The sequence below is a fragment of the Ascaphus truei genome, chromosome 8, assembly GCF_040206685.1.
Source record: "Ascaphus truei isolate aAscTru1 chromosome 8, aAscTru1.hap1, whole genome shotgun sequence".
In the NCBI taxonomy this organism is placed as follows: Eukaryota; Metazoa; Chordata; class Amphibia; order Anura; family Ascaphidae; genus Ascaphus; species Ascaphus truei.
In genome coordinates, this window is record NC_134490.1 from 52,990,863 (window position 1) to 53,279,220 (window position 288,358).

Sequence of the window (288,358 nt, forward strand, 5' to 3'; positions counted from 1 at the left end):
TGTGTAGCAAGCGCAGCTCTTATATACCCTTCACAAGGGTGTTCTTCGTTTACTTAGCATATTGACAATTAGAGTTTGATCATGTCAGTGTTTTGGCATTACAACCCCTAGACAATAGATCACATGTAATATATGAAAATCACCACCAATAGTAGGGATAGATACTGCATAAATACAGTTGTAAAATACCAGTTATGATACGTACCAGTAGACCACTGAGGGTCCGCATACTGGAACACATGGGCAACATAAGGAGATAACTGATGAGACACAATGTGTCGAAACATTTTTGTCTCAAACATGAAAAGGATCCCTCGGGCCTTATTTATAGGGCCATTGAATCAGTACTCGCCAATTGTTGTGCTGTGGTGATAGGCTATTGAAACTTGCCCAGAAAGAGACATTCTGGATCTATAAACTCAAAACTCTGACACCACTGGGCCTCAACATAGATATTGATATAGGGGCCTTCATTTGAGTCGATTGAGTTCTAAGACTTATGACAGTATTTTTATAGTATTTTTCCAACTGCCCAATATTGTGTATTGGGACTTGTTACTGTCTACAACATTGTGTACCAGAAAAATGCTTTCACAGTTGTTTAATATTTGAATTTTTGGTCTTCCTCAGATCACCCCCTCGAGCACCTCATCTATCGTTGCAGTTTTGGGGGTGTTTCTGGATTGAGCAGTGTAATGGGGACTTATCACTGTTTGAGAGAAACTGCCTCTAAATCCAACAGGGAGCTGGTTAATTGCAGACATGCAATTTGTTTGACTTTAATGCCTGCCTGGATATCTGCCTTAATGTTAATCTTTCATGGGGAAACAAATATGTGATGTGGGCCTTTGCAACACAGACAACCTGTTTAGTATTGTTAGGCACATCTTACTTTGCCGCCACATGTCTATATTTTTTTCCTTGAGAATGATATCAGATTTTAATGATCATACATGTTTAAATAGGGAAGGAAATATAGAGTGCTCTTTTTGTGATCTCCCATCTGCCAACCTTTGTACATAGCCTAGACTAGAGCTTGTGTCACATCTCCGGTAGATCTGTACACTTTCACCAGTCGGTACTATTATAAACATATGGTTTAATTGGCCCATTAATGTAAAGACCGTGTTAACCCATATGACCTCACCGGAGAAAAATAAATATTTTTCAAATGAAAGTTAACCCACTGGTTGCTGTATTGTTACCACAACTGAATAGTTTAAAGGGATTAACGTGACATCTATAGCGCTTATTCTCATTATGTTGCACATCTATTACTGCTGTAGAGTGCACATGGATGGTGCTATGCAAATAGAGATATAGGTACATAACTCGGTAACATCTAAAATTATTTTCTACATTTCCACTTCTTCTATTATACCAGTGGTTCCCAAACTTTTTCGGTTCAAGGCTCCCCAAGGCAATCAGAATTTTTTCAAGGCTCCCCAAGGTGATCAGGATTTTTACGCGGCGCCCAAAGTAAAAACAAAGGTGTATATACATACCTAACAGTTGCAGTGCGCAGTTGGTGTCTCTCTCAGACACTCACACACTCTCACTCTCTCTGACCCCACTCTCTCTCTCTCAGACCTCACTCTCTCTCTCTCTGACCTCACTCTCTCTCTCTCTCTCTCTCTCTCTGACCTCACTCTCTCTCTCTCTGACCTCACTCTCTCTCTCTCTCTCTGACCTCACTCTCTCTCTCTCTCTCTCTCTCTCTGACCTCACTCTCTCTCTCTCTCTCTGACCTCACTCTCTCTCTCTCTCTCTGACCTCACTCTCTCTCTCTCTCTGACCTCACTCTCTCTCTCTCTCTCTCTCTCTCTCTCTCTCTCTGACCTCACTCTCTCTCTCTGACCTCACTCTCTCTCTCTGACCTCACTCACTCTCTCTCTCAGACCTCACACTCTCTCTCAGACCTCACTCTCTCTCTCTCAGACCTCACTCTCTCTCTAAGACCTCACTCTCTCTCTCAGACCTCACTCTCTCTCTCAGACCTCACTCTCTCTCTCAGACCTCACTCTCTCTCTCTGCCCTCACTCTCTCTCTCTGCCCTCACTCTCTCTCTCAGACCTCACTCTCTCTCAGACCTCACTCTCTCTCTGACCTCACTCTCTCTCTCTGACCTCACTCTCTCTCAGACCTCACTCTCTCTCTCTCAGACCTCACACTCTCTCTCAGACCTCACACTCTCTCTCAGACCTCAGACCTCACTCTCTCTCTCTCTCTCTCTCTCTCTCTCTCTCTCTCTCTCTCAGACCTCACTCTCTCTCTCTCAGACCTCACTCTCTCTCTCTCTCAGACCTCACTCTCTCTCTCTCTCAGACCTCACTCTCTTTCTCTGAGACCTCACTCTCTCTCAGACCTCACTCTCTCTCAGACCTCACTCTCTCTCTCAGATCTCACTTTCTCTCAGACCTCACTCTTTCTCTCAGACCTCACTCTCTCTCTCTCTCTCTCTCTCTCTCAGACCACTCTCTCTCTCTCTCAGACCTCACTCTCTCAGACCTCACTCCCTCTCAGACCTCACTCTCTCTCAGACCTCACTCTCTCTCAGACCTCACTCTCTCTCTCTCTCAGACCTCACTCTCTCTCTCTTAGACCTCACTCTCTCTCTCTCTCAGACCTCACTCTCTCTGACCTCACTCTCTGACCTCACTCTCTCTGACCTCACTCTCTCTCTCTGACCTCACTCTCTCTCTGATCTCACTCTCTCTCTCTCTGACCTCACTCTCTCTCTCTGACCTCACTCTCTCTCTCTCTCTCTCTGACCTCACTCTCTCTCTCTCTGATCTCCTCTCTCTCAGACCTCATTCTCTCTCAGACCTCACTCTCTCTCAAACCTCACTCTCTCTCAGACCTCACTCTCTCTCAGACCTCACTCTCTCTCAGACCTCACTCTCTCTCTCTCAGACCTCACTCTCTCTCTCTCTCAGACCTCACTCTCTCTCTCTCTCAGACCTCACTCTCTCTCAGACCTCACTCTCTCTCTCTCTCTCTGACCTCACTCTCTCTCTCTGACCCCACTCTCTCTCTCCGACCTCACTCTCTCTCTCTCTCTCTGACCTCACTCTCCCTCTCTCTCTCTCTCTCTCTCTCTGACCTCACTCTCTCTCTCTCTCTGACCTCACTCTCTCTCTGACCACTCTCTCTCTCTCTCTGACCTCACTCTCTCTCTCTCTCTCTGACCTCACTCTCTCTCTCTGACCTCACTCTCTCTCTCTCTCAGACACACACACACACACTCACTCTGTCAGACACAGACACACACACTCACAGACAGACAGACACTCTCACAGACAGACAGACACTCTCTCTCACAGACAGACACTTTCTCTCACAGACACACTCTTTCTCACAGACAGACACTCTCTCTCACAGACACACTCACTCTCTTACAGACACACTCACTCTCACAGACAGACACTCACTCTCACAGACAGACACTCACTCTCACAGACAGACAGACACTTTCACAGACAGACAGACCCTCTCACAGACAGACACTCTCACAGACAGACAGACACTCTCACAGACAGACAGACACTCTCACAGACAGACAGACACTCTCACAGACAGACAGACCCTCTCACAGACAGACAGATACTCTCACAGACTGACACTCTTACTTTCTCAGATAGACACTCACACTCTCTCAGACACTCACTCACTCTCTCAGACAGACACTCACTCACTCTTTCAGACACACTCTCTCTCAGACACACTCTCTCTCACTCAGACACACACTCTCTCAGACACACTCTCTCTCACTCTCTCAGACACACTCGCTCAGACACACTCTCTCAGACACACTCTCTCAGACACTCTCTCTCTGACACACTCTATCTCTGACACACTCTCTCACTCTCAGACACACTCTCTCTCACTCTCTCAGACATACTCTCTCTCACTCTCTCAGACACACTCTCACTCTCTCAGACACACTCTCTCTCACTCTCTCAGACACACTCTCTCTCACTCTCTCAGACACACTCTCTCTCACTCTCTCAGACACACTCTCTCTCACTCTCTCAGACACACTCTTTCTCTCTCTCTCACACTCTCAGACTCTCTCTCTCACACTCTCAGACACTCTCTCTCACTCTCTCAGACACACTCTCTCAGACACACACTCTCAGGGAGGGAGGAAAGGCAGGAGATCCGTGCAAGCAGCTCCCTGCACACAAATAAATACACACACACACACACAAATAAATACACACACACACACACAAATAAACACACACACACACACACAAATAAATACACACACACAAATAAATACACACACAAATAAATACACACACACACACAAATACACACACACACACACACACACAAATAAATACACACACACACACACACACACACATAAATACGCACACAAATAAATACATACACACACACACACAAATAAATACATACACACACACAAATAAATACACACACAAATAAATACATACACACACACACAAATAAATACACACACACACACAGATGCAGATACACACACACAGATACACACATTGGAGAGCAGTGGAGAGCAGAGGCAGCGACAGATGTGAGTGACTGGGGGGGAGGGGGGAGGAAAGGCATGCAATCCGTGCAGGCAGCTCCCTGCACACAGTCACTGGACAAGCAAACGTACACCTCTCTCCCTCCCCTCCCCCCCCCCCACCTTCTCCTATCACCCCCTACCTTCTCCTATCACCCAGGGCAGAAGGGGACGGGACACCGCACAGCCACAGGAGCCAGGAGCAGGAAGGTAGATACACACACTCACCGTGTGCTCTGCACAAAGCGGAAGCCCCGCCCCCGGCTTCCTCTGACCTGCAGCCAATCCCCTGCGGCCCGGCCGGCATGAAGCAGTGATGGTGGGGAGGGATAATCGGAGTGATGGTGGGGAGACTAATCGCGGCGCCCCTCTAGGCAAGCCACGGCGCACCAGGGTGCCGCGGCGCACAGATTGGGAAACACTGTATTATACAAAACATGATATATTTGTGTTGGGTTTGAGATATGTGTATTGTTTAAGTCCTCATTGCCAAGTGGGGACCTCGAGAAAGCGCGAAACATGTCGGTCTATTTGTCAAGGATCAAATAAAGCTTTTTTATATTCCAAGTCATCCTCCTTCTTCAATTCGGTGGTGCGTTGTAGTCTTTCCATTTTTTGCTCATTGCCAAGTCACTAGAAATATTATAGGACCTGTAGTTTGTAGTAGGTTGTTCTACCTTTAAATGTGCCAATGTAAAAGTCATCGGGGGAGGAAACGGGGAGAGTGTAGTCCTAGGCCTCTGGAGAGCTGTTGGCAGATCTGAGAGTCCTTCATAGATATGAGTATAGCTTATAAAGCTTTTGAAGATGTGCAGATTCTACTTCAAGTGTACTTTTAATAGTGTATCGCATGTCACTCTAAAACGAATATGCTGTAAGGCAGGGGTGGGCAACCTGGGGGGCACGAGATTTTCCAGGAGGGGCGTGGTGTTACAGAGGTCCCACACTCTTCCACAAGGCATTTAAATAAAATTCTGGGCGACCGCGCAATGCCTCTGTAACTCGCTTACCTTGGCTTCCAGCGACGCATCGTCATGGCACTTGACACTGCGGGTCATGTTACCATGGCATTGTGACATCACATGACACCATGACGCCGGAGCCAAGGTAAGGAGTGGACGTGAGTGGAGGAGGGGACAGCATGCAGGGAGCGCAGGGGGAAAAGTTTGCACACCTCTGCTGTAAGGGTAGTCCAGAACAGCTCCTTCGTCTTCGTCCGTGATCTACAATCATGTGGCCAACTTTGGAATTCTCTCCCACACAAGATCAGACTCTCCAGTACCATACATACATTTAACAGTTCCCTAAAACACACTTTATTTAAGGAGCCCTATCCAAAAGATTCCTGGCTCCTTAATTTTACTTTCAGGTTATAAACGCAAACTAAGAGACCAGACGTGGATAGCCAAACGCTTGCTGAGAACCTTACACACTGTTCCTCATGTCTCCACTCCCCTCCTTTTAGAGTGTAAGCTCCGTGGGGCATACAATGTTATTGGCCTCCCACCCACATAGTACTGCGCATCTAAATATGTTGGTGACATACAAATACAAGCAGGAGTACAGTATCATTGGTCTGATGTTGGTGAACAGAACAATAACAATACTTAATTCTCAGGTTAAAAAATGCATAGTAATTTACCAATAAGAAAGTATTCATAAAAGAAAAAGCTTTTTACATATTGCATCAACGAAAAAAATTGATTCAAATCACAGGTTTGACTGCTTCTTACTCCAATTGCAAGGAAATATCAGCAAATTTCAGACAGAGGGTGGGGCCCTTTGAGATGAGATATGACTTGAAATCAGTGAAACTCACAGAGAATCCACCATCTCTATGGTATAATTAATAATGCGCCAACTTCCATTATCTTGACTATGTATCTCCCCACTTCTCAACATAAAGAGCAGAAGCCAGAGAGAGAAAGATGGAAATAAAGGGAAAAGAAGAAAGGTAAGACAAAGGGAGGAAAGACTGACGAGAAACAAAGACACACTACAAAAAAGAGAGAGGAGACAAAGAGAGGGTGAGACAAAATGACATTGAAAAAGAAAGCGCAAGACAGGAGAGAGATGCAGACGGGAGGTCAAGCATCCATGCCAGACGGACCATCTGCTTCCCCTACAGTATCTGTCTGACATCACAGTCTTTTTATTACCACAAAGTAAAGTTGTTGCAAAAGGCTTCTCCGCCAACACAAGGATTTGCCAGACGATAATATATTATTTCTGCTCGCCTTCCTTTCTGCAACTCCGGTTTTGGTTGGTTTAAGAGTGCTGCAGTTTGAGAAACATCCAGAATCTCCCCGTTCTGTAGATCACTGAAGCTGCAATTCATTAGCATGGCTTAGAAAAAGTATGGTGGTGTTTGCATTCCAGACATAAGCAGATATAGCAACTGCTTGCAGCGTGGCCCAAATGCACTGGGATTATTGTATGTTTAGCCCTTTTACTGCAGGGGACAACTTTAATGTATTGTTTTAAAGACCCCTGTAACACTAACAGAGTTAATGCACTACTTTCCTAATGTTGATTATAATTTATACTCAGTTTAATGCAAATATAAATATCACTTTTATAATGTCTGGTTATACTCAGTGTCACAGGAGACCAGAACTTAACATAGGGATCCAAGGCACCAGACAGCAGGGCTGCCGACAGTTGGGGACAGGTGTCCCGGGCCCGGTGCCTGAGAGGGCCCGACATCTGGCCAGACCCGGCTGCTGGTCCTCTCGCGGCAAGGCCCCGGCTCTCCCTCAGCTGCAGGCCTCTATCCCTTTGTCCCACGCGGAGCTTCCGATGCTGCGGCGGGACAGGCCTCTTTGATGTCAGCGCGACGGAAATAAGCTTGGAACAGCTTCCGGCACATGTGCCCTGACGTCGGAAGCCCGGCGTGGGATAGAGGCCTGCAGCTAAGGCCGAGTCCATAGACGGACAGGCCACGCTGAGCCGTACGGACGCTCAGCGCTGAGCCCCTGCACCCTCAATGAGGATGCCTTAAGAGGGGGCTCACACGAGCGTCTGCAGGCGTGCTGACGAGTTGGAGTTTTCAGCAGAGCGCCAAGCTGTTTTTCAGCGCGCTGTCGGCTGAAAACCTCCAATCACAGCACAGCAGTGTCAACATCACGGCGCCGTGACGTCGGCGCCGTGATGTCGACGTCAGTGCGTCGCGGGCGATTGGCCCAGTGACGTCACTGCCCCGCTTCCAACGTCCTCCCCCCGGCTCCGATCGCGCCCGCTGGCTCGCCTGTATGGGCATGAAATCGGCCAGATTTCAGCAGGCGAGCCTCAGCGTCAGTGCGGCTCGGATCGCCTCACCCTTCTATGGCCCGGGCCTAGGAGAGAGCCGGGGCCCGGCTGCAAGAGGATCGGCACTGGCCGCGGGGCCCCCATAGCCGCTGGACCCGGAATGACCATTCACAAGGTGTTTTCATATGTATTGATGGAGTGGGGTCTTTTTTATATGTATTGTATGTATTGGGGGTGGGGCTCTTTTTAATATGTATTGGGGGGGTGGGTCTTTTTAATATGTATTGGGGGGATGGGTCTTTTTAATATGTATTGGGAGTGGGGGTCTTTTTAATATGTATTGGGGGGTGGGGGTCTTTTTAATATGTATTGGGAGTGGGGGTCTTTTTAATATGTATTGTATGTATTGGGGGGGTGGATCTTTTTAATATGTATTGGGGGGATGGGTCTTTTTAATATGTATTGGGAGTGGGGGTCTTTTTAATATGTATTGGGGGGTGGGGGTCTTTTTAATATGTATTGGGGGTGGGGGTCTTTTTAATATGTATTGGGGTGGGGGTCTTTTTAATATGTATTGGGGGTTGGCGGTCTATTTAATATGTATTGGGTGGGTGGGGGTCTCTTTTATATGTATTGGGGGTGGGTGTCTTTTTAATATGTATTGGGGGTGGGTGTCTTTTTAATATGTATTGGGGGTTGGCGGTCTATTTAATATGTATTGGGTGTTGTTTTTTTTTAAATATGTATTGGGGTGGGCGTCTTTATAATATGTATTGGGGGTGTGGGGGACTTTACAATATGTATTGGGGGTTGGGGTTCTTTTTAATATGCATTAGGGTGGACGGGGTCTTTTTAATATACATTTGGGGGTGGGGGTCTTTTTAATATGCATTTGGGGGGTGGGGGTCTTTTTAGTATGCATGGGGGGGTATTTTTTAATATGGATTGGGGGTGGGGGTGTATTTTTTATTATGCATTGAGGGGGTGGGGAGTGTATTTTTTTAATATGTATTGGGGGGTGTATTTTTATTATGTGTGAAGGGTAGGTGTATTTTTATTATGTATTGAGTGATGGGATTTTATGTATTTAGGGGGTGGGGTTTTTTGTTATATATTTTGTGGGGGGGATTGAGTGATAGTGGGGTAATTGACGGAAGGTGTGGGTGAGTGAGAGGAGGGGGGGGGGTGAGTGAGTGAGGAAAAGAGGGAGTAAGAGTGAGACCCACGGGATAGAAATACATGGGAGGCAGGAAGGGGGTGATTGAGGAAGAGGGAGTGAGATGGAGGGGAGAGAAATACATGGGAAGAGGGAGGGGAATAGAGGGGGCTCGGGAGGTTTGAAATGCGGGGGCTCGCAATACCACTAAGAAGGGGGGTGGGGGTGACGTAACTCTAGCCCTGGGCCCTGGGAAATCGGACTGCGGCCCTTCCAGACAGAACAAAGCAGTTCAATAACGAGTTTTTATTCCAGCTGAAGAGATGCCAGGCGCTACTTAGGCCTCGACCATGTTCGTTGCTTGCTGGCCTAAGCGCGCTAACACGCGCTCCCGCTCAGCACTGAGCCCCTACAGCTGCAATTAGAGCGGCTTTAGTAGGGGCTCACCTGCGCTTCCGCAAGCGCACAGAAGCGCAGGTCTTGGGGGACGTGACGTCACTGGCCTGCCCCCGGCCAGTGACACGCCTGCCCCCGGCCCGCCCCCTGCAGACCCGCTGACAGTGCGTGCAGAAAGCAACCGCAAGGCCAGGGAAAGCACCCGCTTTCCCTGCGCCTCAGCACACATCAGCACGCCAGCAGGGAGCATGGCCGAGGCCTTAGGCTGCACTCATGGTGGTGGCGCGGGCTACTGTGCGCGCCACTGTGCTCACTCCTGCAGCCCCAGCGATCTGTGCACTTGGCTTCAGGAGATTGGGGAGGCAATCGGAGGCGGGGGCGTGGCAAACGCATCTCCGGACGCGTCATGAAGCTGGTTCGACCTCATTGACTGAACCAGCTCTCAAGACGCTGATCACGTGACTGCAGCCTGAAAAGACAAATTTACTTGTCTCACCAAACTCCAGCAGCATTGACACGCTGCATCGCCGCCTGTACTATGCTTCTTTCACTAGAGAAGCATAGAAGAGTCCTGAACATGTGCGCGTATGCAAGCACACACATGTAGTGAAACCCCCTCCATGAGCGTGGCCTTACTCAGGTTTCTCTTCCACTCACGTGGGGATAGAGACCGTCCGGATCTCTGGTGCAATTGGCGGCAGGGCACTTACAAATCTGCCGCTTAAAAGTCCTGCTCTCCGCTCCTCCAGAAACACACAGGGCCTCATTCCGAAAGCCTTGATAAGGCCCTTATCGAGCACTTATCGACCAAAATGGCTACTCGTATTCAGAAAGCCTCGATAAGTGCTCGATAACGGCCTGTATCAACGCAAAATTTTATGATCAAAAGAAAATCGCCAATTGAGCGGCGATCAGCCGCTTATCGACCATTTTTGGGAGGATCATAAACTCGCGCGATTCAGATACCCGCTAGTCAGCTGTTGCGGCCTATCGCAGCCCTAAAAGGCGATCTTCTCCCCAAATCCAATTCACCTCAAACTTTAGGTAAATTGGTGAGGAGATTGCCTCGATGAGCTGCGATGTGTCGGGACTTAGAAAAAATCAGGCCCTTTTCCTGCCTCGGATTGATGCCAGGGGTCTCCGGAGCTGATAGCCATTAATAGCAGCTTCGGACCCCCCGGCATACATCCGATGCAGGAAAAATGCATTTACAGCAACTTCATTACCTTAGCGGCTAACGGCTAAGGCAATGAAGGGGTTAAACACCCATGCCAGGCTTACTGTGGCTAGAGAGGGTGGGTGAAGGGGGCCTTAGTCCCTTAGTCCCTTAGTGGCTGTTTAGGCCTTGCGGGGGGGTTGCGGGGGACTTAAAACCTTAAAAACTTAAAAAGGCAAATTAAGCACAGCCATTCTGATTGACTGGCATCATTCCCTTTAACATGACGTCACTAAATCCAAGATGGCCGCTGTGTCACAAGGTATTTCAACCAGAGTGTGGAATTGGTTCCCACGATCTGATTGGCTGAAATACCACGTGACGTCATCTTAAAGGGAAATGAAGCACAGCCATTCTGATTGGCTGGCATCATTCCCTTTAAGTGACGTCATGTCAAAAAAAAAAATTAAAGTCGGAACATGGTTTTAACAGCCAATCAGATGGCTGTTAACCATTTGGAGGCTATATGTGACGTCACAAGCCCTATTTAAGGCTGTGACACCTCATTTGAGCCCAAGAAGACAACGAGACAACATCTGTTGGGATCTACTATGGGGCTTTTTGGATTACAACAAGAAGATAGAAGATCAATAAATGGTGACAGATGAAGATAGAAGAAGGTGATTAAAGAAAGAAAAAAGAAGATTTGGGTACCTGATCTGGATCTTCATGGCGGATGGCATCGGATGCTGTTGGAGGGCTTCAAGGTACATGAGCTTCCTGTTACCCCGGGAGTCGGAGGGCCACCGCTTCTAATGGTAAGTAATATATTGAATGTTTGTAAATGTCTCTTTTTACAGGTTTTTTCTTTGGATGTGTTTTTTGATTTTTTGGGGGAGGAACATTGACTGATAATATATTAATCTGTACCACTTTAGGGTACAGATTAATACATTATTATGACAATATTTGGGGGGCATTTCTCGCTTGGTATTGCTGTTGCTTTTTTTCATTTCAGTTTATTATGTGGATGTGATTGTTTGTTTGTTCATGCTTAATGCTAATACAAGGTTTGCGATTGGTGTTCGTTTGTAGTTAATGTTATATTATGTTGGCTAATGCGTTTTATGGTTAGTTCAGATATTGTTAGAATTTCTTTCTTTCTATTTTACTGTTTAAATTCATTAATGTTGTAGTAATTAATTGTTTTGATTGGTTAGTGTTACTATTAATTTTGAGTTGGTTTAGGAATTAATTGGTTTGATTGGTTAATGGTTTAATTAATTCATTGTTGATGTTGTTATTGCTTGTATTGATTGGATTTGCTGGCTACTGTTTTTATTTAGTGAAGTGTGGTTTTTTGGAGTTTAGTTATGTTTTATTATTGTGTGTCTTGTGTATTAATGTATTGTAATTAGGGTGCCCATTGAGTGCTATCGAGGCTTATCATGCCCATATTATTATTATATGTGTATGATGTACCACTATACTACTCAATGGGTACAGGGTGGGTATAGTCAGTCAAGGGTGAGTGCTTAGGCCTCCCGGGTTTGTATCAGGTCAGGGTGGGTTAACCCCTTAATGACTATAGCGGTTAGTAACCGCTAAGGTGATTAAAGGGTTAGGGGCCATTAGAATGTCTTTATTATGTATATACTGTATATGCTTTCTTGCTACGGAGGACAAAGGGACCTGGTGTTGTGTTAAGTATAACTGTATTTATTTAATTTATTTTTGTATGCTAATGCAGTGTTTAATAATGGGCAAATAATCTATTATCCATATCTGGATAATAGTTATTTTGCCCATTACTGTACTGTATGGGTTTGGGCGGAGGGGGGGGCGTGTATTGATGTTTATTACAGTATTTATTTAAATATACATTTCTTTCATAGTGTATATGTGTAGGGGGTCTCCGGAGCTGAACCACGTTGGTTTTAGGTCCGGGGACCCCTGCTTCCCGAGATACAGGCCCCTTTATGGGGTGCCGGTATCCCTCTGCATTGAAATGTCCCGCGTCACGTTACCGGGTTTTTTCCTTGCATAGGAGATACCGGTACCCCATATAGGGGCCTGTATCTCGGGAAAAAGGGGGTCCCCGGACCTAAAACCAACGTGGTTCAGCTCCGGAGACCCCCTACACATATACACTATGAAAGAAATGTATATTTAAATAAATAATTTTCGGGCGACATTTCAGCTGGGAGAGGCAGCTCTCTCAGAGCCGCTCTCTCTGCAGCAAAAATGAATCGCCGGTTTAGGCCTTTTCAGAGGCTCAATGCTCTCGCTGGCTGCAACTCGCCCGTTTTGGGAATTTTGCTATCACAGGTAATCGAGTCTTTCTGAATACCGTGATAGCAACACCCCAAAAAACGGCTTTTTAAATGCCCTGGCGATAATTTTTATCAACCCTCTCTGAATGAGGCCCACAGTCTCATAGTGCAAAAGCACTTTCAAATATCCCGCTAGGATAGGCACCCAGTCTCGTTTTCAGGTGTCTCCGGCACAGCCTTGGAGCACACCGCTTAGTACCTCTAAATGTCAGGATCCCAATGAGCTCTGGAGTTCCGATCGGCTGCCTTTTTCTATCTTCCACTCTGCCATAAGAAAGCATAGTAAGGGGGCTTGTGACCAATGAGAGAGAATTCAGCTCTGGACCAATCATGACTGGGAGCAGGTTTGAGGGAGTTAAAGGGCTGTGGAGGGAAATGCAAACTCATCAATGGTAGCAGCGCCTACCAGGGGGATTCGGCAAAAGCTTTCCCCAGCTGTCAGGGCGGGCGCCGCTCTAACTGGGGAGGCAGGAAATGGCTCCGGTCTTTGGGCGGATGCCCCCCGGCCTGATCTCTGCCCCATTTACTTTGTACCCTGCCCCTCTCCTCCCCCTCCAGTCCCAGTAGTAGCCATTTTCTCTGGACATGTGAGCAGCACAAGGGGTTTCTCAGCCCGGCGTGTCCAGAGACTCTGGCTCTGCTTTATTGTTACACCAAACACATTGTTATACTTTATTACATATACACAGCAGGAATAAAAGAGTCAAAGTTGGGTGCACGAGTGGCTCAGTGAGTCAAGACACTGTTACTGGCACTGAGTTTGGAGCTCCTTGTGACCTTGGGCAAGTCACTTTATCTTCCTGTGCCTCAAGCACCAAAAATATAGATTGTAAGCTCCACAGGGCAGGGACCTGTGCCTGCAAAATGTCTCTGTAAAGCGCTACGTACAACTAGCAGCGCTATACAAGAACATGCTATTAATTATTAATTAATGTTACAGGGTATGATGGGGCAACATAGTACATTAAAACTGGGTAGCTTCAGGATCTGATGGCCAGATGAACCCCTGGGAAGAGAGACAGGGGCCAGGTTAAACCTTTATTTTATTGGTCACGGGCTCCTTCTTGTCACACCTCCCCCTCTAAGTTGAGAGCTCTGGGGCAAAACTCTTCCATGGTTGAGCCCCAAGATCAAGGCCAACTGGGGCTCTTGGGACCGCCCAGGAGGCAATCCTCCTTCCTGCCCAAAGTCCTGTTGGTTAGATGGGCTGAAGGATCTGCATAACTCCCAGCACTGCCCGGTCGAGTAGGGTACGAATGCCGCGAGAGCCAACCTCTCTGTGGGGGACAGTGCAGTGCGGAGGGGGTAAGACCATCAGTGGTCAGGTTCATCATGGCAGTTTCTCCTTGGCTTATCTCTTGGGGTGTAGGCTCCTGGTCCTAGGAGCAAGGATTCTCGGATCTGTTACCCCAGTTCCTGGGTTTTTTGCACTAGCAATCCCTCGGCTCTGGCGGTGGGACACGGCTGAAATCGGGCCGTCTGGTGGTCTGCAAACTGTTGGACAGTAGGCCTAGGTTGTTACCCAGCAGTATGTCATCTTCCATGCCAAGGGACACCCCAACACTCAGTTTAATGAAATTATAGAAAAGATTTTTTTGTGATTGTTCAGAAAACTGCAATATATGAGCCACTGTTACAATACATGAAAAGGTGTGGCATAGTAGTGTTGGGGTGTTAGGGTGTTTTCCTTGAATGCAGAAGTTTGAAGCAGAGCTAGAGTGGAGAGCGGACCCAGAGGAATTCAGTTCTTGCATTTGACCTGAGAGCTTGCGATGCTGCTCCCCCGGCTTTCCCGTAAATAAAGCACACACACAAAGGTTTGGAGGTTCAATGGTCGCTGCTTTTATTCAAATACAGCAAAGGGGGAGGGGGTGCTAACCCTGAGTACTCCACCCACAGATAAGGCCAATAATGTGCAAATCATGGCCCTCAAGCCAGGACCGCCCAAAGTCCCAGCCGCTTAACTAACTCAACATCAGCTGCGAGATGGGCTCCAGGTACTCAAATCACTTACTCCCTGTGGTTGGTGAAGGGGTAACCAGGCCATCAAAAAAGTTATTATGCCCGGCTGGTTACCTCTGAACCATATTTGTGGGTTTAGAGTTGCAGCTCTTGGACCCATTGGTTGTACATGAAATGTATGTGATTGTGCAACAATAAAGTATTTATGTGTGTTTTACCTTTCCAGGAGTGCTAACCAGTGGAAATTCACAGGCTATGAGTTTCAACGGGGGGGTTTCGGTAAAAGCGTTGTCACATTGTGTCTAGGTAGACGGTGCCCAGAGTTGCTGGCCACCCCAAAAATGTATACGGGAATCAAGTCAGATTCCCGGGGATATATAGGCACAGACCTCTGGTCAAAATCCTCCCTTGAAAACAGTTACGCGACTCGCCGCCAAGTTCCCTGCTTAGCACAGACCAGAAAGGTATAAGGGGCATTGGGATTTGATGTGTCCCTGACACAGTCAAGAGGTCCCTAGGTTAAGGGGGATACTCATTTAATGCCCAGGTCACCCACAAGCTGCATAGGGCGTGACTCACCACTAAGTTCCATGCTTAAACACAACCCAGTAAGGTAAAAGGGGCATAGGGATGTGAGGTGTCCCTGGACCAGACAAGGGGTCCCTAATATAAGGGGGGATGCCCAGTTAATTCTCACATCACCCTGAACCCAGTATAGGTGTTCAGGGGGTGCTCCAGTTATATATAAGACTGTGAGGTTTTGTTAAAGTTTAAAGTCAGGTTTTGAAGAGTGTGAGGCATATGGCTAGTGGGACTAAAAAGTACATGTTCTCATTCTATCCCTCATCACCAAAAAGACTTAGACATTTTAGCAGCATAAAAGTGTAAGGTATATTGTATTAAACAAAGTGTGTTAAGTACAAGTATGCTTTGTGCACAGTAAAATGAGGCACAGGGATGAAAGGTGTTCCTGTAGCTGCGGGGATCCCTAGGTAACATAGGGGTACCCCAGTTAGTGCCAAGGTGTCCCAGAACAGGTATTGGGTTGCAGGTTATGGAAGTCCCCTGTAAAGTATAGGAAACCCTGACCTGTTTATGGGCTTTAGGGTCCCCAATGTTTAGACTTTATTAAAGTAAGGTTCAGAGGGTGTTATACTGTATGTATAAAAATCCATGCAAGGAGACATGATGTCTATACCTAGCCTTCTGGCTTCAAAGGGAAATTAGGATGTGGAGGTGTCGAACCATTTGGTGAGCAGGGAAAGTCCAGGTGTCAGTTCTAGAGAATAGAGGGCACCCCACTGGGACCCTGATTGTGACACCAGACTTAGCGGAGCCGGCAAGCGGTTAGATGGGGGGAAGTTGCTGCTTGTGGGAATATTTCCCATTGGCTGATTCATATTTCCAGCCCACACGTTTTTTCAAGCTGGCTCAACATGCCCCTGCCTTTGACATCATAAGCCAGGTGAGCCCTGCTCTGATTGGCTACTGAGAAAATTCTCACGCTTTTGATTGGGCTGTAGGTTTCTGTGAATGAAACGGAAAGGTTTTTAAAAAAAACTTACGCAGCTCAGATTTTCTACGTTTTCTAAAGTGTCTAAGTTTCTAAGTTTCTCTAAAGTTTTCTAAGATTATAAGCAGCAACTATGTGTGTTTTCTCATGTTTATTGTACTCCACTGTGTGTACATCTGTTTCAATGGAATAAATGACAATTTGTTTTATTTCTTGGTCTTGCTCAGTGATATGATCCCGGTATAAACGTATAATTGCCTGGTCTCCCGTGACAATCCCCAACTAGCTGCCACCAACTGGGTGATTTAACGCCCTTAAACGAGCCTCAGACAGCCAGACCTGCAGAAACCTTCCAAACCCAATTCTGAAGAAATATTAAATGAGTCAAACCGTCTAATAGGCAACCATGAAAATTGAGCTAATGCTGCCCCATATTGGAGCAAACCAACATTCCGAGTGTTCTCTTCCTTACGCGCGTCTCTGCCTTCGCCCTTGTGGGGCATTCGCCTGCGAGGTGGGCTCCACCACAGGATGAACACTCATGCCAGAATCTGCATCCGCTAACCTTACAATGGCCCTCATTAAAGGCCCAGCAGTGCCCCTTCCTATTGCTGGACACCCGCCCAGAAGATGACCCGCTGTCAGACCCCCTGAGAAAGGAGGCCGGCTTCTGCATCATCATGATCTCTATTCACAAATCCATATATTTTGTATCCCAAATAATTGCTTGTGGACAGCCATTTTTATGCGAAACTGCGCACCATAGCGCCGCTAAGCCACTCCGCTATAATTCCGCTGCACGAACCATATCATGTCCTGGTGCTTGAATAGGGCTGAGCAAAGGTGGGAGCCTGTTTGCCAATTACGCTAGCGAGGATGGAGAAAGCCTAGATCCAATTAGCAAACCTATGGAGTAATAGTCGACTTTCAACGTCCTCTTTCTTAGCCTCGACCTTCTTGCTAGACCTTGCTAACGACTTCCTCTAACCTGGCAGCAAGGACAATATCTCCACGTAACCCCGTCCCCGATTTTTCTTTAACAACCGCAGGTGAATGCAAACTCAATGGGCTGGTGATGCCCGTATATGTATCCTCAAAACAAAACAAACATCAGAGATCTTCCTGGCCTCAGCCAGGCCCAATGTAGAGCCAGGCAGCACAACCACAGCCTCACCCCTTGTGGCTGGCATAGCCCCAACACCCACTACAAGCCCCACTGAGCCAAAACTGATCCCCTCAGCACAGGTGATTCCCCTTCCAGCTATTGCCATGCCGGAAACCGCACCAGCCGCAGGCGTTGGTACTGGCAAAAGCTAATCCCTCTTGGTCCCCTGAATGAGCCCTCACTTAGCTCTTCAGAGTCAAACAGCACTCCTCTGAGCAGGGTCGTCAAGTCACCCATGCCCAAAACCCCAAGCAGCGAGCCAATTACAGGGGGCACAACCCCCCAGCTTTCTCCCCTCCTGTGGCTGGCAACAGCTGTGGAGAAACGCATGCAGAGCGTGCACCACCTGGCAACGCCAATTGCTACCAACCTGGAGAACTCCCAAAAAAAAGAATCCATACTCCCGGGAGGCTAGTAGGGGCCTCACTCCCTCTAACCTCCCCTAACTTACTCTGTGTGTGGAAAAGCACTCCCATGACCCAGGGCCCTCCTTTTACCACCAGTAGGACTGGATGCCAGCCTGCTTCGACTTCCACCACCTAGAGATGAAATGGAAGGTACCCTCTCAGGACTCAGCTTCCCAGGGGACCTGGAGTGCCAGTCCAGCTCACTGCCATCTTGCCCACGTGGTCCGCAGGTTGACTCAGCCAGAGCCCTGCTACCGCTAGCGGAAGCCTGGGACGCCCTGCTCAGCAAGTTCTGCAGCCCAGATAAATCTAAATAGGTCCGTGCTAGATATTATACATTTGTTTCTACCTAAATCTGCATAATCCCCCCCCGCCTCTATCTCCCTCACCCCCCACATCCCCATCAAACCCCCCAACCACCCATCTCTCCCCCCAAACCCGCCCCCCACCTGCCTCAATTTTAAATTGAAGTGAAACTTCCTTAGTGGCACCTCATTCGTGATGGGGCAAAAATGGATTGTGGAGACAGAAATGAAACGGATGTGACGTCAGTGCTGGCAGTTGAGGCCGGGCTGTGTTCTGGCTCAGCCCGACCCCAACACTGACATCACACCCGCTCCACGCCGCCGGCGCCGCTCCTAATGGCCACCGCACCCCCCACACAGCCGCTGACATGCGGAGGCGGCGGCGGCGATAGTCGCCGGCGCCGCTCATAACGGCCGCCGTTCCCCGCCCGCTGCCTACTGCCGTGCCGCGCATGCGCGATGGCGCCAGTGACTCCTGGCTCCTGCTAGGGTAAAGTGGGAAGCGGGGGGGGTTTGAGCGCGCCGCTTCCCACGCATACGGCGGGCCCGGTGCGGCCGCGTCTCAACCTTCCCCCACCCCTCTCCCCCCAATTACCCCCTCTATTCCTCCCCCCAAACCCCCCCACCGGCATCATGGTGTTCTTCCCCGGGGGGGGGGGCCGTCACACTCACATGGGCCTCCTCGCCGTATGTGCCGTCCTCCCTGCCCTGATCCCCGGCACTGCGGGGCAACACAACCTGTGCCCATCCCTCCTCCTACCACACTGCTCTGCCGCCGTGCTCGCAGGTGCAGGGGGTGATCGGAGCTGCAGGGGGTGAGGGGAGGTGCAGGTGAGGAGGTGAAGGGGGGTGATGTGAGGAGGTGAAGGGGGGTGATGTGAGGAGGTGAGGGGGGGTGATGTGAGGAGGTGAAGGGGGGTGATGTGAGGAGGTGAAGGGGGGTGATGTGAGATGCAGGGGGGGTGATGTGAGGTGCAGGGGGGGTGATGTGAGGTGCAGGGGGGGTGATGTGAGGTGGGGGGGGTGATGTGAGGTGGAGGGGGGTGATGTGAGTTGCAGGGAGGTGATGTGAGGTGCAGGGGGGTGATGTGAGGTGCAGGGGGTGATGTAAGGTGCAGGGAGGTGATGTGAGGTGCAGGGGGGTGAAGGGGGGTGATGTGAGGTGCAGGGGGGTGATGTGAGGTGCAGGGAGATGATGTAAGGTGCAGGGAGGTGCAGGGGGTGATGTGAGGTGCAGGGAGATGATGTGAGGTGCAGGGGTTTGATGCAAGGTGCAGGGGGGTGATGCGAGGTGCAGGGGGGTGATGCGAGGTGCAGGGGGGTGATGCGAGGTGCAGGAGGGTGATGCGAGGTGCAGGGGGGTGATGCGAGGTGCAGGGGGGGATGCGAGGTGCAGGGGGGTGATGCGAGGTGCAGGGGGTTGATGCGAGGTGCAGGGGCATATGCGAGGTGCAGAGGCATATGCAAGGTGCAGGATGGGTGCGCATACATCACACACGCACACACACAGTCACACGCACACACACACAGTCACACGCGCACACTACACAGTCACACGCACACACGCACACACACACACACACACACAGTCACACGCACACACACACAGTCACACGCACACAGTCACACGCACACACACACAGTCACACGCACACACACACAGTCACACGCACACACACACAGTCACACACAGTCACATGCACGAGGAATTCACGCTTAGTGCAAATAGCTAATACAGGGGATGTGTGCCGAGCACGCACATTATAAGTCCAAATTTATTTGCGTTTTGTCAAAGAAATTGTATTTTGATTTTTAATTAAAACATCACAAACACAATTTCTGTGACAAAAGTCAAAGAAGTTTCACTTACTATGCGCGTGCACAGCACACACAGCTTTTTTATGTATTCTATGATGTTTCCTATTCAATTTTGTTTTGTACCCCATAAAAAGTTTGCAAATGAAAAGGCATTTCAAAATGTACAGTAGTTCACACTTTAGAGGGGTAAGCAAATAATGACCTACCTAAATCATTAGAGGAATGCTGAAGAGTGTGGGGCTACAATTTAATGCCAAAAAGTGCAAAATAATGCACTTGGGTCAAAAAAAATCTAAAGGCATGGCTAATAGCATTATAATGTCAACTACTATAGAGGAAATATTGTATAGGATTGATTTGAATATAAGACCCAGTACCTACCAATGATTTTTATTGCCTGTGGGGTTTTTATCTGTGGAATAAGAATACCATTTTGTGATATGTTGAATACTTTTTTGATACTACTATGATAAAGAATGAAAGGTCAATCAGGAGTGCACTGGTTATGAGGTTTCTTTTGGATGATCTTTTTTGATATAGAGGAAAGAAACCCTGGAGTAATTATATCAGTTGATTTAAAAGTATGCAAGAAATGTAACAAAGGAATGGTGAAAGCCAGAAGGATGCTAGGTTACATAGGGAGAAGTATTACCAGCAGAAAGAGTGAGGTAGTGATGAGATAATAATAACTTTATTTCATTTAGCGCTTTTCTCCCAATGGGACTCAAAGTGCGTCGCAATTACAGTATAGTGCGCGGTACGCAGCACATAGGAATGTTACAGGCACAGGGGATTAGCAGGAGGTTGCTAATCACAAACAATTTGCCTCTGTTCTGTAATAAATTGTGCAGCATTCTCAGAGTGGCCAGGCATTAAGTCACAGCACGTTGCAATTTCGCTTAATTTACCTAATTTGCAAAATTCTCTACAATCGCTAGATTCGCTTAATACTGATACTAATATAGAGTGCACACACCATGTGCTTGTGCATTTTGAAGAGCGCTCGGGATGGGAGAGGGAGTGTTAATACACCCAGTAGACCGTGATCTAAACACTGTGACTTATCATTTTAAAAAATGGTGTCTAGTAGTTAGATTGGCATAAGATTGGGAAGGTCTGGGGGTCATCATGGTCAGGGCAAGGGTGGCAACTGGAAAATACTTTTACTGAATGAGACCAAAGAGGAAATAGTAATCATTGCTCCTATGAGAACAGAAGCAGTCGTACCTGACCCCCAGCAGCTTTCTAGTATGAAACTAAACAAAACAGAACGCCAGTTTTTCTAACAACATAATTTTCTTCATGAGGTCAGGGGTCAAACATGTCTCCAGGTTGTCCAGAAAAAGATAGATGTCATTGGCAAAAATAGAAGTGGCTTTCAGAGAGTAGGCTTCCATACCAAACTAAGCACATACTGTATGATACCAATGTGAGTAAGAGGTCTAGGAGGCGGAGGGGTACAGTATATTTCTGAATGGGGACAGGCTTCTCTACTTCTGGGTGTGTAGGGTAAGGGCACCAGAAGAACTACATGTGAGGGAAGGTCAGAGTTAAATACTACGTCAGAGTCTGATGCATCCTATTCCTCAGCAACTGCCGGGACTGGGAGGATGGACTATAAATGGGCTCTAGCTCTCTTATTTCAAGGCTCTGAGAAGATGGAGGGAGGAGGAATTGCTGAGGGATGGATGAAGGCAGATATGGAGAAGGTAGAAGATGAACATGATGATTATGATGATGATCAGGGCTCGACAAATTACGCAAAATACTACTCGCCAGACAAGAAAGGTACTCACCCCTCTCCCCCCCCAAAACATTTTTTTGTTTAATGGCACTGTACAATGGTGAAAACGCCTCGCACTGCCTCTTTCACCCCCTCCTTCTCTATTTCCTCTCTCACCACCTCCTCTTCCTCTCACCCCTCTCCTCTTCCTCTCCCTCCATGCTCTTCTTCTCAACCTATATGTATGTATGTATGTATGTATGTATGTATGTATGTATGTAGCTAGCCAGGACTGGTTTCTGGCTACCAGTCTGCCCCCTCCTGGCAGTTAGCCCTGGTAAGAACAGGCTACCAGGAGTTATCATGGGTTTTCCCCATTCACAGTAGCTTCTTGATTGACAGGGGAGGCAGTGCAACTAGCCATGTGTGTGTCCAATCAGGGACTCAGACCTGGTACCTACTTCCCTTGTACTTAAGGAGCTGCACAGCTAAATGTAGTCAGTGCCTACCTGCTTGAGAGAGGCTGGTCTACCCACAAAAATTGTGCAGGGCTCTGTCAATCTGTATTCCCTCCCCTAGGAGAGTGAAAGGGAAACTATACCCCTTACTCCACCAGGGAGTCATGGAAGAGCAAGGACCGCTTCAGGGCCCCTTGGCCTGGAGTGGGGGTCCAGGGTATATCCTGAAGGTGAAGCCCCAAGAAGAACTGTCTGAGGCTGTGTATGCTGATCATCTGCAGTATAACCAAATAAAGTGTTCCTGTTCAAAGATATCTTCCTGTCTGAGACTACAATCTATCAGGGGGAGGGGAAAGAGAGGTATTTCTGCAGGTATTATCCTGCAGGTATTATCTCCATATCTCTGGGGCCTGCAAGAGATGGAGGTGCTGTCACTGTGAGAAAGAATCAGTTACTACTCAAGAAGCCTGTCCTGTTCTCCTCCACACATCGCAGGAGACTCAGATCTGCTGTGAGCCAGCAGGTATTCACCACGCCACACCGTGTAATGGCAGAATCTCCCAGAGAGGAGGGGAAACACCATTACACACATAAAAATATCACTTGTGAGCACACTCGCATGTCTTAGACAGGTCTGAAACCCTGCTTTTCGCCATTATCACCTAGCATACAGTGCTTCCACTGCAGCAAGGGATTCTGGGAAATGCATTATACACACATTTATTTTTGGGGGATGTATAAAGTCCCCAAAACTCACCTACAGAACTCACTTATTGGTCAAATAAAAGATTTCACACCTGACCTGTTCAATTCTCCAGGACCAATTTAGATCCGCAAATCCATTCTTGCTCTTGTTCACAACACCCCCTGGTGGAGACTCGTGATATTGTACAATCTCTGAAAGTTTATTTCTCGGGTTTACTTGATTAGTATTCACACACAAAATACACTGAGTTTATGCAGCATTTACAATACTAATTTTTTTTTGCAGGATTCTTCTGTGAATTACAGATTCCTTTTCATGATAGCCGACTATACAATCTTGGTTGGTACCTTGATGGATGAAAAAGAGCAGTGAAAGGGTACTGCCATAACTCGCTGCTCCTGCTGCTGCTTTGGTACTAGACATGTTACAAGCTCATCCCCTCTGCCATCTCTAGAAACGCTACAACCTACTTCTCCCACTGTGTCCGATGTATATTTCCCTTCCTGTTAACATGTAAGGGCCCTCCATTCCTACTGTACCAGTGTATGTTAGTGTTGCATTTTATTGCCTTGTACTGCGCTGTGGAGTATGTTGTTGGCGAGTTAGAAAAATTATAATAATAACCGAACCACCTAATTGAAACTTTGGAATAAGGCACAGATCTATAAGAGTGATAGAGGTAACCATACAATATACATATTATGTTATGTTGTTATTATACAATATTTTGTCATTCTTATAGTTGCAATATACACACAATAGTTTCCAGAATTGACAGATATAATATAGAATTTATCAAGTAAAAAACATTGCGAAAAAAGTTATGTTGATTGTCGTAGAATCAACTAAAACATTTCAAAATTAAAGAGCTTTCCTTGTAGATTGTTATTGACCCAAACGTTCACAATAGTGCTGATTTTGACTCCAAAAGTTAAAATACATAATATAGGAAGTATAAACCTATAACTTAATATGATTATATATAAATTATCATCATTTCTTTATTACACACTAACATATTCTGTAACTGTAACACAGTACACAGACAGATAGACAGACTCACTCACTCACTCACACACTCACTCACACACTCACACACTCACTCACACACTCACTCACACAGGCTCACATACAAGCTGCCAGGTAGTGGCAACTTCAGAGTGTATTTTTCTTGCATACATGCTCCTTTAAAGAAGCAATTCAAGCTGCACGTTAAAAAATATATATATTTTTTGTTTTAATATATATACAGCCTTTGATTACCTTTATTGAAAACTAATTACCTACGCTGTTAATCGATTAGTTCTTCCGTGATTGATCAGCAAAGATCCTGCTTCCCAGGGCTCACTAAATGGCTGCCTTTCAGTTTCAATCAATCCTTCAGTCAGTGTAAGGCTGTGCTTATACAGCCGGCGACGGCGACGCAAACGATGACGTCAGCCGTCGCCATTGCGAAAGTTGTAATTCATATTTTGGAGACGTCGCTGGCTACAAGGCCAGTGACATCAGCAAGAGGGAAGGCAGAGGGACGGAGAAGTTCTCTGATTGGCTTATAGCCAGTCACATGTGGAGACCGTATCTCCAAAAATCAAATTCTACTGACTACCAGAATTTTGGTAGCGCTGTCACATTCACTATAAGCGACGGCGATAATGCATTTGTTTTGACGTCGCTGTCGCCGTCGCCGTCGCCGGCACTATAAGCGCAGCCTAACTCAGCAGCTACTGTACAATGTATTTTTATATTACTATGGTAACATTGTGTATTGTTACAGCTTGCATCTCAGACTGCTAGGAATATTGGCAACAAAGTATCACAAAATAAAGTGCTACAAAGATCTTGCACTGTTAGGAAGGGGTGTCTGCTATAGAAATAAAAGGATGCTCAGTATATTAAATCTTATTAAAAATGGCATTAAGCATTGAATTTAAAAAAAGGTAGTAAGTATTATATAATACTACAGAACCGATGTATTTAAATAAAGTAAAACACACGTAGGATATTGCTTGGATTGCTCCTTTAAAACCTGCTATAGCAATCAAATGATGCTCAGTATATTAAAACTCATTAAAAATGGCATTAACTGTTGAATAAAAAAACGCAGTAAGTATTATCTAATACTACAGAACTGATTTACTTGAAAAAACACACACGTAGCATATTGCACAAAATTGGTTCTTTAAAGTATTACAGATCTGCAGTAAATCCATTGCTGGTTCCTATTACCTCCTTTAATCAAGATACCGAAAACAGTACTTCTCAGACTTTCTCCTAATAAGACATATATCACTCACACCCCCAAAGGGCTTTTAGAGACACATGTAATCTGGTATATTCTCCAAAACACTTTCCAGAGTAACAAGAGAGACATGAAGGATGCATACCTCTGACGGGTCAATGACAAATAGTCGCAGCCATTCCATCTCTGAAATAGTAGGCCGTCAAGACAGTTCCCTGCCGCAGGTAATGTGTCCCCTAACCTCTTACCCTAAAAACCTTAACCCTAAAAACCCAAATCTTAACTGCTAACCCTGAAAACCTAAACCCTAACCCTGAAAACCCAAACCTTAACCCTAACCCTGAAAACCCAAACCTTAACTGCTAACCCTGAAATCCCAAACCTAACCCTAAAAACCCAAACCATAACCCCTTACCCTAAAAACCTTAACTCCAACCCTGAAAACCCAAACCTTAACCCTAAAAACCCAAACCATAACTCCTTACCCTAAACACCTTAGCCACTAACCCTAACGACCCAAACCTTAATCCCTTACCCTAAAAACCCAAAAATTAAACCCTTACACCACACACCTTAACCCCTAACCCTGAAAACCCAAACGATAACCTATTACCCTAAAAACCCTAACCATGACCCTTTACCCTAAAAATCCTACCTTTGACCCATTACCCTATCAACCTTAATCCCTAATCAAAACGCTAATTGTCCTAGACACAACATCTACCTCAGGGTCAAAACGGCTGTGGCTTTAGGTCCCTTTACGACCTCTGACCTTCTCCTGAGTGTACCAGGGACATTACCCTCACTCCAACAGAAATATCAGGCCCACATAAATCTCACTTCTTCCTTATAACTATTAGGCATTAAAAAGGTTAATAAATTACAAAAACTCTCCACCGTAGAGTGTGCAGCAAATAAAAGTCCCACGTGTGAGCACATTCACATGTCACAGACAGGTCGGCAACCCCCAGCCTTTCACCATTATCTCTTAGCATGCAATGTTTCAACCGCAGCCAAGGATTCTGGGAAATAACATGCGAATGGCACTCGCTGTGTCACACTTTACTCTTTATAACTATTAGAGACATATGGCGCTAATTAATTGCTTTCCAGAGGCATAAAGCAATGCTACATAGGTCTGGCCAAACTTCCACACAGCAAGGACACACGTCTCCCCACTCCTCCTATACAATCATTAGGATGCATATTTTGTATCACATTACAGTTACATAGTAGATAAGGTTAAAAAAAAAAAGACATATCGCCATCAAGTTCAAAGTATGTTAAATTTAGAGGACAGATACTTATCCTATATTTGTATTTACAGTATATTTATCCAGAGGAAGGCAAACAAAAAAAAACAGTGAAATATCATTAAATGATATCTCATAAGGGGAAAAATAAATTCCTTCCTGACTCCAATACTGGCAATTAGAATTCTCCCTGGATCTGCATCCTTCCCATATTTAATGATTTGATATATCCCTGTATACCTTCCCTTTCTACAAAAATGTCCAACTTTTTTTGAACAGATCTATTCTATCTGCCATCACAGTCTCCATTTGGGTAATCAATTCCGCATTGTAACTGCCCTTACTGTAAAGAACCCTTTCCTTTGTTGCTGGTGAAATCTCCTTTCCTCCAACCTTAAGGGATAACCGCACCGTTTGTACTGCCCTTGGGATGAACAATTCCTTTGAAAGTTCCTTGTATTGACCATAAGTATATCTGTAAATAATCAACATATCCCATCATACATGCCTCTTTCATAATCAAAACAAATCTTATGTGGCTAGCCTTTTGTCCATAGTCAAATCTTCCATTAACAGATTTGCCAGTACCTACAGTATGTATTACATTTTGCAGCAAAGAATTTGCTGGTACAAAATAAGAAATATTTTGATTATCAGGGGTAACATTATCCTGCAGAAAAGGCACCTCAACAAATGCAGAGACTGAAACCCTTCAGATGAGGGGACACATAGAAGGAATGTTTGGACAATTACAGAGTGCTGACAGGTTTTCAAAACACTGCAGATACTGATTGCAAATGGTACTGCAATTTGGCTGTATATTTCCATAATAAAATGAGTCACTCCATCCTTTCTTGTGGATTTGCAGTAAGATGCACATGCAGAAAAGTCAGGTAATAAGAGCACTTGGCCCATTGACCTTTGCTCTAACAAAACACAAAATAATTCCACAATCACAATTGTAAGTGTACACACATCTTTCACCATCTCCCACATACATACACATTGGGTTTCACAGGAAACTCTGATTGCAGAAGAGCCCTAATTTTTCCAGACCAAACTGAAAAAAGAAGCTTGTATGAAATCGTTATGGTGTAAACAGAAGAGGAAAATGAGATTACTGATTACCTCAATTTACAGAGGAATAAAAGAGAATTGAGGAAATCATATTGAGAAAGTGATGTAGCTTTCGACACATTTCAGTGGTGACACCTCCAATACTATTTTATATATTCATATATACCATGCTCCCTTTGCATGATCCCATCACACATAAGAAGGGCGATATGGTATAAATATCTTTAAGGAGTACAAAATAAAATAGCAATTTGTAAAATCCTGCTTACTCAAATGCATTCATAGCACTATTTTATTAACTATAATATCTGCCTACAAGTATAGCAATCAAATAAACGAAATTATATTTATTTATACATATATAACACGCGGATCCGTCTGTATTGATTATTTATTAATTTAAAGTATTCTACTATTAATGGTGGGTGTGTGTACAATGTGTACAGGCTGCAGCGTGACTTGTGGGTATTGATTAAACGGAAACTATCTAATTTGTTTTGTAGTTTTAGAGGGTAAACAAAATAAGATGACTTATCCCTGCTCTTTTCCAGCATGTTCATGAATAAACCTGAACAGGGACATACATCAAATGTTGACATATCTAAGAGTTTACACTTCCTTATTTTACAGACAGTGTTCTGTTTTTTTTTTTTTTGTAAATTGGTAATATATTTGTTATTTAAATTAATGCATGTTTCTTCATTATTGGATTGGCTGCATTAAAGTAGTAACCCTGAGCCTCTCATCTGCTGTGGAATTATCACGCTTACAAATATATATATATACATACATATATTTATACATATATATACAGACACACACACAAACACAACTCATATATGATGATATTGTTTAACGACAACATGAACACTGTTTCTGTGATATAATATATAATGTGATGTCATTGTAACATATGTATGTATATATATATATATATATATATATATATATATATATATATATATATATATATATATATATATATATATATATATATATATATATATATATATATACACACACACACACACTATACACGCACACACATACACACCGATTTAAATTACAGGTATACTTTTGGCCCAGTAGTAATTGTACCATACTTCAGGTTATATTAGTGTTTGGTCTGAAAAGTAAATGTGTCAAATCGACTTCTAATTGGTGCTTAAAGCATTTCAAATACTGTACTTTGGATACAAATTTCACACAGCCCAGTGAATTGAGATAAAACACATGATGCTGAATTGTTTGTGAGACATAATAACCATATTATCCAATACCCTTCATCACCTTCCTATGGGAGAACAAGAGAGGAAACTTTACAGAAAAGCATGAAGTGTGAGGGGAGGAAGAGAGAATAAACCGGGCTCATTGTAAGTGACATCTGTTAGCAGCACATTGTGTCACTGTTCCTCTTCTTGTCACATGCCTCCTGAGTCCCAAATCCTCCAGCAAAACAGGAGAAGGACCCCTTACATCTTCCACCATCCAACACATACATACAGGTCTAATCATGGGAGCGATTATAGGATCACAGAGAAAGTCCGGAAGCGATAAAGTGTGTTTACCTTTGCAGATCTCCCATTATAAAATGTACCCCAAACCAGACTACAGAGACACATGCAGGGCAGATACCGTACACCAGGGGTTAACAGCTCCAGACCCCCCAACAGGTTAGGTTTTACGGATATTCCAGCTTCAACATAACTGAGCCACTGATTGAGCCACCTGTGCTGAAGCAGGGATATCCTTAATACCTGGCTTGTGGGGTCTTGCATATAGGAGTTGAGCACCCCTGCCTTATACCACAACACATTGGAACTCTTACTCCATCCCATAAATACTTCAAATATATATATATATCTTAAACTATCCACTTTCAGGGTGTGGGACAATACAATACTCACTCCATCCTACAGATTTCGGGAGCATGTATCTCTCAAAACTCCCACAGAGATATATGGGACACACTGAATTTCTCACTCCATCCTAGTTCAGTTCAAGGACACTCACACCACCCACGGAGTCATCACCCCCTGCACGGAGATTTCAAGGGCAACACACCTTGCAGAGCCCCAGACATACTGTAACAAGAATAAAATCGAATCCCCCAAATTGGGATATAAAAACATATACAGTACCTCTCTCATTGCCAAGAGATGTCAAGCTAGTTAGTAATCCGACCTCAAATAATTCCCTGCAATCCGTTTCAGCAGCAAGCAACAAAGTGACAACCCTGATATATGTTATATTGAGAGAACAGCAGATCGGATATAGGATGTGGGAAATGTAACACATGTGTGAAATTTGTATCTGCAGAATACACCGAACACATTATCTCGAGTTATTGCATTTTTATATTTGTTACTGCTATAATTTATATTATAATCTATTATTATGATCCATGTGCCTTACCCATTTGTTTTTGTAAAACATGTATTAATTTTGACTAATGTTTACGGTCAAAATACTATATATATATATATATATATATATATATATATATATATATATATATATATATATATATAGCAACAAACGTTATTTTATTTAGTTGTTATCTACTTCAGCTTGGTATTGATAATCAATTGATAATATTGGTGATCTGAACATATATCAATTAGATATGGTGCATAATAAAACTAATAGACTGTAGCACTGATCTATTTGGAATATACTTTTTAGGGGGGAGGGACACTTCTAAAACTTAACTGAACAATGATTGTAAAAGTACAGTAATTAAAAATAAATGTTCACTTCCACCGAACATTTTACAATCAATTAAAGAGAATAACAAATAAATATTATTTAGTCCTGGGGATATCGTTAAAAAAAAAACATTTTACAAAAACTACATCCAAAAATATTCAGTCATAACATGAAACATTGATATTGTTAGTGTCTATCTCCCTAATGTTTCTATATTCTTTAGGACCGCATCGTTAATAATAATAAAAAAAAAACATAGCACAGTGTATGTGAGCGCGGGTTCAAGGGACTTCTTACATCCACGATGCATCTATCAGCCGCGAATTGTATTTCTCAAAATAATATTCCAATCGCAAAAGATAGCGCATTTAACTTATTTTATTTCGTAGTACCTGTTAACAAATAATCAAAAAATCCTAATATATAATATAACTGATTGAAATAGGCTGAAAAAAGATCAACGGTTTAAATCAAATGGATTTTTTAAAATCTTAATTAGAAAACAATAAAATACACACTACACTTTTGTTTTTGGATATTTATCCCAAAGGGATCCATTTATTTATTAAATACAATTTTAAAAAAAAAACTTACATTTTTTGGATTGGTCTTATTTCATTTTCGGGAAATGAGCAACAATTTAACAGATACAACCACTTGCAAAACACACACACACACACACACATATATTTTTAAAATAAGTTATGGTGGGTAATATATATATGTATATATATATATATATATATATATATATATATATATATACGCATATATAATATATTAATATTTACACACCTATTTTGTACATATACAGTGTGTGTGTGTGTGTGTGTGTGTGTGTGTGTGTGTGTGTGTGTGTGTGTGTGTGTGTGTGTGTGTGTGTGTGTGTGTGTGTGTGTGTGTGTGTGTGTGTGTGTAGTTTGTGTGTGTATGTGTGTGTGTATATATATATATATATATATATATATATATATATATATATATACATATACATATATATATATATTATTGATCAGGGAACGTGAATTAAAACCCTAATACATAATTTGCATATCATAAAAGTGTATTTTCCATCACACCGGTTTCCACCAACCCCCATTAATTATAAATGAGCATAGAGTACAGAAACAACATTTCACAACATGATACTGTAAAGTATGTGACTTTCATTTCTTTTATGTATGTCTTTGTTGGGTCAACAGATACATTCATGATAAAGGACCCGTTTCCAATAACATCTAAAAAATGATGTTGTAACCTAAAGCTTAAACCCTCTAATAGGAAGTGTCCTTTTTGTTCTATAAAAAGTTATCCCAACATTCAAAGAAATGTGTATTTCGGATAGAAATGGAAACATCAGCAATTGCTCTGCAGCCTACAATGTACCCTTATCTGCGGGTCTTAGCAAACCTCTCAAATCTCACTTTAATATCTCTCTCTCTCTCTCTCTCATATCGCTCTCTCATATCTCTCTCTCTCATATCGCTCTCTCATATATCGCTCTCTCATATATCGCTCTCTCATATATCGCTCTCTCATATATCGCTCTCTCATATAAATCTCTCTCATATCTCTCTCTCTCATATATCTCTCTCTCATATATATCTCTCTCATATATATCTCTCTCATATCTCTCTGTCTCATCTCTCTCTGTCTCATCTCTCTCTCTCTCTCTCTCATCTCTCTCATGTCTCTCATCTATATATATATTTATATATATATCTATAATCCCTATAGAGTAGGTATCCCTCACCCCCTTGTTTGGCCTTACTCAAATAATGTTGATTATTAGATGCACACAAGAGTAGTGATCACTAACAGTAGCTAGCGCTTCACCTTAATGCCACTTACAGCATCTAATAATACCAACCACGCAAAGCACAAGAGATTGAAGTACTAAAATACCAGTACTAACACAGATCGTGATTCCTAAGGAGTTACTACTATTCACCGTTTGAAGACATGTCCAGTTGTAATGTCTAGCATGCACAAGTCTAGAACACAGGAAGAATTACCAACCAACAAATAATGTTTGTTCTTAAAAGTAATCATATTAGTTGCATCTTCATTTCTGAGTCGTTTTGCATGGATTTGAGAAAGCAAGGATCTGTATGATCAACCTATTGGAGTACAGGAAATATTTTAGTTATTTCCTTCTAATCATTGATTGATGATGCAATGGACACTTATTAAATACATATGACCTAATAAGATACTCAGGGAACAGGCTACTGTAATCCACTTAAAGTGATATGTAACTACTTAGTAAGACGATACCAAGTTAGCAACCCATGATTAAAGTCCCTATCATGGAATATTTGGCCTGGCTGTGCACTGTAGGTTGTCTTATGGCGACTCCCATCTGCGTGTTCTTCTTATACTGTATCTTAGCCTCGGGACAGAATACATGAGTAGACTTCTGAAGAAGTCCTAATATCCTGTGTTCGAAAGAGGATAATTCTGGTTCTGAAGGGAAGAAGTAAAGAATTAACCAGCCCCCTAAACCTACCCAGGCTAATTATGCACTTGAAGGTCTCTTTGGAGGCCCTGAAGGGTTAAGTCAATGAGGATGCCAGGAAGGTTCAATGAAGGGTCAATCCTATTTGAACATGGTCATGGCAAGAAAGGTAATTTAAATGCAATACGATCAGCTTCTACTACTGGGCAGGCGGTGGATCTCCCCTTATATTCCAACAATGTGATGTCTCATTTAACTCTAACTCTACCACAGACAACAATTAATGGACTTCTGATTGTATTTAGTCTAACCCTACCACAATGCAGTGAATACTCCAAGGACAAGGCTACCATCACAGACACTCAGGGTGATATCACTTGTTGAGTGAGTACTTGCCTTGGCAGTGACCTATAACTGCTCATTGGTGTGCAAAGATCCTTACTGGAACATAAACAGCTCCATATACTCAACCTCCCTTTATAATAGAGGCTGGTTTGCCTCCCTAGATGCTGATCTGATTGTGGCAATGGAATTGGTCACAGCCTGTCTTCACTGAAGGTTAAATCGTAGAAGTCAGTCATACCAATAAGTAATTCCTGTGCATCATCATACGAAGTATAATTATATTTCAGCCCAAATCCAAGCAAATAAAAGGACATCACAAATATATTTGTGTAAATATGTTCTAGCACAAGGCTTGGGGAAATCTCCGTCATGCCTCCCTTATTTTCGGCAAAGTTAAGTTTAGCAGTAAAGTTACTTACCCCCTGGCCAATTGAGTCAAAGGTCCAGCTCCACACACTCAGCAGAAATGGACTAATAAAGAGATGCGAACCAAACAAGAAGCACAGGTCCCAGCAACCTGTAGATGTCAAGTGTCCCCCTCACTGCTGGGTGAGCAGACCCAGGGGGAGAAGAGGCAGTCAGCCTGCTCACAGCAAAGAGACGTACTTACAGAACTTGTTTTATCTAAGGACCTTACGCAGTGAAACTGGTTCAGCATCAAGTCCTGTACCTGGTTTATAATACTGTACACACTCGTTAAGCCATCGAATGGGATACAGGATACATAGGTATTACACAACCCAACAAACTGCTTTTAAATAACCACAGCTATGTCAATGTGCATTCACGTTTGTAATGTTATCAGGTATTTACCTTCGGCTTCAGTCCATCACCATCAGCATGTAATGTCTGCTCTAATAGCTGTCAGGCATATTTAATGTCCCTATAGTGAAAGCGGTGAGGCACAAAGGTAATACATTCCATAAAATACACATGTGAACCGAAGGACATCAAAGTTTACGGTTGATATCAATTTATTGAGTCACAATATGTCCTGTATGCCAGAGACGATTAGATTGTTTGCCGTGTTACCATCTATTGGATGAACATTTATGGTATTGTTGAATATACATTTTTGAGACAACGAGATTGCTTTTTTGATGTTTTCATGGTGGAGGGAAAAAATATAAACCAGTACAGATGCTAGCACTGAAGTGTCACATATTAAGGCCCCAAACTCTATAGTAAAGAGGCAGATGGTTGCATAGTTATTGATGCAATAACTTAAAATTAAGTGTATGGGCGATATTGCATAGTTAACTGTGTCTTGCTACCCTACTACACCTACCCAACAAGGCTATAAGTAGTAAGGGAGACATTTGCGATTCAATGAAGGATTAACTCTTATAACAGACAACACACTGGCACTGTAGGGGTTAATGTGATGCCTGGCTGTATATACCACAATAAGGTTCATTGTTGATCCCCAGGGAAAATAACAGCAAAATAAAATGTAAAAAAATGCAGAGTTGACAATCTTCTTTTTGCCTTTCACCCAGGATGGGCCAGTGAAAGGAGTTATTAGAAGTCAAATTAAAGGGATCCCAAACAGCTCAGGTCTTGACAAGCTCCATTCAGCAAACACCTGGCCAGCTTGGAAAACATGGTCAGTTCAACCTTCTCTTTGGAGCCAACTGAACCTGTCAGCTCCTAACTTGTCACATGCAGCATCTGGAGGCCCTGAAGCTGCCACAAGAGCCCTAATTAGGTAGAAATGGCACTTCTGCAACTGACCTGCCAAGACCTTTGGCAAACCATTTAACATCATTAGTTAAAACATGTTCTTTTTTTTCCTTCTAAGTGTGAATGCATATGAAGAGCCCGTGTATCTCAGGCTGCATACCCTGCCCATGAATAGTCTTCTTGTTCCCACCCAGGGGGCTTCTCCAAGGAAACCTGAAAGGTTACTGCAAACAAGCTCTTCTTTTTTGTATTAGTACAAGAATCGCAGACATACTTATAGACAATATCGTGAGTGTGTTCATGCAAAGCCCGACTACCCCACCCAGAATACATACAAACAGAAGCCCTTCACAAACATCGCTTTAAATGTGAACTAGACTGAAGACGTATCTATGCACAGTTCCTTACTATATTTATTATGCGGTTATCACACACACACACACACACACACACACACACACACACACACACACACACACACACACACACACACACACACACACACACACACACACACACACACACACACAATACTGCGTTTAATATTTATAATCTGTGTCATGTTTATAAATTAAATTGCTTGTTTTATAGTAACGTTGATCCACTCAAGTGATACACTAAGGATAGCATGCACAGTATTGACGGGAAGGATTACTTCCTTCTTGGATACTTGGAAGAGTATAGAACATTATGGAGAAAGCATGGAGAATAGAGATGGAAGATCTGGAGCTTTTATGCTAAATATCTAAAGATATTAGGCAAAAAAGTTGTTAATAAAGCTAGTTCGAGTGATAAGCTAAGTAAATTGGACCATAATACTGCACAGAAGTGGTGTCCGTGTTGACCCCTTTCCAATCCCATGCAAAGCCAAAGTACAGTTTAGTCCTGTCTCTTCCCTCCAGCTGAGTGCAGCACTGAATAGCTGCTACTCCCTGCATGGGGTATGGCACATTTTCTGCTGGTGTTCCTACTGTGGCCACAATGACTATGAGGGAGGTTAGACTTGTCAACAGCCCCAAAAGAGTACACTTATTGTCTTAAAGAGCCAGCCCTATTGTTTGGAGCTGCACATAGCAGCTCATACATGCTTCTAATGAGACGAATGCTTGTCTTGCGTTTCTATCTCCCCCTTTCTCTTCCATGACTCCCCCTGGTCCCCCTCAGAAGGTTTATCTTGCTCGCTTGGCTTATTTTACAGGATTGCTCCAGTGATCAGATAGTAATTGTCTGTGAAAACCTTGCTCTGCAACTATTTCCCCGGCTGAAAATGTCACAGCAATTGAAAAGCTCTTAGTAGTTTTTCAGTGGGATGGGGAGGGGGTATCCAAAGGGATCGCATGTGTATGTCTTTCTGCTTCTTTCGGTGGAAGTGCTCTGATTTGTGAAAATTACCAAATACAAGAGGCTAAAAGACAAAACTCACAGTCCCTGTTGTGAAATTACACCTTATCATTGTTGTTAACCATTTCAGTATTGCAAGTTTTGTACTGATTTCAAACATCCTGCCCAAACATCCTTCCAAAACACTTCCATACATCCTCCCCATACACTTCCACATATATCCTCCCCATACACTTCCACATATATCCTCCCCATACACTTCCCCATACCCTTCCCCATACATCCTCCCTATACACTTCCACATACACTTCCACATATATCCTCCCCATACACTTCCACATATATCCTCCCCATACACTTCCCCATACCCTTCCCCATACAGCCTCCCTATACACTTCCACATACACTTCCACATATATCCTCCCCATACACTTCCACATACACTTCCATACATCCTCCCTATACACTTCTCCATATATACTCCCCATACATCCTCCCCATACACTTCCACATATATCCTCCCCATACATCCTCCCCATACATCCTCCCCATACACTTCCCCATATATCCTCCCCATACATCCTCCCCATACACTTCCAAATATATCCTCCCCATACACTTCCATACATCCTCCCCATACATCTTCCCCGTACTGTACACTTCCATACATCCTCCCCATACACTTCCACATATATCCTCCCCATACACTTCTCCCTACACTTCCATATATCCTCCCCATACACTTCCCCATATATCCTCCCCATACACTTCCACATACACTTCCATACATCCTCCCCATACATCCTCCCCATACACTTCCACATAGATCCTCCCCACACACTTCCACATACACTTCCATACATCTTCCCCATACACTTCCATACATCCTCCACATATATCCTCCCCATACACTTCCACATACACTTCCATACATCCTCCCCATACATCCTCCCCATACACTTCCACATGCATTCTCCCCATACACTTCCTTATATATCCTCCCCATACACTTCCATATATCCTCCCCATACACTTCCCCATACATCCTCCCCAAACAGTCCCCATTTTGCCTCATTTCAGCTTAACTAATTTGTTTGTTTTTTAATACACACGATTGTACTTGTGTGGTCTTGAAAGCCCACATATACATGACACCTTTGATTAATTCTCACTTGCTCCATTACAATTTATCACTATCTACAAAAGATACAGCATTACATTGATTATCATGGTCCATGGCCTGAAAGTGTGGGGTTTGGTAATTTTATATCAACAGTTTGCTTTCAATTGAATAATATCAGTTGAAATACAACTGTTAAAGACTACAAGAGAAAATGTATGAGTAAGTCTCACTACAAATGAGTGGGATTTAAAAGGTGTAAAGGTCTCACTTTGATGAAAAAATTTCTAACAATATGTTTCTTTACACACAATGTGAAAGGGATGGCTATAATCTTGCTGGTACAGTGTTCAGGTTCTCATGGATATAAATAGTGCAAAGTAAGAATAATTGGGAATTATGTAACTAACAACGCAAACACCATTGTTGCTGGTAAATTGACACTAATAAAGTCATTTAAAGAGGCAATTCAAGCATCTTAAAAAAAAATAATCTTTTTTTTTTTTTTAATATATGCAGCCTTTGATCACCTTTATTGAAAACCAATTACCTAAGCTGCTGATTGATTCATTCTCCTGCTTCCTAGGGTTCAGTAAATGGCCGCCTTTCAGTTTCAAACCAATCCCTCAGTCAGTGTAACTCAGCAGCTACAATGTATTCTTATATTACTAATTTAATCTATTGTTACAGTTTACAGCTCAAACTGCTGGGAATAATAACAGCAAATGATCACAAACAGGAAAGTGTTACAGAAATCTTGCACTACTTGGGATGTGGGCTAAAGCCTGCAATAGAAATCAAAAGATCCTCAGTATATTAAAACTCATTAAAAATGGCATTGATAGTTGATTTTGAAAATAAAAAAGGTTGCATTATCTAATACTACAGAAGTGATTTTTTTTTTAAACAAAAAAAAAAACCACATACAATATTGTTTGGATTGCTCTTGCATCTCTAACAGTCAATGCAATCAGATGCTTACTACTTTTTCAGTATTTTATCAAGTACATTAGTGAGTGTCTTTGGGAGTAATAAGATAGAGAAATAGGAGCATGTAGGGGGGCATTTTGTGGCTCACGTATTATAAAAGCATATATCCTGACCAATGCTAATCTGAGACTAAGAAAACACATACAGTATGGTAAAAACAGGGGAACCTTCGCTTGTGTTGCATTCCTTGGAAGAATTTGAATTTCCCCACTACATGCTATGGGGCTGCAGAAGGAGGTATCGACAATATATCTACAAAAGTATCTAATATACTGTACGGAAATAAAAATGGACATAAACATTTATGATATATCTGTGTGTCGTATATTAAATCTGTATGGAAAATGATGACAATAAAATCACACTCTATGCAATATTTAGTTCTTGGAAAGAATGTCCATTTAACTTGCTATATCCAACAACGTTACAAATACGTGGAAATCAAGTAAGTATTGTTCACACAAATGTGTTGTTCCCTCAGAACTTCAATGCCACACAAATAAGATTTTTAAAGTAATCATATTAGTTGCATCTTCCTTTATCAAATTAATTAAATAGAACAGAGACATCCAATTAACATTTTTTAAAAGACTTGCTTAAACCTACTGTATTCTTGATATACATGATCATTGACATCATAACCCGAACTTTAATACTGAAACAAAGAACTGGATTCTTACTATAGAAAGATGCTGTCCAGGTTGCACAGCCTGGTGGTGACAATATCACACCACAGCCCATGTCACAAATGATGCATCTAATGCAGGTGTGGCCAACCCCAGTCCTTAAGGGCCACCAACAAGTCAGGTTTCAGGCTATCCCTGCTTCAGCACAGATGGCACAATCAGTGGCTCAACGGCACTGTCTGTGCTGAAGAAGGGATAGCCTGAAAACCTGACCTGTTGGTAGCTCTTGAGGACTGGAGTTGGCCACCCTTGGTTTAGATTCTCCTGCCATGTTCCTGCAAAAACACTGTGCTACACCCAGAGTTTTAAATCTAGGCAGTACAGAAGAATACATGGTGAATTATCAGTCTCAACAGGGTCAGTGGGGTTTAGTCAATCCAAATAAACAGTTTCTAAAGGAAAGAATTCAAGAAATGTTTTGATACAGACTATACTTACTGATGTTTTAAAGGCGGTCAGGACATTTGATTCCGACAGTTTTGCCACTCAAGTTGCCACGGGGACATCTCTCCGCTGGCCGCTTTGCCACCAAGGTAAGATTCTAACCTTACCCTAAAACCCGTTAATCTTAACCCCTAATACTAACGCTACCCTTACCCTAAAAAGCTTAAACCTTTACCCTAATCCCTTATCCTAATCTAACCCCTTATCCTATCCTAAAACCTTAAACCCTTACGCTAAACCCCTTATCCTAATCTAAAACCCTTATCTTAATCAACCTACCCTAAAAAACCCTATCCTTAACCACCTACCATTAACCACTAAAACCCCTTAAGTTAACTTACCTTATTGGCGATGCAGCCAGTGTATGAGTGTCCATCAGCAGAGCAGCTGTGGTGAAGGGTCCTTCGGTGGCTCAAATGCTGGTGGAGACTTGGGGCTGGCGAGGTGACCGTAACCAAATGCCCCAAATAAACATTGTAATATGTACTACCCACCCCTTGTACCCTCAACAACCCCTATACTCCCCTAACACACATAAAAGCAATGTTTTGTTTTTATGCACAGAAATGATACCAGAGGCTGGCGGGGGCCCCCGGGTGGTCCCCGCGGGTGTTCCCCATGGGCCCTCGGGTGGTTTCCGGCAGGTGTCCGGGGGACCTTGGGTGGTTCCCATGGGTGTCCGGGGGTCCTCGGGTGATCCCCGCAGGTCTCCAGGGGTCCCCTCTGGCATGCAGTACCAATCCTGTGCCTAAAAAAAAATATGCATATATTCAAATAAATACATCATCCCCCGCACCCATACATTACAGTAATGGGCAAAATTACTATTATCCAGATATGGATAATAGCTCATTTGCCCATTATAAAATAAAACATTAGCCAGCCAGCATAAATAAAGTAAATAAACATTTCTACTTACCCATGCTATCATGAAGGGCGCCTCATCAGAATACTCCAGGTCCATGTCCTCTGATACCAGCAAGAATACAGGAAAAAATACAATCTAATGGCCCCCACCCCCTTAATAACCTTAGCGGTTAATAACCGCTACAGTAATTAAGGGGTTAACCCACCCTCCCCTGCTACCCGGGAGGCCTAACCACCCACCCCGAGACCACTATACCCACTCTGTACCCATTAATTGGCATAGTGGTACATCATACCCATATAATATGGGCATGATATACCACTCAATGGTCACCCTAATAAAAAAAGCATGAAGGCCAAAACTACACAATAATAAAAGATATACACAAGCACCTAAACACCCCAATTCAATAAATAAAAGCACTAACCAACCAATTAAATAAATATAAGCACTAGTCAACCAATTAAATACATAAATAAAAGCACTAACCAACCAATCAATTTAATAAATAAAAGCACTAACCAACAAAACAATTAATTAATTTTAAACATTAGCCAACAAAACAATTAATTAATTGAAATCACTAGCCAAAAAATCAATTAATTAATAAAATCACTAGCCAACAAATCAATTAAAACCAGTAGCCAACAAAATAAATAATTAATTAAAAACGCTAAAAAAAAAAATCGGAAAATGAAATAAAAACAAGCCATTCAAATTAAAAACAATTTAAGCCAAACAATAAACAGAAAACTAAAAAACAACAATCAATAGAAAAAAAGCATTTGCCAAAAAATGCATTGGCTTTCATTGTGTTTATCTGTACCCTAAACGTCCACAGATTAATACATTATCAGTCAATGGGCAATGAAAAACATAAAACTAAAAAAATACAATAAAAAATACGGTAAAAATAAAATTACATACATTCAATATTTTTCTTACATTTAGAAGCGTTGACCCCCGAATTTCGGTGATTCTGCAAGCTCTCGTAGCGCGACATAATCAAAGTCAATGCTACGCCATCCACCTTGAAGATCCGGAACAGGTAACAAAATTCTTCTTTCTTTTATCTTCTATCACCGTCTCCTTTCTTAATCTGTCATTATTTAATTATTTTCTTTAATCTTCTATCTTCATCTGTCATTCCAAAACCCAATGGTAAATCCAGAACAGGATGTGACGTCACATTTTCAGGTCAGATGGTACAGTTCCAATATGATTGGATACTGTATCATGTGCCCGCCTCTTTTTTTTGTCAAGGATGTGACGTCATCTTCAAGGAAGGTACGTCACATCCTTACAACCACTTGGCTATATCACATGGTATTACAGCCAATGGGATTGAAGACAATCCCATTGGCTGCTGTACCATGTGTAAAGTGATGCCACATCCTTTTGAACTAATGTTCACTAATCCGATGCAGGAAAAATGCTTTTTTTTCCCTTAAGTCCCTCTCTCACTGCTTATCGGCAGCTTCTCACCACCTTCCTACCAACTTTTCCTGGCGGGAGGATTTTGAGAGGAAATCTCTATTCTTGAGCCGGCGATTAGCCTCGATAAGCTAATCAGGGCTACTAGAATTGCACAAGTTTGAAAAACTGACGGTAAGTGGCTTCTCGATGCTCGTTTAACTATCGGAAAAACGTTTTCTCGGAGAAACAAATTGCCAAAAAGGGCTTTTATCTGCGATTTATTGGGGCTTACTGAATCGCAGCAGGCCTTTTTGTCGAAAAGTCTTTGATAAGTGGCTTATGAGCGCTTAGTGCTTAGGCCCCTTTGTGTCTTTGCTTTCCGCCTCCTGCCTGGTCTCATTTTTTCACTTCATGTGTTTTTCTCAATTGGCTGCATAAACCAAACACCAGGAGGCAGCAAAATCACACAACTACTGTTAACAAGAAGTAAAGTCACTGAGACAGACTGTAATATGCCCAGCACTCTCCTCACTCTGATCACAAACAAGGAAGTGGTTGAATCTGAGATTTATATTTTAATGCACACAGTGTCCTCAGCTCTCAGATGTTGTTTAAAGCACAAGCAAGCTTTGTGTAGAGTGCAGAATTGTGCATTACTCCATGCGTACCCCACTCACAGCATGTGAGGGGATACAGTGGACATTTCCCCCCTTGATTTCTTAGATCTTAATTTCATTTACAGATCATTATGTGGCCGCAGTGCTAATTATCATTAGCAGCAGCACTGCAGCAGATTTTCGACTCTGTGTTGCAGCCCAATAGCCCCTTAGCACTTCGCAATGATCACATTTGATTGCTCACCATGGACAAAAGGGACCTGAGACGTGAGGTTTCAAACGCTCAATCATTTCAATCATTTCATCAATAAAGAATTCTCATGTAGGCAATACAAAAAGATCACAACTTACATTACATCTCTTACCATGAGAATACTTCAATACTTTCTTTTCTTTTTTTTTACTCTACAGTTGTCCCACCTGATTCCATTAAATGGCCACATCTTTGGGGCTGTGTGTTGTTATGATAGTTTCATCCATTTAATATTATTGAAGGTTTATACAAGTGAGTGTAAAGTGCCACCTGACACCAGAATATGTTTCATGCAGTAGCACCACTTAGTAAACATGGCCCTTACTGGTGGAGAAGCATGGAACGCATGGAATCGCTTTCAATCCCCTATTCACTGTAGAACAGGATAAAGGGATAATGAAAGTATGTGTGTGTGTGTATATATATATACACCCAGTGGTGGGTCTACCCTATAAGCGAATTAACCAGTGGCTTAGGGCCTAACCAGTGGCTTAGGGCCGCCACTCCATCATTCCAAGTGGCAAGTTTGGGCTTTGTGTGCGCCATCGGACCCTGCAGCAACCCCCATGCCCATCCAACTCAACCACTTGGGCCTGCACCCCACTTCCTTCCCACGTTTCGTGGTCTGCTTACCACCCCCAAAACCATCAGCTGTTCAAGTAGTCACCCCTCCTCCTGAGTAGCAGTATCATATGAGTACATAAATATATACATATATGTATACACACTATACGCAATCCCGTGCCTTCTGTTAGGCAGTCTGGAGTATCCACGATCAGCCTTTTGATCAGACTATGCCCACTACCTTTATGCAAGGCAGATCTACAAACTTGACCTGTTTCTGGCCTTTGAGAGATGTAAGTGAGTAACAGTAGCTTAAAGGATATCCCCATTAACAGGATAACTATGTTAACAGGATAACCATGTTAAGAACATAAATCTATTTTACTAAACACGCACATACGATACAGGTTGCCTGGACTGGGTCTAAAACCCAAACAGACACAAAAACTGAAACCCAGACACTCATTGAGACAGCGACTAGAGTCAAAAAAAGGTTTCTTATAACCTGGAAATCAGGTACATAGAAAGGAGATACATTACCCATTACAGATAAGTGAAATACTTATCCAAAGTCAAAAGCACAGACGATATTGTAGATCTTTCTCTATGATGGAATATTCCAGGGAAGAACATTTTGACAAGTTATTAATAATCCCACATTTTCCCCAATTACTGGCCAGTTAAACTAAACATTTTGTGTTTTGTTTCTATTACTGGGAAATAATGCCCATGCTAAATACAAATTGTGGTCCCAGTTTATTATACTCATATATTGAAAAAGCAAAAAAGTGCAAAAGCATCAACTTAAAGTGATGGGCTTGTTTCTGATGGTAGTTTTTGCACAAGCACAGCCACTGCAATATCAAAGTCAAATGTTTCAAATAAAAACAATACATTGTTTAAGAAAACATGATTTAAAGAACCAGCAAACCTAGTTAATATTATTCCCTTTGTTGCCAGAAAGGTTAAAAAAAAAAAAAAAACATTATTTGGAGATGTAACGTGGGATATTTTTAAATGATTATGTCACGGTCTACAATAATTATGTGTGTACTACCATAATTTCAGCCTGTTTGCAAATTTAGGCAGTTCATCAAAGTCTCTCTACAAAAAAAATATATGGAGGAAATCTTTCTTCCGCTGACAAAGTTGACTGCAACAGTGTAAGCACCAACGGCAGTAAAAGGTTACCCAATGCTGGTTTGCACCTATTTTGCAAAAAGAAGATTTATCTAAATGACCTGCTCTGCTCCTCAGAGATTTGACTCCCTAATCCTGAACTAATCTGCTAAACTTCCTTTTTTTTTTTTTTTTTGCAGTGGTTGATTTCAGGGATAATGTGTTCACGAACAAGGCAAAACAGTCACAGCAAATAACATGCCAGATGTTTCAGCCATTCACAGATAAATTAATTACACACGCTGGGATTGTTTCTTGCTAGAGCCAGTGAGCATCCTGCTGCTACTGCATACTATTGTCTAGGTTTCTTTTCAGCAGGACAAGATAGGAAGAGATTCTATTTTATGTGGTCATGAATGGAGGAAATGCTTTTAACTGAGGTCGCTAATTGTGCTTTAGAATAATTATGACAATATTAATGATTATTATTAACAATTAACACATGTTATTTTGACCTTTCCATTTTGGTTCTTCTAAATAAATGCCTTTCTCTATCCTCCCTGTGTCCTTAGGAGAGAAAAAAATCTCCCCTCAGCAGGAGCTGGGATTTACTGCATAGCCATATAGAGTAGAATATCCTACTATTCAGTGCCTGTTAAGTGAATATCTTTAAATCACACACAGCTCTACTCCAGCTGCGAGATTTCTGACAACAGACACCTTCTGATTTCTAATGAAAATCCATTTTGCCTACAAATATTTGACCCTAAAGCTATTACAAATAGGCTCCCTGTTTTTCAGAAGGCCCTGTGATGTGTGAAACACTTCCAATGTTGTCACTTTCAATGCAAATGTCGTTATCATGTTTTCCAGTTTGACTTAACATGGCCTTTCTTTGGAGGTACTTTCCTCCCTTGAAGGACATGGGATTGGACATACACAGCATTTGTTTTGTAATGTTATCATATCAAATTTCAACCGGTCTTCCAGGACAGCACATTATCAGAAGAATTAAAGAGTTTGGTAACCGCGGCCCTCTGGCCCAGGTTACCAAATGCTGTAATTCTTCTGATAATTTAGTACAAACACTGTAAAGTTCTCAGATCCTACTACATCATTTCATATTTCCAAGATGATCGTATACACACTGTGTGAATGTTTAATTTGGTAATAAATGACTAGCTGCAACAACAAATACACTATATGCAAAATATAATTTGTGTTTCCAGGACCTTGCTGAAAACCTCAACCTACTCTTCCTGTCCAGGTCACCAGTACCATGCATCTTTCCCTTGCATACCCTGCTGGTGTAAAGTACATAACTAAAGAGGGAAAAATGCTCTCCTCGTGCTGCTGCTCAGCAGGGCTGCCTCTCTAATTTGCTTGATGCTGTTATTTAGCAGCTAAAGACATAATCTTCCTGGGGATGCTGCATTTGTTTATCATGTTGACTTTAAACATTTACAAAGCATCCACAGCAAGTGCTATGGTGCTGTGCATGAAAAGAACAGTGAGAGGGCTTAACACTTTCCTGGTAAAAGAGGCATGTTAGAAATGGCTTAGATCTGGTTTTCCCTGAGCAAACCATAAGTGACTGGGTTGAAACCCTTCTAATGGTCTGAATCTTCTCTATTTGTCATATAGTATAAACTATCTTGAATGTTAGTTTTTGGAGGTAGCAAGAGAATTTGTATTCCAGAAGCCTCTCCAGTATTATCCCTTTATTCTCATTAGCATAGAGAAATACTTCACCTGTCTAATACTGTACTAAGTTTGCCTGTACATTATGGCATGCGTGCTGGAAGCAGAAGCTGCTCTACCATTAGGCAACATATGTGGCTGCTTAACGTTCTATGGTTGGAGGAGACCCACACAGGCTCTGGTGCTGCTGTCTGAGTTTGCCCTTTGCTAGGCCAGCAAAGACTCCTCACCCCTCCTTTCACCCTTGGAAGTGTTCTACATTTGTTTCTGACTTCTACTGCAGCCGCTGGTGGAACATACCTGGACGCTGAGGAAGCTTCTCTATCAGCAGCTCTATATTTATTCCCTTTTGTAAATATAGAAAGTATTGAGACAAAACACTGCAAAAATGAGGGATGGGGCACCTTTCAAGCTATTGCCTAGGACCGCACAACACCTAGAGCCACCTAAGCCCCCTTCCTGTGCTCTGCTTTAACAACTGCAAAATAATCAGTGAACATGTAATGGATTTCCATGATTGCCATTTCCCCCCAAAGTTCAATGACATGAGAAGCAGAACAAAGCACACACCGGTTTACTAGGTAGGCCATATCTGAGCTTGTCCAGAGACAGTCTTGGTAGAACTTCCAGGACATCCTCACTTTCTTCCCAAATAAGTCAGAGAACGGTCCTCATGTGCAGCCCCCATGTGCAGCCCCAATACTCACAATACATTACCAGCAGCCCTGCATGCTGGGTGATAACCCCTCATCCCTTTTCTCCATACTTGCCATGGTAGCGGTCAAATGTAGAGCTGCAGAGTATGCATGAAGGCAAAAAACACAATTTTGCCATTTTCTTGGCACTTACATTAACAGGCATTTTGAAAATGCTTCTTTTAGTACAAATCAACATACTTTGCTCTTATTTTGCCATGCTCATGCCAGTTAATGATTCGGATATTGCCTAAAGAAACCTTCTCAACCCAGCCTCCCTCTCTAACTACCACCCCATCTCTCTCTCCCCCTTTCCTCCAAGATACTTGAATGACTTGTATACAAACACCTTCACTTCCCCCCATCCTCCTCATGTGTCAAATCCTCTTCCCCCCTTCTCCGTGTCACTCCCTCCACATGTCACCCTCTCACCCCCCTCCCATTTGTCACCCCCTCTTCCCCACTCCCTATGTGTCACCCCCTCTTCACCCCCTCCACACGTGTCACCCCCTCTTCTCCTCTCCCCTCTTGTACTTTGTGTCTGGTTATACCGTGTCAGTTTATATTGCCGTCAGATTATACCCTGTGTCAATGTATAGTGCCGTCAGATTATACCCTGTCAGTGTACAGTGCCATCAGATTATAACCTGTGTCAGTGTATAGTTCCATCAGATTATACCCTGTGTCAGTGTATAGTTCCGTCAGATTATACCCTGTGTCAGTGTATAATTCCGTCAGATTATACCCTGTGTCAGTGTATAGTTCCGTCAGATTATACCCTGTGTCAGTGTATAGTTCCGTCAGATTATACCGTGTCAGTGTATAGTTCCGTCAGATTATACCGTGTCAGTGTATAGTTCCGTCAGATTATACCCCGTGTCAGTGTATAGTTCCGTCAGATTATACCCTGTGTCAGTGTGTAGTGCTGCTTTCTACATACTCTGTCAGTGTATAGTGCCATCAAATTATACTATGCACTATACACTGACATAGAGTATAAGATGACTGCACTGCACACTGACACCGACCATAACCTGATGGCACTACACTCTGAAACGGTCAGGTTATGCTCTGGGTCAGTGTCTACAGGTATTAATTTGAATTGTTTTCTTATTGTGGCCCTTTAATAATGAGACAGGTACAATCTGGCTCCAGCTCCCAGCCAGGTTGGCCACCCCTGCTCTAAATTGTAAGGTCTCATGAGCAAGGCCCTCATTACCTCTTAATATGTTTATGCATGTTTGGCCTTATTTGTATTTGAATGTAACTCTGTTGATGTAATTATCAAATCTCTGTACTTCCATTGTACCGCGCTGTGGAATATATTGTCGCTTTACAAATAAAGGATAATAATAATAATAATAATAATAATAATAAAGGGAGTAATGCAGGAACTGATACATTTACCCCATCAAATGTATTATGTGCATACTTTGCATTATTTGAAACAATGGGTAAATTTATGATTATCAGAGATTCTTTTCTGCAAAACAGATGATGCACCAAATTTATTAAAGTGCTTTCATTGTGCTTTTTTTGCATGTACAGACACACACCATGCAGTCTTTAGTAGGGCATAACTAAACTCCCAGCATTTTATACAGCTTAAAAGAGGTGTCAAATATTCATTCAGAGACAGCACTGACAAAGTGCAGAGACTGGGACTGTTTTGCACCATAGGCCGGGAACCACTGACTCAAAGCATGTACAACAAACAAATAGTGGTGGAAAAGATACTATATTAACACAAAGTTAATACTTTGAGATAACTGCATGGTCTAAGGATAGAAGACTAGTATGTGTATGCTTTGTAAAGTGGTAATTTCCATTTTTATTTGCTTTAAAACTACAGTACAGATACAATCCAGGGCTCGCTTCCATCTGTATTTATCTGCCTTTTTCCTTTTCAATTGAAAACTCCAAGCCCTAATTTAAACACTTTCCTTTACAGTTGGTTCAACAAATCTTACAATTGCTGTAATAATATAGTATACGAATTCACCACTCCTGCAACTTCCTGCCGTTAAAACAAAAAAAACATTTAATTAGCGAAGTTCCGCTTTTTACTGAAAATGCAGTTTGTTAAATGAGGCCTTTGGCATCTTTATTTTTTGTAGACATTTCACAGGCTGTAATCTTTGTGTCCTTCAAGCTAACAATTTCTAGCAATTTTGTTGTTTGAATACTTCATTTGCTGAAGAGGTTGTAGACCTATGGCACAAAAAATACTGTTTTAAGAATCTGACTAGTCAATCTATAAGCAGCGTAGTGTTTGTGTGAGAATAATGTCCCTGATGTGTTTAACTTGAAAGACTTCCAGAGACCTACGTTGACATTTACTTAAGCATGTGGCAATTGGTTTTTATAGCCAACATAAAATAACATGAATTTTCTAACGGCAAAAATTGTTGAACCCCCCCACTGGCAGCAGCAGTACAATTAAGCCAAGTTAAAACAGGCTGTTTATATACTGTACAGTGGGTTGCCGAAGTATTCACTAACTATTTGTATTCACAGCTACAAAGCTGTAGTGCTTAGACTGAAAATTGTTATATGACTACAGCTTTGTAGCTTTGAATAAAAATAGTTTGTTTGAAAAAAATGCACATAAATAATTTGTAATTCAACAACTTGTGACATTACTGGTAGGGGGTGAATACTTCTGAAAACAACTGTAAGCATTTCAAAATGTTTTCATTTCTGATGTTCTATGAAATGCTGAATATAGATAAAATGATGATATTTTACATTTATTTCAGCCTTCACCGGCCTCATTGTTCTGGGACAATATAACGTAGCACAATATATCACATTAGGCTGTGATTATAGTGGCCGAGCACGTGTGCGCGACGCCGCGCGATGCTGGAACAAACTCATGGATACCAATGAAAGCGCACATAGTGAGCGCGACCGTGAGCGACCAAGCGCTACGGAGCGACAGACTGCAGTGTAGACAAATGAAATTGTTTTTCACACGTGGCGGCTGCGTCACGTTACTTGTACAGTAGCAACTAATCCCAGTGCAACACAACCTAGCCAATCACAGTCTAAGAAAAAATAACCAATCACAGAGCTCCAAAACCTAGCCTGCAATTTACTGCCAGACAAGTTGTAACAGAAGCTTCTAGTTGGAATGTGTTGTTTAGAAAATACACTATGGATAAATCTGCTATAAAGCAGTGTATTGGCTTGGTGTTTGAAAAAGAAGCATTGTGGAACCAACAATGCAAGGCTTACCATGACAGATACCTCCATGACAACTTGTGGAGAGAAATTGGTGGAATAACGAGCCTATGAAGTAAGTACATTGATTTAGGAATATAGAATATTATATATTTATATTTTTTAATATTAACCAAAATGTTAAAAGTGTTTAATGGCTTGTAGCTTGTGATATAGGTTACATAAATGTGCTGCACATTAGAAAACGTACAAATGTTATCAAAAAAGAATATATACTAATTGATTTACCTAATTTTTAATTGTAGGTGAAGTTACCAAAGGCAAATGGAAGAATTTTCGTGATTCATATCGTAGAGAACTAAAAATAATAATAAAGCCACCACTTTCTGGCGACGCAGGTCCAAGCGCCCCAGATTATACTTCTTTGTGGCTGTATTTTAAGGTAATGGAGTTCATAAAAGTTCAAATGACTCCAGCAGTGTCCAATCTGGAAGTCGAACCAATAGCAGAGGACACGCCCGCAGTGATCAATGTGATGGAAGATTCGCTATGTGAGACTGACACATCTCCTGAGCCTCCACGCAAGAAACTGAAGTCTCTACAGATTTAAAAAAAACAAACAATGACTTGTTATAGAGGAAAGGAAATTAGACATGATGTCTAATGTTATGCATGGAAACTCAGATGAAGATTTTAATTTCTTTAAAAGTCTGCTTCCTCATGTTAGACAATTGGATCCTTTAGAGAGATTGTGGCTATGTCAAGACATGACATTGCTTGTTATAAAGACAGTTCATGCCAAAAAAGGCATGTTGGAGCACTTTTGTTGTTATAGTTATATTGTTATCCCTGTTCAAAAAAGTATGTAACTTGTTGTTTAACTTGTTTGCACTTTATAATTCTTAAAATGTTTGATACTGTTTGAAACCTTGTGTATGTTTCTACTCTCATATCAAACCCATTTTCTGAAAAAAATATATTGCCTGATAAACAGTTAATCAGTGCATCAAGATAATATCACATACTTCTCACATACTATCACATTCTTACTATCTATATATAAATACATAGTTACATAGTTACATAGTGGATGAGGTTGAAAAAAGACATACGTCCATCAAGTTCATAGGTCAGAGATCTAAGTGGATGACCCAGCACAGATCTTCCGCTGATATCCTGCTCCATCCCGACTAATATACAAAAAACGCTAGATGGCGCTCTACTAACCCAAAAGAACAGTGATATCAATTGATATATCAATAGTAATTAATAAACATTCACTATGTATAGAAAAACAGTGAATCATAAAATAAGAATAAATTAATTCGTAAACATGTGTAGAAAATCAGTAAATAATATAAAATAAATAAATTGTGATAATAAAGGCAAAACCACTTATCACTCGACCCTGTAGAAAAGACTGTTTCAAAAGTCTGGAAGATGCACTGCTAGTTCGAGATCCAGGGGAGCGTCGCCGAATGCCCAAAAAGAAGAAATGTGGATAGTGTAATACAGTATAAACCGTGAATAATAAAATAAAATAAGGCTTCCAATTTCCTACTCACGAGTGAAGTAGAAAAAGGAGCATGTGTGCCAGTCTTTGACTATAAATCGTCCCAGTCTGGATGGTGGGGTATATGCGGTCAGCAATCTCAGACAAAAGAGAAAACAACCATAGTGCAGATCAAATAACACATTTATCAATGAAGAGCTCACAAATGGAGGCTTACATGGGTCCAGAAAGTAAAAGCAGTGAACAGCTGGGCACCTCGGTGTGCCGCGACATTCACCACCTCGGTACACACTGCTGCAGCTCTCGCTTGCGTCTGGTCCCGTGGCGTCACTTCCGGATTGTGTCGTTACGGCTACACGGAACGGAGGACACCAACAGGGATCCCTCTGCTTCTCTCTCTCCTTCAAGATGGCTAACGAGCCAAACTCAACGCGTTTCGACGTGATGACGTCTTATTCAGGAGTGGCTAATTCATGCTAATAGCTGAATATATATACCCTATACTAAACTCTAATTGGTACAATAGTAACTCATACACAGCTTTAATTGATCTAATACACGTAAACGTATAATCCGTGTGTGTAATAAGAGACTATATATACAATATGAACATTATAAAATTAATCTTCACAGTAACATAATACAAATTAAAAAATATATATAATATATATGATGGCTAAATAAAAATAGCATATTTAAATAATTGTACAAATGACCTTGTATTGTATTGTATTGTATGTCTTTATTTATATAGCGCCATTAATGTACATAGCGCTTCACAGTAGTAATACATGTGGTAATCAAATAAATAACAGATAATATAAATAACAGATCATGGGAATAAGCTGTTAAAAGTAACATTAAGGAAGAGGAGTCCCTGCCCCGAGGAGCTTACAGTCTAATTGGTAGGTAGGGAGAACGTACAGAGACAGTAGGAGGGAGTTCTGGTAAGTGCGTCTGCAGGGGGACCTTACAAATTAGCAAGTGGACCAATATATCTAAACATTGTTTACACGTACTAGTATATGGCGTTAAATTACACAATAAAAATATATATATATATATATATATTTAAAAAAACGACATTAATGGTTATGTTGCCCCCAAAACAACATAACCACACATATTCTCTACCTAAAACAGTAATCTTTAAAAACGGCGATTGTTGGTAACCTATTGAACATATGCGGAAAGAGAACAAGAAAAAACATAATTAACATATATCTTATACTATATTAGTGAAAGCACTGTATGTTTGCCTGCCTGGATGTCCGGTGTCCCTAGGGGAAATCTCATTGGTCCCTTGGCCCGCCCGCCCCCGCACACCTCTCATTGGCCTGAGGCGGAGTGACGGGCCAAAGGACACACACACAGGGACACACACACACACACACACGGACACACGGACACACGGACACACGGACACACGGACACACGGACACACGGACCACACACACACAGTGACAGACACGCACACAGTGACACACACACACACACACACTGTTACATACATTAGCGGGGCTCACAGTGTTAGCAGTACCCGCGCGCACCTCCTCCTCTCCCCGTGTCTCCCGCGCTTTCACCCCGCCCCCCCCCCTCCCCCGGCGCCGCTACAGTCAGCGGGACACACACACTATTATTACCCCGTGCGAGACCCCCCCTCTATATCTCCCACCTCTCCCCCCCCCCACACATATACATGCCCCCCCCTCCCCGGCGCTACAACTCACCCCTCCCCGGCGGGGGAACAGCCAGTGGCCAGGCAGGCTGCCTCGCGGCGCCGAGTGCCCAAGATGGCGGCGCCCAGGACACAGCGGGGGAGCGGCCACAACACGCTGCCTCCCGCCTCAGATCCACGTGGGACCTGCCGGATGGGTGAGTGAGCGGCCTTCACCTCCCTTCCACCCCCCCTTCACCTCTCCTCCATACCCCCCTTCACCTCCCCTCCACCCCCTCCCCTCCAGTGTCAGCGGATCCAGTGTCAGTGTCTCCCCGATACCCCCCCCCCCCGGCGCCCCTACAATCAGCGGGGGAGCGAGCGCCCGGGACACAGCGGGGGAGCGGCCACAACACGCTGCCTCCCGCCTCAGATCCACGTGGGACCTGCCGGATGGGTGAGTGAGCGGCCTTCACCTCCCCTCCACCCGCCCTCCCCTCCAGTGTCAGTGTCTCCCCGATACCCCCCCCGGCGCCGCTACAGTCAGCGGGGGAGCGAGCGAGCGCCCGGGACACAGCGGGAGAGCGGCCACAACACGCTGCCTCCCGCCTCAGATCCACGTTGGACCTGCCGGACGGGTGAGTGAGCGGCCTTCACCTCCCCTCACCCCCCATCACCTCCCCTCACCGCCTTTCACCTCCCCTCACTCCACTTCTCCCTTCCACCCCCCTTCACCTCCCCATTTACCTCCCCCCCCTCCACTTCCCCTCCACCCCCCCCCCTTCACCTCCCTTCCACACCCCCCTTCACCTCCCTTCCACCCCCCCCCTTCACCTCCCTTCCACTCCCCCCCTTCACCTCCCCTCCACCCCCCCTCCACCCCCCCCTCCACCCCCCCACCTTCACCTCCCCTCCACCCCCCCTTCACCTCCCCTCCACCCCCCCTTCCCACCGCCTCCCTCCCCTTCCCACCGCCTCCCCCCCCTTCCCACCGCCTAAACCCCCTTCCCACCGCCTCCCCCCCTTCCCATCCCCTCCCCCCCTTCCCACCGCCTCCCCCCCTTCCCACCGCGTCCCCCCCCTTCCCACCGCTCCCCCCCCTTCCCACCGCCTCCCCCCCTTCCCACCGCCTCCCAGCCCCCCTTCCCACCGCCTCCCCCCACCCCTTCCCACCGCCTCCCCCCACCCCTTCCCACCGCCTCCCCCCACCCCTTCCCACCGCCTCCCCCCACCCCTTCCCACTGCCTCCCCCCCCCTTCCCACCGCCTCCCCCCTCTTCACACCGCCTCCCCCCCTTCCCACCGCCTCCCACCCCTCCTCACCCCCCTCACCCCCCCTCACCCCCCCTTCCCACCGCCTCCCCCCCCCCCTTCCCACCGCCTCCCTCCCCCCTTCCCACCGCCTCCCTCCCCCTTCCCACCGCCTCCCTCCCCCCTTCCCACCGCCTCCCCCCCCCTTCCCACCGCCTCCCCCCCCTTCCCACCGCCTCCCACCCCCCGCCATCCCACCCCCCGCCTTCCCACCTCCTCCCACCCCCCGCCTTCCCACCGCCTCCCACCCCCCGCCTTCCCTCCGCCTCCCCCTTCCCACCTCCTCCCCCTTCCCACCACCTCACCCCTCCCCCCCTTCCCACCACCTCCCCCCCCTTTCCACCACCTCCCCCCCTTCCCACCACCTCCCCCCCTTCCCACCACCTCCCCCCTTCCCACCACCTCCACCCTCCCCCCCTTCCCACCACCTCCCCCTCCCCCCCTTCCCACCACCTCCCCCCTCCTCCTCCCCCTTCCCACCACCTTCCCCCTCCTCCTCCCCCTTCCCACCACCTTCCCCCTCCTCCCCCTTCCCACCACCTTCCCCCTCCTCCCCCTTCCCACCACATCCCCCCTTCTCTCCCTTTCCACCACCTTCCCCCTCCTCCTCCTTCTCACCACCTCCCCCCTTCCCACCACCTCCCCCCTTCTCCCCCTTTCAACCACCTCCCCCCTCCTCCCCCTTCCCACCACTTCTCCCCTCCCCCCCCGCTCCCCTCCCCCCCCCGCTCCCCTTCCCCCCCCCGCTCCCCTTCACCCCCCTCCGCTCCCCTTCACCCCCCCTCCGCTCCCCTTTCCACCCCCCCCTCCACTCCTCTTCCCCCCCCCCTCCACCTCTTTTTCCCCTTTCCCCTCCCACCCCCTCCCACCCTTCCACCCCCTCCTCAAACCTTCCCCCCCGTCCTCTAACCCTTCCCCCCCTCCTCTAACCCTTCCCCCCCTCCTCTAACCCTTCCCCCCCCTCCTCTAACCCTTCCCCCCCCTCCTCTAACCCTTCCCCCCCCTCCTCTAACCCTTCCCCCCCCTCCTCTAACCCTTCCCCCCCCTCCTCTAACCCTTCCCCCCCCTCCTCTAACCCTTCCCCCCCCTCCTCTAACCCTTCCCCCCCCTCCTCTAACCCTTCCCCCCCCTCCTCTAACCCTTCCCCCCTCCTCCACCCCTTGCCCCCCTCCTCCACCCCTTGCCCCCCTCCTCCACCCCTTGCCCCCCTCCTCCACCCCTTGCCCCCCTCCTCCACCCCTTGCCCCCCTCCTCCACCCCTTCCTCCCCTTCCCGCCGCCCTTCGCCTTCATGCCCGCCTTACCGCCTCCCCACCCCCGCCTCTGCCTTTCACCCGCCCTTACTCCGGCCGCCTCTGCCTTTCACCCACCGCCTCACAGCCGCTGCACGCACTCAACAGACACCCGCCACACTCGACACATACCTGCCGCCACACACACCTGCTGCCTCCCGCCCCTACGCACCGACATCACTGACCCATCCCCTCACACCCTAGCAGGACCCCCACTCACAGACAGCACTCACAACCCACGCGCCAGCCGCCGCCTCACACCCTTGCAGGACCCCCACTCACAGACAGCACTCACAACCCACGCGCCACCCGCCGCCTCACACCCTAGCAGGACCCACACTCACAGACAGCACTCACAACCCACGCACCACCCGCCGCCTCACACCCTAGCAGGACCCCCACTCGCACACAGCACTCACAACCCACGCGCCACCCGCCGCCTCACACCCTAGCAGGACACACGACTCAGATTTTTACATCACTTATGTCACCAAAATATACATTGTACTGTGGTGTGCTTACAATAAACCATTTTTATACAACATCGTATTACATTTTCTTCCATCTTTCTTTTCAATATTATTATCCAACCTTTACAACAAACAGTCACCTATTGTTCCACGATTTATAAATAATACTACCTATTACGCATTTACATCCCGGGCAACGCCGGGTCTCTCAGCTAGTTATATTATATATATTATATTATATATATTATATATTATATATACATATTTTAAAAAGGAACATATTTAATGGAGATCAGTGTTAATAACTACATAATTACTATAAAAGCTCTATAAAAATACTCCTATATCAAGCTCAGCGTTTAGACCATCTGGAACTAACGTCTTAAGTGTAAATATTCAAAAGGATTCCCTCTTTGTTAGTTCTAGGTCTCTGTCTCCCCCTCTCCAATGGGGAAGAACATATTCTATAGCACTAAATTTAAAGCCTGACATATCCCCTTGATGTTTCGTAATAAAATGTTCAGACAGAAGATGGGTCATGACTTTACGTCTAATATAACCAATATGTACTAGTATTCTAATATTCATTCGTCTTTTAGTCTTACCAACATATTGTAGCCCACATGGGCACTCAATGAGATAAATAATATAGTTGGTTCTGCAAGTGATATGTTTTATAATAGTATACTTCTTTTTGGTCATGTTGGAAATACACTCATATTTGTCTATTGCTCGATAAGCACAAGCTTTGCACGTAGTGCAGCCCAAGAAACCTTTAATGTTAGGTAACCATCTATTTATTGTTTTATTGTTTCTTGGCAATGCACTGGGTGCAAGTTGGTCTTTTAATGTTCTTGCTCTTTTAAATATAATAACTGGTTTATCAGGAACCATATTTCCTATGATCTGGTCATTCTCGACTATATGCCAGTATATGTTTACAATGTTTACAATTTTTCCAGCTTGTCTGTTATAACTTGTAATAAAGGAAAAATTGAAATCCTTTTTATCTTGTTTTTGTTTCTTAGACATGTCTTTTAATAGTTCTTCTCTTTTTTAGATTTTCAGCTTTTTGTATTGCCGACTGAACAATAGAACAATAGAACCTTTCCTCAAGGAATTTAGTTTGAATCATAAAATTTGCATCATCAGTACAGTTTCTTTTTAATCTTCTAAATTGCCCGTATGGCACATTTCGAAGCCAACTAGGGTGGTGACAACTTGTTTGTAATATATAATTGTTTTTATCGACATCCTTAAAATGTGTCATAGTCTTAATGGTGCCTTCTTCTATGTAAATCACCAAATCAAGGAAATTAATTCTACTCTTCCTGTAATTACAGGTGAATCTTAAATTAAGGTCATTATCATTAATATACGAAATGAATTTTAAAAGACTCGCTTCATCCCCCTTCCAAATAAAAATGACATCGTCAATAAATCTCCGCCATCGTAAATATCGAGCAATAATGATTATGCAACTACTGTCACGACCTGGGAGTCACGCCGCCCTCGGCGTGCTCCTCACTTACCCGCGGCTCCTCCGGACTCTCCCGCGCCTCGCAGCGATCCTTCTTCCAGGACGCCGGTCGCCATCTTGCCTAGACGTGCGCGCGCACGCCAGCACTCCCCTTCTACTGTCGGGTCTGGGCGTGTGTCCGGTCACGCACTCGCAGGAACGGCCACACGGGGGCGGGCCCACATAGAGGAGCGTCAGCCTCTTAAAGGCATATCGCCCATTTGTAATGCTGCAATCAAATACATCCGTTCGTCTACTCCCTCCCCCACGAGTTCCTCTGGACCTATCCCTGACTCAGTCTGGCCCATTCACACACCTCCACCTTGCTACTCAGCCATTGGACCCTCTTGCCTATATATACCCTGCAGCTTCATTAACTCATCGGCTGAGCATAGAACCAGTTGTTATCATCACTCTCTGCCTCCCTAGTCCTGTCTTGTCCTGTCTTGTTTTGCAGTCTTCCTCGTGTACCGAACCGGCTTCCGCTACGTCTACCCGCACCTCTGGCATCCCGAACTCGGCATACGGCAACACGACTCTCCGCACCTCTGGCATCCCGATCTCGGCAAACGGTAAACGATTACGTCCCTCTCTCTAACCCCGGATTTAGCAAACAGCACCCTCTACCATCCATACCTCTCCTGCCCCGATCCGAACTCCAAAGACCACTCTACTCTCAAGACGTGCCCTCGTGGCTGTGGGTGGCGTTATATCCTATCCCACCTCAGCACCGCGGTCCCGTCTCGTTTGTGGTGAGCACGTCCTGACATTATGCTCAGCCCTACAAACATGGACCCCGCTGAGGTGGAGCGCCCTTTAAATGCCCATACTAATCTTTTCACCAGGCTAGAGACTTATCTGGAACAAGCTGATAGGCGAATGGATACCTTACAGCAAAGCGTTCATTCGCTTACCGTTCAAGTCCGAGCTCTCAGTCGGCCACCTTCCCCCGTGGCTTCCACAGTCTCCGCAACCGCCTTTCCAGCACCTCCGTTTGCTTTGGAACCTCGTATTCCGGCTCCCAAACACTATGCTGGGGATCCCCAAGGATGTAGGGGCTTCCTTAACCAATGCCTCATTCAATTTCGACTCTCGCCCTCTCGTTTTGTCTCTTCTGTCTCCAGGGTCGGCTACATCGTGGCTCTTCTCATCGACGAGGCGCTGGCATGGGCTTCTCCCATCTGGGAACAACAAGGTCTCCTCACACGGGACATCGATCTCTTTGTCAAGGAGTTCCGAAGAGTCTTCGACACCCCTGCACTGCAATTAACGGCAGCATCTTCTCTTCATCACATAACCCAGGGAGATCGACCCGTCGCCCGGTACGCGGTGGAGTTCCGCACACTTGCTGCTGAAACGGGATGGAATAATGAAGCACTATCTTCTGCGTTTTGGCAAGGTCTGTCCGAATCCCTAAAGGATGAGCTTGCAGCACGGGAACGTCCCACTGACCTAGAGGATTTGATCAGTCTGTGTGTTCGAGTGGACCACCGTCTGCAGGAGCGGAGAAATGAACGTTTTCGTTACCGTCAACGGGTTTCAAGGCATCTGGCTCTATCATTCATGGCTCCTACACCTCCTTCCGGTGACGTCCCGGAACCAATGCAGTTTGGAGGTAACAAGCTGTCTGCTGCCGAGAAACAACGTCGGCGCAATGCTGGTCTCTGCATGTATTGTGGCAATTCCGGTCACATATTACCTCAGTGTCTCCACAAGCCGGGAAACGCCAACTCCCAATGAAATCCCAGAGAGTTTCGTTGGGAATATTGACACTTTCTCCCATCATCAAAGATGTTCTTCCCACCAGGATAATGTTGCCTATAACACTGTCTGGAGAGGGGTTTCACACTCAAGCACGGGCGTTCATTGATTCCGGTTCCGCAGGCAATTTCATCGATGAGACTTTTGCGAGACGGAACAATATTCCATTTATCAGTAAGAAGACGCCAGTAGGTCTGGAAGCCATTGACGGTCGACCTCTACAGCCGGCATTCATCACGCTCCAGACGGTGCCTCTCCTACTGCAGTACATCGACGTTCATATGGAGATCATTACCCTCGATGTTATCCACACGCCCTCTGTTGAGCTGATTTTGGGTCTTCCTTGGCTTCAACTCCATAATCCTCGCATCGACTCGACGGATCGGGAACCCATCCAGTGGGGTGCTCCTTGTGCCAAGACATGTACCAGGATTTTCCAGAAGATTGGTGGGTTGTCTACCCTGCCAGAGAAGGTTGACTCCCTACCTTCTGTGTACTGGGAATTCCGTGATGTGTTCGACACAGCACGTTCAGAGGTTCTACCTCCGCACCGTCCTTTCGACTGTCCTATTGATCTACTACCTGGGGCACCTCTTCCCAGAGGACGATCCTATCCTCTCTCTCTCCCAGAGACTAAAGCCATGAAAACTTACATTGCAGAGAATTTAGTGAGGGGTTTCATCCGTAAGTCTTCCTCTCCAGTCGGAGCAGGCTTCTTTTTTGTCTAAAAGAAGGACAGTTCTCTTTGTCCATGCATAGACTACCGGGGGTTGAATAACATCACACGCAAGAACCGCTACCCACTGCCCTTGATACCGGAACTTTTCGACCGTCTTCAGGGAGCAACTATCTTTTCTAAATTGGACTTAAGAGGTGCTTACAATTTAGTAAGGATACGTGAGGGGGACGAATGGAAGACTGCTTTTAACACCCATGACAGCCACTATGAATACCTGGTCATGCCGTTCGGTCTGTGCAACGCACCAGTTGTTTTCCAGGATTTCGTCAATGAGATTTTTCGGGACTTTCTTAATACATTCTTAATACATTTCTTATCGTCTACCTGGATGACATCCTAATCTTTTCTAAATCCCCTCGAGAACACATCAAACATGTTCAACAAGTGCTGTTATGCCTCCGGGAGAACCATCTCTTTGCAAAATTGGAGAAATGTCAGTTCCATCTCAAGTCTGTGGCATTTTTGGGATACGTTATCTCTGACTCTGGATTCAATATGGATCCAGAAAAACTTAAGGCTATTTTGGACTGGCCCCGTCCGACCACTCTCAAAGCCGTGCAACGCTTTCTAGGTTTTGCAAACTATTATCGCAATTTTTCTTCTACGGTATCTCCCATAACGGCTCTCACGAAGAAAGGTGCAGATCCTTCATCATGGTCTGAGACCGCCGTACGGGCATTTAATCTTCTGAAAAAGGCTTTTGTGTCTGCCCCTATCCTCACCCACCCAGATCCTAAACTTCCATTTACCTTGGAGGTAGATGCTTCTGACATCGGGGCTGGGGCTGTCTTATCCCAAAGGATCTCTCACTTAGCCAGACTACACCCATGTGCCTTCTTCTCAAAGAAATTCTTGTCCACAGAACGGAATTACGATGTCGGGAACCGGGAGCTTTTGGCTATCAAGTTGGCATTAGAAGAGTAGAGACACTTCTTAGTGGGTACGGAGACACCTATAACCATACTCACAGACCATAAGAATATTCTCTACCTAGAAGGGGCACGTCGTTTGAGCTCTCGACAAGCCCGCTGGGCACTTTTTTTTTCACGATTCAATTTTCTCATCTCCTTTATTCCTGGCTCCAAGAATCTTAAGGCGGACGCTCTGTCTCGACAGTTCCTGGCAGAGGACAAGTCTGAAGAACAGCTAGAGACGATTATCCCCTCTAGATGTATTCTGTCCGCCAACTCCTTTGATATTATGGACAAAATTCGATCCGAGCAATCACAAGCTCCAATGGGTCTCAAGGTCCCGGAGGGAAGACTCTACACGGCACCCCAACACCGCAAGAGGGTTCTCGAGTGGTGCCATTCCTCTAAATCGGCAGGACATCCAGGGATACGGAAAACCAACGACCTTGTTCAACATACCTTCTGGTGGCCAGAGAGGGCTAAGGATGTGGAGGAGTTTGTAAAAGCGTGTGGCACATGCGCTCGCAACAAAGTTCCCCGGGTCAAACCAGCAGGCCTTCTCCTTCCTTTACCCATTCCAGACCGGCACTGGAACCATATTTCTATGGATTTCATCGCAGAGCTCCCAAACTCCAAAGGGATGAATACGATTCTTGTGGTGATTGATCGTTTTTCCAAACAGACGCACCTTGTTCCCTTGAGGGGTCTTCCGAATTCCTCCAGGCTTGCGGATGTTTTCATTCAGGAAATTTTTCGTCTTCACGGAGTGCCTGCAATCATCGTCTCTGATCGGGGGTCCCAATTTGTGTCACGATTTTGGCGAGCTTTTTCCCGAAAATTGGGTATTTCACTACAATTCTCATCGGGATACCACCCACAGACCAATGGGCAGACGGAGAGGGCCAACCAAAACCTGGAACAATACCTCCGATGTTTTATAACCGATACACAAGATGACTGGGTGGATCTGCTTCCTTGGGCCGAGTTTGCTTTTAACTCCCTTCGCAATGACTCCACTCAGGAATCTCCCTTCTTCATAAATTGTGGATTTCATCCTTCCCGTTTACCGTTCTCCTCGCTATCCTCAGGAGTACCAGCGGTTGACAAGCGTATCTCCCAGCTGAAAGACTTATGGACTAGGATCCAGGAGAACTTAAAGGTGGCCACAGGGAGACAGAAACTCCAGGCAGATCGCCTTCGACGCCAGGTTCCGGAGTACGTCCCAGGAGACAGGCTTTGGCTTTCTTCCAGGAATATCCGACTAAAGGTTCCTACCATGAAGCTAGCACCCAAGTTCCTTGGTCCCTTCCCCGTGGTCAGGAGGATTAATCCTGTGGCTTATCGCCTGCGTCTTCCACCCTCGATGAAGATACCTTCAGTCTTCCATGTATCTTTGCTTAAACCAGCATTTCAGAGTCCTCGCTTTTCTAAGACGACCTCTCCTCCACTTCCTCTTCTGATCCAAGGTCAACAGGAGTACGAGGTTCAGTATGTCCTGGATTCTAGGATTTCCAGAGGTGGAGTACAATAACCTGGTCATCTGGAGGGGGTTCGGACCAGATGAACGTTCATGGATTCCCCACCGGGATCGTCACGCACCTCGACTCGTCCAGGCTTTCCATCGTAAGAATCCCTCCAAGCCATGTCATGGACGCCCGGAGGTCGCCCCTGAAGGGGGGGGGGGGGTACTGTCATGACCTGGGAGTCACGCCGCCCTCGGCGTGCTCCTCACTTACCCGCGGCTCCTCCGGACTCTCCCGCGCCTCGCAGTGATCCTTCTTCCAGGACGCCGGTCGCCATCTTGCCTAGACGCGCGCGCGCACGCCAGCACTCCCCTTCTACTGTCGGGTCTGGGCGTGTGTCCGGTCACGCGCTCGCAGGAACGGCCACACGGGGGCGCGCCCACATAGAGGAGCGTCAGCCTCTTAAAGGCATATTGCCCATTTGTAATGCTGCAATCAAATACATCCGTTTGTCTACTCCCTTCCCCAGGAGTTCCTCTGGACCTATCCCTGACTCAGTCTGGCCCATTCACACACCTCCACCTTGCTACTCAGCCATTGGACCCTCTTGCCTATATATACCCTGCAGCTTCATTAACTCATCGGCTGAGCATAGAACCAGTTGTTCTCATCACTCTCTGCCTCCCTAGTCCTGTCTTGTTTTGCAGTCTTCCTCGTTTACCGAACCGGCTTCCGCTACGTCTACCCGCACCTCTGGCATCCCGAACTCGGCATACGGCAACACGACTCTCCGCACCTCTGGCATCCCGATCTCGGCAAACGGTAAACGATTACGTCCCTCTCTCTAACCCCGGATTTAGCAAACCCCACCCTCTACCATCCGTACCTCTCCTGCCCCGATCCGGACTCCCAGACCACTCTACTCTCAAGACGTGCCCTCGTGGCTGTGGGTGGCGTTATATCCTATCCCACCTCAGCACCGCGGTCCCGTCTCGTTTGTGGTGAGCACGTCCTGACAACTACTTGTGCATAAATGGGAAGCACAAGCCCCAACTCCGCCAGAACCAGAGGAAGTCTAACGACGAAACGTGTAGTTCTGCGGAGGTCTTTTGAGTGCAGTCAGCCACCGTAGCTGAACGAAGCAGCTGCTCGTGACCTTGCCAACCGGACGTGGTAGGGAGGATCCTTTCCGGGCAGAGTGCTGAGGGAAGTTGCCGTGAGTCTGCCTGCTCACTCTCCACTCCATTGTTTTTATGTAAGTGTCTCTCCTTTTTGGCACGTCATTGTTGCTTTTACTGTTTGATTAAACTTTATTAATTCTACTTTTGCCACCCGTATCTGTATGCTGCTGAATGAGTGACACCTGATGACCCACAGTGTACCACAATATATGTGGCTGGGGATCCTCTGAATGCCCTTCACTCACATATGGCCTTGTGAGTGTAGACATTTGTTTTTGTCATTTATCATTACACCATATGTCCCACCGTTCACAAATTCTTGCTTTTTCTCTATTCCCTGAGAACACAACGGTCTTGGTCGAAGGAGAAAAAGAAAAGAAAACTTTGCAGAGAAGATACATCCAATTATGGGTTGCTGCTCACACATGGCCGTGTGAGTACTGTTAACATTATTTGGTCATTTACATCCACCACTCCCCAGTCCCTCCCGTTCCCCGGTCCCCACCCTCCCTTCTCTCCAACTGAGTCTATTGAGACAACTATTGATTGTGCTTTTCTGGTCTTGGTTTTGCGCTCACCATACCGTGTACACTATTTCCATATGAGGATTCTCGGAAATCTCTCTTTTGCAGTGAAGCAGCAGCAGGAACTTGGGCCAGTATATTTTGCTTTATTCTATTATTCTATATAGAGTCAGATCCTCTATTTGCAGGGGTCACTATTTTGTTCAATCCAGGCAGCGCCCCGGTCCCATTTCTCCATATCAGAAAAAAAAAATGCCGGCGATTCCCATGTGCAGAGCCGAAGGGCTCGGCACGCATGTGCAGAGTCGAGGTCTCGGCGCGTATGCGCAGGGAAAGCAGGGTGTCTGGCCTGCTGCCCGCTCCCTACGTGGGACAGAGGGGAAGCGCCGTCCTGCTCCCCCCGCGCCCGCCAACACAGCTCCCCAAGTGCCAGCCTCCTGCCCCGGGCAGCAGCCGCGGGGACTAGGGGCCGGGGGGAAATGCTCCTATGGGAATTAGCCCGCCAGTCTCGACCCCCCCTCAGTCTACCTCCCGTGCCCCCCCAGTCTACCTCCCGCAACCCCCAGCATAACTCCCGCGCCCCCCACCCCCCTCCCCCGAGCCCACCTTGAGCAGCAGCCACAGGGATCAGGGGCAGGGGGGAAGAGTCTGGCGGGCAAGGAAGCAGAACCCACCCACCCAGGCAGTCACTCACTCACCAACCCAGGCAGTCACTCACCCACCCAGTCACTCAGTCAAGGTCACTCAGTCACCCACCCAGTCACTCAATTACCCACCCATCCAGTCACTCAGTCACCCACCCAGTGACCCACCCAGGCAGTCAGTCAGTCACCCACCCAGGCAGTCAGTCACCCACTCACCCACCCATAATTAACCCCTCCCCTCGGCCAATACTTAACCCCCTCACCCCCAGGCCCATACTGAATCCCCCCCAGGCCTTTTGTCACATTGGATTTAGCATTGGGTATCTTTGGTTGAAAATATAAAAATAAACAGATTGCATTGTAATGTTTTTTTCCGTATTACAATAAGAAGAAAACAGTTAAGTAAAAGTTGTGTGCTAAAAAATTTATTTTTGTTGTAGGTGCGCTGTTGGTTCGGGGGGGGGGGGGGGAAGAGCGGCTGTTCCTTTCATTTGTCCTGGGCCCCATGATTTCTGTTGGCGGCCTTGACAATGACACTAAGCCTACCTCTCATGGGTCAATGCTTAAAAAAATAGGTTTGAATATTGGCTTTTTAGACTCACGTGTAAAGGATTTCAAATTTGACATTTCTAACCCCCCAACTGTACTGCCAGTGCTGTATGGACCCCCATGCATTGTACCTGCTTGTACTGGTTTCCCCCGCTGCGCGCACACTCCGGCTCATTGTGACTACAGGTGAATCAGAATCCCGTGATCATCGCGTACGTGCAGCTGGGGAAACCTGAATCAAACCAGGACCTCCGAGAGAGCGCCACAGACTGACCTGCACCCGGGTCCCCCTCTGCGTTTCCTGCTCAGCAGGCAAAGCCTGGACTTGACTTCATTGGGTGGCGAGGAGCTGTCCCTGGGGATAAAGAAGCTGCAACTATGGTTATGGGAAAATGTAAAAATAAAATAATTACCGGTAGTGGGGTGTGGGTTATTATATTAGTAATGTGGGATACATATGAGGTGGGTATAAGTGGTGTAGGTAGGGTATATATGAGTGGAGTGGGGGAAGTATATAATAATAACTTTATTTCATATTGCGCTTTCCTCCCAATGGGACTCAAAGCGCATCAATTACAATATAGCACGCAGTATGCAGCACTGTACCTAGGATTTTTACAGACAGTGGTGTGATGATGTCCGTTGGCTGTAAATGAGGGTTATACATCAGGGGTGTGGGGGTGCATATTAAGGGCGTAGGGTTATATATGAGGAGCGTGGGGTGTAATAGACGCATGTGTACCTATTTTAATGTGGGAAATGTTGGAGTGTACAAAATCACTGAATTTTAACGTTAAATATAATTTTAGGTACATTACATTTTGCCATCAGAAAATGCAGAATGAAAGGTTCATGGTTTTCTACCAGGAGCACAAATTCGTCCCTATTGAAAATACCCCATTCATAGGATCCCATTCTCACTGGAAACATTTTTATTCATCAAGCCACAACGGCAATACCCGCGCCTGCGCACTGCTCACCAGTCTGCGGAAGAATCTCGCGGGAAGTTTCCTTAGCAACCCTGGCGGGTTTGACGCGTTGCCTGGCAACCCGGCGACTGCGGCCTAGTACCGGGTCCTCTAGAAGCACCTGTGAGCCGGGTGGGAAAGGCCCCTGGGCACCGGGACTTCTGTTAGTCGGTATCAGAATGAGCTACGGGCTGTGTGGCGCGTCCAAGGAGGACAGGGATTACTACGAGCTGAAGCAGGCGGCCGCAGAGTATTACCGGTCCCGCAATGTCCCGGAGAGGCTGGAGGAGGCCCTGAATAGCACCTTCTTCCTCAGCCCAGAAGATGTCTACGGGCATCTGGTATGAGCCACGTCTGAGATCCAGACTGGTCAGCAGCACTCACTCATTGGGTCACTCATTCTCACTCATTGGGCTCATTCTCACTCACTGGGGCTCTATCCCACTCACTGGGACTCGTTCCCACTCGTTGGGGCTCGTTCTCACTCACTGGGGCTCTATCTCACTCACTCATTGGGGTTCACTCACTCATTGTGGCGCATTCTCATTCACTGGGGATCATTCTCACTCACTAGGGCTCATACTCACTCATTGGGGTTCACTCACTCATTGGGACTCATTCTCACTCATTGGGGCTCATTATCACATTTTGTGGTTCATTCTCACTCATTGAGGCCCATTCTCACTGGGGCTCATTATCACACTTTGTGGTTCATTCTCACTCACTGGGGCCCATTCTCACTCACTGGGGCCCATTCTCACTCACTGGGGCCCATTCTCACTCACTGGGGCCCATTCTCACTCACTGGGGCCCATTCTCACTCACTGGGGCTCTATCTCACTCACTGGGGCTCATTATCACTCATTGGGGCTCATTATCACTCATTGGGGTTCACTCACTCATTGTGGCTCATTCTCACTCATTGGGTCTCATTCTCACTCACTAGGGCTCATTCTCACTCACTCATTGTGGTTCACTCACTCATTTGGGCTCATTCTCACTCATTGGGGCTCATTTTCAATCACTGGGGATCCTTCCCACTCATTAGGGCTCATTCTCACCCAATGGGGCTCATTCTCACATTTTGGGGTTCATTCTCACTCATTGGCGCTCATTCTCTTTCACTGGAGCTAATTCTCACTCATCAAAATCAAAGGTTTTCTATGAAAAACCGCAAACATCTCACTGATTTCAGTCCTTGGACTGGACATTTTAACCCTTCACCCTCTCAAATTCAGCAGTTTTAAAGATATAATCCTTGATCGTTTGGGGAATATTTTAAGATGACTGAAGCCATGATCATACTCTCCAGCTGTGTTTACTAGCACTTTAGCCAGTACCACTATAGCATACAGTATGTAACTATTGTTCCCACCTGTGCCTGTGGGAGAGACCAGGGGAGTTGTTACCTACGCCTGCTTGCAAAACCTGCAGCTCATTGGTACAACTGGGAGATAAATGATATGTAAAAAAAAAAAAAATAAGTACATGTGATAAATGTTGTTTGTCTAAATAAGTTAATACAAAATATATAGTTTTACTGTCAATGTTATTTAAATATAGTAAACTGCATATGATACTGGGTCTCAGTGCTTCTTGTGATGGTGCAGCGTCTTTATGGGATTGCTCCCTTGGTGGTAAGCGCGCCCACCCCATAGTGACAAAATAAATAAAGGGGTCTATTTATCAACACACTACAGTTTGGTTTGAAACACTGCACCAGTTTGTGCTTCGAGTTGTGTCATGAGAGATAGGCTTGTTACTCCGATTTCTTACATCTGGCATAGACTGCAGCTAACCAAGAACTGTCAGATTTTCTGACGCATAATATGAGGAAGAAAATGACACGGAGACGGTACAATGTGGGGGATTCACATATCACCCCCCAATCCACCATTAACTTCCATTCAAGTCAATAGCAATTAACACCGGATCGGGTTGTTTTAAAACACATGGGCGCTTAGGGAATCCCTGCCAATATGTACAACATGCAATACATCTCTAACTCATCCTCTGATCGCAAGCTGACACATGGGGCAAATCTGGAAAACATTTAGCCCCAAGTTTGCCTTGATGCATAAACCCCATGTGTCACTTGTTGAAGGGTCTTCATCATAAATTTGCTCATGTTATTGTGCTTCCCACCCCTCAACGAACTGCAAGATTTATAAAAACGTGTTCCCTTGATTGTTATGCTTAGATGTTTTGCAAGCTTTAGATATACAAGACTGGTTAGTTTCACGATTGACTCTACGCTCTGATGTCCTACATTTGTATATATCATATTTTGTGTGTTTGTTTTAAGGCTAATTACTTCGCTCAGTTCTCAAAGACTCCGATAATATGCAGTATACGTGGAAAAAAAGTTCTCGATGGGACTGGTAAAGCTACAGTGGAAGTTGAAGTACTTTGCACAGTAAAAAACACCGATAAGGTAAACTTGACTGTATATTAGAGACTGATGTGTATTCAATTTCACCATTTGATTATGTTTGTATGACCGTAGCGGATTTCTGCGTCTCTTATAGAACATGTTTTTAGGCTGGAGGAACAGCGAAAGCTTGAATGACAAAAATAAGAAAAAAATCAAACTGACATTTTTAAAGAAAAGTTTTATTTTTAGTGACAGATCCATAGCAGAGAGGGGCCTATTTTATTAGAGTCCCAAGCACTATATATAAATATATATATATATATATATATATATATATATATATATATATATATATATATATATATATATATATATATATATTATAGTGATACGAAGAAAACTTGCCAAGGCAAGAAAAAGAGCCCCTTTGGGACTAGCACTTCAATGTGCAGTATAATGATTGATTTAAAATTTAGCCTTTAATGGGTCATGTTAAAATAATGATAAGAAAGACAAAATACCAGCACGATAAAGGTGTGTATGGTATAACAAACAAACGCACAAAACGGAATAGAGAGGGGTAACGGAAATGGTGCCGATTGCTTTATCAATAAAAATAAGTTTAAAATATGTGCATCACCTAGCTAGATCTGCCCTCAAACAGACCCAACTCGAGGAAGGCACTAAGGTGGTCGAAGCAAAAATTCTTTGATAAAGGCAATAAAGCTGACAGGCTTCTGGCCTCAAAACACAGGGGCACGAGAGTCAAATCTCAGATAGCCTGCATACAGACACGAAAAGGACAGACCACATACATAGAAAAAGAGATAGCACAGGAAGTCGCAGACTTTTACTCGGACCTTTACAACCTTCACCACCCAACCCAGGACTCGGTTAGCCTTAATACTATCTCACAATATCTAGAGCTATGTAACCTGTCCACCCTATCCCAGGAAGAGGTGGAGAAGTTAAATAAAAATGTCACCCAAGAGGAACTTTCTGAAGCCATTTAATCACTTGAATTAGCCAAAACCCGGCCCAGACGGTTTCTCGAACTCTTATTATAAAATGTTCATGCAAATCCTTTCCCCATACCTATTAGATATGTACGATTCCTTCCTCCAAGGGGAACCAATCCCCGCTACGATCACAGCGGCAAATCTGTCTATAATCCACAAGGAGGGTAGGGACCCGCTCGTCTGCGGTAACTATAGGCCCATCTCCCTGTTAAATACTGATCTAATATCTACAGTAAGATCTTGGCAAACAGGCTAAATCCAATTCTCCCTAGACTCATACACATAGATCAAGTAGGTTTTGTGTCAGGAAGACAGGCCTCCGACAACACCCGCAAAATTGTGGATATAATAAACCACGTGCATCTCACCGGATCCAAAGCAATGATTATGAGCCTCGACGCTGAAAAAGCGTTCGACAGAATCAAATGGTCTTTTTTAGATCAAACAATGCTGAGGTTCGGCTTCAGTGGCCCTTTCTTAGAGGGAGTGAGAGCCCTCTATCAAAACCCAACAGCGTATGTCAAACTATCAGGCGGCTTCTCGGATCCAATAAAAATCAGGAACGGGACCAGACAGGGCTGCCCGCTTTCCCCCTTGTTATTTGCCCTAACCATTGAACCTTGAGCAGCCAAAATTAGAGCCAAAAAAAGTATCAAGGTGATCCAAATTGCGGACCGAGAGTACAAAATTTCCCTATTCGCGGACGATGTGATTCTGACCCTCGATGACCCCCTTTGTATTGTATTGTATTGCATGTCTTTATTTATATAGCGCCATTAATGTACATAGCGCTTCACAGCAGTAATACATGTGGTAATCCAATAAATAACAGATAATATAAATAACAGATCATGGGAATAAGTGCTTTAGACATTAAGGAAGAGGAGTCCCTGCTCCGAGGAGCTTACAGTCTAATTGGTAGGTAGGGAGAACGTACAGAGACAGTAGGAGGGAGTTCTGGTAAGTGCATCTGCAGGGGGCCAAGCTTTATGTATCATGTGTTCAGAATAGCCACAGTGCTATTCATATGCTTCTTTAAGCAAGTGTGTCTTAAGGTGGGTCTTAAAGGTGGATAGAGAGGGTGCTAGTCGGGTACTGAGGGGAAGGGCATTCCAGAGGTGAGGGGCAGTCAGTGAAAAAGGTTTAAGGCGGGAGAGGGCTTTAGATACAAAGGGGGTAGAAAGAAGACATCCTTGAGAAGAACGCAATAGTCCCTCCCTAGCCTTTCCTCCCTCCCTAGCCTTCAAAGCCAACTGACTCAATTTGGGCTGGTCTCTGACTATAAGGTCAATATAGACAAATCAGAAGCCCTAAATATCTCGCTCCCACCCCAGACGTGGAAACTTATCCAAGCCCACTACAAATACAAGTGGAGCTCCACCTATATAAAATATCTGAGGGTCAAAATTTCAAACTCGTATAACTCCCTTTATCAACACAATTACCTCCCCCCCCATATTTGACCAGATTAAAAAAGACTTGGAAACGTGGAAAAAACACCAAATTTCCTGGTTCGGAAGAATAGCGTCCGTAAAAATGAACGTCCTCCCACGGTTACTATATAACTTCCAAACCCTCCCCATCGTAGTGCCACGCCCGGCTCTAAAGAACATCCAGTCACTAATACTCCAATTCATTTGGAACGATAAGAGACCTAGGGTCTCAAGGTCAGTGATGCTCTCCTCAAGAGCAAGAGGAGGCAGGGGGGTCCCCGACTTACTCAGATATTACCTCGCAGCACAATTGAAGCAGGCTGTAGTTTGGAATTGCGACCCAGCCTCGGCCTGTTGACTCGCAATAGAGCCCCATTAAGCACAGCCCCACTCCATCCAAGTGGCACTCTGGACCACAGGAGGGAGAGGGAGTGGGCCAGAGAGGTTCGGCCTCGGAGCAATGAGATGCATGTGGGATGCATGGCTACATGCCTCTGACCCTGGGTGGTCGAACTGTTCATTATTTCCGATGTTTGTGAGTGTGATGCACATATTTTAAACTTATTTTTATTGATAAAGCAATCAGTTTTTCATTGTATGTGGGAATCCCCTTCCCTCCCTCCCTTCCATTTTGGGTCTGATGGATGACTGACGAGGGTGCCTAGAGGATCACATGAGTTGGTTACTCCTAATCACCACACCGCTTGACTTACTCACACAAAAATGTGAATGGGATACCTCATTGATATATACATTTCTTCACTTGTTTTTACTGTGTTACACTATATTGTGTTCTATTTATTTTTCACATAATCCTGGACGTATTTGTGCTCTGGATCCTGGCTTTCATTTCTATTCTGGTCTTGGTTAGAGTCCTTTTGAAGAGCGACACTACTTCCAGGAATTAGTCAATTTCACTTTTTCACTTTAAGGATGTTGCACTATTTATACACTAATAAGTGTTTATTTGTGCTTGATTTATTTTTTCTATGTATTATTTATAAAATGTTTTTCCAGAAAATAATACATTGAGAGTTACTTCTCGTGTTCAATTATGTCCTGGGCACAGACTTATAATGACAATACATCATTGCTGGTTATATTTACAGACATTTCATGGACAGTTAGGGACAATATATGTTATGTATATAGTAGAAACATATCTGATACAACTTTAAGGTCCTTTTGTAAGACTCTGCTAGTTTCAAATTAGTCATATATTATCTTCAACTGGAACTTGCATGCTTTCCCATGACTGAAAAAAGGTTATTGGGAAAATTTGTATTTTAAATGTAAATACTTACATATCAAGAAAAATGCATGTTTTTCACTAATTTCTTCAACTTGCATTACCTTGACTTAGAAATTTCTTAGGATCTGCAAAATCCAAATTTCTTAATTCTTAATATAAAGTGTTAATCATTACATTAAACATTTCATATTGTTTCAATGTGTGTTTTGTTTTTATCACACTGCAGAGTATATGTTCCTCTGTCCTCTCTGCTCATTCAGAGTTGCCGTATCTGGCTTCATCTGATGCACTTGAAGCTAGTGAGGAAGAAAGGATTAAGTCAGTCGATATCGCCTTGGAATGGATAAAAGATTCTTTAAGTCCATTGCTCAAAGGAATGCCACCAAATGAACAGTGTAACATTGATAAACTACTAAGGTAGACTATTTAAACACCACTTATCTTCATGCAAATTTGCTTCATATTCTACAACATGCAAACATCATTGATTTTTACTTCTTTATTAATCATGCTTAATGAAAATTTTGTCTTACTAGATAGTGTAATTTCCTCTTAATGAACACACAATCCCAGCAAGCTTTAACCCCAGAACCCACCATATCAGCGGTGCGCAAACTGGGGGGCGCAATATTTGCTAGGGGGGGGGGTGCGGCAGTTACAGAGGCCCCACACCCTTCCCCAAGGCATTTAAATTAAAGGCTTGAAGCCTCTGTAACATCCCTTAACTGCTGCCGGGTCTTCGGTGACACGTTGCAATGACAACGCGCATCAAATGACGCTGTGGGGTCACATGACCCACAACATCATTTGACACCAGGTTCTAACCGAGGGGGGGCGAATGCTGGGGCTCCCAGGCAGGGTGGCACACGCCTAAAACTTTGTGCACCCTTGCACCACATCATTTATATATATATATATACTAGCTGATATACCCGGCGTTGCCCGGGATGTAATTTTGGGGGGGCGGGCGACAGGGTTGGGCTTCCCCCCCCCTTGACAGTTAGGTGGGTGACTCAGTTGACTGAGTGTGTGGGTGGATGGGTGACTGAGTGGGTGGGTGAGTCGGTGACTGGGTGGGTGACTTTGGGTCGGTTTGACTTTGGATCGCTGGGTGGGTGGGTGACTTTGGGTCGCTGGGTGGGTGGGTGACTTTGGGTCGCTGGGTGACTTTGGGTTGCTGGGTGGGTGGGTGACTTTGGGTCGGTGGGTGGGTGGGTGACTTTGGGTGGGTGAGTGGGTGGGTGAGTGAGTGGATGGGTGAGTGAGTGGGTGGGTGACTGGGTGAAAGTGGGTGACTGCGTGAAAGTGGGTGACTGGGTGAAAGTGGGTGACTGGGTGAAAGTGGGTGACTGGGTGAAAGTGGGTGACTGGGGGAAAGTGGGTGACTGGGGGAAAGTGGGTGACTGGGGGAAAGTGGGTGAGTGAGTGAAAGTGGGTGAGTGAGTGACTGGGTGGATGTGTGGGTGTGTGGGTGACTGGGTGGGTGACTTTGACTGGGTGACACTGGGTGGGTGGGAGACGGTGGGTAACTGGGTGACAGTGCGTGGGTGGGAGACGGTTTGTGACTTACCTTGACCGGGTGGTGTTTCCTGGCGGCAGACAGTTCCCCTCCTGGCACGGATATCCCCGTGGCATCAGGCTGGGGCAGGAGGTGGGTTCGGAAGCTAGCGGGGGGGCAAGAGTGGCAGGCTGGGGCAGGAGACCTGCGCCACGTGAGGGTGAGTGCAGGAGGCCCAGCCCGCGCTTCCCCTCCGTCCGGGAGCGCACGTGATAGTGCGTGCAGGAGGCCGGGGGAGTGCAGGAAGCCGGGGGAGTGCAGGAGGCCGGGGGAGTGCAGGAGGCCTGGCCCGCGCTTCCCCTCCGTCCGGGAGCGCAGGAGGCCCGGCCCGCGCTTCCCCTCCGTCCGGGAGCACACGTGATAGTGCGTGCAGGAGGCCGGGGGAGTGCAGGAGGCCCGGCCCGCGCTTCCCCTCGTCCGGGAGCGCACGTGATAGTGCGTGCAGGAGGCCGGGGGAGTGCAGGAGGCCCGGCCCGCGCTTCCCCTCGTCCGGGAGCGCACGTGATAGTGCGGCTGGGGATGTTGCGGAGCGTGCGGGTTTGGGGGACTGTCTGTACCTTATTCCAAGTGTGCACGTTTGAGTGATCAAGCAGCCATTCCGTCCAGGTGCCTGAATATCACAGTGATTTTATGGCACCTAGGTACAAAATTGAGCGAGAGAATTCCAAAATGAGCTATCTCCTCTGACCACATATTGCTTGACATCACACTTTTATACATTTCAAATGAGTAATACGCCCCTTAACGGGGCTGGCTTAGAGTTAAAGAAAAATACAATGACTACAAAAACCTTATTCATGCAAAAATATATGCTTCGCAAGCTAACCTTTACCCTACATATCTCCCCGTAATTTGGGCCTCATAACCTCCTGACTTAAGGTGCAACCGCTCAGCCCTCTGTGTGTAGCTGCGAGATAAGAGAAGCGGGGGCTGCAAGAATGAGTTTGTTAGAAAAACTGTGACAATGCAATTATTTCAATTTCAAGACTAGTAGGAATTATACAAGGGTTGGTCTTTGCTAGGAGCGATGCTCTGCAGCACAGCTTTCATACACAAATAAACAGATACACATACATACAAGCAAAGACTCAAAATGGCTGCTGAGCCAAAATGGTGGTGATGATAGTCTGCTCTCATATAGCCTAAGCCACACCCCTTATCTCAAATCTTCACACTCCACACTTTGTGTAAGAGATGCAGCAACGCCAAGAGCTGGTTCGGGCTCCGGTGAAAAAAAAATTCGGGTCCCCCAGCAGCTCTTTTCTGTCACTCACTTAACTGTGGCGGTCGCCTCCTTGCTGCCGCCCTTCTTCTGAACTGCAGCTTCAAATTACGCCGCAGATATCACCAACGTGATGTCGCACGGCGTCACATTGCCATGGTAACGTGACATTGTAACGTCATTTGACGCTGCGGTTCAGAATGAGGAGGGCGGCAGCAAGGAGTGACAAATAATGATACTACCGAGAAAGACAAAAGCATATGCAACATAGTCGGGCCCTGGGCCCCCTTCTGGACTACTGGGCCCCGGTAATTTGTATCGGCTTCCCCCCCCCCCCCCCCCCCCACTCTCTTGTCGGCCCTGGAGAGATGTGACTATTGCTATTAAATTCAGTGTTATGCCCTTATTCCGTATGCTGTGAAGCCACTTCCCGGTGCTGGAGAAGAATTCTGCTCCACTCAAACGAATGGGACTAAAATCTTCACCAGCAAGGGAAAGCACCTTCGCAGCATACTGAATAAGGGCCCTACAGAGTTAGAACATCCACTAGTGAGGAGGATAAACCGCAGCAGCAATTTGCTGCCAAAGAGGCATGCAGTACATTGCAACGAAATGCATTGCAATCACGTCAAGGACATTTGGTTGCGCCCGTTTTGTCGTGACCAAATGACCGTTGGCGGTGGCCGTCAACGCACCTTGCCTCTGGAACACTAATAGTAACGCTACCCCCTACCCCAATAACCGTAATCCCTTACCCTAAAACCCCTTAAATTAACCACGTACCATAACCGCTAAAACCCCTAAAGGTAAACCCATATCTAACCACTTAAACCCCCTAAAGTTATTCTCTTGCCATAACCACTAAAATCCCCTAAAGGTATCCTCCTGCCACAACCACTAAAATCCCCTAAAGGTATCCTCCTGCCACAACCACTAAAATCCCCTAAAGTTATCCTCCTGTAACAACCACTAAAATCCCCTAAAGTTATCCCCCTGCCACAACTACTAAAATCCCCTAAAGTTATCCTCCTGTCACAACCACTAAAACTACTAGTTAACCCCTTACCCGAACCACTAAAACTTACCTTCATGTTAGAAGGAGCCTGCGGATCAGGGTCCAGAGGTAGATTGGCTCGGCAGAGGGTCCTTCTGTGGCCAAACGCCAGTGGTCATTTGGTCTCGGTGAAACGGCCGCAACCAAATGTTCTATTCGGTTGTAATCTAGCAGCCATAAATAAATGAACTAATGTGTTTTTCTTCAATAAGCTTTTAGAAAGTGTTCCCTTTATTTTCAATCTCAACAGAAATACATAGTAGTCCAACATCATTGCAATAAAGCAAATCTAACATGTGGTTGTAAATTTGGAAAGAGACAGTGAAAATCAGTTTCTTTGAACTCCCAGGTTTTTGTGCCTATTTTTAGTGAATATTTGAAGCCAAAAATAGAGGAAGAAAACGAAAGAACGAGAATTGAAAAAGAAGAGAGAGAAGCCGCAGTGCCACCAGTCATATCTCTCCCACCACCAGCTGCACCTCCGAAATCTGCAAAGAAAAAGGGAAGCGGCAAAGGTGTTATTTTTGTACAGTAAATACCGTATTTGACCGATTATAGGGTGACCCTGAATATAAGGTTGGAGGAAAGGAGATTTCACCAGCAACAAAGGAAAGGGTTCTTTACAGTAAGGGCAGTTACAATGTTGAATTCATTACCCATGGAGACTGTGATGGCAGATAGAATAGATTTGTTCAAAAAAAGGTTGGAAATATTTTTAGAAAAGAAAGGTATACAGGGATATACCAAATAAGTAAACATGGGAAGAATGTTGATCCAGGGATTAATCTGATTGCCAATTCTTAGAGTCAGGAAGGAATTAATTTTTGCCCTTATGAAATGTCATTGGATGATATGACACTGTTTTTTTTTTGTTTGCCTTCCTCTTGATCAATAAGAAAGTATAGATATAGGATAAAGTATCTGTTGTCTAAATTTTCGCATAGGTTGAACTTGATGGACGTATGTCTTTTTTCAACCTCATCTACTATGTAAGGCGGCCCCCTAATTTCAGCAGTAGCTGAAAAGAAAAAGGTTTACACACACGGGCCCTAGGATTGCCAGGTGTCCAGTATTGAACCGGACTGTCCTGTATTTGAACACTCTGTCCAGTACAAAATTAGAGGTAATACTGGAAATGTATGTGTATGCCGGTATTACTTCTCTGGACATGTATGTGTATACCGGTATTATCTCTGGACATAGTGACCTGACTGGCTTGGTGGGCTGCATCCTGATTGGTTGCTGCTGGGTAATGCAGCCAATGAGAAGGAGGTGTCAGGATCCTGGAGGTGGGGCTAAGGAGATGTTCTAGACCGCCAATGAGAGGATAAAATAGCATGCAGCGAAGAATTGTGTGTGTGTGTCTCAAGAACGTCACACCTTTCACTATAATGTCCAGTATTTTTGGAGAAGCCATCTGGCAACCCTAACTCTGTCTCTGTGTGTCTGTATCTCGGTATGAGCTTTCTGCCATAAGCAAAATCGATGCTTCAGGCCCCCAAGGTCAAGCTTCCTCCGTTTTACCCTCCTACCTCATACATCCAACTGCGGATTGGCTCAAAATGTGGGCGGGTCTTGATTATAAGACGAGTATATACTTTTCAACTTCACTTTATTGAAAAAAACGTTGCCTTATAATAGGGCAAAACTGGACTTTAGGTTGCATTTACAGTTTTATGAGAGTGTAAACCAGGGGTGACCAACCTCAAGGGCCACCAAAAGGTCAGGTTTTAAGGATATCCCTGCTTCAGCACAAGTGGCTCAGTCTTTGACTGAGCCACTGATTGAGCCACCTGTGCTGAAGCAGAGACTTTGAACCACCTGTACTGAAGTAAAATCTGACCTGTTGGTGGCCCTTGAGGAAGGGAGTTGGTCACCCCTTGTGTAACCTATGCAAACTACTGCATTAAAATGCACTCAAGGCACCGTGGCAAATTAATGTTAAGGGGTTTAAAATCCAAATGACATATTTCACACGGATTTGTTTTTGACACTGAACCTTTCTGTGGAGCATAATACGCAGCACTCTTTGAAGAGAAGATATGTTCTCAGTAGGGTCAAGGTTTACTAAATAGCAGCAATTCATTTACTCTGTGGGTTGCACTTACCTTGTAAAAAAACTGCATACAAATTATGTAAATAACATACATTTTAGTGTTCTAGAAATAAATGCGATTGCTGGCAAGAAAAGGAAAAAATTAAGAAAGATAAATTGTATACCTTTTTGAGTACATTTTAGTAAATATTTTTTAAAGCATGTACATTATTTAAGTCTAGTTGATCATTATTGCACTCATGTTTTGTGTCACTGTTAAGTCAATGTGACCCTAACCAGATAGAAATAACCCTTCATCATGTCCAAATTAAGATTTCCATGTTAAAATGCTTTATCTCTCAGACGGAACTATAGATAGAGGCAATTTATTTTAATACTACCCTACCCCGCCCCCCCTCCCCACAAATTACTGTTTCCATGATCTTTACATACAGTATTACAATGTCACCTAACGTTTCCTCACCTCTCTCTAAACTTCCTTGCTATTAATGAGAGGATTTCTACTTGAAGTCTAAAGCAGGGGTGGCCAACTCCAGTCCTCAACGGCTACCATCAGGTAAGGTTTTAAGGATATCCCTGCTTCAGCACAGGTGGCTCAAATACTGAGCCACCTGTGCTGAAGCAGGGATATCATGAACACCTGAGGCACTTGAGGACTGGAGTTGGCCACCCCTGGTCTAATGAGTCAGAGTGTGTTTTTTCTACATTGTAAAAATATGCACCAACCTATTTAGATTAGGAATAATGTCATACCGTTATTTTGAGGTTTGATCTTTTCTCAGGTAAAAAGACTGCTGCAGTAGAGAAGCCTATTCCCCCAGAAGACCCTCCTGAAACAACCATAAGGGGCAGTCTTGCTATAGGCGGAGTGTCACTTGCTTTAGCCAAGGCCAGTGCCATTATCAACAATACTCCTTTATACTTGCATATTGCCTCCCTAAAACAAGATCAGGTACTGTCATTACCTCCGATTTTCTATCTGCTCACATTTTCTTTATTGTAAAGGTTAATAAATTGTCGTCATTTTTGTATCCATGACTGCAGTGGAAACACTGTTTGCTAAGCGATAAGGGGGACAGACAGGGCTGCAGACCTGTCTGAGACATGCATGTGCTCGAAAGTAGTATTTTTATTTGAGGAACACTGTACGGGGGAAGGTTTTTGTCATTTTTTTACCCACCATAACTTCTTTAATGTCTGGTTATACCCACGTACCAGCTTCATGTTGCATAGCCAGCTACCAACCCTGCACTGATGAGACCCAAAAGTTCAAAATAGATATCTGTGAGTAGGGTTACTGGCGCTGCACTTCTTTAACTCGGGCTGTGCTGAAAAGCTGTGTAATACGGCAGGGATAAGCTTATAGGGATCAATGTTAAAATAGATAAGAAGTAAAGAGTGACACACTGTGCTCATTTGCATGTCATTACCCAGAATCCCTGGCTGCAGTGGAAGCATTGTACGATAAGCGATAATGGAGAAAGACAGGGTTGCAGACCTGTCTGAGACGTGAATGCACCACAAGTGGTATTTCTATTTACTGTACTCTTTGCAAACTAAAAGCCCTGAAGTTAAGGGTTTTGTAACGTTAAAGGTCAGTCATTTACATCTAACAAAAATGTTCCATCACTTGCAATGGTGTTTTTCTGGTAAAATGCCAGGAAACAATAAAAAAAAAATGCAAATAGAGAACAAATATAAAGTATGTTTAGCCTCTATTCGGTTTTTTGTTTCTACTGCAGTTGCCCACAGAATTGGCGATGCCAATACCAATGATAACACTGCTGAGCTATGGAAAATCATCTCCTGGCAAACTGAACCTAATGAAGGAAGTCCTTGTTTTTCCAAAGCCGGGCCTTACAATGCAACAGGTTGGATATGATGTACCCACATGATACACCACATTTTTTGTTTTTATTTTGAGGCTTACATGTTAATACTTGAAGCTATTTATCCGTATAGACCCCAATATTATTTACAGTAAGCTACAAGAAATGTAACATTATAACAGCATTAAAACTTACACTATCCCTTATGATGTATTGTAAACTCTAAACATAATGAGTTTTTAGGAAGTTAACAAAATTGAACAATTGCAAGAGACTTTCAGTATACTGGATGGAATGCTAAAATAACAATAGATCTACACCACTTCTGTTACCACACTCATGACAGTATAGTTTGAGACACTGCTGAGCAATACACTGCAGCCTAGTACAGGATATAGGTGTAGATCATTTGTGACATTGGGACTGGTCATTATTTACATGCAATATCACTTGAAAATGGATTAACTTGGTGAAATGTCTCTTGGCCCGCCCACCCTCCCACATTGAACTGCGGAAAATGTTGGTGTCATTCAAATAATATATATTATCAATAATAAAAGATTCAGTTGAAAAAAAATACATTGATTAAGAATTATGTAAGCAGAAATATTGCTTTAAAAAAAAGAAACATTTTTACCTCCACTTTCATTTTGTGAGAGAACAGATAAAGAGAGGAAAAATGCTGAACCTATTTGTAGTGAGATGTTTTCAAAGAAGAAATGTATGAAAGATATGGGCAGAAATGTGCTGCAATTATTCAACTATTTGATTGTAATCCCAAATGGAATAGGTGAAGTATTCTCTCGGTCCTCCTCACTTAGCATGTGAATATGTAAATACTTTATTTAGCAAGATTCCCAAGTATGCACACAATAGAAAATACAATACAAAAGCTGTGCATTTTTTACGCGAGACACTATTCTGACAGTTTAATGAACAGGCCTCATTGTGTGGCCATCATAGATTTCAGACTCAATCCAGTTTTATACAATATGATGTTTGTTGCAATCCTTTCAGAAGCTAACGCCCCAAAATACCTTTCCCCCCCAGAGTGTGGACATGGCCGTGGCTCTTCAGAAACAAATTGTTAAGCAAATTGACAGTGCATCTAAGACCGGGGTAAGTTTTAACCAATACTGTATGTGTTCATTAATGCAAGGTAACTATTTATTGTATGTTTTATTAATGTGGATTTAGTAAGCATGATGATATTACCATTAACCCGGTGTGCTGCCAAGGGCTTGTTGTAAAACAGATGCATTTCATATATTTAAATGTACAAGTTATTCTGTAATGTCCAGAGAAGGGCCACTCATGGTACTGGTTGAAAAATCACCACAGATGCGTAGCAACAACAGTCCAGTAAGGCCAGGTCCCTCCATGCTACTGCAACGCCCGCTGTGACGGAAGCTGCAGGGGCGAGAGCCATCCCCTCAATGGCGCCAGGCCCGCTGCGAGGGGGGGCCGCAGAGCTGCGGCGAGAGTTGCTCCTGCTCTCAATAGAATTGAGAGCAGGACTCACGACGGAGTGCTAGGCCACGCCACCCCGCGGTTCAACCAATGAGGGCGAAACTGCCGGGTGACGTCATGGCCGTGCCCCCGTCACTCCCCCGCTACGCCCCTCCCCCGGTCTCTCTGCCTGCAGCTCACTGCAGACCGGGGAATCGGCTGCACGCGCCGCCATCCTCGCGGGTGCGCGTGCAGCGGAGGCACTGGGGCTTTAGACTACAAAACCCGCAGATAACTCTAAAGAAGAAAATAGTGGTCTTCAGAGTACAAAAAATGTTTAATAAACAGAGATCAACATTTTAGTTCACACAACAACCTCTTGACAAAGGTTCTTGTGTGAACCGAAACATTGATCCCTGTTTATTAAATATTATTTGTACTTTGAAGACCACTGCAGACAGTGCAACTATTTTCTTCTTTCAAGTTAATCTGTATCCATCTATTGCCAGGCGTTATTAGATCTGTACATTTTAGACACCCCCACACTGAAGGGATTAAGCTGAATTGTTTTTAATTCATACAGGTGACAGAAAAAGTGGTATGAGCACAGCACATTTAGTTGGCAGTTTGGCCTATGCAACAGAGGAACTTTCAACCTGCATAAAACAGAATTGTTTTTTACCCTTGATGGAATATGCTTTAAATCTCGTTGTGTCCCTATTAAGGACAAGATATTTAACTTCTGTAATGTCCCAGTTATGCAACATGACCTGTAGTGCCATTTCTGCTCCGCATATATGGTATTATTAAGAAAACCTCTTTGCAAAGGCTTATATACCAAAGCACATCATTTTTAAATGTCAGGATGTAAAAGAGTCTCTCAAAACAGATTCCCTTCCATCTTTTAAGTAAATGGCATTCAACAGCAGCAGCCTCAAACTTTAGGATATGCTTTTAGTGTTAGCTAGCGGCGTATTTTAAGATGCATTTCCTCTTAATTCCTGCAGTCAGTAATGAAGAATGTGTCACCACTGGGCTGCCTGGTATTAGGATGTGACCGTGTAGATCAACCTCTGGATTTAATTAGTGAAGCCTGTGAGCATCTTGGTCTAGAACTGGGAACAAATCTGCATTTAGCCATAAATTGTGCTGCCCATGAATTAATGGACTATGTAAGTAGCCTCTTAAATATTGCCTCCTTAATTCAAAGTGTTCTTTTTTTAACATTTGTGTTTAATTTATCATATCTGACCTATCTTCTACTTAAGTGTATTTACTGCAGAGCTTTTTGTTTGGAATATATTTGAATAATTTGCATATTTTCTTAGAACAAAGGTAAATATGAAGTAGTAACTGGAACATTCAAGAGTCCTGACGAGATGGTTGATATGTACGTGGATGTAATTAGCAGACATCCTGCTGTTGTGGCTTTAATAGACCCATTGAGGAAAGAGGTAAGACATAATTTGGCCTGTAGAGGCCACAGGGAAAGTTTGTAATATTAAAAGTACCAAAATAAGTCACTAGGACTGGATCAGTAACACTAAATGTTGCTTTATTAAGATAACCAATCTGAAGGTTTGCTGCCTCTAACGTCCACCAATTATGTAGAGAAGGGGACAGAGCTTGCACCTTTATTCATCTCTCTCTAGTCACAGACAAGCACATACATGTACACACCTTCCCAGAGATTTTAGGGACATACTTCTGAAAGCCTAAATGGGGGCACTATAGAAACAAAAAACTCTACCCCCCCCCCCCCTCCTTTGCTTACTCAGCAGGATACCGTTTTTGGAGGAGCCCGGTAAAGAGAGGAAGCAAAACATGGAATACCTAGGGCCATATTTACTCAACTGGCCTATTACAATACAAATAATATGTGCAATAATGGGAAATGGTTTTAGTCATTTTTTTTTACTGTGTAACCCTTCTAATTCCCTCATATATATGTGTTAATAGCACAAACAAACTAGCTAATATACATACTAAATAGAAATAGTGTTGCCATTTTGCATGTACAGTAATTAATTATTTTCATTTAGCATATACGTAGACACAATATAGTACTCAAAACTAAGTTATGTACAAGCTGTCCTTTTCAGTATGAAAGAAGGCTAAATACTGTATCAAATGCATCAGTGATAGGCATAGTTAATTAGAAGTTATGCCCGATATGCATACAGGCAAAGTAGATGCACTGTAGTCTGAGTAGCCTATTTTGTCAAATGTACTACATGTTTTCAGGTCAGAGTACTTCACTTATCACTTGTCCTTTGTTTGAACAGGATGCCCTGCAGTGGCAGAGCATGGGGACCACCCTTGGTTCAAGGTGTTACCTTATTGCAGATGTCGCATCTAAAAGTGTGTCTAACCTGTTAATAAACCGCACCGTAAAAATTCCTATGTCCAGCGGCATAGTCATCAAAAACAGCAATGAAACGACAGTTTCCGACCTTATGGAAGTCTTCAGGCTTGTTGAGGGTAAGCGGCGGGCAAAACATTCATGACCAGGAAAACAAGTCAGTGCGCTGAAGTGCTCTGGAAAACTGCGGCAAATCAGAAGCAAAAAAAACTGTGCAATATTTATCACAGCACAAATCCCTTGATATCCTATGGGACGATTTCTTTGATAAATCTGGTACAACATTTTTGCTCTAGTTTTGCCACCATTGATACATAGCCCCTCTTGTTTTAATCTGTTGTATTTCTTTGGAATTCTTCGCTAAACACTTCACTAAAAAATTATTCCGACCTAAAGCACTAATATCTGGAATAAACCATTACTGAGAGCGGTCTAGGCCATTTCGTCACGGCAATCTCGCCGCAGCCGATTAGTACTGCAAGATATACATCAGTCTACTCTTTTAAGTGGGTGCGGCAGAACAGCATCCCTGGAAATTTGCAGTGGGTATTGTAGACTCAAGTGGTTAACAAGAAATGCTGGCACAACCATAGCCTATGCCTACTGTATTGACTAAGCCAGAAAGATTGGCGTAAAATCTATATTTCCACCTGGATGGGTGATGAATTGCTTGTTGCTTTTGAAATAGAAGAAAATCACATACAAGTCGTATTGTCTGAATACTATATCAGTATGGCTTAGAGAGCAGACAGTGAGCTGGTATGTTATCTGTAGAACTAATAGTCCAGACCCACATCATATAATGCAGTGCCAATATTGTGAAATCCCAGAAAAACACATAGTATGGAATTAAAAATTGAAACTGCTTTTCTAGCTAGCTTATGGCACATACATGTGTTGTTCCCACGGTTGGGTTATAACACAATTTTTCAAAATCCACATTGATGGCCATTGTAAAGATTCTTAGAAAAAAATATTTTACAGCAAGTTTTCTCCAAAATCGAAAAAATATACCATATAATTTCATGGTGGGTAAAGGTGTCCTGATTTGCCCTTAATGCTTAACCAAAAGCAATTTTATTAATGTATTTATTCATTAAAATGCCATAGTGCCGATCAGGCCACTAGTGGACAAACTCCCATTGACTTCAGCACTCTATATAATGAATAAGCCTCAATGTTTCTGAGAACAAACTGTACAGTTGACCCACTGATAACATCAGCATTGTTTACAAATATCCAGCAATTCACAAAGAGCAATGTAAGTGCTGTATTTGCAATAACATTTTGACTAAGTTTAAGAGCAGACATTATTTTAGTCCTGTATGATGAAAGGAATGCAACTGGCTCTTGGGCTTTGCATTAAAGGTTTGCACAAAATGCACAAGCCGTTCACATTTTGTAGCCTTGATTCAAGGGTCAGAAGTCTGTGTTGAGTATAGACTTGTGAACCAACACAACAAAAATTTGGATCCAAAAAGTTCTAGCGAAATGAGCCACATTTTCAAAATGGGCTATTTTGCTTTTTTTGAAGTGGCTAAATAAAAGCCCCAAACTTTTTTAAAACAAAAATTGAAAAAGTGTTCTAAATTGCAATGCCCATTGGCTTTTAGCACTACGTGAACTTTTGGACCGAAGCAAATTTTTCCACTGCGTGCGAAAAGCTAGTTAAGAGAGATTTGAAAAGCCTTGTTCAAGAAAACAATTACTGAGCTGAAAGAATGCATTGCGGGCGCCCATGACACTGGGGACATCAATTTGCTGTATGGCTTTTCTCTGCATTTCTGTCAATTTCTTTTTTCTTTCATCTGAATTGCTGTCATTTATAGGTTGGTGACAGGGAAATAAAGGAATAAGAAAGCTTAATGTTCCAAAGAGGAAAAACAGTTTGCATTTAACAGTCATAATGGGCCAATTTAAAAACATTTGCAATAAATAATATCTGTCTTGGTTTGTTTTTTTTTAGGGGAAAAGCATGTGACTGTATTAGGATGCAAATATGAAGAGTCTATTGATGACAGCCTTGTGGATCTGGTAAGCACAGACCTTTAATGCCTTGTTGTTGCTACAAATTGATATAAATTCATTACAAGGTGTCAATATATTCTTCTGTACATTACAATGGAGGTGAAATAAAACACATAGTACATATTACAGTAAGGTTATGGTGGTTATAAAATGACCATAAATCTTCCTCTAAACAGAGTAGTATAGAGACTTGATGCAGATAGGTGTATCCCATACATAGGAATTGCAGATATTCAGATTCTGGCCGTAAACACAACCAATGATGCATGTGGCCTGGTGCAATACAAAGTATATGTGTATATATAAGTAGCAGGTGTCTCCAAAATGAAGTTTATTATCCCCCACAGGCCAATATGAAAGGCTTGGAGAGGGGGAATGGAGAACCAGGAAGTACTGGCACCCCCTTCAGAGAGATGTCTCTCGGAAAGCAGTAGGTCCCCAAGGCTGAAATTAAAACTTCAGTTCCAGGGACCTCCTGCTTCATAACCAATAAAACAAAAATGAAAATAGAACGAAATCCTGCTTTAAGATCTGGCAGCAGACTCAAAAATAGATTGTTTTGACTTATCAGCTTGAAAGCTGGCCCCTGGTTATACATTGTGAAACTGCAAGTAGCAACACACCAGCCCAAAAATAAGCTGCGGGGTGGGTAGAACAAGCAACGATTACCTATAACAGATAGTCACGTTTCCTGCCAATTCGGGTAGGTTCCTGCTCAGGGAAATTACAATCTGAAAGGAAGTGGAAAAGTAGAAACACAAAATGTAGTGAGGGGGCAGGTATGGCTGAGGTTTTAGAAGTGCTCACAGAAAGCCTGGCAGCTGCTGTGCCATTTCTTCTCTTGGCATGGGGCACCCCTAGAAATAATGTGTGGAAGTTATGGGGGACAAAAAGTAAACAGCCATCGCAGGGTTTGCAGGCAATGAAGCTGCCGCCTCTGCATCTCTCTCACAGGTGTTGATTTTTTTAATTTTTTGCACCAGCTAAGTGGAAGATTAGCCAGACTACGTATGTAAATGTTCTAAAACTGTGTGAAGTATCTTTTATCCTACTGTAAGTCCAGGTCACTCACTAACATGAAAGAATGTTAAAGCATCCCACTTACACAATCCTCATTGATACATTGTTTGTAAGAGATCATTTCAGATCACCTATTGCATTTGTCAAAATCACATTTAACACAGACATTTCTCCATTTCAAACATAAATCGTAATAGGTTTCTTGCCCCTTCAGCACCAAAAGAATTAGGTTGCGCTTTTTTTTTTTATATAGATCCAAACCTTTGGTTCATCACGTTATCACTTAGAAGTGCTTCTGATGTTCAGTATTAAAACATATAGTTTACCCCCTATTATATTGGCAATTAAAACCTAAAAGTGCATTGTTTGTTTTAATTGCAGGCTTGTGAAATAAGGGAAACCAAATCCACAACAAAAGTTCTTACAATGACATTGCTTAAGGTACTGTATTTTTGTTGCCCTTAGGCTGTGGGGCTAGGAGCGAGGTTTATCAAGTTGGGAGGTCTGCTGCGTGGAGAGAGGACCACCAAATACAACCGGCTGCTGGCTATAGAGGAAGGACTAACGCAAAATGGAACACTGGGTACAAATTACTTCATTCTCTCGCTCTTTTCATCTGGGACTGAATTTGTGTAGAAAGACTGGAATATGTGGGATAGAAATGGCTCAGCAGGAGGGAGGGGGCATCCAAAAGCTACAAATGAGCTAGAAACAATGTGCATTATTGTCTTAATAGAATCTCTATTTACCTGAATGTCAAAAAAACTGCCCCCACAGCAAGCCTATCAGACTCTGAATGTGTAACGCCCTATCTGAAAGGACTGCTCTAGGCTTTTCAACAAGAGTTAATTGAACAGAATTACAACATGCCCACCTTTTGTTAACACCTTCTCTGCTGTGGAGACCCACAAAACATTCTTGCTGTTGTGGAGAAATGGTTAAAGCACAACTTGGGGACCTGCGATGTAATCTTTCATATTGCACTTCAGCCTCGCTAACAAAGAAGTGAATTTACAGTATGCAATGATTTTCCAGTAATACACCATCTTAATAAAAGCCCAGTTTTTATATTTGAACTTCTTTTTATAAATCACTGGAATGTGTTATAGGGCATTTTTCCCTCTTTGTGTATTTGAAAGCAATGAAGGTTTTATTCTGTTCTTGTATACACATCACTGTGTGAGTTATTTATCAGAAGCAAAACAGTGCTAAAACTGTATCTGATTTATGGGGGGAAAATTATTCAAAGGGACATTTTTTTCCTCTCATAAATCCGGTGCTAGTTTTTGTGCTAGTTTTACCAGAAAAAATGGTTGTAATTATCCAATTCAATGTTAAACCTTATATTCGCATTACGTCTGGGGACACATTTGCTATCCTGATGACGATATAGAGGCTTGCGGAAGATTTTTTCAAAAGGTCTATTCAATATGGTGAGAAGCTGGTAACTATGCATTCATTTCCATTCAATGTAATAGACTAATTCAGGGGTGGCCAACTCCAGTCCTCAAGGGCTACCAACAAGTCAGGGTTTCAGGATACCCCTGCTTCAGTACAGGTGCTGCAGACGAAAACTGAGCCTCTGATTGAGACACCTGTGTTGAGGCAGGGATATCCTGAAAACCTTGGCTGAAGGATTGGCTCAAGTGAATAAAGACACTGACCCTGGCACAGAGTTTGAAGCAGGAAAATCTGGTTCAATTCCCGGTGTCCGCTCCTTGTGACCTGGGCAAGTCACTTTATCTCCCTGTGCCTCAGGCACCAAAAACATAGATTGTAAGCTCTATGGGACAGGGACTGTGTCTCCAAAATGTTTCTGTAAAGCACTATGTAAAACTAGCAGTGCTATACAAGAACAAAACCAAAAAACCTGACCTGTTGGTGGCCCTTGAGGATTGGAGTTGGCCACCCCTGGACTAATGCATCACTAACTATGCATCAACACGCTTCTAGCCATATTGAAAAGATTTCTGGTTATTATTGACCTATGTAAGTGCTTAAGACAACAACTATTTATTTTCCATTTCTAGGTAAGCAGCCAGAGCATGAATTCCCTGTACTTTGTAATGACATACAGAGCCCCACATCACAGGAAGAAGAACAACGTTTAAAATGTGTACAAACCGAAGAGAAACCTGGAGGTGCTCACATCTGATGAAACACGTTACTTCGCCCATCCTCACTGCATTTACGGTGAACATCACGGGACTGAGCGTTAATACAAAATACATATGGGAAAATAAAAAGATATAAAATACTTTTCTGCTCTTAGAAGCTCAACTACAAAATCTATCAACTGTTTTCATTTCAGACTGATTCAACAAAATGATAAAGTGCGTAGTTAAATCTACTGAAAAATGTATTGTACTCTGAATCTCATAATGGGTTTAAAATGGCTTGGACAAATAGGCATGTAATAACTTCCATTCACCAGAACACTACGTTACAGGTGAAAAGGAATAAAGATAATTAAACCAACTAAATGCTTTTGCCTTACTTTATATTTTAAGAAAAATAATATTTAGATGCCCCTGAATCTTTAGGAATATTTGTTTTCAAGCAGGTAGTTCATAGTGTACCCATGGATTGAATAAAAAATACTTATGACTTGAGAGTTGATTGGCATCTTTGTTAAAAATAAATGTGTTTTTTTTTTTTTTTGCTACATAATGTTCTGCCATGTACAGTCACGGACAGTGTAATGGCAAAATAGCTGTTACAGTAAACATCTCAGTGTATCGATAACATGTTTGGCAAGAAATGTTTGCGATATTGTTACTACTGCATTAGCCTGTACAAATATATACTCTTACGGATGTACAAAATACAAGATACCAGGCATTAATAACGAACTTCTCTGAAAATTAGATTTCAAATAATTTATTTTTTATCTAAATAAAATGCTAGCTGAAGGTTTTTTTCTTTAACTAGATCATTAGGACCTCATCATGTACTAAAACAAGCATAACAAACGTATCATTCACTAACTCATTTTGGAATCAGTTTTCCACAATTTTGCAGTGAATCCGCTTTCTAAAGAATGTAACTCAGGGACAATATTTTTTGTTATGAATCTTCCAGTAACCAGGCAATTACAGTGAAGCTTAAGTTTATAGCTTTTTAATGCAGCTTAAAGAAGCAACCAAGCGGGTGATTCTTTTTGCAATTTTTTTTTATACATAGGATTAAAGCAGGGGGTTTCCGGAGCTGAACCACATTAATTTCAGCTCAGTGGACCCCCTGCTTGCAGAGATACTTACCTCCAAAAGGGAGGGCCGGTATCTCTCTGCTTTTTAAAGCACCTGCGTTACGTGGGCCAATAAAATGCCGCACCGATGATATCATGGCATCCTATTGGTCAACAGAGCGCGGGCGCTTTGAAAAGCAGCCATAATGTGATCACTGCTATCCATTGTACAAAAGCCGGTCTTTAAAGCTGATATGCAACCAACCAGGTTATGGTAAAAAAAAAAAGAAAAAGCTGTCGCCAATGATATATACAGAGCAATGCGACCAAATCGCTTCATCCAGAGATTTCAGCCGCTCATTTCTTTTTTTTAGCTTTTGTTTTTGACGGGATGGGAATTTGGGGTGCCTGTTGCTGGACTTCGCTCCCAACCCTCCCCCCACCCCCCTTTAGTTCTCGAGTTTAAATTTCCTGCATCTTGTTGACCAATATAAAGTGGCTGCGAAGCCCGTTGCAGCTTCCTATTGACCCACTTGACGTGGGAGATTTAAACCACCATTTTGTTTCACCAGAGCCGCCCGTATCTTTACCGGTACGTACAATATCAAGAGCCAGGGGGTCTGCTGCTTTTTAACTTGTGCTGGGTTACAATGCACAAAAACGGCTTTGCAAATAGTGCCACGTTTGCTACTGTTACTTTAGGAATGTATGCAAAATGAAACCAGAAAGCCAGAAGCATTTTTGTTCATTTTAATGGTTAAATCACAACAACTAAATCTCAATCAATTAAAACTGTTACATTGCATTCACATACATTACAATCCGAAAATCAATCAACAATATTCACACCCATTTAAAAACCTTTAAAATTACAAAATAAATGTACTTCCAGAATTTTTTTCTCAAACCTCAAAGACGTGAAAGGAATTCGACGTGACCCCCGATGGTGTCACCAAACGTGATTGGGCGTGTCCTTGAGTTGCCCTCCGATTGTATGTTAGGCTATTCACGTCAATACATCTTTTTCACTCCGAACACTGGATTCCTTTCACGTTTTTGATTGTTTGATTATGATTGCAAGACCGGAATCTCAGTAGATCAAGGGTGGCCAACTCCAGTCCTCAAGGCCCACCAACAGGTCAGGTTTTCAGGATATCCCTGCTTCAGCACAGGTGGCGCAATCAGTGGCTCAGTCAATGACTTAGCCATTTGTGCTGAACCAGGGCTATCCAGAAATCCTGACCCGTTGGTGGGCCTTGAGGCCTGGAGTTGGCCACGCCTGCAGTAGATGATCGGAGAAATGTGTTTTTCAGGACGTTCAGTAACTTCCTGTAATGTAAATTTAAACACCACCAATACATTTTCATAAAGGAAGGCCTAGTAATCTCAGATACATGCATATCTGAGCATCAGAAGGAATTTTTCTAAAACCAAATATATAGGAATCTATAATCCTTAATGAAAGTGGATTTAAAGTCACATGTTCAATTAATGCCAGGAAGATTCAGTGGAATTCATAAACTTGTATTAGGTGGCTGAAAGATCAAAGACTAGTGTTTTATGATGGATATTTCCCCTGGGCATTTTACTTTATACATTTGTCCCCTGTTTTATGCCAGACCACTAGCTACCATATGCTTCTCCCAATTGCCTCACGTTCCTTTTCCCTACTCCCCTTATCACCGCTATCTTTGACTTTTTGGGTCCCAATTTCGCGGTATTTCTTTTATTTATACCCCAGCAGCACAGGATTTCTAGGCCCTTCTGCTGTCCACCAGTTTAGATACTCCGTCCATCTACTGATCAGAAAAATATACAGGGGGAGATTCACTAAGCGCCAATAAGGGGTACTAGGGTCGCTCCCGTGTTAAGTGACAATTCATCCATTCCACTTCAACAGCTACTTCATGTCAGTTTGGGATGACAAGCATACTAGCCAATTCATTGTGGAAGTTTAAAACGGAAAATAAAGGAAATAAAAAAGGTGTTCACTCAGATGTAAAACACACAGGTGTGTATTCTTTTGTAGATATTATTATAGATGGTGGGATGAAGTGTATTTTTTAATTGAAGGAGTTAGGCAGATTGTGTACACACACACACACACACACACACACACACACACACACACACACACACACACACACACACACACACACACACACACACACACACACACACACACACACACACACTGGTAAACACTTGGGTGGCCATGCAAAACTGGTGCAAAAATCAGGAAAATCAATACATTTTGTTCTTTGATAAATCTTGTGCTGTTTCTTGTACCTATGTGGCAGTAACACTCATACAAGGCCCCAACATATTGTTACAGTATCTAGCAGTAATTATTAGGCACTGCCTGTGACGCCACGGAGGCGACCTCACCACTTGAGCGCAGACCGACAAACAGAGGAAAAGTGACGGACACTGGAGGACGAACTCAGCGGGTACCACACGTCCACCGAAAAGTGTGAAACCGGTTTTATATTGGAAACCATGCGAGTTTGGTACCACTAGTTTTAATCTGTTTTTTTTTTTCTGATTCAACTGTGTTATGCTATCGGCGTTTTTAGCGCTTTCTTTTTCTGCACAAGGAAAGATTTGTGACATTTTGTCGTTGTGTGATAACTAGATCAAAATGTTTACCACAGGCCGAGGAAATATCATTCTAAATGGCCTTTTCTTCCGAGAGGAAGTCCGCAAACATTTCACCTTGATATTAGCAGTTAGAACTGTTTGCCTCCTTCACTTTCTTATTTGCTGGGTTTCTATTTTCTGCCGGTTTCCTCTGGGTAGGTTTGGTTTTACCACTAGAAGACGACTGCTGAGCAATGTCTAATGAAGGTCCTGTTGTATCCTTGTTTGTATGCTTTCCAGTGGATTCTAGTGTCTTTGACGACCTACAGAAAGAAATAATATTGGAAAACATTGAGAAACTGCTAAAATAATGTTCTCACGTGCTATTCAGACAAGATATGTCTAGGTTGACACTTTCTGCTAGCGTGCAATTCAGGAAGTAGTTATCACAACTATGGCATATCACCAGCTTGGATCAATACAATTGATGATCTATTGCAGGGGTGGCCAACTCCAGGTCCTCAAGGGCCACCAACAGTCATTATGACTGAACCATCTGTGCTGAAGCAGTGATATCCTGCAAACCTGACCTGTTGACGGCCCTTGTGGACAGGAGTTGGCCACCTCATATCTATTGGATGGTATGCACATATGGGATATAATAGGTTTGCGCAAAAAATTATTTGCAGAGATTAACAGATGTGCGAGGCACGAATTGTCACCTATGCAGCTTGTTCGTAACAAAAGCAGTTAGTATTGTCAGTCAAGCTGTGAAAATGAAAGTGCATTTGTTTTTGTCTCCATCCTGATCACACACGGTAGTGAAATCATCCCGCCGCTTCCAGTTTAGGAGAAATAATGATGTAAACAGATGTTTTTTGTGTATCAACTTAAATTTTCTATAAACTGCTTTACTACTCAGCGCTGATCGCTGCAACGGTAGAAAGATACGAGTGCTGCATATAGATAAATAGCACCACTAATCAGAACATTTAGTCGGGAGAATTGCTTATAATCTCCACACTGATCTTCGTACAGGGTTGAAAAAGATGTCCTGATTGTATCTGGAAGCTTGATAAAGTGGTCATACATTTACATGCTTATGGTTTCATCAAACTGTTACACAATATAACAAAGAGCCTATACTCTTTCTTAAAGCTTACTATGTAGACCAGTGGTTTCCAATCTTTTTTGGTTAACGAAACCTATCATTATATTGTGAAATCCTCTTGTCACGGTAGCTTATGACAAGATATAATGAACACCAAATATCTGGGTTGAACTGAACGAGGCTTAGATATAATAAAATATATTTATTCCTTAAAAAGGTGAACACAGCAATATAGTACAATTCACAGACAAGAAGGTAACACTTACTTAGGGTTGGGGGAAGGAGAAGTATCAGCTAGCAATTCTCCAGCAATCCGGTGACATTCCAGGTGGAATCAGAAGCACCACTCAAAAACTGTAGGGTTGACACAGTTTATATACCTGTGTAACCCTATTCTTAACATTGAATACAGACTATTGGTGAACAATTATCTGTATCCAATCCCTAACGTGGAGACACAGATTAACCCATGCCCCCCAGCTAATTAGCCCATGTGTACTGGGACTCTATGGGTAGCCCCATAATTAAATCAGGGGCGACGACCAGTCTATCAAATGAAGGATCTGCATTGTTTGTAGGTGTAGACATAACACTTACAAACCACTCCAGTTTGATGATTCTCCACCCCCAGGTAACAATTAGAGTGGCAGAGTCTGTTGATTAGTACTTGATCTGTTGATTAGTACTTAGTGTAAACAATCAGGGCAGTTACCTTTTGATCACAGTGCTTAGGCTCAATCAGCCGGCTGCCCTTCATGACCTATTAGCATAGCAGATGGCGTCTGCATTTTTCAGAACAGATCCAAAATACCATACATATACACTTTAATATCTACACATATTAATAAGTTCCATTCTGGTGGGCTCAGTGGGTCGAAATTTGCCAGTTTTTAATGCCTACAGTGACTCCACATATTGGCCAAATATCAACTCTCTGCGACCTCCAGAACTAGAGATACAGAAATGCACTTTAAAACATCTTTAAAATACAGGATTATAATGAAACATGGGAACAGGGGAACATACATTTTCATGACATGACAAGGTATAAACCACATTCCTGGACCGGAGTCCAGTTAACCCTTTGCCTCCCTGGTGAGGTCAGGGGGTGGCCATATGGGGTGCAACCCCTTTAATACCGGGACAACCCCCTCTCCCTCTACACCTCCCCTTCTTAATGGGTGACCTGTGGCCCACTGGCCCTAACGGGGAGTGGGGCACTGCTGGCACCATTAATGAACTCAGTCTCAGAGGGATAGTCCTGACGTCAAAGTCCATCAGCATTGCTGTTTTCACTACCCTTTTTGTGCTGAATAGTAAACTCGAATTCTTGTAAGGCCAAGCTCCACCTTAGCAACTTGGCATTCTCCCCTGATGCCCTCTGCAGCCAATTCAGGGGGTTGTGGTCTGTGAGGACCGTGAAAGCCCTTCCATACACATAGGGCTGGAGTTTGAGTGTCCACACAATGGCCAAACACTCTTTCTCAATGGTGGCATAGGCCACTTCTCTGGGGAGTAGTTTTCGGCTGAGGTACACCACAGGGTGCTCTCTACCGTCGTCCCCCACTTGGCTCAAAACAGCCCCAATGCCATAGTCCGAGGCATCAGTCTGTATAAGGAAATGTTTGGTATAGTCCGGGGCAGCCAGTATGGGGGCCCCAGCAAGCGCAGTTTTCAGTGCCTGGAAAGCAGTTTCACAGGCAGGAGTCCAGGTGATAAGCACAGGCAGTTGCTTCTTAGTCAAATCAGTCAGGGGTTTGGCCACGGCGCTGTACTGTGGGACAAACTTCCTATAGTACCCTGTGGTGCCCAAAAATGCCATGACCTGTTTCTTTGTTTTTGGAACAGGCCACTGAACTATGGCTTCTACCTTGGCTGGCTCTGGTTTGAGGTGCCCTCCACCCACCCTGTGCCCTAAGTACAGGACCTCTGCCATCCCTACCATACATTAGTAGGTTTCAAGGTAAGCCCAGCCTCCCTGATCCTATCCAGCACCGCAGCTACATGTCCTAAGTGGAAGTCACAGGAATTACTAAAGACAGCAATGTCATCTAAGTAAGCCCTGGCATAGCTCTGCATCCCTTCCAGTAACCTATTGACCAGGCGTTGGAAGGTAGCCGGGGCATTCTTCATCCCAAATGGCATCACTAAAAACTCATAGAGGCCCCTTGGAGTGATGAATGCTGATTTCTCCCTAGCCTCCAGGGTCAGTGGGATTTGCCAATAGCCTTTGCTCAAATCCATAGTGGTCAGATACCTTGCCCCCGCGAGTTCATCCAGTAACCCATCCATACGGGGCATGGGGTAGGCATCTGACACCGTCCCAGCGTTGAGCAAGCGGTAGTCCACACAAAACCGGGTGGTCTTGTCCTTCTTAGGACTTAGTTGCCCAAGGACTCTGGACGGAGTAATTACCCCTAGGGTCAGCATCTCCTCTATCTCCCTTTCCATACTGGTCTTGACCTCTGCTGACACTCTATAAGCGTGCTTATGCAGAGGCTGCAGATCCCGTGTGCACTGGGTGTTTTGTGAGATGTGTGGTCCCTGGCATGACAGGGCCCTAAACTTATCTAGCATGTCCCTGGCTTCTACCTGCTGCCTAGCACTCAACTGTGCCCCTATCTCTACCTGCTCCACAGTGTTTCCCTGCCTAGCCTCCCCAAGGAGATCAGGCATTGCATTGCTCGCCGGATCCTCCAGCAGTGGGCTACAAATGGCCATTACTGCTCCCATACTCGGTGCTCTGTATTCTTTCAGCATATTGACGTGATATGTCTTATGCCTCTCAGGCTCTACCTGTACAACGTAGTTGTACTCATTCACCTTTCGGATAACCGGGTACGGTCCCGACCAGGCAGCCATCAACTTGTTCTCCCGAGTGGGTTTGAGAACAAGCACCTGCTGTCCTGGGATGAATTCCCTGCTACGGGTATTCCGGTCATACCATTGCTTTTGCTTGGTCTGAGCGGCCCTGAGGTGGTCCTGGGCCACCCCCATGAGCATCTCTAACTGGTCTCGGAGATCTACTACATACTGGATCACTGAAGCATCAGTAGCAGTAGCATCCCCTTCCCATCCCTCACGGAATAGGTCCAGAGGTCCACGTACCCTGCGGCCATATAGTAGCTCGAAGGGGGAGAAGCCTGTAGATTCCTGCGGTACCTCTCGGTAGGCAAACAACAAGTGCTGTAAATGAATCTCCCAGTCTTTCCCCTCCGCCTCTATAAAGGTCCGAAGCATCTGCTTCAGGGTACCGTTAAACCTCTCACATAATCCGTTTGTCTGAGGATGGTAACGGGTAGTGCGCCGGTGCTGTACACCGCATGCATCCCAGAGACAATGTAACAGTTCACTCATGAACTGCGACCACTGATCGGTTAGGACCTCACTAGGGAAACCTACCCTAGCAAAAATGTTCAGCAAAGCTGCTGCCACTGTCTTGGCGTCTATGGTGCCAAGCGCTACCGCCTCAGGGTACCGGGTGGCACAATCCACCACCGTCAGGATGTAGCGCTTCCCTGACCTGCTAGGAATCATAAGGGGTCCTACAAGATCCATCGCTACTTTCTGGAAGGTTTCCCTATTATCAGTAGGGGTTTCAGGGGTGCCTTCACATGGTCGCCCGCCTTACCCACTCGCTGGCAGGCATCACCAGAGCGGCAGAAATTGCCCACATCTCGAGATGTCCCCGACCAGTAGTAATAGTGTAATTTACACCAGCATCCGTTATATATAGGGCATAATACCAGTAGTGTAATAACCGGGCTCGCATTCTGTTGACCCCCTGATGTCCCGCTAACGGAATAGAGTGAGCTACCCGTAACATCTTTAAAATACAGGATTATAATGAAACATGGGAACAGGGGAACATACATTTTCATGACATGACAAGGTGTAAACCACATTCCTGGACCGCAGTCCAGTTAACCCCTTGCCTCCCCGGTGAAGTCAGGGGGTGGCCATATGGGGTGCAACCCCTTTAATACCGGGCCAACTCCCCTCTCCCTCTACACCTCTCTATTGTGAAATCCTCTCTAATAGCGCGCCTGAGATCAGATGCATTGTAAGGAACCCCAACCCTCTCTAGTAACGTGTCTGAGATCGATGCATTGTAAATTCTGTATTTGGTACCATTTTCAAATGATCTGAAAATTGCAGGGAACACTTTAGGGATGCCCCAGGTGAAAAACACTGTCTTAATGGTTTCATACCAGCGGTCTGTAGACCAGAACCTTTCATTTGATGGTTTTGTAAAATCTCTGCACTGATCTCTTTACTTAGCAGTGTTGGAACCAGGGAATTGAGGATGCAAGTAAACAGAAGGGTCCAGTTTGTGCCAGTGCAGGGGAAGGACTGTAGCTTAAAAGTGGCATAAGCATGCGTGCTTTCAACAGTGTGAACATCGTGTTTACTGGTCCTTGTATAAAAGAAGGTTTGAAACCACTGAGCTATTTCACATGACTGAATATTCATGCAAGACAAATGTTAGTTATTCAGATTTGTTAACACAAACCAAGGAACAGGGAGTGCACATGTAATGCTGAATAATTTAAAAGCAACTGTAGAAGCCTAGAGCAAAAGCAGACCAGCATAAAGCAGAAATGACTGTATGTTAATAGCTCACTCAACCTAGATAACCCATTTTCATTTAAATTACAAAATTACAACAAAAGAAAAAAAATTATGCATGGTAATTAGTCTTTTATTTCATCAATATATATGTGTACAGTATATGTGCTGAGCCACATATACATTACAATCTGCTTTCAACAGGGAGTAGTATAATAGTATAGTATATAGTCAACTATAGTATGATGTTATATATAACTATAATGATGTTATATTATAAGGCAAAAATGGTAAAAAAAAAAAAATTTTAAAAAAAAAAGGTAGAAAGGCCAAGTTCTTTTTTTCCTTACTTCTGAGGTGGCTATCTTTCAGACCTCAACAGCTGGACTCAAAGTATAATTCTATGCCGTGCTCACAGAGGGGAGGCTGCATTAGTACATGGCAGTGATCCAAAAACAGATGCACAGGCAAAACAGTTTGAACTCTGTTTCATTTGCAATAAAAATGGACAAAAACGGCAATCATATTTTACCACTTTCAATGAAAGAAAAATGAAAAAATTTACATCTGTCAGCGAAAAGTAGCTTGCTGGGAAAAAAAACCCCCCATTCAGACAAAGTCAGTGGGTTCTGAATGAGCTTGTCATGTAGAAACAACTGCTTTGGGCTCCTTTCCGAGAGACTGAGCCAAAACGTTGCTGGCTTTGTTCAAGCCGATGCGCTGAGCAGCTCTAAGAAAAATGTGATTCATTGTATACATTTCTTTTTCTTTGTTAGCTGCAAGAATATATAGTTGATATAATTCTGACAATATTCAAGATTTTATGTTTTAGTCAATTGATGTACGCAGGAAAGGTTACACCTCAAGTATCAGACAGAGGCTCTTTCTGGCTGCGAAATTATATTAAGATTAAAATAGAGGGCTCAGAAGTGGGAAATAAGAGCCCAGACAGCCCCTAGTGAACTTGGACAAAGATTTTATCTCCTTAGGTCTCAGGCACAAAGAACAAAGTTCTACATGTAAATCAAAATGCTGTATGGGTGTTGGATTTAACTCTCAGTCGTGTACAGTGAATCTCACTCACTGGAAGTCAATCCTATGAATTTAAACAGCGGTTGTCTAATAGATTAGAATTGTAAATTAAACTCTAGAAAACTGTAAATAAAAAGGAGCGTTGTGTGTATATCTTTACTTCTATAGCGCCCACAGCTGTTCTTAGCGCTTTACGAGACAATACAATACAGAGAATTATTGTACAATAAGTGCAGCAAATAAGATCAGACAATAGGAAAGACAATCCCTCCCTAATTTCTCTGTAAAATATATATACCATTAAAGCACAATTTTAATTCGCAAAAGTAATATCTAGAAAAGATTTTAGTGTTAAAAGCACATGTTTTACAACCAACAAAATCTTCCTCGCCCTCCCCGAAATAACACTGCAATGGGCAAAAAAACAGTGTTTGACATGCTTGATGAATCAATTACAAATGTGTGATTTTAAGATTAACCTCTTAAATACCAAACGATTCTGCAGCACACTGCATACTGTATGTATATACTTTAATAAATTTAAAAAAAAAATCTGTCTGCCCCCCACCCCCCTTTCCTATATGTTAAAATGTTTATTGGAAATTACCATGTACCCTTCTCAGTCATGTGCTCATGACAACTCTGTATCCTTGGTTATATATTTCCAATAAAAAAAATTTAAAAAAAGAAAAGAGTGGAAAAAAAAAAAATCTATAACTGGTTGGCAGATACTTGATCCAGATTTACAGGTACAGTATATTTCAGTTCTTCATAAAGACACAGCATATTTCACAGAGCGGTGGATTTATTTGGTGTAATGCGTTGCAGGGTTAAAAGGAGTTTAAATGTGTAATCATCTTTCCTTGCACATCTTCTCAGAGAAGAGAAAGTGGAATGTTTTTTTCTTAACCATGTAAACTTAAAAAAAACAAAACAACATGTATAAAAAATGAATAGCGCTCTCAGCTTCCCCAGGCAGTTACTAATTCTGCTAATTTTCTTGTTAAAGGCTAATTGTGCATGTAAGGACGACACATGGAAATCCTTTCTTGCAGTGTCTTGCTGTGGGGCTGAGATGCTTCCTGCAGTGTCACTAGACAATTCAGTAGTACTAAGATTACAGCAAAGGGAAGGAGAGTAAATCCCTTAATTGTATAAGATCATCAGATTAAGCCATGCCCTCTGTGTGGCTCATTCTGTCCAGAAAGGTGTCTACTGCCCCTCAAGCAAGTGTTTACTAAGAGGTGGGCGAGACACAAATTCAGAGAGACCACCTTATTTCAGGAATGTAGCACTACAGGATACACAAGAAAAGACAGTTAACAAAAGGGATTTCCCGTGCCGTGGGTGGATTCTGAAGTTAGTCAAGCTTCAGAGAACATAATTGTCCTTCAAGTTCAACCTTCCTTTTTTTCTTTTAGGACTAATTATTTATGGTAATTGAGAGGAAGCTTCAAACTCCTTCCTACACTTAATAAAACATCCCTTAGCTACACGTAGAATCTCATCATCTGGTTATTCAAATCTTGTTATATTGAGACACGTGTTGGCAAATCATGTAGACAATTCACTATCAGGATTATATCTGCAGCCGAGTGTGTAAATGCTGAATTTTGTAAAGTAAACAGGATGAAAGGTTGTGCCTTGTTCCACCATTAGAAGGAGGTGGGTTTACTGGATATGCACTTCTTTAACCCAGGCTGTGCTGAAAAGTTGTGTAGTACGGCAGGAGTAAGCTTGTCCATGTTAAAATGGATAAGAAGTTTCTTGTACCTGTGCTCATTTGCATGTCATTACCCAGAATCCCTGGCTGCAGTGGAAGCACTGTTTGCTAAGCGATAATGGGGGAAAACAGGTTTGCAGACCTGTCTGAGACATGCAAATGCACCACCAGTGATCTTTTTGTTTACTGTACGCGGGAGATAGAGAAAAGGCAGGGAAGGAGCCACAGACCGCAACCAACATGCTGATAAGATAAGACATTTTGAAGATAACACACTCACTTTGCAATATCTACATAATGGAAGAAGAATGAAAAAATTTAAGGATAGGCCGGTGTCATGATCAGAGAAGTATGTATCTGATTAAGGTATGACCGCCCGCATAAGCAAAGGTTAGAACATTAATAGAGGCATTTTCTTTTAACTTTAATTGTAGAGATCAATGGCTAGATGCTAATGCTTAACTAAATATCAGTCATTTTTACACTATTTCTGCAGAATTAATTGTGATGATGAAGCCGGAGAAAATTCTGATAAAGTCTAATAAAGGAACTGGGTGCCAGCGTCTTTGACTTAAGCAGCCACATAGCTGGATGTCGGCCATTAAAGATCTGCACTGAGAAAGTATTGAATTGAAAGAGTGCATTAAATCAACAAATCTATGACTTTCTTAACATCATTAGCATTCGCATGTCATTCTTCATGTTCTTCCATGGCGTTTTCTTATGCTTTGTATGGTGCGCGTCATGGTCAATTTTGATGCACTTATGGCTCACAAGGGTGGTGCATGCTTATAGTTTATTATAACCATGTAATTTACATGTGTGCACAACAGACATCCAAACTGTGCCTCTCTCCCCTAGTGCAGGAGTAGCTAATTCCAGTCCTCAAAGGCCACCATCAGGACAGGTTTTAAGGATATCCTGGCTTTAGCACAGGTGGCTCAATCAGTGGCTCAATTAGTATCTGCTTCAGCACAGATGGCTCAATCAGTGGCTCAGTCTTTGATTGAGCCATCTGTGCTGAAGCAGGTACTAATTGAGCTGCTGCTGCATAAGGACCGATTGAGACACCTGTGCTGAAGCAAGGGTATCATTAAAACCTGACCTGTTAGTAGCCCTTGAGAACTGGAGTTGGCCACTACAGCCCTAGTGTCATTTTTGTCTTTGTGAAAAAAGATGTTTACGCACATTCGGCACAACACCAACTGGTTTTATACACCGGCACATGGAGGCGCACTAACTTGCTATTCTTATGTGCGTCTGTTTTATGACAAAAGCTCTTCTAGCGATGCGTTATACATAACCCACTCCGCTTTCCTATACAGCACTGGCTTCTGATGCATGAGTGCCACCCTAGGGCAGCGACAATGCCACGCCAGTGCAGCGACAATCCCAACATTACTACTCTACTACAGCCTGGTACCAGGAAGAGGTGACGTGTTCTAAGCCCTGCACAACGAGTGGCCGCACTGCGTGCCTTGCAAACCACACCTGCTTGCTTCAAAATACTCTGCCCTATTTATTCTTAATGAACTTAATTTATTATTAATGAATTTAAATGAACTTTTCAATGTTTCTGCTTTATCTTTTGCTATTGAATCATTCTCCTTTTAATCTTCGCATGTATTCAAGCAGCAAGTTGGGAATTTCAGTTTATTTATATTCGTGCTTGAAGGATAAATGCATCCAAATTGTGTCTTTTCCCCCCCCCTTTTTTTTAAGGGCTGTCATTCAATCTGCGAGGCAGAGAAACAAATTGAGCTTCTTCATATTGGCTTTTATTGCACATAACAACTGTGACTGTCGGCAGAAGGATCCTTTTCATGGGCAATTCAGCACGCATCCTGCAGACCTTGGGCCCGCAATTATTTAATTTCCTTTCTTTGCAAATGTAATTCCACTTTGTTTTCTTTTTTTTCTTTGGCGGAACAAAAAGCAGACAAAAGGTGATCATCGCATTTTTTGATGAAGGTTATCTGTTTAAACAGTGAATCTCCAGAGCCTCAAAATAATAATAATAACCGTGGATACCTTTCCCCCCACAAAATAAACTTGCTTCAAACCAGGGACTGAAAGATTGACCTGGTGTTGGAGTTACATTGAGCTGTTAACCAATCAAGATTATTCATCAATGCAAACCTCTGCTGACTAGCCCCTGATATACTGTATGAACTGCCGAGTTTGGCTTGTTGTATAGTTGGCGCGCTCGTGCGCGCTAATGCCCGTGCATGTGAATCACACTTTTTGTGTGTATGGTCTGTGCTGTGAGTGACAGCTGGGCGTGGCTATGGCTTGAACGGGTAGGGAGAAAACGTTCAATTTCAGTGCAACATGGTAATTAATAAGCATAAACATATGTAGTTCGATGTAATTTACAAAACTCATTTAATTGTTTTTGACTTTTGAGAAGAAACATAACCAGTTCGGAGCATTATAAGACAGCTGCTTTTAGTCATTTTAAGAATCAAGCCATTATGATTATGAGGCTTGGTTTATTTTTGTTCTATGTTGATACATTTTGCACTGAATGTGTTTAAGTGGAGGAGGTCATACATTTCCCATGTGAAGTTGAACACATCAGAAGTTAAAGCTCACTGTGCTCGTACAAGCTCACTGTGATTGGCTAATAGAGCGTGACGTGCACCGGCAGCAGCGCGAAAAGACACGTTCAATGTCTTTCCTCCGATCTGCCGGGTCAACGCTCACTGCCGTATGCGCGCGCGGCAGAAGTATAGAACGTCAGGTTTAAACACCGTCGATTATAATTGACGCGCGTGTGCACTATATTACACGCCTAACTCCTTCGATGCTACAGCAGTGAAAGGCATTGTGGGAAAAAACATTTCATTGAATTATGTGCAGTTGTAAACCATGTTTAAAGCAATAACAGCTGGATCCCATACGGTTAAAATACTAAACAATACAAGATTACAAGATTATGATGGAAAAATAGGATTAAAATACCAAGCTGCTTGAAGTAGATAAATCTATATCTATATATAGATATAAAGAATGGCATAAAACACGTTTCTTGCAGTTATATGGTTAAATACGCATTAGGGAGAGAGCTGTAGCATCAGAATAAAGGTAGAAAGAATGACATTTCAATTGGATTTGTTGAGGCAAACACCTGTTTAAAAGGCAGGCTGTGTACAAGGGTGTTCCTCATCCCCATTTCACTCTACTTCTTTTGTCTTCTGCCAGGAGTACAGGAAATCAAAGGTTTAATTAAGCGTGATTACAATATTTGGCTGATCTCATGCGTCTCACCTACTTCCCTTTCTTTGACCTGACGAGCTACCTGACATTCTGGCAAGCGAAAGGAAGCAAAAAATGGAGACCAATTTCAACAAAAGCCAGGAATTGTAAGAAAAACAAACTGATCCGCTGCCGGATGTCTCCGAAATGCACACTTGGGAAAGGGGGCAGTGATGCTCTCAATGCCTAAAGTGGCACTTTGCACAAAAAATGACAATGAACCCATCCTCTCATTAAATTAACTGATCCGCTGTTAGACTAACCATTTTACTAGCCTGCCAACGAAGAGCTTGAACTATGCACAGAAAGTAAAAACTCTGATTAATGATGCAAGATATTATTATTCTTTGGTGAAAGGCATTAGACCATTCTGACGCTTTTATTTTGGTCTGTCAATGTAAACGGGGGGGAAAAGCACTCCGAAAAAAATGACCCAAGTCAGGGGTGGCTATCAACTTCAGTCCACAAGAACCCCCAACAGGTTACGTTTTCAGGATATCACAGCTGGCTCTGATTGAGCCACCTGTACTGAAGCAGTGATAGCCATAAAACCTAACCTGCTGGGGGCTCTTGAGGCCAGGAGTTGAGAAACCCTGACCCAAGTGGTTCTTGGGTAAACACAAACACTTCCTTGTACAGTACAGTACTTACTGAGTTGCAACCTTTGCAATTCCTTCTTTAAAAGGCAGCTCTTCACCTCCCACTGGATTTCTGCATGGGTCCCCGAATTCTGTTTTTTTTTTCCCCTGGCATAGAGAATTGGGTGCAGAACCCAAGACTGGCATTGATTTGCATTCAAGGGTTGTCAATGTCCCAGCCGGACCTGGAAATAAAATATTTCACAGGAAACATAAGAATGGGTACTGTATAGCATATTTTTATAAAAATCAGCATTCTTCTGCAGACCAAAACATTTAATATAACACTCGACTGTACAATGTGAATTTTCAGAACTGAAAGGCAGGGCAGAATTTCCAACAACCACTAAGGAAAAAGCAGACTACAAATATGAACAGTGAAAGAAAGTAGAGCAAGTGAATTCTACATGGATACGTCTCTATTTTTATTCTAAGAGATATTGTGTCCACATTATCCCCTATTATCTCCAGGGGTTTCCAACTTGTGGTACGAGTTTCATTGTTGCTACAAAGGGTTCTGCAAAGCTCTGATAGAGGAGAACAGAAGGAAAACTACTACAATATTTAGACAAAATACCTTTAGGATTAAATTGAAGAAAATAACTAAAACTAGTACAACAACTAGAAATATAGAGACACAGGCATGATGTAGGCATAGGTATTCAATACACCTGTGTAATGATGGTACTAGTCCTTGATACAGAACCAGATGTGACTTTTCTATGGCCTTGTTCTATGAACGTGGTGCGCTGAAATGTTCATGCTTTCTATTTCACTATCCAACTCAAATATTGCTTACAGTTAATGCAACATCTCTCACTAATGTCCATTGTCCTCCCTTCTCTGTGTTATGTTTAATTACCTTGTCCTCCCATCCTCTGGTTTCCATGTGACTCACTGATTTAAGACCCCCCTCCCCCGTACACCCCTCCATCCCACTTACTGGAGGAATCAGTTGTCACCTTCCTGCGGCGTAAAATTCTTTCCAGTTCGGTTTCGGTGGAGGCAGTACCGTGACCTTTCAATCTTCTGTCATTGCCGGAAGTGCTCAGAGTGTCCTAAAGTGAATCCAAAGAAGGGTTAATTCATTTTTTTTCTCTCCTTAAAAGCCAACCATATCTTTTTTATGATCATTGATTGCAATGGAGATACAACTTATAACGTGTCTGTGATCATCAATTCTCCTGGTACAGTATGTTAGTGTTTCTTCGTTCTATCACAACAGTGGATCTGGGCAGGCAATAAATAGGTACATACTGCTCATTAACTGTGGTGGTGTTTGTAAGCCTCACAATCATGTGTTATGTTTTGGGAAGCTGCTGTAAGAGAGAGGCTATTTATGGAAAGGTAACCTTATTCTTCAGTGAACCCAAGCTAGATCATATTTACAAGTAGAAGCTGGTGCTGACCCCGCTGGCTGATTTTAACCCTGCCTCTGCCAGAGCAGCCTGAATTGAAGCAATACATTGCAGGTACTTATGGCAGTGTAGGTGTTAAATAGAAACTAGGGCCTGCAGGTCATTCCAAACTGGCTTTATTGGTCATGACTTTATAACAAACCTGAAAATCAGAACGCTGATCCAAATCGTGCAAGATTAGTTGATTTGGAAATAATTGCATGCCCGTTTAAAAATTAATTCTCTGATCTATTTACAGAACATATATAATTAGTTATGACCATCAGCAACAGTATGATAATTAACCTTTCCCTGCAAAACATACAACACACCATATTGGAGCACCCAAACGTACCAGGTGTTAACCAAAACTATAGGCGCATTTGCTTTCTTACCAGTATCCCCCTCAACTCCTGGACTGCAGTGTTTGAAGATTTCAAGTCTTGAGGCTAGAAGGAGTACAGAAAACACAAGCTTATTATCTAGGACAGGGGTGGCCAACTCCAGTCCTCAAGAGCCACCCAGCAGGTCAGGTGTTCAGGATATCACTGCTTCAGCACAAGGAGAAGGGGTGGCTCAATGAGTAAAGACACTGACTGGCACTGAGTTTGAAGTAGGGGAACCTGGTTCAATTCCCAGTGTTGGCTCCTTGTGACTCACTTTATCTCCCTGTGCCTCAGATTGTAAGCTTTGCAGGGGCTGTGTCTGCAAAATGTCTGTAAAGTGCTATGTAAAACTAGCAGCGTAATACAAGAACAAACAATTATTATGATTTATTATTACAATCAGTGGCTCAGTCGAAGACTGCACCACCTGTGCTGAAGCAGAGACTGACTAAGCCACCTATGCTGAAGCAGGGATATCTGTTGAGGACTAGAGTTGGCTAGGATATCTGCTGCCTCGGATTTACATAGTAGGTGGATCATGTGAACAATAAAAATTAGGTAACTGCATGAAAGAGACAAATTGGACACATTAGTTATTTGGTATGAAGTGTAGGTCATCCCTACATCAGAAACCCCTGAGGCTTCTATATTTTATAATAAAAAAATGATAATATAGACAATCAGTGTGATATTACTGAAGGACAATCCATTTACTAGGTGTATTTATTATTATGTAGTGGTGTCTATACAATAGCTCATAGCAGAACAGGTGATGGAGGTGCTTGATCTCTAGTGCAGTTTACAAGCAAATAGCATCCTGCACGCAAGGGTCATTTTCATGGGAGAACCAGTGACCAAGAAGTTTAGACTCTTGCTTTGAAGGGGGAGAGCCTGCTGAAAAATCACAGTAGTAACTAATCTGATGGCTTGTAACTTACTTTACCTCTGTGGCATTTTGACTGTAGGTTCCTTGGGGGCCGTTATATAGAGCATAGAAAATCCATGTGCTGTGTGTACTCGGTCAGTGCTACATAACTAATATATTGTTATTGCTCTTCTTAGTCTGGTTGTGACCCGGAACATGAAGTGTTAGAAGTTTAATCAGAGCTAGTTCCTGACCGTGAAGGAAGAAGCATGCTGGTCTTTTTAACTTTTCATCTAATCTCACTCTTTAGTTTATTACTAATTACATGTTCCATCTGGATCCCTGTATCTATTTTGCAGGTGTTAAGAGCATGCAAAGAAAAAAAAAAAAAAAAAGATGACGACATAATGATGCCAGTAATTATAATAAACGCACAATGCCCCTGTAAGGTCAGAACCTAAATCCACCACATCATACAGTATATATTGTGTCATAAAGAATGCTACTAGGATTATAACCTCATGTATAGAACAAAAGATAACAAAGCCTAGTGTTACATCTAACGTGACATATTACTGTATATAGTTAAATACTTATCTGTATATCTCATAAGCAAGGATCATTTAGTTGAATTCTTTGGCTAAAGCTTATGAGAGGTTCCTGCAGGTGTAGCAGCGTTAGGACCTACAGACGGGCCACACCGTGACGTGGTTGTAAGCTTCATATACTTTGGTCAAATGATTTTACTAAATGATCCTTGCTTATGAGAAGAAATACAGATAAATATTTAACTATATAATATGTCATGATAGATGTAGCACTAGGGATTTTTTTTATCATTTGTTCAGTAATTATAATAGCTGAGAAATGTAGAATTAATGTGAAGATTAAACATTAAAAAATGTGTAACAATCAAACTTGAACAAATACGATAATGCGTCCTCTTCAGGCATCCTTCCCGACTTCACCATTTATATTTATTGTTGCATTGCTCCTTAACATATAAAGAAGAAGAAACATTTCTCTCCAACCACATACAATCCCTTTCATGAGTAAGGGGAGAGAAGTGGGTTGCATCAGAACCTGGGAGCCCACTAAATGGTTCACACCTCGGCATTCAAAGCACGTCAGAGTCTATTGTTTGTGCACTCTACAGCTAAGAGCCTCTCTCTTTACCTTCTGCTGGCTGCTACGGAGAGCCTTGGTTCACCTTGCCCACTTGAAGCAGTTTATAGTAAATTACATCATTGTTAGGAATTCAAGGACATGTTTTCAAATACAGCCAACAATTCTGCAAATGGTCACCTCTGGAGGGTCCTTCACAGCTCAGACCTTTTTCCTTTGTTGTGGTTTATGCAGATGTGCCTAACCTCCTATTTATGCACCTTCTCTGGTGTAATTAGGCCCCACAGAAAAAAAGGGCATGGGGATGTGTTCTTAGGGGAAATCATTGTGTGAGTGCAGACATTTGCACAGGTAAATATTAGGCTTCCAGAGCCTATGCAGATTTCAAAAGAAGGGCACTGAAAAGTCCATCACAAATTTGCTATGACAGCGGTGTACACAATTAACAGCAACAAAAAACTAAAAAGAAGTAGGACTATCAAAACATGTCAACATACATAAAAATAAACACCATAAATTGAGCTAATTCAACTCAACACAAATCTAATAGAGCAAAGGACCACTTGAATGGTCAACACAAACAAGCCACGTGCATGAAGACTTGGAACTGAACCAATGCAGCTGCAAAGGAAATTAATCACCAGCAAGTAAAAACAAAAACATGCCAACCATATTTCTACTATATAAGGCATGACATGAGTGGCTATTCAATACATTATTTACTTCCACTTGTCCATTATGCCAGTCAGGGGATTACAAACTCCCAGGGGGCTTAATCTATTAAACAGTTAATTCACTTACCCATCATCACACATCCTTTATATGGGATACATGCATGTATAGGTACCGTCATTTCCCATATTACTTTATCAGCATAGAACACTAACCTATGTGAAGCATGTAGTACATACATATTGGAATCTTTACCCAGAGTGCATGGTGCTGAATTTAAAGCACTTGACAACTGAAAGATGAATTTATGTATACATGCACAGACACACAGACAGCTACTTGCACAATGCAAGCATGCAGTGTATTCTCACTTTCGCTTCTTGTGCACTTCCAGCAGGGAGCGTTGTGGTTGCAGTTGTTGCTGTGGTTGGTGCTGCTGCTTCTGATGCTGTGGTCTCCTGCTGGTGATGGAGTACTGTTTATAGTCATTATTCAGACATTGCTTCAGTTTAGTTATTTTAACCAAACACTTGGTAAATCACAGTAGTGGGGACATCATACCTGTGGTATTGTCCCTGTACTTTGAGGAAATCAGTGGAATCTTTATTACTACGTACCCGGGTGCTATTGCACTGTTGGATTGAAGAACTGGAATCATTACAGAAATATTTTGCACGTGACTTTACAAGGAGAGGATACTACTTATTTTTTTTACAATATTTTGGATGTGCTTCATTGTACTGTAAACCAGCCTGAGCGTAGACGAATTTAAAATGATGCTGTGATTACAATGAGTGACACCAGTGAAAATTGGATCCTGTTTTCCTACCACTGACCTTTCCCAAATATCTCACCTTTCACATTTCCCTTCCTCCTCCTTTGTATGGCACCTTATTTTCACAGAGCAAGTTAAGCTGAATTTTAACCTGATTGTAAAGAAGGGTTGGGGGCCGTGTTAGTCCCGTCTTCCACAGGAGAGAGAGGAAGTAGGGGGTATGATATATTTTATTGATATGTTACAAGCTTTCCAACCTCTCAGGGCCCTCCATCGGTTCCTACCCTGAGAGGTTCAAAAGCTTGTAACATATTAACTACTTGTTGGTCCAATAAAAGGTATCATACCCCCTACTCCCTCCTTTGTTACAACCTAATTGTGGATTACATATTAGTCGCACATCAGAACATGTCGCAAAGACATGTTAGCGATTTACTGACCTGACTCTTAAGTCGGTTTGGCTGGTTTATGGGGCGAAGGTGAACTCCCTTCTTAATACGATCCATCATTTCTTCCACTGCCTGTTTTTTCAAGTCACCGACATTTTCTATAGGAAAAATATAATCATTCATTCCTTTTTTCTTAGAGTCACAAAAGATAAAAACAGCATGTGTGTTTACAAAAGGTTTCTACAGAGAAACAATTATAATATATTATAAAAGGATCTGTAATAAGTCCTTTTTCAAACTGATTTATATATATATATATATATATATATATATATATATATATATATATATATATATATATATATATATATATATATATATATAAAAGAATAGAGATGAAGAACACGGACATACATGAATATATGTGTGTGGGTGTATACACACACACCCCTCAGCAGCATAACTGTAAATCAAGTGCAAATCAAATATCTAGAAATACTTCACCCAAACAGGACCGATGTAGAAGACTCAGCCCTGCAGTAATAGTGATCAAAGAGATTGTATTAATCAAACCCAATAACCAATGGTTTTGTCCACTGTTGGGAAACCACCCTGAGGAAGGTTCCACAGTCAACCGAAATGTTGGTTATTGATTTTGATTAATACAATCTTTTTCATTACTATTACTACAGTGCTGAGTCTTCTAAATCGGACTTGGCTTGGGTGAAGTTTTTCTATAGAAATATGGATGGATTTCAGTTACAATTTACTAGAAAATCAAAAACAATGAGTGCAGTCATTTCTCTAAAGAATAGAATTTGTCAATAAAATCCAGAAAGCGAGCAAGAAATCAGAAACGTGTTTAGGTGTGAATATCATCTACATGGGTTATCCCTGCCTATGAAAATTAGATGTAAGGATGTAAGGTTAGGCTTAAGGGTTAAGCCTTCACTGCCAGAGGTGCATACAGGCTAGTGCCAGATTATCTGGCAGTAAATGGTTTAAAACTATACTGACAACTAATAAAATGCATTGAGGCCAGTGGCAGAGGAAATAGTATTTTTTTTCCAAACTTCAAATTCACTATAAATTCAGAGATAACAGAACAAGAAAACTAATCAAGGAATAGACAAGGAAACGTGAGCCAGATTTAGCTTCTCGCCAGTAGTCAGAATTAAAGTAATTGTGACTTTTATTATTATAGTATAAAGAAGACCAAGAAGCATTATTTTACCTCCTTTAGCTCATAAATCCAGTAAATTTGGCGGGCAATGTAATACCTGCAAGTACTAAATCCCACAAGAGTAAAAATACGTGTTCCTGCTATTTTCGGCAGAGTATTCTGATGCTCTGACGAGTGGTTTTTAGAAGTGTAACTGACAAAACAATAAGTGTATGCTTGAGAGCTAGACATAGCGCGTAATATAGATCATTAACGTGTAGACGGCAAGTATACACAATCTCTCCCTGATTCATACAAGAAAATTATTCTTTAATAAAACAGAACAAACAAGCTGAAACATCACGTTTAATGCATTTCCTGTGGTACTGTGGTGTGAACTCAACGAATAAGAGGCAAAGTACTTACAGCTCATATAATGATGATGGTCTAAAACCACTTAAGCAGACTTCACACTAATTAATGACTGATGATGGAGAATTATGGCCAACACTATTAAAATCTACTGCACCATCTAATAACCCGTTAATAGGATTTTAGTGTCATTGGAATGGAGCCCAACTCCTTTAAAATGAATTTTGCCTTTCTCAGATCTGGAATTTGCAGAATGAAAATAAAAATGGCAACAACTCCTGGCCCATTTTCTTATTAATACAGTACAGTGTGAAATTCAGTTACATGCTTAATGCATTTCTATGGTCTATTGTCAGAAATGAAAGATTTAACAATGCTACAGTATCTTACGTTTAACCTGCCAGTTGTGTGTTTGCAATTTCCTGCGGGGAACCATTTAATTCTCAGAACTAAAAAACACATCAGGAGAAAAACATGCCATTTTGAATATTTACATTTTCACCGAACACTTAAAATCAGCCTCTGGTTATTGTTTAAAAATTTAGAAACAGGCTTTTAAATAGAATCAAAACACATTGTGTCAATGTTTAATGGCTTTTCATAAAACCACTGAGTGCTGACAGGACCTTGCATGCAGAAAGAAATACTGCGAGCATGTTAAAACAATGCCTCACACTGGTTTCTAGCATTATTGCCTGACTCTGTACTCCTAATAATATGACCTATTTAACATTAAAAAAAAAAAAAAATTACATTTTCAAACCTCAACTTGGTTGTTTTCAGTAGAGAAAACAAGACTAAACCATTAATAGGAAACAAGGACTTAGACGCGGAACCGACTCGAAGATTAATTCCGTCCGGCAAGAGACCAGAACGCAAAAGAAAAGTCCATTCTGAAGGTAACAATTTCCATTTTCATTCAAACCGTTATCCAGGTGGGGGATTTGTTTCCAGAGTAAATAGTGATTTTACAGTCAATAATGGAATATAAACACAAACATCTATTACATTCTCTAGCGAACTACATTATTGGTAAATCGAAGGATAAGAAGTACAGATTGCTGAAGACAGATTGAGGTCCTTTTCACCGTAATAAATATTGTAGGCTAAAGCTGGTAAATTCCGGGCATTATTGAAATCCCTGCTCTCTGATAGGATAATGGCCGGAATTTTAACCAATCAGTAATGGCCCGGGATTTTTGGCAGCTTGCCAAGTTTATCAGCCAATCAGCTTTCAGGTTTCATTCACAAAGAGTGAAATTTGCACTTCGACAAGGGAGGTGATTGGACAGAAGACAGCAGCAAGGCACTGGCTCCTCCCCCACCCTGTCTGCAGAGAGCTCCGCACAGGAGAGTGAGGGGAAAGGTTTGTGTGTCTGCTGAGTGTGTATTGTGGGTGTAAAGGGGGCAGCAGAGTCTTTTTGGTGTGTTTCTGCTGTTTGTGTTTTGTTCTTGTAGAGGGGGGCTGCAGTGTGTGTGGCTTCAGAGTGTGTTGTGTGGGTGGAGGAGGGATGCAGTGTTTTGTTAGTGTGTGTCTGCAGTGTGGGTTTACAGGGGTCTGCAGCGGGTGAAGAGTGGGGAGCTGCTGGTGTGTGTCTTGTGGATGTAGAGTTGGCAGAGTCTGTTTTATTGATTTGTGTGTCTCTGCAGAGTGTATTTTGTAGGTGCAGAGGGGTGGCTGCAGTGTGTGTTTTTTGGGTGGAGGAGGGGTGCAGAGGTTTTTTTTTGTGTGTGTGTGTCTACATGGGGGCTGCAGTGGGTGTAGAGGGGGGCTGCTGGTGTGTGTTTTATGGATGTAGAGGGGGCAGCAGTCTGTTTTGTAAGTGTGTGTCTGCAGTGTGTTTTGTGGGTGTAGAGGGGAGGCTGCTGTGTGTTGTGTGTTTTGTGGGTGTAGAGGGGAGGCTGCTGTGTGTTGTGAGTTTTGTAAGTGTAGATGGTGGAGGAGGGCTGCAGTGTGTTTTGTGAATGTAGAGGGGGGCTGCACAGTGTGTGTTTGTGTGTATATAGGGGGGTTGCAGAGTGTGTTTGTGTGTATAGAGGGGGGGCTGCAGTGTGTGTGTGTGTGTGTGTGTGTGTGTGTGTGTGTGTGTGTGTGTGTGTGTGTGTGTGTGTGTGTGTGTGTGTGTGTGTGTGTGTAGGGGTCTGTGTATATGTACAATTTACTTTTAATAAACTTGCAGTAAAAACATGCTGATAAAAATCAATAGGACTAAAAAAAATTATCTTTTTTATGAAAAATTAAAAATAAATAAAAATAAGCCTACATTTAGCCTATAATAGTAATAATCCCCCTCAGAACAGGGCATTATTGGCCAGTAATGCCCTGTTCTTCAGGGATTATTACTTAACTACTGTATGTTATAATGTTACTGCGCCAGGGGTGGCCAACTCAAGTCCTCGGGGGCCACCAACAGGTCAGGTTTTAAGGATAAAACTTCAACACAGGTGGGTCAATCAGTGTCTCAGTCGTTGACTTAAAGGCTGACCTGTTGGTGGCCCTTGAGGACAGGAGCCCCTGGTCAAAGCAGCATGCAACAAGAAAGAAACCTGTCAATGTAATGGTTTGCATTCAAAAGATTAAGTCTACCTTAATGTGAACATTTTACTTTCTGTCAACTAATGTTTTTCTTTTTGCCAAGTCCTTTTAAATTCATTCTCATCAGATACCTTAAAGCAGCATTCCAGCCTATTTTTCTTTTATTGGTTATGAAGCAGGGGGTCTCCAGAACAAAACCGTGTTAAATTTCCCCCTGCATGGGGATGGTACCCGCGGCAGCTTCAAAGGTAAGCTTCCCGGGAAGAAGAGGGTCCCAGGAGCTGAAATGAATGTTGTTCACCTCTACAGACCCCCTGCGCCCCACCTTACTAATATGCAGAACCACACCTTTAATCTGGCTAATGAAAATGACTTTACAGACCAACGAAATAGAAACAGTTCCAATTGGGAAAACCAACCTTCGAAGTATTTGGTTACCATGAAAACATTTAAAGTTCAATCGAAAATATGTACACTTGTGTGATTTTGCTTGAACAGTGACTACGTTTAATCTGCTGCCAGTTTACACATTGGGCCCGTTGAATCCCTTGGTTTCATAGGGCGTAAAAAATTCTTACCAGACTCAGGTTGGGAAGCCGCTTCCTTCTTTGCTGCACTTCCCGCACCACCGGGTCGCTTCCGAATCATTGACATGAGAGATCTTGTAATGACAAGGAAGGGGGGTGTGTTGTGATTGATGTGCATTGTGTTTCTGCTGTGTGTCATTTTATTTATGCAGTGCCAACAATAGGGCACAATATCAAGTACAGCACTGAGATTGCCAAAGACTCTCTGCGGAGGATATCTCTGTGCATTCACTTAAACAGAGTAATATTAATACACTGGCCCCCATCTACTATCAACGATATCAACACATTTTCTGCAGAGATTTATAACCTTTTGTGAGCATAAATCCTTACTGTGAGAATGTTAAAATGTTGAACACACAATCTCATATGCCCAGTCCCATTATTAAGTGAACAGCGTATTATAACATTATCTGGCTCCCAACTGTATTTGGGAAGGGGTTATATAAATAAAGTGTTCAAAATTAGCTTTGAATTTTCCCTACTTTTTTTTAAGGGATATGAGTATCTCGGGTGCATTAGTATACATTGCATATATTATACCATTTGTTGTTCAAAAAAGAATGGGTAGCCATGTTGGTCCTGTCTTCCATATAGTAAGGAGGGAGAGGGAGTAGGGGTATGATACCTTTTATTGGACCAACAAATAGTTGATATGTTTCAAGCTCTCGAACCTCTCAGGGTAGGAGTAGGACCCGATGAAGGACCTTGAGAGGTTGGAAAGCTTGTAACATATCAACTACGTGTTGGTCCAATAAAAGGTATCAAACCCCCTACTCCCTCTCCCTCCTTTGTTACTACCATTTGTTATTGTACTTTCCACATTTTCGGATGAAATTTGCAAGGCTATTAAACATATCTTCAATTATTAAACCACTGTCAAAAACAGTATAAAAGCAGGTACATAGCAGAGTACTTTCATCGGAACGCTGATGTGTATTGCTAGGTGGGATACCGTATTTACAATGTATCAACATTTAGAAGCTCTTCTGCTATGAAGAATGGACTTTCTTACCGGATAGGATTAGGTGGCGGTGGAGGTGGAGGTGGGGGTGGTGGTGGCGGAGGAGGAGGAGGTACAGGATTTTCGGCTTGTTGTATTCTTTTCTGAAGCTCTTCCACTGGTTGGAAAACAGATAAATAGTTATATGAACACAGGACATGGTGAATGTTCTCTTCTAATTTGGAGAAAGGCCCCAATTTTACCAGCCCGTCTGCACAACGCTGATTACATGATGATGCTGGACTATGGCATCAGATATGGCATCTGAAGAAGAGGTATTTTTAAAGTGCCAGTTGAACAACATTTATGAAAAACAAATGGTGGTCTGAAAAAATATAATGTCCTACAGTTCTGATACAACTGCTAGAACTGAGCATTAGTCCACTGAACACAAGACTACATCTGTGATCACTAATCCACATCTATGATACAAATTCAGTACCTCCTCTTACTGTTCTATCATCTTTCTTAAGCCCTTGCCTTCGAAAGTGAATAGAACAGAAATGGAAATCATTGCAGGATTCTACAGCAGAGAAGATATTTGTGTGCACTTTTTTTTCTTGTGGTCTGTTCAGTGGTAAGAGCTTAAAAAACACGATGAAGGCAAACCCGTGAAAACTACACTAATTACTCATCACTAGCTACTTTCTCCATCACGTAGTTATTCTAAAAAGGTTATTTTTCCTCTTTTCATTGAAAAATATGCATTGGGTTTTATAATCCCACTATGTCCTCAATCCCTTCTGAGTCTTAGGCCAGTAACTGACATACAGATATAGTAGCGGTGTGTTGTAGCAGGACACACAACGCGCTCACCAGAGCAGACGCCATTGTAATGGTAACAGATGCGAGCGAAGAAGGGGCGGGGCCACCACGTTATTGCATCCACCGGCGTGTGCCAGCAGCTGCACCAACGTCTGCTACATCTGTACACTCGCAGAAGTCTTTAATTCTAAATCCTTTATAGAGACAGGGATACAAAAGTGCATGGTGGCAGGTGTCTCTTGTGCATGGTGGCAGGTTTCTCTTGTGCATGGTGGCAGGTGTCTCTTGTGCATGGTGGCAGGTGTCTCTTGTGCATGGTGGCAGGTGTCTCTTGTGCATGGTGGCAGGTGTCTCTTGTGCATGGTGGCAGGTGTCTCTTGTGCATGGTGGCAGGTGTCTCTTGTGCATGGTGGCAAGTGTCTCTTGTGCATGGTGTCAGGTGTCTCTTGTGCATGGTGGATTCTATCGCAGGCAGTACATGGATGAGATTAGAAGACAACAGAAGTCTTCCTGAAATGTGACATGTACTGTGTCTAATACGCAGTGGTTATGGAAATTATATTGGAGTAGGGTAAAGTATATGTTTTATACTGTATATAAATCAATTAACCATGTGCACATTTACGGCTTTATTCTATATGTGCCCAAGTGGCCGTTGGCATCTTTCTCGTCTGAAAATCTCCATTGAAGATAATTGGGATTTGAGGCCGCACATAGCAGAAATGGCATGTATAGAATTACCCCCTTAATGTAGGAATATCCAGTTCTCCCCCAGTATTGTGTGGTGACATTCACACTGACCAACATGAAAATGACACCTCATACCAAATCAAATATATAAAATGTAGCCTCAGTCTCTGCTGAAGGGTTGTTATTAAAATTATTGACCCTCCCAATGCATTAGTGAGGAAGAACTTTATATAAAACAAGCCAGTACTCCAGCACTGCCCAACCCCCTTATGACGTAGATCAGAGGAGCGCAAACTTTTCTCCCTGCGCCCCATGCCTGCTTTCCCCTCCTGCTCGCGCCACCCGCTCCCTCCTCCGTTCGGCTCTGGCGTCAAATGATGCCGCATGGTCATGTGACATCACGTTGCCATGACAACGCAACATCACGTGACCCCGCAGCGACATTTGACGCCGGGTTGCCATGGCGACGTGTTGCTGGAAGGCAAGGTAAATTAAGTTAGAGGCGTCGCGTGATCCCCAGCATTTATTTGAAATACATTCGGGGAAGCATGGGGTGTCTGTAACCGCCGCCGCCCCCTCCCCCCCCACAGAAAACCTTGTGCCCCCTTAACGTAGATGACCGAATATGGTCCTGCAGTATTCCTCCTCATGATGTTGATACCGATATTCGTCCATCTACATCATGAGGGGCAAGGCAACCTCTTCTGGCGCTGAGGCAAGGATGTAGAGGGATTTGCTTGAAACTTCTTCTATTGGACTAGAACCTCAGGAAAAAAAGAGAAAAAGAAAAAACATGCAGGAAGCCTGCAATAGTGTATTACCCAAGGGATAACAATAGAGTTATTATAAGGAGCAATTTATTATCAAATTAAAATATAATATTAAAAGTGACCATGGATAAGCAAGGTTAAACAAACATGATTAAAATGCATTGAATTAAATGAATTGAATGAATTAAATGAATCAGTGCATTAGCACTGGATGGTGGTAAGGATAAGTGCCTAAGCACTACCCAAACTTTGAACTTGAAGCTTGGTCCAAGATATCTTGGTTTGCTCCGCCTGGTTAAAATTAAAAACCTACTCACCAGATGTGATTAGGTATTATGCACTGGTTTTAATGGTCTTTGCCACCAGGATCGCCTCTAGCCTGGTGGTGTATTCGTCTGCTGCTGCTGGTGTACTAGTCCTCCCATCATCTCAATTAGGAGGTATTAGTAACAAGTTAGTAACAAGTAACAAAAGTGAACAGAGAGTGCGCAACTATTAAACAATACCACACACGTGAAGTGATAATACAGTGATATTAGAGGTATATTACGTGACCTAATATTCAGATTGGAGCGTCTGCAGCTGTGATACCGGGGATGGCTCAGGGCACCCCCTAGAACGTTAGACAAAAACACAAAAGACACAGCGCACAACGCTCATAGTGCATTAAAGATATATTAAAACAACAAATTAATAGGGTAATTATTGTGCGTACATCAATAAAAAATCAATTAGACATTTATGGGATATGTTACCCATCCACCAGCAATGCGACCCGGATCAGATGTCTTCAGCAGAGATCTTGCATCACACTGTGGACCGGATCAGCAGTCATCCACTGTAACTTGAGTTGGTGAGAAAATCCCAGATATAGAATGGGTAGATAAGGAGTCCTTTAAATGTCCCCGGTGAAGGTGAACAGTGTCTAGCCACAAGTGGCTCACTGGGGAACGGCCGTGTCCCGCGGTCCTCGCGACGGCTGGTCTCTCTCCTTCTCCCCACCGCACCGGCACTTCCGGGTGATGACGTCACTCCAACTCGCGTCGCGTCACGTCAAGATTCTCCTCCGGTGGCCGGATCAATATATGTGGGGGCAGAGAGTCCAATAGTACACTATCCTACGCGTTTCGAAACCGTAAAGGTTCTGATGAAGATGATGATCCGGCCACCGGAGGAGAATCTTGACGTGACGCGACGCGAGTTGGAGTGACGTCATCACCCGGAAGTGCCGGTGCGGTGGGGAGAAGGAGAGAGACCAGCCGTCGCGAGGACCGCGGGACACGGCCGTTCCCCAGTGAGCCACTTGTGGCTAGACACTGTTCACCTTCACCGGGGACATTTAAAGGACTCCTTATCTACCCATTCTATATCTGGGATTTTCTCACCAACTCCAGTAACAGTGGATGACTGCTGATCCGGTCCACAGTGTGATGCAAGATCTCTGCTGAAGACATCTGATCCGGGTCGCATTGCTGGTGGATGGGTAACATATCCCATAAATGTCTAATTGATTTTTTATTGATGTACGCACAATAATTACCCTATTAATTTGTTGTTTTAATATATCTTTAATGCACTATGAGCGTTGTGCGCTGTGTCTTTTGTGTTTTAGTAACAAGTAACAAGTTGTTCTATCAGCAAACCGCGCCAATAACGAACTGTTTTCAATTACGGACTGGGTATATAAAGAAGCACAGATGTAACCAGCACTTACCCTGATGAAGAAAGACACTAATAGAGCTTTCGAAACGCGTTGGAAGGTTTTTTGGCAACGTTGGGACACCGTAGCAGTGGACTAACACTGGTGACGTCAATGCGCGAGCTGATCGAGTGTTTCCAGGAAGAGATTCATGATGGAGCACAGAACCTGATCCCCGGCAGCAGCAGACGAATACACCACCAGGCTAGAGGCGATCCCGGCGGCAAAGACCATTAAAACCAGTGCTTAATACCTATTCACATCTGGTGAGTAGGTTTTCAAATTTAACCAGGCGGAGCAAACCAAGATATCTTGGACCAAGCTTCAAGTTCAAAGTTTGGGTAGTGCTTAGGCACTTATCCTTACCACCATCCAGTGCTAATGCACTGATTCATTTAATTCATTTAATTCAATGCATTTTAATCATGTTTGTTTAACCTTGCTTATCCATGGTCACTTTTAATATTATATTTTAATTTGATAATAAATTGCTCCTTATAATAACTCTATTGTTATCCCTTGGGTAATACACTATTGCAGGCTTCCTGCATGTTTTTTCTTTTTCTCTTTTTTTCCTGAGGTTCTAGTCCAATAGAAGAAGTTTCAAGCAAATCCCTCTACATCCTTGCCTCAGCGCCAGAAGAGGTTGCCTTGCTCCACGAATCCAATTCTGGGTGAAAGATACCAGAACAATCTCCCCAGGCAGCTCCAGGACTACCACTTGGACAATTGTATCAAAGGTCATCTTTATTTTCGTTGTTTGCACAAGCGCTGGTTGTACACCTATTTTTTCACCTACATCATGAGGGGGTTGGACAGTGCTCGAGCAGGGAGCTAGTGAGTGCCACCTGCAGGCGGGTGAAGACAGCATGTGGAGCAGAGGAGATCGGTCATGTAGGGGTTATTGCACTGAAGTAAGCGAAGGATTAACGCTGGGGGGGTTGTCCAGCCTTTGTTTCTGGGACCGCTCACGATCACGGCACCGAACACAGCAAGTCTGGTCATATCTGTACCAGTGACGTCACTAATAAGTACCTCTGGAATCAGGAGGTTCCTGGAGCTGAAAATACCACGGTTCAGCTTCAAAGGACCACCCCCCGTTCCAATCCTGTAAACAAGAGTCAGGTAATAGCCAGAACCCAATACCTGCGTGCTTTAGATCTTTCACAGTTGACTCGGTGTTCTGGCACTTGGCTTCTAAATCTTTTTTATCCATCTCTAATAGTTCCAGCTGTTGTTTCAGGCTGTGTATCTCCTTACGCAGTTTGGCCTCTTCCAGTTGTTCTTCTAACTCCTTGACCTGCATTTAGATTGTGAAATGGCATAGAGTTAATACACAACTAGAAGTTTAGTGATTCTTTTCATAATTAAAAGAGCCCGGCACAAACGGTTCTGTACTTCAAAGACTAAATATCCACCAAACCCATACACAAAAATAAATTAAACGTCAAAAGTTGTACTGAAGAAAGGTCCCCCATTGAGGACCAAAACGTTGGTGTATGTGCTATCTACCCTAAGGCTGAGTCCAGGGTCAGCGCTTAGGCACTGACCCGTGCTGACGCTTCTCAGTGAGCCCCTGCAGCCGCAATGAGAGCGGCTTTAGCAGGGGCTCGCGCACGTGTGCGGAAGCGTGTGTCTTATTAAATTTTTAGATTTGGCGCTCACGGGAGCGCAGGGCCGGTCACGTGAGCGGTTCGCCCAAGGAGGGCGAACCAGCTCCGTGACGTCACAGCCCCCTCCCCCCCCCACGACACGCCCCCGGACCAAGGCCAGGGAAAGCACCCGCTTTCCCTCAGCCTCCGCGCGCCTCCGCACGGCTGCAGTCCTATGGACGCAGCCTAATACAGCTTTCTTTGGATTACAACTGTGTAATGTCTCATTCTTCCTGCTTCGCTGCTGTGAGGAATTCTCTCTCTCTGCACTGGGCTCCAGGAAGAGCTCCGTTTTAACCTCTTGGTCACTTAAATTTCAAAGGCTTGTATGTATGTATGTATGTATGTATGTATGTATGTATGTATATAGCACCATCTATGTAAATAGTAGATCACAGCAGTAATGCATGTGACATAATAATATAACACATAATGGGAATAAGCGCTTGAGACATAAGAGTAATGTTAGGAAAATAGAGTCCCTGCCCCGAAGAGCTTACAATCGAAGTGGTAAATAGGAAGAACATACAGAGAAAGTAGGAGGGTGTTCTGGTAAGTGTGTCAATGTAGGAGATGCATAGTATCAGCCAGCGAGCTACCCATATGCTTCATTAAAGATGTGTGTTTTATATTTCCTGAACAAAATGAAAGCCCCAAGAGACAATTAGCCATAGGGTCACATGGGACTGGGGATGACCCCCGATTCACCTCAGTTAAAGTGTCAAAAGGTGAATGGTTAATGGGAAGCTGGAGAATTAGGCGGGAAATATGTAGGTTGTTACCAGGTGGAGATAAGGAAGGTGTTTAGGGATTGGTTCAAGGTGTGTTGCTAGGCTAAGGGAAGGGTCACATCATTGGCTGAGGTGTGGTAAACAGGGAGGAGTCAAGTTTGAGCAGTAAATTGGGGCCAGAGGCAATTACTTATGAATAAGACTGGATCAAGATTCCCACCCTTCACTCCCTGCTGTTAATTTATAGGTTATATTTATTATTATTTTTTTAAATAAAAAAATTAAATACACAAAAATAATAATTAAAATAAGAAAAGTGATTTATTTGTCGAAGCACAAGGTTGGATAAGGGTTAGTTCGGAGCATGGTCTCAGGAAAGGTTACATTGTTGGGGGGGTATTTCTGAGCATGGTCTCAGGAATGGTTACATTGTTGGGGGGGTATTTCTGAGCATGGTCTCAGGAATGGTTACATTGTTGGGGGGGTTATTTCTGAGCATGGTCTCAGGAATGGTTACATTCTTGGGGGGGTTATTTCTGAGCACGGTTTCATTGTTGGGGGGGTATTTCTGAGCATGGTCTCAGGAATGGTTACATTGTTGGGGGGGTTATTTCTGAGCACGGTTTCAGGAATGGTTACATTGTTGGGGGGGTTATTTCTGAGCACGGTTTCAGGAACGGTTACATTGTTGGGGGGGTATTTCTGAGCACGGTCTCGGGAACGGTTACATTTTTGGGGAGGTATTTGGTTGTGATGGTAATTTAGGTTCCTGGCTGGGAGGCAGAGCCATTGTTATTTATGAAATGTTTCTCTGGCTGGGAGGCGAGAGGTTAACTCTTTATGTAATGGTTTGAGTTATGTATTGTTATGATGGTTTAATAAATTGTGCTGCAGCCTTACCCAAAACCTTATGTTTGTGTCTGGGGCAAGTTATTTCAATTAAGCCAAGTTTAGTTAAAAGCAGGGGTCTCAAACTCAATCTTCAAGGGCCACCAACAGGCCAGGTTTTATGGATATCCCTGCGTCAGCACAGGTGGCTCAGCCACCTGTGCTGACGCAGGGATATCCATAAAACCTGGCCTGTTGATGGCTCTTGAGTTCCGAGTTGAAACCCCATGGTTTAAAGGGTAATGTAATAATATGGGCTGATTATTTCCGAGCCCAGGAAGGGAACCTTACCTTACGTTGATGCTGGACCCTTTCCTCTTCTAACAAATGAGTTAACTTTGCATTTTCCTCGAGGGCCTTTAACAGCTGCTCCTCGGGTGAAGAATTCTGTAGAAGGAGCTGGCTTTGCCGCTTAAGTTTTTTTTTTTCAATGAATAACTAAACAAAAACGAAAAACAGAAAGGATATATGACATATGATTTTGGTGAAATTGGCTTTGTGCAGGTTCACTTATCAATAACATAATAATTCCCTCGTCAGGCGCCCTTTACTTTCAAGTTCTTCTGAAGTCAAAGCCACAGCCATCCTCTACATCAGCGGCGCGCAAACTGGGGGGCGGGAGAATTTGCTGAGGGGGGCGCGGGCGGTTACATAGGTCCCGCGTTCTTCCCCCAGGCATTTAATTTAATGCCGCGTGAGGCCTCTGTAACCTCACTTACCTACTGGTAGCCAGGTCTTCGGGGACGCGTCGCCATGGCAACACGGCGGCAATGACCATGGCAACGTGCATCAAATGACGCGGTGGGGTCACGTGACGTGACCCGCGACATAATTTGAAGCCGTGCTTTCGGGGGAGGGGGCGCGAACGCTGCGGCTCCAAAGAAGGGGGCCGCAGCTGAAAAAGTTTGCGCAGCGTTGCTTTACATTACCCAGAGCTGAGCTGCTAAATCTGCTTATACTGCCAGCTGACTAAAGAACTGCCCTGTAACATATTAAAGCCCCAGTTCGAGTTGGTCTATAAGTAGTATAGTATGTACAGTACTGTAAATTCTGAGATATTTATCATTGTGCATGCCACAGGCTTTTGGAACCTTATAAAAGTTACAAAACTCTTACGAATAAATGATTGAAATGATAAACTATTAAAAAAAAGATATTGAGGGGACATTCCCAGGCTGAGAGGGACATATACACACTCCTTTTTGTATGTGATACACACACACACACATACACACGCATACGGGGCGGAACATTGATTTCAGTGTGATTTCTTCGTTTGACACATATGGGAGTTTTGCATCACTTTTGCCTTCATACAGTACATCTACACCCGAGTGTTTTAACTATTGCAATATCTATATGTCCTGTATAGCTATCTCCAACTGTCCATGAAATGTCTGCAAATGTAATGTATTACCTCTGTTCATGTAATGTAACCATGTATTGTCACCATAACTCTGTGCCGCGGACATACTTGAAAACGAGTAGTAACTCTCAATGCATTATTTCTTGGTAAAACATTTGTATATAAAAAACAAACAAATTTGGGATTGTACCTAACCCATTTACACTTAGCTGTGCACTCACTGCTAATATTACACTATGCAGTAGTGTGTACATAACATGGAACACTTTGTAAGGTATGAAAACATTGTTGGAGCCTGATCGCACCTTCTGCGCCAATGACTCCGCCCGCTGACGGAGATCTTTTTCCATCTCTAAGCTGGTTTGCAGTTCTTCATATTCCTCGACAGCCAGAACAGACACTGTAAACGGCAAACGAGAAACTGGGGTCAAGTCATGTTTGACTCATTTTCTTTTATATTATATTCTTCACATTGAACCAGGTGACAGGGGGGAGGGAAGGGGGAGGAAACATAATAATCAAGGAGGTAATGAGAAGACCTCAGGTTAGAGGGATCAATCGGATTTAAAACTAAAACAGTGACGTGACCACAGATTATACGAGAGCAGGTCCACAGAGAGTAGAACTGACTGAGCCATGCAAGAGTCAATCCATTTTTAGCTATATGAATAATGGTATAGAACAGGGGTAGCCAACTCCAGTCCTCAAGAGCTACCAACAGGTCAAGTTTTCAGGTTATCCTTGCTTCAGCACAGGTGGCTCAATCAGTGCCTCAGTCAAAGACTGCACCACCTGTGCTGAAGTAGGGATATCCTGAAAACCTGACCTGGGTGTAGCTCGTGAGGACTGGGGTTGGCCACCCCTGGTATAGAATGTCAAGAGAAGAAAAGATTAGACATGCCCGGAAAGGAGGCAAGATAATTCTAACATAATTTCAGCTAAAACCTTAATATTATAAAAAAAAATATTCATAAAAGAGAATGCCATTTGTTCTGCAAATTTAGATGCTTGTTAGTTTAAAATGTGGGTGGTACAATTAGCAGAAGTTTCTAATCCCATTAACTGATGAACTACTCAATAAACCCTTGCTGCAAACAGACACGCCTCCTCTTTCCTCCCCCTGCCAACAAGAACACCAACATGGTGATTATAATCAGGAAGCCATCACGTCTCCTCCCAGACCCTCGGCTGATTAATATTCATGGACTTCTTTTTTTCAATAGGGTTTAATTGCTAATCAAAGGAGAAGCAATTAGCAGCTCCTGCAATTCACATTTCTGGAAAGAAATGTAGGCAAACAAGTCGTTCTGTAGGTGATGTCTTGTAAATAGCTTTCCAGTGTTTAACTCCCTTGTAATGGGAAGAAGAAGAAAAACAAGTTGCAGGTGAATGTTTCATTTGACTTATTATAAGTCCACAAAGGGTAAGTCCCCAAGGGTAGACAAAAACAACTCTTTACTGCCAGAGCGAAGCCCCATAGGCTTCTTGGCAGCTACCAGACTAGGTCAACATTAATACTGTAATGCATTTAGCAATGGTTCACAAGGCTTTCTTTGTTTTGAAATTCAAACAGCATTTGAAAGCTATATTGGTAAACAGGCTTGCTAGGTAAAGACATCATCACTTCACTTTTAAAAAATAAGGTAAAATACACGGGAGTGAAATTAGCTATAAAGAAGAAAAAAAAAGGTATTGCTATGGAGAGAAAAAAAAAGTAGTTTTTGGGAAAAGATGGAAAACGTGGGACGATAGCAAAGAGTGCTAATAACTTACTAGAACTAGATTCTTCAGCAATTAGACATTTCAAGGGGCCAACAGGAGAGTGGATCATATATGCATACAGTATGTAAATAAACTTTCAGATGTGTCTAGTCTACAAGCTACATATATGAAGAATTCATCATATCCAAAAATAATAATAAGAAATTCTCAAAGATGGTTAACCCTTTCATTGGCCTGCAACACAATGGACGGTTTACGTCTGTTTGGGTAGTCTTTGGGGCTTATTCTGTAAAATGCGACTTCAATGTGCTTTCCATGCAGTAGTGTCAGATCAGTGCTGTCGCAGCTTACGCAATAAGCCCCTTTGTCTTCAAGATTTATTTATAAAATATTTTACCAGGCAATAATACAGTGAGAGTTACCTCTCGTTTTCAAGTATGTCCTGGGCATAGAGTTAAGATGATAAATAACATGGTTACAAATACAGTTACATAAGTGAACAGGGTATACATTATATACCAGACATAATGGCCATGAATACATTCTACACTCTATGTTTTAGAGACTTCGTGCATACCCTATACCACTCATTTTCAACAGGGCTCCTAGGAGCCTTTGGGTTCCCCGGACATCCCTAAAGGGTTCCCTGCAATTTTCAGGTCATTTGAAAAGTGTACCAAATACAGAAGAGTTTACAATACATGTGATCTCAGACGCGCTATTAGAGAGGGTTGGGGTTCCTTACAATACATCTGATCTCAGACACGCTATTAGAGAGGGTTGGGGTTCCTTACAATACATCTGATCTCAGACGCGCTATTAGAGAGGGTTGGGGTTCCTTACAATACATCTGATCTCAGACGCGCTATTAGAGAGGGTTGGGGTTCCTTACAATGCATCTGATCGCAGACGCGCTATTAGAGAGGGTTGGGGTTCCTTACAATACATCTGATCGCAGACGCGCTATTAGAGAGGGTTGGGATTCTGCAGAATTTCACAATAGAATTATAGGGTTGCTTAACAATTTTGTGTGTTCGATTACCCAATTTACTTTTTAACAGATTAGTGAACAAAATAAAAAAGGTTCCATTTTACCTCGGTTGCATTTCTCTAGGATTCTCCGCTGTTCAAAAACCTCTTTATTGAGCATGACATTTTCTTGCTTTGTGATATTTACCTGAAAAGTGGATGGAAGAGTAAAAACAATGAAATGAAACAAGGTTGGGGTAAAAACACACCAAGAACATTGCCAAATTGTGTCAGGTTGCAGAATAATGAAGCTACATCGTTAAATCCTTCTCCCGTTCCACCACGGAGATTCCAGAATCGATGCTCGGAAAACCATAGTGAGACTTGGCTAGGTGTATAAACTGTCGTCACACAGTTATTGTGATGCACTATACACTTCCCTGACATTTGATGCGATTCAAATGTAAGATCTCCCTGAAAAGATGTTTCATGTTAGACAGTATGAAACCGCTAAAACAGCGGACAAAATGTTCCATCATTTAATGACTTGACAAAATGCTCTTCTTTGCCGTATATTCTGCACTCTTACATAAGACTGCTGTGTGTTGAAGGTGATCCTGTCAACTATTGGTTAAAATGCAGAATTCCGGAAATTAAGCAAACAATTTACTTTAATTTTTAAGTATTTAACTTAGATTTTCTAAGTTTTAAACAAATATTTTCCACGGGATCACTGTACTAAATTTGTCGTCAAAGCTTCATGCCAACATATGACTCAAACTGGCCACTGCTAATTTTTATCAATTACTATGGAGGATGTCAAGCAAAGTGCTGTAATTCAGACAGATGCTATACAGTGATGCATACAACTAATTCAAGTTGGTGTGAATGAGGGAGAGCGTCATCAATAATATAATTGCAGAGTCTCTCAAAATAAATAAAATGGCATTTGCTTCTTTTGAATATTCATATTGTTCTTTCTTTTTTTTTAAACTTATGTAATAGAACATTGAAAAAATAATAAATAAAATCTAACATTTTACTGGAGAGTAAAACTCCAGTGAGACTTCTGATGCTGAAAATCAGCAAGACTCACTAGAAATCAGTTAACAGTTAAGAGTAATTGAGCTACTTCACAGAGATAGTCACTGTACCATACCTCTTCAATTAAATCAACGAGTTTGGAACGCAAGCTTTCCAGTTCTATTGCCAATGTCTTCTTCTCCTCCTGAACAGATATTGTTTGCTCTTGAAGCTCTGAATAGTAGGAAATAACATATGAAAACACAAAGTATGCCGTATACCAAGGGTGGCCAACGCCAGTCCTCAAGTCAGCCAGGCTTATGTTTATTTAACTTTTAGAGCTATTATTATGTATCTAGTATGAGGCTCTTGTGTTGTGCCAGGTACATCATGATCTAAAACAGGTGTGGCCAACTCCAGTCCTCAATGGCCACCAACAGGTCAGGTATTGGGGATATCCCTGTTTCAGCACAGGTGGCTGATTGAGCATCTGTGCTGAAGCAGGAATATCCTTATGTTTCATTGAGCTGAATTATACCATCAAGAGAAATTAAGATTTAATTAACTATTGGGGTGCGTTTCTGAGAGTTGATAGGCAGACCCCTCCCTTAATTGTTATTCAATTGCATGTGATAAGAGTATTTAAGACAGACTATCTTGGCTGTATGTCCCATCTTAAGTGTCCCAGTTAAAGTGTGTGGCAGAGTTAATTTTGGAGTTGAAATTGGAGGTGAAGATTGGAGAAAGATCGGGAGTCTGCACAACAACAACTTTGCAACTGTGAGAACATAACTTTCCAAAAGCTGTGATTCTGTATACTCTTTCTATCCTCCAGTACCTGGGAATCTCTCCTCTTGCATCTCACTATGCCCCCCCTATTGCTTTTTCTGTTTACTGTTTCCTCACTCCTTTGTGAATGTCTCTTTTCTCTCCAACTTAACCACTCCACCATTATTTATACACCTCTTTCTCAACAACTTCTTTACCCCTCAATAAAAAACACCCACACAAATATTCTATTCACACCCTCTATCTACTCCTTCCTGGTGCTGGGGATTTCACCTGAAGCCAGATATACACACCTGATTTCAACCACGCCTCCCTGCCATCTCTTCCCCTGTAAATTGTGTTAACCCTCTCATTTTAAAACTGACTAGCCTCAAAACTTGCCCCACAAATCAAGCATCACAATAGCCTGCACTCGTGGTTACTGTCCCACACTCATCACTCCTACCACCCATTGTGACCAAGCACTGCCATATACAGCACTTATTCCCTCACCTACTGTCTCTGCAAGTTCCCCATCAAACCTCTTAGATTGTAAGCTCTTCGGGGCAGGGTTGTCCTTTCCTATTGTCTGATTTTGCTGCACGTATTGTATTATTATAATTCCCTGTACTGTCTTCTTTATGAAGCGCTGAGTACACTTTTGGCGCTATATATATAAAGACATACATAGAAAACTTTTCCTGCTGGTGGCCCTTGAGGACTGGAGTTGCCCATCCTTGCCATATACCATACTATCCCTGGTGAAAACTAGTTAAAAAAAGCTCCAGATTTAGCAAGGAAAATAAAACACAACTGGAACCAAGTGAATGTCCATTGACCTTTGATACATCCCAAGGACGGATATCTCCCCCATCATACAATCCAATTATGCATGTTTGCTTTTCTGGTTTGTCTCTCACTCCCTTTCAGCTTTCGATGTGTTCTCAGTTCCATGTGACAGAAGGATACTCAAAACAGAGTCACAGTTTTGATGGCAAACGCAGAATAAGGTACGAAGTTGGAAACGGAGGACGAATTACGTGTATGCATTTTGAAAAATTATGTATAAATCAAATTTAATGTCTACAGGGGTTCTGAAATATCTTGTTTTAGGACAAATTCTTGCTGTATGAACATTATACTAAGGCCCTTAATGTTTCAGTTTTTAAACACATTCGTTGTTCCATCTGAAAATTGATTGGGCAACGTGCAGAGCAGAATAATGCTAAAGAACAAACTCATGGGCGATACCTATACCTTATTACAGGTGTAACAGCCAGTATTGCTCCCACTGGCAGGTTGCAGAGGGAGACACATAACGTGTCAGCAGCCACCTTTCTAAATACATTACCCACATGCAAAAAAGGGGTGGGAGTAAAGTGCCAGTGGGTGGCATCAAGCCTGCTACATCTGTATATATACATATGAGTAAAGAATCTCAAATAATTAAGGAAGGGCACGTTTGGGAGCTTGGAATCAGAAACCCGCAAACAGGGTGAGTATCCAGATCTCCTGAATCTGTATCCTACAAAAACGTCCTTTCCGGGTTTATTCTGGTTCATCCAACTGTAAACTACATAGGTGAAGCGAATTGTAACCGAAACAAAACATTTCCGCGTCCCGCTCGGATTAGATCAATTCTCGAGTTTTTTCCGCCTTGATACATACAATTCCCTCCCTTCACTTGCCACCATTCCTTTTTAGCAGGGGAAGGGTGCGGATGGGAGTGCCACCATTCTGTTTTAGCAGGGGAAGGGTGCGGATGGGAGTGCCACCATTCTGTTTTAGCAGGGGAAGGGTGCGGATGGGAGTGCCAGCATTCTGTTTTAGCAGGGGAAGGGTGCGGATGGGAGTGCCACCATTCTGTTTTAGCAGGGGAAGGGTGCGAAAGGGAGTGGGACCATTCTGTTTTAGCATGGGAAGGGTGCGGATGGGAGGGGACCATTCTGTTTTAGCAGGGGAAGGGTGCGGATGGGAGTGCCACCATTCTGTTTTAGCAGGGGAAGGGTGCGTTTGAGAGTGCCACCATTCTGTTTTAGCAGGGGAAGGGTGCAGATGGGAGTGCCACCATTCTGTTTTAACAGGGGAAGGGTGCGGATGAGAGTGGGACCAAAATAAAACCCAGAAGAGACAAAGCAGGTAGAGGAAAGAGGAAGAAAGAGAAAAAAACAAGCAGTTACTCTCTCTATTAGTCTCTAATAGCTTCTCCAAAAATTAATAAATATAATGATATACTTATATATAATTGACATTATATATTGAATATAATTGAATGTAATTATATTGTTAATATTACTGATCACATATACAAATGACTATCTGACCTCTCTGCTTAGTGTCTTCTTTCAGCAAATATACCAGTTGTTTTAATACCGTTATACGGTGGTGGGTAAAGTGGTTGACGTATATATATATAGCACCATGTGAGCTCACCCTACTCTCTGCTAGTATACTAGCCAATCAGTGCAGTTAGCTTAACATTTCTTTAGGCTTTATGCTATATTATTGTAACCATTTTCCTGCTAGAGTATGAGTTTTTGCCATAATTCTATCAAAATCCAAAACCAAAACAGAATCAAGATTGTGCAAAATCCAAAATCAAACCATGAAAAATTTTTTAGAACCACATCCACTTGCAAAAGCAAACCACCTACTAATTATACATTCGTTTTAGTTCAGTTAGTTCATGAAACAATTATTCTTCACATTGATGGCCCTACAGATTAGACAGAGGTGACTTGTTGTTCTTGTTCGTTAGGAATTTAGCTTGTCCAGTGTAACAGGCACATAATCAGTGTCAGATTTCCCGTTAGGCCCGGGCTTAAGGCGGCAAAATTTTGGGTCGGCAAAAATGTCTGCCCCCTTTGCATTTGCCGCCCTCTTGGGCCTATCGGACCTTATGATGCCGGCCGCCTCCGTTCTGCCGCCCTGCTTCTCATTCAAAATCGAGTGTCAAATGAGGCCGCGGACATCACACGGTGTCTTGTTGCCATGGCAACCATGAAGTTGAGACTTCAAATTACGTTGGTCAGATGATCCTGGATTAAACATGTTTAACAGTAGCTGCAGTGGCTAGCATTAGTAATGGAGCATAATGGCCCATATTTACCAACCACTGCTATTTCATAACATATCTTTTAATCACCGGAAAACACCTTAAATCCTATTCATCTGTAAGACACTTTCCCTTCTGGAGCACAACTTAGTAAATTAGCCCCAATGTCTTAATACACTGCAACGCGTATATTATACCACGTATGACCTAGCACTATATCTGCCGCAGATTCCTGTGCCTGTGCGTTAGTAATCATTTTGTGGGAACCCTGACTAATGTAGCATCACCTTGGATATGCACACTTTGCATACACAGCTTCCATCCAGTGGTTAGTCATACCTTTTATTTTCTGTTGACATGCAAGTGAGTTGCACACAGAAGCACCGTTATCGCCTTCAGCAGATACATCTTCATCATCTATGTTTATCTCCTCGGTAATTATGTCTGGCCCCAGTTTGGCCATGTACAGCATGCTAATCCTTTTCAGGGTCTTGTTTTCCTTGTTCAACTAGTAGGGAAAAAAAATATTAACAAAAACATGATTATGCTATCGATAATTACAGAAATACGCGCAACAAAACTCCCCTCAAAAATGGTTGCCAATTTTCATCAAATGAAAGTGGCCTCCATCATCTCAAAACTTTTCCTGTGTTATTCAATATACAACCTAACTTGTGTTAAAGACCCAATCTAAACTGAGCGGAGCGTCAATTTATATGCTGCTGGACACTGAAGTGCAATACAATAATGGAAGACATACCCTTATGGAAGGAGATGTTATATCCGTTCATTGTGTATATTAATCCGCAGGACTGCATCTCAACACTCACTTCATTTTCTCTGTCTCGATCTAAATTCTGCCCTTTTTGGTCACAGCCGATGGGAGTGGGAAAGAATTTCCCTCACATTCCCAGAGCCTGTCCCTCCCTCTCTAGTTAAGGAAACAATGCTGATGATTAAAACTCACTGTTCTATCAACCCACAGACCCTCTGCCTTCATGAGAAATGCAGTTTTCAGCAACACAAAAAGTCCAAATGAAGAAATTGATCAATTTCTTGTCGAAGGAAGCACCTATGATCCTTTGCATTACTGGACAGCGTGCTTATCCTGATCGCCCTGGCTTTAACTGTTGCAGGGGGCAAAAAGCCAAAGTTACAACCAGTGGCAAAGGATATTGGGGGTATTATCTCTATTGGGGTGAAAATTGAAATTAATAGATTGAAGTAAAAATACCTTTTTGTCTAATTTGTATAATACATGTTACTTGACAATTCACTTTGCAAAGAAAGGTCTTTATATTCACTTGTTAAAACCTTAAAACTAAAGTTACATGTGAAACATCAACAAAGTGCTGACCACATGCAGTTGGACTTCTCATGTGATGACTATAGAATGATTTTAATGGTTTGGTTTGATATTGCCGTGAAAAGGTATACCCAGGTATGCACACTGAAATACCCTCACTCAATGTGTTGTGAAGCCATTACAGTACATGAATGGAGTCCAAATCTTCCCATGCAAAGAGAAGATAGTGTCACAGCATACTATATACGGCCCTAACAACCAGATTGTATGTATATGTACGTACAATGTGTATGTATGCATATACATATAGATTGTACATACGTACATACAGATTGTACATACATTTATACATAATTACTAGTATTGTGTGCCCTGACACATATACACATACTGTATACACATATACAGTATTGTATTGAATTGTATGTCTTTATTTATATAGCACCATTAATGTACATAGCGCTTCTCAGTAGTAATACATGTGGTAATCAAATAAATAACAGATAATATAAATAACAGGTCATGGGAATAAGTGCTTTAGACATAAAAGTAACATTAAGGAAGAGGAGTCCCTGCCTCGAGGTGCTGACAGTCTAATTAAAGTAAGTAGCTGTGCAAAGCAGCTACATGTATTTGGATTGGAGTGCTGAAGAACTGAATTATTATATAAGGGGGCACGGTTCCTCGTGTCCCATTTTAAGAATGTTCATTTCATATTTTAAGAACAAAAGTGGAGTGATTATTTTTAATATAAAGTTTACTGATAAAATAGTAGAGCTACGTGACATTGTTGTACCATCACTTAACTTTGATCACTTTAAGGCACCAAAAAGGTGAATAAGCCGCTCTACCATTTTCAACACACATTTCTTAAAAGTTAATAATCTTTATCATAAATAATCGTTACCCCTTTGTTCCTATTCCATGTCACTTCTCTCCACCTTTACACAATGATCACTGTTTCCAGTACAGCTCAGCAGATGGAACACTTGTACATCTAAGAAAAACTTTGCTTAATTCCTACACAATAATTTGACTGTTTTAGTGTGGATAACACTTGTATGCCGTTCACCATGGCAGCGCTTTCTTTGAGGACCGTATGATATGCTGTGTACATAATTACAAGAAAACATATTTCTTTTGTGCCGTCTTTTGTACAAGTTTGTAGGACGCTAATGGGCCGCAGCTACGAGGAGCTGAATGAAGCCCTCTGTTACTCCCACACAATGAAACATTAGCAGCATGTTTATCTGAAACAAAATGGTTCCAAATAGCTGAAGTTTCGGCTTTCATTTATTTATTTATAAAATATTTTACCAGGAAGTAATACATTGAGAGTTACCTCTCGTTTTCAAGTATGTCCTGGGCACAGAGTAAAACAAATAATACATGGTTACAAATACAGTTACATAAATGAACAGGGTATACATTATATACAAGACATTGCGTGCATAGTTAAAGAAAATATATATTATGGGCGTATGAAACAGTTACAGACCAGATTAAAGTGTGAGACAGCCTTAGATTTGAAAGAACTTAAACTGGTGGTGGATGTGAGAGTCTCTGGTAGGTTGTTCCAGTTTTGGGGTGCATGGTAGGAGAAGGAGGAATGTCCGGATACTTTGTTGAGCCTTGGGACCATGAACAGTCTTTTGGAGTCTGATCTCAGATGATAAGTGCTGCAAGTGGTAGGGGTGAGGAGCTTGTTCAGATAGCTGGGTAGCTTGCCCATGAAGAATTTAAAGGTACGACAGGAAAGGTGAACTTTGCGCCTAGACTCTAGTGATGACCAATCTAGTTCTTTGAGCATATCGCAGTGATGTGTGTTGTAGTTGCATTGGAGAACAAAACGACAAATTGAATTGTAGAGGGTGTCAAGTTTGCCAAGGTGGGTTTGAGGTGCTGAGCCATATACTATGTCTCCATAGTCAATAATTGGCATTAGCATCTGCTGTGCGATACGCTTTCTGACCAGGAGACTTAGGGAGGATTTGTTCCTGTAAAGTACCCCTAGTCTGGCATAGGTCTTAGTTGTCAGGGTATCAATGTGCATCCCGAATGTTAAGTGGGAGTCAAACCATAAGCCCAGGTATTTAAAACTAGTGACAGGGGTTAGGGTGGTGTTAGCGTTGGTTCTAATCAGGAGCTCAGTCACTGGAAGCTTTAAAAATTTAGTCTTGGTCCCAAACACCAATGTTACAGTCTTGTCAGTGTTTAAAAACAGTTTGTTTTGGGAAATCCAGTTTACGAGTCTCAAAAAGTCAGACTGAAGTATGTGTTGAAGGTCAGAGAGGCTATGGCTGTGTGCATATAGGATTGTGTCGTCTGCATACATGTGTATTGAGGCTTCCTTACAAGCTGTGGGAAGATCATTAATGAACACTGAGAAGAGTAGGGGCCCCAGAACAGAGCCTTGCGGGACACCACAGGTGATATCCAGGGGGTTGGAGTTAGAGCCTGAGATGGACACATGTTGGGATCTTCCTGATAGGTAGGACTGAAACCAGTTTAAAGCATGCTTCCCTATTCCAGAGCTCTGGAGTTTGTTAAGCAGGATAGCATGATCAACTGTGTCAAAAGCCTTTGCAAAATCTAGGAATACTGCACCAGTGAGTTGTCCCCGTTCCATTCCACACTGGATTTCATTGCAAACTTTTAGCAGGGTAGTTACGGTGGAGTGTTTGGGACGAAACCCAGATTGGAATTGGCTATGGAAAGTTGTCTTGGTATAGAAATCGCTTAATTGGGAGTGGACACATTTTTCCATGACTTGAATAGAATTGGGAGAAGTGAGTTTGGCCTGTAGTTTGAGACAGTGTTTTTGTCCCCACTTTTGAAGATTGGGACAACTCTGGCAGTTTTCCATGTCTTAGGGATATGGCCTGCAGACAGGATAGAGTTGACTATGGACGCAATTGGTTTGGCAATGGCTGGGGCACCAAGTCGTAGGAACCTAGATTGTAGTAAGTCAGGTCCACATTGGCTGCTTAGTTTTAGTTTGAGGAGCGCTTGTATAATCTCCTCTTCAGATACTAGGCCAAATTGAAAATTGTGGGCAGTGTTGGGAGGGGGTAGGACTATAGGGGTAACTCCCAGGATGAGATTCAGGTTTGTGGTTTGGGCTGCGTTTTGCTAATAAGTTAGTGGCACACCCCACAAAGTAATCATTGAATGCATTTGCAATGTCAGTGGGGTTTGTCAGAGTAATATCCCCCTTAGTGATATTACTTGGTTGTTGATGGTTAGAGGCTGGAATATATTGTTGATAACCTTCCAGAAGTTAGCTGGGTTTGTTGTATTTTGGTGGAGATTGTCAGAGTAATATTGTGCTTTTGCATGCCTTGTTTGCCTTGTGCACATGTTCCGCATGCATCTGTAGTGATTGAGATCCTTGGTAGTGCCAGTTACTTTGTAGCTTTTCCACAAGGTATCCCTGAGCTGGTAGAGTGCAATAAGGTCAGTTGTAACCCATGGAAGGTTGGCCCCTCATACCCTTATTTTGCGTAGTGGAGCATGGGTATCACAGAGTTTTAAGAACTCGGATTGGAAATAGTCGAGTGCAGAATCAGGGTCGGGAATGAAATCGATTCTGTGCCATGGGCAGTTGGTAAGGTCATCCAGAAACTGTTGTGGGTTAAAGTTTTTAAATGTTCTAGTGAGAACTTTAGGGCTTGATTGGGGCGGTTTAATTTTCCTTACACAGTACACTATTGCATGGTCACTGAAAATGTCAGGAAGGATGCCAGAGGATTGGATTCTGCTGGGGTTTGAGGAGAGAATCCAGACTAGCAAGGAATGGTTGTGCGATTTCAGGTTTATCCGTGTGGGTTGGGAAATGAGTTGCGATAGGTTAAGTGACTTGAGTTGTATCTGGATTTTGTGGTTTTTAGGGTCAAGCCAATTGAAGTTGAAATCCCCAAGAACTAGCAGCTCACTCTTCTCATTCAGAGAGGAAATGGAGCCAAGAAATTGGGTGATATCAGTCAGGGATTGTAGATGCCAGCAAGCAAGATGGGCTTAGAAAAGGGGAGGCACATTTTGCCAACTAGAATTTCAAAGGAGGGTGGGCTTGATGGGCAATTTAACAGTGTAAATTGTAAGGTGTCTGCAATATAAAATAACACCCCTCCTCCTCTCTTTGACCTATCTCTCCTAAAAATGGAGTATCCCTGAATGGCGATATTTGCAGCAGGGGTTTTAAGGGATAGCCATGTTTCTGTAAGAATGATGGCTTTGGGTTTATGCATAAGGCACCATGCTCTTAGTTCGTTCAGTGTGGGCAGCAGGCTCCGGATATTTATATGGGCGACAGATAGGCCTTTTTGGAATTTAAAGGTGGAATTCTCAGGGGCATGGGACAGAGCTGAAATGGGAGGACCTGGGTTAGGTTCAATATCACCTGCTAAGGAGAGTAACAGTACGAGTAGGAATTTGGGTAGTTGTTTGTAAATTTGTGGTGTTTGCCATTTGAGTGAGCAGTGGTTGGTGTGCTGGTTTTGAGAGTTCTCCACCAACATTCAGTAGATAGTGCAAGGCTTTTCAATAGTCCAGGGTGTATGGTGATGTTGGGTGTGGGCCAGGATGGAGGAGTTTGTAGTGTATAGAGAGAGTAAAATCTCCATGAGGCCAGGAGAAAAAAAAATGTTAAGATACAGAGTAGGTTCATTTTGCCAGACGTAGGCAGTGCTGCAAGGAGCTGTTGTGAACAAAGTGAGTGTGTGCAGACTAAACAGCAGTGGTGTGCCTGTTCCTTGTCAAATGTTTTGGTGCATTGCAAATGCTAGAGTCAGTTCAGAGTTTCAGTGTTTTGTGCTGTCAGTTTTGGGAGAGGCTGCAGTGAAAGAAGTTGTAAAGGGGTGGGTGGTTAAATTATGCAGGTTAGCAAGAATGGGATCATAGTGTGATCTGAGTAGCTTACCGTTCGTTGTCGTGAGTCAAAAAGTTTGCAGAAAGATGCAGTCCACAGTCACCTCTAGTCAAACTATTGTCTAACTATATTTATCACTTAAAAAGCTCACTTTAAATGCCTCACTGTTTAATGCAAATTGCAGTAGAGGTGTTGGTTTTATACATCTAAAACAGTCACATGACCCTCCCCCTCCCCAATCAATCAGCTTGTTCCAGTTGGTCAATTAACAGCACTGAGTTAAGAGGGAAAAAAAAAAAAAACCACTGGCAAGAATGATGTATTTATCCGATTGGTAGCTTTACCAATTGTGTGCACTGATCTTTAAAAAATCACGTGAAATACGAAGAAATAAAGTATAATAACTGCAGAATTTTGAAGGGACCACAATAATGATTAAATTGTATTATCACAATTCATGGCGAAAATGATGGGGACATTGTATAAAAAGGTCAAGAAAAGCATGTGTAATGTCGCAGCTTTCAGTGGTGCCGAACGTAACAAGCTTCTCAATGATCCCAATATAGTATTTGTATTGGATCACTCCTCCCTAATTTTCCTATAACTCAACCCCACCCCCAACACCCAAGTTGGCGTACAATGAAAAAAAGAGGTCAAAAATAGCTTGAAAGGTTTGACCAGTTGGCACTTAGAGGTGTCTTGAAATACAAGATGCTTGTTAATCAGGATTCTTATATTTCATGCAGATCAGACAGACTGGGTTATGCACCTTGATACCTTTAAAAGTTGTTGACACTAAGGGCAGTGATACAGAGAGATGTAGGATCTGATACATCGCTTTATTTTATACGCACGTCTTAACTCTTCCCTAAAACCACATAATGAAGCAAGCAAGGCAAGACAGTTACAAGGTAACATGATACAATACCTGTGCCGATAGGCCCTATCCATATTTAGTATTCTACCCCATCAGCGCATAGAAAATTCATTTGAGTTACAAGTTACATCTTAAAAATACATGTATTTGGTTTATTAACTAGAAGCGATTTTTGAGGTCAAGCCAGAATTATCCTGGCTTGTGTTATGCGTTTGTCTAAAAGTGCCAACCAGAGCACCAGAGTTTAACATGGCGTTGCCATTGATGGTCCACTAAAATGATGCGTGTATTATAAAGGTCTGGTGAGAGTACCAGATCTATCAGGAGGACCTGGGTATCATCCTTAAAGTGGACCCGGCATTCCTAAATTCCCCCCCCCCCCCCCCTTCCTTCAGAGGAAGGTGAAAACAGGGTCAACATTCAGTTTTTACTAAAAATAAAAGATATTCTGGATCTGATATGAGTCACAAAAATAACAAATATAGCGTTGTGATATTTGAAATCAGACAAATTAAACGGTGCTGAACAATCCATGATTATCAGGGTGCAAAGGTTAGATATTTGTTTGCCTCAAGTTTAGGAGTAACCCAGTTAAGAGTAATCTCTATGCCTGCGGAAAACGCACAAAACGCAATGAGTTGGGTCACAATATTCTAGTAGTTACGGGGATAGAGTTATAAGACATATTATCATCTGAGGCATTGTTTTTTCATTAAAAAAATCATAAATAATATAATATATGATATAATATATTTCTTCTCCCAAGCAATAAACATGTAATTAGAGATGAATGAGGGGGAAATGGGACATGCCCAGGAGGGTGGGCTTAGTCTGGTCCTACTGCAAAGTTTGTGAAAGTAGAACTCAAAGGGAGTGCGTTATGCCAAGAAGACATGAATTCTCATATTTCCAACTCGAGACCTCTTTGGGAAATCTAATATGTGGTAATGTATATTAGGGATTTCTGTTGCTTTATTCCATTATTTTATTAAACTGTCTGCATATTATACTGTGTGTTTCTTTTTCCTTTTTCTGCAACCAAGCACTGTACTACTTTTGTACATTAAATTTAAACTGTAATAAGTACTGTTTTGGGCTCTAATTGAACTTTGCACGTTTTTGAAGAGAGTAACTGAATTTTCGGACACATTTGGCTACAATAGATTTTTGTGTGTCAATTACATATTTTTCTTAGTAAACAGGGGCCCAAAACTCTGCAAATAAAACCTGACACTATTTTGGTGGCAGCAGCGATTTAAGGTATATATTGAGGGAAGATATTACACATTTCAGGGACCCTGCGGGGAGATTAGCGAGTCTGCTAGATAGCTGTGTGTATTAACCATCGTCACATACACAAGTCATGTGCTCATAGGTGTGCCGTTCGTGACAGTAACGGTAAAAGATGCAGGATGAATATGTATGTGTCATTTAGATGGAAAAATAGCCTTAATGTATAGATTGCGAAGTGTCAATTTCGCATCAAAGAGGGAATTTGAGCACCAATGGCTGCCCCATCAATCTGGTACATGACTTCTGAAATGGCGAAAAATTGGTGCCAAAAACCACACCAGATTAATGAAAGAAAGACCCCCATTTACTTACAGTACGTACCAATTTCCCAATAATAGAAAGCAATGTACATGTGGGGGAGGGGAAATCCAGAGAACAATGACATGGTGTTAATCTAAAAATTAATTTGCCATTATCAGGGTCAAAAAAATTATGTGAAGACAGGCAAGGTTTTCCCTCAAAAAGGAGGGGCTGTGTAATTGCATCTGATTCATTACAGCCAGTATTGAAAGCAATGGGATTTAAAAAAAAACTAATGCCCCTTTTGTACCTTTACTGCGGCTGGCAGGACTCTCATAACAAAAGACTGTGACTGAGATACGAATTAGGTTCCCCCAATTGTTGTGCAAGTACCTCCTAATCTTTATCCAACTTTAGCTCCCTCTGCCTCTCGTATAATACATACATTAGAAGTTATTTATATGGACTACAGGAAATTCAAATATCACTTGTAAGCACATTAACATGTATCAGACAGGTCCTGCCTTTCCCCATTATCTCCTAGCATGCAGTGCTTCCGCTGCAGCCAGGGATTCTGGGAAATGGCATGCAAATGAGCCCAGTGTCACCTTTTGCTTCAAATCCATTTCAACATGGACCCCTATAAGCATACGCCTGCAACATTACACAGCTTTTCAGCACAGCCTGGGTTAAGACGTGCAGAGCCTGTAAACCTACTCACAGACAGCCATTTCAACCTTTTAAGTGTCATCAGTGTATGGTGTAGGTTTCAACCACATATTATACACGTTATGGTGGGTAAAAAAAAAAAGAAAAGCGACGAAAACCCTCCACCGTTTAGCATACAAATAAAAATATCACTAGTCAGCACATTCACCTCTCAGACAGGTCTCATATGGAATAGGAATGTGTTCTGCCTCCCTTGTATGTTTACATTCAGTGCTCTCTATTCAGTATACTGTGCTGGAGAAGACGTTGCTCCATTTAAATGTATCAGACTAAAATCTACTCCAGCACTGGGAAACAGGCTCACAGCATAGTGAATAAGGGCAGGTGTCTCATACTGTACATGCTTTATTCACTATAAAAGAAAAAAACTTTGATTTTAGTGGAATACAATATTCACAGCACAATTCTTTTGAACAGTTACCCAACATTACAAAATATTAATGTCTATTGATGAATTCCGCCATTGTTTCTGGTTCTGCTGTCCAATAGCATGCACAGAAGGACACGCACAGAAGAACACGCAAACCCAGAGAATAACAGACACAGAAGAACACACAAACCCAGAGAACACACACAGAAGAACACGCAAACCCAGAGAACACACACAAGAACATGCAAACCCAGAGAATAACAGGCACAGAAGAACACGCGAACCCAGAGAATAACAGGCACAGAAGAACATGCAAACCCAGAGAATAACAGGCACAGAAGAACACGCAAACCCAGAGAATAACAGACACAGAAGAACACGCAAACCCAGAGAATAACACACACAGAAGAACATGCAAACCCAGAGAATAACAAGCACAGAAGAACACGCAAACCCAGAGAATAAACACGCAAACCCAGAGAATAAACATGCACAGAAGAACACGCCAACACAGAGAATAACACCCAAACGCAGAGAAATAACATGCACAGAACGACACGCAAACCCAGATCCAGCAACGAGAAAAATCTCTGAAAACTGAGCGAATCTATTGGAATTCTAAAGTATTGCTGTCGTGCTAAACAAAAAAAAAATAACGAGGGAAAAAAGCCTTGCTAATGCATCTAAAAATTAAACAGATTTCTTGCTGGCATGATTTCAGCCTCCGCCTAAGGCGAGCTTTGGGAAGCGTGGCCAGCATTACTAATGAAATTTGGATGAAAATTGCTGTAATTCATTTTCTGATGAAGTGGCTCAGATGCATTTTACACCACCAAAAATACATAACACAGTGATAAAAACATTCTTTAATAATAATGTGCCTCTGATGAGATGGAGTAGAGAAAATTACAGACTTGGTAAATTCATCAGACTAGAGGTAATCAACAGTGCAACGGGAGGTCACCTTTAGCATGCCCTCCGCCTGCTTCTATAAACAATCACCTGGAAATGTAGCGCTTTCACCGACTTTCCTATCCAGTTGCAGTTTTTTCCCCCCCAAACACTTTATTTGTAAACTGCTTGCCATTTATTCCAAATACATTCTGAATATGTTGAGGACAGATATATATATATATATATATATATATATATATATATATATATATATATATATATATTTACACAAAATACCAGATATAAAAGTAAATCAATGTAAAATTCAATATAGATAATAATCAGACATTGGGAGGTTATAAAGTTTCATGTTTAAATGTGCTTATATTTGTCTGCATACACTATGCCTGTATTTCCTTACAAAGCTTGTAATATCACCCAACAGTACCTCAGACTGACTGGAGAGGTTCCCCTTAAAATAAACTCATGTGATTGTAGTATATTGGTAATGAGCCATTTTAGATCATTTTTACAAAAGAGAAATATGAACATAAACTTTCATTTACAAACACAGTAACAGTGAATTGAAAATGTTGTGTTAACTAGGAATTTTTGATACTGTATCACATAAAATTGGATTACTCGTGGAAAAACACTGCATTAAACTTCTGAAAAGCTACATATTAACCCCTACCGTGACAACTGAATTGAAACAAGGACTGATTTGAATCATGAGTCCTAGTTTGTGTCAAGGTAATGTGCTAGCATTTTGCAAGAGAGGATAAGGGAGTAGTCCCTTGGTGTAATAATATAAGATTCAATTCTGCAGCTTTGGATACCATTTTTCTGCCTCAATAAAATCGAGCAGGTCTCACAGGTCAATCTAAGTGAATGTGCCCGAAGGTTTAATGCATCTTAGAACTGCTTCGGAATCAATATCTAAATGCACTGTGGGAGAGATTGCTGTTTTAGGTCAGGGGTTCCTCATTATAAAATAAGGTACTCTTGTTATATTTCTGAGATAGACAATGGCTGTTGGTGAAAGTGCACACATCAGTCCTATTTGCCCATACTTTCAATAGAAAATAAGTTTAGAAAGTCAGGATTATTAATGTCGTTTATTTGACAAACATATCGTTGTTATCGAGGTAAAACTCATTAAAGTGCATTCACGGTAAAAACTCACTAAATGCGCTTCCTGACTTGGATTTTTTTGTTATTTCTAAGTGCCTCTTCAGTCAAGAGTTTCCAAAACCTAAAACTCATCAAGTATGATCTGAAAAAAAATGTAAAAAAAACATTTAAAAATCGCAGTTCCTCAGTATTAAAAGAATATAGTTGATGACTTTTACCTCAACGACGATAATATATATATATTTTTTCCAAACGTTTTAATTAGGCAGATATACATCAAACAGATACATCAGTTTATCCTTAGCCTAATACAGGGTTTTCTATTTTTAGATAGAGAAAATAAAGAGAATAGAATAGAGCAGAACATCGCCTATTTGAGGCAAGGTCTCTGGGCCATCTAATGGACCGGAAAGAGAGAGACAAGAAAAAGAGATAGAGAGGGGGGGGGGGGTAGGGAATGAGGGGAGGAGGGCCGTTCTCCCCTCCTTGTCGCCAGGTGTCGGATTCCATCATCCTGAGTACCCGGTTCCTTCCTTCAATCGGTTCAGGGAGTCGTTTGGTCATAATTATTGCGTTATCCATGGCTCCCAGATTTTATAGAACTCTGTCGTGGATCTTTTTAGAAAGGCCGTCAGCCTTTCCATTACCTCATTGATCCTTTTTTTTTAACATTTGTTTGGAAGGAGGGGATACCTTCTTCCAGGAGGCCGCAATTGTGCACCTTGCCGCTGTAAGAATGACGGAGATCAATTTCCTTACTGGACGGTCGATTTCGTCTATCGGCCGGGCCAGCAGGAAGGTCAGTGGATCAATAGGTATTGTGAGGTCCATAACCTCTTTTAATAAAGTTTATACAATTAGCCAATATTCCTGAATTTCTGAACATGTCCACCAAATCTGGGCCATGTCCCCTTTTTGTCCACAGCCTCTCCAGCACAGGTCGGAGACCAGAGGGAAGATTTGTTTTAGTCTCACTGGGGTAAGATACCAGTGGAATAATATCTTGTAAATATTTTCTTTTGGTGTGGTGCATATAGAAGTTCCTGAGGCAGTGTCCCAAATATCTTCCCAGTCCTCTCTGTCAATAACTATATTTAGCTCCGCTTCCCATTTGCGCATATACTGATGGGTCGGAGAGTCTGCCGATATCTCCATTCCGGCGTAGATTTTAGTTATTAGACCTTTTTGGTGTTCAGCTGTCTGGCATAGCTTCTCGAATTCAGTGAGAGGGGGAAATTCTAGTTTTGGGGATATTGTTTGCGTAAAGTGTCTAATTTGGAGATATTTGAATGTGTCCAATTCTGGACTTTCATATTTAGTGCGTAATTCTTGGAAGCTCAAGAACTATCCATGGCTCAGTATGTCGGCGATAACCCTGATACCTCTTGATTTGAGTTGATCAAATTGCTTAGACTCACAGCCCGGGGGGAATTTGGGATTATTAAAAATTGGGGTCAGTTGTGATCTAGTTGTGTGGAGTTTGAACTTACTTTTAGTTTTCATCCAAACCTCCCAGGTTTGCCTCATTGCTCCTAATTTAAATTTTTGAGATTGTATGTCCCCTCCATCTATGTTCCAGAGGCAAGCTGGCAGAGAAGGCGTTTTAGCGTGGAAGGACTCTATATCAAGCCAGCAATATTGGCCCGGGTCCGCATTCCACATTACTACTTGTCTTAGTTGTGCTGCCTGATAGTATTTAGTTAGGTCTGGGACTCCCAGTCCACCTCTCGCTCTTGATGTTAACAGAACTGATCTAGCTATCCTGGGCTTTTTGCCCTGCCAAATAAAATTAAACAACCGACGATAATATATTTTATTACCAGTATACAAGCTTTTGAATATCACAGAGTTCGTCTTTTCATTTGACGACTCAAAATCAGTGGAACACCACATTGCTGAAGTTCTTTTGCTGCTCTCAAACACCTTATGGTAGAGGTAACTAGAATGTAGGGCAGTGGTTTCCAACCTTTTTTGGTTATGGAACTCTATGATTATATTGTCAAATTCTGCAGCACCCCAACCCTCTCTAACAGCACTTCCGAGATCAGATGCATTGTAAGGAACCCCAATCCTCTCTAGCAGCACGTCCGAGATCAGATGCATTGTAAGGAACCCCAACCCTCTCTAATAGCATGTCTGAGATCAGATGCATTGTAAGGAACCCCAACCCTCTCTAACAGCACGTCCGAGATCAGATGCATTGTAAGGAACCCCAACCCTCTCTAATAGCATGTCTAAAATCAGATGCTATGAATGTAGATGAAATTCTTCTGTATTTGGTACAATTTTCAAATTACGTGAAAATTGCAGGGAACCCTTTAGGGATGCCCCAGGGAACCCCAGTTGAAAAACATGCCTGTAGAGACCAGGCTGCTTTGTATGGTTACCTTTGATGCAAAAGCCTCCGCACTCTCTCTGCATGACTTCTCAATCTCCAGATGGTTCTGTATGAAACTGACTTCTTCAATAACCATATGTGAAACTAGGGAGAAAAAAAGAAAGAATCAGTATCCATGGAAAGTTGCTCATCTTTTGTCATTTAATTTGCAAATCTTATGACTCAAACACTTCCTGTATTTTATAGCTTGATATACACCCAGCATGATACCACAACAACCAAAATAGATCTAAAACAAAACCCACAGCTGAGAGATGTTACAAGGATTTAAATATGTTGCCTACACGTAACACTGATATCAAATATCTTTGTGGTACTAAATACATTACTCCTTTTTACATAAAACAAGTTGATTTTATTTGCTGAAAAACCACAAGAGCTATTCCAAGAGGAAATTGTAACATGCATTTTCTGAAGTCACATTTAGCATATGTTCCTCCATCCCTGATGTTTCCTGCTACTTCATCACAACCCCCTAAATTTCATGATCTGACTAGCCTATATTGGTGTAAACCAACACTCACAGACCTTGAAAAAGAAAGAATACGATTCATAAAACAACAGGAATTCCACTGAAAACTAAAAGATAATTTTTTTCCCCCTTCATAAGTGTGGATTTTTGCCCTGGTTTTGCAGCCAGGAGACTTTTATAAATAGACCCCAAAATGTTCTTTTGCTAAATATTGATGGATCTCTCTGATTAATAGTGAGAGTTGGGCATAGCCAGCATGAGCAGCAGAAATGCTTATCACGAGGAGATGCCAAGTACAGAGTGAGCAGGATTGTATGGATGGGTACAGTCCCTTTGAAGCAGTGTCAAGTCTTTCTGACCATGGGCAACTTATCCTGTACCCATTGTGACAGAAACCAGGGGATGGTAATAAATTCCGTATATAGGGCTCCCAGGATACTAGACAGTTTCTATCCTGTTTGGCCTGGGAGTGCAGCCTTATAATACATACACTCCATCCCACAGTTTGGCAAGCGCTGGAACTGAGGGATGAGAGATCCAGACCAGAGTTTGTCTGCTGCCTGATTTCTGTCACCTGTCATGCTAATTAGGAATCAGGTATGAAAGACTGATTTCCTGTTTGCTCTGGTCTCCCCACAAGAGCCAGGAGGCTGGAAGGCTGCTGAACTACAGAGGGGAGAAGCCTCTTCCCCAAACAGGTTCAATCTTTCTGTTCATTTGTGTAAGACTGCAAAAGTACCGTGTTTTGATGTTGGAAGTGGAAAAGCCACTTCCAACCCTGAGTCAGGGATATCTAAGTTAAGTTATCGCTCAGGTGAGCAGCTTTTGTTTTGATCTGTTTTCTGTTGTATGCACTGTGGCAGTCTCAGTGCCTGGGACTGAATAAACCAGGCATAGCCTGTTTAAAGGAACAGTACGTGACGCCTCATCATTTAACCTACCCTAAAAGACCGTGTTCTAAACAGTCCCGGACAAACGACGGAGCCCCGGAGTAAGCCGTTTGTCACATATGGTGGAGAATGCGGGCAGAACACTAGGGGGTCTGCGGGTTGAAGAACTTTGAAAAAAAAAAAAAAAAAGTTTTTTCATCCTCTGCAAACAAGATGGAAGACGTGGTGGGTGCGCTGGTACGCAATGTCGCTGCCCAGAAAGACGCAAATGAAACCCAGCAACAGCTGTTAATAGCCCAGCAAGAAACTAATGCAAACCAGCAGCAGACGAATGCAGCCCAGCAACAGCTGCTAATAGCCCAGCAAGAGATTAATGCCAACCAGCAACAGGCGAATGCCAACCAGCAACAGGCGAATGCAAACCAGCAACAGACGAATGAAGCCCTGCAAAACGCGAATGCAAACCAGCAAGAGACAAACCGCTTGCTGAGAGAGGAGCAACAGCGGTTCGCTCAGGGCTTTCAGCAGGAACTCGAGATCCTGAGGGGGACTATCAGTAACCTTCCACTGGCAGCGGCAGCCCCAGTTCCGAAAATGACCAGGGCAAGCCACTACCTTCAGAAGATGGGACCCTCGGATGATGTGGAAGCCTATCTTCTCACGTTTGAACGCACGGCACAGAGAGAGGGATGGCCAGAAGCTGAGTGGGCTGGTCTAATCGCACCCTTCCTAAGCGGCGAACCCCAGAAGGCTTACTTTGATCTAGAGCCAGCCGAAGCTAACGTCTATGCAAAATTGAAGTTCGAGATCCTCGCCCGCCTCGGCGTAACCACGGCTGTTCGCGCCCAAAGGTTTCACGCATGGTCCTTCACGATGGATAAAGCCACCCGAAGCCAGATGTATGACCTCATCCACCTCGCCCGGAAGTGGCTACAACCCGAGATCAACTCAGCCAGCCACATCGTGGAACGGTTGGTCATGGACCAGTTCTTGAGAAAACTTCCCTCTGCCTTACGCCGTTGGGTCAGTCGGAGTGACCCCCACAATGCGGATGAGCTTGTGGCCCTCGTAGAAAGGTACAATGCAGCAGAAGAGCACCCGCAACCCACAGTCGTGGAGCAACCCCACTACCCGAGGTTCCAGGACTCTTCCAGAGACGGTAAAAGGGTACCGGGGTTAAGGGGCGCTGAAGAGCGGCGACCACCTTCACGCAGCACCAGCAACAGTGGTTCGCACACTAAGGGCAATAGCCAACATGGGGAGCCGGGAAAAGGCTCTAAGTGGGACACAGACTATGTACCTAAATGTGTAAATTGTCATGAGAGGGGCCACACAGCAAAAATCTGCCCACTAAATGATGAGCCCATGCAATGCAACAGCGTGGAACCTTATTCGCTGTTGTCCCAATGTATGGGCCCTAGCCCAGAGGACCCCTTGAATAACCATCTGTGGGCATTTGTAAAGGTTAATGGTAAGAGGGTTCGGGCACTTCTTGACTCTGGGAGCATGGTCACACTAGTGTCCGAATACCTCTTGCCCATTAAGAAGAAACAGGGAAACAGTTCACAAAGAGTGGCAATTTGTTGTATACATGGGGATAATCATGAATATTCCACTGTTGATGTTTTTTTTGAAACAGAGTTTGGTTCTTTAGATTTCAAGGTGGGTATTGTACCCAAACTGGCACATGATGTGTTAATAGGGACCGACTTTCCCCATTTTCTAAAAATGTGGTCCCCCGCTCAGAATAGCACCCAGAGTTCAATAGCGGACCATAACGAAGTATTAGAAGAAACAAATCCTTTCCCTTTTTCAGAAATGGAGGTTGACGAGGGCCCAAATAAGAAGGGGGAAAAGGAGGAGTGCTGTAAAATTCCCTTCCCCATCACTACTTTGGTAGGGAATACCCCAAATCAAGATGTTGAGCAGACACTTACCACCCCAGAACCGGATAAGACCCTCGCTGACCTAGAGGTCAGTCCTGGGAGTTTTAAGAAGGCCCAGTGGGAGGACCCCACATTAGCGGTAGCAAGGGGAAATATACGGGACCAGAATAGTACTCCTGGCCAACCAGATAGGTCACTTGCTTACCCCTACTTCGAGGTAGAGAACGACCTAGTATATCGGGTTGATAAAAGGAAATCAGTTACAACTAAACAATTGTTGGTACCACGGACATTCCGTAACGTAGTATTACACCTCGCACATAGTCATCCATTGGGGGGACACCTAGGGGTGGAAAAGACAAAAGAAAAGGTTCTCCGAAGCTTCTATTGGCCTGGGGTTCTGGCAGAAATTACGAATTATTGTTCCTCATGCCCAGAATGTCAGATCACCGCCCCGTTCAAGGCGTACCGCAGCCCATTGGTACCCCTTCCCATAATAGAGGTACCATTTGACCGGATTGCTATAGATCTAGTAGGACCCCTAATAAAGTCTGCTAGGGGACATCAGCATATATTGGTAATATTAGATTATGCCACCCGATATCCGGAGGCAGTTCCCCTACGTAGCACCTCAGCTAAAAACATAGCAAAAGAGTTAGTAGTTCTGTTTTCCCGGGTCGGGATTCCTAAAGAGATTCTATCTGACCAGGGAACACCATTTATGTCCCAAGTAACGAAAGAGCTATGTAAACTCCTAAAAATCAAGCATCTCAGAACCTCAGTCTATCATCCACAAACAGATGGTTTAGTGGAAAGGTTCAATAAAACCTTAAAGAGCATGTTACGGCGGGCGGTTGATAAAGATGGGAAAAACTGGGATTGTTTGTTACCGTACCTGTTATTTGCCATTAGGGAAGTTCCCCAATCATCCACAGGCTTCTCCCCGTTTGAACTATTGTATGGCCGACACCCAAGGGGCTTACTGGATATAGCCAAAGAGACTTGGGAACACGAGGTTACCCCTTACAGAAGTGTAATAGAGCATGTTGCCCAGATGCAGGACCGCATTGCTGCAGTCCTACCCATAGTGAGGGAACACATGGAGAAAGCTCAAGAAGCACAGAGGAATACATATAATAAGGGTGCTAGGGTCAGAATTTTTTCTCCAGGTGATAGGGTACTAGTTCTGGTTCCCACCGTGGAGAGTAAATTCCTTGCTAAATGGCATGGGCCATATGAGGTCTTGGAAAGAGTGGGAGAAGTAAATTATAAGGTAAGACAGCCAGGTAGGAGGAAACCTGAGCAAATTTACCATATAAACCTACTCAAGCCCTGGAAAGATAGAGAAGTCTTGTTAACCCTAGTACCCCCAGGTCCGTCAGAGAATCAAGAAACTGACCCAGAGGTTAGCATAGCTGAAACCCTGTCTGTTCATCAGAAACGAGAGGTTCAGAATTTAGTGAAAAGAAACAAAGAAATCTTCTCTATACGGCCAGGTAGAACTAGCGTAATTGAACATGACCTAGTCTCTGAACCGGGGGTCCGAGTTAACCTTAAACCGTACCGAATCCCAGAGGCCAAAAGAAAGGCTATAAGTTTAGAGGTTAAAAAAATGCTAAAACTAGGTGTAATTGAGGAATCCCAAAGTGGGTGGAACAGCCCTATAGTCTTAGTCCCAAAGCCAGATGGTACAACAAGGTTTTGTAATGACTACCGGAAACTAAACGCGGTGTCAAAATTTGATACTTATCCTATGCCCAGGGTAGATGAACTTGTAGAGAGACTGGGCAAAGCCCGATATCTCACAACCCTAGACCTAACAAAAGGGTACTGGCAGGTTCCCCTCACAGAAAGGGCAAAAGAAAAGACAGCCTTCTCAACCCCAGACGGCCTCTTTCAGTATAAGGTGTTGCCTTTTGGCTTACATGGAGCTCCCGCCACATTCCAAAGAATGATGGATAAAATTTTAAAACCACATGCTCGGTATGCTGCCGCCTACCTGGATGATGTGGTAATCCATAGTGAAGATTGGCAATCCCACCTTCCAAAGGTCCAAGCTGTGCTTGACGCAGTCCGGTCTGCTGGACTAACTGCTAACCCCGCTAAATGCACTATTGGTCTGGAGGAGGCCAAGTATCTGGGATATTCTATTGGCAGAGGTTTACTCAAACCCCAAACACTCAAAGTGGAGGCAATACAAAATTGGCCAAGGCCAGTTACAAAAAAACAAGTAAGGACCTTTTTGGGGTTAATTGGGTACTATAGAAGGTTTATTCCCAATTTTGCAACTAAGGCAACCCCACTAACTGACCTCACAAAAGCAAGAGGACCGCTAATGGTAAAGTGGTCCCCCGAAACCGAACAGGCCTTTAGAAGCCTGAAAGAAGCTCTCTGTGCCCAACCAGTGTTGGTCACACCTGACTTCTCCAAAGAGTTCGTAGTCCAAACCGACGCATCTGAGGTAGGGCTGGGGGCGGTACTCTCCCAGGAGTCTCAAGGTGAGGAGCACCCCATCCTTTATTTAAGTAGGAAACTAAATCCCCAGGAGAAAAATTACTCCATAGTAGAGAAAGAGTGTCTCGCAATAAAGTGGGCTGTAGAGACGCTCAAATACTACCTGTTGGGGAGAAAATTCCGGTTGGTCACAGATCATGCACCCCTTACCTGGATGTGTCAAAACAGGGAAAAGAATGCTAGAGTGACCAGGTGGTTCCTAAGCCTACAACCCTTTAAATTTTCTGTGGAACACAGGTCAGGGCACAAACATGGCAATGCTGACGGGTTGTCAAGGATGCACTCCCTAATATCCATGGTCGCTCATCCCTCGAGGTCTGAGCTGGGGGGGAGGATATGTGACAGAAACCAGGGGATGGTAATAAATTCCGTATATAGGGCTCCCAGGATACTAGACAGTTTCTATCCTGTTTGGCCTGGGAGTGCAGCCTTATAATACATACACTCCATCCCACAGTTTGGCAAGCGCTGGAACTGAGGGATGAGAGATCCAGACCAGAGTTTGTCTGCTGCCTGATTTCTGTCACCTGTCATGCTAATTAGGAATCAGGTATGAAAGACTGATTTCCTGTTTGCTCTGGTCTCCCCACAAGAGCCAGGAGGCTGGAAGGCTGCTGAACTACAGAGGGGAGAAGCCTCTTCCCCAAACAGGTTCAATCTTTCTGTTCATTTGTGTAAGACTGCAAAAGTACCGTGTTTTGATGTTGGAAGTGGAAAAGCCACTTCCAACCCTGAGTCAGGGATATCTAAGTTAAGTTATCGCTCAGGTGAGCAGCTTTTGTTTTGATCTGTTTTCTGTTGTATGCACTGTGGCAGTCTCAGTGCCTGGGACTGAATAAACCAGGCATAGCCTGTTTAAAGGAACAGTACGTGACGCCTCATCATTTAACCTACCCTAAAAGACCGTGTTCTAAACAGTCCCGGACAAACGACGGAGCCCCGGAGTAAGCCGTTTGTCACACCATCCACGCACAACATTTAGATTTTAAGCTGTATGGTCAGATATTGGAGGAAGGCATTGGGTCACTGGAACGTAGAGGTGCCTGAAATACCTGTATGCCTCTTCTAAGATTGCGTCACCAGGGAGTATTTTTATTTACGATGGAGGTCAGGTTCTTCTCTCATCTTATTTACGAGGGATGCCTGTATTCCCAGTATGTGTAATGGACAATCTGAAGCTCAGTAAGAATCAGATCATTGTCAGTTCGCGGTGGATCAAAATTCATTGTCAATTCATGTTCGCTCAAAAAATGACAATTGTTAAATCCCTATTCCACGTGTATGTCAGCTAAACCAGATGGGTAAGCTGTTTAAGAAGAGTCGATCTTCATTAAAATCAGCACATATCAGATTATGAAAGAATCACCCTTTTTGGACACTTCGGATATAAGTTGGCTGCATTAATTCAGCAAAAGCACAAAACCAGGAGTTGCATAGATTTTGCCTCATAAAGAACAGATCTGCCTGATCAGTACATCTTTTGCTTTTAACATATACAGCTCAACCCACTTATAACCCGGTGCTTGGGGTCCAAAGAATCACATCGCGTTATAAGCGGATCGCGTTAGAAATAATGTACAATTGTATGCATTGTACAATAAATTATTTAAGATACCAATAATCGTGTTGTAAAGTATTAATAAATATGAAAATTAGGAGCCGCGCGTGCATCCCGTTATAAGTGTGACGGGGTTGAGCTGTATCTGACTAAAAGGTGCTGTGCTATGTTTAGATGTTGAATGCTTTTCTAATACTTAAAATCTATAGATTTTTACTTTCTGAACTAATCTGTATTATGGGAGATTAAGTGTACGAAGAAGAATTTTAAATCAGTGGAAACAATGAACACTTACCAACATATGATATTTTCGGACACGTATCAACTTTGAGTAATCTTTTGAGTACTTTTCAATTTCAAATTGAATATTAACCAGTGTTTACAGTACATTAAGTACTTTATACACAAAAAAAAGCTGTTGCTTTACTGTGCACAGTATTTGGAAAGGCTCCCAACTGCATTTGTTAAGTAAATAAGCATTGAAGTGGGTCTAAAGACCATCCCTACAGTTTCCGTATTATCAAAAATGTATATTATCACTTCCACAGAGTTTTCTTATATTGGATCTAACAGGAACTCTTGAACCAATAACAAGGGACCAAAAGATAAAGAGAAGGAAGAGAGCAGGTGCTAGAGACACAATAACATGTTGTAGCTGAATTGAATCAGAGAAAAATAAAAGTAAATGCAGACAATGCTTGGGGACACACAAGCCCTTTCTACAATAAATAACATTTTTTTTAAATTAATCAAAAGGATATATAAACAGCATAGCTGGGTTCTCTAGACATTTAGGGCCTCATGCAGAGAGCAGCGCAAAAAGGAATCTCGCCATTTGCCGGCGAAAATGGAGCTTTAAACCGCCGGAAAAGGCAAGTTTAAAAAAAAGCGCCATTTTTTTTTTTTTTACTTGAAATTCGCCGCGCGGCTGGAGAGTTTCTAATCTCTCCAGTTTTTTTTTCTGCCGTATGCAGAGAGCCGCGATCGCCATCTAGTGGCTGTTCGCGCCAAAAAAATGGCGCGATTTTCAACATTTTTCCTCTCCACCAAGCAGCTGGCGCTCCGCGGCCGGTGGAGGGGAAAAAAAAAAATACGCGATTTTTTCCCCACTAGTTTCAACAGCGCTCATAGCGCTGGTTGAAACTCTCCATATGCAGAAAGGCAGTTTTATGCCCTTTCTGCATATGGAGATAAAAACTCTCCAAAAAAGCTTACATTTTTCCCCCTCTCCAATTCTAAATAGCGCTGCTCTCTGCATGAGGCCCTTAGAGCTTGTTGCTGGTGTACATTTTTATTAGTCTTTTATAGGGTAAAAGAAAGCGCATAAATCGTGGAAAATCTGAGGGTGCTTGGAATGGCCAACTGCAGTCCTCAAGGGCCACCAAAATGTCAGGTTTTAATGATCTCTGCTTCAGCACAGGTGGCTCAATCAAAACGACTGCACCACTGATTGAGCCACCTGTGCTGAAGCATGGATGTCCTGAAAACGTGACCTGTTGGTGGCCCTTGAGGACTGGAGTCGACCACTCTTGCCCTATGCATACAAATGCACAAATTGGTTTCTACTGGCGGATGTGTCAAATGTAAGCAACATGTAATAAATACGAATCACCTGCCTGCAGAATTCCTTGACATTATCAACTGCAATGCAAATATACATTGAGCAAGAAGAAGAGGAAAAAATATGTGACAGAGCTAAGGGTTTCTAACGCCCATACTACTGAACGTGATTGCAATGGCTTACGATGCACTGCAGTCTCATCCAGCACCGAAGAAGTTAACTTCCCTATGAAAGGCGAAGTAATGAGGTATTAATTAAGCCTGCACAAAGTATCTGATAAAAAAAAAAGAACAGCAAAGACAGGAGCGATGGGGGAAACGTTTGTATATATAAAGAGGAAAAGGCATCCTGCAAATAAAAATAAATGACTATCACAAGGAAAGAACAATGACAAGAAAGGCCTATAGCTGTGCAGACACTTGATCCATAGTTTTGTTACCGCAGCCAGCTACTTTCAAAGGCAAGCGATATTAAAACATGAAATATGCATGAATAGGGGCCCAGCATGATATCGAACCCATGAACAAGGAGGAGAATGACAGATGACGGAGGATACAGATCCATGTAGATATATAGAAATATACCAACACATGTGAAAAGCTTTTCACAAGTAACATCCGGTTCAGATGTACCATACTGTACATACTGCTAGCGTTTCAAAAGCTTCTTTAAAAGAAGTACCGACCATGGAAAAGAGATCAACATGACTAGAACTAGATAAGAGAGAGCTATGCAGAGCTCAGAAAACCTGAGGAATGGAGGCCAAGAGCCTTGTGTACCTGGAAACAATAAACAATACTTTGTTTAGATTTGCTTCCCCTTTACGTGCCCTGTCACTGTCACATGGTCATGTTTTCCTATACTAGATAACCATTGCATGGTTTCAGAGCTCCATAACATTTCCTTGAACATCAACATCTCTTTATCCAAATAAAATCACAAAGGGCCCTTACAAGACCTGACACGGCGTTTGATTGTGTTAGGAACATGGTCATGCGTGTACCTTTATGTAAGTGGTTAGTTTCAGGATCGTTATTGGAAGGTATGGATGACGACCAAAAAAAAAAAAAATGAATACTCCAACAGCACTGCATTTACCATCAGACCAAATACTTCTATTCCTGTTAGAAGGGAGTCGTGCATTCCCAGTAAGATCTTAAGTATTTAGTAGTCTTACATCGATGGACGTGTGCAAATCTTCCAACGGGGGGCAGCCAAATGTAAAAATAAGTTACATTTAGAGTTTACATTCAACCCCATTACAACGGTCCAAAAATGATGCATTGATAAAAAAAAAAAATATGGAAAAAAAATGATATATATATATTTTTTTTTTTAAATCTTGTATAAGGGCTGATGCTCCAACAGTTATCAATTGAAAAGATTTGCCACAATCGAGTCATGGTAAAACACTGAGAAGCTTGCTGAAATGAACATATGTGTGTGTACTGCACAGCTGTTAATATAAAAGATACTGTTACCCTGAAGAACAAGCTTTTAATCTGGACAGAGAGAAGGTCAGCTCTATCTGCGTTTGTAGATGATCCGAATAATATACCTTCAATTGTGTGTGGGGAAAAAGGAAATACCTGAGATAATAAGACAGACACTCAGAAAAAAGAAGTGTTTGAACAGAGGGAGAGCAGAGGAAGCTTGCGAGACGCTTATACTAAAGCCTGCCTGGAACAGTCTCCATCAACCCCATGACCTACATCTCTTTAAAAAAACAGTAGGCAAGGAAACAAGCCACATATTTTATGGTGAATAAAAAGGCACCATTTTTATTGCACTGTTTTTACACGATGAGTGAGTATTCCCCCCAAAACAATAAAGCAGGCTAGGCTTTGCTCTGCGTATTAGGGATTTATGATACTGTATGTAGTAGAAGTTACAAAAATAATGCTGAAGTTGCTACACTTATTTAGTCTCTGTACAAGCCAAGGAGGAATACGTTGTATAAAGTTAATCTTTATTACTACTAATTTCGAAGTACGCGCTACACACTTAAGCCAAATGTGGTGCAAAACATTTGCACCTGGTGTTGCAAAGAAAAGAAACATCACATTGATTTTACTTTGATTATTTTATACACTGGAACAAGGCCGTGCTAAAGTTACCACTGGGAGAAGCACAGTCCAGATACTGTAGCACTCCATGCTTTCCAGACACTAGCAATGTAATGACCCTTGAACTAAAAGGTGTTCTCCCCCTTGATTGGCTGCAGAGACCGACACCTTTTATTTGGGCTGTGAAAAACCCTGAGCGAGGGTAACACCTGGTGCGAGATCTGTGTGCTTCACCACTTCATGGGAGCATGGATACTGGGCGAGGGGAGGTTGCTGTTCAAGAGAAGCGTTGATATTGTTGTCACCTAGTACAATCTTTATGGCCAAGATGATGTATGCACATCTAGTCCGAACTAGCCTTTCCATTCCCAGGAACATCTCAGATAGCCTTCTAACTAGATTGTGGTAAACCAGGGTGATATTATATAGATTTGTAGATTTCCTGACTCAAATATTTTACAGTTGTTCTTAATTTAGCTAAACTATTAGGATTAATTAAAAGATGTACATTGTGAAAGAGATGAATACTATATAAAACGTCTATTTACACAAACCTTTCCCCAGCACTTCTCATTGTAAGATCTTAGACAAAAATAGGCTTCATGCCTACAAGGTTCTTTTTAAAACAGTTGGTTAGCAGATGGTATGGATACCAGTAATCAGAGAATGGCAGGTAACCTTTGAGGACCTCACCCAATGTAAATCCATTTAAACTAATTAGTTAGTAACAGGCATCGCAACCGGACACTCCCAAAACAAAAAGTAAAACGTCACTTCCTCTCCGTCTTGCCAAAGTTCTAACGTTAGCATTGAAATTCAGAACATGGTGCCAAGTGGATAGAAAGAACGATAACTGTGACATATTTTTTTTCCCCCAGGCAAATACAATTCTGTAGCAAATGCAGGCCAACCAAAAACCACTTAACTAATTAGTGGTTGCTGTCTATGAGAAAAAACATGAATCAACACTGTTATTACAACAAGTGCCACATTTGAGGGGCATCTAATTATAACTAGATGAGTGCAATACTTGCATTATCAACATTATCACTGCATCCCATCACAGTCTAAAAGCCGCTGATAGCACTGGCTGTGAGAAACTCCCACTCAATGTCATTGCAGCACCCGGCAATCTCCTTGGCAGGCCCCCCTCCCTCCATAAATGACACGTTAAGCGTAATTACTGGTAGACATTGTAAATAAACAGAATTGGAAGTGAAAATTGTACCAAGTGCATAAGACACAATCTGACACATTGGAAGTGGCAGCCTTAATTGAGAGTTTCTTTTGACTACTCAAGATCGTTTCAACTGCATTTCTCAGAGGACAGTGATTATAACTGTGGAGACAGACGGCATAATGGTATCAGCACCACTGGCAGAGAAGTGAATTAAATTGTATCTGCTGTTGTGTGGAAGCCTTGATGAGAGGTACTGATGCCTTAGTGGTCTTATCATTACAACAAAATGGCCATGTTGTCATCAACCTTGCCGGCTTCAATTGAAAAGAAATGATTGTGTGTTGAAGCCTCCCTTCTTGTATGCCCCCCTCAGCTCCCCCTCCTCCTATCTCCCGTGCTGAATAGAGCCAATTTCCAGCGAGTTATGAAATCACCCAATAGGGCCTAAAATGCAGCTGCTTGGCATACAAACGGGCCCCCATTAAACTGGAATCACTCACAATATGTGTTTATACCAAGAGAACAAATAGAAGCTGAGCATAGGCCAAGTTTATTCACACACACAAAGGCATGTGTAGCTCTTCATCAATATAATTGCCTTTTGCATTGTGGACCTGATAATGGGACTTAATATTTCCTTAAAATCCCAATATATTCAAGGCATTCTATCAGTGTGTTGACGAGAAGTTCTTCATACCTTGAAAATAAAACACGCGCACACAAAAGAGAAGGAACCTCGAGCATTTGTGTGGCTTCAGGTAGTCACTTGTATATTATCAACAAATGGCTTTTTATAAGCAAGTGTAACAAAATGGTATGAAAGACGAGTTTTATTTCTGCAATGTACCCGGTAGTAATGGGAACATGATTCCCATAGCTGCACAGAACAGTATTATATTAGATACCAATCCTCTAAAAACCCCAAGCACCCTTCCAAAAATCTTAATTGGATATATTAAATTGTTCTGTGAGATGTCTAAAATTCTAAAAATCAATAGCAGCCATCTTTAAATCTTTTTTTTTTTTGTTATAGAAAACAATATCTTGGATATAAAAAGACCACTAAGATACACAGCGATTTCATTATTTTTTGCATTAAACAAGTCTTAAAAATAATAATAATAACATGTGTTTTTTGTTTCTTTTAACAGGACATAACACACACACACACAATTTATAATTCCATAATGTTTGGTTTAAAATCTCTGTGCAGTTTCTTGTATTGTCTTTTGGAGGCTTTAGGATTGCAAAGGATATGGTTGTTCATCTTTGGAAAAAGGAAAAATTATTCTTTCCTCAACCCCTCCATGGCAGACACGAATGGGTTAAAACGCTCTCCTCAGGCAGTCGGGACAGATAAAAAGGTACTAGCTCCACCCCTACATAAAGTCCCTCCTCTCCTCTTAAACGATACATTCCCTGTACCAACAGACAAGACAATAGGGAGGGAAGTAATACTGCTATGGAGGGCTCGAGGAAAGAAAATGATCAGTAAGAATAATTCTTCCGTTTTCCTCTTTGGCCTCCATGGCAGTCAGACATGAATGGGAAGTACCAAAGCAATTCCCTGGGATGGGGCAACAAAAGAAACATGCACCTGCATCAATATACATGGTTCTTTTTTTTTTTTTGATATACATTAGATTCATTGTAGAGTATATTGTGTACTAAAGACCATACTGCAACCTTGCATAACTATTCTGGCGTTACTTTAGCTTTACGCGCCCAAGATGCGGCTACTGCTCTAGTAGAACAAGCCTTCAAAATTATTGGTGCTTTGAAGCCTCTTGGACTATAAGCATTTCGAATACACTTTAATCTATGTAGCAATGGTGGTCTTTTGATGTCGGGCAACCTTTCTTTTTGCCATCTGGGATTATTAATGAGCCATTAGTTTTTCCGACATCTTTAGTTTTATCTAGATAACTATTCATTAATCTCACTAAAAATCGAGAATTCCTTTTTGCTTCTTGGAATGAATTGGATTTGGAAAAAAAATACACCAAAATTATTTGCTCATTCAAATGGAATAAGGACCCCACCTTTAGGTAGGAATTTTGGATCCATCCTGAGGATTACATCGTCCAAGTGCACAATTGTAAATAGCTCAACTACTAATAGTGCATGGACTTCACTCACTCTCCTAGGAGATGTGATTGCAATTAATAGTTAGGCATTTTAGAGTTGAACTTTCAATTGATTAGAAAGGTTTCCCCATGAATGCTCCCAGTACTAAGTTTAGGTCCCAGAGTTGCACAAATGATATCAACTGAGGTCTTCGTTTCCTGATTGCTTGAAAACATTTTTTGAGAACTAGGTCATTTTTTCGCAAGAGGTTTTTGTAGTAGGGCTGCCAGTGCTGCCACCTATACCTTCAAGGAACGAAGAGACAAACCCTTATCAAAACCTTTTAGAAATTCCAAAATATCGATGATTGCCACTTGACCCTTGTTTTGCAATAAGTGACAAATGTGTTCTAGATCCATCTACTTCTAGTATTTTATAGGTTTTCTTGCCTTCAATGCAAGAATTGTGAATTAGTTCCCAAAGGCCCTTTCTGGTTATCACTCACTCAACTTCCAAGATGCTAATGCTAGTTTTCCTGGATCTGAATGCAAAATAGATCTTGGGAAATGTGGTATTGGTTGAAGTAGCCATGGCCCCTTAATTGATAGGTTCCTCACATCCACACACCATGCCATCCTGGGCCAGTTTGGGAAGATTGTAATTGTCATGGCTTGCTCTCTGGCTATTTTTCTTACGAGCCTTGAAATTAGATGTGTTGGTGGAAAGGCGTATGACAGGAAGAAGTTCCAAGATGCTGTCAATGTATGCATTTACTCTGCTCCTTTCTTTCATACAAAGAACCTTGTTAGCATTGTATTTGCCCTTGTTGCCATTAGGTCTATTTTGGGAAGACCCGGTGAACTGACTAGCAGATGGAAGATCTCGATAGTTAGGGACCATTCTCCCAGATGGATTTTGTGTCTGCCGAAGAAATCCTCTCCTAGATTTGATTTGCCTGCAATGTGAAGTGCTGATATCTGGAGTACATGATTCTCTGCCCAATTTAAATAATTAAATAACTTTTTATACCTTCTTAGTGATTTGTGTACACTGATGTGCAATTGTCAGAGTGGAATTTTACTGATAATCATTGATGATCTGATTGAAACCATCTTGGTGTCATATTTATTGCTTTCAGTTCCAGAATATTAGCAAATGAAGTTTGGCACTCCTGCCTCCAAACACCTTGTTAGAACTTTCGATTGATATGTGCTCCCCAGCCTATGGAACTTGCCTTCATTGTCAAGACAACCCAGAGAGGATCTTCTAAACGACACCCTTCACTCAAGTTGTGCACGTTTTCCCACACCAACAATGATCTTCTTGCTTCCTTGGATAATCTTATATGTTGAGACAGATCTTTTGGGTCGTTATTCCACAGTGCTAAAGTTGTTCTGGAGAGCTCTCATGTGGAATTGTGCCTACAGGACTACTGTGTTGCTGAAGTGAACAGAACAAGTGTTCTCATACAGTTAAGCGCTGAAGGCTGTGATAACATCCTTAGATAACCCCCTACTTCTACTATCTTGATTGTTTCTGGTGAAAGTTTGGCACTACCCCTCAAAATGTCGATCACTATCCCCAGAAAATGCAGTTGCTGTGTGGTTGCGAGCTGACTTTTCTCCCAATTTATGAGCCAACTATGTTTAACAATTCCTGTAGAACTATTTCTGTGTGCTTTTAGACCTCTTGAATGGTACCTGCTTTGCATATCAAGTCGTCTAGGTAGGGCTCAAACCACGATTTCTCTTTTCCAGAGATTGACGATAATAACAAATCAGTATCTTGATGAATGTTTGTGGTGCTGCCTCGAGACCAAACGGCGGTGCTTTGTACTGCAAATACGTGACAAGCAAATTTTAAATCTTGTTCAGGAGATATGAGCAGTTGAAATAATAAGTGTCTGGGAAGTCAAAAGGAATGTGTCCCCGGCAAGATATTGTTTACAGTAAAAAACAAAAGACGACCTTGACATGGACAGGGGGTAAGATGCTAATTACGGTGCAACGTTGGCGCAAAGCATTTAGAGTGATTTTTATTTGTTTATAATTGGACTGAACTGGGCATTGTAAAATGGGAAGACTCCTGGGACAATGTGCCCGATATTGGATTAGGCTTTTTGCCAAAATAAAAATAATAATCATTAAAAAAAAAGGGGGGGTCAGCTTCAATTTTTGAATCTTGCCCGATTCCATCCAACATAACTAAACATTGCTCCCCCAAAGAGTGATCCATTTAATGTGTACATCAGCTAAAAACATATTAAGAGAAACCAATTGTTACAGATTAAATGGTAATCAACATTTTCATAAAACAATATAAGCACATGAAAGGTAGGAAAAAAGGTGTAATTCCATAATCTCATGGCGATTGAAAACTAGATGATAAACCCTGAAAGATGAGTTTATAAGTCAGCGAATAAGTCATTCAAAACTAGTGTAGTATCCAGTTAAGACAATGAATAAAGAAACTCTTTATTCAGTCTCATTCCGTGGTGTTCAAACTTCTCCCCAAGGCCCAAACCCAACAATCTATTCATATATAAACTAAGTGTATTCACCTGTGTGCAGGTGCATTGGTTCTTCATAAAACGAGGAGAGGTCTGAAAACCAATAACCTTAAGTACAACTCCCTAATTTATCTGTGTGAATTTCAACGGTTTTCTTGAGTTGGGAACCACTGCGAGCAACTGCAGTTTCCAACTATATTTGTATATCACTGATCCACAATAAACCACACAAACTGCGTTTCAGTAACATACTTCATAGACCTTGCAATGCAGACGATGGCTTTACTGAAATGCAGTTGAAGGTCAATTTAGCATTAGAAGAGGCAGTGTTTCTACAGGCAAGTCATGAGGCCATATTGTGTACCTCAAAATAGTACTCCATATTAATTAATATTAGTAACAAAAAAAAATCAACACTTTATCATATTAACACTTTATCAATACACTTGCATACAATGACACATTCCAAGCTACAGTAAGTGAATATTGTGGTGAACTAACCATGCAGTATATTGATGAAACTGCTGCATTATGATTATTTGATGAATAGGCTCCCTCCTCTCCCCTTTGGCATACACCATTTGATGGCCTATAATATCCACAAAAGCCTTAGAACAAAGCTGCACGGGTGTTTACCTAATGGAGGTGTGCCAGACAGGATTCTTCACCTACAAATATGTGTGAATCCTTGAAAAACACGCGGGTTTATGACTTATGTAGTGAGAAGTTGTAAAACTGGTTTTATTTTGGTTCTGGGCCAAGAAAAACTGGTGCCTTCTGGGCTCTTCAACTGATACTTACTTTTACTGAATTCTTCCAGCTTTTTGACTGCATCATCCCGCTCTTGCCTAACCTGGTCATACTGCAAGACAGACGGGGAACAATGAAGTTGTTGAAAAAAAAGTTAAACCTAAACTACATCAATTACGCGATGCATATAATTTCCTTTCCATGCAGCAGACTGTGTGCCAAATGTAAAAACACAATAGTAACGGTTAACTCATTTCGCTGCGGAAAAGGCCGTGGGGAAGGGCGGAGCATGGTGTAGTTGCAGTGTGGTTGACTATTTTTTTTTCCGATTGTCCAATCTATTTGTAAAGGGAATAAACTGCCGACTTTCCAAGATGCAGGAATTAGAAGGTAAAAGACTGCAAGTGTTGAACTGCTGCTCATGGGACCTGCAACCTATAGCGTGCGGAGGGGGTGGGTGGGGGGGTTCATCGGTGAGGGAGAGACGTCAGTGAGGGAGGAAGGGGGAGGGGGAAAGAAGCAGAGTAAGAGCAGTCAGTGAGGGGCAGGTGTAGCATCAGTGAGGGGAGGGGGAGAAAGACGCAGAGGGGGAGCCGTCAGTGAGGGGGAGTCATCAGTGAAGGGGAGAGTGCGGTCAGTGAGGGGGGGGGGAGACGTCAGTGACAGGAAGGGGAGGTGCAAGTGAGAGAGAGGGGGGTGCTGCCAGCAAGGGGGATGGGTGCTATCAGTGAGAGGGACGGGTGCTGTCAGTGAAGGGGAGGGGGGAGACACAGAGGGGAAACCACCAGCAAGGGGAAGGGGAGGGGAGGTGCTGCCAGTAAGTGGGAGGGGGAGCACCAGCAAGGGGGAGAGGGGGGTGCTGCCAGCGAGGGGGGCGGGTGCTGTCAGCGAGGGGGGAAGCTACCAGCGGGGGGTTCAATGGCAGTTAGCAGCAGAGTGACAGTCGGAATGTGAATGGGGAAATGGGCAAAATCCGGACAGCGCGAGAGAGCAGCAGAGAGGAGACTGTAATTACAGTAAATAAAAACCATGGACAACGAGGATGAGGAAAGAAAAAAGGCCAAACTGCTTCAGTTGTACTGTATTTAATAGTAGTTTACTTTAAAAAAAAAAAAAAGAGGAGGGGGATTTTCTTTTAAGAAAAATTCAAAATGTACCTTTGACTAAAAGGTAACATTGAATTATTATTGCTCTGTGTAATGGGGGTACAGAACCAGTCACCCGAATACATACATTTCCTGCCCCCTTACATATTGTCATACTTTTTTGTACAAGAAGGATGTCTGTCTATTAAAAACGGATACAAAATTGATCCTAATGTAACGGTTTTCATTGGGCACGCAATCAATATTTCACAGTACTGTATACACTTAATATTATTGCCCTTGGGATGCAGAGATCTATAACATCCGTATCAATGGAGAATTAAATGCAATATTTGCAGTGTTAATAAACACTTATTAAAGGGGAAAACAGAACACAGGGTGTAAAAAATTAGAATGTGTGTATGCATATGTGCTGCTATGTATATGTGCTACTGTATATGCATGTATGCGCGCATGTGTGTATGTGTGCATGTATGGCTATACAGCCCCACTAACTCAGTCGTGCGCAAACTGGGGGGTACGAGAATTTTTTTTTTTGGGGGGGGGGGTGGCGCAGGCGGTTACTGAGGTCCCGAGCTCTCCCCCCAGGCAGAATAACAAATTGAAGTGACAAAGGCGCTCAACGTTTGATCCCTTGTATGATTGTAATAAACAAGAGAACCAATAATCCCTGAGCAAGAAAAAAAGGCTAAAAAAACCCAGATCAAGCCCTCATTGGGATGGTTTCTGGACTCACAATAAGTATTCAATAATGAATAATACTCACAAAATCCCTTTTCCCATGTCCTATAAGGCGTGCAGCCTGGTAGAGAGATGCTGGTCTCTGGAAGCAAATAGGAACAAGAGAGAAAACCAGCGCACTGCAAAAGTGGGTCCCAAGCAAATGAATAGTAAAAATCTTCTTTATTTAATCCATCTAAAAGTGGAGGTTAACACCCTCCTACGCGTTTCGTGTAAACATACACTTTATCAAGGAGTATGCCTTGATAAAGTGTATGTTTACACGAAACGCGTAGGAGGGTGTTAACCTCCACTTTTAGATGGATTAAATAAAGAAGATTTCTACTATTCATTTGCTTGGGACCCACTTTTGCAGTGCGCTGGTTTTTTCTCTTGTTCCTATCTCCCCCAGGCATTTAAATTAAATGCCGGGGGGGGGGGGGGGGCGCACGTGGCCTCTGCAACCTCTACTTACCGGGATTCCGCCAGCTCCAGCACGCGTGACCATGGCAACGCGGCGTCAAATGACATCACGATTGCTATGGTAACGTGGCGTAAAATGACGCCGCGGGTCACGTGACATGACGTCACACAACCCCGCTGCGTCATTTCACGCCGCACGAGGTAAGGAGGGGGGCGGTCAACGGGGAAGGTAAGGCAGGGGGAGCGCCGCAAAAACAGTTTGCGCACCCCTGCACTAACTAATCAGTACACTACAAACCAGGGTACATTGCAAGTGCATGCAGCATTTACTTTATACAGGTTACATTTGAGAAGAAGTGATGTCCCCCAGCACAGCATTTGAAAGTAAAAAGGAATTTAGAAGGCAGGAGTTTGTGCTGCTGCTGCAGCTGCTGTGTGTGTTGTTGCAGTACTGTACATGCTATATAGGGTGTGTCCCAGGAGATTAGGTCTCTTTTTGAGGTCAGCATTGCTGATTACCTACCTGTTTAACCCCTTCATGTTTAGAAAGACACAGCAATGAGACACATTTCATTCATTTCTTTTTGTTTGACTTGCCGTTTAAGCCATCACAACATATTTTGTAAAAAAATGAAATGGCCATAAAATGTGCGTTAACCTAATACATGCAGAAATATATTAATATCCTTATTGCATCACCAACAAAAAAATTGCACCAACAGCAACAGTTTTACAATTATTAAACTTACACACACAAAGACTCGGATATGGAATCTGGTTTTTGTTTTTTTATCAACCGAACTCTATGGATCCGGGGCTTGTCCATTTTGCGTTCAGTAAAACTGCTTTTTTTTTTTTTTTAAATGTTGTTAATATATACTGAAACAACATGATAATTAACACAAAAGGGTAAGCATTTATAGTACTCTGCAAGGGTTGCAACCTCATAATTAGTGACCACTCTTATTTTAATGGAAAAAAAAGGGTGGGGGGGATAGACCGATTCCAGAAAAAATATATTTTTATATAGTTTATAGAGTCCGATTCATCACCCCAACCCTGTGGTGTAGCAGCTAGAGAATTGCTACTAGCACATGAAGCGTCATGGGTTTGATTCCTGCATGTGTATTATTATATCAAATGTATTAACGGTTGGGCTGTCATTGGTCATAGAACGGCCATGTAACCCTCCTCTGCGCTCGAAAGTCAAATTGAAAGCCACGCACGTGGATGCAGCCTGATGAAGCAGGGAGAGGAGAGAGCTGCAGATGTTGGGTAAGTCCTCGCTGATCGTAGCGGCCATTTCACGATCCCGGTTACAACGCGATCCCTGTTAAAACGCGGTCTCATTATGTGGACCCCGAGTATCATGTTATAACAGGGTTCAGCTGTAGTTTAATCCAGAGATAAGGGCAATTAAATCATTCAAAATCCGCTGCCCCTAGGCACAGCTGTTGCGGCCGCCTCCTTACCTGCCGACCCCCTCCTCCTTCTGAACCGCAGCACCAATTTGACGTTGCATGGCGTCACGTTACCATGGTAATGCGACGTCATGATGTAATTTGATGCTGCGGTTCAGAAGGAGAAGCAGGGCAGCAGGTAAGGAGGCCGCAACAGATAAAATGGACTTCCCATTAGGGCCGGTAGGCCAGAGAGCACGGCAAAGGTATATGGGGCATCATGATAATATCATGAGATAGTGGGTATTTTAATCCCTTTGGTGCTTAAGAGGTTAATGAGCTACAGTCTGAGTTTAAAAATACAATATATATTGGGTTTACGACAAGCCTAGGCTGGTCACAGGTGGGTGCTGTGCTTCAAAAATAACCTAACGGGTAGGTTATCCTGTATGGCTCACGTAAAAGGGCCAGATGGGTTGTATATGGCTGATAGAGTCGAGATAAGGACAGTGCCTGGAAACTTGGGTATAAAATATGGCCCCTGTGACAACTGTCTGTAAACATAGATTTTTTTCAGCAAAGCTTCACAAGCATTTTCCTGCAAGGGGTGTATGGATATCAAGAGGCGTGGCTAAGAAAGTATCCAACATGAGTGGGACTTTATTAAAAATGAGACTATCCTATGCTGTCATCTCTTCTGCATAATACAAGTAACAGATATGTAACCGTGGCACGTTCTGACACCACACACTGCATGTTTAAAAGATTATAAGGAACAGATATTGATTTGTCAACTAGATTGAGGATTAAGATGGTCATATTTACACTTGTCGTGTCCGCAGTGAGTGTCTGCGTGTATTGATGTGTCTCACGTGTGTGTACGTTTTACAGAAGTAAAGTTAGGAGAAAATTTAGATATTGAAAAGGAGTTTAAACGTCATATGGTGGGAGGTGTTTTACTCTGTCATAAAACTGCCAATCTCACAGCTGATTTACGACAGGGGCTGGTTTTAGGTTAGGTTCAATGGGGAAAAAAATTGTATTTAAGTCTAAGCAGAGATTATAATAATCAGATTTCAATTTAGGACTAAATTCTTGATTTCTCATTCATGATCTAGCGGCCTCTGTGGGGAAAATCCATAGCATTTGGTAAGGTATAGGCTTTTCTGTCTGTTTTACCCTTTTATTTTAAGAAGCTGTTCTGCATTTTATTGTAACTGTATGTTTCTTGTAATACGTTTTCTGTAACCTAAGCACTGTATTTTTATATATATTAAAACATTTAATAAGTAATGCTTTGGGCTCTGAATGAACTGATTGCACGTTCTGGAGAGTATTTCTGGTTCGGACACATTTTGCTACAATTGATTTTGGTGTGTTAAAGTGCCTAGTTTTTTCTATAAAAAACAGTTCTGGGGCCCTGGGGGGGGTGGGGTTCTTGAGGACTGGAGTTGAGCACCACTGCTGCAGGGATTCCCTCTGCTTGCGCTTATTTGTTACTGTAGAAGCCCATAAGTTTCCTGTGGATACGCTCACCAAAATACCATTCTCTTTGCTATGCAAATGCTGCACAATGTGACACCCTCTCAGTGCAGCATCACAAGAAACCAACTCCCAGCACAAAGTAATAGAGAACAGCAACTACAGATAACTGCAGTTTCAATAATGCTATAGCAATAACCATGATGCTACTCCCCTAATCGGGAACACAAACTATGGTTATTGCAGATGTAAATGTTGGTGACACCTTCTTTCAGACGTGCATAGAAATTTGAACATTAAACAATGCCCTGGAAAGACAAATGGTGTCAAGAAATAAAAAAACAAATTACCTGATCTTTTGTTTTCAGATTCTCTGTTTTGAGTTCTTCGTATTTGTCAATGGCTGAAAAACAGTTAAGATAGAGGCAGTAATGAATTCACATGTTCCCCGTGTGCAGAAGCTCAGGTAAAAATGGCAATAACTTCCAACGCCATCCCTTGTACACCGCAATGCCCACAGCATACTACCTCAGAGTGGGGTTCACCCCAGGGCCAGCCCAGTGCCTGTCATGTCTTATTCCCTTTCCATCAACATGTTATGCTCAGTTCTTTTCTTGTGGGGTAACTCTCAGGAAATCACTCCCAGAACTTCCACTAAGAAATCAAGACATTCCATGCAGTGATTATTACAAATGGGGCTGGAATACTATCTCATTCAGGGCAAATGCTTTCCCTAATAAAAATCAAAGAAAATTCCCAAGGTAGGAAATAGAACGGTCTCTTGTCTCAAAGCAACACAGTTGCACCCAAGATAGCGTGAAAAATATACAAATCTATTTCATGTACATAGGAGCAAATAGGACACTCAATACACCACAGAATTATACAATTTATACAAATATATTACCAACACAAAATTAAAACAATTAATAAAAATATAGAAACGAGGGCACAACATAACCTATAATATAAATGAGCTCCAATAATTAAAGTGCAGAAGAGTGGAACCCTAAAGGAAAATGGTAAAGAATCCCAAAGGTACCGGGATAAAACTAATTGAGAACGGCGCGCACACACACACACACACACACACACACAATATCATCCAATGCATATCCGTAAATCAGAATGCAATGAAGTGAAAAGGGAGGTGAAAAAGAAAAGAGACGGTCACCGGTCCTGAATACAATGTCCATACCTCTCAGTTACTTCTTTTTTGCCTGGGTATTAGGTGCTGTCTTATATTATTTTTGGTGCAGATTAGATTTTGTATATTAAATGTTTTCCTGCCACATTTCCTTATTTAAATCTGGAGTATTTACTGTGCTTTAGATAGAAGTTCTTTTTTTCTTTGCATAGGCCCGTAGCACATTTCTTCATCACAAAAACATGGCCGGTTAGAAGGATGGTGGGCTGGGAATGTAGTGAGGGAGTTTGCCTTGCATGTACTCAAACATGTGTAACGGATTTTCTGGCCTGGCTGACTCACCCAATCTCACATTGGCCCCTGTGGTCTAACCAGTCCCCATTACATGATCGTGTCTGGTGGTGCACCTGTTGGCAACAGGACTCCTGAGTCTTCCGCATGATGTTGTGTGGGGAATGCCAACCCAGACAGGCAGCTGAGGTAGTGTGAGTCCTACCTATATCCAGTGCAGCGCCTCCACCTCATCAGGATCCCTGCGTCTGCATGGGGATAGTTCTGATGAGGAACTCCTCCGTGGTACCTTCCTCTGCAGAGTTATTCCAGACTCACACATGAGGGTATCTTTTATCAAGGACATCTTTATTGATCTTGGTATGGAACAGCCGCCCCTCGCAGCTGGCAGCTTAGCCGCACATCCTTCTTGCTGCTGTCCCTTTGGAAGGTACGTCCTCCCAATGGAGTGGGATCCCCTCTCCCTTCAGGGAGATCACTCCCTGTGCCAGGTCCCTGGACACAGTGTAGGCCTTGTCAGCCTTAAGGCTGCTTGGGTCTGTAAACTGGAACTGGGCCACTAGTTGAGGCACTAGTGGAACCCTTGACCTTCAAGTCTGAACCTAGACTTGATCCTCTATGAACACACTAACTTTGGACAGTGCTGTGCCTTATATATCTCAGGAACCTGGCACATCTCTGATGTCACTAACGGTGGACTCAGAGCATGTTACCACTCCCTTTGAATACATATGACACCTCAACAGGGTGTGAGGGCAAACCTCCATGATTAATGCTGGCAACCCTGTAACTTACCAGGCTTACTGCCAGCATGAGAGAAAACTGTAGACCATTTTACAGCATGGCTACACGTTATACCCCAGCATAAAGACGTTCTCCCTCAATGAGTGAAAACACAGGTTTCATCAGAACGACGGACTGCAACAAACATTTGTAAAAAAAAAACAAAAAAAAAAACAGATGACTGGGAAGAAATGATGTCACTACTGGTTACAGTAAACAGTAAGCGTTTAATACAGAAGGGAGGGAGGGGGGGAATGCACACCAGGCAACATTAAAATAATCAAGAGATTTATTACTCCCATATTTACAGCCAACGTTTCCATCCTCACACTAAGTCTTCCTCAGGGTTCTGATTGTGAGGGTCGAAAGCTTGGATTACCTACTGGTTCAAACAGATGTAAGCTTCACTCATCTATTGGCTGCAGAGTAGAGCCATGATCTGGCTGCCATTTTATGTCCGGCAGGCACATGCTGCCCCTGGAATGGGGGGGTCCTCAGACAACAGTGGACTATAGGGGAGCCCACCAGTTAAAAGCAAGATTTTTTTTATATATCTATATCTCTAAAAACGAGCAGCGTGGATTATTGTTGATTTTTTTTTTTAACGAAATATTTGGGCTGTCAAACTACTTCCAGTGATAGAACATAGCACAGTTTTAAGTTAAATTTCCAACGCTCACGCTGCTCAGTTCCACATTAAGCCCATAGGTGCAATCCAGGTACTTTTATTACATCACACATGCACATCCCCAGGCACAGGCACACCTCACACACATGCACATCCCCAGGCACTGGGACACCTCACACACATGCACATCCCCAGTCACGGAGACACCTCACACACATGCACATCCCCAGGCACAGGGACACCTCACACACATGCACATCCCCAGGCACAGGGACACCTCACACACATGCACATCCCCAGGCACAGGGACACCTCACACACATGCACATCCCCAGGCACAGGGACACCTCACACACATGTACATCCCCAGGCACAGGGACACCTCACACACATGCACATCCCCAGGCACAGGGACACCTCACACACATGCACATCCCCAGGCACAGGGACACCACACACATGCACATCCCCAGGCACGGGGACACCTCACACACATGCACATCCCCAGGCACGGGGACACCTCACACACATGCACATCCCCAGGCACAGGGACACCTCACACACATGCACATCCCCAGTCACGGAGACACCTCTCACACATGCACATCCCCAGGCACGGGGACACCTCGCACACATGCACATCCCCAGGCACAGGGACACCTCACACACATGCACATCCGCAGGCACAGGGACACCTCTCACACATGCACGTTCCCAGGCACAGGGACACCTCACACACATGCACATCCCCAGGCACACCTCACACACGTGCACATCCCCAGGCACTGGGAAACCTCACACACATGCACATCCCCAGGCACAGGGACACCTCACACACATGCACATCCCCAGGCACAGGGACACCTCACACACATGCACATCCCCAGGCACAGGGACACCTCACACACAAGCACATCCCCAGGCACACCTCACACACATATGCACATCCCCAGGCACAGGGACACCTCACACACATGCACATCCCCAGGCACTGGGACACCTCACACACATGCACATCCCCAGGCACATGGACACCTCACACACATGCACATCCCCAAGCACAGGGACACCTCACACACATGCACATCCCCAGGCACAGGGACACCTCACACACATGAACATCCCCAGGCACAGGGACACCACACACACATGCACATCCCCAGGCACAGGGACACCTCACACACATGCACATCCCCAGGCACACCTCACACACATGCACATCCCCAGGCACGGGGACACCTTACACACATGCACATCCCCAGGCACAGGGAAACCTCACACACATGCACATCCCCAGGCACACCTCACACACATGCACATCCCCAGGCACGGGGACACCTCACACACATGCACATCCCCAGGCACAGGGACACCTCACACACATCCCCAGGCACTGGGACACCTCACACACATGCACTTCCCCAGGCACAGGGACACCTCACATACATGCACATCCCCAGGCACAGGGACACCTCACACACATGTACATCCCCAGGCACAGGGACACCTCACACACATGCACATCCCCAGGCACAGGGACACCTCACACACATGCACATCCCCAGGCACAGGGACACCTCACACACATGCACATCCCCAGGCACTGGGACACCTCACACACATGCACATCCCCAGGCACAGGGACACCTCACACACATGCACATCCCCAGGCACTGGGACACCTCACACACATGCACATCCCCAGACACAGGGACACCTCACACACATGCACATCCCCAGGCACACCTCACACACATGCACATCCCCAGGCACACCTCACACACATGCACATCCCCAGGCACACCTCACACACATGCACATCCCCAGGCACACCTCACACACATGCACATCCCCAGGCACGGGGACACCTCACACACATGCACATCCCCAGGCACACCTCACACACATGCACATCCCCAGGCACACCTCACACACATGCACATCCCCAGGCACGGGGACACCTCACACACATGCACATCCCCAGGCACAGGGACACCTCACACACATGCACATCCCCAGGCACAGGGACACCTCACACACATGCACATCCCCAGGCACTGGGACACCTCACACACATGCACTTCCCCAGGCACAGGGACACCTCACACACATGCACATCCCCAGGCACAGGGACACCTCACACAAATGCACATCCCCAGGCACTGGGACACCTCACACACATGCACATCCCCAGGCACAGGGACACCTCACACACATGCACATCCCCAGGCACAGGGACACCTCACACACATGCACATCCCCAGGCACAGGGACACCTCACACACATGCACATCCCCAGGCACAGGGACACCTCACACACATGCACATCCCCAGTCACGGAGACACCTCTCACACATGCACATCCCCAGGCACGGGGACACCTCACACACATGCACATCCCCAGGCACGGGGACACCTCACACACATGCACATCCCCAGGCACGGGGACACCTCACAAACATGCACATCCCCAGGCACGGGGACACCTCACACACATGCACATCCCCAGGCACGGGGACACTTCACACACATGCACATCCCCAGGCACAGGGACACCTCACACACATGCACATCCCCAGTCACGGAGACACCTCACACACATGCACATCCCCAGGCACAGGGACACCTCACAAACATGCACATCCCCAGGCACAGGGACACCTCACACACATGCACATGCCCAGGCACACCTCACACACATGCACATCCCCAGGCACTGGGACACCTCACACACATGCACATCCCCAGGCACAGGGACACCTCACACACATGCACATCCCCAAGCACAGGGACACCTCACACACATGCACATCCCCAGGCACAGGGACACCTCACACACATGCACATCCCCAGGCACAGGGACACCTCACACACATGCACATCCCCAGGCACAGGGACACCTCACACACATGCACATCCCCAGGTACTGGGACACCTCACACACATGCACATGCACATCCCCAGGCACAGGGACACCTCACACACATGCACATCCCCAGGCACGGGGACCCCTCACACACATGCACATCCCCAAGCACAGGGACACCTCACACACATGCACATCCCCAGGCACAGGGACACCTCACACACATGCACATCCCCAGGCACGGAGACACCTCACACACATGCACATCCCCAGGCACACCTCACACACATGCACATCCCCAGGCACACCTCACACACATGCACATCCCCAGGCACACCTCACACACATGCACATCTCCAGGCACGGGGACACCTCACACACATGCACATCCCCAGGCACAGGGACACCTCACACACATGCACATCTCCAGGCACACCTCACACACATGCACATCCCCAGGCACAGGGACCCCTCACACACATGCACATCCCCAAGCACAGGGACACCTCACACACATGCACATCCCCAGGCACAGGGACACCTCACACACATGCACATCCCCAGGCACAGGGACACCTCACACACATGCACATCCCCAGGCACAGGGACACCTCACACACATGCACATCCCCAGGCACGGAGACACCTCACACACATGCACATCCCCAGGCACACCTCACACACATGCACATCCCCAGGCACACCTCACACACATGCACATCCCCAGGCACACCTCACACACATGCACATCTCCAGGCACGGGGACACCTCACACACATGCACATCCCCAGGCACAGGGACACCTCACACACATGCACATCCCCAGGCACACCTCACACACATGCACATCCCCAGGCACGGGGACATCTCACACACATGCACATCCCCAGGCACAGGGACACCTCACACACATGCACATCCCCAGGCACAGGGACACCTCACACACATGCACATCCCCAGGCAAAGGGACACCTCACACACATGCACATCCCCAGGCACAGGGACATGCACATCCCCAGGCACAGGGACACCTCACACACATGCACATCCCCAGGCACTGGGACACCTCACACACATGCACATCCCCAGGTACAGGGACACCTCACACACATGCACATCCCCAGGCACACCTCACGCACATGCACATCCCCAGGCACTGGGACACCTCACACACATGCACATCCCCAGGCACAGGGACACCTCACACACATGCACATCCCCAGGCACAGGGACACCTCACACACATGCACATCCCCAGGCACACCTCACACACATGCACATCCCCAGGCACACCTCACACACATGCACATCTCCAGGCACACCTCACACACATGCACATCCCCAGGCACTGGGACACCTCACACACATGCACATCCCCAAGCACAGGACACCTCACACACATGCACATCCCCAGGCACAGGGACGCCTCACACACATGCATCTCCCCAGGCACAGGGACACCTCACACACATGCACATCCCCAGGCACAGGGACACCTCACACACATGCACATCCCCAGGCACAGGGACACCTCACACACATGCACATCCCCAGGCACTGGGACACTTCACACACATGCACATCCCCAGTCACGGAGACACCTCACACACATGCACATCCCCAGTCACAGGGACACCTCACACACATGCACATCCCCAGGCACAGGGACACCTCACACACATGCACATCCCCAGGCACACCTCACACACATGCACATCCCAGGCACAGGGACACCTCACACACATGCACATCCCCAGGCACAGGGACACCTCACACACATGCACATCCCCAGGCACACCTCACACACATGCACATCCCCAGGCACAGGGACACCTCACACACATGCACATCCCCAGGCACAGGGACACCTCAAACACATGCACATCCCCAGGCACAGGGACACCTCACACACATGCACATCCCCAGGTACAGGGACACCTCACACACATGCACATCCCCAGGCACTGGGACACTTCACACACATGCACATCCCCAGGCACAGGGACACCTCACACACATGCACATCCCAGGCACAGGGACACCTCACACACATGCACATCCCCAGGTACAGGGACACCTCACACACATGCACATCCCCAGGCACTGGGACACTTCACACACATGCACATCCCCAGGCACAGGGACACCTCACACACATGCACATCCCCAGGCACACCTCACACACATGCACATCCCCAGGCACGGGGACACCTCACACACATGCACATCCCCAGGCACGGGGACACCTCACACACATGCACATCCCAGGCACAGGGACACCTCACACACATGCACATCCCCAGGCACTGGGACACTTCACACACATGCACATCCCCAGGCACAGGGACACCTCACACACATGCACATCCCAGGCACAGGGACACCTCACACACATGCACATCCCCAGGCACACCTCACACACATGCACATCCCCAGGCACGGGGACACCTCACACACATGCACATCCCCAGGCACGGGGACACCTCACACACATGCACATCCCCAGGCACACCTCACACACATGCACATCCCCAGGCACACCTCACACACATGCACATCCCCAGGCACGGGGACATCACACACACATGCACATCCCCAGGCACAGAGACACCTCACACACATGCACATCCCCAGGCACTGGGACACCTCACACACATGCACATCCCCAGACACAGGGACACCTCACACACATGCACATCCCAAGGCACAGGGACACCTCACACACATGCACATCCCCAGGCACAGGGACACCTCACACACATGCACATCCCCAGGCACACCTCACACACATGCACATCCCCAGGCACACCTCACACACATGCACATCCCCAGGCACACCTCACACACATGCACATCCCCAGGCACACCTCACACACATGCACATCTCCAGGCACACCTCACACACATGCACATCCCCAGGCACAGGGACACCTCACACACATGCACATCCCCAGGCACAGGGACACTTCACACACGTGCACATCCCCAGGCACAGGGACACCTCACACACATGCACATCCCCAAGCACAGGACACCTCACACACATGCACATCCCCAGGCACAGGGACGCCTCACACACATGCACATCCCCAGGCACAGGGACACCTCACACACATGCACATCCCCAGGCACTGGGACACCTCACACACATGCACATCCCCAGTCACGGAGACACCTCACACACATGCACATCCCCAGGCACAGGGACACCTCACACACATGCACATCCCCAGGCACAGGGACACCTCACACACATGCACATCCCCAGGTACAGGGACACCTCACACACATGCACATCCCCAGGCACTGGGACACCTCACACACATGCACATCCCCAGGCACAGGGACACCTCACACACATGCACATCCCCAGGCACAGGGACACCTCACACACATGCACATCCCCAGGCACTGGGACACCTCACACACATGCACATCCCCAGGCACAGGGACACATCACACACATGCACATCCCCAGTCACGGAGACACCTCACACACATGCACATCCCCAGTCACGGAGACACCTCTCTCACATGCACATCCCCAGGCACGGGGACACCTCACACACATTCACATCCCCAGGCACAGGGACACCTCACACACATGCACATCCCCAGGCACGGAGACACCTCTCACACATGTACATCCCCAGGCACAGGGACACCTCACACACATGCACATCCCCAGGCACACCTCACGCACATGCACATCCCCAGGCACAGGGACACCTCACACACATGCACATCCCCAGGCACAGGGACACCTCACACACATCCCCAGTCATGGAGACACCTCACACACATGCACATCCCCAGGCACGGGGACACCTCACGCACATGCACATCCCCAGGCACAGGGACACCTCACACACATGCACATCCCCAGGCACGGAGACACCTCACACACATGCACATCCCCAGGCACAGGGACACCTCACACACATGCACATCCCCAGGCACAGGGACACCTCACACACATGCACATCCCCAGGCACACCTCACTCACATGCACATCCCCAGGCACAGGGACACCTCACACACATGCACATCCCCAGGCACAGGGACACCTCACACACATGCACATCCCCAGATACAGGGACACCTCACACACATGCACATCCCCAGGCACTGGGACACCTCACACACATGCACATCCCCAGGCACAGGGACACCTCACACACATGCACATCCCCAGGCACTGGGACACCTCACACACATGCACATCCCCAGGCACAGGGACACATCACACACATGCACATCCCCAGTCACGGAGACACCTCACACACATGCACATCCCCAGTCACGGAGACACCTCTCACACATGCACATCCCCAGGCACGGGGACACCTCACACACATTCACATCCCCAGGCACAGGGACACCTCACACACATGCACATCCCCAGGCACGGAGACACCTCTCACACATGCACATCCCCAGGCACAGGGACACCTCACACACATGCACATCCCCAGGCACACCTCACGCACATGCACATCCCCAGGCACAGGGACACCTCACACACATGCACATCCCCAGGCACAGGGACACCTCACACACATCCCCAGTCACGGAGACACCACACACACATGCACATCCCCAGGCACGGGGACACCTCACACACATGCACATCCCCAGGCACAGGGACACCTCACACACATCCCCAGTCACGGAGACACCACACACACATGCACATCCCCAGGCACGGGGACACCTCACACACATGCACATCCCCAGGCACAGGGACACCTCACACACATGCACATCCCCAGGCACGGAGACACCTCACACACATGCACATCCCCAGGCACGGAGACACCTCACACACATGCACATCCCCAGGCACGGAGACACCTCACACACATGCACATCCCCAGTCACGGAGACACCTCACACACATGCACATCCCCAATCACGGAGACACCTCACACACATGCACATCCCCAGGCACGGAGACACCTCACACACATGCACATCCCCAGTCACGGAGACACCTCACACACATGCACATCCCCAATCACGGAGACACCTCACACACATGCACATCCCCAATCATGGAGTCACCTCACACACACGTACTTGACATAGTTGAACGTTGCTTTACATACTTTTGGTTACTCATTGACCCAGTGCTTCCCTCGGTGTCCACCCAACACTTAAAAGGGAGATGCGTATACTTGGCTGTGTTACTTGGATTGGATCGGACCCCCTTCTGAGTAACATCTATTATACCCCATCTATTTTGGGCCCTTATGGTGATCCTGGCCAGTTCTGTGCAGGTAATGACTATACCCCATTCCTGATTGGGATCTGCCACTTCCCTACTGGTTGAGGAGAATATATAGGTGGATCCGACTGTAGAGCTGATCCTCTGACACCTGGGAGCCCTCTGTATATGGCCCGCTGTGACATGTCTGTCTCTCCCTCTGTGGTACCTGCATGTTTCCGTTGGCCATCTAATCCGTTGGCCATTACAATGCCATCATGAAACCACAGTAACTAAACATCTTGGAATAGCTCTGTTCAGCTCCCCCAGCTCAAATGCTACAATAAATCAAAATTGAATGTAGGCGCTTGCTGCTCTAAACTTGTAACATTTTCACTGTAAAAACAAAATAAAAGCCTTGTAGGGTTGTACTCTGTCTCCTAACGGGATTAACGAAGGTTTTTTGTACACCCCCTTCCTGTAAATTATTCTCACTGCTAGAGAGAGGGCGGGGCACAAGAGCCAGAGCCTATCAGAAGGGGCTGTCACATTGGAAATGCTTCCTACACTAGAAACATTAAAAATGTCTTTAAAACATTCAATTTTTATTTATTTTTTAAATGTTACATAGTACAGAACTGATTTATATTAAAAAAAAACACACATGTAGGATATTGCTTGAACTGCTGCTTTAAGTAAGATCCACACTCAAATGAATTGATTTACTGAAACATCTCTGACAGGTATACATATGGTATCATATGGTATGGCAACCGACCACCACAAGAGTCAATGGGTTGCCTAGGCAACCAAACAATATTAAGGGGTGGTCTTTGACGCCTAAACGCCCACCCCGGAAGAAGGCGTGACTCCATACACCGAAACGTACGTCGGGTCTAGACATACCGGCTGCGTCTCTCTCACACAGCCAGGGGTCTCGCTCTGCGAGTACTTTCGTGGCAAGAATGCATTGAGGAACTCCCATAGCCACCCGGCACTGATCCGGCTAAGAGACAGGGATTCCAGCAACAATGTATGAGCTACAATATTTATTATAAATACGGGATTCACTTTTAAACGAATACTACTGTTCTACCTTAAACGTTGTACTTTGGCAGGGTTAGGCACGATATTAGCCTAAACTGTTTGCTAAGGTACTAATGAACATGAACACACATCTGAGTACTCGATACAGATATATACAGATCCGTGTTCTCCCGTGACATCTACAATAGGGGTTAAACAACCGAGTCCTATTGGGGGCCTAAGCAGATGATACAGGGTGAGCTACATATTTACCATATACTACCTCTATATAGACGAACCCCTTTTTGTTACCACTTTCTCTCTACTATGGTCTACATGCAGACAGGCGCCCGCCCGCTCGTGAGGACCAAAGAAGGGGTAAACAACGCAGTCTCACTTAGCGCACGAATGCAATTAATTGGCAATTAACTACAAAACACTAAGGACATTTTTCACTTACCTCTATGATCAGAGCAAGATTGTAACTCCGCACAAATTGCTCGCTTGGCAGATTTACACCACCAGCATAAAACAGCTCAGCAAATGACGGGCACAAGTTAACTTGCAAAAGTTGTGGTGCCAACGCTCTTTCTGGTTACAGGACTAGATATGATATACGTAAACACACAGCAGGATTTGCATCACTGCGTGACTGTGGCGACCCAAATTAAGTGCATGAGCAAGTAGAAACTTAACAATAAAGCAAAGTGAACACTCTGTGCCTTTGAATTAAGGCTCAGGTCACTATTGACCACACAGACATTTAACTATTGATCCACTGTGGTTTCTCAAAATAGCCAAAAACAGGAACCCTATGTAAAGTGCTATACACAAATTCCCTCTGCATGTATCCAACCAGACACAGGATCTGCTGCGATTTTCATATATCTCAGCTGGGAACTCCCCACACTCTGTGGAATACTGTGGCTGCAGCTGTCTGAGGGCTGGGACCCGCTGCGCCCGGCGGCGTGGGCAGCTGCACAGGCTTTCCCCACCAGCAGGGGAATCCTCCCGAGCCGGTCCCCCCAGGCTGCACAGCTCACTACACGCTGTGACGCGTCAGCCGCTAGGGGATACAAGAGAATTGTAATCCCTAGCTTCGACGCGTCACGTGGTGTGGCTGTGAGCCAATGAGGAGGGGAGGCTTCGGGAGGAGGAGAGGCTTCGCGGAGCGGGGAGGAGTGTGTAGTGCCTGCCTCTGTCTGTCTGTGTGTGCCTGCCTGCGTGCGTGTGTGTGAGAGAGCCTACGTGTGTGTATGAGTGCCTGCGTGTGTGTGTGTGTCTGTGTGTGTGTGTGTGTGAGTGCCTGCGTGTGTGCATGAGTGTGTGCGTGTGTTGCTTGTGATTACTTCAATCAGCAGCTCCAGCCCGAGCCCGTGGAGGGAGGGGGGGGAGAGTAGCGGGTCCCTCCGCTCAAGCCATGCCCCCCTCCCGCTCAAGCCTCCCACTCCCTCCCACCTCCCGCTCCGGCTCCCTACAGACCGCATATCGCGGTCTGTGTATGTCAGCGCCCCGCCTGTCTGCAGTGCGGGAGCGCTGACGGAGGGAACGGGGCCTTAGCCTGAGAGTGTGGGGAGTTCCCAGCTGAGATATATGAAAATCCCAAGCAGAGTTCCTGATCCCAAAAGTGGATACATGGCTTATACTTATTAAGCTAATTGTAAGTGCATATCTCACCATTATTAATAATTCACATTATTGGACGTACAACCCTATGATGGTTTTCTCTTTCTCTCCCTGATATATTTGCACCTAGGTCACTCTTCATGCATGCGTGTAATATATATATATATATATATATATATATATATATAAAACACCGCCGGAAGAAGAGATCAGTGTATCTCGATAGCTCATATATATACACCTATTTTAATACTATACTAATACATTTTGTACATTTTAATCAATTCATTATACTAACCTAGTGGTGCACTGCTAAGGGATTTCTTTCTCTCAAGTACCCTGTGTACTTTTTGCTATTCTGAGCACTTCCCAGGTAGCACACAGGATCTTTATACTATTTGTCAGGTTTTGAGCGAGGTCTCTCTTTAATATACCAGGAGTGGCCAGCTCCAGTCCTCAAGAGCTACCAACAGGTCAGGTTTGCAGGATATCCCTGCTTCAGCACAGGTGTGCAGTCTTCTACTGAGCCACCTGTGCTGAAGCAGAGATATCTTGAAAACCTGACCTGTAGGTGGCCATTGAGGACTCGAGGTGGCCACCCCTGATCTATACTTACTGTTTGTTGGGATAACACTGTCAGTCATCAAAATCACAGTTAAATGCTCAGGGTTTTTTTATATTGCAAAGTAAATACACTATAATTTGCCAAACAGATAAAGATGAGTAGCCACTCTGCTGGAATCAAGAGTTCCCAGAGAAATTAAACAAATATAAAGATAATTAAACTTTCCAAGGAAGCCAATTACACCGATAGGTTGTTTAAAAACATTTCTTGATCCTCTACATTTAAATGCCCCTTGAAAGTGATATCCTGCTCTTTTCTACAATTCATTATTTTAAAGGATTTGATCGGGGGTCCCAGGAACTGAGCAGCATGATTTCCAGCTCCTGGGAACCCATACCGGGAGAAGTTGCCCGTGCTGAAGCAGGGGATTTCAATGAGCGTCCAATTGGAAGCCACAAACAATGATGTTGCAGCCTCCTATCAGCCTGAGATCTGGCAGCCATTTTGTTTCTCCCAGGGGAGATTTAAACACAGTAACTTTACCGGTAAGTATCTCGAAGTCATAGGGTCCCTGGAGCTTAAAATAGTGGTGGCTGTCTCAGTTGAACCTCTGGTTCTCATCCTGTAAATAAAATGGAGGTTAAATAAAACCTCTCCTCTAACATCACTGATAAGTAACTGCCGGTGCTGAAAATAACATGGATCATCTCCGGAGGACCACCAGGCATGAATGCATAAAAACAATGTAATAAAAAAATGATGAGTAGCAGAGATAGCTGTACTTTCATGTTCACCCTTCGGGGGCCCTTAAGCTAGGGGTCCAGTCCTCAAGAGCCACCAACAGGCCAGGTATTAGGAATATCCCTGCTTCAGCATACGTGGTTCAATCAGTGGCTAGTATTTGACCTATTGGTGGCCCTTGAACACCGCTGCCTGAAGCAGTACTTTAAATGTCTCACACAGAGGAAAGTAATGCATACAATGCATGGTTTCGTTGTCAGAGATCCGTGCACTACTTAATACTGTATATGTTTCAGTATGTAACTTCCTGTGATTGGGTTTACAGACCCATCACTTGCAAACCAGCAGTAAAAATAAAAAGTTTGTCAGGCATGCTGCCTGACTGCTGGAAACTCCCCTGCTCAAAAGATAGGCAGCTATAGTAATTAAGGTAGAGGGCTACCACCTATAGCCAATCTCCGGAGCTATATAGTCAGGCTTCTGAGAACACATAGAGGCTCATTCTGGTCTCAACCAGGGAATAGACAGGAGCCAAGTGACTATATTGGAATAACAAAGCCTTGTTTATGTATTTCTCTTTAAAAGTATTTTGTTTCCTTTCTTGTGACAGAAGTGTTTATCCTAAGCCTGTTAAGACGTATTAACAGGCTGGACAATAGACTACTTGCCACTTCCTGATTGCATATGAAACCAATTATTTAACAGACTAGGGAAAGTTTGTTACACTCCCATAAAGATTTAACATGTGGATTAAATTCTGTCATCCGCTATTTGTAAATCAACCTGTTCATAATCCATGCAGTTTTCACAATGAAAAGTACCCTGGATACTGTATGAATACTATTGTTGCTAAACATAGCTTTTTTTTTTTTTATGACATCCATAAAATATCTCTAAGTAATGATTTGAGAAATGTAGATCATATTCGTGCACTTGTGTTATACACAATAACATATTTCGAGTACAGTATTGGATCAAATTCCAAACAAATATTTGCCAAAATCTTTCAGTACTGGGAGCACCTTGCAGGGAGAAACAGGGAGAAAATAAGTCTAGTCCACATATACACTGTTCTCACAAGAGTATAGTTTATCACACAGTGATAACACTACCTTCAGTGATAACATGTGCATTATTTTACACCTCATACATAAACCTTGGCCCCTTGCCCTACTATTGTCTCTGTACGTTCTTTCTACCAATTAGATTGTATGCTCTTCGGAGCAGGGACTCCTTTTCCTAAATCTTACTTTGTGTTATTTATCATTTATATGGATTGTCACGTATTAGTGCTGTGAAGCGCTATGTACATTAATGGCGCTATATAAAGACATACACTGTTGAGTATGCTTTCCAATACATACCAGTCTCTGTGTATAAGTATATATACTGTGAGTATGCGACACATCAACTATTGCTGTATACATGCACTTTGAAACCATGTATTATTTGTCATCTTAACTCTGTGCCCAGGACATACTGTACTTGAAAACGAGAGGTAACTCTCAATGTATTACTTCCTGGTAAAACATTTTATAAATAAAATGTATAATGAAAGGCGATATGTAACATTATCTATCACTATAGAATGGATGTATCAAGCATCAATAAGTCACTGTAAGCAGAAGTTGTGTGACACTGTATTTAACCACAAATGTAATGTACAGCTTATTTGAATAATTTAAGGATACAACTGGAAGGGATAACAAACCTAAAATTGACAATGATAGTGTGTAAAGGCACAGAAGGGCATATAATGTTATTTGAATCGGGCACATGTGGATACCAAAATGCTTGTTCTATATGCTATTTACATAAGAACACAGATTGGGGGGAATAAAACAGAGGCGAGGGAGCTTTGCCTTCAGGCTTGTGTGGCACCTGAGCTTTGTGTGTTCATGTGAGATTATAACCCTTATGTTTTTGCTTTGCAGTATTTTGGTATCAGACAGTAGGAGAAGCTATTGGCTGTGTAAGAACTCTTATTATGAGACTGTCTGTAAAAATCCTACAGCATGTGCTGCGTACTATACTGTAATTGTGAGGTGCTTTGAGTCCCATTGGGAGGAAAGCGCTATATGAAAAAAAGTTATTATTTTATATTAAACACCAAATTTTTCACAGCACAGTATAATGGAGAGAAAAGAAGTACAGAGATCATGTAACCACAGATTTCCCATTTGAATCTTGTCTGTAACTGTTACATACGCACAACATAGATTATCTCTAAGCGTCCATGAAATGTCTGTAAATTGAATGTCCTCTATTCATTTAATGTAACTATAATAGCAAAACAGTTATCTTTGCAGATCCACACAAAGCAATAATGGAACAATGTATCCCAACTGTGCCCAGGACATACTTGAAAACAATAGATACTGTAACTGTTATTTCCTGGTAAAACCTTTTATAAATAATATAAATAAACAGGAAGAAGTGATTACACACGGATGGTAATAAAAAAAGTCCAGATCAGAAACGTTCACAAAAAAACAACTTGGTAATCTTCATTAAGGAGCTGCCTCCATCATAAGGATTTCCAAATGAGTACTAAGGGTGTGTAGCAAGAATCTAGAGCAGCAGAAGCCAACCAGTTCCGAAGAGCCACCAACAGCCCAGGTTCTAAGGCTATCCGTGGCTCATTCAGTGTCTCTCATTGACTGAGTCACCTGCTGAAGCAGGGATATCCTTAAAACCTGACCTATTGTTGGCCCTTAAGGACTGGAGTGGGCCTCTGCTGCTCTAGAGCATCAGTAGCATAAATATGAAGACCTCTCACCTCCTCTAACTTAATGTCCTCTGGTTCACTTAACATTACATGCACAGCATATATCCACAGTCACCACATCAGAAGGAAATGATACGAGTGCTTGTGCTGTAAAAAACAAAAACCTTTTATGATTCATTCCTATTCTCACGCTTCCAAGGTTATCAAGTGGCGTTAGTGCTCAACTCACTATGTAGGTTTGCATTTACTAAGCAGGCAAAGAAGTGTGGGTCACTCTGTTTGTCCTTTCTTCCATGTAGTAACAAAGGAGGGAGTAGGGGTATGATACCTTATATTGGACCAACAAGTAGTTGATATGTTAGAAGCTTTCAAACCCCTCGGGGTCCTTCATCGGGTATGGCAGAAAAACAGCAATTAGTGCTAAAAAGTGCAAAAAAAAGGCGCTTCTAAAAGGTGATGGTGAAACAGTGCAATCGCTAAAAATACTCAATATAACTGACTCAGTTTTAAGTGAATAACAGGTGGACAACTTAAAATAATCCGAGTGTTTAACCACATAAAAATGTGCCAATATTGTGAATAGCAGAAGCAAACTGTATATTAGGTGATGCCAAAACATTTTTTTTGTCAGATTTGAAATCCCTACTTACTAAAGGGAAAAACCTAGGAGAAGTGGAAGAAGATGAATTAAAGTATTTACTTAAAGAGAAACCTAACCTACCTCTCCTACTTCCTCCCTAAAATACATAAATATCTAGTTAAACAAAGGAAGACCGATCAGATCGGGAATAAACTCTCTAACCTCTAATATTGACTGCTTTTTGCGGAAATATGTACCTACACTAAGGTCACATCTAAAAGATACCCTAGATGTCTAAAACATTCTAGATAAATTGGCATGGAAAGATACGTTAACATTAGTCAAATGTGATGTTAGATCCCTCTATATGTCTATAGACCCCACCAAGAGATGTGAGGCAATTAGGAGGATTCTGGCCATGGAAACCAATATGAAAAAGACACAAACTGAGTTCATCTTAGAGAGTCTATAATGTCTATTCTCCAACATAATTATTTTTTATTCAATTACACCTATTTTCTACACAAATGCGGTACGGCCATGGGGCCCAATTTCGCACCGAGCTACGCCAATCTTTTCATGGGCATCTGGGAGGATGAGATTACATCTGGTCCATCCGAGACCTCGGTGCCAACCTGGTCCAATGGAAATGATACATTGATTATGTCTTATTTATTTGGCAGAGATAGGGAAAGTCTGGATTTATTTTGAGGTCTATCAATCTGAATCTAGAATTCCAGTCAAACAGAATTGGAATTCCTTGACTTGGTTATTTATATAGAAGAGGGATTAATTAAAACAAAACCCCAAAGCTGTTGAACATTATGAAATCCAGCTGCCACCACCCTAAACGGGTGGAAAATATTCCCCATGGACAATTAAGAAGAATTAAATGTAATTGCACGGAAGATAACATATATTTAAAACAAGCCAATATACTTACTCATAAATGTACAGAGAGGAACTATAATACATTTACAATTGATAAGGCATTGTTAAGAATGGGAGAAATTGAGAGGGAGAATTTATTTACCATCACCAAGGAAAACAAAAATTAAACTCAGTCTAGGAATTATAGTGCAGCATTCATCACTCAATATAAATAGAGAAGCGCCAAAAATAAAAAGCATTATAGCGAAACACTGGCACATTTTGAAAAATTATCCCATATTAGTAGTTTAGATACCCGAGAAACCTACAGTAATATTCAGTAGAGCACCAAATCTAAAAAGCAAGCTAGATCTTACTACGTGGGGATATAAGCAGCCTAAAAAAGGCTTTAATTGGCAATCCCAGCCAAAAGGGTTCTCTGGATGTGTCTCCTGCAGGGCATGTCAATTTAGAGCTGAAGATAAATTTAACTTTAGATCTAAGGTCACCAGTAAATTGTTTATAATAGAGAACTATATGAATTGTAAGTCCGACTTTATAGTCTACCTATTTGAGTGCCTGTGTGGCCTCCAATATGTAGGAAGAACTACTAGACCTGTCAGGACCCAATCCTAGAGCATCTGAGTAATATTAAAGCTGCAGTTCAGTCTTTTTTTTTTTTTTTTTTTTTTTTTTTACTTCAATAGTTTCATGTGGGCAATCTCTAATTACCTAAAGAACTGCATAGCTGCCGGTCAATTCGTTCTCCGTCTATTGATCAGCAAAGTTTGGCGACATCTTTAAATATGGGGAATGTAAATCGTTGCTATAGGAACAAGCATGCTTGTTAAAATAGAATACAAGAAAATTGGTCTTTCAAAGTTGTTTTTTTTTTAAAACAGAAAATGCTAAAAGTATTTATTCTTACTACAGAACTGATTTATTTAAAAAAAAACACACATGCAGGATATTGCCTGAACTGCAGCCTTAAGAGGAACATTCTCACACACTGTTTCTATACATTTTTTTTTTTCATGGAAGGAATCCAATAGGACTCAAATACAAAGGCATAGAACATGTTCGGCCGAATTGGCGAGGGGGCGATAGTTTTAAAACTATCAAGAAGAGAAACATACTGGATACACAAATTGCAGACCCTCACTCCAAAGGGCCTTAATGTAGATATAGACATCTGAGCTTTCATTGTTAGCTAATTAATGGGCCTATATGTGCTTTCCTTGGGATTCCACACCAGTTATTCCACTTACCATCATCTGTTAGGTGGAACAATACTATTTGGTATTATCTAGTAGTATGTCATGCTACCCTCTCCTCTCTTTACTAGGATAGTATATCTTGTTCCATCTTGATAAGCTATTATATAATGTACATCTCTCACTATATATCTCTCATTTTATATCCATTGGGAAGGTATAACAGAGAGAAGAGAATGGTTCTTGTCATTAATCTTCCTAGAGCTAGATTGCTGAACTGTTTATATTTATTTTTACATGCTTTTTAAGTCTGTATTTTGATATTCACTCCACCGACAGAGAAATGAGTCCTTTTTATCCTCTCCTGTTTTCATTCATAGGAAATACTATCAATCGCGATTGTATCTTTATAGATGAGTGTTGATATGTATATAGTAAGATCATTGTGGTTTGATAAACATTTGGATTATTAATATCCAGCCTTTTCCCCTATCTTTAGTAATGATATGCCTTTATGTGGATATCTTAGATATGTTCACGTTCCGTCCCGTTTAGATGCATCATATATTTTCATCTCAAATTGATCTATTATTAATCTGAGGTAGTATATAAATATATATATATATATATATATATATATATATATATATATATATATATTCCCTTATTATGATACAGATTAATAATTCATAACTCCATATGCCCTTAAAATTAGATTTTATGTTGCATCATATTCAATAGAATACTTTTTCATTTTTATATTATTCTCCATTACATATTTGTTTATAGTATCATTTGTGCATATTTCTATAAGGCCATTTATATTAATTACACTAAGTCACTGCCCTTTACTATTTAGACTTTAGTTGGGGATCTTATTCCAATCACTGTATCCAATTTTTTATTGGTTGTTTTTCATTTTACCCCCCATTTTTTATGATAATTGATTGTGGAGATCTTTAAGATCAATTTAATATATGCAATGTTTCCCTTATCTCTTACATTTTTGATTTAAGGTGTATTCATGTCTATAGTGATCTCATTATCTAGCATTCTTGCCACACATTTTTTTAATTTGTCATTTTTCTTTTAATATATATTAAACATATGTTCTAATGTTAAAACATGTTATACACAATATAGTTATGAAGTGAATCTGTGTCTAAAGTTACACCATCTTTTGTATTAATTATTATATATTACTTCTATATGTATTTTGTGTTCACCTATTTACTGTGTTAAATATGAGAGCTCCACACTTTTTAATCCTTGCACATATGCTGGGATTCCATAATTGATAATTTTTTGATTCCCTAATTGATTTAATGCAAATGTATGGCAATCTATCTATGACACTCGGGCATTATACTCCAGAAGAAGCCAATCCAGGAGAAAAGCGTAGAGGAACTTGGTAACTACGCTATTGTAGCAGGAGGAAGGCTTTCTTGAGAGCACCCTCAGGACCGTGTGACTTAACCGTAAGTCCGGCAATCAGAAGGAAAACCTTTGCTTCAACCGCACAGCTGTGCTACAGACTGAGCAATTATTCTAACCGTAGAGAGAACCTTGATCATGGCGCCGATGTAGAATGCTTCCTGTCCCCCTCGCTTTTCGTACTTTTCGTACAATGTGAATGCTGATGTGCCTAATGTGAGTGCACATTTTAATGTTTTTATTGTTTATAAATGTGTACCAAACAAACTACACCACAGGTTATTTGTTTCATTCTCTTGAGGATCATCAATTACATTTGTTTTGGTACCATCTGATCCACCCATTGGGTATCCATCTTTAAAAGTCCCCAGACGAAATCTTAGCTCCATTCAGAGAGAGTGCGAGTGTCTCTGATATGCCTGAATTATTTTGAGAAATGTGAGTACCCATTTTCCCTTTTTCTATCCTACATATCATCCCAGCTCCTACATATTGCACCGTGGGTTTTTTCTTCTCTGTTTAATGTGGACCTGCGCTTCACCGAAGACTCCACAGAAATACAGAAACAACCTTTTCTATACAGTGTTTGTAAGAGAGATTTCAGAATGTTTTACAATACATTCCGTCTCTATGTACTGGTGGTGTGAGATACTGGAGTGCATCACATCAATAATTACTGTATACATACACTTTGAAACAATGAATAATGACAGGCAATATTACAACCAGATATCCCTCTTACAAACACTATAATATTTTGTTTCTGTATTTTTGCCATACCGATGAAGGACCTTGAGGTTCGAAACCGTCTAACATATCAACTACTTGTTGGTCCAATAAAAGGTATCATACATACTACTCCCTCTCCTCCTTGTGTTACTACATTTACTAAGCAGCGGTATGCAACAAGACGCCTATTGGTCCCGGAACACATCTTACATTTTAACACCTTAGTAAATATTGGCCAAAGAGTGATAAGGCTTTGCATTACTTACACCTTTCAAATACTTTACCACTTAATGATAACTGAACATTTGCTGGGCTACAAACATGAGTTTTACACACACACACACACACACACACACACACACACACACACACACACACACACACACACACACACACACACACACACACACACACACACACACACACACACACACACACACACACACACACACACACACACACACACACACACACACACACACACACACACACACACACACACACACGTGTGTAAAACTCATGTTTGTAGCCCAGCAAATATATATATATATACCATAATACTGAGTTAAGTTATGGTGAGTAAAAAAAGTGACAAAAACCCTCCACAGGAAAGCAAATATGCAAATACAACTGTATGCTCATTTGCATGTCTTAGGCAGGTCTGCAACCCCGCCTTTGGGGAAAGGCGGGGTTGCAGACCTGCCTAAGACATGCAGATGAGCATACAGTTTTATTTGTGTATATATATATATATATATATATATATATATATATATATATATATATATATACAGTGTTCGACAAACCTATACATTTGCTCGCCCCGGGCGAGTGGATTTAACCCCCGGGCGAGTAAATATTGGCCCAAGCAGCACACGTTTGGTACTAGGTGGCGAGTAGATTTTTTTGTGTGGCGAGTAGATTTTTTGGTGATTTGTCAACTACTGTATATATATATATATATATCAGAAAATAGCCGTGTTAGTCCAGTTGCGATAGTGCAGAATAAATGAGTTCTTCAGTATTAGGTGATACCTTTTTTATTTGACTAACAATTTATGTCATAGGACAAGCTTTCGAGAGTTATCCTCTCTTCTTCAGGTCAAGCAATACTGATATACAAAGGATTCAATGGCTAAAACAGTGTTGAGAGAGGAAAAAAAACAACAGATATGTACTGTAGATAAGGTAGGGTGTTAAGTGTTTGAAGCCAGGGGACAGTGACAAAGAAAGGTGGGGAGGGGGAGGGATGCTGGAGGGGAGAGAAAGTGTGGATAAGAATAGAGGCAAGCAGGATAATTACAAACAATTTTGATAGGGTGTGAGAAAACCCATGTCCGCATTAAGTCCTTTGGTTTTGGTGTCAAAGAGTCTTATCATTCTGTATTATATTATAGTGCACAGAGGTTTTTGAAACCTCATAGATTGCCTCTCGAAAACGTACCACAGCCTATATTTTTCTTGGAATAAGTCTCCTACTAGATCTATTTGGGGGCACATTTTTAAGCAGTGCACTTGGACTGTGCAGATATTTTAAAATGGTATAAATCACCATATTATTTGTCAAAGTGTAAAACAACAAAATACTTGAATTCCAGAAATCATGTAATTTGTTACTGGATTGTATGTCTACATGTGCACGACAGTCACCATCTCATCTTCCTTCTCCTCAAACTCCTAGGAAAAATGCCTTATATACTGTAGTCATATCGTTTTCAGTTTTCTATAATCTCTTCATTAGGATCCAGTCATTTAATTCCAAACAATTAGAAAAGTCTTGTTACAGAATCAAATATTGTAAAGTTAAATCCCTGAAATGTAATGTGCCTCATAGAATTGGTATGACATAGGTATAAGGTTAGGTATTAGGATTTGGGTATTGATCACACAATTGGGAGGTTTAGTGGGTGATGGGTTTCTTCTTATGACAAAACAAAAACATTGATTAAACATTTCTTTGCACATATCAGATGCAATGAGGGTTAGAAACAGGCTTTAGTCATAACCACTGCCCATATAAACGCCCATTTAGAACCCCAAAAGATTGCCTTTGTGATCAACCCCTACACTGCCAGTGAAACCAGCCACACACTGCTCTGCCAATCAGTTGCTTGACCAGGTGATATTATACAGGTGAGATCACTGGAGAGCAGGACCCCATATAGGATTCAGGGATGTATTTATTATGCATGGTTACTCCATAAGGCCAGGTCCATAGTGCCTTCGCCCGTGCGGAGGCGTGCGCGGCCGTGACATCACACGCTTGAAGCGGGTGCGTTTTTTGGCCATGGTACACGCACCGTCCGTGGGTGTGTCTAGGTGCGTGCCAGTGACATCACGGAGCTGGTTCACCCTCATTGGGCGAACCACTCACGTGACCGGCCTGTCGCACGAAGAAATCAGTTTGAACTGATTTCTTGCGCAACGTGCACCCCCTCCCGCGCGCACGCGCCCGCACGCCACATGGACGCGAACACTGCCTTAAGGCAGTCTATTCGCTCGGCCTGCGGTACCATGGCCCCAGCCTTAGACACCTTTCTGCACTGGAAGACCTGATAGACATTTAGGTAACTAGGCCCTCAAATGTCTGATGGCATTGCACCGCTTACTGTTTCCTGCTGTGCGCGCTAAAACTAATGGCAAGGTTCAGGGTCTCATCGTACCTGTGACTGCACTAACTATAATGGTATATTCTCTCTACACCAAAGTAGGAGGAACCCTTACAGTGTGTAAAGTTGGCATGATGCCATCTCCCTCACTGCACAAGTGGCAGGCTGCATGTTTACCAACGCTTTGCTGTAAGTGTTACATTGATAATGTATCTCATGGTCCTTCCCCTTGCTTTGTTGCCCAGGTAGTAAAGCTGTGTTTGTTCCACCCCCTTGGGTACAAAGTTCACCTTGTCCCATTCCTGTACTAAGTGCTATCAGCACAGACAGTTCGAGCTTTTGCAGTACCGTCACATGCCCAAAGTTTGCATGAATTAGAATCGGAACATTCAACCTGGAGTAAGGAAAGTATGTGAGTACCAACATATATATTGCAATGTATATATGATGCCTGTTATGTCACTATTAAAACATACTTACATATATTATACTCAGTATTGCTTTGTATAGCAGCATGTTCATTTTGTTGTGAATTGAACAAATTACATTCAAAAATCTATAAACTTGGGGAATGCCCCCTTTTTATGCCCCAATTCCTCACACTTGAGGTTAACAGCATGACTCCATTCAATGTCCAGCCTTTGGTCCATTTTGCACCCTGAGATGCTTATAGTAAGGATCCCTCCACACTGCTTGTAATGAATGAACAGGACATATGATACACCCGTTAACTGCTTGGGGGGGGGGGGGGAGAGAGAGCATGAGCTCACAGGGAGTACAAGGTTTACAATAATGCAGTATACCCTCCTCTGGGGCAGACATATGGTGGGTGTAGGGACAGAGCTGGGAAGGGTGGCTGGCAGAATGCACTACACCATTGTAACTGTCACTGCAAGAGGAAGGGTTGAGTATCCAAGCACCCCCTGCTTCAATGCAGCCCCCACTCTCTCACCTTGATCCTTCAGAGTCTCTATGAGCTCCATCTGCTTCTCCTCGTCCGAGGTGTTCATTCTTTGGATGGGAGATCCAGGCGGTGCTCACACTAGATAAAAGATGCCGGAAATGGGAGCAGCAAGCAGGGAGGGAGGGGAGCTGGAGGCTGGGTGGAGGCGGTGCTTGGACTGAGATCACCTCTACAAACCAGACTGCATGCACACAGCCTCCTATAGCAGCCTACAGTATATAGACCTGGCACTTACAGTACTCTCATCCTACACAGTCTAGGCTAGACTTTCTACACAGGCAGATTAAGTCATTAATTAGGGGTGCACCAATGCATTAAATAAAAAGGTGCAATTCATCATGCTCTGTTTCTTTACAGAACGTCTGTCTGCTGATATCACCTTTGAATAAAACAAGAAAGGTGTGTAAGAGTGGCAGACTGTTGCTTTTAAAGAATATAGTTTAAATAGTATTTTCTCCTTGGTGCTCACCCTCTGTTGACCCCTGCGTCTCAAAGCTGGCTCCACATGAGCAAGTATTGGAGGTAGAGGAAGCACACAGGAGGCTACGCTTGTAGTGCCGGACGACGCGATGTTGCGCAAAGCAAATGTATTGCCGCCATCGCGTGCGCTTATAGTAAACGCGGAGTGACGCTGGTGGCAATACATTTGTTTTGCCGCGACATTGCGTCGCCGGCACTATAAGCGCAGCCTCCTGTGTGCTTCCTCTACCTGGTCGCCGGAAAGCGAATTACATCTTTCGCTAGTGGCGACGGGTGACGTCACCGTTCGCGTCGCCGTCACTATAAGCTCGGCCTTAGGTTGAGTTCAAACAAACATATTGTATTAGTGCATCAGAGCAGGCATACATACAGTAACGGTTCTGGACATCCCTGTACTTCAGACCGTACACCTACACCCAATACTTGTTCACCTTTGAATAAAACGAGATTTGCCCTGTGCAGTGCGGCTAACCTTTCTTATTGTACCCAGATATACTGTATGATGTAAATTAATGTGGACATCAAGTGATTTATTTGGAGAGATTGCACCTTGAACGTGTTTTGTGTCCCTATTTTGCTCATTTGGGTCATTGGACAGACATTGTGGTGGAATCCAGTGACAAATCTATGTGACCGTGAGAAGGTCACTTTGGCCCATTTTTAGTAAGTAGTGCTAAGGCAAAAAGCATGTATGGCCAATTCACTTGGAACTTATTTACTAAGTAAATATGGTTCTTAATACCATGCAAAGTCACCGCTACTTTTTTTAAGCCACTTCGACCACTGTCAAGTTCAGACATCAATACAAATTGTATAGAGTTTGCGCACCAAGAGATTGCACGATGGTCCTGAAGCCGTCAGTGTGCAGAATGCTCCAATCATCACCCAGATCTCAGCACAATAGCTAAATTGCATGTTGAAAATTATGTCAATAAAATAAAACATGCTGGTATGTTTTATGATGACATTTTATATAGATAGATAGAGAGATACATAGATAGATACATAGATTAGATAGATAGATAGATAGATAGATAGATAGATAGATAGATAGATAGATAGATAGATAGATAGATAGATAGATAGATAGATAGATACATAGATACATAGATACATAGATACATATCAGCGAAAGGGTGCCAGCCTTTTCCTGCTATTCACTGCTGTTACCAGCTGCTCTGTTATTGGTATAGCACCCTACTAGAATTTGTTTGTCCCTGCATGTCAGCCCTAGTACAGTAGCTGCAGGCAGTGTAGGGGTTAAATCCTCACAAGGCCTCAGTACACAGTGAGTTAGTCACACTGTTGTTACTATATGTTGCCTTTTAGAGGGGCTGTGTTAATCACATGTAATTCTAGAAACTGCCAGCAAGGTCACTTGGTAATGGTGTGACCAGGTTGCAACATTTATTCTGCCCAGATACTGGGGCAGAATGTTGGCCACGCCCCTGTGTATAAAAGGTGGGGTTCCCCTATGTTGTATTCAGAACCCAGGGAGGATCCTAACAACATCAGGGAAGACCACAATTAACATCAGGAGGATCCCCCTACCACCCAGGAGGACGTAGGCTGCGCTTATAGTGCTGGCAACGTTGCGTCAAAACAAATGCATTGACGCCATCTTGTGCGCTTAAGTCATCTCAATTTGATTTTTCTAGCGACCGCAGCCTGACATCCCCGTCACCGGCACTATAAGCGTAGCCTTAGGCCGTGCTTATTGTGCTGGCGACGCGACCGATGACGTCAGCCATTGCTACTAGCGAAACTTATCATTTGATTTTGAGCGACTGTCGCCAGCGACATCACGAAAGGGGGCGGGCCGCGGTCTCTGATTGGTTTAGAGACAGTCACATGTGGCGACTGTCTCTAAAAAATCTAATAGACTCGGCTTCAAAATTTTGGGTCGCTCCGTCACCGTCGCGCTTCCTGTAAGCGCTTGCGATGGAGTCAGTGTATTTGATTCGGAGCGATGTCGCATCGCTGTCGCAAGGCACTATAAGCGCAGCCTTAGGGAGTTCTCCAGGCTATCTTGGCCTGTAAGGCAAGCAGCAGAATTCCTTTTATTGTTTTCAGTGCTAGGGCAAAGTTTCCCAGTGTTAGGGGGGGGCCTTATGGAACAGTGATCCAGTAAGCCTACTCTACAGTAGAGAGTAGTTCCCCATCTTAGGGTTTTTCAGAGGAAAGTCCTAGACGGGTCTGCTAGGAGTTTCAGGGGTAACTCCCTAATCTGTCCTGGGCAGGCAAGAGGCTCCCAGGGAGGGTGAGCACTACAAATCTCATAGCAAGAGGAAACTGGGGTCCATAGTCCCAAAACCAGTTCTGTTTGTGTAGGCATAAGTTTGCTGTTCTAATAGACCCAAGTTAAAATTTTCTGGCACCCTCTTTATTCCTCCCAACTCCTCATACAAGCCAACACGGATCACGCTGCCCTGAGAGGATCCTAAAACCTCTCCTGTTGACGACATCAGGTGAGCCGCTGAGCACTTGCATCCTTTAAGCAAGTCCCAAAACTGTTTAAAGCTACAGAGACTGTTAGCAACACTCCCTTTTCACTGTACACTATTCCTCATGCTGGGGTGGGATAGGGGTGTACATTGGGTTGGGTAAAGTATTTCAGATGCATATTGAAGCATTTCCATCTTCACACATTACCTGCTCCCACAGCTCTACCTCCGCATAATACCACTTCTTCCCCAACGCCAACTCCCTCACACATTACCTGCTCTCACAGCTCTACCTCCGCACACTCCCACTTACAGCTTCCTCAACCCCAACTCCCTCACACATTACCTGCTCTCACAGCTCTACCCCTGCACACTCACGCTTACTGCTTCCCCAACACCAACTCCTTCACACATTACCTGCTCCCACAGCTCTACCTCCGCATAATACCACTTCTTCCCCAACGCCAACTCCCTCACACATTACCTGCTCTCACAGCTCTACCTCCCCACACTCCCACTAACTGCTTCCAGAACGCCAGCTCCCTCACACATTACCTGCTCTCACAGCTCTACCTCTGCACACTCACACTTACTGCTTCCTCAACCCCAACTCCCTCACACATTACCTGCACTCACAGCTCTACCTCCCCACACTCCCACTGCTTCCCCAACTCCTTCAATTTACAAGCATCTCTCCGAAACACACCAACCTTCTTATTCCCATGTACCTTATGTTTCCACTTACCCTTCCTTATAGATTGCAAGCTCTTTGGGGCAGAGCCCTCCTAACTGTAACCATGTATGTGTAGCCATGGCTGGTTCTGGCTATACTTCTGCCCCTCTGTCATGTAAGTCCTGGTAGCTGCAGGCTGTGGCAGGCTATCATATTGGGTTTTCCCCATCCTCAGGGAGCCTCTCTGAGTGACAAAGTGGAGGTGGAACTTGGTCTGTGTGCAGCCAATCGGGGTGCAGACCTTGTGCCCTCCCTCTCTACACTAGGGAGGAAGCCATTCCAAATTATAGGGAGTCCAAGTCTCTCCCTCAAGGGAGTGAGACGTGCCTCAGCCCCCTCAGGCTTGGGAGACCTCAATTCTGCCAGGAGGCCTAGGCACCATCCAGAAGCCTGGGGGCTAGAGAAAGCATATCCAGTACACCTTGAGCCTGCGTTGCACCAGATAAGAATCCAATGGAGGCGTTGCACCAGATAAGAATCCAGCCTGAAGACAACCGAAAGCCTGTCCTGTTTCCCCATACCAACGCGGACCCTCAGCATCTCCTGGAACCTAACAGGTACTAAGCACCACACCACCGGTAGCAAAAGGCCAGTTCTCCGAGACGGGGGGAGGGGAGAGGCGCTACATATGTAATTAATATTTTATTGTTTTCTGCCTCCAACCCTATTGTACAGCACTACGGAATGTTAGCATGTTATAAATATATATTTTATCATAATTTTATCTACCCCTGGATCTAGTGGAGGACACCCGCTTTCGTTTAGGATAACCACAGCATGGTAAAATAAAAGACGTAGAAATAAAACCTAGATATATTTTTGCACAGGCTCCCTACAAGCAAATAAAAATAAAATGTTTCATGAGCCACCATGAAAGATGCAGATCTGAGCAAGCAGGGAACTGGACAGATTTCTCCCCAGTCCCTGCCCAAGGGACATGACGTGTGTGTGCTGTGTTTGTTCAGTGAATAGGTCTCAGGTGATTTATTGCATAGTCAATAGAGTCTGGTTTATTTTAACGGCAACTGATTGGTTAGTACAGTAAATGATCATCCATAGAAAGAATTATTATCTTTCACTTCCCTAAACTGTTCCTCATAGTGAGTTGTGGTAGGTGCGTTTCCACAAAGGTTTTCTTGTTTGTTTTGCTCTATAATAAACTACCCTTTCTGCTTTGTCCTCAGCTAGGAATCATTGCTTCCAACTTATCTCGAATAGAAGCTGCATTGTACAGTATATCCAGGAATGATAAAAACTGCAGACAGGTATCCCAAACCTGTCTTACTCCATCATCACACAGCATACAGTGCTTCCACTGCAGCCCAGGACTCTGGGTAACGCCATGCAAATGAGCACTCATGGTCTGTCACTTTTGGTTTCTTATCCACTTAACCCCTTCAATGCCGGAGGGGTCAGGCCTCTGGAGTGCCAAAGACCCCTCTGGAAAATCATGATCATGTGTTTGCTCCGCAGTGATCGCAACATCACCCGATGCTTTGAGCAGAGGTGGAGGGTCAGGACATGCTCTGCACTGATCGCAATGTACCAGGTACGTCACAAGGCCCTAGAACAAGCTTATGCCTGCTGTGTCGCGCCTGGGTTACAGAAGTGCATCGCCAGCAAACCTCCTGACAGGCAGCCACTCTTAGAAAGTGCATTTCTGCCCAGGGAAGCAGGGGGTCTCTAGAGCTTAACCGTGTTACTTTCAGCTCAAGGGACCCCCTGCTTTCCGAGATGCTTGGCTCCGCAGGTTGCAGTCCTGGCTGGGCACGCAGTTTGGCAGTTTAAAGGTCCCGGGCCCTCGGTCGCGGCATCCTATTGGCCCGCCATTCAGCCCCTGCTTCCCACCTAATACCCAACAAAACCTACGTGGGAATGTACTTTTAAGATTGAATTAGCGGACTGTGAGTGGGTTTGCTGGCGATTCACTTCTAACCATTTCTATTCTAAGAGACCACGTTCATTCCTACAAGTTTGTCAGGAAAACGCCTCCTCATCCAGTCGGTAATTAAACTTTTGCACCAGGCAGATGTGTTATTCTTGTGCTTATGCAGGGGTGCAAATGTTAGTAGAATAGCTGCCGTGAGAGGTTGGAACATAGGGGACCTCCTGGTTCGGGAAATGATAAAAATGCATTGCAGGCCCCTCTACCAAAATATTGAGGAAGTACGTGACTACATGTACATTTTACGAGGTCAGTGATTACATGTACATTTCACAAGGTCAGTGATTCCCAACAGGGGGTTTGTGAGGGGCTCCAAGGGATTTGCCAAAATAAAAACGTACGAGTGGGTTTCTGAGCCCGTGGGGGTACTGCACACTTCGTAAGACCCCAAACAGCACCTTAGCATGGGTGGGTATAGCTTTCACTTACAACTGGAGCTTCCCACAATGCTTTGCATTGACAGCAGCAAGGCATTATGGGGTGTGACTTTGTAAGCTCCTGCAGTGAATGACAGGTATACCCCCCGATGCTGCCTGCACACACTGACGGGCAGATAAGCGTGTGTTCCCCCATGAGCTCAGGACACTATGATACTTGGGATCGGTCACACAGCTTTGTTAGCGATAGCCTGAGTCTGCAATAAGATTAATTAAGGGTTCGCGAAACAAATATTTTCTAGCAGGAGGCGCAGAGATCCACAAAAGGATGCTAAGTGTTAGCACGCCATTACTCCCATTCATTTTAATGCTAAAACTTAGCACCTGTTTGTGGATCTGGGCCTATATGTCTTGCTCCCTGGCCATGTCCTGCTCTTTAAAGCTGCAGTTCAAGAAATATTCTATATATATGTGTTTTTTTTTTTAAATAAATCACTTCTGTACTATGAGAAAATACAAGCATTTTTTGTCTCTATAGCAACTATTTACAAAGTCACATCCACTTCCTCTTCTGACTGGCTCCGGCACACCCCTTTTGCCATCTCTCTAGCAGTGCACCAATTGTAGCTAGTGCCTGCCTGGTCACATGATCTTCCACACAGAACTTTGCATTTTGGATACTCTTCTGCAGCACTAACAGTGATTTAAAAGAACCCCCGAGTCGAATCTTCGTCGATCGATCGGCAAAAATTAGCTAATCACTTGTCAGTGTGCAAATTGTATTAATGCACATATTGAAGGGGAAAAAAATGTTCAAACCGGCAGCTTGAATTGCAGCTTTAAAAGAAACAGAGAAACATTTGTATCATGTTAAATGTAATCCTTCCTTCCCAGGCCCAAAGGAGTGTTACGTCGAGGTAGTGTTTTTAAGCATAAGTGCACAGTGTGGTTGGGTCACCTTTCTCAGGGTGCTGGTATCCGTGCAGGCTGGTGTAGTAAGAGTTAATGGAAAAGGGGCGCCAGGAACTTTATTTAGACAAACAGTTCTTTATTTATTATTGTAGGTATTCATACTTCTTCCCTGGGGGTTCAGACAACAGTTCAGGGACGCACCTTGCAACAACCCATGCAGTTTACCCTTTGGGTGTGGGGGGGTTAACTCCAGTCCTCAAGGGTCACCAACAGGTTAGGTTATCATGATATCCCTGCTTCAGCACAGGTGGCTCAATCATAATGACTGAGCCACTTATTAAGCCACCTGTGCTGGAACAGGGATATCATGAAAACCTGACCTGTTGGTATGTATGTCTTTATTTATATAGCACCATTAGTGTACATAGCGCTTCATAGTAGAAATACACGTGACAATCATATAAATAACACATAATACAAATAACAGATCATGGGAATAAGTGCTTCAGGCATAAAAGTAAAATTTTGGAAGAGGAGTCCCTGCTCCGAGGAGCTTACAATCTATTTGGTAGGTAGGAAGAACGTACAGAGACAGTAGGAGGGCATTCAGGTAAGTGTGTCTGCAGGAGGCCAAGCTTTATGTATCATGTGTATAGTATTATCTACAGTGCTACTCATATGCTTCTTTAAGCGAGTGGGTCTTAAGGTTGGTCTTAAATGTGGCTAGAGAGGGTGCTAGTCGGATATTGAGGGGAAGGGCATTCCAGAGGTGCGGGGCAGTCAGTGAGAAAGGTCTAAGGCGGGAGAGGGCTTTAGATACAAAGGGGTAGAGAGAAGACATCCTTGTACAGAACGCAAGAGTCGGGATGGTGCATAGCGAGAAATTAGGGATGAGATGTAAGGAGGGGCCCTTGAGGACTGGATTTGGCCACCCCTGTCCCAATCTCTAGCTGCTGAGGTTACCAAGGTAACCTTTTGACTGCAATGAACCCTGGGGAGAGTTTTATTTTAACCTTCCAGGCTTAATAGGCAAAACGCTTACATTACACATCTGATTTAAAAAATGAAAGTAGCATTGGAAAGAGCCAAGATTGTATCTCCTAAAGTGACCCAATTTAAAACATTACATAAAAAATGACAATCAGCACAGAATGCTGTTTCCCACCCCCCATCCCCACCCAATTGGTTTTTCTTTACAGTATTCAAACCACGGCATGCTCGAGGGCTGACCCCTGCGCTCAGTTCAGCTCAGGCCCCTCGTTTTCCAAACTCTCACAGTTTTATGTGTTGGTGTTCTCCCTCCATTCTGGGAATTAAAAATGGCTGCCAAACACCGGGGCAATAGGAAGCTGCAGCAGAGGGTCTCCGGAATGGAAAATATCATGGTTCAGCTCCTGAGGACCCCACACTTTAAATACAGTGGGTGGGATTACTGCTAATGAAGTGTAACACCTCTACCTCCGGCCAACAGAAGAGGGGCGACACCAAAGGGTCCCAATGTCTCTATAGTGTTGTACGTGATGCTCAGTGGTTCTTTTACCTTAATTCTCAGGGGCGGCTGGCCCATGTGGGGCTGGTGTGGTGAGCAATAAGCAGAGGGTGCCAGGAATTGTTCTGTTACTTTATTTAGAGGAACACAAAAACTTCTTCAGAGGTGCTGAGGCAGCATCCCCCCCAAAGAGGCAAAGCTCTTGCACTTTGTACTACTGTAATGATACACTCCCTCACTTGAATGGTGGCTGTTCGCACCTCACTGGAATCCCTATAGCATTCCCACAGGGGCGCTACACAAGTAATATTCTGAAGCATCCCACTTAAATGTTGAGGATGCGTACATAGATTAACAGTCTCTGTAGTGTGACTGTACAGTATTTACTTATGCCCAAGATAAAATACTAAAGATAGCCGAAAACAACTCTCACATCAATAAAATATGTGCAGTAATTGGGATTTTTTATTAATTAAAATACCAAGACTGCAAACCTGATGCAAAAACCTACCAGGCTAATCACAAAAAAACATTAGAAGGCCACAGGACTTCTTTTTCTTTGATACAATTTGTGTAGCTTTCAGCACCAGCTGGGGTTCTGGGAACACCCACTTTTGTTGTTCTTATAAGGAATGGTGACACACTGTTTATCAGCCTATACTGGGGCGCTGTGTTTACTGACCTGCTACAATTTACAGGACTTGCTCTATCCTACCTACCCACCTCTATAAACACAAAGAAAGCCCACAGCTCAGCCTGTTTAGGATAAAATGTGGCCCTGTAGGGACACCTCAAAGGAGATTAGGATCATTTATTCTAATCTATTCTTTTTATTTCAAAATATTCAAGATGTTTGTTCACAGGATGTGCGTGTGCGTGTGTGCGTGTGTGTGTGCATGTGTGCGTGCGTGTGTTCGTTTTCTGCTACATTGCTCTCCTTGTTTGTCTGTTGTGTTTAGCGCTTTTTAAATCTAACAGTAGGGATTACGAAAACAATTTTGCAAAGCTGTCCAAGGCAGACGCATTAGAATGCATTGAAGAGGCCGTCCAAGCAGCTTTAAAGAAAAAAATAAAAAAAATATATTTTTTTGTTTTAATATATGCAGCTTTTGATTACCTTTATTAAAAACTAATTACCTTAGCTGCAGATCGATCAGCAAAAATCCTGTTTCCCAAGGTTCACCAAATGAACTGCCCTACAGACCACCGTAGTAGTGATGCGCTGATCCCCCTCGCCCAATAGGCAAACAGCAGCTTGCGCATGCGCCTGTCAGCACGTCCTGAACAGCAATACAGGCTCCCTACATGTACTGAAGCATCGATAAATGGGAAAAAGGTAGTGCTTCACTTTAAGTACATTTTCGCTTTACATACATGCTCTGGACCCATTGCGTACGTTAAAGCGGGGTATGCCTGTATATTCAATCACTGCCGCCCGTACCCACTCATTTCTATTAGCCTCAGTGGCTCTCATGAGCTCCTCGGGGAGATAAGGTTAATCGTACCCATGGGAACGCCCAAACCGCTGGACTAGAACTCTCTGCATGGCTACTCTTCATAAGATTTCGCCCAAACGCCCTGCCTGGCAATTCCCAGAATATTGGTCCATCCCAGGGGGAAGCATATAAATCACCCCCCTTCTCTGGTGGTGCAAGTAGTCCCTGATCCATACATTGGTTATGTTTCCTCATTATCTCCACGTCCTGCTCTGGAGTAAACTTGCCATTCTCCGACCAGTGATCTACCTGATCGCCCCTTTCCAGGACAAAGCGTGTCCTGTTTAAAAGCGGTACATAACCCCTGAACATAGGATCCCACCACCTGTACACATCATTGGCATCATCAGATACATATCATATACTTTTCCAACAGTACGTTCTGTTGCTACAGTCATGGTAGGGGATCATGGCCGAGGGGACAGGTGACGGTGCTTGTTATCTAGGGCAGGGATCTCTGGCAGGTGGCGGGGACAGTAGAATGGGCAGTGGGGGATTGGGCTGGCACCTCCTTCTTTATGACTGGCGTAGCATCAGCCACCTCCATTCTCGGAGAAGGAACAGTGTCCTGAACCCCAATCCAGGCGGCAGTAAAATAGGACATTTCAGGCAGTTCACACTCCGTTTCTAGGCAAGCATAGCTGGCCCAAATAAAAGCAGTCAATTGCCCACGGCCTCTGGCGGCCATGGACTTTGAACAGTCCCGATCTGGGCTTTTCAGGCCCTGAGGTTCAAGGCACACGGCCCCAGTGCTGGCCTTAACCAGCGATTGGTCTAACTCCCGTTCTCGGCACTGCAACACCACAGAAAGGCTGCGGAAGTACTCACCGGAGCAGTAGGGTCACGCGGAAGATCCCGATGAACAAGGTCATCAGTGGGAATAGCTCCCACTGGCAGCGCCGGAGGAGCATTAGGGGCAGCAACAAAAGTTGTACCAGCCGGTACTCTGATTGGGGACGCCTCTGCCTCGGTCTGCGGCGTTGAAATACGCTCACGGGCCCGCTCGCACCGTAGATATTCATCCACACACATCTCAGTGGCAGCCACGAAGGCTTCCGCACAGGCACTGGCTTCCTGCATCTCCCAGTGCTGCTGTAGAAAATGGTCAGCATTCTCGTGGGTCACGACCATGCCGGATTGACATCCTGGACGCCATGGCTGGGTAGTCATCGGCCACTGGGTCTGCGGAGATGGCCGTTGCATCGGGAGCGTTGGAGGCACCGTCCAGGATGGACACACCCTCGACAATCGTCTGCCTGGACGTTGAGATCGCCGTCGGTGTCACATCCCGGGGAAGGTTGATCATGGGATGCAGGGTGGAGAGCGTCTAGCAGGGCTCTCTCGGCTGGGCAAAGCTGGGCAATGACCCCTCCAGGGTAAATAAGAAGAACTCGGGACCTCTTACACCGGCCAGTGTGGAGACAGGTAAGTCCTTCTTGGGTGCTTGATGCTCCACCGGGCTGGCATCGCCGTTCTCTAGTAAATGGTGAGCGCCCAGGGACTCCGCTCATGAGTCCCGGCAAGGATACTAGTATTCCCCGCAAAAGACAATGCAGGAAGCGTCGCGGCCAGAGTGGAAGAGATCGGACAGTATGGTCAGGTACTCCCTCTCTGTGTCCGCAGAGGAAGTCTCCACCACTTGCTGGAGCTTACGGATCAGTCGGACCCGACTCCGCACCTCCGCCAGGGATAAAGCCTATATAGGCCGGTCACAGGCCGGCAGCCACGTTGCAAATAGGCCACATCGCATTGTAGGCAACGTGCGTCGTTTCCTTTTTCGCCTCCCGGGCAACCGCAAATCAGGCACACATAGTTCAGGAATTTCTCCTCTCTGTCCCGCATCATTAGAATGCCTCCAGGCAGCGTACATTGCTGGAACGGAAGTTTATCCATAGTAGTAGAACCAGAGATAGTTCAGTGATAAACCTTCTGACACTGAGCAACACGTGCGTCTGGACTCTGGTGGCTTTGCATCCGGTCACACCCCATACTGAGCCATTGGCTCTTCAACTCCTCCCTCTGGTGAAACCAGGAGTCCCAGTCGGAATAGAGGGGCGTGGCTATGGACTTTGGCACCAATCCCAGATATTTTGCAATGGTGAGCTTGCATCTTGCAACTCACCACGCAGTTCCTCTTGTTGTTCGGCGGGAACCGCAATCAGACTCCAGAATCCTCCTCAGGGACCCTTAACTCTCCTCCTTTAGTGCCTGTGACCAAATCCATCTTGGTTGGGGCTGTGTTTCAAGCGGCCACACCAGCTGGCATGCTCCACATGCACTTTCGTCCTCCCCAACTGCAAGCGGATAGTCCCAATATGGGGGGGGGGGGCTATCTTTCACGCCAGGTCCCTATCCCACTCACGGATCAAGCACAAATTATTTGAGCACACACTCCAGTCCCACCGCGGGGGGTGCTCTCTTTCAAGCCACATCAACCCTGGGACATGTGCTGCAGTGAGTCCTCGGCTGATACAGTGGTGTTCAAGCACCTCTCAACCCTGGATCGTAGCAACATAAAAGGCACCCAACAGAGAGTCCAACATGGGGTGCTATCTTTCAAGACCATCCCCTAAAGGCATACTCACTGTGGCACCTGGCACGATACGGTGTGGTTCAGACACCTCTCCGCCTTTGTAGTGGAAGGGACCCGGCCCTGATACAGTGTGGTTCAGACACCTCTCAGATCTGCATGACGTCCCGGACAAGGTAAAACGATGGCCCCGATATAGTGCAGTTCAGGCACCTCTCATGAGGCAGCAAGTGGAGTTGCAACGTGAGCAGGTACCATATAGGGGTACCCTGCACTAACCGACAGGGAACGCTCGGCCTGGATACGGTGAGTGCCCCCATTCACTTCACCTTCAGCGGGTTTCCCAGCCATACTTTGCCGCCCCTGTTGCTCATCTCAGCAGCGCCTCCAAATGTAGCACCTGTCCCCCCCTCACGGAATATCTGGCCACTACATGGGTGTGTTCCCTGGTACTGTGAGCTCACCTGTGTGGTACAGAAGGCCTGAGGGCTCCGCTGGTGTCATTTGGGAGCAGCAACAGGGCAACTTTCTCTTGGTTCTGCTGTGCAGTGCCTCCATCCCATAAGGTTCCTGCAGGATGATCCTCACGGGCAATCATTCTCTCCAATAACTACACATCATGGTGGGTCCAACTGTAGCTTTATTGCATGACAGTATGGTTATCCGCCAGCCCTGGATCAGACCCCAGGGGCTTGAGGCCCCCAGAGCACCTCCTAATCTCCTTAACCCTCTTGCAGGGAGAAGGGTATCACACTGTCTCAACCATCCACAATTTGGTAGAGTGTCTGCTTTTATATCTGGGGGGGAAGGGCTTGTAACCCCGCCCCATAACAGGGCAGGTCTAGTTACTGAGGCCTCACACCATATACATGTGACCCAGTCAGTACCCTCCCCAGGTATGACACTAACTGCTGTTTTAGGCCTGCCCCTGGATAAGCAACATAGTACCCATCCAGGCTGCAACTGCAGGATGGGCACTGCGCAGGAGATTAACCCCAACACTGCTCAACTCCAGTCCTCAAGACCCCCCAACAGATCAGGTTTTCTAAATATCCCAGCTTCAGCAAAGGTGGCTCAACCAGTCCTAGCTTCAGCACAGTTGGCTCAATCAGTCCCTGCATCAGCACAGGTGGCTCGATCAGTGGCTCAGATAGGTGCAAACTTGGAACCAAATGCTTTGAAATAAGGGGCAGGATGAAAATGCTTTAACATTGCCTTGATACATTGGAGCAGATTTATTAACACGGGTGAGCACACATAAGCAACAAGCTTTCATGAAAAAGAAAGTAATAAAACATATGGATGTTTCATGGACATATGTGTTTCTCTTCCAAACCTGGCCCTTCGTCAGAGGGAGTGGATCCCCAAATAGCCAAAAACTGAGTGGACGTGATATACAGCAATGGGACTTCCAACCAACCAAATTCTGCAAAAAAACAAGGCGGGGAAGGGAATGGAAGAACGATAATTTGGATACTAGGCAGTTATTACATTTTTATTGGTTTTTTTTGTTTTTGTATCAATCTTTTTTTTATTGGCAGCAACAAATACAGACATGGATACAGACGTGTCATAGGCATTTTTATTGTTTTTAAATGGAATCCCGACTACTGTACACATGGGTCACGTTGGATGCAGTCTCTTTCTATATTAGTATTGAACACCAGTTTTGCCTTAAAGCTATACAACACATTAGTGATATAAAAAAAAATAGATCTAAATGAAGCACAATGCAATTTTTTTATATCCCAGTATCCTTGTTTTATTCACACATCAGTCTATTCTTCTTGGTGGGAATTTCTTCCTGCAGGCAAGAGGTACTGCCAAGGGCATGAACGTCGCGCCCTCTTATGCAAATTTATCAATGGGTTGGCGGGAAGAAACCTTTATCTACAGTGAGGAAAATCCTTATGGTCAGCATATTGTTCCTTGTACTGTAAGAGATTAATAGATGATTTGATATTAATTTGGAGTTGTTCTTTAAAAGACTTATCAACATATTTGTAGATTATATTAATGATAATAATTTCAATGTGAGATTCACGTGTACAAAAATTGACATATATAGAATATTTGGACATATCACTGTGGGTATTGATTTTGAAGGTACAATTCACTAATTAAACGAAACGCCCTCTGGTAATTTTTTGTTGAGGGCTGACAGATGTCATCAAAAAAGTCTGAAAGGCAAACCTGTGCTCAATATTTAAGGGTACGTCATAACTGTAACAGCTCTGATGTGTTTATGCAACAATCCAACTTGCTTTATGAGACTGTTTTACAGAGGGAATATCCTGCTTGTATGTTGGACAAGGCATGAAATAGGGTCCTTAATAGTGAGAGGGAATCCCTCATATTTGAAAGTACAAACAATAAGGATTGAATGTTGGATCAAAATACAGATTCACCTAAGTGAATTCTAAAGTACAATAGGAACAGTCTAAACACAACATGGCTTCTCAGCACACACAGCACTATATATCTCATCAAATGTCTTTTATGCATTGATCTAGCTCAGGGGTGGGCAACTCCAGTCCTCAAGGGCCACAAACAGGTCAGGCTGTAAGGATATCCCTGCTACAGCACAGGTGGCTCAATCAGTCCCTCCATCAGCTCAGGTGGCTCAATCAGTCACAGCTTCAGCATAGGTAGCTCAATCAGTGGCTCAGTCTTTGATTGAGCCACCTGTGCTGAAGCAGGTATATCCTGAAAATCTGACCTGTTGGTAACCCTTGAGGACTGGAGTTGCCCACCCCTGTCCTAGATTGTGCAGAGGGCCAGGTGCTGACCAAGGAAACCACTTCCCATAGACTATAATGCAATGCTTCTGCAGTTACACCTTTCACTGTTACCCATGGTAGAGTTAGAACATAATGGATATTCACAGTGTGGAGCAATATTAGTGCAAAATAAAGCCCTGGAATTATCATGAAAATTATTCCCTCTGAAGAATCCTGTTCAAAACAATAGGATTTGAAAACTTTCATAAATACTATGCAGGTATTTTGCCCCTGTTTTGCAGCTGAGAGACTTTGATAAAAAGAAGTTAATTTACTAGTCTCCTGGCTGCAAAACTGGCACAAAACCAGCTAATAAAAGCCACGCCATTCATCTAAAAGAAAATTAATTCCAATGAAATCAACGAGATTTTTTCCTTTGATAAAACGGGTGCAGTTCTCTTGCACTGACCTTGTCCCAGCTCTGCAGCCAGGAGACTTTCATACATAAGCCCAACGTCTCCTACGCGTGATATTAAACTAACTTTACAGGGCAGTGAAAGCGGGGGGGGGGAGCTAAAAACCTTACCCCGGTCCCCTTAGCCTGAAAACGTAACCCCCTAACCCAAAAACCTGTAAAGTTAACCCCTATTACTAAGAAATGCTACTGCACTTACCTTAACAGCGGCGGTGAGATGTCCCATTTTGACTTTCTCTACCCATATGATACTAGTTAAAAGTGCTGTCCCTTCCCCCCCCCCCCCCCCCCCCTTTTCTACATAGATGAATCATTTCAGCTCGGGGAACCCCTTGGTTCCCAAGATAATTAATGTCTTTGTAGCCCTAGTACTTCCTTGTACTTAAATCTCCCGCGTCACGCAGACCAATAGGAAGCTACAGATAACAAATGACGTTGCGCCTTCCTATTGGCCCATGTGACACGGAAAATTTAAACCTTCATTTTGTTTCCCATGGAGGGGACGGTACCCGCGATACCTTCAGTTGTGAGTAATGGGTATTATTTTTTATTAATTAAAGTGCAATTCTTTTGCACTGGTTTGGCTTTAGTACAGGGGTGGCCAACTCAAGGGCCATCAACAGGTCAGGTTTTAAGATTATATCTGCTTCAGCACCTGTGCTGAAGCAGAGATATCCCTAATACCTGACCTGTTGGTGGCCCTTGAGGACTGGAGTTGGCCACTTCCGCTTCAGTGAATTGCCTTCACCATTCAGTACCATGCATAGGAGTCTATAATCTTCTCCTCAAATTCAATAAGGATTATATATGCAAACATTTTGCAGCAAAAAAAATAAATGTTTGCATGTAGTTTTCGTTACAGAAGGGGACTGCTTGTGAAATACAACACACTGATTCTCGCCACAGGATAAATAAGTTAACAGGTGTTATTTGAGAAGAGGGGGGTTTGTTTCCCTCTGTTTCACGTTCACAGAGGAATTTAAATGTTATAATTTTGTAGAGTGAGTTGGAAACACAATAGGCTGTTTGTCAAGGACCTTGCTTGCAAATGCATTGTAAAGTGACACAGAGTCCTGATGTGCTACATTTAATCTATGAGGTTTACCACCCCCGGCTCAAAAGAGTACCGTGACAGTGTTTGCAAAAATGTCTTGTTAGGTAATATTTCAGTATTTAAATGAACGCATGTCAGTGCAGTGCCTGATAAGTGCTAGACATGTTTAACCCTCTACTACCCATGGTAATAAGCGGCTAAGTGATCTTGCACTGCATAGGCTTTTGTGCTAGACGGTTATGTTTGTTTAGTGCTTTAGCAATATCTACTAAAGGGTTTGTGAGTTGGGGACTTTAAATAAATGTTTTCTTGCCCAATAATTGGGGGTTTCTAACAATGATTCTCAAAGAGATGGGGGCTGAAAGAAGATTGATATACCCCCTTGGTATCCATCTACTGCCTCGTGGGCAAAACTGTTCACCGGTGGGTCCCGGTGCAAGTAAAATAAAAGGCTCCCCTCTCTCCCGGTGGCCCTCGCTGTGGAGTGGGTCCTTACACGATGGTGACAGACGGAACCCACCGAGGCGGAAGTTGGGCCCGGCTAACATTGGGGCCTAACTTCTGTGTTAGGACCATCTGGGTGGGCTTCCTCTGCCAGGTAAAGCCCTGCACCACATGTAGGGCTCAGGGAGGGGGTGTGGAGAAAGCTGGGCTTTTAGAAATGCTGGAACATCGTTCTGGCGGGTAAAATAAATACCAGAACAGCATTCCGGCACATGGGAGGATGGGCCCCCAAAGGTGGTGTACCCTGGTGCAGCCGAACCAGCTTACCACGACCAAATGACCACTGGTACTTGGTTGAAACTCACCACGCCGCCAGGACCTGTCACTGACGGCTGCTATGGTAAGTCCCTAACCTTAACCCTTAGTCTGAAAAACCCTAATACTAACACTACCCCCTATCCTAAAAACCTTAACTCCTAAGCCTAAAGCCCCTTAAGTTAACCCCTTACCCTAACCACTAAAACCCTAACGTTAACACCCTATGCACTAAAAGCTTCCCTTATTGTAGAAGCGGCCTGCAGCGGAGCTTCCAGCGGCTGATCGGCTGTTGAGGTGTTTCCATCTACAGCCGAACGTCGCCCTTCATTTGGTCGCAGTCAACCGGTTGCAACTAAATGTCCCATTCCGCCGGCAGCACATGTGTTAGTTCTGCCACGTGTACTGCGTATTCTTATCACAATGCGTCCCACTCACACTGTGCAGCAGAAGTTGCAAAACCCTTCAAAATGTCCCCATTTGGGGCTACCTATCCCTCGGGAATATAGATACCGAAAGTATGTCAGAATGCTACATAGACATTGAAGATCTTTTGTGCAGTTCTTCATACGCGGACTGATTAAAACTGCAGTAGGAAAGAACAGAGAAAGTTTAAAGAGACCCACACTGTATTATACAGGGAATTAGAGTAATTACGTGCGCTCTTTCAGAGCCACTTAGAACATGACTTTTCGAGTAGGGACATTATGTACATTATCATCATTATCACTGATGTCCATGCCATCCTCATTTTATTCTGATTTTAATAACGAGCTCTGAGTATGTGGAAAATTAGTGGATGGTTTTGACTGTGGAAACAGCTCAGGTAGAAGCACCAAAATTGAAATGAAAAGTTAATTAAATGGTCCTTTTGCGAACAGTGTAAATTCTTGAGGACTTGACGGTTTTTCTGTTCATTTCAAGCAATTTACCTGTCCCCTAAATATATGTCTCACCAAGAATATCTCACTGTTACATTGTATGGGTTTGTTCCCATTGATTGGTAGAATTAGATGGGCCTCACACTCTTTGTAATGTCATTTTAAATGCATTAAGAGACTCGAACATTATTATATTAAAAAAAATTGCAAGCCTTTATTAACATCAGTACCATATACAGTATATTTACATGACCATTGCATGACATTAACTTGCAGGTGAGTTTTATGTGAAACATGGCACTTAGCTTTCAAAGCAACTAGTTGAAAGTTAGAAGGATCAGAGAGTCCCCGGGCCACATAAAGGTGTTTCACGGGCCACATTTGTCCCATGGCTGCCAGTTACAGAGCTCTGCCTGGTAGTGAGGCAATATAATGGTGGTACTCATGCATGGCGCGCGGACACTGTGCGGGTCACGTTGGTCTCTTCGGTTCCTGGGCTCAGGCGGCGCTCCCGATCCTCGGGCATTGACATGTGACGTGTGCGCGGTCTCCTCGGTGCTCTACAGTCCCTGCCGCCAATCCCCGCCCTCATCCTGACGTCAGAGGTACAGAGGGCCACCTGTTTTCCACCAATGCTTTGGAGCAGGGGTGGACAACTCCAGTGCTCAAGGGCCACCAACAGCTCAGTTTTTAAGGATATCCCTGAGCCACTGATTGAGCCACCTATGCTGAAGTAGAGACTGATTGAGCCACCTGTGCGGAAGAAGGGATATCCTTAAAACCTGACCTGTTTGGTGGCTCTTGAGGACTGGAGTTGTTCACCCCTGCTGTATGGGCTCTTAAGCAGTGATCTGAACAAAGATGGAGGATGTTCTCTTCCATTCAGGCTAAGTCATCACTGCATCAGAGAATGCACACGGGCCCGCTGCCAAAGTGTGTTAATGACGTTTTAGGATTAAGAATTCTAAATACTGTATTATATGCATCAAATGCAACATTGGGATCTTACTGAGTTGGACTGGCGATGTAAGCCAAGGCAGGAATGATATGATTACCATTGTGTGACATTTACTGTATAAGTGGACCACCATTAGTGTATCTTGGTATACGCTGGGACACACACAACAACACCACCATTCAAATAAACAAAACCAGTGTGCAGTGGTGAAGATCCGCTGCAATGTGGCCATTTACTATTGATTAATCCAATCAGGCAATCTTTGTGAAAGCCACGTTCCTTCTCATAAATGTGGCATCTTAAATGTTACCATGTCTTTGCTGAAAGTAGCCATCATTGCTCAAATCAGCGCACATTCAGCAGCTGAGCGTCTGATTGCAAACTGAAGCAAACAAGCTTCTAATCTTAGTAACTGATTAGAGGGTGATCACACTCAGCCATTGCTCAATCTATAACAAGCCATTAAGTTGCTCTGTAACCAAGAGACCTGTCTTCTTAATGCGCTGGTACTTGTTTAGGGGACCTTGAACTTCAATTTAAGCAATATTACCCTCTTTGTTGCAAGTGATTATGTTGCAATGCATTGCCGGGCTTCTCTGGCAGTGAAGGGGTTACATACATACATACTTCCAGTTCTTTAGATAAAGGAAACTCAGAAGCCATCAAGCAATTCCTAAAGCTTTCCCAAAATTCCATCTGTAGACTCCAACTTCCTCAACCAAATACCAATAAAGAAGCATTAGACTGGGTTAGGTCTGAAGGTAAGAGGTGATGGTTTCAGAAATGTGCAAAACAGCAGAAATAGCATTAAAATACTATCTGTGACACTCACCACCAAAATACTATATACTTCTCCATTTCTTTATCTGATTATTGAAAACTTGTAGATTTTCCCCCAAACTCCCCTACAGGTGTACACTGGACATTTCCCCAAACATTGGGACTCAAGCTGCTCTTTGAATAAGACATTCACTTTTTGCAGCTTGTTGTGAAAGGGAGACCCCTGATTTATAAATGGAAGGGGTTAAACATGGCCATGGGGATCCGTGCCCCAAACATTGAATAGGGGAATGGTTAGTATAGTTGTAGAATCTTAGTTTTTAAAAAAATGAAGGTGCTTATTAGGCTGTGGCTCACTTTAGTTAAAGTTGAGTTGGTGATGAGGTCTTCGGTGGTTTTGGCCACTTGAAGCATTGCGTAAAAGGGGTGGCGGGGTTTGCTAGGCTATAAATACTTCTCGCCATGGACCAGGGGCGTAGTTTAAAATCTGTTGCCCATAGGCACTAACCTTGGTGCCACTCATGCCGCCTCCTCCTGCAGCTAGTGAAAATGCACAGGAACAAGTGTCCATGTACAAGTGGGGTTATGTGACAGACACATGGCCCTTCTTTAGGCCCGTTCCCAGCTAAGTGTGGTACTTCCCTTCATATAAATCTTGGAGCTCCTCCATAATACTTAATCTCGGGTGAGTGATGAAAAAATCCAGCAACAGTCATATCAGTTTCCAGTTTCACCGCGTGGCGTCACCCCTCTGCCTGATGTGTTGGGGAAGAATGTCATAGATCAGGGGGGCACAAACTTTTTTCCCTGCGCCCCCCTGCCGGTGATCACCCCGCCCCCCTCACCCCGGCTCCGGCGTCATGACATCACGTTGCCATAGCAACATGACATCACATGACCTCGCGATGTCATTTGCGATGGCGACGCGTGTGGAGCCACGGTAAGTAAAGGTTTACAGACGCCCAGTTTGCGCACCGCTGTCATAGATGTTTTGTACATGTTTAGCAAGTGCTATGTAAATCAATGCAGTAGCCCTAACAAGGGCCTATTAATTTAACTGTGCATAAGCTTACTGCTATTTTCTTTGCATGGCTGGAAAGGTTCCTATGCAACATTATACAATGCATCATATCTCTTTTAAAGGCTCAATCCAAGCAATATCCTAAATATGTGTTTTTTTTAAATGTAATTTAAATAAATCAGTTCGGTAGTATTAGATAATACTTTCAATTCTTAATGCTATTTTAATGAGTTGTAATATACTGAGCATCCTTTGATTTCTATAGCAGGTTTTTGCACATATCCAAGCAGTACAAGATTTTTGCAACACCTTCCTGTTTGTGATCATTTGTTGCCAATATTCCCAGCAGTTTGAACTGCAAACTGTAACAATCGATAATGTTACCTTAGTAATATAAGAATACATTGTAGCTGCTGAGTTACACTGACTCCTTTCTCTTTCAATCCCCTCTCCTTTCTCACTCACCCCCCCCCCATCCTCCTCTCACTTAATTCCACTAAATTCTCCCCTCACTCAATTCTCCATCTCCTCTCTCACTGCGAAAGGAGGCGCCAGGAGAGGTAAGTCTCCCGTCTTGCAGGAGGTTGACAGGAGGCTGGAGGAGGAAACCACTGGAGCTCCCACTCCCTGGAGTGACTGATCCCTGAGTATCATCACGCGGGCCATTCCAAATGCCTTCGGACCACGGGTTGGCCACCCCTAATCTACACCATATATTCCCATGGTACCACGTTTTACATCTATAACAAAAAAAGTATATATTTTACTTATTTTATTTATAACTGCTGTATACCTCTGCATATACAAGAATACAAAAAAAGGAATTCTTATCCCAACCAGCTTGTAATCTTATTATAGACTCCTCTTCCTAAATGTTACGTTTATGTCTGAAGCACTTATTCCCATGACCTGTTATTTATATTATTTGTTATTTATATGATTACCACGTGTATTACTACTGTGACGCCCTATGTACATTAATGGCACTATACAAATAAAGACATACAATACAATACATAGTGGATGAGGAGCAAGAAGGTAAATAAGATATGTTTAATGTAAATTGTGGGTGTTACATTGGCAAAAGTAGAAATGGTGTTACTACCGATTGCACTTACGGTCACTCATACATAATGTTAAAGCATACAACCCCTGCAGGTACATGTTTGGGTAAAAATAGACAAGACGTAACCCTTCAAAAATGTGAGTGGGCCTGAGCCAAAATGTATTCTCTTGAGATAAACTGATCACCAGATCAGTGAGAGTAAACACGCCAACTATTTAATTTTTACAAAATATACTTCAAAGGGGCCGTTGGAATGGAAAGAGGTTAATGAATGAAATGAAGTCAGTAAGGCAATATGTGGAATAATGAAAATAGCAGCCAGGAAGCCATTAGTCAGAGACCGTGATGCAGCCCCAAACTAAGGAAAGGATTAAATGAAGCCAACATGCAAAAGGACCAGTGCTTTTAGAATCATTAATAAAGATGTGAATGAAAAACATGAAGAGGTAAGAAGCATTATAAAGCACTACAAGGTCTTGGAAGGAAAGGCTATCAACACCGACATTTACTTGGTAATGGGCTATTAGGTGTTACTGCGTATGTGATTAATGTGATTGCAGCAGTGGAGCCTTTGTATCGTAACACTGTGTGTGCTGTGGGTTTCTGCAAAGTGTCGCGAGAGCTCATGGAAATAAAGTATCCAATGACAGATTATTATTATTATTTGACCCACCTGGTTTGCCCATTTTCCAAACTTTCCGTACAACCCCATAGACCTGAGTTGATCTTTAACTTTGGTTTGTTTCACTATATTTGACTACCCACTGCCTGTAAGATTGCTATCAGTGTAAATCCAAAACCTGAACCCAAGGATCCCCAGTCACATCAGGAATAAGTGATAAGAAATTAATTGTCAGACTAAAGTTAAATACAATTATAGGAAGGGGATCATTTTTAGTCATCTGTAAAATATGGTCTGCCACAGGTAAGAATATGTTTAGAAAGCTCTAATCCAGGGGTGGCCAACCTTTCTTTCAGCACTTTTTGGGCGGGCCACAGTCCTCTCCCCCTGCACTCTCAATTCCCCCTCCTCTCTCACTCAGTTCCCCCCACATTTCTCCTCTCTCACTCAATTCCCCTCCCCCTATAAGAATTTTATCTTGGGGGCATTGAAGTGCGTGTCTGTCACAATGTGATCACCACAAACAAGGCGTGACAGCGGGGCCGAGCTGGGGATGGATATAAACACCACCGACAGCCGCGTGGGCGTGTCTGGAGTGTAGGTTGGTCAAGATAGCCGGGTCAGGGTGGCAGAGGTACATATAGTCGATATACTTGCCGGTGTCTGGGTTGGAGAGATACGGATCATTACAGGTACTATTAGTCAAGGTCCGGGTTGGAGAGAGGAGAATGGTTGTTGTACGGATGCTGAAGTCAGAGTTGGAGAGGTGCAGATTGTCGTAGTTAGCCGGGGTCAGGAGTACAGAAGAACGGAGTGCAAAACAAGCCGGATCAATGACAGAGAGCTGCGAACAAGAGAACAAGACAAGACTGCGGGGCTAGGAAGAAAAGCAACACAACGGAACATTGAATTATGCTCAGCCAATGTGCCAGTGGCACCGCGGAGCATATAAGGAGGAAGGCAACCAATGAGCTAGGAGGTTCAGAGAAACTGCGTCCGAAGAAGTGGTGGCTACTATTGGCCATTCTGTAGTGCAGGACAGTTGTGGGGAGGTGCCCTGGTGATAAATGGAAGGTGCGGGTCCTGCGCACGCCAGTCGCGCGCTGCGCATGCACGCTGCATGGTGTCGATGAGTGGGCAGAGTCCAGGGCAACCGGAGGGAGCAGATAGCTGCGGATGAGGTGTGTGCATGCGCCCCGCATGGTGGGTAGTCTCCGAGGAGGTGCCAAGGCTGACGGGCTGCGCTGGAGAGGCGGGAGACCCGGAAATTAAGAGAGGTAAGTGGGGAGTGCGCCGAGGGTGGCGTGACTCCCCAATCCTCACAGTGTAAATGGTCAGAGAGGTTAGGGCTGTGTGCATATAAGATTGTGTCATTCGCATATATGGGCATTAAAGCTCTCATACAAGCTGTAGGTAGATCATTAATGAAGACTGAAAAGAGTAGGGGCCCCAGAAAAGAGCCTTGCGATACACCGGAGGTGACATTCAAGGGGTTGTTGTTAGAGCCTGACTTAGACACTTATTGGGATTTACCTGATAGACAGGAGTGAAACCAGTTTAAAGCATATCCCCTTGTTCCAGAACATTCTTGGTATAGTAATCGCTTAATTGGGAGTTGATACATTTCCCCGTGACTTTGGATAGCATTGGGAGAAGAGAGATTGACCTGCAGTTGGAGAAAATGTTTTTGACCTCACTTTTGAAGACTGGGAAAACTCTGGCACGTTTCGGATATTTATAGGGGTGACAGATAGCCCTTTTTGGAATTTGAAAGGGGCATTATCAGGGATATAGGAGAGTAGAAAAGGGGGGGGGAGCCTGGGTTGAGATAAATATCCCCTGCTAAAGAGAGTAACAGTATAAATACATATTTGAGTAACTGTTTGCAGGCTGTAAAGTTGTGATGTTTACCATTAGAATGGGTGATGGTTGGTGTTTAAGAGTCCTCCACCAACTTTCCTTAGATAATGCAAGACTTTTGAGTAGTCCAAGGTGTTTGGTTACATTGGGTGTGGGTCTGAATAGAGACGTTTATAGTGCATAGAGAGGGTAACATTTACATCAGGCCACAGTATAGAACACTATTGAGGTAAGTAGCAGGTTCATTATCAGAAAGGTGCGTAACTGCGGATGAAGCTGGGGTGTGTCCAGATGGCATGTGCAATGAACAGACAGCAGATATATTTCATAAGTACAGTACCTTTCTCAATCATTAACCTACATGCTCTTCTGCATTCGCTATCTTTTCAATGAACAAGGTACTATGGCATTTAAGTGAATGAGAATTTCTGTGCGATAAGGCCCCAATCGGCACTATCACAGTTTAATGAATAACCCCCATGACAACACTTTTCTGCAATATTTTTACTCAGTAAATGATAGTTTATGTATATTATGTTTAACTGCAAAGCATATGACAGATTTCACTATATTCTTCTCTCTTCTCATGTTCATTAGGGTATACAGTACATGTAACATGATGAGATTCTGAAGCCTTTCTTCAGGAGTTTGATGCCAGTTTTGCACCATTGTAAGGTCACTTTCACAGGTTGATTTTGCCTCTAAGAAAAGTCTACTCTGAATTATAAAACATACAGAACACCTACAAGCTCATATTGAACCCCCAAAATACCCACAACATATATATAAGCATATAAGTTTCACAGAGGAGTGCTACTGAGCATGGCAATATATATATTTAAAACCAGAGACATAACATAAAACACAGACAAAGCTCAGTGCACATCCAGAAAAACTTATATACGGTACAGTGCCTAAATATACATGTATAAATAACTAATAAATAAAATGGTCTTTTAGTTTAACATTTCGGCCAAATTGTTGTAAGCCCGAGCCAACTGCACGACAGACCACGTTTCAAGGGTCCCTAACACTAATATAGATTCTTAATAACCTGTGCATTGCCAGAAAAATGATTTATAATAAATCTGTTAACATTAGTTGCAAAAGTTCTAAGTCTGATTGAAGCTTTTATTAACCTGTACATTACCAGGAAAAGCACTCTGTAATAGATTTGTCACAGTCACACTGCAAGCAGGCAAGTTCTCCTGATAGTGGGAGATGCCATGGAGTGAGCTTTTAACCATTTAAATGTGGGAGGGAGTGAACTTCAATTAGGTAGGAGGTTGCCACCCTCCAATCAGCTAAGACTAGCTGAACAAGAATTATAAAACATACAGAACACCTACAAGCTCATATTGGACCCCCAAAACACCCACAACATATATATAAGCATATAAGTTTCACAGAGGAGTGCTACTGAGCATGGCAATATATATTTAAAACCAGAGACATAACATAAAACACAGACAAAGCTCAGTGCACATGCAGAAAAACTTATATACGGTAGAGTGCCTAAATATACATGTATAAATAACTAATAAATAAAATGGTCTTTTAGTTTAACATTTTGGCCAAATTGTTTTAAGCCCTTGAGCCAACTGCACGACAGACCACATTTCAAGGGTCCCTAACACTAATATATATTCTTAATAACATGTGCATTGCCAGGAAGAATGATTTATAATAAATGTGTCGATATTAGTTGCAAAAGTTCTAAGTCTGATTGAAGCTTTTATTAACCTGTACATTACCAGGAAAAGCACTCTGTAATAGATTTGTCACAATCACACTGCTTGCACATCACATTCCTGGTAATGTACAGGTTAATAAAAGCTTCAATCAGACTTAGAACTTTTGCAACTAATATTGACAGATTTATTATAAATCATTCTTCCTGGCAATGCACATGTTATTAAGAATATATATTAGTGTTAGGGACCCTTGAAACGTGGTCTGCCGTGCAGTTGGCTCAAGGGCTTACAACAATTTGGCCAAAATGTTAAACTAAAAGACCATTTTATTTATTAGTTATTTATACATGTATATTTAGGCACTGTACCGTATATAAGTTTTTCTGGATGTGCACTGAGCTTTGTCTGTGTTTTATGTTATGTCTCTGGTTTTAAATACTCTGAATTATGCAATGCATCATAGCTATAAATCAATGTGGTTCAGATTGCAAATACTGCTTATTGATGATGATTCTAATTTATGAAGGACACATCTGAGAATGGCTTTTATTGTGGAGAGGTTTCAAATGCTGATATTACAACAAAGAAACCACTAGTAAAATGTGCATTAGCAGAATATGATCTGAAGTGAACTTAACTGGGTTTAACATGAGCAAACACAAACATTTTAATGCATTTGCTAATCAGGCGCCGGCAATGCACATAAACAGACAACACTACCTAAAGGACAGCACTTAATGTATCTGATATTCACAGGCAGCATTGTGCCTCTAAATATCATAGATGCCATGAATGAGGTTGTCAACTGAAAACTGGTCTTAGGTCCTATTGATCAAGCAGAAGGCTTTAAGGGTTCTGTTTTGTAACAGCACTGGTAACCCAGTTTGGATCCCAGTGCTAGTACCTTTATATTCTGGGAGGAAGTCACTTTGAGGGTCATTCTATATTGCCATAGTGACCGTTTGGGCTGTTTTCGGCCCAAAATCCTCATTGAAGTCAATGAAGATTTTTGTCCAAAAATGACCCCATTGGCCATTTTGGACAATATAAAATGGCCCCCTATATCTCCCTATGCTTCTCGCATTAGATTGTTGAATACTGTACGCTGCTATGCCATATAAGATAATGATATTACTATGTGCAAGAGGCAAAGTAAAACACAGGAGAAAGGAATCTGCTTAAAAACATTCATAGTATTTCATGTCTTTTTATTTATAAAAAATGGTATTTCTTAACTCAGTTCTGCAGGAACCTGGAGTTCACTGAAGAACATTTGCTTTGCTGAACGTACAATCAGTAAATAGGCTAAAAAGAAGAGGGAGAAAAGGTCTTGTTCTAGTACTATAGTACTCTATTCTAGTACTCAATTTCCCCCCAAAACAGCATTTCATATTTTCTTTTTGAACAAATAAATCATAGAACTAGTACAGCACATTATAAAAAACAAAGAGGATTAACTTGTCCCGCAGGTCGGAATCCAGCTGTCTGTCTTATATCTGAGGTAGGTCTATGGCTTGGCGATTAGGCCATTGTACTCCCTAATTCCACTAGTTCTTTGGATATAACTTACATGACTGTTACATGAAATTACCAAGAATGTTACAGTGAAATATAAAGCATGCCTGAACCAGTCCACTTGAGGCCGGCTCAACATCAAAAGCACTGAGTTCCACTCAATAGATCATAAACCAGAACTGCAATCAAATTAGTTCCATGAATAGAATGTGTACATACAGAATATGTAATTACTTTTTCAATCGTGTATGTGTGTGTGTGTGTGTGTGTGTGTATGTGTGTGTGTGTGTGTGTGTGTGTACAGTCAATAAAAATATCACTTGTGAGCACATTCACGTCTCACAGGTCTGTAACCCTTTTTACCCACCATAACATATACTGTATGTGTGTGTATATATATATATATATATATATATATATATATATATATATATATATATATATATTCCAAACAATTATTTAAATGTATAATCAATATGTGTCTGATTACAAGGTACTATTCCCTATATTTGGCCTAAAGCATTAGCATTTTTAATTGCTTTTTACTCTACCCACTATAATAGATAACGCATTTCTCCCCATGCCTTTAGAGGAGGGACCTCCAGTGTGAATGACTTTCTCCCTAATCATCATGCATACAATGAAAAGAAAGGAAGGAGAACAGATACTGCTATTCAGTGGACCATCATATGTTATCCTTGGTCACGTTATTAATTCAGATTTTGATTATCCTGGGTGCCAGTTAGATAGAGTCTGTCAAAATTAATTAAGCCTGCATTCATAAAATTCTGGATAGATTCAATCTGTATGTGTGTGTCTCCCCCTCTTCATGGTGTAGGCTTAATTATCCTTTCCTCTGAATGGCTGCAAGTTACAGAAACCATGTGACAAGGGAACAAAGGGATGGGGAGACCTTGGCCTTGTCCCTTTCCCCCATTTTTTTTCTTTTACTTTGGAAAACATTAATGACGCTGTCATGAGAGACAATTAGACAGTTTCATTGGATTGTCTTCCGACCATTTTGCTTCACATCTGTGTTGTCTGCAAGCACCGAGAGCCATTGTTTCTGCACGGCCTCCATACTGCTTTGGCTTTTTGTGTAAACCGTCAATCTTTTGGCCAATATCAAAGCCATGAGGAAATTAGAACAGACCAGCCCCACGACACCGCTCTAATGCCTAGCAGGGTGCATGCACTATGCAACTAATTAGGCACCGGGTAACAAAGTAACCTGTCAGTACCCGCCTGGCTTTTCACACACACACCTGCATTTCATCCACTAATCAGCCCAGGGCCAGCCAGACAGAAGGGTTAACCACTCGAGTGTGAAGAATAAAAAATAAAAAAAAACTGTGTTTCCAATCTACACCTACCCTACTGCCAATTATCCCAGTGTACCAGGTGGATCTTTAGGGCAGCAAGCAAGGCCACAGGTCTTGGAAACCAAGATTCACAGGATATCAGTGAACATATGGCTAAAGAATGTCATGTGTACTTTCCAAGAGGAGCAAAGGAGGGAAAGACAAGGTTCAAAGGTGTCTTGTGCTCAGGGATCTCTGCCAAGCACTGCAAACCTTCCAACAAAGTCTGTAAGCACGTCATGCGTGGTCAGAATAATGGAGAAAACGCATGTTGAATGAAGCTATGCACCAAGAAATGGAAAGAGGTTGAACTGAAATTGTGTAACTACATAACTGTTTGGTATAACCCAATTACTGTATAGTGGTCATATCTTTGTGTAATTGTGTTTCTACAGCCGAGGTGGCCAACCCTGTCGCCAATCACCACCAGTGGTGAATTGGCCATGAAAGTGTGACAAATTTCAGCTTGCCAGCTTCCACAGTAAAATAAACTTTTTCCTAATGGCGTGTGCTGGTTTCTGCTTTCTGAATGAGTCAACAAAGTGAACCAGCAGCAGGTGATAGTGCTGAGGTGAGGGAAGCAACCTATTTTGATCTGTTTTAATACTGATTGGCCGGCGAAGCCGGCCAATTCAGTTAAACAGCAATTCTACTTGTTGCCAAGTAGAACAAAGAAAAACCAGTCAAACAAATATATAAGGGAACCAACAAGTGCACTGTAAAAAAATGCTCTTAAAAAAGAAGGGTTAACTCAAAAGAACCCATGATGGGGGACACCGAGCAGAGCACCCCGCCTAACGCCCACTGGGAGGCAAACTCCGAAATCGTCCCAGCGGACTCGGCGTACATGAACTCTGCCCGAATACGGGAGTGCACCAGCGCCCGGAACACTGCCACAATGTTCGTTGGGACCCCCCTCTCCAAACACTGCTTCCTGGTCTTGTAAATGGCTACCTTAGCCACTGCTAGGAGCAGGTTGACTAGGAGATCCCTAGGCTTATTGTCTCAGGACACTGGGCACCCAAAAATAAAAAGATGAGGGGAAAAACCCAGCCAGAACTGCAGAAGAAGGCTCCTCAAGGTGGATAAGAGGGGCTCCAGTCTGGCGCAGCTCAGATAAATGTGTAATACGGACTCCCGCTCGCCACAGAAGGGACAGGCGGCGGGGGAGTCCGTGAAGTGTGCCAAGTACTCTCCTGTGCTCAGTGCACCGTGGAGGACCCTCCAACTCAAATCCCTGGCGGGACGGGGAACCAAAGCTGAAAGAGCTCTCTCCACCGGGGTCTCTCGCCCTCGTTCCCAAGAAATACCCGCCTCCAGATGGTATCTGGGCGGGTGACAAGGGCGAGGTAGTGCACTATATGGCGCACCAGAGAATACAGGACTTTCCTCGGCATGCCGCGGAAACATGCCGGGGACATATCCCCCAACCTGCTGAGGTTGGGGGAGATAGGAGCCTGAGGGGGTTGCCGTGGTTTGGGTTCCGACAAAGATCCGGAGAGCTGAAGTTGATAGGTTGACAATGCTCTCCGGTCTGCAAAACCCCCTCGATGAAAGTGCGTGAGTCAGGGTGGATTGCATCTTTAATCTCCCGGATCAAACGACGAGGGACACGGGCAGTAAGTATACCCATACGGGGCGCAAGCACCTCTGCGCTTACCCAGTCTCGCCGCTCATAGTCCAAGAGATCCCAGACTCTGGTCACTTGCGCCAGGATTAGCCAGCGGCAAATAGAGGGTGAATCCAACATCCGAGCCCCCACTGCCAGATTATACAGCAGGGGCTCGGCGAGGAAATCAACCCCCACCGCCTGTTCCTTCCTGGTCGCGGAGACCAGTTTCCAGGCCTTTAATAAGTCCCGGTAGTATGCCGGCAGCTTCGAGAAGTTTCTTCCTAAACCCTCGGGCCTGATGATAAACAGTTGCTGGTCATACCTCATACTGCGCAGCTGGCGAAAGAAACTGGTCGCCAGCTGGCACCACTGCGGAGACGAATCCGTGAATAGGTATCTCGGCAGGTATTGGAGGTGGAAAGTATGTAACTGGGAGCGGACACACACCACTCCCTGTCCACCCTCCTCCAAAGGAAGGCACGCAACCCCCACAGAGACCCAATGCTTCCCCATCCAGAGAAAATCCATCAATCTCCTCTGGATCTTGTTGATAAATTCGGGGGGTGGACCCATGGCTATCAGCCGGTGCCAAAGCTGACTGGCCACCAGCTAGTTGATCACCAGGGTTCTTCCCCTAAGGGAAAGCATTCTCTACAGATACACCCATGACCCCAGACGAGCAATGACTCGTTCTTCAAGCTCACTGAAGTTTTCTGGGGCTGGGTCCTCCGCAGCAGACGGGTAGACTCCCAGATATTTGAGAGTATCGCTCCCCCACGAGATATTACGAAACGCGGGGGGCAAAGTGTCCACCTGTAAGGGACCCACCAAAATGCCGGAGCACTTGGACCAGTTTATCCGAGCAGAAGAGGCCGCGGTGTAGACCTCTTGGCACGCTTGTGCCCGCTCCAGATCATCTAGGTCCTGGGCCACGAGGACCACGTCATCGGCATAAGCTGACAGGACTACCCACATGCTGGGCTCCCGCAGCACCAGCCCGGTGAGCCTCCTCCTCAGTAGGCAGAGGAAGGGCTCGATGGCCAGCGCGTATAGTTGCCCAGACAGGGGACACCTCTGACGTACTCCCCGACCAAACACAAAAGGTGCCGTCAGGGACCAATTAATTTTTACCAGACACTCTGCAGAGGCGTACAGCATCCGGAGAAAGCCCACAAATTGTGGGCCAAAGCCAAACTCCTGCAGGGTCTGCATGAGGTAACGGTGATCCACCCTGTCAAATGCCTTCTCCTGATCTAGGGACAGGAGGGCGAGTGACAGACCAGTCCTCTGCGCGTGGTGTAGCAGGTCCCGGACCAGAAAAATGTTGTCATGAATGCTCCGGCCCGGGACAGTATAGGACTGGTCGGGGTGAATCACCTCTGCCAGCACAGACTTGAGCCTCAGCGAGAGCGCTTTGGCTATGATCTTATAATCCGGGCTGAGTAGTGAGACCGGTCGCCAGTTAGAGATCTGGCGGAGATCCCCATTCTTCGGCAGCAGAGACAGTATTGCCCGCCGACATGAAAGGGGCATCTCACCAGTTTCCAGGGCTTCGGCCAGGACCTTGGTGAAATCAGGTCCCAGCATCTCCCCAAAAAAACGGAAGAACTCCACAGTCAGCCCGTCTAGCCCCGGCACTTTTCCGTGGGACATGAGATTAAGAGCTTCAGAGAGCTCGGCCAGAGTCAAAGGTAACTCAAGCCGCTCTCTTCCACCCTCGCCGACCGTGGGAAGCCCCTCCCATAAGACCCTGCACGCATCCGTCTGGATGGACTCCGGAGAGAAAAGATCTACGTAAAACCTCCGGGTTCTGTCCCGGATGCTCTCCGGGTCAGTCAGAGGGGTACCGTCCTCTGCTAGCAAGCAGGCGATATGTTTACGGTTTCCCCTCTTTTTCTCCAGCGCGTAGAAGAGGCGCGACCCACGACCCTCTTCCCGAAGGAAGTGGATGCGGGATCGCACATACGCCCCCCGAGCTCTCCGATCTTCCAAGTCCCGGAGAGCGCCCTTCCTCTCCACGTACGCACACTGCAGGAAATGGTCTCCTGCCAAAGACAGCCGCCTCTCGAGATCGAGCACCTCTTCCCTAAGGGTCTCAATCTCAGCATCGCGCTGCCTGCTGGCACCTTTAGTGTGCTCTTGACAAACGAGGCACAGATGAACCTTGCCCACGTCCCACCACTGCTCTAACGTGGCAAAGTCTGACCTGCAACCTCTCCAGGCCATCCAAGTCTCGGACCGACGTCGCAAACCCCTTGTCCTCCAACAACGTATTGTTGAAATGCCAATAGGCGGCCGAGGGCGCTGCTGGTATTAGCGCCACCGTCACGGACACACAATTGTGGTCAGAAAACGGTGCTAGCCTAATGGTACTGGACTGAGCCGTGACAGGCTGTGGCTGGAAATGTACAGTCTATCGATCCGGGACCAGGATATCCGTCCACCTCTAAACACTCTAACATAGGTGAACTCAGTGGATACCCCGGGATGTTGTTCTCGCCAGACGTCTACCAAGGAGTAGCGGGTGATGACCTCCCGCAAGGCCGACGCAGAACTCGGGTGTGGCTCCAGACCATTCCGGTCCCTCAGAGCCTCGAGGGTGCAGTTAAAATCACCCCCGAGCACCACGTGTTCGTCCGCGTCGACTGTCTCCAGGTATTCCGACAATCTGACGAAGAACTGCCTTCTCAGGGGTCCGGTGGCAGGAGCATACACGTTCAAGAAATTAAACGTTTAGTCCTCGTGCCGGACCCTGAGATGCAACAGGCGACCTGGAACAACAGTTTTGGCAAACAGAAGCTCAGGTTGAAAGGATTCGGAGAACAGGGTCACCACCCCACAAGATGTCGAAGTGAGGTGGCTGAAAAAGACCTTGCCTCGCCACTCCAGATGCCAGCTGGCTTCAGCCTCTGGAGTGGTATGGGTTTCCTGCAGGAAACTCACAGAATACTTTCCCTTTTGTAAAAAGGAGAGTACCTGGAACCTGCGAAACCCGTCCTTACATCCATTTACGTTTAGCGTACCGATGCTCAAAGCCATTGGTAATCAAGAGTCTTGCTTCCCATAGGCGCTCAGGGTACTATACCCCGAGAAGCCTTTACGTGCTCTCGCAACACTTTGTTAAACTTTAGGACCCGAACATGTTCGATAGTCCTGGAAAGTTTGGCCTTGTAGTTAGCCTTGATATATACTCTGAGAGAGTGGAGAATGACCGAAGCATCCTTCCACCTCTCAAGGGCCAACTGCACCTTCGTATGTCCGTGTCTACAGAGGGTATCATCCAAGAAACTATCTAGCTTCCGGGCAGGGATACCGGGGATCGAGGAGTCCACCGACTCCATGGTGCCAGAGGACTCCCCTCTGAGCCCCAACTCCCCAGGCTCCTCTTGGCTGGAGAATTCAAGACCCCTGTCCTTCTTTGCAGGGGCCTCTCTCAGCCCTAGATTGGATCCCCTCCTCTGTGTTTCCACGAGGGGGTCCACTGTGCTCTCCACCTCCATCCCTGAGTCAGGATGTTCAGGGGCAGCTGGTGGCGACATGGCAGAGGCAGTGGTCTCCCAAGAGTCCTCGGGGGCCACAGAAGCACACAATGCCCTACTAGTTTCCTCAAGCGCCATACAGATGAATGGCATGCCACGGGTGTTCGCATCACCTGCGGGAGGGCACTCACCAACCGCGGGAGGGCCCTCACCATCTGCGGGAGGGCCCCCACCATCCGCGGGAGGGCACTCACCAACCATGGGAGGGCACTCATTAGCAAGGACCTCAAAGGGAGGGTCTATCCCAGCATTCACTCCCAATAAAGTGCCTGCTCAAAACTCCGCACTAAGAGGGTTCAGTTCAGACAACTCCCAGATGTAATCGGAAGTGCCCACCAAAACACCCTCCAAACCCCCACCCACGGGGGTCAGTCCTAGCCCATCTCCTTCCTCTGGTGACGCAAACCGGGGCTTTTTATCCCTATGTGCGTCATCGGAAGGCGGTACAACCGGAAGGGGATCCCGGTCGACCCCCGGGTCCCCGAAGACAGGTATCTTTTTTGTGTCCGGTGGGGTAAATTCACCGAAACATAAGTCTCCGAGGGATTCTCTCCAACCCAGAGGAGCATTGAGAGGCTCCCCAACATCTATTTCTAGGCGTAAGGCCTCATGCTGTTGAGCACTTTGGCCTTCCACCCCAGAGATGTCGGGTACCTCCTCTTGCATTCCCTTCAGATCTTCGAGGGGGGGGGGGGGCTGTACATTTATGAGATCCGGCTCACACTGGTTAATCCCAACTGGTGGGCCGGATGGAGCCACCTCATGCGGAACTGATGTTGCGTTCTCTTTTGGAGACATCCGCGGGTGAACGTAATCCAGTTCACCCACCTCGACCTCCTCAAACGCCCTCTTGTTTTTATTTTTAAATTTGCTCTTCCTGGGGATTGATTCCCCAGGAGAGGGTGCTGCTGCCTCCCCAGCAGGAGCTTCCTCCTGCTCCCCCGCACCCTGTACGGTGCTTACAATGGGGGTAAGCTGTTCTTGGGGGGGGACAGCGACAACAGAGGGTGACTGTTGTGGGGTGGCTTTTACATTCTCTCTCTGATCTTTAGGGAGAGGTGCAGATGCCGCCGCCCGAGATGGGGCAGCGACATCTTCTGCGGTCCCAGGGGGGACCTGGTCCCTCGAGGGCTTTACCTTCTCCCTCTGTTCTTTTGGGAGAGGTGCAGACGTCACCGCCCGAGATGGGGCAGCGACATCTCCTACATTCCCAGGGGGGGACCTGGGCTCTCGAGGGACCTGCTGTGGTAGGCACAGCGGTACCGGGTGTCTTGGCAGAGGGAGGGGCGGGTGCAGGAGCTGAGGTGGGATTCCTGTTCCCTTTGGGGAAACTCCTACGAGTGTGCCCCAGCTCCTTGCACAGATAACACCTAACTCCCTCCGTGCCATAGAAAAAAGTATATTGAATGCCCTCGTAGGGCACCGTAAAGGAACCCTCCACAGATTCTGTGCTCCCCGGCAGCAGCAGTTGTACCTGCCGCCTAAATGAGAGCACATGCCTCAGCGCTCTATCCCTACAGCCCATAGGCAATTTTGTTATAGGAGACTTAATGTCTCCCAGGGTTTGCAGGTGCGGCCGCAAGAGGCTGTCTGGGATGAAGGGGGCACATTTGAAAGGATGACCTTTGTGCCTAACCCCTCCATGGGTTCGATAGGGATGTAGATCCCCCCTACATTGATGCCTTTCTGCACCAGGGTGTGGGTGGCAGCCAGCGTACGGAGGAAGAAAATGCCCCTCCCATACATCTTGCTGGCCGCCACCACAGCAGAGGGACCTACAACGTCTGCCACAGCCCTTACATAGATCTCCATGTTAAGGCCAGGTGACATTGGGCATCTCACCCCAAGCTTCCTGCTCACACTGGGCGTGGCCCCAGCATTGTTGTTGCTGGGGTCGACGCCTGCAGCTGTTATCTGCGCCCATGTTTGAACTGGGGCTGCAGAGGCCACGCTGCTAACAGGCGCTGGGGGAAGTGTGGCTAGGGCACTGGAAGGACCAGGCCTAGGGCTGTGACTAAGAGTGTTGCTCCTAGGGGCCTCAGTTTTTGGTGTTCGGTATCCGGGTGTGGTCCCCGTTGCCACACTACTCCTACCTCCCTTAAGCATGATAATAATAAGCCTTTTAGTCAGGGGAGGAGGTAGTGTTTAGAGAGAGGTGCAAAAGAGGAACTGTCCTTTTAAGAACCAATTAACCTCTCTGCAAAGGGAGCGAAAAAAAAGACAGCTTTTAAAACTTGCTGTAGTTTTTCTCCTTTTCCCCTTATTACTCTCTCTCTGTTGCAATAAGCCACACAATTTATATGTCTTTAAAGAAAAGACACAGAGCTCTTAATTGCAGGTGAGAAAAGAGGAATCAGGCTTAAGAAAAAAAAAGCGAAATTAGAAGTAAAACAACCAGTAAAACAACCAGTGTTCGGGGAGGGGAGAGGGGTTGAAAGCTACAGTTTCCAGCCAGCCAAAGTGCAGCTTGTGCTGGGTTGAAAAATACTGCATAATGCCTAGGAGCTCTGTACATACACTTCTGAGGGAAGCAGCAGCAGGTGATAGTGCTAAGGTGAGGGAAGCAGATGAACAGTGTATGTTGTTTTAAATGTTCGATTGAGCAACCTAATTTCTCAATTTTTACATGGTGTGGCGATTTTTCACTTTTCATTCGCCCCACCTGTGGCCACATTGAAAAATTGGTTGCCCATCTCTGATCTACAGTATGTAACTGTAAATATGTATTAATGTAACAATGTGACAGCCATAACTCTCCATATGTGGATAATAATTCTGCAGAATCCAAATAAATCGCACAATATGATAATCTTCAGACTAGAATATAATACATTGACATGGATCTCAGAATGCTGGCATGGATATGTATCCCTTGCAGCATCAATTTACACTGCAAACTGACCTATGACTAATGGAGTATAGTCTAAGACAGGGGGGCACAATTTTTTTCCCAGCACCCCCCCTCGGCGGTCTCCTCACCTCCATGCCCCCCCTCATCTCCGCTCTGGTGTCATGACGTCACGTGTCACGTCAAATGATGCCGCGTTGCCATGGCGACGCGTGTGAGAAGCCGCCGGAGCCAAGGTAAGTAGGTTTACAGAGGCCCTGCAGCTTCCCCAGCACTTAATTTAAGTGCCTTCGGCAAACGTGCGGGGCCTCTGTAAACCCTGCGCCCCCCCCCGCACTCAGTCTCGCGCTCCCCCTGAGGATCGCGCCCCCCAGTTTGCACACTGCTGGTCTAAGAGAAGGACAAATGGCAAACACAACATAAAATGATTGTGGTAGATGTATTTTTTCTTAACCAGTCAGAAAGTAGGTACCGCAAAGATGCTGCATTGTATTGGGATGCCTCCGTAATCTTCTGGTATAGCACAAGTATCCGTAGAGGAGTAGGCAGAAGGGACTGGATTACTCTGATCCCTCATTACCTGTTGTATATGTCTGCGCTTGTCTGTCCTTCTGTGTATGTCATTCTGTTTATGTAATTAATATCACCCTTTACTCCCCACTGTACCGCGCTATGGAATATGTTGGCGCTTTACAAATAAACAATTATAAAAATCCCAGAAATGGATCCCTAATCTGGGATGGATACGGGATCTACGTTTCCACTGGGACTTTAGATGTCTATGGATTTTTCTGAAATAGAGATACATTAATAAAAGCTCCTTATACACTTGTTATGCCTAGCAGGCACCTCTAGCGGAGGTGGGGTTACCATGCGCAGGCGACATGTTCCTTAACTACGCCCGTTTCTATACCCCTCACCTGAAGGGGTTCTGCTGGCATTGCTTAGCCTTCTCTTCCAGAAACGAAAAGGTTAACAACACTTTCTCAAGACCACATGGAAGAGCTGCATATGCAATTATAAATAAAAAACGTTCTCCTCCCCCTACCACTTGAACTCAAGTACTAAAGGCCCCTATTTAAAATGCAGCCCCTGAGCAGGTCACCAGACCGCCTGTTCATGTGCCAGTAGCTTTTGTGCACAAAGATGTTAATTGGTCCTAATCCCCTCCTATAAGATGTTTTAGTATCCTGACCTGGCACCCCAAAGGACACCTTGGTGCGAAAAACTAAAGGATCCATTCATAAGAGACTGAAAAGCAGCTCTGAGCATTCCAACACATTTTCAGTTCAGGAATGAACAGGGTAAAAGGAGGGGGGAGAGAGCAGGGGAGAGGGGGGCGAGGGAAAGAAAAGACACATCATCATTTGGATTCTGAAGAGACCCTACAAAAACCAGAGTACTAGGAAAGTCCCACCAACATTCACCCCGGACAAAGAGGCGAGAGGGGGAAGAAGGCAGAGGGAGCTGAGGAAAAAGAGTGAAAAAAAAAGATAGAATGGATTAGTGCCGGGGTGATCAACTCCAGTCCTCAAGATCCACCAACAGGTCAGGTTTTCAGGATATCCCAGCTTCAGCACAGGTGGCTCAATCAGAGGCTCAGTCAAAGACTGGGCCTCTGATTGAGCCACCTGTGCTGAAGCAGGGATTGCTTGGCCACCTGTGCTGAAGCAGGGATATCCTGACTACCTGGCCTGTTGGGGGGTCTTGAGGACTGGAGTTGAGCGCCCCTATTTTAGCAGACAGGGGGAGCACAAAAGGGGGACTAAGGATGTGGGAACACTGAGAAAATGAGTTGAAGGTTTTAAGAAGGAAGAGGATTGAAATGGATACGAGATATTTGTAAGTCACAGGTACATTTGAAAGTCCAGTCCCATTAAGAAAGTTAGAAATGTCCTTTATTTTTCCTCTTTTTCCAAACCCCTTTGATCCCAGAAGGGACTGTCCCTAACAATATATTGAGGAGATAGGTAATACATAGTTATTAATGCCTTAATATCCATTGTTAGCTGGACGCTACTAATGGTTGAAAGGTTAAACTCCTTTATATTTTGTGTCACATTATGTTGAGTAATGCAGTATAAATTAACAGGGAAGACGACGGCAAATCACTCTAATCTGTTTTCAATCTTGTGTCTACTACTTGTGTATGAAATAATTGTCATATTTTCAGCAAGAGCAAAAACCCAGCACAGCTCATGTAAGGCCGCAGCCAGGGTGGCGCTGAACGGGCGGGCGCGCTCACCCTGGTCGCGATGAAACACATTGCAGCAATGTGTGTGGCCAGCGTTAGCAAGTTCCTGAGAATGCGCGGCACTTAGCTGCTTGCCATGCAAGCAAATTTAAATTTGCCGCTTGCTTGCGCCGCCGCGCATGAGCGCCTGCACGCTCAGCGCCACCCAGGCCGCAGCCTAACAGGTATTTTAAAAGTTCCTCTGCGTGTGGGTCTATCTACACCTGCATACATTGTATGTATGTATATATTTATTTATATAGTGCCATTAATGTACATAGCGCTTCACAGCAGTAACACACGTGACAATCCTATAAATAACAAATAATACAGATAACACATAATGGGAATAATCGCTTCAGACATAAAAGTAATATTTAGGAAAAGGAGTCCCTGCTCCAAAGAGCTTACAATCTAATTTGTAACAATATTTCCATCCCTTCCCCTACCCACTTCTGTTTTTCCCTTTGGTGGCGTCTGTCATTAAATGACTTGACAAAGTCACAAAAAACAAAGAAGCCCCCAAAGCTACACCCAATGTGACACATTATTTACTTTATTTCTATATGTTTCTCCTTCACATAAGTAAGGGTCGTTTTGTCCAAGTTTTTGGCCAAAACATATCATGCCTGTAACCTCATCAAGGTAGAGATTCTATCAGAAGGTACCTACACTACTAATTGTAGGCCGTGCCCTTTTGTATTTCCTCCACTGCATAGAGAGAAGAGGAAACCAAACAATGTTATAGCCAACAGCATGGGGTGTGTGACATGTACTGTATGCATTGCCTCTGGGGTTAAACATTTTAGTGCTGTATACAGTATGTGCTACAGTATGTGTGAGCTCTAGTGTAGTTAAAACTGGTTAAATCAATTTAAGCTAGGAAGTTCCACTGTAGCCATCCAAGACTAAGCATTTGATTTTATTATGGTTATATCTGTTATAATCATGTTGGAGTGGATTTAATAAAGCCACTGCACCAGAAACAACATATCCAGGGGTTAGGAAATATTATTATTAATACAGCTAAACCCTGTTATAACGCGCCTCGTTATACCGCGATTCGGTTATAACGCGGTTTTCCCGTGGCTCCCGTTTAAAAAAAAAAAAAAAAAATTTTAAATTTTATTTTTAAAAAAAAATTTTTTTTTGCACACTGCACACACTGCACACACTCACTGCTCATTGCTCACACTGCCACACTGCACACACACTGCACACTCACGCACACTCACACACACTCACACACACTCACACACACTTACACACACTTACACACTCACAGACACTCACACACACTCACACACACTCACACACACTCACACACACTCACACTCACACTCACACACACTCACACACACTCACACTCACACACACTCACACACACTCACACACACTCACACACACTCACACACACTCACACACTTACAGACACTCACAGACACTCACACACACTCACACACTTAGACACTCACACACACTCACACACACTCACACACACTCACACACACTTACAGACACTCACACACACTCACACACACTCACACACACTTACACTCACAGACACTCACACACACTCACACACACTCACAGACACTCACACACACTCACACACACTCACACACACTCACAGACACTCACAGACACTCACACACACTCACACACACTCACAGACACTCACACACACTCACACACACTTACAGACACTCACACACTTACGCACACTCACGCACACTCACACACACTCACACACACTCACACACACTCACACACACTCACACACACTTACACACACTTACGCACATTAACGCACACTCACGCACACTCACACACACTCACAGACACTCACAGACACTCACACACACTTACACACACTTAGACACACTTAGACACTCACAGACACTCACACACATTTACACACACTTACACACACACTCAGACACTTACACACACTCACAGACACTTACACACACTCACACCCACATACACACACCCATATACACACACACACTTTCTCTCCCATATATACATACACACACACACACTCTCTCACTCTACACAGACGGGGGGTGGGGTCGGAGCAGAGGAAAGGCCGCGACCAGCACCACCACCCGCTCCCCCCCCTCCTCCCGCGCAGGCAGCGGGAGCACCGGGGACAGCGGTGGGGAGAAGAAACCCCCCGCTACCACCTCCATGCAGGCAGCGGGATCTGAGGTAAGCGGCGACCTGAGGGATATCCCCGCTCCCATCTCCTGCCCCGCGGGCTGTCACGCGGTGACAGGGGGAAGCGGGGACAGGAGGGACATCCCCGCTCCCATCTCCTGCCCCGCGGCCTGTCCCGCGGTGACAGGGGGAAGCGGGGACAGGAGGGACATCCCCGCTCCCATCTCCTGCTCCGCGGCCTGTCCCGCGGTGACAGGGGGAAGCGGGGACAGGAGGGACATCCCCGCTCCCATCTCCTGCCCCGCGGGCTGTCCCGCGGTGACAGGGGGAAGCGGGGAGCGGAGGGACATGCCCGCTCCCATCTCCTGTCCCGCGGGATGAATATGCGCTAAAGCGCGGCGGCCATTTTTTTTCCGCGACCCCGTTAGTAACGCGGTGGTCTCGGGGTGGACCCCGAGACCCGCGTTATAACGGGGTTTAGCTGTATATATATATTATTTTTTTTCCCCACAGCGCAGTACAATGTGGGAGGGCAGACAATAACATTGTGTGACAAAAGAGTAAATACAGTATATGTTAAGAAAAACTGAGACAAAAGGAAGGGGGTCCCTGTCCCAAGGAGCTTACAATCTACAAACGCATGTTATTGCGCGGATATAGAAAAGGTACTGGAGCAAGCAAAGAGATTTATTAACTGTTTGGTGCAACATTTCATTTAAATTGTGCTTGTGTGCGCTTAAGTACTAACCTGACATTTTAAATCTGCACCTTCAGCATCAAAAAATATTATTTGGATTTTTGGGACTGGACAGGAATGGACTGCAGTAGGCATAGGTTAATTGTATATTGTAAAACGTTTCTGTTTTAAAAAAAGAAGGAAGTGCATCTAAATCGGAGAGAGAGAGAGAGAGAGAGAGAGAGAGAGAGAGAGAGAGAGAGAGAGAGAGAGAGAGATTCTCTCTCGAACATCTTTAAACAATGGGACGAGAAAGGACAATCCAAGCTAGGAGAGATGCAAAGAGGAGGCAAGATCAAATCATTTATAGGGATAAGAGAGGAATACTATATTTCAAGTGCACAAATATTCCAATATATGCGGTTGGCCCACTTTGTCACCTCGATACAGCCCGGAGACACCTGGAACAGACCACTCACCAATTTTGAGAGTCTGTTCCAAAGGGGACACTACAACTGGGGGACGATTGCCCAATTTTATCAGACACTATTGAAACACAATGAAGGCCAAACAAGCAAAAACATATCGGACTGGGAACGCGATATTGGGAACCCCTTAGAAGAAGAGGAGTGGGAAGAAATATATACGAAAGGATAGCTAGGGCTTCCCGGTGTTCAAAAATCAGGGAAACAAATCTGAAAGTCCTACACAGATGGTATTATACCCCAGCGCGCCTCCATTCTTTTTTCCCACTAACCTCCCCTATGTGCTTGCGTAACTGCGGCCAAATAGGCACATTTAAACACATATGGTGGTCTTGTCCTAAGATAATCCTTTTTTGGGGGAGAATCAGGCGGCTAATAGAAGGGGTAACAGGCCTGGACCTACCCTGGGACATAGAAACAGTGCTCCTACTAAAACCCAACGAGGGCCTAGAGAGAAAAATAGACTATTTGATAACACAGATCCTATCAGCAGCTAAAACACTAATAGCAAAATACTGGAAGCAGAACGACCCCCCCTCTATCACAGAGGTTTCACACAAGATAAACTGTATAATAACAATGGAGAGACTCACAAGCCTGATCCATGACCGGCACCACACCTTCCTGACAACATGGGATCCGTGGGAGACATACATTTGGAAAAACCCAATAGGATCGACGAAATAAGGAAATCGTTATTGGGTAAACTGACTTAGTTCTGATCAAGGATGTTTCAAGTGTATTTGAATGCACGCTTCCTGCGAGGAGCGCATAATAGATGACACCCTACCACCCCTTCCCCCCAAACCTTCTTATTTTCTGTACCCGCTCCCCACCCCTCCCCCCCTCTCTTTTGTTTTCCCTTTTGCTTTCAGTTTGGAAAAACAATAAAAAATACAAGTTAAAAAAAAAATATATATATATATATATATATATATATAATTTGAATGTACAATGAAAATAGTCAGGGCCCCCCTTGTTTTTAGGAAATGTAAAACAAATGTTTAAAATATATATATATATATTTCAATGTTCTGTCTGTCCTCAGACATAGATGCAATGATCAGAAATGTATAGGGAAATCTTGAACTAATAACTTATAGGCCCATATTCACTAAAGAGTGCTACGCTTTAGCACAGGGGTGGCCAACTCCAGTCCTCCAGGGCCACCAACAGGTGAAATCTCCTTTCCTCTAACCATAAGGGATGAGCCTATGTTGTTTATACTGCTATTGAGACAAATAGTTATTTTGAAAGTGCCTTGTATTGACCCCGAATATAATGACCATTTCCCCTCTTTTCTAAAGTAAACAGATCTAATTTAGCTAGCTTCTCCTCGTCTCAGATTCTGCATCCCCTTTATTCATTTACTGGCTCTTTTCTGCACTTTTTCCACTTCCATAATGTTTTTTTATGGAGTGTTGCCCACAATTGTACTCCATATTGAAGGTGTGGTCTTACCAATGCTTTATACATTGTCACAATTAGGCTTACTTCCATCCATACCCTGTTTAATGTAAGATAGCATCTTATTTACCTTTGCAGCTACTGCCTGATATTGAGAACTATTACCAAGCCGGCTGTCTAGAAGCACTCCTAAATCCCTCTCCTTTAAGGAGTGACCTAATTTTGCCCATTTAAACAAAATGACTCAGACACTGATTGAGCCACCTGTGCAGAAGCAGGGATATCCTGAAAACCTGACCTGTTGGTGGCCCTTGGGGACAGGAGCTAGTCACCCCTCCTTTAGCACATTTGAACTCCTATTCATATGAACGGGGAGCAAAGCATGCTGAAGCATAGCCCTCTTATGTGTATTTAAATATATATATACCATAGAGTCTTGTCGCTAAATTTGAAAACAATTTGACTTGCTGTAGGAGGTGTGTGTAGAGGTTTTTAGCACAGGAGATGTTTTTAAGGGGAAATAAAAACAGGCTTTTATTTGTCACAAGAAAATAACTTTCACCAGCAAAACAAGGTTACAAGTAGCGATGGGAGAATCCACCCAAATCCGTTTCCCGGATATTCTCGCATTTTCCACCCAAAATCTGAATCATGGTGTGAAATCCACCAACAGATTGCTGAATCCGTGGATTAGATTCTACTTATCCGTCCACAGGTTGTGGAATCCACCGAGTGTATTGGTAATAATAATTAAAAAAAAGTCTGCAAAACACGAGTCACGTGGACCAAAGGAACCGGACGATCCGCTGCGGATCCAAATTTGACAAAAAGATTTGCCCGTCTCTGGTTACAGGGAAACAAAAACAACCTATCTCCTATAGGGAGCTCTGACTAGACAGAATAGTTCCTGTCTGCAGGTTGGGGGGCTAAGCCCCTTACCAACAACAAATACTGTATATCAAACTTGGTAATATGCCAGTCTTTACCATCGGGCCCCGAGCTTCCTCCTGGCTGGGGTGAGAGGGTGTTCTCTAAAGCAGTTCCGGGTGGGTACCTCCCTGGATAAGAGAAGGCCTGAGACTGCTGTTACTCATAACAATTTGCAAGCACTTGCCTGGGTGCCCTGAAGCATATAACAATGGATACAAAGTAAATTAAAGGGGAACTACTGCAACATTTTTTTTTCTATTGAAGGGGTTGAAGCAGGGGGTCTTGGGAGTTGAACCGCAATGATTTCAACTCCGGGGACCCACTGCTTTCCGCGATACTTACCTCGGAAGGGGGGGAGGGGGATATTTCTGCTATTTAAATGTCCCACATCATGTGGGCCAATAGGATGCCACAAGGGATGATGTCACAGCTTCCTATTGGCTCGCAGGACGTGGGACTTTTATACCACCATATTGTGAGTCCAGCCGGGGCTCCTACCGGCAGCACCTACGGAGATTAATATCTCGGGAAGCAAGGGGTCCCTGGAGCTGAAATAAACACGGTTCAGTTCCAGAGACCCCCTGCTAGAAACCTATTTAAAGAAGAAAAAAAGTGTCACCTGGAGTGCTGCTTTATATCAGGCACTTTATATCAGGAGCTTATAAAAGGTGAAAAGATGTATTATGTACATCAACGTTTCTGTTCTATTCAAGGACCTTTTTCAAGCTATACAGTGTGTGTGTGTGTGTGTGTGTGTGTGTGTGTGTGTGTGTGTGTGTGTGTGTGTGTGTGTGTGTGTGTGTGTGTGTGTGTGTGTGTGTGTGTGTGTGTGTGTGTGTGTGTGTGTATATGTATATATATTTATATATATATATACGTATTGCTGGAGGAGACTATCTGTGTATATACTATATAAGAGAATGAACAGTAATATAGTCGTAACATGAATGCTTCTGAAGTGGGTTATCTTCATTGAAGTCCCAGTGTTAGCTCCTTGTGAGCTTTGGCAAATCACTTATTCTCCCTGTACCTCATGCACCAAGAATTAGATTGTTAGCCCTGTGGGACAGGAGCTTCTGCCTGAACATTTCTATGGTCAGCACTGTGACACTGTCCCACATAGGAATCTGATAAGTTGCAATGCTTGGGATTGGACTGTAAGGTGCTTGAAGAGATAACACATTAGTTGAAGGATAGGCAACACAAACTGTGATAAATGGAGAATATTTAGAGGAGGGGACGGTTACCAGTGGCCTCAGGTATCTACTGGGACCAGTGCTATTAATATCTTTATTAGTGACATTAGCATTAAGTGGTCTGGAGGGGAAAGAATGCCTTTTTGGAAATGACACAAAAATATGAACAGGGTTGACACCCCAGGCAGGCCTGTATTATCCATGGAGCACACTGGGTACAGTGCCCAGGGCCTACGGAGCTACCAAGAGTCTTCATAGCTCCCAGGGCCTAAGGAGTTCTCAATGGCCTACAAAGCTTCCAAGGGCCTGCAAAAAGTTTTAGGCGCCAAAAAATCTCAGATGACTCAAAAATGATCAAAGAAAAGTGCTAACTCAAACGTTATAATTTGCTTTAATCTAATTACTTTACTAAACCTTTTTATTATAATAATACATCTACAAATGTTGAAGGTTATATACACATGCATGTGACGTTAAATAAAATTGTGAGAGATAATGGAAAGTTGAATAATCAAGAATGAATAATAAGTAGTGTAACAGCATAACACAATAGTACAATGTAGTAGTGTTGGATATCTGAATTAAGTTTAATGATATTAGCTCTGGCTTAAGTAAATGTACATTAAACATTAACTTTGCGGCTCTTTTTGTTAGCAAAGTCACAGACTACCAATCTTCCAATTTCAATAGTTGCAAAAGCTCATTCTCAGTTGAGAGTGTGCAGGTGAAGATAGCCGTTCCTGTCCCATGGCTTACTTAAGACTGTTCTTTATACGATTCAGCTTTGAAAAAGAGTGCTCCCTTTCAGTTTGTTCCAAAAATGGCAAGATACATTCTAAGAGCGATGTTAACATTTGGAAAACATGTCACTAGATTGTCTGCTATTTGTGCTCTGATCATTTCTGCCACAGAGTTTGTGTCTGCATACATATGGGATGACAATAGAAATGCATCTGTGAATGCATGTTCGAGATCTGGTGATATATATTTATTAATGCCCTTGTTTTAGAGTCCACTTCATCACTGGACATAGATCTATCAACAAGAAAACAAAGGCTTTCATTCAGTGTGCCGTGTGCTGCTCACTGTCTGCCCATCTCAATGGTACATGTATCCATTAGAGGATGGAAGGGCTATCTTGGTGGCCTGCAAAGACGTTAATCCGGCCCTGACTCCAGGGAGGGTAAATACAACGATTAATGATTTAGGTAGAGCAGAGGAATGATCAAGAGTGAGGCAACTACAATTTAATGCCAAAAAGGGCAAAATAATGCACGTGGGTCAAAAAAATTAAAAGACAGAGTACAGGATTTGTGCCACTATAAAGTGAATAACTAGAGAGCACAGGGACCTGCCATTATTTCAGCTAATTTCAAAGTAGGCAGCAATGTAACAAAGTAATGGGGAGAGCCAGCACAGTGTTACATTGTTTATAGAGAGGTATTGTCAGGGCCGCAGACAGATCTCCTGGGGTTATGATAGAGTTACGTCCGGGCCTAACCCCCCCACCCCCCATTTCACACCTCACGAGCCCCCTCTATTTCCCAGGCTGCAATCGCGTGACGTCAGCGTCACGTGAGCTGGTTCAGCTAATGAGGGTGAACCAGCTCCGTGATGCTTTCATCACGCCCCCAATCACCTCCCTAATCTCCTTAAGCTCTGCTGTAGCGATGTTCACACATCGCGCGCAAGACGGTCACGCACAAGGGCGGGCGTGTGCACTCTCCATCACGACACCGGCAACCTGAGCGCGGCCTTACTCCCTCTTTTCCTCACTCACTCCCTCCCCCCCTCTCCTCTCACTCGCTCCCATCTTCCATCAATTACCCCACTCTCACACAATCCCCCCAATAAACAGTAAAAAGCCCCCCCTCCCCAATACACAGTAAAAAGCCCCCCACTCCCCCAATACATAGTAAAAAAAACACTCCCCCAATAAACAGTAAAAAAATCCACTCCCCCAATACACAGTAAAAAAAAACACTCCCCAATACACAGTTAAAAAAAACACTCCCCCAATACACAGTAAAAAAATAATCCCCCAATACACATTAAAAAAAGCCTCAATACATGTTAAAAAAATAGACTTACCTTGCTGATGGCCGGACCCGGTGACTGCCGGGGGGGGGGGGGGGTTTGTGACTGCCGAGGGGGTGGGGTGACTGCCGAGAACGGGGTAACTGCTGGGAGGGGGGTGACTTCCGGGGGGCACGGCCGCCAGACAAAGAAGTTGCCAGTGGGCCCCGGCGCTTCCCACCTGCAGGCCTCTTCGTCTATCTCTGTCCCACGCCGGACTCTATGATTTCAGCGCGAGCCTGCCCGCCCACGCATGGCGCCAAGCGCCGGAAGCTGGGCCAAGCTCACTTTTGGCACACCGACGTCAGAGAGGCCTGTCGTGTTAATGACATCAGAGGGCCCGGCGTGGGACGGAGATAAAGGGAGAGGCCTGCAGGTGGGGAGAGGCGGGGCTCGCCGGCAACTGCTTTGTCCGGCCACCGGGCCCCCCGACGGACGCCACCGGGCCCGGGACACCAGTACCGGCTGCCCCCCCTCTCAGCGGCCCTGGGTATTGTATTAGCAGGAGAATGAGAGGGAAGGTGATGCCACTCTATAGATCTTTGGTAATCTAATTTTGTGTGTTCAGTTCTGGAGACCATATCTCCAGCAAAACAGAAACAAATGAAAGATTGTGAAAAGAAGAGCAACTACAATGGTGCCTGATGTACACCATAAAACGTATCACGAAAGATTAAATTACCTTTATATGTACAGTAATAGAGGAAAGAAGAGGGAGGAGGAATATAATAGAATATTCAAGTACATCAAGGGTTTCAATAAAGTACAGGAGGGAAGTATGTTACAGAGAAAGGAAAGTGCTAGAACAAGAGGTCATGCTCGGAACCGTGGCAGGCTCAGGAGAAAGGTAAGGAAGTACGTCTTCACGGAAAGGGAGGTGGATTTGTGGAATAGCCTCCCAGCAGAGGTAATAGGGGCTAATACAGTAACATATTAAAACATGCATGGAATAGACATAATGCAACATCCTAAACATAAAAGAAAGCAAATAAGCTTTGGCTGAGTGGTTCTTATCTGCCATAAAATTCTATATACCAAACAAATATACATAATATAGACTTTCTAGTCTCAACCAACATCTATTGTCCTAAATCAGGGGTCTCAAACTCAGTCTTCAAGTGCCACCAACAGACCAAGTTTTATGGATATCTCTGCTTCAGCACAGGTGGCTCAGTCTTCAACTGAGACACTGATTGAGCCACCTGTGCTGAAGCAGGGATATCCATAAAAGCTGGCATGTTGGTGGCCCTTGACGACTGAGTTTGAGACCCCTGTCCTAAATTGTAACTTGGCTTGTTTTGCCTTTCAGTACTTCTTAACCCTCTAGCTGCCTGAGAAACTTGCCATGCAGTATGTTGCGGCTCCTTCTGGCTACGAAGGTTTGAAGTCGTTTACCAAATGAAAGCCAAGTCCACATTGAAATGAAGGCCTTACAGGTATGGAGGTGGGCATTGTGTGCTACCTGAGTGAGAAGAACCCACTCATTATTTAATTTCAAGTTACACAAGAAAAAATGTGTTCCACTAGGGTGACACTGTGTTATTTTCTTTGATCGTTTTATTCTTGATGGTATAAAGCTGTAGCAATGCTTGGACACCAGTATTGGGAGTCACTGGTGTATAACTCACTCTACTAAAAACCCATGACGTATGTTGGACATTAGGGTAACTATGCATTACAGAGCTCGGGCAACAAAAAGAAAGCAATGGTGATGGTTATGTATAACGCGTCACTATAAGTATCATAACACAATCGCACAGAAGGATAGCAAGTTAGTGCGTGTCCGTGCGCCAATGTATAAAACCAGTTTGTATGTGTTGGGAAGTGTTTGTGTGAACATCTTTTTAACAAGGAAAAAAAGACGCTAGGGGTTAGGTTAAAGAGGGAGTTACATTAAAATCCATGCGTGCGCCACTTCTGCGCTAAAAAAGCACGAACATTGTCTGTTATGTTTTTCTTCAAGTAAAAGACAAATGCAAGTAAACTCAAACAATTATTAGCGCATTCGTATGTATGAACATTTTATATTTATTTATAAAAATGTTTTACCGGGAAGTACATTGATAGTTACCTCTCGTTTTCAAATATGTCCCAGGCACAGAGTTATAACAATACATGGTTACATTAACATGATGCGCACGGTACAAAGAATAATAAACCGCGCACCAAATGTAACAATATGAGTAACGGCATAGGTTGCTAATAACTTTAGGTAAGTAATTGATTTTTTTTTTCATTACGCAATTAATTTTTAATTCCTATTTTTAAAACAATTATGTATACATCTGTCCCTGGAGTTTTTCTCCTCTTCTAAACCTATTCCCAGCTCTGCAACCACAAGGCATCAGAGTGGCAATGCCGAATGGCGACAATGTGATTGCTTCTGTGATGTGATGGCGACCTTTAGCGGCCAGACCCTTGATGAAGAATATTGAAGTTGAGTCCCTTCCTTTCTAGAAAACAAGCAAGATAGTTATGACTTACCTGGGAAGTCACAAGGCTCCCTGGCATGGTGACCCTGTACAGGCATGCCAACAGGGCAGTGGGAAGGGTAATAATATATGCTACCCTATATAATGTTCTGTGAGGCTGGCTTCCCTTTGTCCGGGAAGATTTCAACTCCATTTATTGAATGGAGCTTAGTTTTGCTCATGCATTGGGAAGGTGTCTTCAAAATACAAGAGCCACAGATTGAAGAGCCACCGTCCCTGCAAATACTGAAGCAAATGCATGTTAAATACAGCACAATTCTAACTACTTTGTTCTGAGTTAAGTTTTACCACTCTTCTTGAGGCGATCACTTTAACCACAAGAAAAATAATTATTTAAAGAAGAGAGAATGCTGACTATTATATTCAAAGGTATAATGTTGAGGCCTGTAAAAGATAAACAGAGAGGTGGAGTGATATGATATTGCTGCTATTGCGGCCGAGCAAAATAAGGAATACGCCCAGAAAGAAACCCGTTTTCCCTTCAGTAAATCACTTAATGGTTCCATCAATCTTAGCTCAGGCAACACAAGCCAACGGAAGAAAACTTATCAGAACAAGCTTTATAAACACTGATAGTCAGAAACACAAGGTCTTCTAGGAAACTGCCCTGATTTTCAAGGATTTTGTCCTATTTTCACTTTTTTACATGGCCCCCTATGTGACTACACAAGATGCCTCAAACACAAAATCTGATTGATCTCAGTGGGACTTTTTTCTTTGATACATATTTTGACCCCACAATCACTTTACGTTGCCTTGAAAAATATGTCCGTGTGTGTAGTTCTTCCCATGCTGTCAACATTTAACATGTATTTAGCTTAATGATAAATATCTATTTCAAAATCTGAATTATCGGGACATTGAAGCAGTGGCTTTAAGAGATGCCATCTCCAGGATAATTTCACAGATACTTACAGTAATGCAGAAGGAGAGGCCTATTCTGGTTTTAGGTTTTTTGACAGACTTTTTACAATGCAGCCTCCCTGTCCACATGTCCCACACTATACAATGTGTTAAAAAATATATCTAGAACCACCATAGTTTGGCCTTAAATCTCGTTAGCTGATTACACACAGTTGGGGACCAACGTGATAATTAGAGCTCTTTTTTTGTATTATGCAAAGAAGGGTGGGTCGCTGTGTTAGTCCTTTCCTCCATGCAGTAACAAAGGAGGAGAGGGAGTGGGGGGGTATGATACCTTTTATTGGACCAACAGGTAGTTGATACAGTATATACAAGCTTTCCAACCTCTCAATGTCCTTCATCAGGTCAGCCTGAGAGGTTCAACCGTTTGTAACTTATCAACTACTTGCTGGCCCAATAAAAGGCATCATATCACCTACTTTTTGGAATTCTGTAATATGCTTTTATAATACAAAATATTTTTTACTGCAATTCCAGTGAGCATTTTTTATTCCCAATATTGAGCATTACAGTGTGATCTTTAATGTTGCACATTTTGAGGCTTTTAAACTTGCTATTCTTTTTATTGGAGAATCTGTGTCGTATTATTGGATGAGCAAGAATATAAACAGGAATTTAACTCCAAGAATCCCCTCTAAAATATATTTAGCATTAGAAACCTTGAGCATAACAATTATTTGATATTTTCTTTAAATTCTGATCATGTGCTGAAGCAGCGGCTCAGTTAGTAAAGACACTGACTGATAACAATGACACTGAGTGCAAATCAGGGGAACCTGGTTCAATGCTCAATGTCATCTCCTTGTGACCTTGGGCAAGTCAGTTTATCTCCCTGTGCCTCCCGCACACACAATGGTAAACTCATTACTCATCTGGGCAGGGACTGTGTCTGTAGAAATTCTATGTACAATGCCGCTTATAGTGCACTATATTGTAGTTGTGAATAGAGTTGGGCACCTTTTTTAGCTGGATTTCGATCCGCCAGTATTTTTGGTTAGTGGATTTCAGTGGATCAGTCTCTAAAATGACAATTCACCTTTTGCAGATTTGTTTTTCTAACATCGACAATGTATCCACGGATTCCACAATTCTCTGACGGATTTTAAGAATCCAAGCCGCAAATTGCTGAATCCATGGATTGGATTCTTAAAATCCGTCAGCGGATTGTATCCATTGGCGGTTTTGGATTAATCCGCACGGATTAAAACTATAACAATCCGTTGGCGGATTTTACACCGCGTAACGGATTTTGAATGGAAAACTCGGGAAAATCCGGGAAACGGATTTGGACTGGTTCGTCCATCTCTAGTTATGAAGAACTTTCAGTCCCTTTAGGAGAAAAGAGCTACAGTATATGAAATAAAGTTATTATTATTATTATTATTATTATTGTCTTGTTGATTATATTTCTTTTTGTTTGGCTTTTAGAATTTTCGTTCCCATGTTAAGTTGCTATCTCTGGAAATCCTCTCAATGTCACTTTCATCTGATGACTATTATACATTCCTGGTTCATACACATGCAATAACAATGATGCAATGTGGCATCATTATTATATTATCTTTGAGTCATTCCTACTCTATAGCGCAGGGATTGGCAAATCCAGTCCTCAAGGGCTGCCTAACAGGTCAGGTTTTCAGGATATCCCTGCTTCGGAACAGGTGGCTCAATTAGTGGCTCAGTTGAAAACTGCACCACCTGTGCTTAAGCCGGTATATCCTGAAAACCTGACCTGTTGGTGGCCCTTGAGGACTGGAGTTGCTCACCCCTGCTTCAGGGTATGAAATAATACCCCTGCAGTACAGTATGTTGCAGGTCTTTTTTTCTCTTTATTACAGAAAATTATACAGTAAGGTACCTTGTAATAATGAATAAATTATGTAGGTTCTACCACCAAAATTACCTTCACACAGCTTTAATTTCAAAGGACACATATATGAGGATGTGCTCGGAATGATCTCATGTGCGTGCATTTAACACTTATAATAAAATAAACACCAGCGATAATTAACACGTTTTAACCTGGTTAGGCTTATTTTCCATTTAATGGTCAATCCAAACAGCCCAATATGTAACATGTAATGATCCCCAACATGTACATCATGGTACTTACAAACGTTGTACCAGCTTTCAGAGGACATATCAATTTAAAATAATAATAATAATTTGGTGTTTAAATATAGTGTGTAAAATACATTAAATTTGTCACTATATATATGTATATATAGGTCACTCTCACAACATTAACACAAAACACCCCAGAACATTCAAAACAAAAGGTTAGTAGCAAAGATTGGATTTGTAATTCATTCATTTCTCATCTGGTTTCCAAAACTTCAGACTTAAATAATTTACAATAAAATTACTAACATAAGATTCTCATTTTGCTCACTCACACACATACACACACATTATCTCTCGCTTTGTTTCCCATTTCTATATTGTATAAATGTTCTATTCTTCTGTAAGAGTAATTTCACATCTGTTGTATTTGGTAAAAGACCAGTAGCACATGTTGACTATACAATTTGTAAGCGCCATAGGAAGGTTACTTATAATACATAATGGAATATGTACTGTGTTCTCTGCTTGACAGTTTCAAGTACTATTGATTCTTTTTTATTTAACATCTTCGCTAATGCTAAATATACTTAGAACTCTCTGCAATACTAATGTTTTTTTTATGTATGAAGATAATGTGTTATTGGAAAAATACTCAATTTTCACCACCAAAGACTCCTCTTAACATACAGTGAAGTCATCACAAAGCAGAAATTTTGTAATAACCCTTCGTGTAGGGTAAACCGTATGTCCTATATATTTAAGTTATTCCTTGAAAAGGGGAATTGGAACAAGCATTACCTTTTAAACGTATGCACCAGTAGAATGTATATGTATATATATTCCACTGTGTAATGACCATAGGTTTACTAATAGGTGTGATGTAAGAGAGATTGAAATGTATTTGATTGTTGCCTATATGTTTGCTATCCCATGAACTATATGGTGGCCGAGTAAAAACATACATAAAATTCACTTGCAGAACGAAATAAAACTACTCTTCAGAAATGTAAGTATTGTTTTCCTGTTTCCTTCGTGTCATTTACCTCTGGGAATGTATTAAATATAGCAAGAAATGTATTTGTGCCAGACCATAAATATAATATTGTTTAAAAATCATTAGTGAAATGAAGGTTACTTCATTTCCGATGTCAGGATAGCCACTGCAAGTAATGCCAGCTAATTGTGGGACCTAAAGAATTGTATTAAGGTCCCACATCCCCCCTCCCCCCCCCCAAAAAAAACCCTGTGAACTCTGCTTTTATTGAATGCAGATCACTTCTTTAAACAAATGAAAATGTTTAAGAAATAAAATGTATGTAAAAAGGGTCGGTAAATAATTGTACCTATTCAGTGTCAGAAAATCCTGCAACGCTGGTGATTGATTAAAACCCTAAAGTATTGGAGCCCTTTAAACGCGAAGGGCCATAAACATTTACCTGCTTTGCTTAAAACTATTATTGCATGTAAAAAATCTCAACGCATAAGAAAATAATTAAATCTGCATTGCTGGCCTTAACACGGAACACATTTTGCAGTGTAATCCTTTAAATAACACACAGTCCTTTGTATTAAACTCAGTTGTGAGAATAGCAGTTGGAAAGATATGACATGTAACCCGTTTTAACCCACGTGATGTTATTCTCCCAAACAACCAATCTGGTAATAATGTGTCAAGTAATAAACTGATCAAATACACCAACCTCTTTTCATATTAGTACATATAGAACATAAAAACCACTGAGAGTCCAGAGAAACAGTATAATGTACCAGAAGTGTCTGCTAAGAATGGATTAATTAAAAAGATATAAAAGATTGCCTGCAAATGACCTCACTTGCTATTGTTTGATATTAATTGCATTATATTTTCTTTAGGTCTAGTTACTTCTTTTTTCGGAAATGAATCTCAAAATCACATTATGACTTCAATTATTTTAAGCTTATGTACAGTTTACTGTGTGTGATGGGAATATATATATATATATATATATATATATATATATATATATATATATATATATATATATATATATATATATATATATATATATATATATATACCGTTATATATGTGTGTGTCCATATTCCTATAAATATAAATACATAGAATACTTAAAGTCAGTCCAGGTCTTTTTTCCCCAGGAGTTCTTTGTTGGTGCTCCTGGAATAGGGCTCAAAGGCAGAGGAGCTGAGGTACCGGGCTGACAGCTCCTGGAGGTTCCCTGCCATTGTCAATGGGTTGGAGGAGAGCCGGTTGGCCACAGTGCCTAGTAGAGATGGCACGGGCATGCTGAAGATGCTGTGCCCCGTGGGGGAGGCGTGGAGTCCGGGCTGGCGTGGAGGTGCACTAGTCATTGCAGGGTGGGATGGGTTTCCAGGACCTGAGCTGCCTGGGCCACGCAGGGTACCTGCTGCACAAGGGGGTAGTAGTCCTGGCAGGCCAGGGGGGGACAGCAGGCGACCTTGTTCCAGGAGCCGTAGGACGCTGCAGGTGGCTGCAGTTTCAGATACCACAGAGCGCAGCTCGGAGTCTTTGCCTTGGTCCTTTTTCTGCTTTGTCCTCCTGTTCTGGAACCAAACTTTCACCTGGAAGGAGAGCAGCGAGAAGCTTAGGACACAGCCCTGTGACACCAGAGATAGTACAGAGGGACACAGCCCTGTGACACCAGAGATAGGACAGAGGGACACAGCCCTGTGACACCAGAGATAGGACAGAGGGACACAGCCCTGTGACATCAGAGATAGGACAGGGGACACAGTCCTGTGACACCAGAGATAAAGGACAGGGGGACACAGCCCTGTGAAACCAGGGTAGGACAGGTAAAGGACAAGGGGGACAGCACTGTGACACCATGGATAGGACAGGGGGGACAGCTCTGTGACACCAGGCATAGGACAGGTAAAGGACAGGGGGATACAGCCTGTGACACCATGAATAGGACAGATAAAAGACAGCGGGACACTAAGAGGAATACCAACAAAGACTTAAACAAAAACCTCCAAAAACTGGGGACACAGACCTGTGGCACCAGAGATACGACAGGGGGAGACAGACCCTGTGACAGCAGAGATAAAGGACAGGGGGGCATGACTCTGTGACACCAGGATAGGACAGGTAAAGGACACAGGGGACAAAGCCCCGTGACACCAGAGATAGGACCGATAATGACAATGGGACACTAAGGGGAATACCAACAACGAATGGAACTAAACCCTCAAAAAGTGGGAAGTGTGAATGACTGAGATGGAAACAGGTGAAAAGCTTTAACTAGGAGCCAGAATCCAGAAATAAACACAGAGAATATACTGTGTATAGACAATAAGATAGATAGATAGATAGATAGATAGATAGGTAGGTAGGTAGGTAGGTAGGTAGATAGATAGATAGATATTAGTAAATAGGTAGCTATGCAGGTATACGATAGATAGATTGCATCAGATTGTAAAAACACCATGTAATGCATCAGACAGGTAATACTATTTTTTCTTTAACTCCTCCACAATATTCCGAGGAATAACAGAATATAAATACAATGTACAGTTTGTATTTCCATAAATGTCTCTGCTGCAAGGACCGTTAAGTGCAGTAAAACAGGGAGAAAAACTGAAACTAGAGAGACACTTTGGGGTTTGTGATTTTCTTTTTGCCGGCAGACACACACCCAGCAGTCACACACCTAGCAGTTACACACCTATCAGTCACACACCTAGCAAACACCTAGCAGACACACACCTATCAGTCACACACCTAGCAGACACCTAGCAGACACACACCTAGCAGTCACACACCTAGCAGTCAGGACACAAGATGTTTCTCTTTGTTAAACGGTTCTGGCTTCAAATGGGATTTTTACTGGGGTTTCACCCAAACTTCTGTCAGCCTTTCTATTAGTGACCGTCTAACGATAGTCTACATGCCCCAGGATAGTTACTGCTTTATCATAACATAAACATCATAACATCAAATAATTGGACATACCATATAGTGATGAACAATATACAGTTACATGACAAATTACGTACATTCGCATCACACACACACACACACACACACACACACACACACACACACACACACACACACACACACACACACACACACACACACACACACAATAATTTCTCTACTTTTCTGCTTTGATGATCTCTTAATCATTTCCGAAAAAAATAAATCAAACTATACTAACGTAAAAAAACAAACAGCCCACATATAATATATAATTTAATAGCGCAAGGTAATCAGTTTGTAGGTTGAGAGTGACCTTGAGACGCTGCACAAACTCAACACATTCCCCTCCAATCATTTGAAGTATTTGAGTACAATAGATTATATCCTATTTACTTTACATTCCAATCGACCTCAGAAAATCTGTTTAAATTGTGGTGTCACATTGTCGATGGTGTTTACATTATTGAAACCCACTAATCTCTAGCTGAGATCCAAAAGACGTTTATTTGGGGTGATTTGCTATATTTTTTTTTTTTTTTTTTTTTATAGAAATTCCCTCTACTTTGTAGTTCATTGTCTAATTATATTATACATATTTATAACATCTCTTGGTTTCTGTAAGAATGGGGAGGCAATCAAAGCATGTTAAAATAAAAAAATTAAAATATATATTATTGTAGGTTTAATATATACAGCCTTTTATTGCCTTTATTGAAAACTAATGACCTAAACTACCGATCAATTCGTTCTTCCATGATCAATCAGCAAAATCATGCTTCCAAGGGTTCACTAAATGGTTGTCTTTCAGTTTCAAATCAATCTTTCAGTCAGTGTAGCTCAGCAGCTACAATGTATTCTTATATTACTAAGGTAACATTATCTATTGTTACAGTTTGTAGCTTGTACTACTGGGAATATTGGCAAGAAATGATCACAAACAGGAAAGTGTTGTAAATATCTTGCACTGCTGGGGGTGTGTGTTAAAACCTGCTATACAAATCAAAAGATGCTCAGAATATTAAAACTCATTAAAATAGCATTACCGGTTGGATTTTAAAACAAAAAAGGTAGTAAGTATTATCTAATACTACAGAACAGATTTATTTATTTATTTTTTAAAACACAGAATATTGCTTGAATTGCTCCTTTAATTCTGTTACATCAAAATGTTACTGTTTATAACTAAATCTGAACATTGTACACTTGTATCATCTTTATTATGTGTAAATAGCATGTTTGTATTAGGAGAGCTATAGTATCTTATGTAGAAACCTATGTCTCTGATATATTCTCATATTTCTCTTATATTGTCTGATTGTGACATTATTTTAGATCAATAATGACATGAGTAATTGTGTTTTGACAGCTGTCTGCGACTATTACTCCAGTATGCAGTTAATATATGTAATATTTTTTGTAAGATCTTACCAATATAATAACAGATACATACGTATATAATTTATTATGATTCCCAGTGCTCTGGCTCTGTGCAGATATTTATTAATGGACTGTAGGGCACCGCAGTAGTAGCAAGTGGGTTAAAATCATAGCATTTACTGTGCAAATATAGTCGCTTGAGGTGTAAACATTTGCAATAAATGCATGTACTCCCGTTACTAGGGCAAGGATCTTTGTTATGTGTAGCACACATTCATTTTGACCAAACATATCACCAGTTCCATAATAAACTGCACACATGAACAAGGAGATTGATAAGTCGTGTGAGCTACATTTAATATACATCAGCTGGCCCTAAATATATAATTTCCAGGTATAAGGTAGTTCCAGAGTTAACAAAGAGAACACTTCTACTTTTGTAGCTTTAATACTTGTATTTGAACCAGAAGCGGTAGCACTTACACACCAGGGTAACCTCACCCCCTCTAAACTGTTTTTTTTTTTTTTTAAATCTTTTATCTCATTATTTTACTCAAAGTGTTATACTGGGGGATATTTCAGTCACCCTGCGGAAAACACTCGTGCAAACAGCATCAGAGTTATTAAAGAAAGTCAAATCCGGCTGTTGCAAGGAGATTTGCGAGGTATTTTGGAAGCAGAACTGGCCCAACAAGGGTGGCAAGTGGAGCATGGGGTGATGGTTTTAGTGAAAGGTAGCAGAAGATAGAACAGTTGCTTTGAAGGCGTGAGCTGGTGTGTTTAGAAATGGTGCACAGTGTGTCTGTGCATGAGTGTGCTGTGTTTCTCTATCTGCATGGGTGCTTGTGCGTGTGCAAAAGTGTATCTAGTTGGTGAATCTGTTTGTCTCTGTGTCTTTGTCTGAAGAAGAGACCCATGTGGATGTGAAATTCTAGATTAAGAATTCAAATTAACAAACGTGTCCTTTCTCCTGGTTATTTTGCAAAATCTGACATACTGAAAGCTACTTATCAAATGTCCCCTGCTACCATGATTCAACTGGCTTGGAGGAAATGAAAGAGAGAGAATGAAGAGGTGGCTTTATGATATTAAAAATCTAATTATTGACAATGTTTTATTTGCAGCAGGGAGACTTCTGATAAAGATTCCCCCTGTGTCTGCTTGTGTTTGCATCTCTTTGTGTCATGTTGTTTAAATCTCAGTGTGTGCGTGTTTGTTTATCTATAGGGAAAGTCCCTCTTATATGTTGTTGCAATGTGGGACTCACAGTAAATGGTGACATTGTGCAGATTTACTGTGTCAGTATTTATATATTTACCTTTGTGCGGTTTATTTTTGTTACATATCGTTATAACTTAGTTATAGCACGGATATTACAATATCTGTTGTTGCAGCTAAGTACAAAAAAACTAAATGCACAACTGTAAGTATGCCCTCTTATTTACTTTTACTGTTTGGATTACCCTTGACTTGTGTTACAGGTTATGGATACTCTCGTTGCAATAGGTTGCTCTCACAATACACAGACCCTTATCCATCCAGGAGGATTGTGTGACGTTAACACAACTCCAAGTGTGCAACAAGGATTTAAAAGAGAGGAATGAATTGAATCAGGGGCATGTCTGTGTACTTCTGTCTGTACTGTCCACTGTCAGTACCCACTAATGAGAGAATATCCCTGTGCATACACTAATAACATCAGTATCTGTATACGTGTACATCCTTTAGGAAGGACTGTCTATAAAAGTGTACATGGTGCAAACTGATGCTTCAACTCAAAGACAGAAAATGGAGGTGAAATAAATGAAGATGTATTTATTTGACAGATATGGCGGTGTTCTCTGCACTGTATCTGACTGACATGGTTTGACACTTTATTGGCTAGAACCTTTACCTGAGTTTCAGATAGATTGAGCTGTCTGGCCAGTTCTGTTCGCTCTCTGCCCACCACATACTGGCACCTTTGGAATTCCATCTCCAGTCGGTACAGCTGCTCAGCTGTGAAGGAGGTTCTTGTTCTTTTGGGCCGGTCAAGGTCCAGTCCTTTTGGTAAAATAATTTCTCGGATTGAACCTTTGGCATCTGACAAATATAGACAGATGCAGTTTGTACATTGCCCATACAATATGGTAATAATAAACAAGAGTATCTAAGTCATATAACAGAAGTCCCCTCTCTCCAACACTCTTATTGCCTTATAGGTTTCAAACGCTGGCTGTCCATAAGAATTCCTACCCCCTGATCAATCAGATATATTTATCATATTGCTATAGGCTATCTATTGTACAATGTATACACTTCTATTTAATATAATAGCTACAGCACGTATTACAAAGAGTTTACTTTCCTGTTAGACACATATTGAATTAATACAAATATGACATACATGTGCAGTATCCCTTCCTCTCTCACACTTCCCTGTCCTCCAACTGTATTTCTTTTTTGATTCTTCTCTCTCATATTTCTCCACAAAAAAAGCCTGGACATTTAGTATGTGTAAGATCAATCAACATCAAGGAATTATAATAGTATAATTGTAGATTTACAAGATTCTTATTTGTTGGGGGTTTGCGACACACACAAAAATATCCTGATTTTTCAGTTTCTGGATTAAATTAGTGCAGTTATCTCAGCTGTACCCCTCAGACCTTCACTACCCCCAAACTATTCCCAATAGGACTCATCCTGAAACCTGACACCCAACAGGAAAATTCTGCTTAAATAATATCCACACTGTGTGGGACAAGGGGAATAATTGGAGAATGTAACATGTCCTGATTTAAAAAAATACACCGGTACCCGTCTATCTCAAATAATATTTCTCACACTGGGAAACCACTGGCGATGAAACATCAATGTCTTTATATGACACCAATTTAGGGTCAATCGGGTGCAAACGAACGTGTATTAGCTGTATAATAATAATAATAATAATAATAATAATCATAACAACAATAATATAAAACTAAATTGTATATGTATGTATATATATATATAAAAAAAAAAACACACACACATGTGTATATATATATATATATATATATATATATATATATATATATATATATATATATATATATATATATACACACACACACACACCCATATAAACACATATATGCATAAAACACACATACACATATATATATATTTGTTTATTTCCACCAATTATGTGATTATGTGTACCCTATTTGTTGATTTAAGGGGAAAAAGTATTAAAATGTTTTACAAAACTTAAGGTATTTCTTTATTGTTGGTTTCTGGGGAACTCGGTTGAATGTAAAGTAATATAGAAATCCTGACATTCTGCCGAGGAAATGTGGAAACGGCTCTTTTATTTGACAAATATTACAGAGAATCATTAAAAAACGTGAAAAATCTGAAGTGCAGAATTGTTCGACATGCAGTTGGATCCCTAGATTTTGTAATTAAATAATATTTGGACAAAACTAGCGTTTTGGTAGAAGAGGGTTGATTGATTTTATGCCTATTTTTTTTTTTTTACTTAATGTTTAAATTATCTGTTAGCATCTGAAAAACTTAAAATAATATTTTATCTTAGTGGTTACATTTTGCTTATTTTCTCCACGTCTATCGAGAAACGTAAAAAAAATAAAATAAAAAACAGTTGTAAATAACATTAATAACATATGAATATAAAAGGCTGCTGCATATACCGAAAGTTACATGTAACAAGGAAAAATAAGAGTAAATGCAGTATAGCACAATGAACTTGTTTCCCAACAGTGCAAAACACCCATTATTCATCAGGAACAGAAAAGAAGGGCATACAGTATTGGAAGCAGTGAGAGAACAGAAGAGATATTGCTGAAAAAAAAAGATTAAATTAGAAATATGGAAAGTGGTAAGAAATATACCTCTGACGAGTATCCTTCTGCAGTACTCTGGGTCAGCATTGCTACTGCTTTTAGTTTTTGTGCATCCTTCCGAAGACCCAGAAGCTGGGTAACTGCCTTGCTGCTCCTTCAAATAAGAAGTGGAAAGATTCCCCTGATTATCTTTGCCTTCCTTCCCTTCCTTATGTCCAGTCTTTGAGATCCTGTTGCTCTCTTCTGCATTAGAGTTGCACCTAACGTCCATTTTGCCTGGTTTCTCAAACATATAGTGTAAAAAAAAAGCACACACACACACAGGGAAGTGGCAGAGAAGAAGATATCTGAGTTGTTACTTGGTGGTGGGAGATTGTGGGACCAGCAGACCAAGGATCATGGATCCGCTTGTGTAGCCTTGGAGGAAGCAGAGTTCCTTAACCCTGGAAGACAGAGATGCATGTGTTGGGACTGGAGCCTTTAGTGTCCAGCAGGCTCTCTGATCAAGTAGAACTCTAAAATGATTTAATGCCTGCCTTATTACTCACACATCCAGTTACACTCATAGAGGGGTCGCTCACTCGATGCTTCGATTGATTACGGGTAATTTTGAAGCCTCCACATTTAGGTTACCTCATGAATACACTAAATTGTTTGGATAATATATTAGATCACAAATGGATAGTTTCTGCGCTTGTCCCCAATCAAGCAGAGTTTAGCCAGCAAATAAAAGTGAAATGATTGGTCTTTGAGTGCAGGATACACAGTGCAGAGACAATCACAGGAGAGGACATCCAGGAATAAATAACAACAACTTTTCTTTGTTAAACCAGATTCAGATTCATTCTCAAATTTCAGAAGCAGTGCAAGCTCTGAGAGTTTCTTCTTTAATTTCCTATATATTTTTTGCTCCTTCAATTTCTGATGACTTTCAAATGATATTCTTTTGTTGGGAAAGCGAAGCCCACACATATAAATTCGCCTAATTAAAGGCAAACTTAAATTTGTTGCATTTGAAAAATAAAATATATATACAAAATAAGTACCCAAAGTGCAGAAATGTCCCTTTTTATCCTTCAGCTCGAACAGCCATTTCCAGCACTTGTGTGCTCTCTTCCAGCCTCTTGACCAGAGCAAATACTTTTTCAAAAACCAATCTGTTCATAAGGAGCAAACCTCCTAAATCCAAAAGGTTAAAGAGAAGAGAAAGAGAGAAGGAGATAGAGAGAGAGAAACAAAATCCAGTGCAAATCCGTGCTGCATATTCTGCAGTGAAGGAGAAAAAGTTTTACCCTGACTATTTCATTGTCCCTTCTGCAGCATCTCTGAGAACAGAAACAGCAAGTAATCCAATAATACCATTGATTAGGCCACAATGGCTCAATTCAAATCAATGCCCTTGTGCAAAGAGCATGGTGCAGTCCTTGTTCTCACCTTGCTGAAGCCCCCTTATTGCAGTTCTGCTTATTCATTCTTTTATGAGGAATGTGGAGAGAGAAAAGGATTGAAAGATGGTAATTATCTAATAGGACCTGTATTAACACACAGCCCTCTAGAGTGTGGGTGTCTGCCAATGGTTCTTGGCAGGGTGAAAAGGCCACATATAGCTCTCGCCCCCATTCAGGAGGATTTGTAGGGCTTGGGAGGGGAGGAAAAAGAATTCCCTGCAAATAATGTAAAGACAAGTTTTAGTAGGGTCAATGTGTTTAACCCTTCGCCTGTCAGATGGGCCAGCACATTGCAGAGCAAAGCAATGAGGTCATTGTGACTTTACAGCAGTTAATTTGGTTGTGTGTATGTGTTAGGAAAGGGGTGCTCAGCCAGGCCTCAAGACCCCCCAAGGGGTCAGGTTTTTAGGATATCCCTGCTTCAGCACAAGTGGCTCAATCAGGCCTTGCTTCAGCACAGGTGGCTCAATCAGAGTCACTGAGCTACCTGTGCTGAAGCTGGAATATCTTTAAAACCTGACCTGTTGGGGGGGGGGGGGGGGGGGGGAGGAGGGCTTGCGAACTGGAGTTGAGCAACCCTATATTAGGAGATCCCTGGGGGCATTTCAACATTTTGTTCAGTATCTGTGCATGTTTGTAGTTTTGCCAGAAAATCTGGTTCCCTGTAATTAATGTAATAAAGAAAGAACAATATAAGAATAAAATGTTAGCACTACAGGTTAAAGGTGTCATCACCCAGCACAGCATACATAATACCGTTAATGACAAGAATAATAGTGACTATTTTCATTACGTGATAAACCTGTCGGATTGTACACAGTATTATACAGAGCAGAACAATACAATTACAATGGGTCCGACAGGGCAAAAGAGCATCGGCGCCTGAACCAAAAAGTGCCTCATCTTCCCTGTGGAAATATTACTCTGGCTGTAAAGGGGTTAAGTGCACATTAAGTGCACATTAAGCGCACATTAAGCGCAAGGGACCATTTATGATTTCCAACCTAAACTGTAAATAAAAATATAGAATAAGTATCTGTTGTCTAAATTTAACATAGGTTTAATGCAGCAAAACATTTGAAATCTTATATGTTTTGTTTTTTTAAATTAATCAGTTCTGTAGTGTTAGATAAAAGTGACAATTTTTTTAATTCAACTCAGCTACTGAGTATTCTTTGGTTTTTCTATCACAGGCTTTAACCCACTGCCCCAACAGTGCAAGATCTTTACAACACTTTCCTGTTTGTATTCATTTGTTGCCAATGTTCAAAGCAGTTTGAGCTGCAAACTGTAACAATAGATAATGTTACCTTAGTAATATAAGATTATATTGTAGCTGCTGAGTTACTCTGACTGAAGGACTGGTTGAAACTGAAAGGTGGCCATTACGCTAAATACACAATCAGGGTTTTTACAGATTTATTAACAGGAGCACCAAACGATTGCCAGCTTAGGTAAGAATGTAGAATTATAAATCGTCACATGCTTTACATATGCAAATAAGAAAAAGAAAAGAAAAAAGGGGGAATGTAGTATTGCTACTTTATCTAGATGAACATATCTTTTTTCAACCTCATCTATTATGTCACTATGGGTTAAATGCTGAGAAGTTCATTACATTTTTAACGTGATGTCTATTTTTAGCTTATTGGTATCCAAAAAGCTTATCCCCAAAGGTGTTTAGTGCTACGATGTTCAGCAATTTTCCTTAAAAATAAGGGAACGATAAATCTAATTGGACTTTAGGCTTCTTCATATACAAATCATATGTCAATGGGCAGTTTAGCGAACAACGCAGATCCTCAGACTTCTGTTTATATTAGCACATGGGAATAATGCTATGATATTTAGCACCTTCCAAAAGATGGCGTTAGTCACATCCAGGCCCTGATTATCATTGAGCTATTTCTCGGAATAGCCTAAAAGCAATGTAATTAGTATAGGATTTAACCCTTTCATTACAAAAAGTTACACTTGTCCCACAAATATATATATTATCAGTGGTCGACAAATCACCAAAAAATCTACTCGCCACCTAGTACCACACGTGTGCTTCTTGGGCCAATAGGAGCTCGCCACGATGTTAAATCCACTCGCCCGGGGCGTGCAAATGTATAGGTTTGTCGAACACTGTATTTATGGATCATATAAATGTTTGAAACACATCATAAACTGTATTATTGTTGTTAGTGATTAAAGTGATATGTATGTTTGAACTAATACGGTATATAATGTAATAATGACTGTATAATGTATGGGTGTACAATAATGTATATCCATACATACCTCCACAATATTCATTAATATTTCATTTTTATTCATGTACAATAAAAAAAAATGAATTATGTCCTTCCTTCATTTTTTTAATTGTACATTGATAAAAAATTATATATTAATGTATATTGTTGAGGTATGTATGGATATACATTATTATACCCCCATACTTTATACCAGGGGAACGCAATTTTTCTTCCCTGCGCCCCCCTGCTAGCTGTTCCCCTATCTCCGTGCCCCCCCTCTTACCTCGGCCATGGCAACGTGACATCACATGACCTTGCGGCGTAATTTGACGCTGCGTTGCCATGGCGACGTGTCTCCAGCAGCCGCCGGAGCCAAGGTAAGTGCAGCTTACCGAGGCTTCGCCGCTTCCCCGGCACTTCATTTAAGTGCCTTCGGGAAGCGTACGGGGCCTCTGTAAACCCCCCGCAGACAATGGCGTGCCCCACTGGGGGGCACGCCCCCCCCCCAGTTTGCACACTGCTGTTTTATGCAGCCATTATTACTAGAGATGGGCAAAACTGCAAAAATCCATTCCTCTGAATTTCCAGAGCTTTCCGTTCAAAATTCGTTCCGCTGTGTAAAATCCATTGGTCGATTGTTCCAGTTTCAATCTGTGCGGATTTATCAAAAACCGCCATTGGATAGAAACCGCTGGTGGATTTTACCAATACAATCCGCGGACTCGGCATCCCGCTGGTAGATTTTAAGAAACTAATCCTTGGATTCAGCACTCCGCGAGCGGATTGGATTCTTAAAATCCACCCGCGGATTGCGGAATTCACAGATTGCACTGTCAACGAAGAAAAACCCAGAAAAGGCAATCGCCCTTTTTGAGATTGATCCACGGAAAGGATGCGGATGATCCGCAGCAAATCCAAATCCGCCCCAAAAATGCATCCCTCTCTAATTATTACGTTATGTGCCATATAATTAAGTGAAACAGTTAATAAGTGTAAAAATGATAACTTTCTCAATATTATAACAAGATTTGCATTAGCTTTTAGTAACGCACATTAAAATCTCTGTTAATAGCGCAACCTTAATAACGCACTTTAAAGGTTGACCAGTGCGTATGAGCATTGGAGAACGTGTCTCTGAGACATCAAAATCCCTGTTATTAGCGCCGCTACTTTGACGAACAGACGTTATTTTTGCATCTCATTAACTTTGAGGATCCCCTTTTATAAGAAGAAAAATAACGTCTGTTCCCTATTTCGGGAACATAACGTTATTAGGTTAAAATTACCAGAGCTCTGAGGATCTACCCCTATGTAACATAAATTCATTCTTGTAGGACTTTAAAGGTACCTAGAGAAGGTGATGAAAACAATAACTTTTTCTTTGGTACAGCATGTCTGGGGCTGCTTTGTAACTTCAGTTTTGCAGTCAGGAGACTTTCCTACATAACCCCATAAACTTCATAGAAGGGTCACTTAAAAGAAACTTAGAGAGTTGTTCTGAAAATGCTTCTGTATCAGTGACACTCTATGCTAAGTACAGTGGTACCTTTAATACAGGGGTGGCCAACTCCAGTCCTCAAGGGCCACCAACAGGTCAGGTTTTCAGGATATCCCTGCTTCAGCACAGGTGGCTCAATCAATGGCTCACTCAAAGAGGTTTGGAGTTGGCTACCCCTGGTTTAATAGATTCATTTGAGCCACAATAAACAAATGCTTTGGAGTTACCACCCCCCCCCCCTATCTTAACCTAATGTCTTGTGTTGAGAAGACTGTGTGTCAGTTCTCAAAGCCGCAGGTGAATTGTTGTCCTTGTTTTATTCATTGTGTATTTAGTAATTTAGTGTATTTAGTTGCACATTCATTAGTCAAACAGGTAAGAACAAGTAGCTGATGTTCTTGAATTTAGCTAATTAGCAGACATGCAAAATATATTCACTTTTTGAACAGGATGCAAATAAATAAAACTGACACCGGTGCAATTCCACCTTTCTATGGAAACCCAAATAAACGCTGCCATGACATCACACTGCTGGTTCGCCCTCATTGGCTGAACCGCATCTGTGACGTGGCCACATATCTTTTGGGAAAGGCGGTCGCGCGTCGCGCTTCCTGCAGGCAGTGACTGGGGCTGGCCCCGTAGGGGGCTGTATCTTGTTCACCATGTGCATGCCATAGTGCGCACAACCGCGAGCAGTGGAGACAAGGCCTTACAGTGAAAAAGTTAACGTTTAAAAAAATTATTTCAAAAAATACTTTACTTGTGAGATTATTTGAAATCAGCTCAATTTGCCATACTAAACTTGCCACTGTTCGAAGCCATGAATAGTGCTTCCAATATAACAGGGTGTGGAATAACTGTCTAAGTTAAAAGTCCAGAACCATAAGCAATGTAAAGATAATGGTGACTATAATCCATCCATAATGCCCAATCACGTGTATATATAGCATCCCGCTCACCTGATGTTAGACACAGAAACATTCTTCTCTTTTCTCTGTACACACTCTCTCTAGGTGACCTAATAACATCTTTTGGGTTTAAATATCACCTCTATGCTGACGACACACAAATTTACTTTTCAACACCCGACCTTACACCTGCTGTATAAACCAAAGTTTCTGAATGTCTCTCTGCTATATCATCCTGGATGGCCCTCCGTCGCCATAAACTCAACATGGCAATAAAGAGCTCCTCATACTTCCTCCCAAACCTGGCCCTACTACCTCCTTCCACATTACTGTTGGAACTACGATTATTCACCCAGTAGCCCAAGCACGCTGCCTAGGGGTCACACTCGACTCCTCTCTCACATTCGCCCCTCACATTCAACACATATCTAAAACCTCCGCAATATAACAAAGATACGCCCTTTCCTCTGTTGCTCGACTGCTAAAACTCTGACTCAGGCCCTCATTCTCTCCCGTCTTGATTACTGTAACCTACTGCTGTCCGGCCTTCCGGCCTCTCCCCTGTCTCCCCTACAATCTATCCTAAACACTGCTGCCAGAATCACTCTACTCTTTCCTAGATCTGTCTCAGCATTTCCCCTCCTGAAATCCCTCTCCTGGCTTCCAATCAAATCCCGCATGTCACACTCCATTCTTCTTCTCACTTTTAAAACTTTACACTCTTCTGCCCCTCCTTACATCTCAACCTTAATTTCTCGTTATGCACCATCCAGACTCTTGCGTTCTTCTCAAGGATGTCTTCTTTCAACTCCCTTTGTATCTAAAGCCCTCTCCCGCCTTAAACCTTTTTCACTGACTGCCCACACCTCTGGAATGCCCTTCCTCTCAGTACCCAACTAGCACCCTCTCTATCCACCTTTAGGACCCACCTTAAGACACACTTGCTTAAAGAAGCGCATGAATAGCACAGGGGATAATACTGGACACATGTTACATAAAGCTTGGCCCCCTGCAGACGCGCTTACCAGAATTCCCTCCTACTGTCTCTGTACGTTCTTCCTACCAATTAGACTGTAAGCTCCTCGGAGCAGGGACTCTTCTTCCTTAATGTTACTTTTATGCCTGTAGCACTTATTCCCATGATCTGTTATTTATATTATCTGTTATTTATTTGATTACCACATGTATTACCACTATGAAGCGCTATGTACATTAATGGCGCTATATAAATAAAGACATACAATACAATACAAAACAAGCCGACATGGAAGAGACCAAAAGCCGAGCAACCTAAGGACCAGTCCCATAACCACAGAACTCACCCTGTAAAGGTGCCCAGATCTCCTCCCGTCGGTTCGTGCTGCGGGAGCATGGACATGTGAACACACAGGCTGTTGGAGGAAAGTCCCGTTGTAATCAGAGTAAGTACAAATACTCCCGGTAGTAGAATCTGTCTGGGTTCCGGCGATAGCGGGCTTCAGTCCGGGAATGGAAATAGCAAAAATAGGATAGAAGGCTGAGCACAGCAATGAACTTAGGGCTGGAGGCAGGTGAAAAAAAATGATTTATTATGCATAAAAGCAAAAATGTAGCAAAAAAGTCCTGTGACGCGTTTCTCGCCTGGTAGGCGCTTTATCAAAGAGTGATCCAAGCGATATCCTACTTGTGTGGGTTTTTTTTTAAATTATTTTTTAAAAATAAATCAGTTCTGTAGATAAGATTAGATAATACTTACCAACATTTTTAATGAGATGTAATATACTGAGCATCTTTTGATTTCTATTGCAGGCTTTAGCCCACCTCCCCAGCCGGGCCAGATTTTTGTAAGACTTTCCTGTTTGTGATAATTTGTTGGCAATATTCCCAGAAGTTTGAGCTGTAAACTGTAACAATAGATAATGTTACCATAGTGATATCAGGATACATTGTAGCTGCTGAGTTACAGTGACTGGAGGATTGATTTGAAACTGAAAGGCAGCCATTTAGTGAACCCTGGGAAACAGGATTTTGTTGATCGATAACGAGAGAACCAATTGATCCGCAGCAAAGGTATTTCATTTTCAATAAAGGTATTAAATGCTGCATATATTGAAACAACATAATGTTTTAATTTTTTTTAAAGATGCTTGGATTGCCTCTAAATACTCTGAATGGGTATCAATTGTGTTATTGAGGGGACTTGGCAAAAACGAATATGTTACAAGGATAAAGTTGGAGGTTTGCTGGTAAATGGAAGGTTCTGGATGGATATAAAGTGGGCGGAGCCTGCTGTTTCCTCCTCTCCAGACCCCCCAACACACTTTTTTATTTGATTTTTTGTTTTTTTTGTCCTTTCCCAAATAGAGAGGGGGTAGAGTAGAAAACTTTCTATTGAAATGCTATATACAATCTGATTAGACATGTTAGTAGGGTTAAAAATATAAAAAAATGAGTGAACCAAGAAATTTGGCCAAGATATATAGGGGCCTATGCAGTAACTTGCGAGAAGGCTGAATTTGGCTGTTTTATTGCGAGATTGGCATGTAGTATGCAGTTGATGGCGGTATGTGTGCGAGTTAACTGAAAAACGGCATATGCAATTGTTGCCGGAAATCAAGCGCCGGCGGGGTGGCGAGAATGGCTATTTCGCCATATTAAGCAGCACTCATAATTCAGTAGATGCCGAGTAAGATCTCGGGGGTGCGCGGGAGAAACTCCTTGCGAGAAAAGCGCCAAAAAGCTGCGGCAATACAAGAAGGCACCAACAAGCAGGCGAGAGCCGAAAATTTCAGCTGCTAGTGACATTGTTGTGTCATTGTACTGTTGCTGCTGGCAGCGCAGCTTCAATTGTATTACATGTCATTCAGAACCTGTTACATGTGTTGTTTATAATAAAATACATTATTAATGTTAGCCAAAGGTGTCTGTCTTGTGAATGACAAGAAGCAGGTATGTTCCTAAAAGTATCTATTGAGGGACAGCGCTGTGAAAGCCTTGCTAATGTCACTAGCAGCAAGAAACACACTGCTGTGAGTAACAGAATGTAAGGTCAAACTATCATGAGGTGATTTTTTCATGTTCAAAAGTTGCCGCCAAATTCTCCTTCAATACAGATACATGAGGTCATCCCCCTCTTGCTGCATGCACGGGTTACAGTACACACAGCAACTCACTGAAATGTAAGCTTTGCAACATAGTCCAACACACAGACACAAATGTACATGAAATGTCACAAGTCACATATGTACAGTATCACCTCTTCACGTGTCAAAGAACAGAAGACACAACTGTAGCACTGCACCAGGTATGTTTCTAAAAGTATCTAATTAGGGACAGCAGTAAAAGGTTTGCTAATGTCAGTAACAGCAAGACAGTCACTACCGTGAGTAACTGAATGCTTTAAGCAAGAAGGAGGTTTTTTTTATTTATGTGCAGAGGTTGACGCCACATTCAAGTGAAATACAGATACATGCAGTCATCCGCCACTGACTGCAGGAACGCGGAGCGCTGCGCCTTGTACTCGCAACATGTGCAACTCACCAATTTCCCTCACAATAGCCATTTACTGCATTTAGCGGCAAATTCCCGGCAAACACAGGAGATTTAAGCGCGCTGCCGACACACACATATCGCAAATTGCTGCATAGGCCCCATAGTTTGTTGATTCTCTAAAAGGGAAGGACTATCACTGACATTTCTTCCGCATTTGAAATCTCTATTGGCCATTCATTTTATTTTCCTTTTAGGTGTTTATCTATTATATTAATGTGAAAAAGTCAACACCTGTTTTATTTTATGTTTAATTAGAATAAAGAAATACAAAAATAAATAAAAAAAAACACACATGAGATGGATATGTTAAACCGCTGTTTATTACTGAAATCATATTTAAATATGTGAAACATCTCTGTCACTTTCCTGGCATTACCACCGTAAATAGTTAACCAAAGGCTTCAAATAATATTGTTGCAACTGCAAAGTAAATGCAATTTGTTTGTAAATCAGCAATTAGATAAGTCTATATCAGATCTCAAATTAATCTAATTTAAATAGGTGAAGAAGAATACCTTTTTATGGTAATAACTCAGGTGCACTGAGGAGGTGACATGCCCCCTCTGGGGCCACAAATGACAGCAGGTTAAACAGCAGCAGAATACCCAGCATGCAGTATTTTAATTTACTGCCCCACTTGGCAACTTAACCAATGAGCTTTAACAGTAAAAGCACGTTCTCATCTGACACCTTTTCCACTATTTGTAACAGTTGTCTACAATTCGTATCATAGCTACTCACATTTAGAGCCAGATTTAATAAAGGCCTTTAGCACTGCTTTGCATTCGCCAAAGTGTATGTATGAGCAACTGATTGAGCCACCTGTGCTGAAGCAGGGATATCCCTAATACCTGGCCTATTGGTGGCGCTTGGGGACTGCAGTTGGTCACCCCTGATTTAGACCATAAAATGGCATGATACAAGAGCCTCTTACTAGATACACAATCATAGCTCTAAAAGTTAAACAAACAAGCCTTCCTACTGCAATTGTAGTTTTAAATCACAGGACAATAATCTACAGGAGAACAAGACAATCAGATAAGTATCTCACGTGACCGAGTGATAATCCCTGGTCTGAGATAATCGAATAGTGTGTGCATACTTACTTTGGGGTGAAATGCATATTTAGATATTGATTTGCATATCTGGTAACACGTCCTCATTTGTCAGTGCCACTTCGTTGTGATCATTTCAATATTAAATACAATGAAGCTTCTCCTTTTTTAGTGATACAATTTGCCTTTGGACACTCTCAGACTTGGTTGAGTCTGACCCTTATACCAATATGACATCAAATAAAGAAGTACCACAGAATATCTAAATCCCTCTCACCCTAAAACCTCTCTTCCTCACTGCCCCACACCTCTGCAATGCCCTTCCCCTCAATATCTGACTAGCACCCTCTCTATCCACCTTTAAGACCTATATTAAATCCCCCCTCTTTAATGAATCATATGGGTAGCTCCATTGGCTGATACTATTAACCTCAGATGCATGGACCTTGACCCCTTGCAGACTCACTTACAGAATAGCCTCCTACTGTCTTTGTAGATTCTCCCTGCTTACCACTTAGATTATAAATTCTTCAGGGCAGGCACTTCTCTTCCTAATGTTACTTTGACATATGAAGCACTTGTTCCTATTATGTCATGTGTGCTACTGCTGTAAAGCCCATGTACCTGGATTGTGCTATCTATATAAAGATATACATACATACATAAAAATGTCACTGCTCTCATAAAGGGATAGTCAGCGTCTTGTATCTGACTGAGAATACATGCCAAAAATGTGTGACCACAGCTGACTTATAAAAAGCAAAGTGTCCTTCATTATAACCATGTAACTAAAAACACATTCACTATTATCTTCTTCCAGATTTCATGCATTTATTTGGTAGATGGTTATAGGCCAGCTGAGACTTTTTGGTGCAAAAGAAGAAAGAAAATGACAAGCAGAGACTCGGAAATGGCTATATTTTATTGCAGATACAAAAGCAGGAGAAAACTTTGGAGAGGGAAGCCAGCACTAATAATGAAACAGACTTTCTCAGTAGGAGATACCAGGTGGAGCTTTATCCCCGGGTGAAAGGTCCGTCCAGGATCTGAAACCTTGGGCTTTCCACTGTTCCTTCTATACATGGAAGACATCGCATTGAGACTTGTGGGGCTACGTCCCTACCTTGTATCTCCTACTGGGAAATTCCGTTTCACTGCATTTTCATATATTTTATTGTTAAAACAGCATGAAATATCGTCTCATGTTGCACGTTATACAATTCCCCCAAATGTTTGAATGATGCGAGCTGGGCAAACTGGAGCCAAGAATGGAGGGACATTGAAAAGACAAGTAATCTGCATGGCTTCCTTAGTGGTCATTTTACAGTCAAAAGGTTGAATAAGGGCCGGATTACCTCAATGACTCAAAGTCATTTCAAAGACAGTGCTGGATCTTATATACAGAGAGCCTTATACTGTATATAGCACCTGTTGTATACGTTTACTTATAATAGGTTTTTGTTGCAGAAAAACACTGAGATGTACAGATTATTTTGTACTAGAACCGCTTTACTGTAACGTTTCGGTGAAACTGCATCCTGTATTTCCAGCAAATGGGGTTTTATTAACCTCTTCAGTCCCGGTGGAGTCAGCAAAGCAATGAATTATTTTAGAGTTTCTGAGAGCCAGTTTTTGCACTCACATGCACCGTTCTTATAAACTGGGCTTCAGACTCTATTTCTTCCAATATTTCCTACTTTGCATAGTTCTCTGATGCCTTCCATCTACATATTGTATTCCTCTGCTATCTTTCACCTGCTTTCAACAGCTGGAAACTGTTTTATGTATTACCTGATTGTAGATCAACTAGCGAGTACATCATTACATTCACAAACCAGACTGCAGCCCCCCTGCCCCTCTCCTCGGTTATACCTGTACATGATTCTCTCACTGGACAAGTCTTGTACATAATATATGTGTCTATTCATAGAAAAGGTTGACATATGTTTTCGGTTTCAAACTGTGGATGCTAATTTTCTTCTGCTTTCCTTAATTGTCTTTCATTTGACTATGGGTTTAATTTAAGAATAGATTATATTGAAGGATGTTTAAAAAGCACGCAATAGGGACAGTGTATGTGTGTGTGTGTGTATGTGTGTATGTGTATGTGTGTGTGTGTGTGTGTGTGTGTGTATGTGTGTGTGTATGTGTGTGTGTATGTATGTATGTATGTATGTATATATGTATATATATATGTATATATATATATATATATATATATATATATATATATATATATATATATATATATATATGGCATAAATACACACACAAGCACATGAAATTGATTTTGACATGTGCCAGTTTTTGTTTAGAGTGTGTGTGTCTGTGTGCATGTGTATACACACACACACACACACACACACCAAAAACTGGCATATGTCAAACTCAATTTCAATTGTGCTTGTGTGCGCCTATGTACTAAGCTCACGTTTCTCTATCTGTGGCAAATAAATACACTTTTCCTTTGTTTCGGAGTATAGAAATAGACTGCGCTCCGTGTACAGATGTTTATGGTGTGTACTAAAAAAGGATATCTCTGTGTGCCACAAAATCAATTAAAAGTGCGTCAAAATCGTAAGCCAAAATCAACTTGGTGCAAAGCGTACAAAATGTAAGCCCCTCATTTTTGTACCCAACATCAATTTCAAGAAATATGTTAGAATATAGGCCCCGGTCTGTCTCACGTTTTCTTTTTCTCTTTCTTCATTTGCGTCAGTTCTGAGCTTGTTCATAATAAGATTCCCAACCCGTGCTTTTGTATCCCTCAATCCCCCATCCCCTCTCCCAATGTTATATGCATATTTCAAAATTCTGTAATGTTATCTTTTGTTGTTTTATAAAAGAAATAAAAATATAAAGTTGAGAAAAAAAATGATTACAAACCTGGCAAAATGACAGTACCAGACGTTAAAAGTAATACAACATTGCGCCATGCTGTGTATCTCCTCACACTGCTCCAAAACCACACCCTGTAGTAAAAAAAGGAAAAAAGCACTTTTTTCTCAAGGTCTTCTGGATACAAAACTGGGCAACAAGCGGCTCAAAAATATCCCCAAATTTAGCAGCCTTTAGGCTTTAAATGGTTATCACAGTACTGTATTGTAAGTTGTGCATGGTCAATATACGAGAATTTGACAGCAAGCATGAAGAATGAAGTAGAAATAGCATGACCAATCTTCAGTTTCCCATCACATTGCTTCACAGGTATCCTTTGGATAAACAGTGTGAAAAAGTAACAGTGGGAATGTATAGGTCAGTGGCAAGGGGTCATCATGACATTCTTTCTTGATAAAATGACCTTGCGTGGTATATTCCATTGAAATTGGGTTTTATCTTTGGAATGCTCCTGAGTTTCTCCGCTAGTTACCAATGTAATGATTCAGACCCCATATGTGCCATTGTCTGTTTGACGCCACAATGGTCTGAAAATCAAAACCTTCAGCTAATTGAAATAGCTGGAACATTGTTGAGACATAACTTTAATTGAATATATATATATATATATAGAGAGAGAGAGAGAGAGAGAGAGAGAGAGAGAGAGAGAGAGAGAGAGAGAGAGAGGAGAGAGAGAGAGAGAGAGAGAGAGAGAGAGAGAGAGAGAGAGAGAGAGAGAGAGAGAGAGAGAGAGAGAGAGAGAGAGAGAGAGAGAGAGAGAGAGAGAGAGAGAGAGAGAGAGAGCGAGAGAGAGAGAGAGACACACACCTTGGAATACAATTAAATACAGTTACTTAAGTATTAAATATCCTGGATATGTGTTATAATCCTGCACTATTATTGACAGGGAGCATATGGAAACCATGGAGATTGCACACAATTCTATTAATTTTGATGATACAATCTGAACATTATTAGGTATGTGTCACAAACACCTGTCATTAAATATAAAGATGCTTCTTTCAAATGTACAATAGAATAATTACGCAGACAGCACCAAATTAACGCACTTCTCTGACATTTTAGGCGACATAGCCTTACTGGAAGTATCAAAAAGGTATTCTACTTTTAATCAACCCAATTGTAAATACTATTTTTAATTGTGCCAAACATTATTTACATCAAATGTTTTGATGAGTTTTACATGCTGTAGTATTCCTTGCACTGAAAATAAAGGAAAACCATACAGGATACAGCACACAAAATATGTTAGTTAATAAAACATGCTTAATTGAAAACAGATTTTTTTTAAATATGTTGAGAAAAGATAATGTATAATAATTATTATTATTATTTGTGTATAATTAAAATTACTTATATTTATAATTGCTAATATATATATTTTTTTTTGTTTCAACTAATGTTTATTTATATATATATATATATATATATATATATATATATATATATATATATATAATATATATATATAAATAAACATTAGTTGAAACAAAAAAAATTGCTAGAGAATTTACTTTGCACCTCCCTGATGAGGAGGTCCTGAGATGACTCCGAAACGTAGGGTACCTATGGATTAAATACCCTTTTTTTTAAATATCTTCCTGTAGTGCTGTTGCTCCTTCCCTGGCCATTCATTTTGGTGAAGTATCTTTTTTATACTTTTTATGACGCGCACACTTGCCAATTGTGAGCTAATTATTTTGTATATATATCGTTGTCGTTGTCTCTCTCTCTCTCTCTCTCTCTCTCTCTCTCTCTCTCTCTCTCTCCTCTCTCTCTCTCTCTCTCTCTCTCTCTCTCTCTCTCTCTCTCTCTCTCTCTCTCTCTCTCTCTCTCTCTCTCTCTCTCTCTCTCTCTCTCTCTCTCTCTCTCTGTGTCTCTCTGTCTCTGTCTCTCTGTCTCTCTGTCTCTCTGTCTCTCTCTCTCTACACACATACACACACACACATATATATGTACACACACATTTTATTTATATATATATACACAACGGACTAACTAATTATTTATATTATTTATATTTACCCATGGGCAAGAATAAAGACTAAAGCCATTACCCACTTAATAATTGTTTTAATTGTGGTCATCGAATTATTGTTTCATGTAAATACATAACGTCTGGGCAGACACTCCCTGTCCATCTCTCTGCGGTGTATTCCAGCCCAAAATACAAGGGTTTCCCCTGGGTGGTGGAGGGAAAAAGATGAAACACAACTCAAAGCTGCTGCATTGTTTTTATAAGGAAATGCAGAATTAAATGGGACAACACAAGACGTGTTATTAAGAAACACCTGAAATCCATGAGATTTGCGCTGCAAAGCTCACAGATCTGTCCCTTTAACCCCCTCTGGCGTGTACAGTAATATTCCTTTTTGTATTTATAGCTGTTGACAGTATCCTGGTGATAACCTGATTGTAACATTATTGTTTACATTTTTCTTCTTCTTCTTTTCCCTGAGATTTCTAAAGCGCCTCACAGTGATGGATGGACAAGTTTTGAAAGCTTTTGAAAAACAGTTTAAACTGTTAATCTTCTTGTGAGAGACTGCAGATTGCAGTCTTCCAGTTCTCTTTGAATAGCTGTAAAAGGTACGTTCTGTGCATTGAGAGGAAATTTGATAGCAGCTTTCTCTAGCACAATCATTACCTTGACTTCCCACAATAAAAGGAACAGAGAGATGTTATTGATGGCCTTAAATCACATAACAGTTGTTTATTACATTGACATTATTTTCTCTCAAGGAACAATTTTGAAAGTCTGAATAACCTGTAAAAAAAAAAGAAAGGAAAAACAAAACAGCAGAAAACATACAGTTTTCACAAACACAACCCCACTTTAAGGGATGAATTGAACTAGTTTTTATTGTAAGACTAGTCACAGTGATGTAAGAATCATACCAAACAACCACCAATTAGTATTTCATAATTACAGAGCACATGTATTTATTGGAGCCATTCATAGAAGATCATCTATTTTATTGATCTGTGGAAGGGATCACACACACACGCACGCACGCACGCACACACACACACACACACACACACACACACACACACACACACACACACACACACTATTCAAACCATAGAGAGATACATTTAATTAACATCGTTAATAACTTACTTTCTGTAGTACTAATAATTACAATACAATTAGTGGCAATAATAAGGAAGATTAATAACCATTTGACTGGCCTCAGCAGCAAAGGACCCAATGACCAGATCTCGGACACCAAATATTTGATTGTACGTATTTGGAAAATACGATTATGTACCTTGTACAGCGCTGTGTGCACTTATAGCAGTGTAATACTACTACTGCTACTACTACTAATAATAATAATGACTAATAGTTGTATTAATATTATTAGTTTTGTTGTTATTATAGTAATGCTATTAACTACTATTACTGATAATGAGATCATTATTTTTATTAATCGTAATAAGAAACAATGAAGCAATCACTGTAAATAGAATCTGCACACACAATTGTAAATCTAGTAAATATATAAATTAACTACTCTTAAAAGCATCAACGTAACTTCACATATAGGAACTCAATAGAAGGGGTCCTCTCCTTCTTGAAATGCTCACTTACATACATTTTAGAATAAACGTGGAACATATGGAAACCACTAAAAAAGGAGACCTTTCACACATGAAGAAAAATCACAACTGAATTTGTTTCACAATTTTTATTACATTGAAAGGAATATGATTTGGGGAGTTTGCAAACACCCAACTCAATTTAATTCGGCATCCTAGTTAGAATATGGAATAAAACATACCTCCCTTCCAGGGCTCTGACAACCTTTCCAGCTTCCTCTCCATCTATTATGGTACATAGCCATCAATAAAGCCCTGCTCTTTTGTTTATTGCATTTGGTTCTGTTATGAGCCCAGTAAAGCACTCTGGATCTGGGTTATATTTTCAGGTACAAGACCTGTAGTGTCTGAGATTCCTTCAACAGTTTCTACCCTGGTTCACCCAGGTGATTGACTTTCACTGAAACGTGAGAGTCAAAGCTCGTGTATAGTGTTAAACAGGTGACATCATTGTCACTGTGTCTATATCATAACATGATTTCTTATGTCGTGTATTTCTTTGAATCGGGAAGGTGTTAATGAAATCGCATTTGGATGTCTCAACCCTTTGAACGATCAAGCAACAAGGCATTCCCAGGCTGAGCCAACTTCGGTCTCCTTTATTGCCATACAAGTGACACATTTATAGGTATTGCTCATGTTGTAATTAGAATAGCATTCTTGTGATCCGTATCCAGCTCTCTTCTAAATGTTTGGAGAGAATATGACCAGAGCAAAAACATCCAATTGTTTAAGATAGCAAAGGACAGGGTCTGTGAGTTCTGCTCTTACAGCTGTCTTATCTTGAGCAGATTAATTTAATACCGTTTTATTTAATGTTTTTTTTTTCATGACTGGGAAATATAAAAGAAGCAGTTTTGTTACAATCCTACCTATACAATCATGGAATGAATAAGTGACATTCATAGGTTGCAAGTGTTAAACTCAGCTCCCCTACCCACAGACACAAGAGAGAATATTGGCTGCAGAAGGAGACCTTTGCTCTCATTCACAAGGCTGCAGTGCCACCTAGTAATGACTATCATTATTATTCGCCTTTATTTGTAAAGCGCCAAAAACATTGTGCAGCGCAGCACACTGGGGGGTGCAGAGTGACATCAATTAAATAAACTGAATGGCATACAAATAAGGACACTCAACAAGTGCACATAGATATAGAAGGTGATGCAGTGTTAGGTGAGGAGCAGGTACACTGTTACAGGAGATAGCAGCACATATTCTTTATCTAGTACAGGGGGATGGGGGGGGAGGGGTGTTGGGCAATTCCAGTCAAGGGCCACCAACAGGTCAGGTTTTAAGGCTATCCCTTATTCAGCACAGATGGCTCAGTCAATGAGCAACCTGTACTGAAGCAGGGATATCCCTAGCACATGACATGTTGGTGGCCCTGGAGGACTGGAGCACTATGCAAAGTGTAATAGAGTTATAAGGAATATCTGCTCTAAAGAGTTTTTAATCCAAGTAATATGAAAATAAAGTAATATGGAAAGCAGCGGACATTGTTTCCTGATAAATCCTGTACTTTTATATACATTTGTACTGCAAAACTTCAGCTGAAAACTTTTAGAGTACATCCTTTCACCCAAAAATCAGACAGGGGGTTATGATTATTATCCCTACTTACTACTTAGATTGTAAGCTCTTTGGGGCAGGGACACCTTTTCCTATTGTTACTTTTATGTCTGAAGCGCTTATTCCTATTAGAAAACCTGTATTACTGCTGTAAAGTGCTATGTACCTGGGTGGCGCTATATAAATAAAGATATACGTGCATACTAGTTTTAAAATTGGTGCACAAATGGTCATTACCCTAATTTAAATATTAGCAGTCAGCCCCATCAAAAAGACTTTGGTGGGAACAGAAAATACATTATATTCATGTTATATTTGAACATTCATATATATGAATCACCCAGCTCCAACTCCTGAAAGAAGTCACAGTGCTGGCTTTGCTTAGAAATACACAGGTGCTAATACAGAACCATGTTTAATAAAGATTTAAAAACACATCATACTCATTTCTGGTAATGTTGTTTCCACAAGAAAGTTATATGTTTGCAGCAGATACACTTTGATCAATAACTTAATGGGCATTTACTGAAACCTGCTTTGTAACAGCATATCAGATACCAGCAAAGCTTTGCTCAAATGTTAAATCCTGGTTTGCATTATTGGAATCTGCTGATACAGATAACTAGTTACATTAACTCATGTTACAAAAGTATTCTAATTTGCAAAAGAACCCATACTACTCTATATATCTCTTGCCACTTTATAAGTTGCAACTGAGCACTTCAGTATTAGGTGAAACCTTTTTATTTGGACTACCAATTGATGTTATAAGAGAGTTTTCAAAAGCTTGTCTTATAATATCAGGTTTTTTTTAACACTAGTAGATACATTGCAGAAAGAATTGAAATAAGCAACAACTATAAAGCCATTCTTTGCTGGTGAGGCCAATAACACATGGAAACAAAAAAGACATCATTAAAATAAAGAAGTCTTGTTTTTTGGCAGATGGAGCCTGTTAAATATTATTCATCAAGTCATTACAGGCATACCCCGCATTAACGTACGCAATGGGACCGGAGCATGTATGTAAAGCGAAAATGTACTTAAAGTGAAGCACTACCTATTCCCACTTATCGATGCATGTACTGTACTGCAATCGTTATATACGTGCTTAACTGATGTAAATAACGCACCTGTAACAAGCTCTATAGTCTCCCTGCTTGCGCACAGCTTCGGTACAGGTAGGGAGCCCGTATTGCTGTTCAGGACGTGATGACAGGCGCATGCGTGAGCTACCGTTTGCCTATTGGGCGATATGTACTTACTCGCGAGTGTACTTAAAGTGAGTGTACTTAAAGCGGGGTATGCCTGTATTTATTGAGCTAGTTATGTTGTCAAAAGCCAATGTACGATAAATACTGTGATATAGTCTGAAATGATGTACATTCCATTCCAGCAACATGCTGGGCGCCTGAACTGATTGACAGATCAACAACCAAGAACACATTAGACATTTTAGTAGGTAAAGGTGATAACATTTTCAGTCAGTTACCTGCAAAATGACCAATGTTTGGGGACTTATCCGCTATGTTTAGATATGAGATCTTGCATAACTATTTTGATACATTCTGCGGCCTTTGTAATAGAACTGCAGGGCATGGTTCTGTCATTCCCTTTCACAGTTTCTTGTTTGCCTTCCTCTGGATCAATATAAATCTAAAGAAAATGATCTCACGCAGTGTAAATAAAATGTCGAACTTGATGGACATAAATGTATTTATTTAAGCTTAACAGGTTAGTTACATAATATATGTATGTTCTCTCCAGGACAGAGAAGATTTCCTTTCCCATTGGCTGATCTTATGGTAGTGGCACTTATTGTATCATAATTCTCTATTGTATTGTCTTTTTTGTAAAACAGTGTGTACATTGTTGCCACTATATAATGATATGACCCAGACTCTAATTAGCCCTAATTTTGTACAAAATGCGTTTTGGTTGGGTAGGAATCCCTTGATTTTTTTTACAGGGAGGTCTGTTGACCCGCCCTGCCTGACAACACCCTGCTGATCAGCCTGTATCCTGCACATGGACAAGAGAAAATCCAATCCCCTTTCTCGCCCCTTCACTGCCGTCCCCGGAAAAAGCTTCTGTGTGTTGTAGAGCAATACAGTATAGCACAGGTTTGATGCAAGTGAAGAGGAGAATGGATGATCCAAACCTGTTCATGTATGTACATGGGTTGGATGCTCTTATACTTACATTGAATAAATAAAATACAATATACAACGAGAGAGAGAGTCCAACTGCAGTGCACTACCTAAACGTAGTTTGGTCTAAGGTACTTTTGAGGGCGCCATCAGCTTTAATACAAGAGGTATGTAATAAAGCAAGCTGCATATCTCTAGGATATCTGATTTATTAAACGTTTTGGCTCCCAATGGAACCTTCTTGACAAAGGCTGCATTGGGGGCGGAAACGTTGAATAAATCTAATGTCCTGAATATATGGAGTACCTGCTTTATATAGATATCTATCTATATCTATATCTATCTATATCTATATAAAGCAGGTACTCCATATATTCAGGACATTAGATTTATTCAACGTTTCCGCCCGCAATGCAGCCTTTGTCAAGAAGGTTCCATTGGGAGCCAAAACGTTTAATAAATCAGATATCCTAGAGATATGCAGCTTGCTTTATTACATACCTCTTGTATTAAAGCTGATGGCGCCCTCAAAAGTACCTTAGACCAAACTACGTTTAGGTAGTGCACTGCAGTTGGACTCTCTCTCTCGTTGTATATTGTATTTTATTTATTCAATGTAAGTATAAGAGCATCCAACCCATGTACATACATGAACAGGTTTGGATCATCCATTCTCCTCTTCACTTGCATCAAACCTGTGCTATACTGTACTGCTCTACAACACACAGAAGCTTTTTCCGGGGACGGCAGTGAAGGGGCGAGAAAGGGGATTGGATTTTCTCTTGTCCATGTGCAGGATACAGGCTGATCAGCAGGGTGTTGTCAGGCAGGGCGGGTCAACAGACCTCCCTGTAAAAAAAATCAAGGGATTCCTACCCAACCAAAACGCATTTTGTACAAAATTAGGGCTAATTAGAGTCTGGGTGGGAAAACCAAAACGCCAAGACCTGCCATGTCAAGAAAAGCCAATGGAACACCCGAGGTGCTGTTATTCACCTAGCGAGACCCCAGGGGAAAAAGAAACTACCCGTAATTATAACTGTAAGGAACACAGAAAAGGCCCAAATAGGGCATTCTTCTCTTAAAACAAAGAAGCCATATTAATATGTTTACTCATACATGAAAATCAGTGTGTTGTTTTGTTTTGGTTTTTTTTTTACACACGCCTTTGTAAGGAACTGCTATTTCTCAGGCGGTTTACTCTGAATAACAATCCTTCCAGTGCAACATCTTTTTTCTTCTCATTAGGCTCCCCAGTGTTCTTTTCACAATGAAGAATTTTGTTGAAATTGCATGGGTAATTCTTCTTCGAGGTTCAGCTCACTACAGCGGCTGCTCAAGAGACACAGCGGTATTGTAAAAACAGATTGATCACAATAAATTGATTGAGTTATATTGCTATTGCACCTAGATTGTTAGCTTCTCAGTGTAGAGATTCCTTTTTTTGCAAGGTTTACTTATTTATTCTATCTTCTTTACAGTAAGGGCAGTTCCAATGTGGAATTCATTACCCGTGGAGACTGTGATGGCAGATAGAATAAATATGTTCAAGAAAAGGTTGGACATCTTTTTAGAAAGGAAAGGTATACAGGGAAAATGTAATACATAGGTACTGTCAAATCTGTTAATGGAAGATATGACTCATGATGAGAGGCTAGCTAATGATATTTGTTTACATTAGAAAAGAGGCATCTAAAGAAGGGATATGATAACTATATACCAATATATTTGGGGACAGTACAAGGACCTTTCAAAAGAGCTGTTCATCCCATGGGCAGTACAAATGACTCTGAGTCATCCCTTAAGGTTGGAGGAAAGGAGATTTCACCAGCAACAAAAGGAAAGGGTTCTTTACAGTAAAGGCAGTTAAAATGTGGAATTCATTACCCATGGAGACTGTGATGGCAGATACAAAAGATTTGTTAAAAAAAAGATTGGACATATTTTTTTTTTTTAGAAAGGAAAGATACACAGGTATATATACCAAATAAATAAACATGGGAAGGATGTTGATCTGGGGAGACATCTGATTGCCATTATTTGGAGTCAGGAAGGCATTTATTATTCCTCTTATGAGATATCATTGGATAATGTGTCATTGTGGTTTTTTGTTTGCCTTCCTCTGGATCAATATACTGTAAGTACGGATATAGGATAAAGTATCTGTCGTCTAAATTTAACATAGGTTGAATTTATCTACTCTGTAACTGATGTGTTCTGATCTGTGTTTATACTAAATCGATTGAGGCTATTGTACAGTAGTGACAACTGAAATAATGTAATTCTTCACAGTGTATTTTCAGCACTTTATATTAGGCCTCGGCCATGTTTAACCAGGGTAAGGGGAGGGGAGGGGGGAAGAGATGGAGGGGACCCTCGCTACTGCCAATGACACAGGTGCTGCGACCAGGGGAAATTTGGAACAATAACACAGAGGTGAAGAACCCCTATAATGGGAGCACTCGGCGGCTAATGATACTGATGTAAATATTCGTGGATAGAACCTAATGGAGACAGTAGGTCTTATGATATGTGATATGAAATAGGGTTAAAAAACTATTTTAATTGGAGAAATCCTCAAATAAAATAAATGGTCCTCTATGTGGAATAATCCTATGTGATTAGCGAATTAAAATAAAATGGAGGTAAGGGGAAAAGGATATATAGTCCTCTTTGATGTAAGGCTCTCTTAATACACTTCAACAGGGCAGGTAAGTGTATACACAGTTAAGTCATTGGGTAAGTGAATATCCTCAAATGGTAGATACAATGTGTGACATAACCGAGCCTCGAAAAAGCGCAACCAGCGAAACGTACGTCTGAACACTGGTTCACTCCCTCCATTTGTGGAGGAGTGTCCGATACACAGACTTCCACGGTCTGTATGATTTTGGAGGAGGGGGGGTTTGCTATCGCAAAGGCTATCCATTAACAGCACAGTGTGAGACATGGTAGTTGGAGACACTGCTGCAGACGCGTTGGATAGCGAGGACTACCTGTAATTCTCGCTCGATCCCCATGAAAATGTGCACAATTGTAGGTCTGTTATGTAAGTTAACACTATATAAGTGTAAAGTGTGCTCACCACAAACAAGGCGGGACCGCGAGGCTGAGGGGGGACCGACCTACAACCGAGCAGCCACGTCCAGAGTGCAGAGTGGTAGTCGTGTAGCTGGGTCAGGGTAGGAGAAGCCAGATTGGTCGAGGTACTTGCCGTGGTCTAGGATTGGAGAGATTGGATTGTCGTTGTGTGGTGCTGGAGTCCAGGGGTATAGAATGTAGAATAGTCGTGTCCTTAGCCCAGGGGTCAGAGAAGGAAGGAGTCCGGGTGCAAGCTGGAGGTCAAAAATACAAGAAGTAAACAAGACAAAGGCAGGGCCGCAAGAAGCTAGAGGTAAGCACAATTCACTAGAGCAGCCAATGGAGAAGCAGCAGGGAGCTTTGAGCAATAAGTAACCATAGGTATACTGTGTACTGATAGACAGGGGCGGAGTGAGTAGCAGCAGTGGAATAGCTGAGTGAATTAACCCCTTGCTTGCCAGTGTCCATGCGGCGTCTGTGTGTATTAAGCGTGTGCCGTGCATTGCCCATGTCATCACGGGAATGGACCCTGGAGACGGTCCCTTCTGTGTTTCCCTTCCTAGCAGCATGGCACCTGCGCGCAGGTTGCGGCTGATGCACGTCACTCGTGACGTCGTGAGGTAAGTCATGGGGGAGGGACCTATGCCGGATCCTGACAGTACCCCCCCTTCAGGGGCAACCTCCGGGCATCCCAGGGATTGTTTAGAGGGCTACCTCAGATGAAAGGCCTGAATTAGCCTAGGAGCATGTACGTGATTGCGGGGAATCCATGAGCGTTCTTTGGGACTGAAACCCCTCCAATGGACCAGGTAGTGAAGTCTACCCCTGATAATTCTGAAATCCAGAACCGATTGCACCTCAAATTCATGTTGGCCTTTGATCAGGAGAGGCTTAGGAGGAGAAGGGTTTGAGAATGGAGGCGTGGAAGACCGAAGGAATCATCAAAGATGCTGGCAACTGCAGTTAGTAGGCCACTGGATTGACCCTCTCGATGACGGGAAATGGGCTGATAAACCTGGGTGCCAATTTTGCAGTGGGAGCCTTCAATTGAATATTCTTCGTGGACAGCCATACTTTGTCCTGGAATGAAAATAGGTGCTTCACGGCGATGCCGGTCAGCCTGCCTCTTCTGCATCGAGACTGCCTTTCTGAGGTTCACCTGAATCTTACTCCACGATTCTTTAAAATGCTGAATCCTATTATCCACTGCTGGTACCTCGGAAATAGGTCCTGCAGTGGGAAGCGCTGAGGGATGGAAACCGAAGTTGGAAAAGAATGGTGAGTCCTGAGTTAACTCATTCCGTAGGTTGTTATGGGAAAATTCAGCACACGGCAAGATGTCTACCCAGTTGTCCTGGGCATCGGAAATGAAGCAGCGAATGAACTGCTCAAGTAATTGGTTAGTCCGCTCTGTTTAGCCATTAGTCTGGGGGTGATAGCTGGAAGAAAAGTGTAGGGAGACACCTAGTTGTTTGCAGAAGGCCTGCCAGAACTTCGAGCTAAATTGTGAACCTCGATCAGACACAATGACTTGGGGGTGCGCCATGAAGGCGGAACATTTCCTTGATAAAGATCTCGGATAACTTGAGGGCCTTTAAGAGGGATAACTTGAGGGTAGGCCTTTAAGAGGGATGAAATGGGCCTGTTTTGAGAAGCGGTCGACTACAACCAAAATGGTATTCCTTCCTTGGGACACCGGTAGCTCCCCGATGAAATCCATGGAGAGATGAGTCCATGGGCGATCAGGGATCAGAAGAGGTTGAAGCAGGCCTGATGGTCTGGTACGGGAGGTTTTATTTTAGGCACACGTAGCACATGCGGTAATGTAATTCTCTTTGTCCTTACGCATCCCTGGCCACCATAAAGTCCGTTCTAAAAGATCAATCGTCCTCCTAGTACATGGATGACCGCAACTCTTGGATGAATGACTCCATTCCAGTACCTTCCTTCGAAATTATGGTGCCGTGAATAAGCATCCCTGTGGCACCTTGAGACCCTCCAGAATATGAGATTGCGCTTGTGTGATGTCTTGTAAAGAGTCAAATGTATTAGCTGAGAGTATACATGCTGGAGGAAGAATGGTCTCCTGACGATGCTCTGCCTCGTCCTTTACCAGTATAAACAGAATGGGGGAGCGCGAAACATGAAAGAGAAATACACATATACAGTAGTCAGTACAGTAATTTCCAAAGGATATCGATTCTTGATTGTGATTTTATTGAGTACCTGGTAATCGATACAAAGTCTGAGCGATCCATCCTTTTTCTTCACGAAGAAGAAACCCGCACCCGTGGGCGATGAAGACTTGCGAATAAACCTCCTCTGTAAGTTTTCCTGGATATAATCCTTCATGGCCCTGGTCTCCGGAGGTGACAATGGATAAGAACCTCCCCACGGGGAAATAGCGCCAGGCAGAAGGTCGATGGCACAGTCGAATGTCAGATAGGGTGGCAGTTCTTCGGCTTGGGCTTTGTCGAAGACATCACGAAATTCTGCGTAGATGTCAGACAACTGGACATTGACCTGTTCCGGTACTGATACCCCAGCTAGGTTCTTGGGAGGGAACGAGCAATTCTGGAGGCACTGAGGGCTCCACTGGAGGGGCAGTGCCTCTGTCCAGTTAATAAGGGGGTTATGTATTTGAAGCCAAGGTAGTCTCAAAATGAGGTCAACTGAAGGGGTATGAATGGCATCCAGATGAATTGTCTCGGTGTGGCTCTCTCCAATATGTAATTGAAAGGGGATAGTTTGAAGGGATATGAAGACGGGTTGTAAGGGACGACCATCGATGGCCTCCAGGCCTATGGAGGGATTCTTATATATCAAAGGAATCTTGTTTCTCTCGGCGAACCCTTGATCAAGTTCCCACCTGACCCAGAGTCCAAGAAGGCACGTGTAGTGGTCCTGAAGTTGTCCCAGAGTAGTGTGATGGAAATGAAGATTGTAGTAGAAAGTTTGGGAGGAGAAGAAGATACGGTTCCCAGTGTGACCCTTCCGGCTCTCACTGGGATTTGGCATTTCCTGATTTGAGAGGACAGGCAATTACCAGGTGTCCAGAGTTACCGCAGTATAGGCAGAGACCGGCATTACGTTTGCGCTGTTTCTCGCCAGCTGACGGTCTGTTACCTTCAAGCTGCATAGGTTCCTCGAAAGCCGGGGGAGGAAGGTTAACGACGCCAGTGGATTGCGTAAGAAGAGGCTGCGAACCTTGTGGGTGTCGGTTTCTCTCTGTTCTCCTCTCCTGAAGCCATTGGTCCAGCCGGAAACAAAGTGCGACCAGGTCCACTAGTTATGTGGGGTGTTCCTGTGACGCAGGTTAGCCCTTGAGTCTTTCGGACAAGTCTTGCCAGAAGGCCGCGGTCAAGTCCTCTTCGTTTCAGCCAGTCTCAGCGGCTATGGTCCGGAATTCGACCATGTACCGGGCCACAGGACGGTTACCTTGAGAAATACTCAAAAGGGAAGAGGCGGCAGTTACCTTGCGTCCAGGTGTATCAAATACCCTGCAAAATTCCTTGGTGAAGCGTGTGATGTCACTGGTGAGATGCTGCCTCTGCTCCCATATGGGAGAAGCCCACGCCAAACCATCATCCGTTAGCAAGGATACAATGTACGCCCCCTTAGATCGCTGAGACAGAAGCTAGATGGTAATAGTTTGAAGTGAATGGAACATTGGTTCAAAAAGCCAGGATAGCGCAGAGCATCGCCGCCATAGCAGTTGGGAGTAGGTAGTCGTGGTTCAGAGGCTGCAGTCATTGGAATAGGTGCTGGGAAAGGAGTCGCTGGGGGTGCAGAGTGAGACGGGACACCTTGGGTCTGGTTAGTAATGGCTTGAAACGAGCGGTGGAGTTGCTCCATACGTTGGTCATTTTGTGCCAATTACTTTTCCAGCTTATCAAACATGTTGGCATGGGTGTGCAAAAGTCGGCCCACCTAAGCAGGGTCCATGTTTGTGGGGCTGAGCATACTGTAACGTGTGCTCACCACAAACAAGGCGGGACCACAAGGCTGAGGTGGGGATGTCAGTAGCCACCGACCTACAACCGAGCAGCCATGACCAGAGTGCAGAGTGGTAGTCGTGTACCTGGGTCAGTAGCTGTGGTCCAGGTGTCAGAGAAGGAATTTGGGTGCAAGCTGAGGTCAAAAATACAAGAAGTAAACAAGACAAAGGCAGGGCCGCAAGAAGCTAGAGGTAAGCACAATTCACTAGGACAGAGTTTATGCTCAGCCAGTTTGCAAGAAGACTGGCTGAACCTATAAGGAACAAGCAGCCAATGGAGAAGCAGCACGGAGCTGTTAGCAATAAGTAATCACAGGTATATTGTGTACTGATAGACAGGGATGGAGTTAGTAGCAGCTATGGAATAGTTGAGTGAATTAAAACCTTGCTTGCCAGTGTCTGTGCGGCGTCTGGGTGTTGCTAGCGTGCGCCACCCATGTCGTCACGGGAATGGAGCCTGGAGACCGTCCTTCGGTGTTTCCCTTCCTAGCAGCCCGGCGTCTGCCCGCAGGTTGCAGCTGACAGGCATCACTCGTGACGTCGTGAGATAAGTCACGGGGGCAGAGCCTAAGCCCAATCCTGACAATAAGAAGCACAATATAGACAATCAACTGATGTTAACTAATTTGATGTCACAAACAAAGAGGGAAAAATCCCTGATTCGGTGCTTCAAACACTACATGTACAGTATATGAAAGTCCAATTAGGCAATGAGTGCTGATGACAGCAATGTGTAGCATAAAGATGTAAACCAGGACCCGTAATCATAAATCATTGGCAATAAAAGTCCATTCACTAAGCTCAGTATGTGTGGAACATTGTGGTAACCACCTCAGCTGAATCAGTAGAAGATGTAACTCAAGGGGAATGCAGCTGACTCCATCACCCCAGAATGAGCTCCACAGCACACAGAGCACCCCACAGCGGGTGTATGAGTCAGAAACCCCTGGCCTGCTGACGGTGAGTGGAGTCCCGTGACAACACTGGCAAAGAATATAACTGCTGCAGACTGGAAGTAAGTGATAATACTCACATGTGCAGCCTATAGGAGTTGAAGCCTCTGGTTCCGGTATGCGTGCTTCCATCCCAGGGTGAGAGAAATAGAAATAAAATAGAGCACCACAAAAATAGGCATGGGCGGGAGGCAAAATTAAAATCTCTTATTTATTAGTCATACTGGCCACAAAAATCAGACACACAGGGTGAGGTCCTCTGACGTGTTTCTCGCCGTGGAGGCGCTTTTTCAAACTTTGCATAGGTGGGGGTGAACCTGGTACCCATGGCCATGCCACAAGTCTGGAGATAAAAGGTGTCACCGAACAGGAAATAATTATTATTCCATATACAGTATATTGGATGATAGATAGTACAAATGTACACTGAGCTGGTAACAGAGGTTTATCAGCTTTCAGAAAGTGCTCAATCGCGTTGAGACCCTTAGCATGCTTAATGCATGTGTACAGAGATTGCACATCACAGGTGACCCATCTAAATGTAGATTTCTACTTAATGGAAGCGATGGAGTCAATGACATGGAGTGTCTCTAAGATATGACCGAAGTTGGACCACATAAGGCTGTAAAAAGTGGTCGACATATCTGGACACTCCCGACGTCATTGACTCCACCCCAGATATGATGGGTCTACCTGGCGGGTTAACAAGGCTCTTGTGCACCTTCGGTAGATTATAAAATATAGGAATGCGTGGATTAGAGATATATAAATATCTAAATTCATCTTTATTCAGTATTAAATCATCTAAAAGGGAAGAGCAGTGAAATCAGCGCTAATGCAGTGAATATAAAATAGTGACACTGTAAGTGACAAACATACAATAAGTACACTTTAAACTTAAAGTGGGGGCTGCCTAGGCAAAAGGTGTACACAAACCAATACAAATAGTGCAAAACAGAAAAACCGGCGCCTCCAAATGGAATAAATAAAACTGACCAAATATATAGTCCAAAGCTATATGGAATGGAGTCCCGAAGGGAGTCTTCAATGTAGTCTCATAGACGGACAAACAAACATAGAAAACAAAAACAAAAAAGACAAAAGAAAAAGATCATAGTGCAACTAACAAAACCAATAGAAACAAACAGACACTGAAAAGATTGGCAAATAAATAATTACAGATTTAATGCAATTAAAAAAATATATATTAATAAAACAACAAACACATGAGTGTTGGGCTAAAGACACTAATAAGTTGAGTCATCCGGTAGGAGTAAAATTAAAATCCTACTTACAGCAGGGCTCAATGATTAGAACCTGTAAAGCAACCGTCCTTAAGTCCAGACCAGAGCCTCTGCAGAGATGGAAAACAGCACAGCCTCCAAGAATCCACGCTGCCAGGGCGACCACTATTGCCACTCACGCAAACCTTCCAGATAGGTGAGGGGTACCTCGAGAAGGAACCGGG

At 43.3% G+C, this 288,358-nt stretch overlaps 3 protein-coding genes and 1 long non-coding RNA gene across 6 annotated transcripts; 1 reads left to right on the top strand and 3 right to left on the bottom strand.

Annotated features, from left to right (window-relative positions):
* Positions 1–48,377: 48,377 nt before the first annotated feature.
* On the bottom strand, positions 48,378–66,109 carry LOC142500940 (uncharacterized). The gene is made up of 3 exons (XR_012803364.1): positions 66,014–66,109; positions 65,470–65,550; positions 48,378–48,691 (listed from the first exon to the last, which is right to left on the bottom strand). It is a non-coding gene; the product is annotated as an uncharacterized LOC142500940 (long non-coding RNA).
* A 110-nt stretch (positions 66,110–66,219) lies between these two features.
* On the top strand, positions 66,220–89,431 carry ENO4 (enolase 4). Its single transcript, XM_075612010.1, has 13 exons — positions 66,220–66,504; positions 68,469–68,597; positions 72,468–72,658; positions 76,445–76,590; positions 78,914–79,083; positions 79,874–80,002; positions 81,011–81,079; positions 82,417–82,581; positions 82,738–82,863; positions 83,695–83,890; positions 85,738–85,805; positions 87,285–87,402; positions 88,850–89,431. Exons 1-13 carry the CDS (start codon positions 66,343–66,345, stop codon positions 88,972–88,974), a joined length of 1,794 nt encoding a protein of 597 aa, XP_075468125.1. The 5' UTR covers positions 66,220–66,342; the 3' UTR covers positions 88,975–89,431.
* Positions 89,432–90,742: 1,311 nt separating this feature from the next.
* Positions 90,743–195,109, bottom strand: SHTN1 (shootin 1). Of its 3 annotated transcripts, none has more exons than XM_075612007.1 (18): positions 194,972–195,109; positions 169,327–169,379; positions 163,897–163,957; positions 146,382–146,476; positions 132,624–132,792; positions 128,598–128,695; positions 127,565–127,646; positions 125,053–125,147; positions 123,673–123,819; positions 121,257–121,410; positions 116,199–116,304; positions 115,175–115,257; positions 110,578–110,684; positions 109,734–109,820; positions 106,710–106,763; positions 105,861–105,975; positions 104,931–105,102; positions 90,743–92,909 (listed from the first exon to the last, which is right to left on the bottom strand). In XM_075612007.1, exons 1-18 carry the CDS (start codon positions 195,027–195,029, stop codon positions 92,729–92,731), a joined length of 1,917 nt encoding a protein of 638 aa, XP_075468122.1. In that variant the 5' UTR covers positions 195,030–195,109; the 3' UTR covers positions 90,743–92,728. The 3 variants fall into 3 exon arrangements, with proteins under 3 accessions (XP_075468122.1, XP_075468121.1, XP_075468124.1); XM_075612006.1 differs by having other exon boundaries at positions 109,734–109,823; XM_075612009.1 differs by lacking the exon at positions 109,734–109,820.
* A 55,768-nt stretch (positions 195,110–250,877) lies between these two features.
* VAX1 (ventral anterior homeobox 1) lies at positions 250,878–258,721 on the bottom strand. The gene is made up of 3 exons (XM_075610210.1): positions 258,002–258,721; positions 256,018–256,205; positions 250,878–251,383 (listed from the first exon to the last, which is right to left on the bottom strand). The coding sequence occupies exons 1-3, from the start codon at positions 258,243–258,245 to the stop codon at positions 250,916–250,918; spliced, it is 900 nt and encodes a 299-aa protein (XP_075466325.1). The 5' UTR covers positions 258,246–258,721; the 3' UTR covers positions 250,878–250,915.
* Between the last annotated feature and the right edge of the window lie 29,637 nt (positions 258,722–288,358).

What these genes read in the sequence shown, in the direction of transcription:
- ENO4 (XM_075612010.1), top strand. Translation starts at nt 66,343, where the DNA reads ATGAGCTACGGGCTGTGTGGCGCGTCCAAGGAGGACAGGGATTACTAC. An exon ending in ATGACAGCCTTGTGGATCTG is followed by an intron (nt 85,806 to 87,284) that starts GTAAGCACAGAC and finishes TGTTGCCCTTAG; the next exon opens with GCTGTGGGGCTAGGAGCGAG. An exon ending in AACGCAAAATGGAACACTGG is followed by an intron (nt 87,403 to 88,849) that starts GTACAAATTACT and finishes TTCCATTTCTAG; the next exon opens with GTAAGCAGCCAGAGCATGAA.
- VAX1 (XM_075610210.1), bottom strand. Translation starts at nt 258,245, where the DNA reads ATGTTTGAGAAACCAGGCAAAATGGACGTTAGGTGCAACTCTAATGCA. An exon ending in CAGAAGGATACTCGTCAGAG is followed by an intron (nt 256,206 to 258,001) that starts GTATATTTCTTA and finishes TATATTTGTCAG; the next exon opens with ATGCCAAAGGTTCAATCCGA. An exon ending in TCAATCTATCTGAAACTCAG is followed by an intron (nt 251,384 to 256,017) that starts GTAAAGGTTCTA and finishes CTCTCCTTCCAG; the next exon opens with GTGAAAGTTTGGTTCCAGAA.
- SHTN1 (XM_075612006.1), bottom strand. Translation starts at nt 195,029, where the DNA reads ATGAACACCTCGGACGAGGAGAAGCAGATGGAGCTCATAGAGACTCTG. An exon ending in GAAAGATCTAAAGCACGCAG is followed by an intron (nt 116,305 to 121,256) that starts GTATTGGGTTCT and finishes TTTTCCAACCAG; the next exon opens with TGGAAGAGCTTCAGAAAAGA. An exon ending in GAAGTGCACAAGAAGCGAAA is followed by an intron (nt 106,764 to 109,733) that starts GTGAGAATACAC and finishes TACTCCTTCTAG; the next exon opens with CCTCAAGACTTGAAATCTTC.